General features: G+C 40.1%; 6 protein-coding genes and 1 pseudogene across 15 annotated transcripts; 2 read left to right on the top strand and 5 right to left on the bottom strand.

Moving 5' to 3' along the window:
• Positions 1-35383: 35383 nt before the first annotated feature.
• Positions 35384-58052, bottom strand: RWDD1 (RWD domain containing 1). Of its 6 annotated transcripts, none has more exons than XM_045865376.3 (9): positions 57585-57893; positions 55093-55206; positions 50914-51013; positions 49915-49980; positions 43910-44040; positions 39074-39217; positions 38618-38750; positions 38043-38105; positions 35384-35676 (listed from the first exon to the last, which is right to left on the bottom strand). In XM_045865376.3, exons 6-9 carry the CDS (start codon positions 39197-39199, stop codon positions 35555-35557), a joined length of 444 nt encoding a protein of 147 aa, XP_045721332.1. In that variant the 5' UTR covers positions 39200-39217; positions 43910-44040; positions 49915-49980; positions 50914-51013; positions 55093-55206; positions 57585-57893; the 3' UTR covers positions 35384-35554. The 6 variants fall into 6 exon arrangements, with proteins under 6 accessions (XP_045721332.1, XP_054361497.1, XP_064454098.1 ...); XM_054505522.2 differs by lacking the exon at positions 57585-57893 and adding an exon at positions 56269-56396; XM_064598028.1 differs by lacking the exons at positions 50914-51013; positions 55093-55206 and adding an exon at positions 56269-56396.
• A 10102-nt stretch (positions 58053-68154) lies between these two features.
• Positions 68155-72363, bottom strand: CALHM4 (calcium homeostasis modulator family member 4). Its single transcript, XM_045865373.2, has 2 exons — positions 71764-72363; positions 68155-68538 (listed from the first exon to the last, which is right to left on the bottom strand). The coding sequence occupies exons 1-2, from the start codon at positions 72358-72360 to the stop codon at positions 68155-68157; spliced, it is 981 nt and encodes a 326-aa protein (XP_045721329.1). The 5' UTR covers positions 72361-72363.
• Positions 72364-79880: 7517 nt separating this feature from the next.
• TRAPPC3L (trafficking protein particle complex subunit 3L) lies at positions 79881-120563 on the top strand. Its single transcript, XM_045865372.3, has 5 exons — positions 79881-80189; positions 83451-83548; positions 85888-85987; positions 112804-112989; positions 117295-120563. The coding sequence occupies exons 1-5, from the start codon at positions 80148-80150 to the stop codon at positions 117412-117414; spliced, it is 546 nt and encodes a 181-aa protein (XP_045721328.1). The 5' UTR covers positions 79881-80147; the 3' UTR covers positions 117415-120563.
• CALHM5 (calcium homeostasis modulator family member 5) lies at positions 106230-111884 on the bottom strand. The gene is made up of 2 exons (XM_045865371.3): positions 111223-111884; positions 106230-107730 (listed from the first exon to the last, which is right to left on the bottom strand). The coding sequence occupies exons 1-2, from the start codon at positions 111760-111762 to the stop codon at positions 107341-107343; spliced, it is 930 nt and encodes a 309-aa protein (XP_045721327.1). The 5' UTR covers positions 111763-111884; the 3' UTR covers positions 106230-107340.
• A 27675-nt stretch (positions 120564-148238) lies between the features above and the next one.
• CALHM6 (calcium homeostasis modulator family member 6) lies at positions 148239-161273 on the bottom strand. 2 transcript variants are annotated; one of them, XM_045865370.3, is made up of 3 exons: positions 161258-161273; positions 149623-150278; positions 148239-148755 (listed from the first exon to the last, which is right to left on the bottom strand). In XM_045865370.3, the coding sequence occupies exons 2-3, from the start codon at positions 150160-150162 to the stop codon at positions 148333-148335; spliced, it is 963 nt and encodes a 320-aa protein (XP_045721326.1). In that variant the 5' UTR covers positions 150163-150278; positions 161258-161273; the 3' UTR covers positions 148239-148332. The 2 variants fall into 2 exon arrangements, with proteins under 2 accessions (XP_045721326.1, XP_045721325.1); XM_045865369.3 differs by lacking the exon at positions 161258-161273 and having other exon boundaries at positions 149623-150824.
• On the top strand, positions 153962-163939 carry LOC123842922 (DNA repair nuclease/redox regulator APEX1-like; annotated as a pseudogene).
• Positions 163940-174398: 10459 nt separating this feature from the next.
• On the bottom strand, positions 174399-286693 carry DSE (dermatan sulfate epimerase). Of its 4 annotated transcripts, none has more exons than XM_054505519.2 (6): positions 286521-286693; positions 223865-224333; positions 185650-185903; positions 181760-181999; positions 178262-178469; positions 174399-176181 (listed from the first exon to the last, which is right to left on the bottom strand). In XM_054505519.2, exons 2-6 carry the CDS (start codon positions 224278-224280, stop codon positions 174423-174425), a joined length of 2877 nt encoding a protein of 958 aa, XP_054361494.1. In that variant the 5' UTR covers positions 224281-224333; positions 286521-286693; the 3' UTR covers positions 174399-174422. The 4 variants fall into 4 exon arrangements, with proteins under 4 accessions (XP_054361494.1, XP_045721320.1, XP_045721319.1 ...); XM_045865364.3 differs by lacking the exon at positions 286521-286693 and adding an exon at positions 252051-252473; XM_045865363.3 differs by lacking the exon at positions 286521-286693 and adding an exon at positions 245680-246156.
• Positions 286694-288358: the final 1665 nt, after the last annotated feature.

Below are 288358 nucleotides of genomic sequence, written 5' to 3'. Positions count from 1 at the left end.
TCCATTGCAGTGAGGGGGTTGTTAAAGTCCCATACTGTTATTGTATTATTATCAATGTGTTTATTTAATTTCCTTATTAATTGGCTTATATAATTGGCCGCTCCCATGTTAGGGGTATAAATATTTACAATTGTTAGATCTACTTGTTGGATAGACCCTTTAATTATGATATAGTGTCCTTGCTCATCTTTTATTATAGTCTCTGGTTTAAAATCTAATTTGTCTGACATAAGGATTGCTACCCCAGCTTTCTTTTGATGTCCATTAGCATGATAAATTGTTTTCCACCCCCCCACTTTCAATCTGGAGGTGTCTTTGTGTCTAAAATATGTCTCTTGCAGATAGCGTATCAATGGGTCTTGCCTTTTTATCCAATCTGATACCCTGTGTCTTTTGATTGGGGCATTTATGTTTTATTTTTTATTATGTTATGTTAGTCACCATACAGTACATCATTAGTTTTTGATGTACTGTTCCATGATTCATTGTTTGTGTATAACACCCAGTGCTCCATGCAATATGTGCCCTCCTTAATACCCATCACTGGGCTAACCCATCCCCCTACCCCCCTCCCCTCTAAAACCCTCAGTTTGTTTCCTGGAGTTCATAGTCTCCCCCTCTGATTCCACCCCCTTCATTTTTCCCTTCTTTCTCCTAATGTCCTCCATGCTATTCCTTATGTTCCACAAATAAGTGAAACCATATGATAATTGACTTTCTCTGCTTGACTTATTTCACTTAGCATGATTGGGGTATTCAGCCTATTTACACTAACTATTTTTTTTTTCAAAGATTTTGTTTATTTATTTGAGAGAGAGCGTGAGCACAAGCAGGGGTAGGGGCAGAGGGAGAGGGAGAAGCAGGCTTCCTGCTGAGCAGGGAGCCTGATGCGGGACTCGATCCCAGGACCCTGGGATCACCACCTGAGCTGAAGGCAGACGCTTAACTGACTGAGTCACCCGGGCGCCCCTCAGAGTAACTATTGAAAGATATGAATTGAGTGCCATTGTATCACCTGTAAAGTGACTGTTATTGTATATTGTCTCTGTTCGTTTCTGGTCTATGTTACTTTTGGGCTCTCTAGAGGATCCCCTTTAATATTTCTTGTAGGGCTGGTTTGGCGATCACAAATTCTTTTAGTTTCTGTTTGTCCTGGAAGCTTTTTATCACTCCTATTTTGAATGACATCCTGGCTGGATAAAGTATTCTTCGCTGCATATTTTTCTCATTTTGCACCCTGAATATATCATGCCAGTCCTTTCTAGCCTGCCAGGTCTCTGTGGATAGGTCTGCTGTCAATCTAATGTTTCTACCCTTATGAGTTACAGATCTTTTCTCCTGAGCTGCTTTCAGGATTTTCTCTTTGTCTCTGAGATTTGCAAGTTGGGGTGTTGACCTATTTAAATTGATTTTGAGGGGGTTCTCTGTGCCTCCTGGATTTTGATGCCTGTTTCCTTCCCAGATCAGGAAAGTTCTCCACTATAATTTGCTCCAATATACCTTCTGCCCCCCCTCTCTCTTTCCTCTTCTTCTGGGATCCCAATTATTCTAATATTGTTTTGCTTTATGGTATCATTTATCTCTCAAATTCTCCCCTCATGATCCAGTAATTGTTTCTCGCTCTTTCTCTCAGCTTCTTATTCTCCATCATTTTGTCTTCTATATCACTAATTCTCTCTTCTGCCTCATTTATCTTAGCAGTTAGAGCCTCCATTTTTTATTGCATCTCATCAATAGCGTTTTTCATTGTGACTTGATTGTATTTTAGTTCTTTTATTTCTCCAGAAAGGGACTCTCTAGTGTCCTCTATGCTTTTTTCAAGCCCAGCCTGTATCTTTATAATCATTACTTTGAACTCTAGTTCTGATATCTTACTTATATCCATACTGACTAGGTCCCTGGCAACCAGTACTGCCTCTTGTTCTCTTGTTTGAGGTGAGTTTTTCCATCTTGTCATTCTGTCCGGAGAAGAACAGATGGATGGGAGAATAAAATACTAAAATGGCAACAGCAAGTACCCCAGAGAAACATACACTAAACAAATCAGAAGAGACAGAAACTGAAAAAAAAAATTTTTAATTAAAAAAAAAAAAAAGAATATTATCAGAGAGGTGAACCAAACAGAGCAATACACTGGATCCTATGTGTATTTTGGTCTGTTTGTTAGAAAACTAGATCCCAAAATTATAAAGAAAGAAAAACTTATATATGTGCAAAAGTAAAATTAAATAGGTGAAAGGATAGAATGCAACTGTAAAACCAAAAATTAGAAGTAAAAAAAAAAAAAAGAAGGAATATAAACAGACAGGTGAACAGAACAGAGCAATACACTAAATCCTGGGTGTACTTTTGTCTCTTAGAAGAAACTGCATCCCAAAATTATAAAGAAAGAAAAACTTAGGTATATACAAAAATAAAATTAAATACATTGAAAGGATAGAATGTAAGTGTAAAAATGAAAATGAAAAAAGACTTAAAAGAGTTGATAAAATAAGAAATTGGTTGAAAAAGGAAAGAGAAAAAAATTAAAATTGAAAGACTAAAGAATCATGGGCAAAAAACCCCAAGAATTCTATATACAATATATTTTGCCCTAGTGCTGGAGGTTTGCAGTTCTGTGTGATACATAAACTTGGTCTTAGCTGGGAGTTCTTGCTGATCTTCTGGGGGAGGGGCCTGTTGTGCTGATTCTCAGGTGTCTTTGCTCCCCCCCGCCACCCCGCAACAGCACTGCCCTTGCCAGGGGCCAGGCTAAGTAAGCAGCTCGGATTGGTCTTTGTGGCTTTTGTTCCCTGAAGGATCTCCATGTGCAGCTTTAGTGGATGAGAATGAAATGGCAGCCTCACAATCTCCAGCTCTAGAGCCAAGATCTTGGGGCCACACTCCTCAGTGAGCCCTCAGGGAAAAGCAGCAATCACTCCTGTCTCCCTGTTCTCTGTCTGCTCTCCATGCTCCCCCAGCCTGTGAACCAGCATTTCTATCTCAGACAGGCAACCCCATTTCAAGTCTCCAAACCCTACAGACTCTTGCAGTGCGCTTCTGCGCCACTCCTCCTGGGGTAGGAAGGGGGTGTCTTGCCAGCTCTGTCATTTATTGAGCCCCTGCTCAGAGAGCAGTGGTCCAACTCTGCAGTGGCTTTTGGTTTATGGCAACCCCGAGCTGAGAGCCCACTCCCTGGCTCCGTCTCTGCAGCCGGCTTCCCCGCTCCAATACCTGAGAGCTCTGCCGCACTCAGGCACCCCTGGTCTTCCCGTGACCACGAGGATCCTGAGACCACACTGTCCCAGTGAGGGTTCCGCCCCCACATAGCAGCCTGAATGATGTCCCTTACCAGAAGAGACCTCTAAAAGTTCTGATTTTGTGCTCTGCTGCTATATCACTTTCTGGTAGCAAGCTTACAGAGGCTCCCTCCCACCGCAATTTATCTTCCCATATATCACCTTGGACTCACTTCTCCGGACCTCCTACCTTTGCAAAAAGTGGTCACTTTTCTATTTGTAGAGTTGCAGCTATTCTTTTCTTCAATCTCTGGTTGAGTTTGCAGGTGTTCAAAAGGATTTAGTAGCTATCTAGCTGAATTCCTGGGACCAGACAAAACTAAGGTCTCCTACTCCTCTGTCATCTTGGACTCCTCCCTCTCAACTCTAGGACTTTTGTCCCTCTAAAATATTCTTGAAAATTTCCCAGGATTTCCCCATTTTTTGTTAATGGAGGGTGCACTAAATTGTGCATTCCCAGCCCATCTCTCCCCCACCTTTTTTTTTTTTACCAAGTGCTTTGCCCAAAAAAAGGTGATATGGAACAAAAGTCTGTAAATTCACAATATACCTTTTTGGCAGCATTCTCTATCTGTTACCCTGACATAGGTCCTAAAGTAGCACCAAGCTAATATCCTTCCCATTTACTATTTCTATGGACTCGTACTCTATGTGTCATTTGTGAAAAATTTTCCCTATCTTGTTAGAATTCAGTGGTCTCTCTAAAATTACTGCTTACAGTTCTGGAAGTGTGTGACCTGTTTTGATATATAATCATACAATGTCTACCTTTGCTGCCTGATATGTGATCTCTGAAGGACAAACACTGTGAGCTACTTGAGGTCATTTACCTACTTTGTGTTGTAACACAAACAATGGGCCAGCACATAAATATTGAAAACCCACATTCTCCTTTTTCCTGAATCCAAGAATGCATCCCTTTGCTCTTTGGCAAAGATATCTTTGGAGTTTGTGACAGTATAATCCATGAACTCATCCTTTGCATCCATAAGAGCTGTTATTGATCACTTCCTGGTTTTACCTCGACTAGGAAATGTTCATGTAACCTTTTCACTGGGTTTGCCTTAGATCAATATGTATCCACTTTTTTCCTATGGCATCCTTGCTGGCACAAAAATACGAGGTAATGCAGAATCTAGAGGCATTATTCAAAGCTGCAGATGGCAAATACCTTATGCTTTGGGAGAGGGAGGCCAGGAAACTTGGAAAGCTCTGTTGAACTCCCAAGGACTGTGGTGAAGAGATTGAGTTACCTATATCTGGTGCAAAATTTAAGGAGGCAACCAAATCTCAGTAATTGGGATAAATAATGTTTTAATGCAGTACTTAAAAAAATAAAAATTCATGTAAATAAAATCCATGGTAAGCAAAATATCCAAATTTTAGATTGGACAGTGCTTTTGACTTAGGTGACAATATGCTTCTGTACATCACTGTTATTTGAAATTCTGACTTGGTATCCTTCTCCAATATTTTTTTAAAAGATTTATTTGTTTATTTGAGAGAGAGTATGTTGGGGAGGGGCAGAAGGAGAGGGAGAGAGAATCTGAAGCAGACTCCCTACTGAGCACAGAGCCTGACATGGGGCTCCATCTCACCACCCTGAGATCACCACCCAAGCCAAAACCAAGAGGCTGACGCTTATCCGATGGTGCCACCCAGGTGCCGCTCCAATATTCTTGAACTTCCTCCAGCAAAATGATATATCGCTTCCTACTTTACTGAACGGCTATATCAAAAAGACTGAAAATAACTAGTATTAGTGAGGACGTGGAGAAATGGGCATCCTTTCCAATGGTGCTGATGTGAAGGTAGAGTCCTTGGAAAGCAGTTTGGCATTTCAACTTGTAGGTTTCTACCGAAAAGAAATGAAAACTTTAGTGCCTTCAATGACTTGTCCGTGAATGTTCATAGCAGTATCATTTATAGTAGCCAAAGTGGAAACAATTCAAATGTCTATCAGCTGGTGAATAAACAAAATGTGGCATATCCACACAATGGAATACTATTCGGGAATAAAAATAAAACACATTTAATTAATACATGCTACATCAGGAATGAACCTCAATGTTCCAAAAAGACAAATGAATAGAGGCAGAACATAGCTTCATGTTTGCCTGGGTCTGGAGCATGGGAACAGAAATGAACTGCCCAAAGACACAAGGGACTTTGGGAAGTTGATGGAATTGTTCTAAAACTGAATTGTGGAGATGGTTGCACAATTTTAAATTACTAAGCATGATTAAGCCTACACCTAAAATGGGTTAATTTTATGGTATATGAATAATCCCTCAAGAAAGCTGTTAAAAAAGATCTGAGAGAAAGCTTATCTGGCATGCAACTCAGAACAGTACAGCTGTTGGTTACCTCTCCTACGGTCCCCATATCAGGTCGAGATTTGGAAGTAAGTTACTTTCCTGCTGGCCTTTTACCCCCAAACATGGGTGGAGTAGAATGATAAGAGTCTACTTCAGCTCTGGATTCTCACTAACTGAAAATATCTCATGACAGCCTGCAGTTCTCTCACAAACCTTTGACTTCTTAACAGATGCCCTTTTGTGTGTGTGTGTGTCTCTCTCTCATATGCTTCAATGGGAGGTAAAAACGATTAATAGAATACAGTGATGGAGAGTAAGTAACAGTATCATAAAAAAACTAAAGAAGAAACTCTAATTGGCTGTATTCTCAAGTGCAATGGCCACTTCCACCTAAAACAAGTTGCCAAATATCAAAACAAAGATCAGAGCGGTGTTTTGTTAAAACACAAAGATAAGTACAGTCAGAGCTGTCCTATAAACTAGACTGAGATGAAGACTTAAAACAACATTGCGAAAATACCTATGAATTTAACTGTTTTTTGATTACATAATCAGTTGCTGATAAACTACTGAAGAAATCTTTTTTTAAAATATTTTTTAGATTTTATTTATTTATTTGAGAGAGAGAGACAGACATAGTGAGAGAGAGCACAAGTGCGGAGGAGAGGGAGGAGAGGGAGAAGCAGGCTCCCTGTTGAGCAAGGAGCCCGATAGGGTTAGAAGGCAGACGCTTAACCGACTGAGCCACCCAGGCACCCAAACTACTGAAGAAACCTTTACAAGAATTTTGGGCTTTACAATTCCAGGGAAAGCTTAATGAAAACAAGGAGAATCCCCACTGACTGTATCACAGGGAAGCTATGGATTTAAGTACAAGGACAACAAAGCACATAGAAGGAGTCATGCTTGAGCCCAGCACATATTGACTTATATAGCTGGAAACGGCTAGCTCTTATATAATTAATATGTTTAAGGGGCACCGGGTGGCTCAGTCGGTAAGCCCATCTGCCTTCGGCTCAGGTCGTGATCTCAGGGTCCTGGGATCGAGCCCCACATCGGGCTCCCTGCTCAACGGGGAGCCTGCTTCTCCCTCTCCCTCTGCCCTTCCTCCCTGCTCATGCTTGCTCTCTCTCTCTCTCAAATAAATAAATAAAATCATATTTAAAAATTAATATGTTTAAAGAAGTAAATGTTGCAGTGATTTAGTGTCATTCTAATGTTTTAATGATGTGAAGAGGCACTTGTTGAGACAGAAGATGTGGCATTGCACACATCAAAAGAGTTAATTAAGTCTTGGTAAAGGTTGAGGGAAAATTGTGCGGAACACAAATATGAGAGTACTGACTAATTGGTCAGTTACCACAATATCCTCACATGATTTGATATCGTTAGAAGATGAGAATTCAATCTTTTGTTCATTTGTGATTTGCGTAATGAGTAAGAACAATCTGGGCACTGGTATAGTCTCTGGATCTTATCTAACCCAGTGTGATGCTTGTCTCTCTGTCAGATTGTCTCAGGACCCAAGTAATGCTTGTCTCACTTAGGAACTCATTTAACACAACAGTGGAGAATGAACTTGCTCCACTTTCTGAAGGCAAGCAGGAAGCCCTGGGCCATATATGCCATACACCCTGGCAGCACAGATGCAAAGAGAATCTTCAGGATTTTACCACTGAAGCTCATCTCCATGAATAAACTGGCTGTTCTCACTTCTCTCTCTTCTTTAAAATTAATTTGTTTACTATCAAGTAAAATAAATTATCAATGTTCATGAACCATATACGTACATCCCACAATGATTCTATAAAGTGAACAGCCATGCAACCATAAATCAAGTAAGAAAAAACAATAATTGGATTTCTGGGTCTGCAATGTTGATTTATTTCACCTAGACAGTCACACTGATTATCTTTTAAAACTGTATTCATTTAGCTACTGTTTAGATACAAAAGTGCACATTATATTTCAACACAAATGTCTTTTATGGCCTGAAATCTAATCACATTCTGGAAATCAGTGTCAATATAGAGAACACATAGGCCATAGAAACAACCCATTCTTAAATTAAACCAGTCCTCAATTCCCTGGAGCCATCCAATGCTATTTCAGAATATCCAAGATAAAAAGGTCAGAAAGTTCTAACGAAGTTAGTTTGAGAAGTGGTTGACAGAGCTTTGGTTAAATTTTTAAAAATTAACTGTAGGAAATGATTTCAAAGAAAGAGACATAGTCACACACACGCGCGCGCACGTGCGCGTGGTTACTATTCAGATCAATACAAGGAAGCCATCAATGAGTATCACTTGAAGTGTGGCTACAGACTACCGCAAATCTCAGACTCCTAGACCTTCCTGAAAGCCTGCAAGATCAGAATCTCTACGGAGTGGGGCTATGAAATCTCTGTTTTAACAGACAAACCAGGAAATTTCTATATGTTGAAAGTCCAAAAAACCACTGTCACAAACAATGTGTATCTGGTTTAAAATAAATCCTTCACCTCACCTCAAGGATGATCTTTTGGGGAAGGGAAACTTGGGATGGATCTATGTAAAAGGCAGTAGAAATATGTCTGGGATGTAGACAGAAGCATCTACTTATACTGTGAAATAAGTCAACCTGTTAATCCACTGAGCTAAAATGAAAATTGTTTGCAGCTTACACATCAGAAATTTCAGTTCCCGCATTCGTAAATTCAGGTTGGTAAGCTTCTCTCTCTTCCTAGAACACACGATGGCTCAATAACATAACATGCAAAAGGGCTTCACTGGTCATCAGACAACTGGAACACAGCTGGGGTAAGTGGTTCAGAGGAACGTCTCCTGAGACACAGTGTGTCCTGGTGTCAGGAATCGCTAGCACAACACCTGTGTCATCGATGGGGTCCTGTACCAGGACTACTTACTTTATTCAGACCCACATTGCCTGATGTATTTGATGCAAATACACAGATGTATTTGACGGTAAAATTACCGAGAGTGAAATTCCTACCAGAAAGTGTCAGTTGGCTTTGCTGCTACAACTGAAAAACTAGACAGACTGAGCTCATCACACTTGGCGGGAGGCCACCAAAACTGGTCATATCATTGTCAAAACTGTGGCTAAGACTTCCTCTCCTGAGTACGCAGGATGGAGTAGGTCCAGAGACCAAATCTCCCCTGGCTAAAATTGGTTTAAAAAACAACTAAATCACAAAAATTAAAATTTTAAAAACCTTGGATCTCTGGAAACAATAGGAACTAGACCAACTAAATTTCCAGAGGGAAGAGCCTTTATAGGTGAAGTATCCTGGCTTTGTTTCCTGGGCACATTTGCCAATTTGGGGCTTAGGCCAGATTTTGATTTGATTTCAAGAGAGCTCTGTATGACAGCACCCCAGGGCTAGGCCTCATAGGAATCAGTCAGGTGAAACTGCCCTCATTCACTCATTCATGTTTTCATTCATTTATGTATTCATGAGACATATATTGAGCACCCTCTATTTGTCAGGCTCTATTCTAGAAATACAGAGCTGAATCAGATATGATCTCTACCCTTCTACGAGGAGATGCAGTGGGTTCATGTTTTCCCATGGTCAGCTGAATCATATTTATACATACTTCGAATGAGAAAAGAGGATGATCACCTCCAGTCTTCGTGAGCTGAACCTTGACAAATTGGTAGGATTTAGTTGGGCACTAGGAGCAGAGCCTGGGCTCTGCGATCAGACAGTTGTGGGTTCTAGTCCCTTTTTTTAATCACTTACTAGTTTGATGTTCGGCAAGGAAGTCATTTGGCCTTTCCGTGCCTCTGTTTCCTCATCTGTAAAATGGGGCTAACAATATGACCTATTCCATAGGATTTAATGATGTCAAGCTCCTTGCTGGGGGCCTTATCCCTGCTTGGAGCCCACTAGGTGCCGACGCATCAGAATACAGGCCTTCTCATTCCTAGACCCCTGTGAGCTCTGATCCCAATTGGACAAAAGGAGCCTCCAAATCTGGGAGATGCTAAATACCTTGGTTATTGAGAAAGTTCCAGAGCACCAGGGATTTACCTGGTAAATAAAGGGCCTAAGGAAGCATCTAGCTTCAATCATGTATGGTATCCAGGTGCCTGGACCCCACCTGGGTTGTGAAGAAGTAGGGTAGAGGTAGCCTGGGCTACATCTCAGCCAAATGTGTGTGAAGTTCCCTCTGGTATCTAACTGTGCAAGCTGCATGGACCGTGCAGAGGAAGCACAGCCTGCAGCCATGAGGTCAGCATTTGCTCATTCACATACACTGTCAGACCATCACCTTGTCCTGATTGTATACTGCATTCTTGTTTTGTAAATGTTAAATCAGTTCTAATTACTCAAGTGACACATGAATCCATTCTCTAAGACATTCAATTTATAAGCAGAGTAGCCTCTTTGACTACCATTGCGTGTTCCCTTCTAAACTGCTGTTATGTTTGTTGTACATCCATCTAGACTCTTTTAAGACTTTAACATATATGAGTTGAAAATATTATTGTGTATTTAATACAAATGGTATATTGAGTCATTCTGCAATTTGCTTTCTTCGCTTAACAATGTTTTTGAGATCTATGCATGTTGTTTTTGCTAAATGTAGGTTCAAGTCATCCTCTGTAATTGCTGTATAGAGTGTCATCATATGACTCTATCACATCTTATCCTTTTCTTTTGTGATAACTAGTTAAGACTGTTTTCTGCTTTTGCTATTACAAAACACGACACAGGAACATTGTGTGTGTGTGTGTGCGTGTGTGTGTGTGTGTGTGTGTGTGTGTATGAGTTTACCAAGGGTTGCTTCCTAGAAGTTCAATGCAGAGCCATAGGCTATTTATATTTTCATTTTTTTTTTAAAGATTTTATTTATTTATTTGAGACAGAGAGAATGAGAGAGACAGAGAGCACATGAGAGGGGGGAGGGTCAGAGGGAGAAGCAGGCTCCCTGCCAAGCAGGGAGCCCGATGCGGGACTCGATCCCGGGACTCCAGGATCATGACCTGAGCCGAAGGCAGTCGCTTAACCAACTGAGCCACCCAGGCGCCCTTATATTTTCATTTTAAATAGATACTCCCAAATTGTCCTCCTGTACTGTTTACTCAATATTTTTCTTGAGGTTGTCTTAGGTGTAACATTGTTATCTACTTCAGTTTCATCCTAAGTAGTGATATCTGTGAAACCACAGATTTGATGTGCTAATTATACATTTTTCTAATACATATTAAAAGGCATAACTCAAAAAAACTTTCTATACAGCAAAAAAAAAAAACTATTAACAAGATGAAAAGGCAGCTATTTTAAGGGAAAGATATTTGTAAATCATTTATCAAATAAGGGGTTAATATCAAAATATATCAAGAACTCATGCAACACAATAGCAAAAATAACAAAACCCAATTAAAACATAGGCAAAGTCTGTGAATAGACATGCATGTATATATACACACACACAAATATGAATATATGCATTATACACATGTCTATATGTTTCAGTCTGATCTGAGTGCTATAGCAAAAGAAGACCCAAATAACTGGGGATTATCATACATTATGGTAATTAGTATAAGTTAATTTTCCTCCTTCTCATGCACTTGGCTATTAAATACAACTTCAACTCTATGTCCAACGTAGCTGCTTAAATCGTAAATATTTCTGCATCCTTTCCCAGCCCACTTTAGCAACTTAGTGTTTGATAAGGCGTCTTCAACATATCTACTTCAATGTTTTCTCCATTTCCTTGTCCACAACAAAAATAACTTCTAGGGATGCCTGGGTGGCTCAGTCAGTTAAGGGTCTACCCTTGATTCAGATCATGATCCCAGGGTCCTGGGATAGAGCCCCACATTGGGTTCCCTGCTCAGCAGGAAGCCTGCTTCTTCCTCTGCCTGCTGCTCCCCCAGCTTCTGCGTGCTCTCTCTCTCTGACAAATAAATAAATAAATAATCTTAAAAAAAAAAACTTCTAGCTACATTGTAAAAGACCTATTTCATAGGATTTCAAATTCAGTTGACACTATAATATCCAATAGATTAAGTGTCTATGTCCATATAGAATACTACTAGAAAGACAGAGTTCCCACATTATAAAAGTATCATTTTATGTCTTAGATTAGCTATTAGAATACAGAACTCACCAGATTTGGGGTATGCGATTATGAAGACATCATCTTCTCTGATTTCAAAATCATCTAAATTTTCTATAAAGCCAATATCAAGTGAACGATCAAAATAATATCCTTTAAATTTGAATAAAAATCTGTCTATGTCTTCCATATTTCAGTCACCTGCAAAAGAGATAAAATGATTTGAAAGAAATTTAGTAAAGTTTTTGGTCTCTTCCCTTCTGTATCTTCAGTTGTTGGCCATATACTGAGAGAAGAAATTGATAACTTGTTTTCTTCACAAACACTGAAAACTGGCTGGCTCAGAAAGCTAGTGTCCTGGATTCCGGATGTGTGGCATTTGGTCCAGTGCCAGTAGCCGGTGGTTCATGGGCTGGAGGTTAGTTTTTGTGCGTGTGCTCCATTTTTATAGCTACAGGGAAAATGGTTAAAAAATAATTTTTGTAGCTGCAAAAAAGATACTTTAATCAGAAAGCATACATATATATGTATATATACACACATATACAAATGAATATACAAGCTGGACTTGAACAGGCTTCAGAAACACTTGTCTCCTACCACTCCTTCATCACCTGGGCTTTTTTCCCCCTGTAACTGAAGTACAGTGTGTTAGCTGTTAGCAGGTTTCTACAAGCTTTTTATTATATACTTTCTGGGTGGGAGTTATCTATTCATAATCTCTTTGGTAACTTTAAACTGTTTTATTTCTTAACTTGCACCTTGTTTAGAATAACTGGGGTAGTATAAGCATGAATTAACAAACATGACTGTCTTCTAGGAAGCCTGACAAATTGCATATGAGCAAATAAGCTGTCCATAATGACAAAATGAACAATGGCACAAGGTAAAAGTCTAAGAGAAAACATTCAAATAATGGTTGACACATAGAAAGTGCTAACCCAGCCTTATGAGTCATCATTTACGTATATATTTTGCCTTTTATTAGTATCCCTCACTAGCCATATGGAAAATAATCTACTCTGATGCTATGAGCCCTGAGGTTATAGTTGATTTGGGTGTTCTTCCAGATGACTCTGAAGTGTCTTTTTTCTATTCCCCAAAGTAGTCGGACATAGGAACAGCTGACAAAATAAGAGCTTCCGAATCACACAATTTGAAAGCAATTCCAGGATGCCCCAGAAAGGGTCATTATAAGACAAAGGGAAATAAGAAGTACTTAAAATATATTTTGACAGTCATACTGTTACTAGAAAACAGAGGATTGATAGCCTCTCTTTACAAAGGAGATTTAGGAAAGCTGCAAATTAGTTGGAATCATCAACATGAATTCACAGCCAGGGAAGAAAGTGGGGGACCAGACAGGAAGGGTAGAGGAAGAGAGAGGAGATAAGTTAATCTGTCACTTGAGTTATTTAAGGCTTCTCACCTTTGCCATCCTCAGTGTTCAAAGAAACAACCTAATTTACAACTCCATACCCATTGGGCTGTAATATTAACTTCCATTATCAAGAAGCACTGGCTCCCTAACAGTAGCCAATTTCACGTCTTGGGATCAAAACAATAAGGATGAGTCTATAACATCTTGATCTTCTCATGAAGTAAACATAATTCTACCATCTTATAGTCTACTTATGTTAGATCCTAGTATAATTACTACTATCATGGTGAATTATAACTTTCTTTTAGTTATGTTCTTAAATCTCTAAATAAATATTGGAATCATAAAATGGCTCAGTTTATTGGAAATCAAAGCAAAAGAAGGACAGTATAGTCTTGCTTCATGTAGAAGAGCTGATAGCTTACACATTTTAGCCTAGTGTTTAGAAAAACACCAAACACCTAAAACTGCATAACTTAGTACAGTACAGACAAGAGAAAGGAAGCAGAGACTATGTCACCCCTAAAAGTACCAATTTGGCATGTGGATTATGTTTTAGTTAAGACCCAGCAGACTTGGGGGCGGAGCAAGATGGCAGAGGAGTAGGAGACCTAAATTTCATCTGGTCCCAGGAATTCAGCTAGATAGGGATCAAACCATTCTGAACACCTACAAACTCAACAGGAGATCAAAGAAAAGAAGAGCAACAACTCTCTCATCAGAAAAGCGACCACTTTCTGGAAGGTAGGACGTGCGGAGAAGTGAATACGAGGTGATATTCGGGAAGATAGACGGCAGGGGAGGGGGCCTCCGTGGGCCGCTTCTGGCAAGTGATAGAGCCGCGGAGCACAAAATCGGAACTTTTAGAAGTCGGCTCCACTGAGGGCCGTCATTCCAGTGGCTAAGCGGGGGGTGGAACCCTCGTGAGACAGTGTGGTCTCAGGACCCTCGGGGTCACAGAAAGACCAGGGGTGCCTGAGTGTGGCAGAGCTCCCAGGTATCGGAGCGGGGAAGCCGGCTGCAGAGACAGAGCCAAGGAGCGGGCTCTTAGCTCGGGGTTGCCATAAACCATGATCCATGGCACAGTTGGGCCACTGCTCCTCCAGCAGGGACCCAACAAGCAGCAGATCCGGGGAGACTCCCCTTCCTCCCCCGGGAGGAGCGGCGTGGGAGCGCACCGCAGGAATTGGCTGGGTTTGGAGACTCCGCACCGGGTCAGGTGCCAGAGATAGAAACGCTTGGTCACAGGCCAGGTGAGCATGGAGCACGGCCGGAGACCAGGGAGACAGGAGTGACTGACTGCTTTTCTCTGGGGGCGCACTAAGGAGCAGGGCCCCGAGTTCTCGGCTCCTCTGGGTGGAGATTGGGAGGCTGCCATTTCACTCTCCTCCTCCAAAGCTGTATGGAAAGCTTGCAGGGAACAAAAGCTCCCGAGAGCAAACCCAAGCAGATTACTTCACCTGGACCTGGCAAGGGAGGGGCAATTCCGCCTCCAGCAAAGACATTTGGGAACCACAGCAACAGGCCCCTCCCCCAGAAGATCAGTGAGAACAGCCAGCCAAGACCAAGTTTACCAATCAATGAGAATGGCAGAACTCCAGCGCTAGGGGAATACTGCACATAGAATTCATGGCTTTTTTACCATGATTCTTTAGTCTTTCAAAGTTAATTTTTTAAATTTTATTATTTTTCTTTTTCTATTTTTTTAAAAATTTTTCTTTTCCCCTTTTCCAACCAACATCTTATCTATCAATCCCTTTTTTAGAAACCTTTTTTATTTTTCACGTTTAGAGTCATATTCTATCCCTTCATTGTAGTTAACCTTATTTTTTGTACATTTATAAATTGTTCTCTCTTTAAAATTTTGGAATACACTTTCTTCTAACAGACCAAAATATACCCTAAATCTCTAGTGTATGGCTTTGTTCTAGTCTCCTGCCTGATCACATTCTCTCCCTTTTATTTGTTGTTGTTTTGTTTTATTGTGTTTTGTTTAATTTCTCTTCTTTCTTTTTTCAACCAACTTCTTATCTTATCAATTCCTTTTATAAAATCTTTTATAATTTTCATCTTTACAGTCATATTCCATCCCTTCATCATATTTACCCTTATTTTTATACATATATAAGTTTTTCTTTCTTTAAAATTTTGGGAGGCAGTTTCTTCTAACAGACCAAAATATACCAAAAGTCTAGTGTGTAGCACTGATCTATTCACCAGCCTGATCATATTTCATCATATTCTTTTTTTTTCTTTTTCTTTTTCTTTCTTTCTGTTTCTTTTCCCCCCAGTTTTAGGTCTCTTGTGATTTGTTTAGTGTATATTTTTCTGGGTTCATTGTTACCCTGTTACATTTTGTTCTCTCATTCATCTATTCTCCTCTGAACAAAATGACAAGACGGGAAAACTCACCTCAGAAAAAACAACAAGAGGCAGTACCGACTGTGAGGGACCTAATCAATATGGACATTAGTAAGATGTTGGAACTGGAGTTCAGAATGACGATTATAAAGATACTAGCTGGGCTTGACAAAAGCATGGAAGATACTAGAGAAACCCTTTCTGGAGAAATAAAAGAACTAAAATCTAACCAAGTTAAAATCAAAAAGGCTAATAATGAGGTGCAATCAAAAATGGAGGCTCTAACTGCTAGGATAAATGAGGCAGAAGAGAGAAATAGTGATATAGAAGACAAAATGATGGAGAATAAAGAAGCTGACAAAAAGAGAGATAAACAATTACTGGATCATGAGGGCAGAATTCGAGAGATAGTGATACCATAAGATGAAACAATATTAGAATAATTGGGGTCCCAGAAGAAGAAGAAAGAGAGAGGGGGCAGAAGGTATACTGGAGCAAATTATAGAAGAGAACTTCCCTACTCTGGGGAAGGAAACAGGCATCAAAATCCAGGAGGCACAGAGAAACCCCCTCAAAATCAATAAAAATAGTCATACCCCGACATCTAGGAATAAAACTTACAAGTCTCAGAGACAAAGAGAAAATCCTGAAAGCAGTTTGGGACAAGAGGTCTATAATCTACAATGGTAGAAACATTAGATTGACAGCAGACCTATCCACAGAGAACCGGTAGGCCAGAAAGGACTGGCATGATATATTCAGAGCACTAAATGAGAAAAATATGCAGCCAAGAATACTTTATCCAGCTAGACTGTCATTCAAAATAGAAGGAGAGATAAAAAGCTTCCAGGACAAACAAAAACTAAAAGAATTTACGAACACCAAACCAGCCCTACAGGAAATATTGAAAGGGGTCCTCTAAGCAAAGAGAGAGCCTAAAAGTAACATAGACCAGAAAGGAACACAGACAATATACAGTAAAAGTCACCTTACAGGCAATACAATGGCACTCAATTCATATCTTTCAATAGTTATCCTGAATGTAAACAGGCCAAATGCCCCAATCAAAAGACACAGGGCATCAAATTGGGTTAAAAAAACAAGACCCATTGAGATGCTGCCTGCAAGAGACTCATTTTAGACCCAAAGACACCTCCAGAGTGAAAGTGAGGGGGTGGAAAACAATTTACCATGCTAATGGACATCAAAAGAAAGCTGGGGTGGCAATCCTTATATCAGACAAATTAGATTTTAAACCAAAGACTATAATAAGAGATGAGGAAGGACACTATATCATACTTAAAGGGTCTATCCAACAAGAAGATGTAACAATTGTAAATATCTATGCCCCTAACATGGGAGCCTCCACTTATATAAGCCAATTAATAACAAAATCAAAGAAACACATCGACAACAATACAATAATAGTAGGGGACTTTAACACCTCCTTCACTGAAATGGACAGATCATCTAAGCAAAAGAACAACAAGGATTAAAGGCTTTAAATGACACATGGACCAAATGGACTTCACAGATATGTTCAGAACAGTCCATCCCAAAGCAACAGAATACACATTCTTCTCTAGTGCCCATAGAACATTCTCTAGCATAGATCACATTCTGGGTCACAAATCAGGCCTCAAGCAGTACCAAAAGACTGGGATCGTTCCCTGCACATTTTCAGACCACAATGCTTTGAAACTAGAACTCAATCATGAGAGGAAAGTTGGAAAGAACTCAAATACATGGAAGCTAAAGAGCATCCTACTAAAGAATGAATGGGTCAACCAGGAAATTAAAGAAGAATTTAAAAAATTCATGGAAACAAATGAAAATGAAATCACAACTGTTCAAAATCTCTGGGATGCAGCAAAGGCAGTCCTAAGAGGAAAGTATATAGCAATACAAGCCTTTCTCAAGAAACAAGAAAAGTCTCAAATACACAACCTAATCCTACACATAAAGGAGCTGGAGAAAGAACAGCAAATAAAGCCTAAACCCAGCAGGAGAAGAAAATAATAAAGATCAGAGCAGAAATCAATGAAATAGAAACCAAAAGAACACTAGAACAGATCAATGAAACTAGGAGCTGGTTCTTTGAATGAATTCATAACATTGATAAACCCCTGGCCAGACTTATCAAAAAGAAAAGAGAAACAACCCAAATAAATAAGATCATGAACAAGAGAGGGGAGATCACAACCAACACCAAAGAAATACAAACAATTATGAGAACATATTATGAGCAACTACATGCCAGCAAATTAGATAATTTGGAAGAAATGGATGCATTCCTAGAGACATAAAAATTACCAAAACTGAACCAGGAAGAAATAGAAAACCTGAACTGACCCATAACCACCAAGGAAATTGAAGCAGTAATAAAAAAATCTCCCAACAAACAAGAGCGTACGGCCAGATGGCTTCCCAGGGGAATTCTACCAAACATTTAAAGAAGAACTAATACCTATTCTTCTGAAACTGTTCCAAAAAATAGAAATGGAAGGAAAACTTCCAAACTCGTTTTATGAGGCCGGTATTATCTTGATCCCAAAATCAGACAAAGATCCCATCAAAAAGAATTACAGACCAATATCCCTGATGAACATGGATGCAAAAATTCTCACCAAACTACTAGCCAGTAGGATCCAACAGTACATTAAAAGGATTATTCACCATGACCAAGTGGGATTTATTCCTGGGCTGCAAGGTTGGTTCAACATCCGCAAATCAATCAGTGTGATACAATACATTAATGAAAGAAAGAACAAGAACCATATGATCCTCTCAATAGATGCAGAAAAAGCATTTGACAAAGTGCAGCATCCTTTCTTGATTAAAACTCTTCAAAGTGTAGGGATAGAGGGTACATACCTCAATATCATAAAAGCCATCTATGAAAAACCCACAGCAAATATCATTCTCAATGGGGAAAAACTGAGAGCATTTCCCCTAAGGTCAGGAACATGGCAGGATGTCCACTATCACCACTGCTATTCAACATAGTACTAGAAGTCCTAGCCACAGCAAGCAGACAACAAAAAGAAATAAAAGGCATCCAAATTGGCAAAGAAGAAGTTAAACTCTCACTCTTTGCAGATGATATGATACTTTATGTGGAAAACCCAAAAGACTCCACCCCAAAACTGCTAGAACTCATACAAGAATTTACTAAAGTGGCAGGATATAAAATCAATGCACAGAAATCAGTTGCATTTCTATACATCAACAAGACAGAAGAAAAAGAAATTAAGGAGTCAATCCCATTTATAATTGCACCCAAAACCATAAGATACCTAGGAATAAATCTAACCAAAGAGGCAAAGAATCTGTACTCAGTAAACTATAGAATACTCATGAAAGAAATTGAGGAGGACACAAAGAAATGGAAAAACATTCCATGCTCATGGATTGGAAGAACAAATATTGTGAAAATGTCAATGCTACCTAGAGCAATCTACACATTTAATGCAATCCCTATCAAAATACCATCAGCTTTTTTCAAAGAAATGGAACAAATAATCCTAAAATTTGTATGGAACCAGAAAAGACCCCGAATAGCCAGAGGAATGTTGAAAAAGAAAAACAAAGCCAGTGGCATCACAATTCCGGACTTCAAGCTACATTACAAAGCTGTCATCATCAAGACAGTATGGTACTGGCACAAAAACAGACACATAGATCAATGGAACAGAATAGAGAGCCCAGAAATGGACCCTCAACTCTATGGTCAACTAATTTTCGACAAAGCAGGAAAGAATGTCCAATGGAAAAAAGACAGTCTCTTCAACAAATGGTGTAAAGAAATTGGACAGCCACATGCAGAAGAATGAAACTGGACCATTTCCTTACACCACACACAAAAATAGACTCAAAATGGATGAAAGACCTAAATGTGAGACAGGAATCCATCAAAATCCTTGAGAAGAACACAGGCAGCAGCTTCTTCGACCTCAGCCACAGCAACTTCTTCCTAGACACATCACCAAAGGCATGGGAAGCAAGGGCAAAAATGAACTGTTGGGACTTCATCAAGATAAAAAGCTTTTGCACAGCAAAGGAAACAGTCAACAAAACCAAAAGACAACTGACAGAATGGGAGAAGATATTTGCAAATGACATATCAGATAAAGGGCTAGTATCCAAAATCTATAAAGAACTTATCAAACTCAACACCCAAAGAACAAATAATCCAATCAAGAAATGGGCAGAAGACATGAACAGACATTTCTGCAAAGACGACATCCAAATGGCCAACAGACACAAGAAAAAGTGCTCCACATCACTCGGCATCAGGGAAATCCAAATCAAAACCTCAACGAGATACCACCTCACACCAGTCAGAATGGCTAAAATTAACAAGTCAGGAAACGACATGTTGGCAAGGATGCGGAGAAAGGGGAACCCTCCTACACTATTGGTGGGAATGCAAGTTGGTGCAACCACTCTGGAAAACAGTATGGAGGTTCCTCAAAAAGTTGAAAATAAAGCTACCGTATGACCCAGCAATTGCACTACTGGGTATTTACCCCAAAGATACAAATGTAGTGATCCGAAGGGTTATGTGCACCCCAATGTTTATGGCAGCAATGTGCACAATAGCCAAACAGTGGAAAGAGCCAAGATGTCCATCAACAGATGAATGGATAACGAAGATGTGGTATGTATATATATATATAATGAATTTAGATATATATAATGGAATATTATGCAGCCATCAAAAAAACATGAATTCTTGCCATTTGCAATGATGTGGATGGAACTAGAGGGTATTATGCTAAGTGAAATAAGTCAATCAGAGAAAGACAAGTATCATATGATCTCACTGATATGAGGAATTCTTAATCTCAGGAAACAAACTGAGGATTGCTGGAGTGGTGAGGGTAGGAGGGATGGGGTGGCTGGGTGATAGGCATTGGGGAGGGTGTGTGCTATGGTGAGCTCTGTGAATTGTGTAAGACTGATGAATCACAGACCTGTACCTCTGAAGCAAATAATACATTATATGTTAAAAAAAAAAGGGGGTGGGGGGAAATGAAGGGGGGAAATCAGAGGGGGTGGTGAACCATGAGAGACTATGGACTCTGAGAAACAAACTGGGGGTTTTAGAGGGGATGGGTTAGCCCAGTGATGGGTATTAAGGAGGGCATGTACTGAATGGAGCACTGGTTGTTATATGCAAACAATGAATCAAGGAACACTACATCAAAAACTAATGATGTAATATATGATGACTAACATAACATAATAAAATAAAAAAATAAAAATAAATAATAATTTAAAAATGTGAAAAAAAAAGACCCAGTAGACTCAGAACAGCTTTCTACCTTCTGCCTAAAAGAATTTAGATAGGGAGCTACATCAGGAATAGAGCTCTTACCACATATAACTTTTTCTATTAGAAAGACTCTTGATGGCATGATACACATCTGTTTACCACATATGTGCTCTCCTCATCTTCCTGTGAATTGTCTTCCTCCTCTTTGATTTCTGAAGCATTTTACCCCCTTCTCTTTAGCTCAGGATGGTTTATAAGACTCAGTTGTCAGACTGTCTTTGACTCTTCATGCCTTTGTGTGTCTCCCACACATATGTAATTACATTTCTCTTCTGTGAATCTGTCTTATGTCAATTTAATTATTAGACCAACCAAAGAACGTAGAAAGGAGAAGGGAAAAGTTTTTCATTCCCAAACTAGAATGAAGCTGCTCACCTTAGGAGTTCTTTGAAATGAAGTGTGAACTTCTGATATAAAGGCAAGTGAGAATAATTGTGTGCTGCTGAAGGAGAAAGACATGGATAAAAACTAAGTTTTCCACAAAGAGATTTAATGATTCATCAATTAGTAGAGCTCCCAGAATCAAGAACTCATTAAGGAGGAGGGATTAGGCTGATGTTGACCAGTAGATTGTCCAAAGGTCTAGTGAAAAGCCCGGATGCATTTACCATAAATAATGGAAGGTAAATGCTTCAAGCAGTTAGGTGCTACTCAGAAATGTTCAAAGTCTCTGCTTTTGAATTATAGCAGAAAATATGCATGTATTTGTTTGCTGTTGCACTCATGGTACTCTAATGGCCAGAGATCAGTAATACAATGGATTGAGTTGCTTCTTCAATCGCACGAGTATTGGTGTCTTTAAATCTTTGTGATGTTTCTTATGAAACAGAATGGAGAATAAGTGTAGTGTGAACAGTTGAGAAGTTGAGGGAAGAAATCCATATCTGCAAGAAGAAAATACATGTATTTTGAAGGATTAGGCACTTTCCCAAATTCTACAATATGCTTGACACAAGTGTAATACTCATTTAACTACCAGTCACCCTTTACCTGCCATTAAACCCCTCAATTGTGTTACTATTTGCAAAGTCTTCATACCACTATATCACAGAGAGATAGGTCCTGGGGTCGGCTCCTCAGGTACTGTTCTGTGTCCTCTTTTTCAGAGGTTCTACACTCTCTCCAGTTAGTTTGTCTTCCAAATAGAATGGTCATAAAGGATAAACATTCTAAGGTTTATTCAAATTCCCTCTCTATGTACTTAGGTTATTGACCTTAGATGCTGCTTCTCTTCTATTGTTACTTCTCCCTGAAGAACAAACATCTCTTCACATATACTCAGATAAATCACCACTCGCTGGCATTTGTTAATGTTATGGCATGCACACTATCAGATTTGGAATGACTCAAGCCCTTCCTAACGCATCTCCTCACCAGCTCCCTTCTGTAAACACTTCACTAGGCAAAGGTAGCTTGTGTCTCTCACTTAGAACGACTCTCAGGAACTTTAGAGTTCATCTTTGGTTTCATTAAATAAAAATTTAATTCAAGGAAGGCTTTAATCCCTTTTATTGGAGCAATTTCACTGTTAAAAAAATAAGTGTTTAATGTGACAGAAATTTGACCTTGCAATTATTCAGAAAACCTTTTCCTCACAGTGTTCTCTAAATTAAAATGTAACATAATCCATGAAGCAAAAGTTGTCAATCACTAGAAAAGAATAGTTATGATTCCTTAAAATAAATAGCTTGAGGAAAGTAAACTGAAACTTCTGATTATGTAAATTTTCATTATTTGCCAAACTTATGAGGGTGATGAGTGGAAAAATAATCTGCTTAAGCGGGTTAAGCACAACCTCTGACCTATTATTGACTGACTGCTAAGCTATGTTGGCTGTGTCTTAAATATAACACAAGAATTTTTTAAAAATCTGAGTAGTAACATCAGGGTGTGCAAAATGCTGGGGATAGACTCCATAGAATTAGTTCTAGTAAGTCACTATACAAAAAAATTAAAAATAAAATAAAGCAAAAAGCAGAACAACCACTTCCAGGATAAGATCAGAATCCTAAAATGTCCAGTTTTCACAAAAAAAGTACCATACACCAAAAAACAAGAAAGTATGATACACATGCAGGAAAAAAGAGCAATTAATAAAAATTATGTCTGCATGGACCCAGACACTGGACTTAGCAAACAAAAGAGCTATAAAAAATATGTCCTATTTGTTGAGTCACAAGATCTCAAGAAATGTTTGATTTGACAGAAGAAAGAATCAGGAAACATGAAGACAGATTGATAGAGAAAAGAATTACAAACACTGAAAAGAACAGAAAGACAAAGATTGAAGAAAATTGAACATAGCCTCAGAGACCTGTAGAAAATATCAAGCATGCCAACATAAGTGCAAGGAGGAGAGGAAAGGGCAGAAAAAAATCTTTGAAGAACTTGTGACCAAGATCTTCCCAAATTTGATGAAAAATATTAATGTGCACATCCATGAAGCTCAATAAACAAGCAGGATCAACGTGAAGTGATTTAAAGCTATACATATCATAATTAAACCACTGAAACATACATTTTTAGGGTTCTTTTATTTCTGTGAGGGATGCTTTCAATGTTTTGATGAGGATTGTGTTACATCTGTAGATGGCTTTGGGTAGTAGGGACATTTAATGATATTCATTCTTCCAATCCACAAACATGATATGTCTTTCCATTTGTTTGTGTCTTCTTTGATTTCCTTCAGCAAAGTATCGTAGTTTACATTGTACAGGTCATTCATTTCCATGGTTAAATTTACTAAGATTTTATTGTTTTTGATGCTACTATGAATGAGATACTTTTATTTCTTTTTTAAAGATCTCATTATTAGTGTAAATGAATGAAATGGATTTCTATATATTGATTTTGTATCCTGCAACTTTACTCTGATTATGGATTCATTTCAACAGTTTTTTGATTGACTCTTTGGGATATTCTCTATATAAAGTCATATCATCTGCAAATAGTGGCTATTTTACTTCTCCCTTTCTGACTTGGATGCCATTTATTTCTTTGTCTTACCTAATAGCTCTAGCTAGTGCTTTTAGTACCAGAAGAGTGGTGAGAGTGGGCATCCATCTTGCTCCTGATCTTAGAGGAAAAGCTTTAAACCTTTCACTATTGACCATGATATTAGCTGTGACTTGTCATATATAGTCTTTATTATGTTGAGGTATATTCTTTCTGCACTCAGTCTCTTAAGGATTTCTAGCATGAAAGGATGTTGTGTGTTTTCAGTTGCTTTTTCAGTGTCTATTGAGATAGTCATGGCATATTATTTTGATTTTATTGGTATATTACATTTATTGAGTTCTGTGTGTTGAATGAAACTTGCATCCTAGAGATAAATCCCACTTGGTCCAGGGGTATACTACCTTAATGTGTTCTTGAATTTAATTTGCTTTTTTGAGGAGAATTTTTGCATCAGGACTATCGGTCTGTATTTTTTGTTTGTTTGTTTTTATTTAAATTCAATTAGCCAACATATAGTACACCATTAGTTTCAGATGTAGAGTTCAGTGATTCACCAGTTGCATATAACACCCAGTGCTCATTACATCACATTCCCTCCTTAATGCCCAACACCCAGTTACTACATCCCCCCACCCACCTCCCTTCCAGCAACCCTCAGTTTGTTCCCTATAGTTAAGAGTCTCTCATGGTTTGTCTCACTCTCTGATTTCTTCCCATTCATTTTTCCCTCCCTTCCTCTATGATCCTCTGTGTTGTTTCTTACATTCCACATATGAGTAAAATCATATGATAATTGTCTTACTCTGATTGACTTATTTCGCTCAGCATAATACCCTCCAGTTCCATGGAGTATTTTTTCATGTGTCTGTTGGCCATTCATATATCTTCTTTGGAGAAATGTCCGTGCATGTCTTCTGCCCATTTCTTGACTGGATTATTTGGTTTTTGGGTGTTGAGTTTGACGAGTGCTTTATACATCTTGGATACTAGCCTTTTATCAGATATGTTATTTGCAAATATCTTCTCCCATTCTGTAGGTTGCCTTTCAGTGTTACTGCTGGTTATGGCTCTGTTTAAATTTTCTATTTCGTTCTGTTTCAGTTTTGGTAGTTTGGTGTTCTTGTCTGTTTTGGTATGAGGGTTAACAGTTAACCCAATAAACAGAATTGGAAATGGGCCTTCCTCCTGGATATTATTAAAGACTTTGTGGAGGATTGGTACTGTTTCTTTAAATGTTCGGTAGAATTCACCTGTAAATCCATCTGATCCTTGGGATTTTGCGTTGGGTTGATAACTGATTCGATCTGCTTACTCCTCATTTATCTGTTCAGATTTTGTATTTCTTCTTGATTCAGTCTTGTAGGTTTTTTGATTCTACAAATGCATCCATTTCTTATAGATCATGTAATTTTCTGGCATATAATTGTTCATAGTCATCTCTTATGCTTCTGTGTATTATTGCTGTAGTATCACTTGCAATGTCTCCTCTTTCATTTCTAATTTTATTTGAGTTGTCTGTCTTTTCTTCTTTGTTAGTCTAGGTAAAGTTTTGTCAATTTGACTAACCTTTTCAAGGAACCGGTCTTAGTTTTGTTGATTCTTTTTATTGTTTTTCTGGTCTCTATTTCATTTATTTCTGTTCTGATCTTTTGATCTTTATTATTTCCTCCTTCTGCTAACTTTGGGCTTAACGTGTTCTTCTCTAGTTCCTCAAGCTGTAAAATGAAGTACGTTATTCGCTCTCTTTCTAATCTGTAATGTGTGATTATTGGTATTAAATATCCATGCAGAACTGTTCTGGCTGCATCCCATAAGAATTGATATGATGTTCTAAAAAAGATTTGATATGTTGCATTTCCATTTCATTTGTTCTGAGATCATGTTTCCTTTTCCTTATGATTTATTTTTGACTCATTGGTTATTCAGAAGTGCCATTCAGTTTCTACATATTTGTGGATGTTTTCACTTTCTTATTGTCAGTATCATACAAAGTCAGCAAAGATAGTTGGTATAAAATTTTTTTTTAAGATTTTATTTATTTATTTGACAGAGAGACACAGCGAGAGAGGGAACACAAGCAGGGGGAGTGGGAGAGGGAGAAGCAGGCCCCCCGCTGAGCAGGGAGCCCAATGCGGGGCTCGAACCCAGGACCCTGGGATCATGACCTGAGCCGAAGGCAGACGCCTAACGACTGAGCCACCCAGGCACCCCAGTTGGTATAAATTTAATCTTCTGAAATTTCCTAAGATTTTTGTATCCTATTATATAGTCTATACTGCACAATAATGAGATAAATGTGTATTTTGCAGATATTGGATGGAATGTTCAACGGATGTCTCTTAAGTCCATTTCTTCTGAAGTATGGTTCCATTCCAATGTTTCCTTGTTGATTTTCTGTCTGGATAATGTATCTACTGCTGCTAGTGGGGTAATGGAATCCCTTAGTATTACTGGGTTGCTGTATATTTAGTCCTTATGATCTGTTAGTATTTGTTTAATATATTTCAGTGCTTCAATGTTGGGAGTAGAAATACTTGTGGTTTTTATACCTTCTTGATGTATTGACCCTTTACATTCTTATAATGACCTTCTTGTCTTTTGTTACCACTTTTGACTTGAAATCTGTTTCGTTTGATCTAAAATAGCAGCCTGCACCTGTCTTCTTTTGGTTTTCACTTGTTTGGAAAGTCATTTTCCATCTCTTCACTTTGAGCTTATGTATGTTCTTAGAGCTGATATAATTCTTCTGTAGGCAGCATATAGTTGAGTCTTGTATTTTTTTTTATCACTCCAGCCGCTGTGTGCACTATTAATTGATGAGTTCATCCATTAATTGGGGTACATAATTAGGGTAACCATATTAACATGTAAAGACTTTCTAGTCTTCTTTTATCTTTTGCTTTCTGGTTATTTTCCATCTATATTGTTTCTTTATCATTCTGTTTCTATCCACCTTTGTAAAGTGGTGGGTTTTGTCATGATTTGCTCAGTCTTCCATTTGTGTGTGTGTGTGTGTGTGCATGTGCATGTATGTGTCAGCTCCAGATTTTTGTTTTGTGGTTTCCTTGAGCATTACGTAAAACTTGCTAGTCCTTTTTCTCCTGCTGGCAACTCATATTCATTTGTGTCTGCTCTCTGAGTGTTGCCTTATGCTTACCTTAAGGTTTACATAAATAATGCTAGTCCTTTATCTGCTGCTAGAAAATCATATTCATTTCCCTACAATGGTTCCACACTTTTACTCCTCCACTTTTATGTTTCTGATGTCAAAAATGACCTCTTATTATGCTGTGAATTCCTTAAACAATTGTAGTCCCTACCATTATCTTTAATAGTCTCCTCCTTTAACCTTTATTCTATAGCTGTTTAACAAACTATTCTTAAACTGAGTGAATCTATTTGATGGTCTGTATCACCTTTATCAGAGTTTGTACGATTTCATTTTTTTGTGTGTCACTAGTGTCTTTTCATTTCAGCTTGAAGAGCTCTTTCAGCCTCTCTTGCAAGGCAGGTCTAGTGTAGCAAACACCCTCAGCTTCTGTTTGCCTGGGAAAGCCCTTATTTTCCTTCATCTTGCACATCTTTGGTGGACAGAGTATTCATGACTGCCATTTGTATCTTTCAATACTTTGAATCTGTCTCTCCTTTGTCTCCTGGCCTGTAGTGTTCCTGCTGAGAAATCTGCCCAGAGGCTATGGAGTGAAGTGTTCCTTTGTGCACTAATTCTTTTCCCCCTGCCTCTAATTCTTTACCATTGGTTTTGGACATTTATAATGTTTCATTGAGAAAGACTTTTTTGCATTGAGATAATAAAGTGTTCTATTAGCTCTGTGGACTTGTATGTTAAGTTCCTTCCACAGGTTTGGGAAGCTCTCAGCAATTATTTCTTTAAATAAATGCTGCCCCCTTCCTTCTCCTTCTGGTATACTCATTATTCTTATATTGGCTTTTTCAAGAGTCTGATAACTCTCATAGGGTTTCTTGACATGTTGAAAGTCTTAGTCTCTCTCCTCTTCCACTTGAATCATGTCTAAATTCCTATCATCCAGATAGCCTATTTTCCTTCCATCTGACCTGCTATATTTCCAATGCTTTTCCAATTTTTCATCTTGTTTGTTGAGTCCCTCAGATCCAGAATTTCTTTGGTTCCTTTATATAATTTCACCAAATTCTTTGGTAAAGCACTCCTGTTCATTAACTTTATGCCTGAGTTCTCTGAACTGCCTTCTAAATTTTCTGTAGCTCACTGAATTTCTTCATGAAAGTGGTTTTTAATTATATATGAATAGGATCACAATAGTCTTTGTCTTTGAATTTAGTTGTCATTTTCTCTTTGTGATACCATCATACTATAATTTTTCATAGTGGATGAAATGTGCCTTTGTCATCTCACTTGAAGGTTCGAGCATCTTTCTTATTTGGGAAAGGCTTTGTAGACTTTGATTCTAACAGTTAAGCACATTGGCAATCAGAAACCTTACTTTTGTTTCCCAGAAGGTCATGATATCGCACAGTATTTCATTTTCTCTTGCTGGAGCTGACTCATCACTAAAATTAGGAGCACACCTAAGAGAACTGACATTAAAAAAAAAAAAAAAAAAAAGGCTGGCGGCAGAGTGGCAGGCAGTTGTGGGCGTTAGCATTTGGGTCATGGGTGTGCCCAAGGCCAATGAGTTGGGTGGGTGGGGTCTCAGAGGTCCCAGACTTCTTGAAATCCCAAGGCGCACAGCAGGAAACACCTTCCTTTAATTCTTAGTCAGCCTTCTCCCCTTTCTCTCCCTTGTGCCCATCACAGAGCTCTCCTCACAAATCCAGGTGCTGCTGAAGAGCAACAGGCCCCTCCATGCACCTGAGCAGCCAGGGGGACTTCAACTTACCCTTTGCCTTCTACCTCCTCTGCCTCCTCTGCTAGGACCAGCACTGCCCCTGCTGCTGCACCTCCCTTGGCCCCATAGCCTCTCTGATTCCCAATCCACCCACTTTGGGATGCAGATGGAAGGATCTCTCAGTGTCCTTGTATGCTCTCTAGAAGCACTTTAATCAGTCATGGATGTCCAATGAGGTGCAAATGGAAGGGGAGAGAAAATGAACAACTTACACTGCCAAGATGCTGACGGTACCCCTCCTACTCTCATTTCAGTAGGAATGAATGAGAAATGTTAAATGAGGAATTTCTTCTGTACGAATGAGGACTGCAATGAGTTTGAAATGCAGTACCATTGTTACCTGGAAAAATCAGGCATATAGGAAAGGGTAGGAAAGAACCTGAGAAAGGCCAGGTTCCAAGGACAACCACAGGAGCTTGTTTCTCTCTACAAATATATTACTCATATTGGAACAGTGAGAACTCTTCCAGGAAGCCATGACTTTATCTGAGATCAATCCAGTCTAGAGCAACTTAAAACACACCATAATTACCCAAACTCCATTTCATATCCATTTCATATCTCTTATCACTCTAGCTCTGGTTCCAGGATAATGGCACAAATCCCCTCCAGTCCACCTTTCATTCATCTATAAATTCTGGACAAATACCAAAAACCCCACAACTAGCCACCGATACCAAAGAGTGCATGGGAGACAAAACTTGAACAAGTGCCCAGTAAAGGGAATAAGGTTTCCAGGTTTGTTTATTTTTGTGCCTTTTGTTTCTGCAACAGTTCTTCCAGTTGTGGGGCTGTCCTCACACCAGAAAGTGTTTAGGATCCCTGGCTTCTTCCCACCCTGATAAGTTGTGACGAACAGAAATGCTCCCACATATTTCCAGGCCCCACCCAGAACCAGTTTCCCAGCACCACTTGGGGTCTGTGGGTAGCCAAGGGCCCTGGCTCAACACACACCCCACCAAACTCTGTCCTCGGCGGGCTCCACTCCAGTCCTGTTTGCCATCGGGTCACCAGGCTGCTTTAGTTGAAATCATTTCATAGGATGTTTTCCTTTGGGTTCTTCTGAGAACACAGACTGAGATTTGCATGGGGACTGGGAAGGGCCCTCAGGAACACCACCTCTGAGGGCATGATGGCAGGTACTCAGGGCAGAGGGAGAAGTTGGACTGCAATGGAAGAGCAATAAAACCCACAAGTGATCAAACAGGGAGCTAAGGAGCTGGGCTGCCCTTCCAGTTGCTTTAACTGGAGGCAGTTTTGCTGCCAGAGTTGGAATGCAGGGCATCAAGTGTGCAACCACAGATGAAGGACGTGCCACCTGAACTGCTACGTTTGGTTTGTTCCTGGATTCACTTCTTTGATGAAATAATGGCAAAAGGAAGATGGAAGAGTATTGGTCTTAGCCATTCAGGCTGCTATCACAAGACGGCACAGACCGGGTGGCTTATGAACGACAGACACTTCTCACAGTTCAGAGGCCGGGAAGTCCAAGATAATGCCACCAGGATTTTGTGTCCAGAGAGAATCCCCTTCCTTCCTGGCCTTCTCACTGTGATCTCACACAAGTGACAAGGGAGCTCAAGGCAGCTCGGATAAGGGCACTGGTCCCAGTCATCACCTCCCACAGCTCAGTCCCCAGCATCATCACCATGGGGCTGAAGATTTCAACATATGAATTTCTGGGGGACACAAACATTCAGCCTATGGCACCACACTTCTTCCCTACAATTTCACTGTGTGAGGCAGGGGGATGAGGTGGAGTGGGAAATGTGGGGAGAACAACAGCAGTGTTAACTCACCAATTTGAACATGTTCATTAGTTGTCATTTTTAAGTAAATTTTTCATGTTCAGAAATTATTGTAATCCCCATCTTACAGATGAGGAAATTAAGGATCAGAGATTATGTTAATGATGTGCAAACTCTCAGTTATTAGAACAGCCTATTACTTTAATTCTCACTCTTTCCACCAGAGCCATCTTATATATTTTCATACTATGCAAGGGATTAACATTCAGTGGTGAACTAAAATATTAAGTATTAAACATTAAATCTTCACTTTTTCCTTTTGTGTTCAAGCTCTCTAGGGCTGGCTCAATGTATTTCTTTATCAATTGAGCACCTATGTGAGGAAGAGAGACATTTCAACCACACTTCAGAAAATACATGGACACAAAAACACTTCCTATCTCAGATAGAATCCAATAAAATTAGTTGATAATAGCATAAATAAATAAATAAACAACTGACACTAAATGCAAACCTTAGAGAATGTGCCTAAGACTCTCCTTTAATGTCATTTTTCAAAGGCCTTAGCATATTTACATTTTAAAACAAACACTCTTGGTAACAGATCCTAATGGCTAAGGGCCATTTCAAGCAATAGAGATGAATCAGTCTGACCTTTAAAACAAAACTTTTTTTTTTTTAATTTTATTATGTTAGTCACCATACAATACATCATTAGTTTTTGATGTGGTGATCCATGATCCATTGTTTTTGTATAACACCCCGTGCTCCATGCAGTACGTGCCCTCCTTAATACCCATCACTGGGCTAACCAATTCCCCCTCCCCCCTCCCCTCTAAAACCCTGTTTTTTTCTCAGGTCCATAGTCTCTCATGGTTCATCTCTCCCTCCAATTCCCTCCCCCCCCATTTTCCCCTTCCGTCTCCTAATGTCCTCCATGTTATTCCTTATATTCCACAAATAAATGAAACCATATGATAATTGCCTTTCTCTGCTTGACTTATTTCCCTTAGCATAATCTCCTCCAGTCCCATCCATGTTGATGTAAAAGTTGGGTATTCATCCTTTTTGATGGCTGAGTAATATTCCATTGTATATATGGACCACATCTTCTTTATCCATTCATCTGTTGAAGGGCATCTCGGCTCTTTCCACAGTTTGGCTATTGCGTACATTGCTGCCATGAACATTGGGGTGCATATGGCCCTTCTTTTCACTACATCTGTGTCTTCGGGGTAAATACCCAGGAGTGCAATTGCTGGGTCATAGGGTAGCTCTATTTTTAACTTTCTGAGGAACCTCCACACTGTTTTCCAAAGTGGCTGTACCAACTTGCATTCCCACCAACAGTGTAAGAGGGTTCCCCTTTCTCCACAACCTCTCCAACATTTATTGTTTCTTTCCCTGTCCATTTTTGCCATTCTAACTGGTGTAAGGTGGTATCTCAGTGTGGTTTTGATTTGGATTTCCCTGATGGCTAATGATGATGAACATTTTTTCATGTGTCTGTTAGCCATTTGTATGTCTTCTTCAGAGAAGTGTCTTTTCATATCTTCTGCCCACTTTTTGACTTATTTGTTTTTTGGGTGTTGAGTTTGAGAAGTTCTTTATAGATTTTGGATACCAGCCCTTTATCTGTAGTGTCATTTGCAAACATCTTCTCCCATTCTGTGGGTTGCCTCTTTGTAAAACAAAACTTAAATGTCAGAAGATACATCCAAATATCAAGAAGTTCTTTTAAAAATATTATCCCAAAAGTCTAGGTGGAAAATGTTCTAGATCCATACTTTCTAGACAGAGTGCGTTCCACAAGAATCAATCTATTAAAGATACCACCAAATTTGGTGTATAATTCACTTTACTAAAGATTATATCACATCTAAGTATGTTTGGATTGGTATGGTCAAAGCTATAACCTATTTTTTTTTTTTAAGATTTTATTTATTTATTTGAGAGAGAAAGAGCACAAGCGGTGGGGAGGGGCAGAGGCAGAGGGAGAAGCAGACTCCCCGCTGAGCAGGGAGCCTGATGCGGGGCTTGATCCCTGGACTCTGGGATCATGACCTGAGCCAAAGGCTGATGCTTAACCGACTGAGCCACCCAGGTGCCCAGCTATAACCTATTTTTTGATGTCTGAGGCGTGTAGCAGTAACACATAGTCTAGTAATTTCCAGGCCCTTAATTGCTTTAGCTTAAGTATCTTCTTGAAGCTGGTATGGTTCATTCTCTTTGTCTTCTGAGCATCTTCATCTACATAAAAGAGCCCCCCTCCACATGGTTCCACCTCCAGGCCTTTCTCGGTATTCTTAGGATGGAGACCAGAGAACCCTGAAAGCCTTATGGAACTATCAAGGACTTTGGTAAGGTGAGTGAGCACTGATATTGGTTGCAAAATTTAAGGAGGCACCAAAAACTCAGTTATTAAGATAAATAATATTTAACGCAGTATTTTAAAAAAATAAAGATTAATGTAAAATCCAAAATAAATAAAATATCCGAATTTTAATTACTGATTCTTCCTTTTACCTCAGGTGCCAAAATGGCTCACACAGCAGTTATTTAAAATTTTGTTTTGATATCCCTTAAATATTCTTGAACCTTTTCCAGCATTTTTCCATTTTTATTAATAGAAGGTGCACTAAATTGTGTATTCCCAACCTACTCACCCATTTTCTTTCCAAGTCCTTTGCCCAACAAAAGTGAAATGAAACAGAAGGCTATCAACTGCATAATATATCAGCATTCTGCATCTCTTACTCTGATATAGGTCCTAAAGCAGCAAAGAACCTAATGTTGTTCCCACTTATATATTTATATGGACTCATACTCCATGTATCATTTGTGAAAACCTTTCCCTATCACGTTAGATCTCAATGGTCTCTCTAAAATTACTCTCTACAGTTCTGGAAGTGTCAACCCATTTTAATATATCATACAATGTCTACCTTTGCTGCATGATATGTATGTTCTCTGAAAGACAAACACTGAGCTACTTGAGGTAGTTTACTACTTTGTGTTGTAACATAAACAGTGGGCTAGCACATAAATATTGAAAACCCACAGTCTCCTTTCTCCTAGAATTCAAGAATGCATCTCTTTGCTTTTTGGCACATACATCTTTGGAGTTTGTGACAGTATAATCAATGAACTCATCCTGTGCATTCATAAGAGATGTTATTCATCACTCTTCCTGGTCTGACCTCAACTAGGAAATGTTCATGTAACCTTTTAGATGTGTTTGCCTTAGATCAGTATTTATCCACCTTTTTCCTAAGGCACCCCTGCTGGCAGAAGAGTACGAAGTAATGCAGAATCCAGAAGCATTATGCCAAGCTGCAGATGGCAAACAGAACATTTAACGGTCATGTTTAACCTTTAAAATGCATGACAATTTTTCATTCTATTCTGTAATTCACTCATTCAACAAATATTAGATGCCTATTCAGTGCCAGGTATTGTCACAGGGATACAGCAAAGAATACACATACTTGTATTTGTTTTTAATCTTATATTTTATGCAATTTAGCGTAAGTAGAGAAACAAAAGCAAAAATTATCCCAAATCCAAGTGCAAAACTGATAATCTGAGATGCCTAATTATTGCTTCAAATACCACCAGTCATGCTTTTGCACATCCTGGGATTATGTGTGCTCCAGTTTGAGAAGCAGAGTCTTTGGTTAGCTCCCAGAAAACAAAAGAAATATTATTATTTACTCCGGATGAAAATACTTGGGAGTATCATTAGAACTAACTCTTTGCCTTCATTTCCATACATCAGGTTCTGCCTAGATTCTAAAATGACAAAGGTAGAATCTATTTCAATACCTATAGAAAATGTAAAAAACTTATACTTTAAAAAAAAATCATGTGTGAGGAGGAGATGGAATCAGTCTTGACACTTTAAGGTCCAATCTTCATTGACCTCAGCACTGCATTGTTCATCAGTGCGTGTCTCACCCTTAATTAAAGTGCTCTTGAGTTCTTAATGCAGCTGCTGATCAGCTTCAGAAAGGATCTCTCCTTAGAAAAAGTTGATTTTCACACAAAAGAAACTTTCAGACTTGTCTCTGCAGAGATATGCTGAACACTCCTGGTATTCCCCTTTATTAGTCAGAACCAAAGCTAGTGAAAAAGTATTACATTCCTCAATGATAGTTTTTGTCTTAAATAGTTTGATTTTAGCTATAGGTCTAACTCCAAAAATAAACATGGAATTGATCTGCTTGTGCTTGTGAATATGTAGTATATGTACTTTTGAAAGGAGGCAGTGATTTGCAATAGCACAAGTAATTTCCTATTAGGATTAAGATTCAATTCTCCACCTGCAGTGACTGGATAACTTGCATGAAGCCTGGCTCTCCTACCTGAAGTCCCCAAGTCAATCATTCCAAATTATTATGAAAAAGGTCTCATATGTGCATTAATGTGGATATGTGTTCTCTTGCAGACAGGGTACAACCTCAAGAATTCAGATCTTTTCAGACTGGCTAAATTAGAAAAGTAAGGGAACATCACAAATATATATATATATTTCACAACTACAGGATAAGGAGTATGCAATGGAATAACCGATGTCAACTGGCATGAGATTTCACTGTTTTAAAATTCAGATTAAGGTCAGTGTTTAATAACCTAAACTGAGAAAAGCCTAGGAGTGCACACCTTTTAATAACGCCACAGAGGATGCTGATTCAAATACTACTCTAAGACTAAAGTCCACTTTAATCCTGAATATAATTTAGGTTTCTGGTTTTGTAAAGACTTAAATTTATCATGCCCAAAGGCTAGAATTCAGAAGGTTTAATGTTCTCTTCACCTCTGTCTTCTAATATTTTATATTAATGATGGCACTCAGAAGCATAAAGCCATCACTGTGTCCAGCATAGGAATTCCAAGTTACTACAATTCCTTGTATATGAACACACATCTGTGCACAGCTGCATTCTATCTTCAAGTCTTAGCGTTATAGGCTGGGTCTCTCTCTAACACTAAATGATTTTAAATATATGACCTTATTCCTACCAATAAGAGGAACTGGACATTTTATATTTGAAACTTTAAGGTCAGTTTATTAAGTTCAATGATGAAAGCTATCAGAAGAATATTCTCCTGAAAATTATTTTTTCTTAGAAAAAAAGAAAGAAAAATCAACACGTCAGCACAGCCACAGATGCTGTGGCAGTCACACCTCTCTGCAGATGGGGATAGTCCACTAGTCAGTCAAATCACTCTCTGGGTCAGCAGGATTATAGTCGGGATCATCCTCATCATCCTCTAGCTCCAAGTCATCCATTTCTTGGAACAGAGATTCATCTACCTCCACATTGTTTCCAGCTGCAAAAGACAAAAGATTTCACCTTCAGTCTTATATTCAGGAATAAAAGACACAACTCACTGGCAACACCAAACACAAACTTCCAAATGTGCAAGTGAGGTGCCAGTGATGAAATCCTAAACTACTACCGCAAATCAGAGCAACAACGATCTGTAGTGATCAGCCGAGACACACATTCTAAGAGCAACTTCATGCTTCCAGTTTTAAAAAAACAAAAAATCCAGTTATAAAAAAAGCTTTCCTAGAATGAATTATTTATGATGTGGCATGTTATAAGTTGAAGACGATAGTATATCCTGGTTAAACAAAGTTGATTATCACCGACCATGGGGCCCGTACCAGGAGTCTTCCAGTATTGGCAGATATGTACATCATTAAAGCTCAACTATACTTGTTATTTAATTGATAGATATAACTTGATCTTCACTCTCACTTAGTTCCCCTTATAACCAATGGTATGCCATTCTCAAATTCCAAATATCTGAGCACTATAGGAAGCAATCCCTCGGCCTTGCATCAAACATCTTTACTCTTCAGTTTGTCTGAAGTACATAAAGGTGGGATAGTACAGTACTCTTAAATCACCAAAAATTGTTCATCTTCCTTTCCTGGCAGACTCCAGCCCACTGACATTCAATTCAATGAGAATGAGTCTTGCTTCATGCCTATGAGCAGTTAAGTAATAAAATACACCTTTGCTAAGTGCAGGCCAAAGAATAACTCACTGTCTCTGGGAGAGACAGGCAAGTTCCCAAAACAGATGACATCTAAAATATCTTTATAATAAATTTTAATCCAGCAAGAAGAAAAGGGGCAGGATGAAGCAATTGTAGGTAGAGGTATATGCAAAGGGAGAAAGAAAAAATAAGACTCTGAATACTTCTAACTGGAACACAAGATTCTTTAGGAAAAATATCTGGAGATATCATAGATGAAGGCCAAATTGAAGGACTGTGTAGGTCAACCTTTTCCTCTAAGCAATAGAGAACCATCAAAAGATTTTAAGGAGAGAAGTATCATGATTAAACATGAGTTTTAGGAATGCCACCTCAGGGATGGTGACTAAAGGCACCAAAAAGAGGAAGAGACTGAAGCAGGGAGACAATGTAAGAAGCAACCACAAACACCCAGGGGGCAAAAAAATGATAAAACCTTCAAGTTAGGAGGAAAGAGTTGAAAATGTCTGGAAAAGACACTTCTGAAGCAGAATCAATGGAGAGCTTTTGGTTAGTTACTGGATATGAAGAGATACTTCATCTGTTAGGGTAAGGAGTCAAGGATGAGTGAAGATAGTAAAACTTCTAAAATGCAAGAGAGAATGAGACACAGCTTTTCAGTTCCAGAATTTCTCAATAAAATAGGAGAAAAACAAGCTAGTAACGTGAGAGAGATACATGAGGACAACCTTGCTGGGTTTGTCTATCTGTTTGCTTGTTTGTTTGGGGTGTTTTTATTTGTTTGAAGACTTATAATGTCCTGGAGCAAGAATGCAGTAAGATATATAAAACAGAATGGTGAGTGTCCATAAGGGCCCAGATCAAGTTAAGAAGCATGATTTGGCAGTGAGGCCACACCAACATTGCTTCCTAACCTTTTCCAGAAGACAGTCCAGGAACAAAATTGAAAGGCCAGAATGCTACAGGATCCCCAACTGGCAAGATGAGCATGAAGAAGGCTAATGAACTGTAGAACTCTAGGGTGCTATCAGAAGTGTGACTGAGTATAGAGCCCAGTTTAAGAAACATACATAGGCCATAAGCTCCATGAGGGCAGGGAATTTGTCTATACTGTTCTCTGCTGCTATATCGTCAGCAACCAGGACAACGCTTGGCTTACACTAGGGGTGCAATAAATACCTATGGATGGATGAATAATGGACAGAAGACTGAAAGAGGATAAAGTTTAGGATAAAAAGGAGAAGGAAAGCATAAGGAAGTAGGTGTTCCAGATAGTAAGACTAGTATGAAACATAAGATTTTTGGTTAGAGGGCATGAAGAGTTCCAGATTTGAGGTCTTTATAAAGTTCCATGACCATAAAATAATTTCCACAGACTTCTGATACTAGAAATCTGAGTAAACCAGGCCACCTGAGTTACAGTGGCCTTGTTTACTAGTTATTAAAGACTAATGTGACCATAGTTGTTTACTGCCATCTTTGATGTTGCTTAAGTTATCAAAAAACTTTAAAAAATACATTGCTATAGTTTAGTGTATAAATAAATCAAGCATTAAAATTTATTCTTCAAAATGTATTTGTTTATAGCCTTGGGAGGAAAATTTTACATTAAGTTATCACTCTGATTTTCATGGTTTAATATTAAAAATGGTGTATTATGTACACGTGGAATCTTAGTATTATCTTACCATCTTCCAAAAACTGGATATCAGATGTGTCAAGATTATGATCTGTTTCAAAGAGCTGTTTCCCTAAAAGAAACAAATATGTTCAATTCAAACATATTTTTCCTGTATGTTCCAGTTTTCCTCCATCTTCCCTACAATCCTTTAAAAAGTAAAATAATCCAAGAAAACAAGTCTGAAAACCTATTTTTCTATGAATTTCAATAAATTTATCAATTCAGTAAGTAGCTAAGAGGCATGTGATATGTATCTGCATTAAAATGGAACAAGTGAAAACCCAGTCTGCTTCAGAACCCCAGAAAAACAAATGCATTTGACTCTACCACTTCTAACGCTTGTGATTCTGAATGTCGTGGTAGCTATATCTCAAGATCTATCCATTGAGATATTTAGATCAGAGATAAGCCATAAAAATTAATCATAATTATGAATGAAGAAATGTCATCATGTAGGCAGAATGCTTTCTCTTTTTGTCCTAGATGCCTAAGTATGTTATATTTTTATAGAAGTCTGTCCAAATGATCTTCTTCTTGTGCAAGAATATAGAACAGCCTGGGCAGGGGTGAGGGGAGTCATACCACTTAATTTATTTTTTCCTGCTTGTTCTTCTTCTTTCATTCGTTTCTTTTTAATTTCCAAGAGCTCTGCATCAAACTTGGCCTTCCAACTTAAGAAATTCTCAATTGTAACAGGAGTGCCATGAAATAATTGCTTAGAAAATAAAAAAGATGTGGTTAGATAAATGAGGCTTATAATTTATAATAAAATTGTAATTTATAAAGAAATAATGTATATTTCTTGATCTTACCTGCATGAGCTCTACTAACCCTTATTAATCATTACCGATGCTATGTGACCAATGCAGTGACTTCTAACATCTTAAGTAGCAAAATTTAAGTAAAATTTACTTCTGCTTATTTTGTGATTGCCAAAAAAATCACTGAAATTTCTAAAAACAAAAAAACCCACCAAACAACCAAAAAAAAAAAAAAGATGTAAAAAATAATGAAAGAAAACCCAGCTTTATAATATACCTTTTCAGCTTCCTCTGCCTCTTTTTCTTTTTGTTTCTTTTCTTCTTCTCTTCTAGTTTTTATTTGATCTACTATTTCATTTAGTTTTTCTTGCACAGCTGTCACTAAAGTAAAGATCATCACCATACCAAGGTTTTCTTCTGCCTATGTAACCAAAAGAAAGATTGTAGTGAGAAACATACTTCTCAGAAAAACAAAACAAAAAACTAACCAATGAAAAAGTGTTTCATCATAATCACTAAATTCCATACACTTATAATATGATTACTAATTCAGTTATACGTAAGTTCAGACACTTGGATAAATGATCATTTAAGAATTGAGCACATACAGGGCACCTGGGTGGCTCAGTTGGTTAAGCGACTGCCTTCGGCTCAGGTCATGATCCTGGAGTCCCGGGATCGAGTCCCACATCAGGCTCCCTGCTCAGCAGGGAGTCTGCTTCTCCCTCTCCCGCTCCCCCCTCTTGTGCTCTCTCTCTCTCAAAATAAAAATAAATAAAATCTTTAAAAAAAAAAAAAAAGAATTGAGCACATACATACATATATATGAATAACTATATATTAAATTTAAAAAGACATGTAATTTGCTACATCCAACCTGAAACAGATATCTTTTTACTAATTTCTGTTTAATAACCAGAATTCAGAAAACCTTTTCCTTTTTTTTTTTTTTTAAAGATGTTATTTATTTATTTGCTAGAGAGAGAGAGAGTGAGAGTTCAAGCAGGGGGAGTGGCGGGCAGAGGGAGAAGCAGGCTCCCCACTGAGCAAGGAGCCCGAAGTGGGACTTGATCCCAGGACCCTGAGATCCTGACCTGAGCCAAAGGCAGACGCCCAACTGACTGAGCCACCCAGGTGTCCCCAGAAAACCTTTTCCTATAGCAGCTAGTAACATGAGTTCTCCACCATATTTTCATGATTTAGATCTTTTGGGATATTTTAAAGAGCTGTGACAATGAACTGAACTTTGAGGCCAAAGTGATTTTCTAATATACAATAATAAAGAATGTAGGTACTTTTGGTGATTTATCTTTACCTACCTTTTTTTCTCCAATCTGAAATGGCTTAAAATCAAATATAAAAGTTCTCCAACTCATGAAAGGGATATACAGTTGACCCTTGAACAATATAGGTTTGAATTGCACAGGTCCACTTACATCCATTTTTTTTTTCAATAAATACAGTATAGTACTATAAATGTATTTTCTCTTATGACTTTCTAATAACATTTTCTCTGCTTACTTTAAGAATACAGTATATAGTACATATACCATACAAAATATGCATTAAACAACTGTTTATGTTATGGGTAAAGCTTCCTGCCAGTTAGTAGTAGTTCTGGGGGGGAGTCAAAAGTTACACACAGATTTTTGACTGTGTGGAAGGAAGGTCAGTGTCCCTTAGCCTCTGCGTTGTTCAAAGGTCAACTGTAATTCAAAAGCTATTTGGAAGTTGGTCATTTGAAAGTAGATTAAAGTAAAACAAGGTACCTTGCTTATCCACAGAAACAAGATACAGTTTGAAGGAAACAGACCAAAACACACACACACAAAAATCCCAAATATACAAGCCAGAATCTCCATCCTAGAAGCAGAAGAGATTTCCAACCACTCCTTTGACAGGGCTGGTCTCAGCGGCATATGAGTAGGTATTTCATCTCGTGGGTCCTCTCTGAATACAAGGCTTCAAGCTCCTGTGATTCTCTTCAGGGCTTCTCTGTGGTGTCTCCATGCTAACCATCCTAAATCTGACTACACAAACCTCTCTCTTGAATGCCAAACCCAATTAAAACTGCCCAGTGGACAGCAATATGATGTCGCACAGGCACGTGAACACTAAAATCATCATCTTCTCCACAAAACCTATTTCTATGTTCCCAACTCAGAGAACCAAACCACCAACCAGCCAGCATGAACACTCACAAGCCATCATAAGCTCTATCACTGCCTCTAATCTATTCTTAAATATCATTTCAATCTGCCTACTGTTCCCTACCAACATTGGTATTACCCTAACCCAGAGCACCATCATCTTCAACTTCAAATATTACAAGAAACTCCTAACTGGTTTTCTTAAAACCTGTGGTCTTGTCACCCCTAACATCAACTTCTCTAGCCACTCAATATACACACATAACTGAACTAGTCAGTCTCTTGCTTAAAACTCAACAGCTTTCCAAACCAACCAGGAGCAAGAACATACTTTTAAAACAGTTCAGAAGACCCTTTGGGAATTAATCTCTTTAGTTCCATCACATAAGATCACTAATCTCAAATTCTAAACTCAAGAAATTTAGTATGACTAGAAGTTCTGGAAGGAAATATTGATCTCTTCTCCCTCTCATTTCCATGATGCTTAACAAGCTCGCTCCTCTGCCCTGAAACTCTTCTCTTTTTTGCCTGGCAAACTCTTTCCCTTGAAAGCTTCTCCAGTACCTCAAGTCTACATCCACTCACAGCATTTTTCCACACAGAATAACAATTTCCAATTTGCTAGTCCACATTCCTCACCAGAATATAAAATCTATGAAAGAAGGGATGGTGTCTGTCTTGGTCACTTAACTTAATGCTTGATACATTTCAAAAACAAATCCCAGTAGGATCTCTTTTTTAACAACTTAAGTATTCCAATAGAAAAGCCAAAAAAACAATCATTTATATGAAACTAGGCGAGAAGTCACACAGGAGATTTCCATATCACTACTAATTAAAGAATTTCAAATTATGATTATATACTATTTTCATCTTGTTATCATTGCTTTTCTTTCTAAATGAAAAAATCTAATGTTAGCAGATGTGGGCAGACACCTCAATGCCTACAGTGAGATCATAACTTGGCACAATCATTTTGAAGGTCCATTTGGCAATGTGTATGAAATTAAGTATGCATAACCTTTAACCCAGTAATCTTACTTATAGAAAACACTGGACTAGTATACTCATCAATAATATACTTTCCTCATTTATTCAAAAAATATCTGAGTGTCTACTATATGCCAGGCACTAGGGATTCAATGGAGACTCTGCTCTAAGGACTTACAAATAGTGATATATAAGAATGTCCAAAGGGACACCTGGGTGGCTCAGTCGGCTGGGTGTCTGACTCTTGATTTTGGCTCAGGCGTGATCTCTGGGTTGTGGGATCAGGCTCCATGTTGGGCTCCGCACTGGGTGTGGGGCCTGCTTGGGACTCTCTCTCCCTCTGCCCCTGCCCCTCCCCCTCTTAAAAAAAAAAAAAAAAAGAAGAAGAAGAAGCATGTCCAAAGAATTACATATTAAATCAGGTAAAAATGATAAATAATTGTTTCAAAAAGGATAGGTGTAATTACACATACATACAGTGAAATTCTATGCAGTTATCAAAAATGATGACTCATATACATGTTTACTAAAATGGAAAGATACCCACATATATCGTTATGTGAAAAAAAGGATGTTATAAAACATTATATACAGAATGATCTAACTTGGGGTAGAAGAGGAGTACTATGAATATAAGCATAAGCAAAAAAAATCTGGAACTATATCATACCAAAATGTTAATAGGCAGTTATACCTGGTTGGTGAGATTAAGAGTAATTTTAATTTTCTCTTTCATGAGTTCCTATACTTTCTGAGTTTTTTATAATATGAATTTACTATTTTGATATTAAAAATCAATATAATTTGGAAAAAAAAGTACAAATATTCCCTCAATATATCCGATCTCAGGTATGAGAAAGAAATCAAAATTTCTTTTCTGAAAGGAAGGAGCTTGAGTGCAAATAAAATATAAAACACATAGAAAGTAATCACTCAGCTCAAATAACTTTCATTAATAAATGACTGAATATAGCATACTGCCCCAGGTTCTCTGCAATGTTTTAAAATGAAGCATTTTAAGTCAAATATTAGAATTAGTATAATCTCATATGGGGTAGCAGAATGAACAGGGCCCAAGATAAGAATAAATTCATGTTTGATCTATCTTCTTTCACTCTTCATTCTCTAATAGCTCCAGATATTTTTTAAATATCAGCATTCAGAGGACCAATAATCCTTGAAATATACCAGTCACATTTAAGGTATAGATATGTTTTCTCTCAATTCTTCTTAGAACACACAAACAAAGCTAGGACTTCTGTTTATAACATTGTGGAGTAAAGATTTTACTTGTCCTCCCTACTCCCTACTCTGAAGAATCCATGAAAACTCTCAACCCAAGCAAGACAGAGCTTTAAATTCTGGCTAAGCCCAAACTATGGGGAGCCTATCCTACCAGAGAACTAGCCAAGAATTTTCCAAGACCCATTTTGCCTTCACAGCCCCCGCTCTCAAAGGGATCATAAACCCTGGCTGCTGCTTGTTAAGCCTCAGGAGACAGAAAGATAAGAAAAACAAAACAATCACCAGTCCTCTTCCCAGATTGCAGGCAACTAGCCTGCAACAGGTCAGAGGGGTTGGGAGTTTGAATTTTTTTAAAAGTCAGAATTTTTAACTGCACATGGGGCTGGACATTCTGAGAACCAGATCAAAAGTGTGTTTAAAATTAAAGTACTTACCAGACATTTTATTAACTAGAAGTCATGAGGCTGACTGAGTTTCAAGAGAAGGGACAACTTCTCTTACTCAAATTTTAAATGTACAATGGGAAACAAAAATTAAGGTGCTTTGTGAATATCTATATCTATACATATACATAGAGAGGGGGAGAGAGAGAGAGAGAGAGATACATCATGAATTCTCCTTGTTCAATGTACTGGTTATACATATTTACTAGCATTTTCTTACTCTTGAAATTAATGTATACTATTTAAGGCCAATAAAAAATGCCACTACTAAACTTATTTCCTTACCTGTAATGCTAATAGTTTTAAAATGTCTGAGACATCATTATCTTCTAGATTTTCCTGGGAGAATATTTCATAAAGAGGAGCTTCATCTGGGTATTTTTCACTGTATGTAAACTTGAGGGTAGTCTGGACAGCTAAAGACATAAGATAAGAGTTTGATATGAGTATCTGAAAATGTAGGGAGGTCAACATTTTTGTTGAATTAGTAATTAATTCACAACGTGTCAATGAAACATAGCACAACAGATTTTCCTGCAAAGAAAAACAAGGTTACTATGAGATCAGACAGATAATCACTAAGATAAATAACACATACCGCAAAGATAAGTGAAAACAGATCATGCGAATACCAAAAATCACCTCAAACACATGAAATACATTTATTACTTATGAGTATTTTACCATATTGCATATCTGAGAAAGAGGATGGATAAAGCCACTCTTTTTAAAATCCTCCTTAAGATGAACAAAAGGCACAGAATACAATACATAGAAAAAAAATACTACCTTAGGCTTATTTTCAGGCCTCTACCAGAGCCAGTGCCCAGTGAGGAAGATCTGGCATTAGTCCTGGAGTCTATATTTCTATATGCACAATGCCAGCAGGGCACTGCTAAGGGGTTGCTAGATGACACGGTTTTGAAATAGGGTTTAAGAGGCTGTCTGAGAAACTTTTAACCTGACTCATTTATACATGCTCACTCACTCTTTTGGCCTGTATCAATGCATACATCTGACATTTGTATAGGAATGAGATCCTTACAGGCAGATCAATGCAAGGTATCTCTCTATAGACCAACTGGTGAATTCTCAATTCCACCAGGCAATTTGCAACTAAGCAGCAGTGCTAAACATTTTCTGTTAAAAATTACTATTCACAAAAAAAAAAAAAAAAAATTAAAAAATAAAACTTATTAATCACAATGATCCTTTGTCTAGACTTTGCCTTTCTTGTAAAAACTCACATTTTTAATTATTAAAAACTCTTGATTTTGATAATTTTAACTCAAATCTAGATTCCTCCCCATAAGAGAAAAAAAAACATCTTAAAATGTGTGAGTTTGATATTTTGTTTTAATTTTTGTGTATGGTATCAATAAGGATTTTTATGAGTCAATGGATATAAGAAAGACTGTTAACCCAAATAGATAAAATCATGAATGAAAGAGGAGAGATCACAACCAATATCACAGAAATATGATTATAAGAGAATAGTATGAAAAATTATATGCCAACAAATTGGGCAACCAGGAAGCAAATCAGTAAATTCCTAGAAACCTACAAACTACCAAAACTGAAAAAGGAAGAAATAGAAAATTTGAACAGACCCATAACCAGCAAAGAAATTAAATCAATAATCAAAAATCTCCCAACAAATAAAAGTCCAGGGCCAGATGGCTCCCAGGGGAATTCTACCAGACATTTAAAGAAGAGTTAATACCTATTCTCTTCAAACTGTTCCAAAAATAGAAATGGAAGGAAAACTTCCAAACTCATTCTACGAAGCCAGCACTACCTTGATTCCAAAACCAGACAAAGACCCCACTAAAAAGGAGAATAACAGGCCAGTATCTCTGATGAACATGGATGTAAAAATTCTCAACAAAATACTAGCAAATTGAATCCAACAGCACATTGAAGGAATCATTCACCATGATCAAGTGAGATTTATTCCTGGACTGCAAGGGTGGTTCAATATTCGTAAATCAATCCATGTGATACACCACATTAATTAAAAAAAGGACAAGAACCATACGATCCTCTCAATAGATGCAGAAAAAGTATCTGACAAAATGCAGCATCCATTTTTGATAAAAACCTTCAACAAAGTAGGGATAGAGGAAACATACCTTAACATCATAAAGGCCATATACGAAAAGACCCACAGCTAATATCACCCTCAATGGGGAAAAACTGAGAGCCTTTCCCCTATGGTCAGGAACAAGACAAGGATGTCCATGCTCACCATTACCATTTAACAGAGTACTGGAAGTCTTAGCCTCAACAATCATACAACAAAAAGAAATAAAAGGCATCCAAATTGGCAAGGAAGAAGTCAAACTTTCACTATTTGCAGACAACATGATACTCTATGTAGAAAACCTGAAAGACTCCACCAAAAAATTGCTAGAACTAATACATGAATTCAGCAAAGTTGCAGGATATAAAATCAATGTGCAGAAATCTGTTGCATTTCTATACACCAATAATGAAGCAGCAGAAAAAGAAATCAAGGAATCGATTCCATTTGCAACTGTACCAAAAACGATAAGATACCTAGGGATAAACCTAACTAAAGAGGTAAAAGATTTATACTCTGAAAACTATAGAACACTTAGGAAAGAAATTGAAAAGGGCACAAAGAGATGGAAAAATATTCCAAGCTCATGGATTAGAAGAAAAAACACTGTTAAAATGTCTATACTACCCAAAGCAATCTACACATTCAATAAAATCCCTACCAAAATACCACCAGCATTTTTCACAGAGCTAGACCAAACAATCCTAAAATTTGTATGGAACCACAAAAGACCCCGAATAGCCAAAGCAATCTTGAAAAAGAAAAACAAAACTGGAGACATCACAGTTCTGGACTTGAAGCTACATTACAAAGCTGTAGTCATCAAGACAGTATGGCACTGGCACAAAAATAGACACGCTGATCAAAGGAACAGAACAGAAAACCCAGAAATGGACCCACAACTACATAGTCAACTACTCTCTGACAAAGCAAGAAGGAATAAAGAATATCCGATAGGAAAAAAAAACAATCTCTTCAACAAATGGTGTTGGGAAAACCGGACAGCAACATGCAGAAGAATGAAACTGGACCACTTTCTTACACCATACACAAAAATAAATTCAAAATGGATGAAAGACCTAAGTGTGAGACAGAAAACCATCAAAATCCTAGAGGAGAACATAAGCAGAAACTTCTTTGACCTCAGCTGTAGCAACTTATTAGAGACATTACTGGAGGCAAGGGAAACAAAAGCAAAAATGAACTACTGGGACTTCATCAATATAAAAAGCTTCTGCGCAGTGAAGGAAACAATCAACAAAACTAAAAGGCAGCCTATGGAATGGGAGAAGATATCTGCAAATGACATATCTGATAAAGGGTTAGTATCCAAAATCTATAAAGAACTTACCAAACTTAACAGCCAAAAAACAACTCAGTTAAGAAATGGGCATTAGACACAAATAGATACTTGTCTAAAGATGCCACATACAGATGGCTAACAGATACATGAAAAGATGCTCAACATCACTCATCATCAGGGAAATACACATCAAAACCACAATGAGATACCACCTCACACCTGTCAGAATGGCTAAAATTAACAACATAAGAAACAACAGGTGTTGGTGAGAATGCAGAGAAAGAGGAGCACTCTCGCACTACTGGTAGGAACACAAGCTGGTGCAGCCACTCTGGAGAACAGTTTGGACGTTCCTCAAAAAGTTAAAAATAGGGCTGCCTACATGGCTCAGTTGGTTGAACATCCTCTTGGTCTTGGTCAAGATCTCATGGGTTGTGGCACAGACCCCACTGGGCTCTGTGCTCAGTGCAGAGCCTGCTTGGAATTCTCTCCTCTCCCTCTGCCCCTAGCACCACCCCCCCGACACACACACACACACTCTCTCTTTTTCTCTCTCTAAAATAAATAAATCTTTTAAAAAAAAGTTACTGTATGGTGACTAACATAATAAAAAAATTATTTAAAAAAAAGGTAAGAAACAGAACTACCCTACGATCCAGCAACTGCACTACTAGGTATTCACCCAAAAGATACAAAAATACAGATTCGAAAGGGTACATGCACCCCGATGTTTACAGCAGCATTATCAACAATAGCCAAACTCTGGAGAGAGCCCAAATGTCCATCGACTGATGAACAGATAAAGATGTGGTATATATACCAATGGAGTATTACTCAGCCAACAACAACAAAAAATGAAATCTTGCCATTCGCAATGATGTGGATGGAGCTAGAGTGTATTATGCTAAGTGAAATAAGTCAGTCAGAGAAAGACAAATATCATATGAACTCACTCTTACGTGGAATTTAAGAAAGAAAACAGATGAACATATGGGTAGGGGGAAAAGAAAAAAAAGAAGAGGGAAACAGACCATGAGAGACTCTTGACTACAGAGAACAACCTGAGGGTTGATGGAGGAAGGTGGGTGTGGGGTGGGCTAGATGAGTGATGAGTATTAAAGAAGGCACTTGTTATGATGAGCACTGGGTGTTATATGTAAGTGATGAACCACTGAATTCTACTCCTAAAACCAATGTTGCACTGTATGTTACCTAAGTAAAATTTAAATTAAAAAAAAAAGACTGTTAGGCCAATAAGGATACACAGTGTCTTTTGGCATTTTCTTTCTTAACTAGCACATTTCTAATTTTATTGCTAGAACAAGAATTTTTTTATACATTTATTGATTTTACTATTTGATGTAATAGACATTCATTATAGAAAATTTAGAAATATATGAAGGGGGAAACAAAATCAGTAATAATCCCACCATCAGGAAAAGATCACTAAAAGTATTTTTTAAAGGATATTTTAAAGTATCTTCTATACATTTATTTACATTTCAAACAAAGTATAAAAGGATACTCAGGTTGTATTTGAGATTCTTTTCTTTTTTTTTAAAAGATTTTATTGATTTACTTGACAGAGAGAGACACAGCGGAAGAAGGAACACAAGCAGGGGGAGTGGGAGAGGGAGAAGCAAGCTTCCCGCTGAGCAGAGAGCCCAACGTGGGGCTCGATCCCAGGACCCCGGGACCACCACCCGAGCCGAAGCAGACGCCCAACGACTGAGCCACCCAGGCACCCCTGTATTTGAGATTCTTTGTATAAAACCTACATATATATAAATACATATAGAAATAAATGACTGTGTCCAACATCTTTTTAATTCAGATTTTAGTAACAGCTCTTTGCTAATCTCATTTTCAGTTGTACAAGACAGATTTAGAGTTATCAAGTAATATCGCTAAAATTTGCATTACTGACTGCTCGTAGCAGAATTTCAGTTGACTAGCTTAATGCTAAAAAAAAAAAAAAAAAAAATCCTTGGGGTTAACAACAACTTATGGAACATTTTTACCAAATTCCAAAATTAACTGAACTGGACTAATGGTGGAAATGAACTTCAGATCCTCCCCCAACATCTGCCACGTTTAAATCAATCTATTTAATTGTAAATTATTGGTTTTACAGCTGTTTTATTTCCATCAGTATATTTATCTTAGTTCTACAGTTGTGTAATGGTGGCTTTTACCTGGTTGTATGTATAAATGTATTTGAACTACAGTAAAATATCCATCCTAAAGAGAGAAAATCATAAAGAAAGACATTTATCCAGCTTAATTTTTTTTTTTGATTTTATTTATTTGACAGAGAGAGACACAGCGAGAGAGGGAACACAAGCAGGGGGAGAAGGAGAGGGAGAAGCAGGCTTTCCGCTGAGCAGGGAGCCCAACGTGGGGCTCGATCCCAGGACCCTGGGATCATGACCTGAGCCGAAGGCAGACGCTTAACGACTGAGCACCCAGGCCCCCCATCCAGCTTAATTTATAAATAAACAGCAAATGTCCAATAAGCAATCTAAATACCCAAAGAGGAAAAACAATCATGGAAAAATAACACTCAATGGAATACCACACAGTCACTGAAATAGGCATGCATTCGAAGTCTCGTTTTAGACCGTAATCTTCTACCTTTTCTCCATTTGCTATATTGTTAATGTTTCTTTTTCACTTTTTAAAACTAAGTTCATTGTGTCAGAATATATCTCACTGACTTCCTCTCTAAGTCATGTTTACATAGTAAATGCTAATTAGAGATACACAACATTCATGCTAGATTCCTAACAGCACCTTACTTATTAGCACCTCCACATCTTCAATGACCAACATAATGGCTGCAAGAAGGAGTAACATTCCTGAGAGCAACTTAGGAAAACCATAAGTATTTTTGATTGGACTTACTTTCATCATTTTCTCCAGCCTCAGATGTCACAGTAATGGTGAAACTGGGTGGGTTTTCTGATAATACTGCAAGAAAATATACACAGAGATTAAGTTATTAATATGCTTCCTAAGGCAAATACTTTTCTTATTAGCAAAATATCACTACCCAGTCCCGAAAACTGGGTAATATGATATTACTGGGTAGTGAAAATTATATATACATCCCTAGTCTGTATTTCCATTTCCACAAATACATACTGAACCATTCAAATGATACCACACTCATCAATTTTCTATTTAAATCTAGGGTTATCTTTAATTTGAAAAAAAAAATACCTATAGTAGATAAACTCTTGGGAGTTTTATCAGATCAATTAAAATAATTAAGTAATTTACCTTTTAATTCAAAATTTCCATCGATACATGGAAAATTACATTCTAAAAAATTCCCAAACAGAATGACAAAAAAAGTTTGATGTTTCATCAGAAACTATCCACTGATACTCAGTATTATCACTAATTTTTAAACTTATATATTCTAAGGTATAATTTAGAATCTCCATGACAAACAGTAAATATTAATTTGTTAGAGTTTGTGTCTTCTAACTATCTCTTTCTCCCACATCATCCCTAGAACCAAACTTTATTCTTTCACCAATTATTGAGTCTCTACCATCTTTCATGGAATTATAAAATTAGCCATGAATCCAAACATCAAATTGCTTACAATTTGTTAAGCAAGTCAAGACATGCAAATCAACATTTATATAAATAAGAAAGCATATATACCATTTTACAGCCTGATGCCTGATAGTATATATGTTTATATCTCTTCCCCCATAAGAATACTATAAAAATTATGAGAGCTCCTATATCAGTGCCTGGCAGTATCTAGAAACTCAACAAATTCTGGCTAAACGGCAAAGCTAAAACAATGGAATGAAAGTAGAAAAACAAAAACAAATTAAACTGATATTCAGAACCATTAGAAGAGTAAACAAGAAAAATGCAGGCCACCTGTGATTGCTGCTGAGCCCCTGAGAAAAGCCTGTGCCTCACTCCAGCCCTGGGAAGCACTGGCCCCTGTCAAGGTTTGCAGCAGCTCAGCAACCTCTTTCTGAAATGAAAGGGCAAGGAGATCTCTGAAGAAGTCACCAACGAAAATACTCAGCTTTTCCTACTCAAGAACTTCTGAAGCCTTCATAAATATTCATTATCAATAAAATTTTCAAGACATCTGCCTTCATTTTAATTGAAGTTTAAAAGTACCTGAAGCATGATGAATATCTATGATTACTATGAAAGTATTTGTCAAGAAGATAAGACTCACTGGACTCATAGTTTAATACGCCTCAGATAGTCCAGCCCACGCTAAAAAGAAGTCCCTGAAAAGTAATTATAATAAAGCTTTTAAAATATGATTGACCCTTCTTTTTGACAAATGTGTATAAAATATATTTGACGCACTTCATTTCTACTTCTTTTCATGACCAACTTTAGCATTTACATGTCATAAAATGTAAACATAGCAACTACAGAAATAAGGGTTCGACTCAATGACATTCCAACTGATTCCCCCTTTTAGGACTCCATGGGCCATAATTTAAGGGTCGCCTATACCTAGTAACAGCTAACATTTATTGAGCACTACTTTGGGCCTGTGTTGTACCATGCATTTACACAAAGATCCTTTAATTCTTACGCCAAGACCACGATTTTATACTGTTACCATATGACACCAACTTTAAGATACTATCAAGTATGAGATGCATGCTACTTTACGTACTGAGAAAAAAAAAATCTGCCAATTAAACTTCAATATGTAATCGATTATAAGACAAATTCCTATTTCAGAGATGTTAAAACATAGAAATGTCTCAGAACTAATTAAATATAGTATTATCCCAATTTCACAGATGTGGAAACTGAGATAAAAGAGCTCTTAAATAATCTGCCCAAGGTTATTCAGCTAGTAACTGGAAGAACTGAATAAACTATATTGAGTTTCATGTAAAAAGAAAATGTTTTTTTTCCAGCTGAGAAATTCCAGCAAAGTCACTTGAGCTAGACCGTGAAGTAAGGCATTTGGTAAGTAAAGATGGAGAAAAGAAATACAGGCAACAGAAACATGGCAGCAAGGGCATAATGGTGGAAAAGTTTAAGGAATATATAGGGAAGAAGAAATTAGTCCATTTGGCGGATACATATGTGGGTGAAGAAAACTAGTTGAAAAAATACTGCTGAAAGTTCAGCTGTGGACAATGATAGTTTTTTTTAGCAGCATGGGCAGAATTGTATTTCTAATCATAGGAAGATAAGTCTGGCCACAGGGCATAATAAATTGGAAGGAAAGAAACAAGACTAGAGGCAGGATGAAACTAGATAGCTATTAAAATCATCCCAGCAAGGTTAATGAGGTTCTGAACTAGGTTAGCAGCCACGGGAATAGCAAGGAACAGAGAGGACTCTATATTCCAAATTTGCAGGCAGAGGATGGTAGCGCCACTAACAAAAACAAAAATACAAAAAAAAGATCAGAGATGATACATTTAAATGACACAAGGAACTTTCAGTTGGAGATACCGAGTATGCAATATGCAATCAGAAATGGGCAAATGGAGCTAAAGTTATTAGACTAAATGAGATCACCAGAGGAAAAAATAGAGAAATAGGGCCAACACTGGCTTTGTAAGGAATCCTAAATTTGGGAAACAAAAGTACGAGGAGGAAAAAGTGCCAGACAGAAAAAGAAAAGCAGCAGCCATGAGAGGTCAAAACAAACTCAAAAAGCCTATTTTATTTGTGAAGGCATCCTAACTATTGCGATCCAGGTATGGTATGGCACTGTCTATAATGTGTACTATATGGGTCTGTCTAGCCCTGTCAGGGGTAAATGGGCGATGAACCACTGGCCTACAAGATCAGATCTAAAAATCCCTAACAAGGCCCTCTGTAATCTGGCCCCTGCTCACTTGTCAGGTCTCATTTTTCACGACTCTCAGTACTCACTTTATGTTTTAGGCATATCAAGCCACTTTTCCTTTAAATACATTTTGCTTTCAGAGAGTCCTGCTTCACAGTCTCATTCACTTGTTAGCTCCTCATCACTCCTCAGTTCTCCAAAACAACCAAGACCCTCCCCTTTTCCTGTGCTCTGGCTGCATCCTATGCATTCCTCCATGAAAGAATCGTCACACTATGTTGTAAATTACTTATCTGATGTCTTTTCCCAACTGACTGATATTCTAACAATGTATATAATAAATATTTGGTAAATGAGGACTTGGGATGCTAGCAAGAACATCACTGATTTGCCTGACCTTGGGAAACATACAGAATAGAGGCAAGACAGACAAGAAAGAAGTTGATAAAGTCTTAATCCACAGGAAGTCATGATGAGAGGCATGTTCAGCAAAAGAACTGGAATGAAGAACTGTGGGACTACAAAGTTTATGGACAGAAAGAGGACTTTCAGAAGGCAAAATTCTAAAGATGGCATTTACAAGGTGTGGCTATGCCCCCATACAGTTGAAGGAAATGGAAATCAAAACTGTTCATTGGTAAAGACAAGGAATTATGACCATATTATTAGAAGAATCAGCAACTAAGATGGTAAATTTCTAGTAAAGAATATCTTATATTTAACAGTTATAAAGTATTTGCATACTTTGTACTACTCCTCATTAAACACACATGGAAACTGAAGCTTGGGGATGTTATATGAGTTGCCCAAAGACACAGAGCTCATATCCACTACACCAAGCTGCCATTATAGAGAAAAAAATGTGAGCCAGGAATAACAACAACAACAAAGGATATTGGAGAACACTACTTATATTCCCTACTATCTACTCACCCCAACTTCTAGTTACACCACTTTTAACTGAGCATATTAACCACCCAGAATAAAGACTGTATTTCCCATCCTCCCTCCCAGTTAGGTCTCACCAAATGACTAAGTTCCAGCTAATGAGATGGAAGCAAACAAATCCTTTGACAGTTTCCAGGAAATTTACTTAAGAAACCGCTGTCTTTGGCTTCTCTCCCCACCCCCCCCAATTCCTATATCTACCCTCCTGCCTGGAAAGGAATGCTGCCATCTTCATCATGAGGTAGAGACCACATCTTAGGAGTGACAAGGAACTAAGAAGCAGCCTAGGTACCTGAGGAATTCTTGGACTAGAGCTACACAACTATCTCTTATGCGCAAAAGCAATAAACTTTTACCTTTTTTAATTTTATTTTATTTTATTTATTTAGAGAGAGAGCATGAGTGGGGGACGGGGGGGAGGAATTTCAAGCAGACTCCGAGCTAAGTGTAGAGCCTGATGCAGGGCTAGATCCCACGACCCTGAGATCATGACCTGAGCCGAAACCAAGAGTCAAATGCTTAACCAACTGAGTCACCCAGGCGCCCCTAAACTTTTACCTTTTTGCTTTTTGGGGTTTTCTGTCAGAATTGAACCTAAAGGAAAGTAAGGAAAGGGGAAAGGAAAGGAAAAGGGGAAGGGAAAGGGAGGAAAGGAAAGGGGAAAAGAAAGGAAAAAGAAAGAATATTCTAAAATTTGGAGGAGACTAACATAGGGATGGGAAAGTTATTTAATTGGATTAGCAAAGACGAATGATTCATCAGCACTCTGATAAAGGAATAATCCCATTCCAATTCATTACCTGAGTTGGGATAAAATTAGCCTTCACTAAAGATGCCAGATTTCCACCACTGTAAGTGGATCAAAATATTTTTGAGAAGAAGAATAAGGCCATTGGGCATAGTGGAAGGAATGAGTGGACAAGCAGGAGAACTATTAAGTGATAGAGAGGCAGATGATGGTAAACTGGACAGAATTAAGGTACACTAAAGGGACACACGAATGACATCAAGGTTTTCACAAAGAACCAGACAGCCCATATTAAAATAAGTCCCTGTGGTTCTTAGGGAGTGTCTTAGAAAAACTGCTTTTAAAAGATGACTTCTGCCCCATCTCTAAGATGCAATTAGAACTGTTACATGCTCATGGATGCTACTTAGAGGTACTGACACAAGCAAATACAGAATTACGTACCCCTCTTTGTAAGACCAAACAGAATTAAGGGAACTTGACTTTTGGTTAGCCCGAAGCCAACCAATTTGTTTCAACAAAATTCCCCATAGTCAGAGATTTTGATACAGAAATGGAAATAACCAAATTCTACTACCTTAGCAGGGCCTTGTCAAGTGAAGCACTACTGAAGGAGAATGTGGTATCAGGAGAGTCCATTTATATTTTGGAAGACTAGTTGTTAGGAGGATTGGATCAATGTGCAATCAAGCTACAGAACAGGCAAAAAGAAGAAACTGTATTATGATTTGTTATAATTCACAACAAATTCAACAGTGGACCAAAAGTTCTTTGCAAATAGTCAAGCAATCAATTCCGAGGTTAGGCTAGGTCTATGTGGCTACAACTATGGGCTAGCTGGATTGTGCCTCTTAAAGCAACCACAAGGGGGTCATGATGTGCTTAACAAAGGCTTCTCTGTCAAGCACCAAGCTATCTATTTAAAAAAAAAAAAAAAAGTGTATCTACTTCCTTCATCAAGAGCATTGAGCATTTACCAAATCTAGTATTAAATGCGATTCAAAATGAAATTAGAAAACTGCCAATCAGTGTTCCTTGGCAAACTGACACAAGCAAGCTCTCTTCTTAAACCTGGTATGAAAATAGGAAAGTATGAAATCATCAACCCAAAAGAAGGCTGTAAAACAGTAAATCTTGCAAATCCTCATAATTTCAAAAGATCAAACATGGAAGGGTTTTATTCCAAACTCCTCTACCTCTTCCCTGAGAGGTTACATAAACAACACAATCATGAGTGAGGCAAAGTCCCTAAAGAAGTATAAATCAAGACGTCTTATTTTATTTATTGCAAAGTTTATAGGAATGCTGGTAGGAATTAGAGACGGATGGGCTCAGCTGATACTGCAGAATACTTGAATGCATCAAAGACTCATAAACTGTGTTTTATAACCCTGGCTCAGAATCCTCAAAAACTTTTGCATCTGACAAGAATTTCACATACCGAACTATATCAGAGCTTAGTACAATTTGAAAGAACCATAAGATTGGTTTAGGACTAAAAAATATATCACTTTGTAAAATGCTTATATGCACAGTATTTAATGAGGGATACCTTATGTCCATAGAAAAAACTAGCACACCGTATGCTTTCTTAACTCTACCTACACAGTGCCAATTACATTTCCAATGTACTAGAAATGACCAAACGTCACGATTAAGAATATATCCAAAAACTGACCCTATATTCTCTTTTATTTAGACATTGACATATAAGCAAGGATAGAGAAGGGAGCCAGACTCCATACACACTCACCCAGTTAATGACACTCTCAAACCCCTCTTCACTCATCCCCTTAACATCCTCACAGCACAGCTGTACTGCTGGTGAGAGAGAACATGAACAGGACTGGAACTATACAGGGGAAGCTGAGAGACATCTGCCTGTTGGCAAAGCAGAACAAAATTTGCTACCATTGCAAGCAGTGGTCAAAAAATGGAGCTAAGAAAACTAAGCTAAACAACGAAAGGGAGAGGGATTGGAGTTGAACATACCTTACATTCTGAATTCTGACAGTGATGAACAACAAAGGAAGGGATAGGGTCTGTAAATCCCACAAACCTAGGTTCCACTCACTCATATTGGCTTTATTTGATCACTTCTCAAACACTGAGTGTAAATGCGAGAAAAGCCATATTGATAGGGTTATCTTGCGGCACTTTCAAAATCATCTGAAGCACGGCTTAACACAGAAAAATTATCTTCCTTTAAAACATACCGAATGAGCTTCTTAATAATATTTTATATTAGCCCAACCTATTAAGTGATCTTCTGCTCCCCTTCATCCCACCTGGAGCTAGATCCCAATTTCCGCAAGTCTGCAAAGTGAAGGAACAGGAAGGGGATCCAGACCTAACTCTCAGTACCAGTTCCGCCGCTAACTTGCTGGCTAGACCCAAAGCAAGCCACTTACCTTTCCTGCGCCTCCATTACCTTGCTTGTAGCAAGACGCGTCCTGCCCAGATGATGTCTAATATCCCTCCCTAACAACATGTGAATCTGCAGTGGAACTGAAATTTGTGCCACATCATTCACTGGGCATTCGCAGAATATAAAAAGAAAAAAGAAAAACGACAAATCCCAGGGACTCTCAAAACTGATTCTGGGTAACTTGGAGAACAGCCCTCTGAATCCCATAAACTTTAAAACACCAACGTATGCAAAACAGCTTCTACCCGAGTAAAAGTGAAAATCGACACCTCTGCAGCTCTAGAAAAATCACTCCCACTTGAGTATCTGTTTTCGTGTTTTTTCATTAAACCTCGGGTCGCTGTAAATTACACAGAAACCAAAGTGCACCCAACTCAATTCCAGGCCTGACACTCTCCAGGGACCTCGCCAGCCTATCCCGGACTTTTCAGATTTCAGGGAAGAAGCGGAGAATGGGAAAAGCTGTGGAGTTATTCCTAAGTGCCTGAACACGTCGGGAGAAGAAGGTGAAGAGAGAGTAGCGGGCGAGGTGCCCACGCGGCCTCGCTGTCCCCTTCTCCATCCTCGCCCCGGAGGCCGAGGGCTTCGGCCCATCCCACTCCACCCCCGGGCCACTCCGGGCCCGCAGCCACGGAAGTCACCTGTGAAGGAGTCGGGGTAAATGGACTCCAGAGCCTCCAGCTCGTTGCGCTGCTCCTCGCCGTAATCTGTCATCGTGGCCCTCGCTGCTGCCCATGGACCGCCCAGCCACCCAGGCGGCGCGCTGCAGCTGGGACCGCGGCCGCGCCAGGGGAGCGGGCAGCGGCCGGACGGGCGCAGGCGCAGAGTCCCCGGCTGGGAGGCTCGGGGCCCAAAGCCAGGCCGGGCCTGCTGAGCAACAGCCCCGCACGGGCCTCCGCCTGCTCTCTAGTTCGGCGTTCGACTCGTTAGGCCTGGCCAGCGGAGCGCTGAGGAGCTGCCGGTCCCACCGCCGCTTGGGATTTGCTGAGATGGAAAAGGCACCCGGTCTGGCATTCGCTACGGACACCTGGGGCCGGTTCCTGGGCTTTTCAGGGCCTGAGCCTGAGAAGCCACTCAGCGCGACATCCTCGCTCGATGGGTCTAGACTGAAAGCTGGCCATGCGTATCGAGGCGGGACGTTGTCGCTGCAGGCGGGACGAAGTGGCTGAGGGCCGGACGCGGGGCGCGTCCGCGAACTTCGTCGCTTCCGGCTTCCGGTTTGCGACCCTGTGGCCTCGGCGGAGTTGACCGACTCGCTGCTTCTGTCGGCTAGTGGTGGGGTCCAGGTGACTTCTACGCTTGTCGAGTCTCCCAGTTCCTTGGCATCCCGGGGGAGTTGGGCGAGAGGCCGACCAGGGTAGACTCTAGTGGGCAGAGAAGCAGAAGCTCTGCTGGTGCGACGGGCGGGTCGGCCTAGCTGCTGAGTAGCCAGTTGCAGGGAATCGGGGAAGAAATTGACTGGAAGTCTAGAGATCTGGGTTCTAGATCCCTGGGCTTCCTTATTGATTTTGTAAAGTGAACGCGGCTGGACATAGTTCTAAGTGTGTGATGTATTTCTGTGAATTGATAAAGGGGGTGTAGATTGCGTTTAACAGCTTTCGTAAGCAATGTAAAAATAAGTATCAGTACTCCGGAAAATGTCCAGAATTTTTGATTTGGGAGAATAAAATTGAGGAGGTAATACTTAAAATATACGCATCTGTTGTCTCCAAGTTCATCGCAGCAGTTAAAATTTTCAGAGACCCATAATGGCACAAGCTAAGAAAATGGCTAAATGAGCATGGTACTTTTAAGAGAAGACTATTAACGAGCTAGTTATATTTTATGTTTATAGTAAAGGAACGTGGATATGTTAAGTCAAAAAGGAACATGGGGAAATGTAAGAAAATACTCCCAACATATTAAAAGATATTTCACGTTCTTTTGTGTTTTCCTTCGTTTTCTGTATTAAAGCTGATTTCACTTGTGTAGTGGGGTAACACTTTTTAAATAAGTTCCCCAATGATAAAGGCTCTGAAGTTTTCTTTTAATTTTTTTTAAAGGCTATTCAATGGAGGAATGATACCTTTTTTTTTTTTAAGGTTTTATTTATTTATTTGACAGAGACAGCGAGAGCAGGAACACGAGCAGGGGGAGTGGGAGAGAGAGAAGCAGGCTTCCCGCAGAGCAGGGAGCCCAATGCAGGGCTCGATGTGGGGCTCGATCCCAGGACCCTGGAATCATGACCTGAGCCACCTAGGTGCCCCTGAAGTTTTCTCTTGTTCAAATGATGATGTACTATGGACCAGAAAGTATCTTGATCTTCTTTTGGGAAGTACTACTTATAGCAGAGGAATAGTTAAAACAAACGTATTTAGGTACACTTTGGTACTGATTCTGGGTCTTAAGGGTTGGTTTGGGTCATTCTTTTATTAAACTTTGAGGGAAAAATTGGGAACTCTGCTGACAGAGGTGAGAATCAAAATACATGAAGTAACTTTGCAAATATAAGGTGCTTATTTTTCTGGATATCCTGAGTTCACAGAAAGCAATGATTTGTTGGGGGGACGAGCTGGACAGAAGAGTCAGTGCGAAGGTCCTAAGGTGAGAGTCCACTTGGTATTTTGGAAGCCAGTATGGCTAATGCATAGTGAACTGGGGGATGAGAAGGAATTTGCAGATCCTGTAGGATCAGGATTTGATGTGGGTTGTAAGAAAGAGAAGTCAAAAATGGTTTTTGGCTAGAACAATAGGAAAGATGAAGTTCTAGTAACCAAAGTGACAAGTAATGAAGACGGAATGAGTTTGGCACAGAAGTTGGTAACACCTTTAAATAATGGATCAAAGAAGAAGGTAAAATTTTTAAACTTTTCCTAACTGATAATAAAAACAACCTATCAAAATAGATGAGATGCAGCAAAACAACAAATTTAAGGTTTATATTTAGAAAAAGATTAATGTTGGTTGCAGGTTTTAATTTAATAAATGAAGTGCTCCTTTATTTGTTTTACTATTAACAGAATTTTTGGTAAAATAACCTTTTCAAGCCTGTTACATATATTTACTATAAAGCCTTCATATTTCAGAATGCTCATGTGGTGGTTTTGTTCTGTTTCTTAATACTGCAGATACCTCCCTAAGAGAGTTCCAGTGCTAATGTAATCAAGAGAACACCCCCACATCTTCGTCACGTCTACATGGACATCATTAAGAATTTTTTGGTTGATCTCTAATTTCATTTTGACAATAACAAAGACACTTCACAGACACAGGAAGGCCCTTTACTCCCTTTCTGAAAGGGGGGAATTGTTATGAGGCAAATTGGCTTTATTTTAGTGTTTTGTTTTTAATTTATAAAGATGTTAGAGGACAGGAGTGTTTCAAGCTCTGCAGGTAGGCAAATGGTGTAGGGAGAACATCACAGGATCTGAGGCCAGATGTGAGAAGCCCAGCTTTAGCTATTTATAAGCTAAATAAGCTTATAAGATCATTCAGAGAACATGAAATAATGTATATAAAAGCACATTGCAAATTCAAAAGTAGGATATTAGTGTTATTCATAATTTTGAATGTATATAATATCTTCTGAAGCACTTCTGCTCTCTGTTACTGTTCTCCGTTCATCTTCATTACTAAAGAATAATGTCGCTAAGATATTTGTCTTACTCATTTGTTTTCGTCTAAGTTTCTTTGCAAGTAATGCAAACTCCCAGTTGCTATTTCCTAGTATCAGGTTTTAAAAACTGTTTTGGTGTTTATTTTTACTTGTCTGTGCCTATGAATTTTCTAAGCAATCTCACTACTCTCAGATGCACAGAATTTCAGATTCCCTATTTAAAGGTTAATCTTAATTCTCTTAGTTCATGTGGCTAATGTTTCATTTAATCAGGTTCCCAAAACTCATTGCTAGTCACAAATACAAATAGCCATATGAAATTCTAATTTTGTATACTCTGAAGAGTTCCCTTGAAGGGTAGTGATCTCAGTATCACTTCTAGCCTAACTGACCTCCCTGCTTCCGCCCTCATTTACAATCTGTTCTGACTCAACATAGCAGTCAGAGTGATTCTGCTACAAGATAAATCAGGTCATGCCACTCTACTCATAACCAACCGCCCCCCTCAAATTAAAGGCCCATCTGGCTCCCCAACCCTCACCTGCACATCTTTTTACTTCTCTGACCTTATCTCCTACTGCTCTGCCACCTATTCTCTGCTCCTGTCACAATAACACAGTTCCTCCAACACGCGATGCAGGTACTCTTCCTGAAGTCTTTGCGCTTGCTTTCCCTCTACTTGGCATGCTTTTCCTCCCATACCTACATGGCTCACTCACTCACCTCCTTCAAGTCTTTCCTCAAATGTAACTTTCTCAATGAGGCTACCCCGATTACCCTGCTTAAAATTACAACAACTCTTCTCAGTATGCCCTATCCTCTTTACCTAATTTTATTTTTCTCATGGCATGTTAAAATTGTACTAGAGTTATTTATTAATATTACTCTCCCCCCTTCTCTCTCTCTCTCTCTCTCTCACACACACACGCACACACACCTTTGCTTTGGATTTGAAAGGTACTAGATAGAGAAGGAGGAGAGAAAATAAAGGAGCAGAAATACAGAGGAAGATAGGGCTAGTGAAATACAATATAAATTACTTAAAATGTAGAAGGAAAATGAACTTGAGAGTTAAATAACACTTAAGTCAAATCATTTTTTGGCTTCTTGTGAGAAAATATAGTGAAGGGTTGAGTCAGGGATGCCCCTAATGGTGTGTAGCTTCCTGGGCAAACATGTTTTGTGGGGTGCCTGTCTATATAAGCAATTTTATTAAAAGATGTATTTTAAAAATTCATGGGCCAAGTAAGATATGGTGATTTACTGATGAAGATTTAAAATAGAGACACGTATGCATTTGTTTATTTAATCAGTGAGCATGAAGATTCTCTGTAGTGTCCATGCACCATCTCTTCATGTTCTTTATCATTAAATGCACTGTTCCTGTCTAGCTGCCTATCTCCCACCATGGAAAAAAAAAAGTAGCAGTGCTGTTACTACTCAGAATGCCATGACTCTTTGTAACTTCTACTGAAACAATACAGCTCTTGCTTCTGCTGTATCCTAATGCCATTAAGGTAATGTTGGTCATATCATTTTCATTAAGTTCCATCATCCATCATGTTGCGCCTGAATCCTGGCTTCCAGTGATTTTCTCAAAGAATGTGCTCTCTTGTTGATGTCCACAAATGCAAGTCTTAACCAAGGTATGCCGGAAAATGTGAGTGATCATTTGTTTTCTAGTCACGCTAAACTTACTACATACCGTCCAACCATGTTTTGATTTCTTCAGGCCAGGATCACCGCATCCCTAAAATGGAATCTCTTTCGGTGTCAGCGGCACCCTACCTTCCAGGTGGGTGAATCCAGTCCAGTGGTTGCATTCGCCAGAGAGGAATGCACTTGACTAGTCCGGGAGAGCGCGAAGTCACCATGTGATCAGGGGCTGGGGAGGACAGGGATCTGAAGGGCCAGTTGTAAGCCACAGAGGACTTGACGCGGCACCCCAGTGGTCTACCTGATCGGAGATAGTGCGCTGGTGCCCACCCTGGGTGCCAGAGGTGCAGCACGCTGAGGGACCTGCCACCACCCCACTTTGGGTGCTGTAGACATGGTGGGGGAATACCCCGGGCTCGCCACGCTTCAGGAAGGAAAGACCTGGGTCCATGCGGTGAGGTCCGGCTCCGAGAGCCCCACGCGAGTGGGTTCCAGAAAATTTCCGAGAAGGAGCTCAAAGTGCCCGGCACCCTGATGGCAGGTAGTAGTGAACTGCATACCGAATTTTACTATTCTCGCTCTGCCACTTGGATGGTTTTGTCTTTCGCTTTATCATCTGCACAAAATACAGACCTTTCTCTGGTCTGATAGGACCTCATAGGATCTATAAAATCATTATTGGAGTAAAGATGCTTATTTTGTAGGCAGCTTTCTCAAAGTCAAGCTACCTCAAAGTGAAAGAATGGTAAGCATAAACTAATAAGCTGATTTTTCTTGATCTATAAGATTTATATAATCAAAAAGCACTACATAGGTCCAAATTAGCTTTATTTTTTCCCTTTTAGCATTTGTTTTCTCATATTTCCAATGCTGGTTATGTCCACGTTATGAAACAATTTACAGTATATAGTTCTGTTGATGTCACTCAGTAGCAACTAGAGAAGAAAAATATGTTGAAATGGTTTTTATTTGTAGTTTAGACTGAAACATCTATCAATACCTAAAAAATACATATCCAGCTGTTCTTTCTGCACTTTAGAATACCTTCAATTAGAACGCATTATATTATATATATTTATAAAATACTCTATTATAGATTATTTACTAAGAGCATGTTTTGCCTAGGGCAGAGCATCAGTGCATATAGAATCATAGGATGCTAGTGCTAGAAATTACCTTGAAGAGGTCCTAACCCAGGACATGTCATTCATGACCAGCTTGTGGGTTCATAAATTTCCTGAAATGTGTTGGTTTGTATATTAGTTTCATACTGCCCCCGAAACAAATAACCACAAGCTTAGTGACTTTACACAGTGCAAATTTATTATAGTTTGGTAACTATAAGAACAGTATATATTTCTGACTGTTCTGACGCCAGTTACACAGGTCTCACTAGGCTAAAGTCAAGGTATTATCAGGCTGTGTTCCTTCCGGAGGCTGTAGGGGAAAAATCCATTTACTTGTGTTTTGCAACCTCTAGAGGCTGTCTGCCTTCCCTTGGCTTATGACAAAGCCACCAGTGGCTAATTTCTCAGGTGTCACTCTGATGCTCCTTGACACTCCTTTTGGGTTCCCACTTTGCCTTCTCTCTGACTGTGATTCTTCCTGTGCCCCTCTTATAAGGAACCTTATGATTACATTGCCCCCCCCAGGATAATCTGTGATAATATCCCCTACTCTGATCACATCTGCAATGTCTCTTTTGCTATGCAAAGCATAGAGTAAGGTCTACAAATTCCAGGATTACAACATCAACATCTTTGGGGAGGCCCCTATTTTAGTCTACCACAGTGTGTAAACTCTGAGGCATATGAGCATATCTCCGTGTGCATGCAGTTTTTCTAGATATTTCTTCAAAATAGCTCGCCCCATAATGGCTTTTCAGAGAGATCTGCGACTTCAAAGAGATCTGTGACTTGATATAGTTTAATCACTTCCACAATTTGGCACCTTCTCCTATCTCATGAAAGGGAACATTAAAGTCCCAGAGAGATTGACTTATACAAAACCATATGAATGATGAGAGGTGTTTCCCTGACCCCCATTTTTGACCCTTCATAACTATGGCCTACTGAAAACGAATCAGCAGATTATAGCAGTGTCCTGCCTGTTCCCAGCATAGAAAGAATCCCTGAGCCTCCTGGGAAGCTTGCAGTGAGTCTGCGGCTAACAGAATCAGTGCCACTGGCTGTAGGGCAGCTCAGATCCAGAGTGATGCTCCAGTGAGAGTGCACATCTCACTTTCTTAAGAAGCACAGTGCCTTGAAGCTGAGCCTTTCTATCTGCAGGGACAGTGGAGGTGGAAAGAGGGACTAGGATGTGATAGACACCTGGTTGTCGGAGCTCAGGGTGTTTTAGTTATTCAGTGTCAGACGTAGGAGGAGAATCCTCCTGACACCTGCAAGGCCTTGGAAGGTTGATAAGCTGTCCGCTATTGCTATATTCCAGCACAGTGCTATTGAGTGCAGGATCAGAAGTCACTACTCGGGCCAGATTCGGGCTCTATCACTACAATCTGTGTCCTATGGCAAATTGCTGGACTTCTCTGTATCTCAGTTGCTTCATCAGTAAAATGGGGGAACTTATTTTATTGAGGTAAGATAGGTTTGGATTCTAATTATGAATGGTTCCAGGGTTCACCAAACATTTCATATGTGTAGAACTTTACATACACAAAATTGCTTCACATTCTCTGTTATTTATGCCATTTCAGCAAGTCCTATCAGAATATATGATTCTGTTTACCAGTTTGTTGCAAAGAGTAAATGGGATAAATTTGTTTAAAGTAGCTGGCATGTAGTAAACACATACTATTTTTACTATTAACCACTACTACAGATGGGTGCAGATACTTATTTTGGCCACTGGGAGACAGCAGAGGAAACAACACTTGAAATCCATTTCTGTCAAAGGTTCTGGTGTACTGAGATTGAAGAAGTTTAATTGTACCTGGTGGTTAGTTCAGAAAAATAATTCAGTTCTGGAATGATATAGTTTGCCTTTCTGGAAACACCATTCATTCAAGGCCTTTGGTTGACTGTGATATTTCAAAGTTTTAAGGTTAATGTGATTTTCATTTTTGCTAAACAAAATGCAAAAAGCACTTTGGAAATTCACATTGTTGTTTCTTATTACAATCCTGCATTTGAATTTTTTTAATGGAATTGGAGATTGAGAACAGAGAAAGGAGACAAAGAAGATAAATGTAAGTATGATTCTGCGATTCAGCTTTTGGAAACATAAACAAAGCTGAGTAAAACACATCTAAACGTTGAGATTGTATTTGTCTTCTAGAAAGGAGGCAGCTTAGATTGTGGTGGAGGGATGGGGGAGCTGACAAAGTCGAAGTTAAGAAATGAGCAAGTCTATATATATGTCAAGCCACAGCATTTGATGTAGTAGCCAAAAGCATTTGGTAACAAAATATAAGGTAGTATTAACATATCATTTATTTTAATTATGTGTCTTAAAATTACATAAATCCATTAGCATAAAGGGGGGAAGTACAGTATTCCTGATGGAAAAGTCTTGTCTAACTGGCTGTGGAACAAAATATTCTGGGCAAACACACGTACACACAAACACACACAGACACACAAATGGGAATTTGATTTATTTAATTGGAAATGGATAGTATACAATGAAATATCAGGGATGTGAACTACCCTTCAAATGTTCACACAGTTGCTATAAAGCCTTTTGAAGCTATGTAGAGAAGACAAAGAACACTTTAATCCTTTGCTAGAAAGCTCTAGTGGAAGATCATGATTATGTGATTTAGAATATAAACTGTGTATGTCATACTCTGAAGGAGTTTGATGTAGAAAGGGCTTCCAGAATCTAGTAAAAAGAAAGTTTTCTGGTGTTAGTGTAAATAAACAACTATTATCTTCTTTCTGATGATGTAATGCTTTAAGTTTATATACTCTTTGATCCTTCTGTTAACTGAAAATCTTATTGGAGAGTATTTTCTGTGGTATAATCCCCAAAAACTAATAAAATAATTCTGAGCATGGTGTAAAGTGTTGATTAAACTATTCTGTCCCAATACAGTGGAGTTTCAAAAATTCCCAGATAAACAGAGTGATAGAATTTTAGTGCTGGAGGAGACTGTGGAAAACAAAGTGGACATAACCTTCCATATTTACATAGCTCATTTACATCAGAACCAAATGAGGACCCTAATTAACCTTCCACATCTTGTTTTTTTTTAAAGATCCCTCTTGTAATATGTCAGTCTTGTGTATGGATACAGGTGACAAAATGGAATAGCTTTCCTTGGCCACTTAAAAAAGTTCAGTACATTAACATTCTTTTGAAAGTGGAATGCCAGCAAATGTCTTTAGAAAAGAATTGAACTCAGTGATCTTTTCCTTCTAATGGAGACAACCTGGGCCTACTACTATTCCAGAAAATTGTATACATATAGACCTGTATACATTTGAACATGAACATCAAAATCTTACCAGATTTAAAGGGAACCTCAAGAATACATTTGCTTCAGTTCCTTGCCCTACAACAGGTAAGGTATCATTATCTACATCTTATAGATGAAACAGTTGAGTCTCAGAGAGACTAACTGACCTACCCACTAAGTAATGGCGAGGGAGAGACAGGTCTCCTGTTGGAGCAAAGTACTACACTATGCATCTCTTACAGATTTTTTTTTAATGATCTTCAAATTCATTTTCTATTTGTTTCCATTAAGTTTGTGGAACCCATAATTTCACACAGAATAGACTCTTCCACAATTGTGTAAAAGTAGATTAGTAAGTAATTGACTGCATTTTAGTTACTCAAGTTCTCTGGTCTCCTTGAAAGTGAATCTTGAAGGTCAGCATGACGATTGGCAGTTGGTCCATTACCCAGGAAGCAGCCATGGTTTTGGTTTAAAAAATAAGCAAAATCCCTCATTTTGCTGATTTGGGCCAATGAACCAGTTGCTTAAGTGAATGTGACATCAGGCACAAGACACTACATATATCAGAAATAATCAGATAAATTAGAAAACTCAAATATTAGAGGTGTAAAGTCACAGAAAAGAGCCCGGCAGGTCTCCCCTTTTGGAGTTTTAGGTAATGGATATACAAATGCAGATGTCAGTCTTCGTTCCCCCAATGGATTTTGAGTGCAAGGGTGCAAACTGATCATGAAAAGGCACAGTGTCTCTGTAGTAGAGCACAGAAGGGAAGTTTTCTAGGATAAACTTTGTATGTTGTGGCTATAAAAATGCTCCTAGTGTGGAGGGGCTACAAATAACATTTATGGTGCTAATGATGGTAGAATAATGCATCATCCCCTGGTTATGGCAGAATGACTCAAGACCTTGCATGGGCTTCTCCCTTACATGTTAACCAGTTTAGAAAGGGCTTTTTATTTTAGTCCCCGAAAGGTCAGATATTTAAGATCAAAAGAAGGGACAGAAGCAAGTGAAAAGTTCCTGGATATTATAAAGAGGTAGAAATAAAGAAAACCAGGAATTAGAGACGGGGGAATAGTGATGGGAGACATGGAACACAGAGAAAGGGAGAGAGTAATGTGTGTTGGCACGTATTTTAGGAAAGGCACTGTGCTGAGCACTTTGCTTATATTATCACCTTTAATCCTCACAACAGCTCTATGAAGTAACCATTATGTGCAGATAACAAGATAGCACTCAAAAATATTAGTTTTCACACAGATAACTGAGTAGCAGAACCAAGATTCCCATTCTGATAGGACTTCAAAGTCCATATTGTTTTAATTAAACCAATATAGGCATTACCTGACCACCAAGGAAATTTCAAAAACAGAGATTGGCACAATGATCAGATAAACCGCTTTTGGAAATGGCATCTTGAACGGACTTGTTTAAACAAATATCAGAAGAGACAGAAAAAGGTGAAGAGATTACATTGAAACTCCATCATCATAAAAATAAAGTATCTGTTAGGCAACGTGAACTGTGAGAGCTACTACAATCAAGGTTTTAATTCAATACCTTCGGATTTGCTTTCCTCATTCTCATCCACCCTGTCTCTAAGGAAGCTATAGTGACCTTGCAAGTCCTCACCCATGCAGAGAAGATTGGGTGCTGAAATATCTCTCCAGTCCTGACACGAAGGAATACGGATGTGTCTGACATCTTCCTTTCCAGGAATGAAGCCAAAGAGTTTCTTTATGCGCTGCATGATGAGGAGCCGTGAATGCTGCTTGGCAGCTTGTTCAAAGAGCTCCCTCTCGTTGTGGAGATGGTTGGTCCAGTAGCACTGCTGCAGAGAGGTGAGGGGAGAGCAGCACCTCGCCACGCAGCGGGAGACCAGGGCAGTGATGGTTGCCAAGGTGATCAAAATCCAGCCCAGCATCTTGACAAAATTATTTAAAAGAAAAGCAGAAAACATCAATATAGTGAATATCAAAGGAACAGACACAGTAAGAGGGATTCCTATGAAACTGAGAAGTAAACTGGAAAAAAAAAGTAAACTGTGGGTAAGAAATTTGTTTTTCTGGGGAGACTGGGTGGTTCAGTTCGTTAAGCGTCTGCCTTTGGCTCAGGTCATGATCCCGGGGTCCTGGGATCAAGCCCCACGCCGGGCTCTCTCCTCAGCAGGGAGCCTGCGTCTCCTCCCTCTGCCTGCAGCTTCCCCTGCTTGTCCTCTCTCTATATATCAAATAAATAAATAAAATCTTTTAAAAAAAGAAATGTGTTTTTCTAGTCTTTGAAATAATAGCAAGGTGCTGATCACTTGATATGGATATAGGCATGATGGAGAGAATAAGCCCAACCATTTCAATTTGGTTTGGGGTCTACAAAGGATATTAACCAGTTAACTTGGAATGGATTCCAAGTACTGTCCTTGAAGTGGCAGATGCTACAACCCACCAGTTACTCTTCTGTAGGGTACCTAAATTATTCTTTGGTTTTAGCTCAACTTTCCTCCCCAACCATTAGGTACAGGTCAAGTATCTTTTGGGTGCTTAATAACTATTTGATAATCATGGTGATGAAAATGATGATGTGATAGATAATGGTAGCTTCTTAAGTGCCTTCTTAATAATGTGCTAACAGATATTCATTGATATTTCTTTCTGAGTTGCTTTCCTTTTATTTTTTGTGACCAAAGAAGACCCTTATGTCCCTAAATGGAAAGCACCTTATTATTTTCCTTTTCATTTCCCTCTTCCCTCAAATAGTTATTTGCTACCAGTTTTATGATTCATTTTTGAAATATGCTTTGAAAGGGAAATTAGCTATATTTTACTTGCGATTATTTAGTTCCCTCTTTAAAAGACTGACATAAATGACTGTTTTCTAGTCTTAGAACTATTCTTCTTTTAAATATTCTTTTTTCAATAGTGAGTGATTATTATGTAAAGTGAGAGAGGCAACTTCCACACATATAAGGAAACCAGCCGTCAGCAGCCACAGTCTGGGAGGTGAAGGTCTCTCCCACAGCTTGTGATTCATCAGCAGGCCTGGAATTACCGGTGTGAGCACAACAGGACAGATGCACTCAGTGGAGGCTGAAACCTACAAAGTGACACAGCAATTTAATTTAAGAGAGGCAAGCACAGTGGAGGAAAGGCCATCTGGGATGTCTATTAATTCATCAGCCATCATTTACTGAGTCCCATTTGACCTCCTGCCATGTTCTATACATGGTGGTTGGTTATGGAGACTTAGATGGGAATAATTCTAAGATACATTCACTCTTTCCACAGTCTTTAAGCCTAAAGAGGGAAACAAAATAGCAAGCCAAGAAATATGGTAAAATGTGATAGTTTTTTTATATCAGTAAGCACAACAGGAGAGAAACGAACTCACTTAAGAAAGAGGCATATCAGGGAGTACTTCCCAGAGGAGATGATCTTCAGTTAAATATTAAGGAGTAGTTCGCCAGATGCAAGAAACTGAGGAGAGTTCCGATAAGAGAAGAAGAAAAGAGCATGAAGATTTGGGAGGACCTCAAGAAGCTTGTACTCACAGGGCCATAGGAGTCATGTAGAAAAGTGGTCAGGAGCCGGACACTGAAGGACCTTGTAAGCCGTGAGAAGAATTTGGATTTGGGATTGGGCTGGTAGAAAATCATCAAAGAACTTTATATAGGAATGGCGGGGGGAGGGTGCTCATCATTCAATTTGCATTTAGAAAGATAATTTTGGCATGGCTGTGGAAGGTTGATTGAAATTGGATAAAACTAATGTCAGGAAGCTATTTTAGAATGAGGTATGGGCGGAGAAAGGGTTTGAACTTAATATGATCTTGTGGACAACTCAGAAAAATCAAACAGAAAGACAGTGTATATTCCTCAAATGAGATTGAAGTTCAAGGTGGTTGTGAAAGGCGGCCTGGTGAAATGGAAAGAGTATGACTTTTGAATATCTCAATCAGCCATTTATTACCTCTGTGAACTTATAAGAGTTACATAAACTCTGAGCTTTGGTTTCCTCATCTGTAAAATGGGGTTGATTATACTTCTCTCCTAAAGAGTCTGAGGATTAGAATTAAATGTGAAATATTTATACAGTAAGTGATAAACATATTTTTTTAAGATTTTATTTATTTATTTGACAGAGACACAGTGAGAGAGGGAACACAAGCAGGGGGAGTGGGATAGAGAGAAGCAGGCTTCCCGCTGAGCAGGGAGCCCAATGTGGTGCTCGATCCCAGGACCCTGGGATCATGACCTGAGCCGAAGGCAGACGCTTAACGAATGAGCCACCCAGGCGCCCCTGATAAACGTCTTAATAAATACTAGTTTTGTGGTCGCTGATCCAAAAACATCCACTGGCTGATGGCACTCTGAACCATCAAACTGTCTTTTCACAGAAGTCTGTGTATGCATTAAATAAGACATTTTATTTTCACTTTAAGAAAATCTTACCCCAAATCCTTCGGAGAAAGTGATGAATGTCAATGACTCTTTCTGTATTGACAAAATGCACTTTTACACTTCTTAAATTTAACCTGTAAGTGCAGTAGATACAGGCCTTTTCCCTGCCTCATCTCACCCCCTCACATAAACTAGTCTAAGGATATTAAATTTAGAGCCATCCCTGGCATTTACTTTAATCATAATTAAGCTTCCTCTAATTTTAGATAAACTTTTAATACACAAGAATGAATATTTCAGAATATGCAAGATGGAATGAAGTAATACCCTATGTGGCAATAATAATTTTAATAACAATATCTAAAATTTATTGTTCTTAATATGGATTGTGGACATGATGCTGAGCTCTTTGATGTATTAGCTCATTTATTACTCACCCCAACCTTATGTGGTAGATCCTATTAATATCTCCATTTTATGGCGGAGAAAAGTGAAGCATGGATAAGTTCTATAACTTGCTCAAGGTTTTGCAGGTTAATAAATGGCAAAGCAAGATTCAAACACAGGTCTGCTGACTCCGAAGCCCAACATCCTAACCGTATCTATATAGCCGCTCAGTGGAAATCACTCTGATGAACGGCATCAAGTTTGTGTTCTATATTCAGATAATATGAGAAGCAGTAGGAATGTGAAATGTTTCCAATGGCTGCCATTAAGATGGGATAGCGTAGCAAGAAAAAAAAATCAGGAACTTACTTGTGACTGGTATCTGTGCAGAAGACCTACTTCATCTCTTACCAGGATCATGTCGGATGGAACCGATTTGCCACATGGAAACCCAGCTAGGACCTCTTTCCGTTTGCTGGCGCTGACGTTGTCAAACACTGGGTAATGGTCCACAGATGCGAATTCACTTGCCGCACATTCATAGTAGGTACCTGTCAGCAGGGTTATGGCCAGCCATGTTAATGGGGCAATGAGTGCCCTCCCGGTGATGCTGAAGAACCGAAGACAAGCGAGCTTGCGCTCCAGGGGGCTGATTCTCCGCTGTGGAGGGCCACAGCTGCAGCAGTATTCACTGCTCATGGTCCACATCTGGCTTCTCAGAGCATAGCCAGCAACCAGAAGGATCAAGGCTGGAATGACTAGAAAAGCAGAACCGTAGCAGAAATTTTTTCCAGCCTGACAGGGACATCTGAATGTGAAAGAAGAGCAAAGCTGTTGCCCACCAGTGGTCAAAGCAGCAATTAAAAAATTGATAAATGTTCCACTTCTCTGCAGGGAAGATATGATATTGTTGAGAGTCGGGCTCATCGTTGGGAAGCTCTGACACAAATGGCCCTTTCTGATCATTAGACTCCACCAGCTGTAACCATTTTATGGGACCTTACTGGTTTAACTGGCTGGGTCAAGCGATCCAACATCCTCATATGTTTAAAGGATTCTAGCATCTTTCCTCGTGTACTTTGTGAACGCTGAGCTAATAAATGCACTTCAGATTCCAGCTGGAAGAAGCTAGAGGAGAGATTCCTTTGAACTTGGTACGGGTGACAGGAGAAACAGCTGCTGCGTATCTTCCCACTGAAAAGAGAATGGTCTGCTTGCAAAGCAAAACTGCTGTCATCTTTCCATATGCTGCTTTGTGTGGCAAGACACCAGCAAATAGAGCATTGGGAGCAAAACAGAGAACATTCTTAACCCTGTGCTAGACCAGGATTAGGTACATAAAATTATGATATAAGGCATAACAGAAATTATGAAATAATAGAGCAATCCAAACTTTAGGGCTGTCTGGAACATCCATAACCTAAGAGTTCTGCCAGAAGATCCCAAAAGCTTTCCCCAAAAGAAGAACAAGACTTGGGCACCCCCTAAAGCCAAATCACAACAAAAACATTCCAACTTTGCATAAAAATGCACTTGAATTGACAGAATGTGATATAATAACATGTTGCTTTATAAGTTAAGTTGCAAATTTGTTTATATGCTATCTTTTTGTTACATGAAAATGTGATCCTTAGGTATTGGTAAAATTATATATCTATAAAAAGAAAATGATCAAATATGTAAGGTGTTTTCTATATTTAATCAGAAAATATTTATTATATGACTTCTATATAAAAGGGACTGGACTAGCCTTGGTTGGGCTAATAAAAAGTGAATAAGATACAAATTTCTCTTCTCAAACTCTCAACTGGGTGTGGTTAAATACATAATTAGTGAATTGAAACATAATGCTGAGGAATTCACCTGAAGTACAGTATAAGTATTACAGTATAAAATATTTTAAAAACTAATTCAAGGAAATAGAAGACAGATTAAGCAACTCCGTAATAGGAGTTCCAGAAGGAAAAAAAAAAAGAAGGGATAGGCAGAGAAACAATATTTGAAGAGAAGTTACTGAGAATTTGGCAGAATCAAAGAAAGTTCTCACATCAGAAGAGTGTTAGATGTTCTGAGCAGTGTAAATAAAGATAAATCCACATATAAACACACCATAGTAAAACTGCAGAGTGTGAAACATGAAGAAGAAATGTTATTAAAAGCTACCAGAAAGAAGAGACACATAAGCTACAAAAGAATGACCTTAGACGGAGGAGAGAGTTCTCATTAGCAACACTAGAGACCAGAGGCAATATCTTCAGAATGCTTAGTGCCAGATAGGATATCGCTCAAGGCAGAACAAAGTAAAGATACATATGTTAATTTTAAAAAGAGATACATAAAGACTAGGGGAATTTACCACTCACAGGGTCTCATAAAGAGCATTATTAAAGGATATATTTCAACAAGGAGAAAAATGAACTCTAAGGAAAGATATAAGACAAAAAATAATAATGATACAAATATGATATTTTTAAGTTATTTACTTATTAGCTGTAGAATTACTTTTTTACTTTAAGAGACAGAACTAAGGTAATACATGGTTATAATAAGATATTACTGTGCAAATGGCTAAAATTAAGAAGACTGACCATACCAAATATTGGTGAAGCTTGCAGAGTAACTGGAACTCTCTCTCTCTCTCTCTTTTTTTTTTATTTTTTAAGATTTATTTATTTATTTTAGGGCACCTAGCTCAGTCGGTTAAGTGTCTGCCGTCGGTTAAGTGTCTGCCCTCGGTTCAGGTCATGATCTCAGAGTCCTGGGATGGAGCCTGCTTCTCCCTCTCCCTCCGCCCCCCTGCCTGCTTGTGTTCTCTCTGTTGCTCTCTCTCTCCCAAATCTTTTAAAAAAGATTTTATTTATTTAAGAGAGAGAGAGAGAGAGAGCGTGGCAGGGAGGGGCGGAGGAAGGAGAGAGAAAATCTCAAGCAGACTCCATGCTGAGCATGGAGCCCAACTTGGGGCTTGATCTCAACACCCTGAGATCATGACCTGCGCCAAAATCAAGAGTCAGATGCTTAACCAGCTGAGCCACCCAGGTTCTCCCAGAGTAACTGGAACTCTTATACAATGATGGTTGGAATATAAAATGGAATAACCACTTTGGAAAATTGTCAGTTTCTTTAAAAGTTAACTATGTACCCATTATACAATACGGTCATTTACCTACTAGTTACTCGCTCAAGAGAAATGAAAGCATAAGTCCACATGAAAACTTGTACTTGAATATCCACAGTAGTTTTGTAATACCTGCAAACCGGAAACAACACAAATGTCCATCAAGAGGTGAGTAGATATACAACAAATTGTTGTATATCCATATGATGAATACTACTCGGCAAGATAAAAGGAATAAACTATTGATACATACTATAAGAAGAATGAATTCAAAAGAATATCCTGAATTAAAGAATTTAAGCAAAGGAGCACATGATGTATGACTCTATCTAAAATTCTAAAAGATGCAAATTAATTGATACTGACAGAAAATAAACCAGTGCTTGCCTAAGGAGTGGAGGAGGAGAAATAAGAAGAGAGTGATTACCAAGGGGCATGAGAAGACTTTCAAGGGTTGTATCATTTTGTACCGATAGGATTTTAATATAAGCCATTGAGAGGAGATTTCTTACTTTCATTTACCAAGAGAAGAGGGCATGCCAGACCACACGGGGAAGCACCAGGTTTGGTCAGGAGGCAGAAAGGAAGACAGGAGACCCTATGCCAGAGCTTTTATTGGGATTTTCTTGGTAAAGGCAAGGTAAGGCAGGGGAAACAGCGTACGATTGGCTAGTTTAAATAATTCTGGTGGGCTTTGGGACATAAGCGTTGTCACTGCTGGTCTAGTACCTGGTCCTGGGTTGATCTAGGGCAGGGGAAACATTGGTTTGATGTATGAGAGCAGATAAGAAGGTGGTTCCAGGTATGGGCTCTGGATCGCATGGGAGATACAAACTGCTTTGGCTGTTATTGTGGTCCTGTAATTAATGGATGCCAACTAGACAAAGAATCTAAGATAACACAGTTAAAACAGGGGTAATGGAAATGTTAATTATATTGATTAATTTGATGGCTTCAGGGGTGTATACATAAGCCCAAACTCATCAAATTGTAAATCAATTCATATTTCATTAAAGCAGTAAAATTTTAAGTATGATTATTAAATAATTAAAATTTGGTGTATAGATGATTCAAAAGCAGGAAAGAAAAAGGGAATATTAACTGGAAAAGAGATTGTAAGCAAAGGGAAAATGATGGTAAGAAGAAAACACAAAATAATGGTAAAAATGAGACCAAACACACCAATAATCACACACACACAATTTTAAATACCTAACAATTACCGTGTGCTTACGACATGCCAGGCACTGTTCTAAGAACTATGATGAGGTACTAATATTATCCTCAACTTGTTTACAGATGAGAAAACTGAGGCGTGAAGAGATTGAGGAAATTGCACAGGGTCATGCAGAGATGATGGAAGAATCAGGGTTAGGAGCCGGTGGTCTGGTACACACATTTCACCACCATACCAAAGTGGGAGTAAACTTACCTCCAGAGTGATTAAAAAACAGAGTCATACTGCTTACAAGGGACACACCTAAAACTAGACCACACACAAAGCTTGAAAAATAAAGGTATTAGAATATATTTAACTGGGAATAATAATATTAAAATAAGGCAAAACTGAACTAAAGGCAAAAAGTGTCAAAAGGCTAATTTGGAACACTCCATTATAATAAAAGGAAAAATCCATTATGAAGATAAAACAATTGTCAACTTGTATGTCTGTGACTGCATAACTTTAAAATACATAAAGCAAAAGCTGATCAAGGTATAAGGACACTTCTCATAATCAGAGATTTTAACCATATCTTTATCAGAAATGATTAAGTTAACATTAGGATCTAAAGGATGTGAACAACAAGCAAGCTTTATCTAAGGTGTATGTAGTATTCCATCACAGTATTTCCATTCCATTTCATTAGTAACGTCCAATAACAAAGAAACAGATGAATAAACCACAGAAATAGAATGCTATAGACTAGGGGTGAACCATATAGGGCTCATAGACTAAACTGGCCCACTGCCTGTTTTCTATGGCTTGTGAGCTAAGAATGGTTTTTACATCTTAACACAGTTGGGAAAAAAAAAATTGTTCAGTATTTTATAACATGTGAAATTACATGAAACTCAAATCTCCATGTTTACAGATAAAATTTTATTGGCACATAGGCACACTTCTTCCTGAATTGTCTATGGCTGCTTTCCCACCACAATAGCAGAGTTGAGGGGTTGTGACAGAGTTCATATGTCCATAAAATTTAAAATATCTACTCTCTGGCTCTTTACAGAAGAAGTCTGCTGACCTCAGCTATAGAGGCTGTGAAAATAAACTAGCTAGAGCGACAGCTGTAGATACAGATAAATCTTAACCAATAACTGGGAAGGAAAAATGCAAGCTGTAGGATATGCACAGTATGACAAATTAGGTAGTTTTGAAACAAAATGATATTACATATTCTTTGTGGTTACCAACATATGTAGAATTTAAAAACATGAATAGGAATGATAAATACCAAGTTCTGTGTAGCGGTGACCCCTGAGGAGGACAGAGTAGAATTCAGGAGGGTGCTGGCTATTTCAACTCTTATCGGTACTGCGTCATTGCTTACAACAGAGCCTGAAGTATATCTAGCAGCTCGTTCAGTAGAGCTTGGTAGTAAGAACCACATCTTCCTTATGTTTGTAATTTCCAATTTTAAAAGTTCATTTCGTGGAACATATGGGAAGTGAGGAAGCAGAGAAGGAAAATGTAGACCACTCTTTCAGGGAAGAATGCAGGAAAGGATGGAGCATTCATTGATGAGAAATCACTGTTGAGGCATCAATGTCTTGCCGTAAAGGAGTTTGTTGATAACAAATTCTTAAGTTTTTATTGTTGTTCACAGTCAAAAGAACTAATGACTTCCTCAGGGGTACCTGTGTGTAACTTGTCCGTGATTGTGAAGGATTACATCTATGACTGATCAATTTCCTTTGGGCCTTTGTAACCAAATGGTCTTTATGCTAAAGAGAGCTTGCTGTCAGCTGTCTATCCAACATATAAAATGTCTATCCGTCAGTGGAGACCCGGCAGCTCATTCACTGAGGACGTGCTGACACACCGACAGGGAGATCAGATCTGACAGCTAGAGCAGTCCTGGGGGGAGGGGGGCTGCTGAGCATATCATCACTCATTTTACATAAAGAAGTTTGGTTAAAATAAACACGAAAAGCAGCCTTAAATAGAAAAAGAAGTTGCAAAAAGATAACAAGCTCCCAGTGCAGATGTGACGGCCATGCCTGATAGTTTGTGGGGGATCTCAGATGATGATAACACGCTGACGGATCGGTGCTGCCCTCTGTTAGCACCTCCCCGGTCTCTACCCAGCTGCCCAGGTACCTCCCAGGGGACCACTCTCAGGGAGTGACCCAGTTCATCATCTCCTTGCACTGGTTGCTTTGCAGTCCACTATGATGACACTGAGGATCGCATCATTCTCCCAACGCCGGCTCCGAATTCTGGCCTAGGCTTCCAAAAGAACTCTTAATAAAAGAGCAAAAACTTTTCCTCTGCATTATTTTGCAATGATTCCTCTTTCTAGTTTGCTGCCAGAACAGATATTCTCTATCAGCTCCCTGTTTGAAACATACCCTCCCTCTGCACTTTCTTCTCTTTAGGTGAAGAAAGTGGAGAAAAGACAGGGCCTGGGGCACAGCAGGCTTCCTGGGATCCCAAGAGCTGCTGAAGGCTGGTGGGTTTCACAGTCTGAACATCAGCAAACCAGCGTCCAGCGCCCTGGCCGCAGCTGTGTTTGTGCTGGCTGTGCTCTCGAGAGGGAATGCCAGACAGGGACTCCTTCCTTAAACGCCGTGCTCCTGGACGAAGGGGCAGGAGAGAGGGGGAGGCTGTCAGCCCAGCAGAGGATCTGGCTCCTAGGTACCTGAGATGTCTGAATCCTCATGGTGGCCCTGATGTCTCCATAGCACAGCCATTATGGTTTAGTGAAATTGATTTCAGTATCACCACTCCCCACCCACCAAGCACACAGGCCTTTTCTCTGTTTTTCTCAGAACCCAGCATCGCCCCCACACTACGCTCAGCAATGGGCTCTCTACCATACCTTAGTAGCTATTGGGAGTCTACCTGTGAAATATTTTGCTCTAACATGGATTGTGTACAATAGAAAAAAATGTTTGATTTGGGGTCAGCAACTTGAGCCAAAATCCCTCTTTGTTGCCGACTACCCAGCAACTTTGAGCAAATTTCTCAACGTGACTTTTAGATTCTCATCCTAGAAAATGGTAATGATTACAGTACTATTTCACAGATGGTAGTCAAATTAAAATGAGATAAAGTGAAAACCGTGCTGTAAATTGTAAACTTATAAATTTAAGGTGTTGTTACTCTACCAGTGAAAAGCACCCCCCCACACACACCACCCCCCAGCCAAACTGACTTTTCCTGGGAATAGAGTCATGGAACACAGGCACTAATAGGAATACCCTAAATATTGTAGAACCCCATTCGATATACTCACCGACGAGAAAAATCTACAGTAACTAGTGTTTCTATAATGCATTATAACGTGTTTTATAGCACACATTACCTCTTTGATACTCACAATTATTCTGTGAAGTGGGTTTTATTATTGCCAGTTTGCAAATGTGGAAACTGAGCCATAGAACAATAAAATGGCTTGTCCAAAGTCACACAGCCAGTAAATGGTAGAACTGCAGCTCAGCCTGAGACTTCCAAATTCTCCTAGTCTGTCACTTTATAGCAAGAATTTTCTAGAACACACAGGGCTAATTGACTCAGATGGTAAGAAGTAGGAAGTGACTTTCTTAAATTGAGTCTTAGGCTTCTATTTCTGGAAGTGTTTTGGTCCTCCATGCCCTGCATGGAGTTGTCAAGATGGGGGAGTTTCTCGTGTTAACTTTAAATGTCTATACTCCTACATAAATAGAGGTTTCAATAGCTAACATCTCAGGGACTATCAAAAGAAAGCTAAGGGCTTGCTTTCTCTGCCAGAATCATTATACATTACTAAACTGTAGAACACCCATTTTGAGCAACAGTTTTAAGGAAAAAATACCAACACCCCAAATCCATCATTCCTTAAAACTGCTGCTTATGAAAACAAAAGTATCAGATATATTTGAATTCTGTAATCATGCAAGATGGGGGTCTGTGATACCCATTAGAGTTGTTCATTAGGTTTGAACCCAAGATGTAGTACCTACAGATTGCTGATCCTGTCTCAAATTCACACAACAATCAATACAAAGACTAAATAATGCTAACATTTAGATCTATCTTGGATTGTGAAGGTTTCTGTTTGTGATTTTTAGAACAATGCCTTGGCATGAGAGCAAAACACCACTCTTATACTCCCTTGGGCTAAAGAATTTTCAGTAGCTGGTGCCTCTGATCAGACTTCCCACTATCAGCTTTCATGCCTCTAGGTTACAACTTGTACTCACAAGTGAAGCAGTATTTGATCGGTGGCAAGGTACGTGCTCATAAGCCCGTCCTGCTCATGATTGTTTTCCTCTTCAGCTCAGCAAAGAACATCAGGAGAGTGCAGAAGTGGCACTCTTGTCTCCAAGGAAGAAGGAACGTGCAAAAACAGGACGACAGGGATGGATACACCTCTAAAGTAAAAGCTGACGAAAAGAAATCGAAGATCGCATTCTTCATCTCTCAAGCACCATGTCTCGCCCTGCACACAGAAGACCAGAATACCATAAAATCGTAAGATCTTTTTCTAAACATATTCTCAAAGAGGCCTTTCTTCTACTTCAAAGGAAATGTTTTCTTGAGTGATTTCTGATTTATTTCAAAAGGTGACACTACCCATAGACTTTTTTTCAGTGGAGCAAGGAAGTGTTTAGTGGAGTGGATCATAAATCACACCTCTGGGAATAGTACAATGCTCTCTAACACACTGTAACAGAATAATTGAGTCTTTATACAGATTTTAGGGTTTTCTTTTGTGACTAATTAGATCTATAACGTGTCAAATTTATCTCTTGTGCCTGACAGAAAATACGGAAAGATAAAGCAATTCTTTGTATTTCATACTTCGTGAACTAGGAAATGAAATGTATATAAAATATATAAAAAATAGTGATTATGTGTTAAATTAATGGGAACAGATCAGCAAAAAACTCAGCATTAAAAGATTGCCTTTAGAAATGTATTTCTTTGTCTTAAATGTAAGTATCTATTATTATAATTTGGTATGTGCTATTATCCTTTCTATATATTCCAAGCTCAGAGTTATTTTTCAAAACTTAATTACTTGTATATTAGCTTTGGATAAACTTCTTCTTTAATCCTCTCAGAAGTTACAGATGTGAAAATTTATCGTTATGTTTAAAGTTCTTTTAATTATTTCAGGAAACTGATGAGCACTGAAGAAAATTAAGTAATTTCAGTTATGGGAACTTGGAATTGTATGATTAACTGTCACACCCCAGTTGGGAATGCCTCCAGATGGCCCCTCTGGCATTCTGGGATCTTGATTTATTTTATGTGGGGTTCTGAAATACTAAAAGATACTGCAGAGTGCACCTAAATCACTTCATTTACGTGTCAGTTAAAACACACTTTTATCCTAATGTATCCAAAGTCTCAAATAACTAATGGTGTTCTGTTTTTCATATGTGAAAATGACTGTTTTTATTGTTTTATAAACTGTGAAGATAAATTTTATGTTGACATTTTCTGTGACCGGGTGTATGGATTTGAGACCTACTGGACATGTAGCTCAAGGTACAGCCTTTTACGAGGACACAGAATGGAAAAACTGGCCCTTGTGGGTATTGAACTTGAAACTTAGCTGCAAGTAAACTGTAGATAGTATTCACCCATCAGAATAAGAGAGAAAGAGGAAGAAGAAAATGCCATGATTTCAGTTTGGTCGTATTATAAATGGGCATAATGCTGATGCTCTGGCATGTAAGTAGGGTATAATTTCATTTCCTTTTATCTCTTTTTCAAATTCTGCTTTTGTTGCTAGTGGCAATAACTACATTATTCTTTCTGTCTCTCTCCTTCAACCGTTGCTTATTTTTATGCTGTGCTCTTACCACATAGCAGTAATTTATCTTCTGTGGTGGCTCCGTATATGTTGAGAAGATATTTCATGTATAATTTACAGACATTTCTTATAGTGTATGATTAGGTTTTTTGAGTTAAATAAGAACAGAATTAAAATTGAATATATTGTGACCCTTTAGTGATTTAACAATATTTTTGTTAAAATCACTTGCTTTATATTTGTTTTCTAGTAGAAATATTAACATACTTATTATTTTCTATACCTGACTCATAGAGATTAGTCCTTAACGTAATGTCAATTAGTGTATCTAATGTATATTCTACACCCACTTATGACATTTTGATTTATATTTCTAACATAAATGATGTCCACATATGGACATAATTTTGTAACTATAATTATTTAGATTCTATCCATTTGAAACTTATTTAGTTATAACAAATATTGTATCTGCTTAAAGAAACATATTTGTCATAGTATAAACCCATGTATAGGGAGGTGGACTCTGGTGGTAGTGGGTAAATTTAGGAAGTATTTTGATCAAAATTATATAACACTTACAGAAGTTACTTTGTTGAATAATTTTATTGATTTGTTTAACCATTTCTGCCTGTGCCTTAAAAAAAAAAAAGAATACATCTTATCAGGTCATATGTTACCCTCCATGTTAGGCTACCCAAGATACCTGGGTCTAGAGGTAAAAACACCTCTTCTAACCTGGAATCCACATTTAGCTTTTCATGTAAATACAAGATTATGCAAGAAGTAAGATTATTTTCCACAGTGGTTCCCCTTCGTGCCTCCCTGTTCCACCCACCTCTACTCCAAATAGGCCTTCTTTTGTGCACCTCAAAGGTAATTGCTATGTCAGAGTGGAGCTTGCAGTCTCAGGCTCCACCCTGGCTCTGCCAATTGATGGCTCATTGGCCAAGTCACTCACTCCTCCTAGGTCTTATTCCCTCCTCTGTAGGACTAAGAGCACTGGAATAAATTATCCCTAGTATCTCCATCCCTTTCTTACATAGTATTCAATAGCAGAAGCAAAACAGAGAGACTTTGTCAGATGGATTGATTGAGATTTGTGTGTTCTGTTTCCCATACTTTCAACCTCTCTATGCTAAACCAAACCTAAACTATTCTTAGTTGTAGTTTTCATATTCAGTTCACTCTGAAAATAGGCCATATTTTGGAGATCTATAAGGAAAGTACAAATTCTCCTTTTTTCACTAAGTATAAATAAAACAACATCTCACAAATTTGCTGCTACAGTTGGGTTCATCCTGATGGTCTCCTTGGCAGATCTGGAACCCATTAGGGATTGTGCAAACTCATGAGAAGTCTCAACCAATTATTCCTTCCAGCTGAAAACATGGTCGGCCGATACCAAAGGCTATTCTAGAACAACGGAAATTTATATTAGCAATTATTTTTTTAAAAACCTTGCCCCATGATAATACCTTGCAAGCTATATACTATTAGCAAATGCATAGAAAGATTTCTCCTGTTAAGAAATTTATTCCATTTCAGAGGCGCCTGGGTGGCTCAGTTGGTTAAGCGACTGCCTTCGGCTCAGGTCATGATCCTGGAGTCCCGGGATCGAGTCCCGCATCGGACTCCCTGCTCGGCAGGGAGTCTGCTTCTCCCTCTGACCCTCCTCCCTCTCATGCTCTGTCTCTCATTCTCTCTCTCGCAAATAAATAAAAAATTAAAAAAAAAAAAAGAAATTTATTCCATTTCACAGCTCTTTTCTTATCAGCGATGGATCCAAATATAGGTACAGCTTGTTCTCAGAAGTCAAAATTGTTGCAATAATTAGTAGGAGGGTGGGAAAAAATGAGCAGATGATCTCAAAGGCTGCTTGCAATTGGAACATTTTGTTAAAAAAAAAATAGAGTAGCACAATGTCCATAGCTTTGCCTATAAAGTAAAACCAACCCTTTTTTCTCTAGAACAAAGATCTCTTTGTCCTCACCTATGGAGCTCTGGTTGCCCAACTGTGTAAAGATTATGAAAAAGATGAAGATGTGAACAAATATTTAGATAAAATGTAAGTAGAAGTCTTTTATTCTCATGGAATGTATATTGTTAATATCCTCTGAATTTTGCCCACTTCTAATGACTTTGCCCTACTTCACGGGCTCTTCTATGATTTCAGTGAATCACGTTTTAAAGCTGACCATCATTTCTGACAATGGCCATTTGGGTTGTGTAAAGCATAAAGTAAGAGGAAGGAAACTTTTTTCTATGAAAATCAAGCATGGGACATATTCTTTTTAGTTCAAAATCATTTCTTTGCTAGTCACTTGTAAGCAAAAGTATGGTAAAACATTGTTTTTTTAACAATGTTATGGATCATCAAATTTGATTCTTTTCAGCAGTCTTTTGTTCTAAGATAACTCCTTCTAATATAAACATATGCTTATGTAAGTATAGACCATCTTTGGAGGGATATGCCAAAAATTGCTAATGGCAGTTGCCTGAGAGAACTTGGAGACAAGGGATTACCCATAGAAGAGAGATTTACTTTTTTCTATGCAGTGTTTTTATTGTTTGAATGCTTTTACCATTGCTATGCTTTACTTAAAAATATATTAAAGGGAGAAACCCACCCTTTCCTTTTTTCTTATTATATTATGTTCATCACCATACATTACATCATTAGTTTTTGATGTACTGTTCAATGATTCATTATTCGCGTATAACACCCAGTGCTCCATGCAGAACGTGCCCTCTTTAATACCCATCACCAGGCTAACCCATCCTCCCACCACCCTCCTCTCTAGAACCCTCAGTTTGTTTCTCAGAGTCCATAGTCTCTCATGGTTCATCTCCCCCTCCGATTTCCCCCCTTCATTCTTCCCCTCCTGCTATCTTCTTCTTTTTTTTTTTTTTAAACATATAATGTATTATTTGTTTCAGAGGTACAGATCTGAGATTCAACAGTCTTGCACAATTCACAGTGCCCACCCTTTCCTTTTAAAACATAGTTCATTCTCCTTGTCTTTATTAATGGAGAGTCCCTCTGCACAAATTCAACCTTTAATTTTCTCAGAATAATTATATGATCATCAGATTATTGCTCAGTAATAAAATATCTGTCAACACTTTTTGAGCCTCTTAATTATGGATCCTGAAAAGGACTCTCTAACTGGGCAATGACTAGAAAGCTTGTACTAATTAGAAGATTTAGTTAGAAAGGTTGAAAGGGAAATTTAGCCTAGTTGAGCGTTGTAGGGCTTTTAAAAAGGGTTGATTGTGTTTTTAGTTGGAAAACAGAAAAAAGACAACATAAAGGAAAGCTTGAAAGGTTTTTTGTGAACCCTAGTTTCCTCCCTTTCTAAGCTTATTCTTTTCCTACTAGAAAGTTCTTTTTCATTGTCCTCTGTTTATTTTGGTTCATATAACTTTTTTTTTTCATTTCCTCTTCATTAGTCAGGAGTACTTCCTAAGATAAAATGTCTGTAATAGTGAGAGCTGCTTAACCTATTTTACCTTAGGTCATACTTAAACATGTGATACAGCATTTCCAGAATATACATCATTTTATGTAGCTTATGTTAAATTTTTTCTTTTTATTTCCACCACTAAGGTCATATTTGCTAAACTAGATTGAAAGTTCTTAGGTCTGTCTTGTCGAAAGCGTCTGCTCAAGCATCTCAGCCACATACTCGGCTGTATTATGACATCTCAGTAAGATGCCTTCAACACTGTACTTCAGGTACTACTCAGTCCGTTTGTGGTAGGGTGAAGCTAACGGATAATACAAATACTTTCTCCCAAGTCCCATAGATTCAGTTCCCCTAGAATGAAAAATGAATTTTCTGAATGTCGCTTTTTTTTCTTTTCGCTAAACTTCAGAGTTTTAACTGCAGAAACCTACACTGACAACAAAAATTGATTTTTCTTTTCCCTTCTTCCTCTCCTTCTGGAGCCCATCCTGGCCATGTCTGTACTTTTACCATGATAACTATGCTAAGAGAAGAATGAGCATCCAAGTACCACACCTATAGTAGACAAGCTAGCTAGATTCTCATTCTATTTCCATCAACAGCTACTGATGACAAAGTTAGTTGCCAATAAGATACATTAGGCTATGAACACCAACCTCCCTTAGCTTTAATATACACTGTCAAATTTGGGCCAGCCTTACCTCCTCAGGCTTTTCTGCTTATAGGAAACTAGTTAATATTTTCCCGGATAAATGCTCTCTGTTTCTGTATCTGTAAGACAAATAAAGAGCCTACTGCCAAATAGCCATTAGACTTGTCAAATTTGCTTTACTTTGTTATCCATGCAAAGTGCTAAACAGAGGACTCCATTCTTAAACACTGCTAGAGTTCACTACTCAAATATTATTTTCAGACCATACTCTTTCCTTCATCACAGGGGATATGGCATTGGAACACGGCTGGTGGAAGACTTTTTGGCTCGATCTTGTGTAAGAAGATGCCATAGTTATTCAGAAATTACAGACATAATTGCCCAGGTAAATGCGTTTTTAGCTCTTTCAAGATGTTTTGAAAATCTTTGATTTGTCCTCAGTTCTGTGGCTTTCTGCTCTGATTGGGTAGGTTTCAGCTGTATTCATTATTAGGTGCTAAGAGATTCTGATTGAAAAGCATTTTATTTCAGCACAGGATTAAGCTACTGTGAACCGAGATAAGTGCTTTTAGGCACTTAAGCGTCTATAGATTTTTCTGACCAAACAGTGTGTGTGGAGTGTGTGCCCCACACGGGAAAATGTTTTGAGGTGGTAAACAGAAAGGGAGTGTAATAAGGGCAACCTCATAACATGATGTCCCAAACCAGTTTCTTTGTATAATCACTTTAGCACACGGAGGAAGTGGTCTTTGGCTGTCTCAGAGAATATTGTTGTGGCCATTTGATTCCCAGAGCAATGTTTCCCCAAGAGAAAAATAAAGCTTCCTGTAAAAGCATGTGCTCTAAGAACTTTCACAGCTCTGATATACCAGAGACAACCTGGAATCTCCTGAGACCAGCTCAGATAACTCAGGTAGGAGATGAGATCGGGAAATGCCTCCTTAGCCAGAATCCCTTTAATCTGCTGGTCTACGGTTATTAACCCAGTGTCGTTCATTTGGGGGAGACCCGGCAAGTATGCATGGGTATCAGATATTTATAATATAAATATTGCCTCCAGATTCTGCCTCCAGATTCTCACAACAGACCTATTAAGTTGGTCTCATTCTTCTTTTCTCTCCTAATCCTTAATATTATTATTTCCAAACTGACTCTTCACATGAGTGGCAATAATCGTTCTACATAGTGCTTTGTGACTCCAAATGCAGTTTTACATATTCTTTGTCTTTTACCCTTACGGTATCCCTGTGAAGTAAGCAGAGTAGGAGTTGTTCCCATTTTCCAGATAAGAAAACTGAGTCCCAGAAAGAATATGATAAAAATTGAGTACTAGTATATATCAAAAAAGTATGCATTCAAAAACATAACCCAAATGAAAGATTTTCCCAATTCTTGTTACCATTACTCTCATTATTTCATTTCATTTCTCATTATTTCATTATTTCATGAATAATGTGGTTGAAATTGAAATCCAGGTCTTCTAGTCTCAGTGTAGTGAGTTTACCACACAACTAAACAGGTTAAAAAATTCTCTTTCCCTATTTGCAGAATATAACTAAAATAATGAAGCAGTAGTTTGAAAAATAAAATAATTTTTCACTAAGCCAAGTTTATGTGCAATGCTAGAAAAATACTAGGTGTTTTAATGGGAAATATTTGAAATATATAAATGTAGATGGTTGTGTTCTGTTTCTGTAAAAATGCCATTGGGGTTTTGATGAAGATTGATTGCATTGAGTTAGTAGATCACTTTGGGTAACATGGACATTTTAACAATATTTAATCTTCCAATCTATGAACATCGGATGTCATTCCATTTGTTTGTGTTTTGTTTAATTTCTTTCATCAATGTTTTGTAGTTTTCATATACAAGTCTTTCACCTTCTTGTTTAAGTTTATTCCTCGGTATTTTTATCCTTTTTCACTCCTATTGTGAATAGGATTGTTTTCTTAATTTCCTTTCTGGATAGTGTGTTGTTAGTAAATAGAAACACCACTGATTTTGTATCCTGCAACTTTCCTGAAATCACTTCTTAGTTCTAACAGGTTTTTTTGTGTGGAGTATTTAGGGGTTTCCCACATATAAGATTGTATCATCTGTAAAAGAGAAATAATTTTACTTTTTTTCTTTCCAATTTATATTCCTTTTATTTGTTTTTCTTGACTAACTATACTCTAGCTAAGACTTCTAGTACCATGTTGAGTATAAACAGTGAGAGGAAGCATCCTTCTTGTTCTTGATCTTAAAGAAAAAGTTTTCCATTTTTTACCATTGAGCATGGCAATGGGGAAAGGATTGTCTTTTCAATAAATGGTGCTGGGAAAACTGGTTGTCCACATACAAAAGGAATAGAATTAGACCTTTACACCATACACAAAAATGAACTCAAATGGATTAAAATGTAAACATAAGACCCAAAACTGTAAAATTCCCAGAACAGGGGCACCTGGGTGGCTCAGTTAGTTAAGCATCCGACTCTTGGTTTCAGCTCAGGTCATAATCTTGGAGACACATACACACGTTTTGGTGAAGATGTGGAGAGACTAGAACCCTTGCACACTGTTGGTAGGAATTCAAAATGGTACATCCACTATGGAAAACGGTTTGAAAGTTCATCAAAAAATTAAAAATAGAATTACCATAGGATCTACCAATCCCACTTCTGGGTATTTATCCCAAAAAATTGAAATCAGGATCTTAAAGAAATATTAACACACTATATTCATTGTAGCACTATGCACAATAGCCAAGATGTGGAAACAACCTAAAAGGCAACTGAAAGATGAATAAAGAAAATGTAGTATATACATACAATGACATACTTTAAAAAAAGGGGGACATTCTGTAATGTGAAACAACGTGGTTGAACCCAGACACAGAAAGATAAATACTGCATGATTCCACCTAGATGAGGTATCTAAAATAATTAAATTCATAGAATCAAAGAGGGGACGGATGGCTTCGGGTGGAGGAAATGGGCAGTTATTAACCAATGAGCATAAGGTTCCAGTCAAACAAGATGAATGAGCTTTAGAGGTCTGTGTACAACATAGTACCAGTCATCACCAATAACATATTATACACCTGTAAATGTGTTAAAAGGGTAGATCTCATGTTAAGTGTTCTGATTCCAATTTTTAAAAAATTTTAAAAGAAACAGGTCTGTTTGATGTGAAACTAAGAACATTCGCTTTCCAAATATCTCTCCTCTAAACTTTTTACATCTTTTTTTATTTTTCTTATGTCATCGAAATTCTGATCTGCTCCTCCTGTCCTCAACAAACTGGGAAGAAATCCACTTCTACTCCTTTGCGAGATTCCTTCTTGCAATGAAGAGAATATTTTGTCACTCTTACCCTTCTCTTGTGCAGAGGGGTTGTCTCTTGGTCTTTGCACTTCCCTTCAAAGTCCCGATTTCCTCCCTCTTAATCATTTTCCCTTCTCGAGCAAAATGTTCTTTTACATGTGGGAATGATGTCACCCAGCTCAGAAGCATTTTAACACAGGGGAAGGGGCAGACCTTAGTTACATATTCACCCACTGATGTTTTGCTTATAATTGGCAGTTTTCATTAGAAGGTCCGGCCTTCAGCAGCATTATCTCATTCATCCTTGTAAACTCTCCTGAGAGGAGGCAGGTGTCAAATGTTAGAGTCAATTTTACGGGGGCATGGAGCAAGGTCAGAGGAAATTCACCGTTCTCACATGCTGCCCATGGAACATAGTAGGGTCAAGAATAGAACCCAAACCTTGTGACTTTTGTTTGGCTGCCGCCTCAGACCGTGCCCTCATACAGAACACAGCCATCATCCTTGTGTGGCTGCACTTCGAATGGCTTTGGGCCTCAGATTGCGCCATCTAATGGTAAAGAGAAATCCCATGACAGAGACCAAATCTGCTCAAAAAAAGTCTGTAATCAGGCCTTATATTTCATATAAAAAAGAGATGACAGGCTAATTCTAAAGTCATATTCCTGCAACATTAAAATATATCCATTTTTAAAATATAATTTTATCATATACAAGTCTGCTTTTGTGTTGATTGCCTCAAAGTACTTCAAATTTTAAATAAGATGTATAATTTATAAAGATTGTCAGCAGCATTATAACATGATGTTAAAAAACTATTAGGAATACAGCGCCTTTCTTTAGGAAAGCTCAAAGTAATTGCCACCTATTAATTTTTTCCCTTTCAAGAGTCTTGTGAGGCCATCATTAGCCTCATTTTACTGATGACATAATTGAGTCTTAGGATGATGTCACCACAGTTACATAGTTACATAGTCAAAAAAGCCAGCTGAGAATTTAATTTTTCTGATCGTATTCCACTGTTTTTCCCAAAAGTAATTGTTTCTTTAAAATGTACCTGTGGGGGGACGCCTGGGTGGCTCAGATGGTTAAGCATCTGCCTTCGGCTCAGGTCATGATCCCAGGGTCCTGGGATCGAGCCCCACATGGGGCTCTGTGCTCAGCAGGGAGCCTGCTTCTCTCTCTCCCTCTGCCTGGCTGTCTGCCTACTTGTGATCTCTCTCTCTGTCAAATAAATAAAATAAAATAAATTTTTAAAAAAATGTACCTGTGGGGGCGCTTGGGGGCTTAGTCGGTTAAGCGACTGCTTTCTGCTCAGATCGTGATCCTGGGGTTCTGGGGTCGAGCCCCACATCAAGTTCCCTGTTCATCGGGGAGCCTGCTTCTCCCTCTGCTGTTCCCCCTACTTGTGTGCTCTCTCTGTGTCAAATAAATAAATAAGATCTTAAAAAGGAGATATTAAAATTTATCTTTGAGGATTTTCTCCTGTTATGACTACTGTTCTGAGAAAACTGAAAATGTGGAATTTGCAGTGGAGTCAACATAGCTGCTTTTAGTTGTAGTAATGAAACACTGGAGAGTTTAACTATAATCTAACAGGCATAGATCCTTCAGTTTATTATAAAAGCAAGTTGAAAATACCTCACTCTGGTCTCAGGTCTAAAACCCACTTCCTTAGTTACACAAAAATATATTTATGGTTTCCAAACACATCCATGACAAACGTTTTATTATTAAGAGAAGCTAATTAGAGATAAACTTAATCCTTTTAAAGTCAAGATGATCATAAAGGGTAGGCTTGACAAGAGATATTATAACATCGCCTTTTAAAAGCAATTTAAACACAAGAAGCTCTGATCCTCATCCGTTGCAAAGTGATAATCTAACCAAATCCAGTGTAGTCGAGATTAAGGCAAGAGTCCACATCCTACTCAGCCACATTCCCAATGCTTGACCCTGAGCAAGTCATGCAGCCTGTCGGAACCTCAGCTTCCCTATCTGTCAGGGGGGACCTCCTTCAGCTGCAGTTTTTCTGATTTTCAGGCTCTGCTTTCCCTAGGCAAAATCTGGACATGGAACTATAATCCTAAAGAGCTGAGTGTGATGGGTGTAGTTTCCAAAGCCTCCCTCAGAGCATCCATACCGTCTAGTTATTGGTGCTGTTTACAGCTGCTTGGCTTAGCACAAATTCTGTCATCAAAGCTGGGAAAGGTTTTTACTATCAGGTCAATGTCATCATGATGTCATTATAAGGATTAGAAGGAATGTGTAATTTTTCAGTATAAACATCACATCTGGGGTGTTGCCACAGTAAGATGAAATTTTTAGAGAAAAATATATGATATATAAAAAATATAAAAAGACTTGTGAAACTCGAAATTCCGATCTTTAGGTTAAAAAAATTGGACCCCAATATATTATCCCTGGAAATTCTGAAAAGCAAAAATTCAATCTTTTCCTTTTAATAGTATAAACTGAAATTTTATCTTAATTATATAATGAGAGCAATGATTTTTTTTTTGGTGAGTGATATAAAATCAATGAAATAATTGAAAGGTATTCATAGGAGGCAATATAAGTAAGGATGCCTAAAGCAGGGAGGAAATCTAAATGGTGAATGTCAGAAGCATAAACTCGAGGGCAGAAGATTTAGGAATATAATCCAGAGAGGAACTTGAATGGCAGAGGGGTTATTTTTTAACTGGATGACCATTTTTATTTCAGTAAATTGGTCCATTTAAGATTAGAGTTGAGGCTACACAGAAGGATTCCAGCAAATCATACTGGTCTTATTTCTTTTATCTTGCTTCTGATCTGAATGCACAAAACTACCATGGCTGGATTGATACAAGTAATTCACATATTTTGAAGCCTAAAACTCCTGAGTCATTTCAGAATGGTGGCAGCTGCACAGCCATAGAATTACAATCTCCGATACAGATTTGTACTCAGAAGCACTGACTTCATGCTTCTGCAAGGACATCCGAATCTGACTTTATTAGACATTTTCAGAGGGGTGTGCCATGGCTTGGAAGGTTGATCAGTGAGGACCCCATTAAGGGACAGAAACCACACAATCATTTCAATCAAGAAGGTTTAATAGAAAGCATTATTAACTATTTATATGGGACTAGCTACTAAGAAAGGGAGAAAAGTGCTAAGGAATATCCTAGTGCTGAGAGAAAATACCCAAAGAAGAACCACAGTTTGAAGAGGGACCCTCTTTCCACGGCTGGGGTTCAAACGTCTTTGGAGACATGTGATTGCAGCCCATGGATGCTGGAAAAGGTCTCTGGGTTGTCAGGCTGAGATAGGTGGGTACGGAATTATGGATCCAAACTGGTAAACAGCAACCCCCCACAGGGGTATAAGTGGGCTAAGGCTGGTAGTGAGGGAACCACGGGAAGGGAGCCAGAACTCGGAAGGGAGTGACGCTGGGTGCCCCATGCCCGGCCAGTCACCATTTCCAGCAGGAGTAAGCAAAGAAAAGGCACCCCAGGGCCAGGAAGAGAAGTCTGTCCTCCTGCTGTAACCACAGAACCTTCTACTGCCAAAGGAGAAATGTTTGCAAGATCTACATCCAGTCTCGCAAGCAAGGCAATGAAGAGTAGGTTTGGAGCTGAGAGGCCATCATCGATCGGACAACCAGCACAGAAGGCCTGAGTCGGTGTGATCGTCCCATACATGTCCATGGCCATTTTTTGACTTTGGCGGTCTCGTGTTTGACCCTATCCAAACTGCTGGCCCACACAGGAACTATTCTCACCTCTCAGGTAGCTCAAGCTGCCTGGGGAAGGGCGATGAGATGAAGGAAGCTGCATTCTTCTCCTAGCAGGGTGGCGTCAACTTCCTGCAAATGAAGATGCCAAACAGGCCAAAGAGCACACTTTTTTAATCTGCAAACTTCTGAAATAAAAACTTTTTTTTTTTTTATTTGACGGAAAGAGACACAGTGAGAGAGGGAACACAAGCAGGGGGAGTGGGAGAGGGAGAAGAAGGCTTCCCGCAGAGCAGGGAGCCCAATGTGGGGCTCGATCCCAGGACCCTGGGATCATGACCTGAGCCAAAGGCAGACGCTTAATGACTGAGCCACCCAGGTGCCCCTGAAATAAGAACTTTCTGTTAAACGCTGACATTTATTAAATCCAACCACTGCCTCTTTACGGATTTCTCTATAACCAAATCTGTTCTCTCTCCCCATGACTATTAAATCTCCTCTATTTTCTTACTGTTCCAAGTGCCATTAAGTGACATTAGGGGCCACGAACCTCAGAACAGGACTGGCTAATAACCTGTGCTCTCTTCCCTGGAAGTCCAAAGGAAGGCACCATGGTACGTTCGCACCTAAGCGGCCGCCCAGTGAAAGGTAGAGTGGGCTTAGATTCACCATCTGGGGGAGGGGCTCCTAAGCTTGAAATGGACCAGGTCCGTTTTCTGAAATGTGTGGAAGGGTGAAACAGTGTTCTTTGTAGGAGGCAGGAGTTGCCCTCACGATGATTAAGCAAACATGACCGAACAACTTTGGAAACATAAGGGAACCCATGATTATTACCCTTACTGAGAACATTTTTATTGTGAAAAAAAAGAGCAACGTGAGTCTGCATTTTAGCTTAATGTGTTTGTCTGTGAAACAGCATTTTACTGGAGTTTGTGCCTGCTGATCTTCCAAAAATTTGCGGTTGACCAGCTTTTTTTTTTTTTTGTATGTATTTCTGTTCTCCATCTAACTACAGCCAAAATATTGTACAAAGAATGGAAATAATATAGAATTTCTTGAGTTACTTTGATTTGACACCGAAGTGAATTTATCTTTCATTTCTGGGAAGTTTCATTGCCCTGTCCCGTCTGTAAGTTTTTCAAAGGGAAGGATAATTTCAAACATTCTTGGGGTTTGGCCCACAGTGCCATGGCAAACCAGTACATTGTAGACATTCATTAAAAACTGTCGGAGTGAATTTGGAAAATATTTGTAGATCTTTTCCCTCAAGTACACACTGTTGATCCTCCTCTTCTGTCCGGGAGAGGGCAGTGGTCCACATTCATCTCCAATTTAAAGCCTGCCTACCCCTCCCTCCCTGGCTCCCGCCACCTGCAGAAGCTCTCTTATTTCAAGCAGTATTTACTACATTGGAAATCCAAAAGTGTCTGGTGGCTCACAGTAGCTGATCTGCAATAACACAGTTTGAACTGAAATAGGATCCTGGACAGGAAAAGAGCTGATTCTCATTAAATAATGGACAGTGAACTCATCTTGATAATTTTATTGGAACATTCAGGGGTTTTTTTCACCACTATTTATATGAGTGTAGAAAGTTTCAGGAGAAGAGGGAAATTCGGTCTTGCTACACCGGGGTCAATTGCGATTACAAAATGCAAGCATTAAATAGGTAATCAAGTCATTAGCTATTACATTTCACTGAACTTACTCAACAGGCCTCTATCACTTCCAGTTTATTATAAGGGCAAATAAGAAAATACAATTATACCTTTCTCTAGCCCAGGAGCCAAAAAAAATCTCCTTAGTTGCACAAAAATGTATTTCATACTTTCTAAACCCATGTACAGTTAAGATTTCATTATTAACAGAAGCTAATTAAAGATAAAATTGATCAATTAAATAAATCCATTTCCATTTTTTTAAGAAAATATTTGAAATATTTTTTTTAGAAAATATTTGACCCCACCCACCCACTCAAAAATTCATCATGGAGCCAAATTGTGTTGGGTAGACTCCTTTACGCTGCTGGCTGGTGGGTTATGTTAGGTGATAGTGGTTGATGGTAAGGATGTTCTGGGACACAAGAGCTAGGCCTCATGGCAGAGCAGAAATCAGGAAATCCCTCAGTCTACCCTGTCATGTCAAGAGCAAGCATCTAAGGTTCCTTGCTTCAGTCCTTGTCATTTTGGTGACTCAACTATCATCTGCTTGTTTTGCTCTTGCAACTCCCTGCTGACATCTTCCTATTCTTTATCTTCTCGCCACACCCATGACTCTGCCGCCTCAGGACTTCTGCTTACTCTCCTTTACTCTCTTCTTTCTGGGTTTCTTTTGTCTTCTGTGACTCTCTGTGTCTCATATTCAAAGTCCCAAAAAGAGCCTCTAACCTGCCCAGTCAATCACTTGCCCTCTGTGGTAGAGCTTCCAAGCCACACGTCTTCTGGCCCATAGCCAAGCTGTGGACTGACTGCCCAGGCTCTCAAGTGCCCATCCTAGTCCATTATCTATGGTCAGAATGGCAGTGGAATGAGACACAGAGCCTGGCCATCACAGGGAGCCCCCCAAGAAGGGGATTTGGGTATGAAAAACATTCTGAGATCTCCCACAACGGGGCAAAGCAATTAGCAAAGAACTTGTTCTTCCTGTCTAGGAAATTATTTCTGAGTCTTCTTTACTTATGAATCCTCCACTCATGTTATTTGTCTTACTGATGCTGGAGTGTGTTTTCCTTTGTTCCAGAGGCTAGAATTCCTGTGGAGAAGAGTGTAGCAGGCTCCACATAGCATGTTAAGTATAAGGTATTGAAATCAAAAGAATTGGCCTTACTATGTGTTTTGCAGGTAATAATCAAGTAAGAAAACTTAAAAAAAAAAAAAAAATGCTTCCTCTGGGAAGCAATCCAAGCCAAACCACATTATTTGTTGGAAATAAATATTTTAGCCCACTAGCTAAGGGTGGGGCAGACATTTCTCAGAACGGTAAACTCGGAGGGATGTTTCCATGGGAGGGAGATAGTCAGATTCTCCTGAGAAAAATTATGTTGTGCTACAACAGGCAGTACTGGGTTTTCTTTTGAATTTCTTATAAAGAAACCAATCATAACGGTTTGTTCTGGTCCTCTAATCCCATGGATTTTTTGCTTTTGTTTCTTTTTCTAAATCTTTTTCAATCCCTTCTCTTGGCCTTCTCTGTTTTTTCAGAGAATGTTACCAGAGATGACCTGATTTTTTTATGTGAATAGGAAAACTGCCCAGGTGAAATGAACCTGAGCCAGGCCTTTCAAGACAGAGACATCAGCGTATCTTAGGTTTTTTTCTTTCTCTTAAAAACAAAACAAACAGGTTTTGTTCCTTATGTTCCTGTATTTTACTTTCCCTCCTTTCTTTTTTTATTTTTTTTAAAGATTTATTTTAGAAAGAGAGAGTGTGCATGGAGGGAGGGGGCTGCAGAGAGAGAGAGAGAATCCCAAGCAGACTCCCTGCTGAGCGTGGAACTTGATGCAAGGGTCCATCTCACGACCCTGACATCGTGACCTGAGCCGAAAATCAAGAGGCAGACACTTAACAAACTGAGCCACTCAGGTGTCCCTCCTTTCTTTTTTTCTGATTATATTTGTCTTCCTTCATTTTCTAAATAATGTACATGTTTAAAAGGAATAATTTTCCTAAATGGCATCATATTTCACAATTCTGCTTGTAAACTTAAGTGTAATGCGCCCAGCACAATGCACGACACTTGAATTGTGTCCACATCCTAATTCTATGCACAAAATTGGGAGACCTTTTTCTGCCCTTTTTTTAACTAGGATGAAGATTTAAATCTCAATTCTAAAGTTACCTCCATGCCGACCCCCCTACCTCCCTCATTCTACCCCCACCCACCCACCCATCCACACACACACTCTCCTCCTCCTCACACACAATTTACTTGAAGGGATAGACTAAGAAATGCAGCCTGAATGGCATAGAATAGAGGGAAACCTGGAACCTTTTTATCACTAGGCAACCCCTGCTCTTTGTTAAAATCTCCCCCTGAGGGTGGAGGTCTGGTCTTTGTTGATGATCCTCTCAGAAGGTGACTAATCTCATCAGGGCTGGGAGCATCTCACTGCCCCTGCCCCACCGTCAGCATCACCAGATGATAGCCCTGGCTCAGCCTTCTGCCTTCCAGGACACAGAGGAGGCTCTGTGCTCCCCACACAGATGCTAATGGAGGGAAACTTCCACTCAGGCAATCCAGATAATTCTGGGTGAGAAGCGGGGAGAGGGTACAGGGTGGTTAATCACTTCACCTACATAGATAGCCAACAGTTGTATCTGTTAGTTCAAAGATCCACCCCCTCCCCCGACACACACACACCACCATCCTAAAACATTTAGGTGTCTTGCCACTGTTTTGTACTAGAATAATCTGTAAATGGATGTTTGAGAATGTGGCCATTATTGTATGTGCCTCCCACCCCCACCCAGAAGATTGAAGTGGGAAATTGAGGTATTAGAACAGTAGGGTCCTCAGAGTCTAGGTGGGATTTGGGAGCCAGGCAGTCCTCACCATGTGACCTGTGTGGGGAGCTGAATGGGTGGGGAGAAAACCAGTGAAAGGCTCAGCCATTAATCCAAAGGTCTGGAGGGAAGTGGTGCGTGAATGTTCACAGGTGATGGGGTGCAACTGGAAACCAGGTCACAGACAGCTCTGCTCCCCCCGCCCCCACCCTGCCCTGCGGTGCGGATGGGGCTGGATCCCAGGGGGAGGTCACTGTGGGGCCTCGCCCTCAATGCCCTCCTAGGATTACACTTCCTTTCTTCCCTCCCCCAACAATGGAAGCTAATCAGATTAAGCCTAGACAGTACATCTTCTTTTGCTATTAATTACTATTTTCCAAAGGCTAACTCACAATGTAGTGTTAGGGGGCCTATTGAATTGCTTTATCTTTTCTACTTTTTCCAACAGATGATATTAAAATAAGTGAGAGCCCTTGATAAACAGGGTTGAATTCCATGGAAGTCACAGCCCAGTGCCACACAGCATTCCAGAGAAGGCTGGCCACACAGCAAGCTGAATGTCAGGCCATTTTCTGATTTAGTAACATATTTGAGCAGGGAAGAAGGGAGTGGAAAAAATTAAATGGAAAGAAAAACCTTTATAGTCATAAAGTTCTCCATATTTAAAAAATGATGAATATTAACAGCAAAAGGAACTCATCGAGTATTTTGAGAAATCTTTCTATTGGGGCCAGAAGTATAGCAGATGGATTATTAAAAATAAGACACTTGTTTAAAGGAGTATAACCGTTTAGGCTTAATTCCCCCCTCCGAGTAGGCAAGAGTTTCCTTACATAAACACCCACACATACTTGACCTATTCCCCTTTGTACCTCTGGGAGGGGTGAGAGAAGAAAAGCGTAGGAAGATTTCTTTTGTGGAAAAGCATGTGTGCATAGCTACAAGGTCTGGGGAGTCTGTGGACTGCTTAGGCCCAAGCCAGCAGACCACATCAGTTACTCACGGCAGAGTTCCAGAATGAAAGCAAGGCACCTGCAGGAACATTACCCATAAGCTCTTACTGTGACAACACTTGTGTAATATTATTTTTCCTTTAGTCACAGAGAAGTGTCTCTTAAGGCTCAATTGGTCAGTAAATTCTGCGAGTTATAGCCCCCCCCTTACCTACAAATGTCCATCTTCCAGTTTTCTGTGTATGATCAGGTCTCACAAGACATCTGGCTTTATCTAGCGTCTTATCTCCTTGGCACTTGTCACCAAAGATGCCCCAGGTGAGAGTCTTCAATGTTCCAGATATGTCAGCACATGAAAATCAAGGCTGCCCTAACTTTCCGTTGGAGAGTCTCAGTTTTATTTCTGTGTCTTAACTCATTTGGATGAGATTCATGAAAGCCTGACTTATGAAACAAACTCGAGTGTGTGCATTGAAAATAGCAATAGGGTTGGGACCATTTCGTCACTGTGACCATTTACAAAGAAATTCCTTCCCAGGAGATGAAAACGGCCGAAGGAATACTCTGGGGGAACCAAACCCCAAAGGCTGAAGCAAGGTCCGACTGGGCCTAAGGGTTCAGAGACACATCAGGAAGACAGCCACACTCTGGGGCCTCCGTGCTCAGTATTCTTAGTGCATGTCAGAAGCAAGATTTTGTTCAGACTTGCCCTGACCTCTCCGTGATGCTGATGCTCCAGGGTAATGGTTCTCAATTCTTATTGCTCCACAGAATCACCTAAAGCTTTAAAAAAAAAAAAAAAAAAAAAATCCAGATGCCCAGGCCCTACTTTTACAATTGAGTGACGGTCTCTGGAAATAAGATACTTCCCAAATGATCTTCATGGGCCTCCTCTGCTTTAAAGCAAGAGTTTGCAAACTGTGTTCCTTAGTTGGTGTTGTAGGGTGATTGCTGGAAAGGCAGGGGGCGGTATGTGAGGGCTGCCTCTCCTCCAGATCCTCAGTCCCAATTCTTCCAGAGTGACCTCTCCTTTTATCTCTTTTACGTGTTTCAAATAAAATAAAATATCATTGGAAAGAAAGTGGATAGTCTTGACTGAAACAAAGCCCAACCCAGCAGTGGTTGCGGTGACTAGCTTATCTCTTGGGAAGGAGGTAGGAAGAGAAGCTGGGTCTTCTAGGACATTCACTCCAAAGAAGATAGAAAATCATCAAACACTGGTTTGTGACTATATGTTTCTTTAACTGCTTATTTCCTATACAGGGTCAGTGAGACCCACTCATAGTTAGCGAGGTGTTTAAGGAAGCAAACTTTTTTAAAACACTAATTACTATCCCTCATGTTTCCTTCCATGATTCAAATACCAAAAAAAACCCCTGAGAGAAAGAATCTTGTTCTGTTGATACCATCAGCAATCATTATTAATGCAGACGTACATCTGTCCATGTTAAAATCTAGGAATAATGGGCGCCTGGGTGGCTCAGTTGGTTAAGCGACTGCCTTCGGCTCAGGTCATGATCCTGGAGTCCCGGGATCGAGTCCCGCATCGGGCTCCCTGCTCGGCAGGGAGTCTGCTTCTCCCTCTGACCCTCCCCTCTCTCATGTGCTCTCTCTCATTCTCTCTCTCTCAAATAAATAAATAAAATCTTTAAAAAAAAAAAAAAGAAAATCTAGGAATAAAATGCTGTTATAGTGCAACTAGTAACTGTTTCATGGGTTATGTATTCTGCCCAGAGATGTATATATTTTGTGGTATCACTCTTAAACAGAATTACTCATATCACCGGAGGTCATACTTTTCTTACTTAATCTTATTCCTGGAGATGATCTAGAGAATGTGATTAGATAAAATAATTAATTCATTTCCCCCATTTTCATCTCAGTTTTCATTATAATTTAAAACTTTTAAAGATTTTTCTCTGGCATGGGTGCGGCTGTAGGGTCAGGAAATCTGAAACTGTAAAAAGATGGCTAGTCATACGGACAGACAGAAAGATGAGCTCATTTTTATCGAAGGAAATAGTAGGAAGTTGACCTTATTGATACAGGGAACTAGCAGCATGGTTTGGGTATAGCTATCCCAAATAATTTAGAAACCCAAAGTGGAAGAGCTGTGCCGAATGGGAAGGAGGCCAGGAACCTCCGAGCTAGACATGAATTCCCAGGAGTACACCAAGAAGCCCATTGATGGAATTCAGGTGCTACTGGCTGTAAGATTTAGGACGATAGAGCTGAAATTCGGAGATGGATTAATCCAACATTCTGATTTTACCAATGAGAAAACATGCTTTTAAAGGTTAAATAATTACTTGAGAATACACCAACATGAGACAGCATTTCTGTGGTAGAAGTAGAGATCAGACAAATCCAGGTTCAAATTTAAGCTCTATTCTCTTACCAGTGGCTTAACCTTGACCTTTTTGAACTTCAGTGTTCTTCATAAAAATAGAAACAGTAATCCCTCCTCCCCCCTGAGTACGCTTGGGAAATTTTAAATATAAACCATATGTAAAGTATCCATCGCATAATAGGTTGTCAATAAACATTAATTCTGCCTTCCCTCCTTGGTGGAAGAACAAAATTTAGAATACCATCTCTCTTACAGCTGCACAAGTGTTCTTTTTGCGTAACTCAACCTTAACCAACTGAACAGTGGAAATATTATTTGAGGGGCGCCTGGGAGGCTCAGTCTGGTAAGTGTCTGCCTTCGACTCAGGTCATGATCTCAGGGTCCTGGGATCGAGCTCAGAACTAGTGGCTAGTCTGCTTCTCCCTCTCCCTCTGCCCCTACCCCCCACCCCCACTTGTGCTCTCTTGCACCCTTGCTCTCAAATAAATAATAAATTTTTTTTAAAAAAGATGTGAAAATACAGGCAAAAACATGATGTTAGAAATAAATCAGGATGGCACTGGATTTTTCCTCAGTAACATCCAGCAACAAAGGAAAACAGAGTAAACACTCAAGTAGAGAAAGTGTGAACCAGCTCAGCAGTCCTTCAAGTAGAGAAGAGGCCAATCTTGTTTCATCTTGTTTCATGTGAAAATATAGGCAAAAACATCATGTTAGAAATAAATTAGGATGCCACTGGATTTTTCCTCAGTAACAACCGGTAACAAAAGAAAACAGAGTTAACACTTAAAATACGCTCAAGTAGAGAAAGTGTGAACCAGCTAAACAGTCCTTGTTTCATCTTTCAGCTACCCCCCTTTTTCTGTGCTGAAATATTTTATTTTTAAAAATATTTTTTGGGGCGCCTGGGTGGCTCAGTTGGTTAAGCGACTGCCTTCGGCTCAGGTCGTGATCCTGGAGTCCCGGGATCCAGTCCCACATTGGGCTCCCTGCTCAGCGGGTGGTCTGCTTCTCCCTCTGACCCTCTTCCCTCTCGTGCTCTCTCTCATTCTCTCTCTCTCAAATAAATAAATAAAATCTTTAAAATAAAAAATAAATAAAAATATTTTTTTTTATTTATCTGAGAGAGAGAGATCACAAGTAGGGGGGGCAAGCAGGAGGGGCAAAGGGAGAAGCAGACTTCCCGCTGAGCGGAAGCCTGACGCAGGGCTCGATCCCAGGACCCTGAGATCATGACCTGAGCCTCAGGCAGCCACTTAACTGACTCAGCCACCCAGCTGAGCTGAGTTTTCAGCTGAGCTGAATTTTAAAGAAAATTCTTTTTTTTTTTTAAAGATTTTATTTATTTATTTGAGAGAGAGAGAGATTGAGAGAATGAGTGGGAGGAGGAGCAGAGGGAGAAGCAGACTCCCTGCAGAGCAGGGAGCCCAGCATGGGACTTGATCCCGGGACCCTGAGATCATGACCTGAGCCGAAGGCAGACACCTAACCAACTGAGACACCCAGGTGCCCTTAAAGAAAATCCTAAAAGTTATGTTAACTTGTACAGAGACATTTCAATATGCATCTGTAACTGGTAAGGACTTTTTAAAAAATATAAAACCATCATGCTATCATTATACATAACATGGTATGTATTTTACATACATGTGTTTAATCTATAATATTAATATAAATAATTCCCTGAAATCATCTACTACCCATTTAATACTCATTCATATTTCCCTAAATATCGCAAAGATATCCTGTTATAGTTGGCTGTTTGAAAAAGGTTACACATACAGCTCATATGTTGCTTCTGGCTGTAATGCCTCTTTTTTCTCTTTTCCCCCCCTTTTTTCGTTCCATTGGTCTGTAGAAACTGTGTCATGAGTCAAATAGAATGTCCTGTTTTGTCGATTTGCTTGGTTGCTTCCTCATTAACTGGTTTTCTTTGGCCTGTTTTTCCTATAAAGTAGTAATTGGATCTAAATACTTGATTAGATTCAGACTAGATTTTTCAGGAAACAACATCTGGCAGATGATCCTGTGGACTTACTCTTGCACTGTGCAGCACAAGGAGGCGCAGGATCGCTGGCTGTCCCACTGCCGGCGACGCCAAGGAACATGAGTGGCTTCCAGTGCCATGGTCCTCATCCCACCGCGCTTTCCCCTAGGGGTTTAGAATTCGTTATTCCTGGTGTAGATCCGTTATGTCCTGAGGGGTAGCAAAATGGTTATTTTCTAATTCTGAAGAGCTCTGCAGAGAATAAAATCATAATATGCATAAAGAAATAGCTCTCGGGCGCCTGGGTGGCTCAGTTGGTTAAGCGACTGCCTTTGGCTCAGGTCATGATCCTGGAGTCCCGGGATCGAGTCCCGCATCGGGCTCCCTGCTCGGCAGGGAGTCTGCTTCTCCCTCTGACCCTCCCCCCTCTCATGTGCTCTCTCTCTCTCTCTCTCAAATAAATAAATAAATAAAATCTTAAAAAAAAAAAAAAAGAAATAGCTCTTGCATGTATTCAACTAAGCACAACTTAGAAGATATCATGGGAAAAAGAAACCATTGACTACAGTAGAAAAGAAGAATGCCTAGAAATACAGGAAACTTACAAAACTTGTGTGAGGAAACCTTTAAAATATTTCTCAAGGATGAAGGGTAGCTTTGAATAAATGGAAAAGAAATGGAAAGGCATCCCATGTTCCCAGACAGGTTGATAACAACATAACCGAGGTGTCTAACTCAGTGGCTCTGGGGTGGGGCCCGAGTTGTGAATCTCTTCAAGCCTGCCTTCCCCAGCATGGCCTGCTTTGTGCTTTTAGCAGTTCTCAAGGTGTGATCTCTGGACCAAGAGCATGAGCACCCCCTGAGAACTTGGTTACAAATGCAGATGCTCTTGCCTCACCCCACACCTACCAAATCAGACACTCTGGTCTCAGCAGTCTCCATGTTCACAAGCCCTCTGGAGGATTTTGACATGAGCTGAAAGTTTGAGAACCACTACCCTAGTGCTTCTAAAATTTAAGTTGTGGGGGGCGCCTGGGTGGCTCAGTCGTTAGGCATCTGCCTTCGGCTCAAGTTATGATCCCGGGGTCCTGGGATCAAGCCCCGCATCGGGCTCGGCGGGAAGCCTGCTTCTCCCTCTCCCACTCCCCCTGCTTGTGTTCCCTCTCTCGCTGTCTCTCTCTCTGTCAAATAAATAAATAAAAATCTTTAAAAAAAAAAATTTAAGTTGTGAAGAAATCACCTAAGGTCCTGTCAAATTGAAGATTTGATTCAACAGGTCTGGGATGGGGTCTGATTCTGCATTGTTAATAAACTCCCTCACGATGCTGATGGTCTGAAGACAACACTTTGAGGAGCAAGACTAGAAGAACAGTCTGTTTCTAGTTTACTCAAGGCCAACCTATCTTTGTACCCTCTGCTCCCATTTTGTTCTAGGTATTAATGACAAATCATATGTTACTTCTCTCAGTACTATGTTTATATTAAACAGAATTTAACCCACAGAAGTGTGTTCCTCTCAAAACAAATTTAGCCAGAAATAATTGCAAATTAATCTCAGGATTTGGTGGAGCAGTTTTGGGGAGACACTTATTCAGCATCTATTAAATTGTGCCATTGAGGATATACTGATAAATGGAATCTAGAGGAACAACTTAAGGAAATTTATGCATGAAGAGAATCTTTGTGTAAATCTATGTCTAAACCCAATTCGCCTCTACTTGCTCTCCCTTAATAAATTCTGATTTTCCTGTATTAGGTTTAGGCTACCTATTGCTTCATAGTCCCCCCAAATTTGGCGGTTTAAAGCAACAAACATTTATTTAAGCTCATGATTTTCTGGGTCAGGGATTTAGGCAAGATGCAGTAGGGAGTGCCCTATGATGTCTGCGGCCTCAGAAGGGGTGGCTCAAAAGTCTGGATGGCTGGGAAGTCTTCACTAGGACCATAGACCTGAGGTCTTTGTTCTGGCTGTTGGTTGGGTTCCCTGGTTCTTCTCCATGTCATGTCTGCTCAGGCTGTCTGGAATAGCTTCTTCACTAATGCGTCTGGCACCTAAGCTGGAATGACTGGGACAGCTGGGGCTGACCAGGCTCCTTTCTCTCTCTCTCTCTCTCTATCTCGCTCTCTCTCACTCTCCTGGTTGGCTTGACCTTCTTCAGAGCTTGGAGCTTTCAGGGTAATTGGACTTCTTGTCTGGTGGCTGGCTTCTGCCAGGCTGAGCATTGCCAGAGACAGGGCATAAGCTGCAACACTTACACAACCTGGCGGCACTTCTGCTACGTGCTATTGGTTCATGATTGGTCCTGGTTCATGCTACTGGGGAGAAGGGTAAGACTCCATCTTTCCATTGGAGCACTGAGCTGTATTACCATGGATGGGTTTTATTAAAGTGACACCCAGATGCACCAAAGATGCAGTGAAGTTGGTTTGGTTAGAATCAATGTAAATGGAAAAAAAAAAATGCTAGCTTTTTTTTTTTTTTTTAAAGATTTTATTTATTTGACAGAGAGAGACACAGCGAGAGAGGGAACACAAGCAGGGGGAGTGGGAGAGGGAGAAGCAGGCTTCCCGCAGAGCAGGGAGCCCGATGCGGGACTCGATCCCAGGACCCCGGGACCATGACCTGAGCCGAAGGCAGTCGCTTAACCAACTGAGCCACCCAGGCGCCCAAAAAAATGCTAGCTTTAAGAGCTTCTTTGAGAGACTGAAGAGAGCCTGTGGTTAGCATTTCTTCCTCACTGAGCCTTCAGTGATCTCACCTGGGTAACTTGAATCTGTGTCATAGAAATTGGCAAACACTTCAAATCAGGATTTTTTAAAGAGCCAGTTGTTAAATATTAATCACACACCATGTTTAAAATCAAAGTAATATATCAAATATATTGCAAATATATTGCAACTTTACATCCTCCACATTCCACTCTCCCACCTAAACACACACACACACACACACACACACACACACACACACCTGGGCCTGCTCTAAGCTCCCAAGGATATATTCCGGGTTTTAACACATTTAGGGTCCTTTCTTCAATTGGGGATAATGTTCCATGGTCATAAAGGGCTCATTCCCCGGATTCTCCAGCTAGGGGGCTCTTAGTGATATAAGGTGTGAGCCATGGCGTAAAATATAGTGCCTCCTCCTTACACACCAATTCCACTAAAAGATTTAGGGGGAACTTAAATATATACATAAACATATAAATATATACATATGTATGTATATATTTAAATGAACATATATGTTAGTAAATATGTATATATAAACTATACATATATGTCTATATTTAAAGTAATATGGGTATACTACATAATAGAATGCAAAATTTGCATTATTTCTAATAAACATAAAACTGCAAAACAGTTTTACACTAGCTTTGACAGTTTCCCCAAACCCGCAGTCAGGGCTGACTTACCCCTTCAGCACAGTAGGTACTATGCCTGGGGCCCGTGATACTTATAGGGGCTCACGAAAGTGTTTTTAATTTCTTTTAAAATCAGAAGAAAATAAATGAACCTTTGGGTTGAAAAAAATGTTGTTGTGTGTTTTTTTTTTTTAGATTTTATCTATTTATTTGAGAGAGAGAATGAGAGACAGAGAGCACGAGAGGGAAGCGGGTCAGAGGGAGAAGCAGACTCCCTGCTGAGCAGGGAGTCCGATGCGGGACTCGATCCCGGGACTCCAGGATCATGACCTGAGCCGAAGGCAGTCGCTCAACCAACTGAGCCACCCAGGCACCCCGAAAAAAATGTTTTAATATATAATATTAATATATTTGTCTTTATATGAATACAGTCATAAAGCGTGTGTGTATTTTTTTAATGTAGAAAGGGGTCCGTGAAGACAGAAGTGCCTATGGCCCCCAAAGCCATAACATAGCCCTGCCTGTAGGGACATACTTCCAGTGCACAGTGGAAACATGTGAAAAGCTCTGAATTTTAGGCATCGTATCCTTTCGATGTGTTATTCTTGAGAACTGCTGTCTTCAGATTCCAAGGAAACGAAGTCCAAATGGTAGAATTTCCTACGTCCTTGAAAGGCAATAGAATAGATTTGCGAGACAAGCATTTCCTGTGACTGCACTGCAGATCCTGCTGTCTACAGCCCTCTGTTAAGAGGGCCTTGCTTACTCACAAGTCACCGCTGCTGCCCCCAGACGCCTTGACCAATTTTTTTTTTTTTTTTAAGGTTTTATTTATTTGACAGAGAGAAAGACAGCCAGAGAGGGAACACAAGCAGGGGGAGCGGGAGAGGGAGAAGCAGGCTTCCCGCCGGGCAGGGAGCCCGATGTGGGCCTAGATCCCAGGACCCTGGGATCATGACCTGAGCTGAAGGCAGACGCTTAACTGACTGAGCCACCCAGGCGCCCTTGACCAATGTTTACATAGAGGAGCCGAACTTCTTGCATGAGTTTCACGGTCAAACCATAAAATCTTAGACCTTGAAGCCACTGGGGACGCCTGGGTGGCTCAGTCGTTAAGCATCTGCCTTCAGCTCAGGTCATGATCCTGGAATCCTGGGATCGAGCCCCGCGTCATCGTTGGGCTCCCTGCTCAGCGGGGAGCCTGCTTCTCCCTCTCCCTCTCTCCCTTTGCCCTTCTCTCCCCCCGCTCTCTCTCTCTCTCAAATGAATACCTAAAATTTATTTTAAAAAAAAGAACCTGAAGCCACTGAACCCCAACCCCCCATCAGTGGAAGAGCCCCTTTCTCACCATCCTTGACCACTCCCTCGGCATCAGTTTGAGCACATCCTGACACTGCCTGCCCTTGGGAGCTGCAAAGCTGCTTCCCTTTGGGTTCTTGTCTTCAAGGAAATACTGTGAGAAAACCCAGACATAAACTGGTTGCTACGGATGCAGCCGAAATGTCAGAATGAGTGTACCCCTGAACTCCACGAGTCCGTGGTGGTGGATGCACTACACACTGTGGGCAGTACCCACAAGTACCATTGTGGTCTCATCATCCTCGGGGCTCAGTTCCAGACCGTCCTCCACCACCTTATGCAGGGTGCTGTAATGTTGCTGGCTTTGGTGAAAAGAATGGAGCTCGGAAGCCGCCTCCCAGGCTGCAAAGGTGGGCATGGGGAAGACTTCTGGCCTCTTGTTTTCAAAAAAGCATTTCAGGTTTCTCTCACTCAGCTTCTTGGCATACTCCAGGAATGTATTTTCCAACTGCTCCTTCTCCTTTTGTGCGTACGTCTTCCAAAAACTCAGCTGAAGGTAGCTAACTTTAGATCGGCAGCGAGCGTAACATGTGGTGAGCAGAGAGAAGAAAGATGCTGAACAAATCAGGCACCATCCTAGAATCTTAGAAAGAAAGAAACATTGAGGACGTGCAAAAGCAAAGCCACTTCCCAGGGGGCGGAGGTGGTGTTACTGGTAAGTGTATGGCTAAATTAATACCACAGTCATTGCCATGTCTCAGTGGAAATCCTTCATGTTAATTTTTTAACAATACTTTTTTAACAGTCAAAGTAAATGTGGGTTTATCTAATCCCTATCATCCATCCCACCCACCATTGCTGGTATGCAAAGAAATAACCAGAAGGCAGACAAATGGAAAAGAGCAAAAATATAAATTATCCAAGAATCAGGTAAACCAAGCCCTCAAATAGTATTAGTTATTAAAGGAAAGAATTCCGTGCATGAGTGAATGTGATTATCGGAGCAAATGAACATTTTCTCAGCCAAGAGTTTTCAGGCATTGATAAATACATATTCGTGGCTAGTGACTGATTTTTCCATGTTACGTTGTTTGCAGAGAACAACGGACCCTCTCTGAGAAAAATTCCATTACTCATCATCCATCATTAAGTGAGAGAGACATAATAGAATGGGGAAACTGAAGCTAGAAAAATTGAACGGCCGCAGAAAAGCCAAGAAAAAAAAAAAAAAGAGTCATTCTAAACCTTCAGGATAATTGGTTCAGAATTTTGGTAATTAGAAAAAAAAAAATTCCTTTTTGAGTACAAACTGGTTCAACTGGCATTTTTTTTCCCTGAATTTTAAAAGCAGAACTCTAAATAGCTCAACTGGCCTTCTAAACTTTCTTGTTGTTCTTAATTATATTTGTCACAATTAGAATTAATTTCCTATTTGGGCAACTAACAGAGCCCTTTCACAGTTTCTCTTGACATTTTCATTAAATGACTCTTAGTATTTCTCAGCAAATGGGCCTATTTGAAAATAGAAGCAATAATCTGCAAATGAACCCATTCAGACCATAACAGAACTACAAACAAGCCCTGATGCTTTAAACCGGGAGTTCCCACCCTCCGGCTCAGACTATGGTGTCATTGTGAAGGCCTCGGACTCCACATGAATGCCAACTCTGGACTGGCCCTAGGTGGCTTTAAATCTCAACCTTCCCCTCCCTGTGGGTGTTCTCATTTCCTATGGGTGCCTCACTTCCTCAATTGTAAAATGGGGGTTACCCACCTCAGAGGGGAATCTGGGGGGTTAAAATAAGACAATGTAGACATACATACGCCTTCAGGAAGTGTTAGCTAGTATCACATGCTGCTATTTTTCAAACGGATAGATGTTTATGTAAAAGCATTACTGAGCTCATGGTATCTTTCTGACATGATTTGTGAATGAGGCACAGCTCCTATCGTATGAAAGTCCTCATAGTTACCTTGAGTCACTTGTGGTTGGCTACTTCAGATCTTCCTCTTCTCTTCATCGCCTCCCTTCCTCTTTCCACACAGCCGGGCCTCCTCTAGGCCAGTAGGCCATCTCACCTCAGTATCATGAGCCAATTCTGCTTGAGTTACACTATTTGATCAACTACAGACACTTCCTCCCATGTCGCATCCTAGCATCACCTTGCTCTCACCTGAGTGCTGAGCACTGAGCCCTTTTGTTCTTCCCCAATTCATAGTACCCAGAACCTAACTAGACATGGTGGATGCTCCCACCCCAGCCCTCAATATGTTCCATTGTGCATGACTCCACCCACCCCCCCAAACCCTGGCAGTTTTCTCATTAACTTAGAACACTTACTCTGCGTCAGCCCCTGTATGCCCATGTATGTCCATCATCTCTACACCTTCCAGCAACCCCCCAAGGGAGGTGTTATTAGTCCCAACTATGAGGAAACAGGGGCTCGGAGGGGTCAAACCATGAGCTCGGGGTCACAGAGCTGGTAGGTGGTAGAATCAGGATTCAAACCCAAGGCTGGCCAACTCTAAGACCAAGCTCTGGCCACTAGTCCATGCGACTTCCTTAAGAATAGAGAGCCACCTGGCTGGATTTCTTGTTTCTTTGCCCCACCCATGGCTGGGGCACTTTTTCCACCCCCACCCACATACCCAACTATTGATCTGGACTGTTTGTTGCTCCTGAACCACTGTGGTCAGCACCTGCCACTGACACAGCTCTCCTTGTCCACATCCCACACGCATCATCCCCTAGAAATCAGCCCCAGGTCCTTCTCATTCTGCTGTTAAGTAAACAGGTGGTGTGCCCAGGCTAAGCGATGACAGGATATGCATGATTTCCTTATGCCTGTGTCTGGAGAAGAAAAGCTCACAAGTGGTAAGTGTTTGGATCTGGTGCTAACCGAATAGAGTCTGGTGCCTGAGGACATAAATCATAAATCACTCATTGTATCATAACATTCGGAATTAATACTTTCCTTCAACAAAAGGAGGAAGACAGTGGGATCCTGGCATGTTTTCATTAAGGATGTGCTTTATGCATTAAACAAAGGATTTTGTCGGGGGGCATTTTTAGGCTCATCAGTTTATGTAAAAAGTACGGTGTGACTCTACCTCCAACCAGCTTTGGAAAGTATGATTTTACTTATTTATTTTGGGGGGGGAAGTATGATTTTAAAACCAGACTGCCCTGATGTGTTGTCGAAAAGGCAAGTCCTTGTTGAAAAGGTAAAATTATCTTCCTTTCAGTGCCTTTCTTCTGAAACCAATGGCATTCCTGACAAATTGCGAATCTGTTTATCTACTCTGATTAGCTGTTTTGGTTTGGGGATTGTGACCCTACGACTCAGCAGGAGGAATTCAGTCTTTTCCTGAGGTCAGGGCTAGGCTTCACATCTGGAGTTGTGCTCAGGTTCCTGGAAGGATGACAAGCCACTTCCCTGTGTCAGTTAAGTAAAGCTACAGTTCAGCTTCTTTAGCTGTAAAGAGCACAAAGAGCAGAGGACGTAACTTCCCTAGAGAATATGGTCCCTTTTCACTAACGGCTATTTAAAGACTGGTGATGCCCACTTTACCAGGAAATTTTTCTCAATCTTGACAATATTTATACACAGAGAAAACAGTGGCCAGAAATCATTTGAGGGAATCTCTACACTAATTATATTACGTGCCGCTTTGAAAAACATCCGCTCCTTTGGTTCAGCTGAATTTTAATAGATGAATGCTCTCTGCGTGTGTTTTTCTGAGAAACCAGTTTGAAAATAAATAATTGATAGGAGGCAGTAATTTCTAATTACAGCTGTGCCATTAACACTCAATTATGAGTTAGTGTCATGCATTATTTACCAAGTCAACCCAGAGAGATTGTTTTAAAAGCACTTAAGTATTTACATATGCATAACCCAGAGGATATTTTCTTTTCGGAAGTGGAAAAGACAATCCAGTCAGCAATTTTACTGAGCCACCAACCTCTAAAAAAGCTTTTCCTGAGATTGTCTCCACGCTGCATCGTGTTCCAATTTTCCTTTAGTTTCAAAGTGTCCTAGCAGGATGCAGACTCAGCTCTGCCTGAAAGGAGTACCCGAGAGAATCCTTCAAGCTCCTCCTGGGAGAGAAAGACGAGTTTGTCCTTCCTTACCTGAGACTGGGCTTGAAGGGACAGCTTCACTTCTTCATTGTCCGCGGGTGTCATGCTGGTTTTGCCACAAGAGACTTTGTGAAGTTCATCCCGGCACTCTTGGGGCTTGCCCTGGCAAATCAGTCCCACGAGTCTTGAACTTTTGGTCCCACTCATGGCACATTCGTAAAAAGTCCCATTGAGCAGAGCCACAGAAAGCCACATCATCGGAGCCACCAGGGAACTCAGAGTGATCTGACCGAGGACATAGAAAAAGCGGCAACTGTGGCCTTTGGGGAAGATTTTCCTGGGATTCACACAGCAGCCTGTGAAGAGCCTCCAAGACTTGCCGTTCAGGAAGAATCCCAGGATCAGTAACACCCAAGCAGGAGCGAAGAGGAAAACCAGCCCATAGACCACATTCTCGGTGCTGCAGGGACACTTAAAAGCCACCAGGGAAAAGAGACGCTCACTCCCCACGGTCAGCAGAGCCATGAAGCTGTACCCAATAACAGTTTTCTGGTTGAGGAAGAATTTTAAAATCCCCTGAAAAGCATCCATGCTGAAGAGACACCAAGGGAAAAGGCTTTGCCCTTATTTATTGTCTGAGCCGCTGTGGCAGTGGCCGAGGGTGGAGCTCTTTCTTCTTTAGAAACAACAGTACTCCTTCTTCGGACTGAATTCAGCCAGATAAGGAAACAATGTCATTCCCCAGGAATGAGTATTTCCCAACCATGTTCAGATAATGCCTCCTACTGGTGGGTTTTGCGCCAGGGAACCGGGGCCAAAACACTGAGAATCAGAGTAAATTCAAAGTGCACCACTTCTATTTTATATTATTTTCACGCTGCTTGGTTCTCAATCATAGATAGCAATAAGAGTCTAGAAATTTTCCAGCCAGAGGAATCAACGTGAGCAGAAACAGGTTTCAGCCAATTCACTGGGAGCCAAGTCACGTCTCCAAGCCGGGAGTCTCGTGATGGCTTTTCCCTTCCTGCTTAAGACCTGCTACTTTGGCTACTTTGCCTTAAGATCTGAAAGATTCATTTTACATCCTCTTAAACTGGCTAGTGTCAGAGACTTGAGCCAAATTTTAGGATTTGGGCTATTCAAAATTTAGATGGAAAAGTTTAGGGAACATTTGAGTTTTGAATGAAAGACAAAATGAGAAGGGTCCCCGTCGCTTCTTTCCCAGGCGATCATAGCAACCTCTCGATTAGTATCTCTGCCTTTGACCTCAAGCCCACCCCTACCCTCAACCCTAATGATGACAAATATTTTAATTTCTTACCCTCCTGAACAATATTTATTTTTGAAAACGATTTTTCGAGAAATAATGCTTAACTCTGTTTCATAAAGCATATTGTTTTCACAGAAAACTAGTCCCTTAGGATATTCCACAAAAATGAAAGGGTTTAAGACTTATACAGGTCATAGGGTCAGTACATTTCAAAGCTGAGTGTGAACCCAGACTCCCTGACTACAAACTCCACATGCTTAACCATCGTGCTGCACTGACTGGAACAGAGTAATTGGGTGCTCTGCTAATAGATATCTGCTCTAGACCAAGTTTTAGTAGAATTTTTTTTCCCTCTTTATTAGGTTGCCTTTAAGATGTACTTGGGGATTACACCAAGTGTGACCTGTAACAATTCAAGCAGGACTGAATTTTCCCTGATCCTAGACAAGAATCCGCTGGTGGAGTTTGTGGAAGAGCTCCCCGCCGGGCGATCCTCTCTGTGCTACTGCAATTTACTCTGTGGGATTATCAGAGGTGCCCTGGAAATGGTAAAGCACGTATTTCATTTTGCCAGGTGTATTTGTTAGCTAGGGCTGTGTAGCAAATGACCCCCCAAATACAACTGCTTAAAACAGCAAACACTTATTATCTCACACAGTTTCTAAGAATCAGAAATCAAAACAACAAATTCTTACTATCTCACACAGTTTCTAAGAGTCAGAAATCTGCGAAGAGTTTTGCTGAGAGCACTTAGCTCTTGTGACTAGGAGCCTTTCAGAGCTTAATACCGGCACAGTCCCGCCGTTGGTCAGGGCCGCCGTGGTGAAGACTTGACGCAGGCTAGAAAATCCACCTCCAGGCTTACTCACGTGACCTCAGCGCCTGGCTGGTGGCTAGAGGCTTCATGAAATTCCTTGCCACATAAGCCTCTTGGTAGGTCCGGTCCCAACAGGTGCTGCCAACCCTGGTACAGAGTGGGAGGGTGCTACCTGCCGGTGTGACGAGCAGGAGGCGGAGATCATTGCAGTCTGTTTTGGAGGCTGGCTCCCACACCTGAGTTATTCATTGACTTAACAAAGGCAGTGATCAGCATCTGTTAAAAGGCAGTGAGCACACAAGATGAGTAAGACATAGTCACTGCCCTTTAAGAGTTTCTGTCCAGTAGAGAAGTCAGATGTGTGAAGAAGTGTGGATAATGGCTATGGGAGGAGCTGGGTTGGGTTGGGTGGTGAGGCAGGGAAGACTTCCTAGAGAAACTCTGGGCTGGCATGTGAAGGATAAATAGGAGTTAGGGGAAGCAAGGCTTTAGGGTGAGGGGAGCAGGGCAAAAGAATATTCCCGGTAAAAGCAGCATGTCCAAAGGCACAAAAAGAATGTTTCAGTAGAGGAACAAGGAACTTGAATGAGTTCAGTGTGGGTGACATGTAGACTGAGAGAAATACTGTCATGAAAAAGGAGGGTTCACTTCTTTACAGAGGCCTGATTTTTTTTTTTTTTTTACCTATCTTAATGCAAAGACTACATTTTATCTGTCTCCCATAATGTACAGCATTGACACATAGTAGACTGAATATATATGTTGAATAAAAGAAAGAGAATGATCTGAAATTTTTCCAGTTCTAGGGTAAGGAGAAGAGGTTTCCATAGATTGGGTACGTGGATAGCTTCCCTGTGATTCAGCCTCTTGGGGAGGAGCCCATCCTGCTTGAAAGTTTTCCAATCTCATTACAAAGGTTCTTTGTCCAGGTCATGAACTTGCCATATTTCACTTTTTGGGACCTGACTGTAAGAAAATTGGGGATACCATCTTCCAGTCTTTAACATTGCTGTCCATCAGGAAGAGAAGGAAACTAGGAAGGTGAATGATCTTCCCTGTTCCTCTAATCTGGGATACAGACACTGTGACCCCTCCTCCTAGGGAGGTTCTCCAAGTTACGGTTTAGTTTTCTGTACTGGGGAAGTCAGTGATGTCAACTCCTCCAAAAGAACTTCCTGGTCCTATTTCTGAATTGAGACTTGAATGTTGTAGCACTTCAGGGTCACGACTTCTTAGAAACCTGGCTTGAGTTGTTCATAGACCTGCAAGAATCTCCTCGGCCGGCCGTCCTCTGGGCCAGCATGTTCCTCTCCCCAACCTCCCAGAAGTAACCTTCGTTCTCAGTGTTCCTTTTCGCTCTCTGGCCTTAACTTCATAGTCGCATTTCTCCCCTTGACTATTACTTGTCTCTTTTCGCTCCCCCTATTCCTCGTGGGGGGTGCTCTTTGAGAGCTGTTTTCACAGTCCTTTATAACTCCCCCCAGAGGCCTGATTTTTAAAAAGTGGCAGGGGGCATTCATATGACCCAAGCTTGGGAATTTAGACTTTTGTAATGAAAGCAGCAGAGACCCGGTATAGGTTGATAAACAAGGGAATGATATTTTGAAATTTGTGGTTTAGGAATTTCATTCCTTTGTCGTCAAAGTGAAAGTATACATCGTACAGGGTACGCTGCTGAAGGGAAGAAGAGGGCAGTTGGGAAGCTGTGATGGTAACCTCAAGAAAAAACAGAATAGGGGCGCCTGGGTGGCTCAGTTGGTTAAGCGACTGCCTTCGGCTCCGGTCATGATCTCAGGGTCCTGGGATCGAGCCCCGCATTGGGCTCCCTGCTCTGCGGGAAGCCTGCTTCTCCCTCTCCCACTCCCCCTGCTTGTGTTCCCTCTCTCGCTGTCTCTCTCTGTGTCAAATAAATAAATAAAGTCTTTAATAAAGCCCTGACAATAGGAGTGGAGGGGAGAAGACCGATTTGAACAACATTAAGAAGGCAGATTAGTAAGTAATTAGACTGAAGACTAGGTTATCAGTTGACTGAAAGAGACAAGATTGGGAAAAGGAGTCAGGAATTATTCAGGGTTCTGAGCAACCTGTAAGGATGGTTGCACTGTTAACCAAGAGAGTTCAAACCAGGGAGGGGTACAGTGGGGGTTAGGAGAGACAACATGAGAAGTTGGGAGGTTCTGGAGTGGAGGTGTCCACACAGGCAAGTGATGATATCCAATAAGCAGTTGTACACATGTCTGAAAGCCACAGAGAGATGTGGACCGAAGAGGCATTGGAACTGTCAAAAGATCGGTCGGAGGTGTGTAGAGGAAGAAGGAAAAGGAGTCACGGGCAGAACCCTAGGAAGCAATAACATGTACTGAGTAAGTTGAAGAGAGAATACAAAGGCTGCAAAGGATACCAAGAAGGAGGAATCAGAGGTGGGGAAAATACCAGGACAGAATGGAGTCAGAAACAAATGAGGAGAATATTTCAAGAAGAGGGAGTGATTCACAAGGTCAAGGACAGCAGAGAAGCTTAAGTAAAACAAGACCTGAAAAATAGTCAAAACACGTAGGGACTGAAAAGTCAGGAAGGACCTTAGTAAAAGCTGGTTTGGGAAAGCGAAGGAAGAAGAAGACAATCTGTCAAAGACTGTCGAGCCAAGGGCAGCTTAGAAAAAAATAATAGTCCACAAAGTGTCATTTTTCCAGAAGCTTAGCTATTAAGAGTGCCGGGACCAGAGAGTCCCCAAAGACTAAACGTGTGTCGACCTACACAATAATGAGGCATTCATGTAATTTTTGATTATTGGTGATGATTAGAGGAAGGATATAATAACAGATAATCCAGAAGAATAAAACAATCAAAATAATGTATTATTCACACAGATCTTCCATGCTTCTATCCTACCAATTTTTTAAAGGTTTGTCCTATCCAGAAATTAAGAAAAGGGAAGAGAAAGGTTCTGGGAGCTTATAAGCAAAGGGATGAACCATAAAACAAAGGCAAAAATAGGATGAGGAATTCTCCAGCTTTCACAGATAACAGTTGATTCTAGTGCTATATGACAAACAGGTACCAGACCTCATATGGCCTCAAATATATATCCAAATAGCTTCAGTGTAGCTTCCTTGCTTATTTCACTTGACCTGCTATTAAATTTTGACAAAGACAAAAATGATCTCATGGGGAGCAATGAGGGTGAATCTAGCTTCTATATTTCAATTGCCTACTAGACCCAGGCTTTTCCATTTATTATTTGCTTTTACCAACCAAGTACTTTTGCTTAGTTATCTTATTTATCCCAATGACTTAAAATAGCTGAATGGACACTCTGTTGAGGGTAGTAGGTCAGCAATATGCTGCCGTTATGTGAATACATTTTAATGAACAGAGAAGTAAGCCCTGTGGGATTACTTCAATGTGTGGGAAGTGGCAAATGCTTTACAGTGGAAAAGAAGGGCTGGATATCAAATATTCATGTCTGTAATTTCAATCTTTAATTTTATATTTATAATTTATTTAGCTGATACTTTTTCAAAGCTCTTAAAGCCATAAGTGATTGCTCAATGTTGTTAGGACAAGTGATTATGTTATTTAGCTGATGATAGAATGACTGAACGCAAGTCAGTTGGAAAGAAATCGTTTGAGAATCCATTTATCCTTGGAAGTTCTGCTTGACAAGGCACATTGGCTCAAAGCTATCTTTGAGTTGGGAATTTGTGTTCTTCTTGAGATGGACCCATAGTTCAGCTGTGCACTGTGAGCAAGAGTGGGCCCATATCTCTGGGCTTGCCCCACAATCATCCGGGTTGGGCCTGGCCTGGCGTACCCTTCTCTTTGCAGACTCACACCACAGAGCTGACACACAGCCAGACCATCTCTGGAGGACACACAATAAACGGCCCTTCATCCACAGAGCAAGCTCTTTTTTATCATCCCGTAAGGAAAGTCAGCCCCTTATAGGGTAAATAGAGCTGAAAACAGAGAAAAATGTAGAGGTTTTTTTTTTAAAACCTAAATGACACAAGCCTGTTTCTTTTTCCTTTCCTAGATTCATTTGGCTGCTGATGTTACATTCTTGCAAGACAGACTGAAAGGCGACCGTGTGACAGAAATAGGAATAACATTTCTGAGAAAGCTAGATGAGAAAAAATACAGACGGAAAAAATGAAGCATTGCATGCACAATGCCACAGGGGGGCCAACTGAGGATTAATATTATCTAAACATACAGAGCCATAGAAATTTTGAATTGTTTAATAATAGCATGGGCTTTAAAAGGCTTATATATCAGCCAGAAATTTGAAGTGCAGGGCACTAGGTTTTAAAGATTTTTTTTCTTTGCTGATAAATTATACATTTTCAATCTTATGTCCATTAGATTTCATATACAAATAACTCCTTATAAGATAGCATATATGAATTCACATATCATATAGCCCATCCTAACAGAGTCCAGTGATTTCATTTACTTATGGTAATGGAAAAAAAAAAAAGCATACAAACTACACAGTTGGTGTATCCATCCATTCTCATTGGAAAAAATAGATAAATGATACAATATAGAGTTCACGATATAGAGACAATTTCTAGATACTGTATATTGCATTCTCTATAGAAACAGTGCCATTTATAACACTTTTCCATATTTTTGAGTAACTATGGGTATGATTTCTTTCATATATTGGCTTGGTTTGTCACTTCAGCCTCCTGAAGCTGCTCTCTCTTGATTTATAATTACCAAGGCAAGCTATTTATTTGCATGCTAATTCTGAAATATTTTTAAGGAGCATTTAGTTTTAATTCATGTAACTTTTAGATAGTATTAACCAAATGTCTTCCTATTCTCATGAAACATTGCTGATGGTCAGGCCAGGAAACCTCTAAAATGAGAGGTAAATAATGTTTTTTGAAAATACTTTCTTACCCCAAAGCTTATTCAGTTAGAATTTTTGCTGTCATTTTTATCCCCCCAAAAACCTTACAAAGCATGCTTTGACTGTGGCCAGAACATATTTAAAATTCAAAATGTACTGGATTCAATAAACAATAATCTTTACCAGACCATCAGCATACGCAGGAAGCTTCTATGCAGTCCAGAATCTGCTGGGCTCTGCAGAGAACTGAAATTCCAAGTAAGTTACAATTAGTGTGGGTCCATCAGTTAAAACTGGTGTAAATGATATGATCGTGGTAGACCTCAACTAGGACTCAGGAGCCTAAAGACACAGTCCCAGGTCTGTTTCTAGTGGATTCAGCTGATCCTAACTGGTGGCTCAATCTTGGACAAGGCATGTAATCTCTCAAGTGCGCTCTCTCTCTCATGTATAAAATGGCACAATTGAAAAAAAATAAAAATTTAAAAATTTAAAAAAATTTAAAAAGGCACAACTGAACATGGTATCTTAAATTATATAAAAGAGTTTAAATGACATCAAAAAACACTGAACTTCCACATTTTTTGATTTTGAAGACTATGAGGAAATGGTTTGTTCCCTACCCATGCAGCTGTCTCTTCAAAAGGGCATCGAGGTCAGTATTAAGGACCAAATAGGGTCACTGGGGCAGCTGCAGCAACCATGGGAGGAACTTTAAGCCAGTTCCACAGAAGACCAGGTAGAATCGGGAAAATGAATATTACCTGACATCAGAAGGGACATCACAATGCCATGTATTTTAAACTGATGCCTCCAGAAGAATGTTTGCCTGCCATCCATCCCAAAGCTTCTTTTAGGGATGTTTCCATCTTCTGTTCTGTTTCCTCTTTGCCTACACTCACCCCTCCAGGAACGCCAAATACTCATGTCTAAGGGCCTCCCTCTTAAATCAGTACCCAACTAGCCCTCTTGTAAATGTTCCATGCTCTGGAGTATTCTCTTACCTGACTACACCTTGCTCTCCTGTCTGTCCCAACCCAGCCATCCAACTGCCTTGGCCGGCTGTCTTCATGGCCCATCCACCTGAAGACAGCTGACGATGCGGAATGTCAGAACCAGTGATGGCTTCAGGATAAGGCTCATTCCCCATCCTTTTAGTCCCCCCCCTCACCTTAGAGAGGGAGACCAGTCTTTTGGATTGAATTTGTGGTATGGACAGTGACCTACTTAACCAAGAGAGAAGACTGTTTGTGCAGTAGTTCCCCCTTATCCACAGGGGATATGTTCCAAAACCCCCAGTGGATGCCTGAAGCCACGAATAGTACTGAACCCTATATATACTATGTTTTTCCTATATATATACGTACCTCTGATAAAGGTATGTTGTTTAATAGGTTCAATTTTTAAATTTAAATGAATGAAAATTAAATTAAAAGTTCATTTCCTCAGTCACACTAGTCACATTTTAAGTGTTCCGCATGCAGGCCATATGGGCTAGCGACTACTCTAATGTACAGCACAGGTCTGTAATTCCCAGTCAAAGATCCACGGGGTCTCCTTGACCTTGGACACCAAGAACTAATGGGGAGGATCCAGGTTAATAGAGAGGGAGAAAGGAGACAGAAAGAAAAAGGTAAGAAAGACCATCAGAGATCAATGAAATGCTGAGTGGTGACCCATAAAAACAGAAAAGTTTCTGTGTAAAGGTTTCATACTAAAGGAAGGTTGCACACCATCCTCTGGATTCCAAGTGTATTTTCACCCCCTTTGTGTGAGGCTGAGTCTTTCATTAGAAAGTTTCATTAGAAAGAAATAAAAGCCTTGTGGAAGTTGCACAGTGTAAATACAGAGTTTTTATTTCATAAAAGTCTTCCCTCTGAACCCCAAATCTTGATCAAAGCAGAGATTTTTATTGTCTTGGCAAAGCCAAAAGGGAAGAAAAGTTTGGGGCAGAGAGAGAGTTTATTGCTGTTCAAAAGACATCACCAGATTCCTATCTGAGCTGTTTACTGGTGAGACCTGCTGTGGGTGCCTATTCACTGTTTGAGTTGCCAGGAATCAGAAATACTTCCCTCAGCAGTCCTCATACTTGTTTATTGTCTTCTCAAAGCTCTTAGGTTCATCCAGTCATTATTAGAAGCCTGGCTCTCTTTAGCAGTTGGAATGGACTATTATGAATAAGTGGAAAGTTCCCTTTTCTCTCTGTTTATGAAGGACCAAAGTAGAAATATGGAAAACCAGATGCATGAAGTGAGACAATGACATTAAAACTCTTGTAACCAAAGAGGCCACTTTAATCAAGTTCTGCTAAATGTTAACTTTTGTAAACGTTCAAAGAGATGATATTATTCATTGTTAAGGGTCTGTCAGTTGGGACGGTAGACTCTGAGTGGTTGTTATATTTCACAGCCTCCTCCATCAGCTATGGAGGCTAATTAATTTCTCCTCAGTAACACCAAAGTCCATGATAGGTACCGCCCCAGCCATAGAAACTTGGTAGGACGAGCATTTTCTTCTTTGAAAAGAGAGCCAAGCGGGGGGGGGGGGAGGGGGGGGGGCGCCTGGGTGGTTCAGTCGTTAAGCGTCTTCCTTCGGCTCAGGTCATGATCTCAGGGTCCTGGGATCTGAGCCCCGCATCGGGCTCCCTGCTCAGTGCAGAGCCTGCTTCTCCCTCTCCTTCTGCCCCTCCCCCTGCTCGTTCTCTGTCGCTCACTCTCTCTCTCTCAAATAAATAAAGTCTTTAAAAAAAAAAAAAGGAGAGCAAAACTTTGTTTATCTTGCTTGGTTGCATATTTAAAAAAAAAAAAAATCTGTCCAGTTGTTGTACTTCTTCATTCTGGTAAACCTTCCAGAACTTTAGCTGGACATGACCAGTGGTTGACCAAGAGTGGTTCCGGCAAATAAGCAGACAGAAGGAAAGGGGATGTGGCAGTCTAGTGCACCAGTCTATAATCTGAGAAGGAGACACCCAGTTTTTACTCAATCCGCCATAGTCGCCTTAGAGCTGAGACCAAGGCATAGCCACAGCGATCATTAACAAAACTGTCTTTCTCAAGTGTTTCACTAAGAAAGGAGGCGCTGAACAAAACGCATCAATGGTTGGAAATCCTTCACTAAAAACATAAGAAAGAAATGTCCTAGGACAATTCTTTTTTCCCACTCCAACTCCAACTCCGTATTTCCCAATTAAATCTTTCTTTGTTTTTCTTCCTTCAGTTTCTTTTGTCTTCCATTTTTTCTTCTAGGAGCTCTGTTACCACTACATATGCTTCTTCTTCTTTTTCCCAAAGATTCTTCCTGCAACTCCTTTACTTCATCCTTTATTCCCTCTTCCACTTCCTTTACTTTCATTATGCTTAATGTAATGGATATTTGCTGGCTGCCTATATCTCCACCAATAGAATGGCATTTTTTTCTGTTCAGCTGCCCACCATTTTATTAGGCAACCCATCCTTCAGGAAAGGTCATCTCTATCCCCTGCTCCATCGCTATCCCCTGGGCACAGTGGCTCTATCCCAGTTGAAAATCACCACTTTGCCAGTCAGAGCTAAGCCAGTCAGGACATGGCATTCCCCAGACCACAATCATTGCTGCTGACATAGAGCGAGGACAAGGATGAATGGACTGAAAGAACAAAAGTCTGCCTGTTACGTGAGCTAATAAATTTACTGCATTCTTTGAGCAAGTAGAGTTGTGTTTCTGTTATAGTAATGCAATGAAGTTCACTGCATGATAAACAGGTGAAAGGTCTAGATAATTTGCAACGTATTGGAGAATACCAAAGAGAATAAACTTTATTATTACATTTTTCGTATGGTTGAATGCTCAATGAAATAAATTTGGCTTTACAATAGCTCTCCTCCTCACAAAAAGGAAAAGGTCACAGAAGAGAGAGACGAAAAACCATGCAGGATAGTGTACATACACCCAGCACACAAGTCCCAGAAAAGGGAGACGCCATAGGGAGAAGATATTTTGAATCAGCGGTAGCTCTTTAAAAACAAACAAAACTCATACATTTCAGGTACTTCAGCTATTTTTACTGGAAACTTAAATCCCATCAGGAATCACCCAGGGATTCCAAAGTCAGAACAATCCTGATTTCTGGAGCCTCCCAGTGGCCTAAATCTTCCAAGCCAGCAGACTACTTAGTGACTTGGTGTTTCCGAGCAGTGTGTGAATCACGTAGATTTTAATGGCTTAAAATAGGAAAGGCTAATTCCCTGTGGTCTGTGTATACCAAACAATAGAAGCACCTGGAAATGCTGCTTTCTTGGTTTTGGATTCAATTAAGATTTTTATCTGGTGCTAGGCACATCCATTATGTGGTGTGTCACTTAATTTTCATAACAATCTGCGAGGCATTAGGTGGGTAACAAAGACAAAGAGATGGATATGAAACTACAAAGGAGCTAAATTTACCCGTGCTTTAAGTGCATTAAGACCAGGCTGGTGAGTGGAGGGAGGGGGCAATGCTTGTCTCCTGTCTCCCTTGAGAGGCTGAGTGAGGGACCACAAGAAGAGGAGGTAGCTTGGAAAGAAGCTAATAAGCTGTGAATATTTTGAGTTTGAGGAGCCTTTGAAATATCCAAAAAACCTCAGAAGGTCAGAAGAGAGGCCTGGACTGAAGATGGGCTTTGGAGTCATCGATACATGGATAATAGGAGAAGCAGTGGATGTGGATGGCAGCATCTGTGGAGAGCATGGACTTCAGGAAATACAAGGAACAAAGAATCTTGACAAATACTACCATTCAAGAGGCAGCAGGGAAAGAAGAGCATAGGTGAGGTTGACCTTTCCATCACAGACAGAGATGGGAGAACCTGGTGACCTGAAAGCTAAGAGAGTCTCAAGGAGAACAGAGTGGTCAGAGGCATTAGATGCCACAGAAAAGCCAAGAAAGGCCAGGGAAGGGACATTGGGTTTGATAATGCAAGACATTTGAAGATACAGGAGAGAGGGAATGACTGAGGAAGCAAGGCTCTGGGGACGTAGAAGGGGTCAGGATCCAGATCAAAAAAGTTTGACTCTGAACGGCACAGACTACCCCATCCCCTGAGAAAAGAGCAAAGATGGTGAGATGGGGCATGGTTGGGGATGTGATGGGAGATGTTAGGGGAAGACCTTGACAGAGCTCATGACCTGTGGCCTCAACCTTCCCTGTGAGGCAGGGTCTTTGTGGAAATGGAGGTGGAGGGTAGGCGGATGAGGATACCTTCTACTGTAGGCCATGGCTCATGCTCTCCCACTCACACCCAGAAATAGAAAACAGCCCAGCCTTCGGGTTAAGTGATCATACACATGCCTGTGGAGAAAATATAGATCACCGTTACTTCTGGGCTCCGATGAACGATTCTCCACCCACACCCCAACACAAGGGGGATAACATTCTGACGGGAGGCGCTTACCTGAGACTCTACCTGGATCACAAACAGGATTTCCTTTGTCTCCAAAGGAAAGAGAGAGATTTGGGTGCAGGCCCTCTTAGAGAGCTCTTCCATGCAGCAAATGGATTTGTGGCTTCCAAGTTGTCCCCGCTACTCCTGTGTTCTGAAAGTGCCGATGGTACACACTGAGAAAAGACCCCTCAAGGAAACCACAGAAAGTCCCAGAACCGGACTACCAAGACTTGTCAGGCGATTTTCCCAAATATGTACAAGAAATGACATCGTTTCCCTTTGGGAAAGATTTTCCAAGGGTTCATAGAGGATCTTGTGAAAAGCTAGCAAATGCCACTATTGGGGGAAAAGAATAAGACCACCCCAGGGAAAGCAGCACAAAAGCTGGAGCTAATAAGTAAAAATGTCCATAGACATATTTTTTACTGCTGCAGACTCTTAAAACCAACAGGAAGAAGCAAATCTCCTCCCCCACCGTCAGTAGCTCCTGACAAGTATAACCTGTGACTGTCTTTTGGCTGCCTAGGGCATGTCTGACAGTCAGGAAAAGCTCCAGGTCTAAACAATATACTTTTCAACCTCCTTGTGAGGTGAAAAATTGGCTTTTTAAGCTTTCCTGAACACCTGCTGGATGGAGTCCCTCATGAGGATGTGAAATCTAAATGAATGAATGGGCAGAAAGGAGGCCCAAAATCAATTGCTTGAGCTTAGACAACTCAAGAGGCAATTCTTTGCCAAGAATTCAATTGCTCCAGGCTCCATAGTTGATTAAGATGGTGTTTCTGTGCATGTACTGGGCCACCTGTCTCTTGGCAAATATTTGTACTCCATAATCTAAAGTTAAATATAGTTGAACTAAGTCTTGATGATATGTCTGGTAGCTACTTTTATAGGCAGAAATATTTGCAGCAGATTTGGCTTGGAGGCAGGGAGAGAGAGGTACAATAACTCAGAAAGTTCTTTTCAATTCTGGGATGGTGGACTTTATAGAAAAAGCTACAAAGATAAAAGTTTAGGACGAAACATGGTCTTGGAGATATCTAAAGTGTACTACTTTTTTACATTAATAAGGTTACTGAGACCTGAAAAGTGATAATGGTGTCACGAGAAAGACCTTAGGAAAGAGCAAATTGAATAAATAAATGCTAACATGTGGAATTGCTTATTCTGACAGACACAGGCATATTCGAGTTCCCACTACCTCATCGGGGATCTTACTCTGTCATGTATCCACATTCACCCTCCATTTGGCTCCTTTTCATAAGCCTAAAAATATACTCAAGACTCTACCGTCCTAGGGAAAAAAAAAATTTCTCTTAACACTGTTTCACTTCTTCTACTGGCAAACTTTAAGAAAATATGATGTAGAAAGAAAACGTTCTGTGGCCTGAATGTTTGCCCCCCGCCCCCAGATTTCATATGGTGAATCCCTAATTCCCAACGTGATGGTTTTTGGAGGTGGGACCTTTGGGATGTGATTGGGGTTAGATTAGGTCTTGAGGATGGGGCCCTCATCAGGGGATTAATGCTCTTAGAAAAAGAGAAAGAGACCCAAGATCTCTCTCTCCCTCCCTCCATGTGAGGCTACAACAGGACAGCCACCAATAAACCAAGGAGAGGGTCCTCACCAGACGGTGAATCTGCTAGCATCTTGATCTTGAACATCCCAGCCTCCAGAACTGTGAGAGATAAATGTCTGTTGTGTAAGCCACCAGATCTGTGGAGTTTAGGTACAGCAGCCCGAATTGCCTACGAAAGAGAGCCAGCTTTGAAAGTGTCTAATTCTATGTTAAAATGCTTGCCAGTGCTTACCTTAAATTTCTCTATCTTGACTCTTCTCTTGTATTTCAGCTGGCTATTGATTATAAGTCTCTCTCATTCCTCTCCAGTTCCTCTTCCTTCCCCAAATTTTGCTATATGCAGGCTCCATGGTTGGCACTTTGCTCGAGGTAGACATTCTCCCTGGATAGTACCACCTTACACAGAAAATCTCTCCTCTCTACCCTCTTCACCCATCTGCTGCTATTCTCTACTCCACCTACCTGTCCCAGAAGCACATATTTGGTGTGTCCCAAAGCCAGCTCATTATGTCCTCTCCCTCCCTGCAAAACCTCTTTTTCTTCCAACACTCTATGTCCTAGATAATGGTCCCGTTGTTAAAAGGGGACCGTCTTCTTCATGTGGCCTTCTATTGCTAAAGTCAACCTTTTAGGGAAAGGTTCTCTGAAATGCCACTATAAAGCACATGGAATGTGTCTGTGTAATTACAGGCTCCTTTGGCCATGAGGATGCCTTGACTGATCATGCACGGAACTATAGACCCTGCTTTGCTCAAGAAGAGACAGATTAGGCAGGAGACCACAACTTCACTGCATATTTGCTCTGCCCCTGAATTTTCTGGTGTGGCCGGTGGCTCCATGAAAAATAGGGTGAATGTTCTTTATTTGACTTGTCCTTTGGCTCCTTCAAGGGTTCATTTTCCTCAAGGCACATGTTCTAAAATTAAAAACCACAGGGGCTATAATAGAATGAAAGTGCACACATCATCAAAAGAGATTTTATTCACCCTCATAGGTAAATTGGAGTAATCTTTAAAAAGCCAAGTAAAAGTGCTCATTATATCACCAAGTATTGCTGAATAATACCCACCCTTCTCTAAACATCTCTTTTATCAAGTTCCTGTTTTCCCTATACTGCCACTGCCTTAGTTTTCATCCTTACCACCACAGCAATGATTCTCTCGTCCTGCTCTCCCTAAAAACCCACCACTATTTTCTTCATTATGTTATGTGTGAGAGTGGTGTGGTAGTTATGTAGGATATTGTCATCTCTTTACAGATATATGTTTTTTGTTTTTTGGTTTTTTTTGTTTTTTTTTAATTTATTTGATAGAGAGAGAAATAGCGAGAGCAGGAACACAAGCAGGGGGAATGGGAGAGGGAGAAGCAGGCTTCTTGCCGAGCAGGGAGCCTGATGCGGGACTCGATCCCAGGACCCTGGGATCATGACCTGAGCCGAAGGCAGACGCTTAACGACTGAGCCACCCAGGCGCCCATCTTTACAGATATATGTTAAACAACTTTGGAAAAAGACAACATATTTGTATTTTTCTTTCCACTAATTCACAAAAAATATTAATCAAATATGGCAAAATATTAATTGTAGATGTCTGCACAAGTTTATTCATTTGTATTAACTAAAAAATAAAACCCAAATGTCTACCTGTAGAGGGCTGATTGAATAAACCATAGTACATCCACATACTGGAGTGCTATACTGCTATCAAAAAGAAATGAGCACTATCTTATTTATTATATGGCATGATGACTAGAATATATTGTCAAGTAATAAAAAGAAAAGTAGAAAAAAGTGTACATACGTATTTTTTAATGGAAGGTTAATCAAAAACATTTTTTATTTTTAAAAGATGTATTTATTTATTTATTTATTTATTTTAGAATGCGAGCAAGGGGAGGAGCAGAGAGGGAGGGAGGGAGGGGGTGGGGGAAAGAATTTCAAGCAGACTCCCCGCTGAGCAGGAGCCCAACTCATGACCTGAGCCAAAACCAAGAGTCAGAGGCTTAAATGACTGAGCTAACCAGGCACCCCAATCAAAAACATTTTTTATTTTATATTTTTTTATTTTTAGTTTTTTTTTAAAGATTTTATTTATTTATTTGAGAGAGAGAGACTGAGAGAGAGAGCACATGAGAGGGGGGAGGGTCGGGAGGGTCAGAGGAAGAAGCAGACTCCCTGCCGAGCAGGGAGCCCGATGCGGGACTCGATCCAGGGACTCCAGGATCATGACCTGAGCCGAAGGCAGTCGCTTAACCAACTGAGCCACCCAGGCGCCCCCAAAAACATTTTTTAAAAAGATACCATTGAGAGAAGGAACAGTATGGAAGCAATAAGGATAAAAGCTAGATATCTCAAAATACACCTTTTTGGGTGATTTAGTTTTGTCACCATGGAATCACTTCATACAATAATTAAACATTTTAGATTAAAAGCAGTTCTTAACATATGAAAGCAAAATTAAATAAATGAACCTAACTACATATTGAGTTAGTGGCATAGAAAGAACTAATTCAGGTGATTTTAAACACAGTAATTTGATTGTACAACCTTAGAAGGATATACCTTAAGGACAAAAAGGAGCAGAAAAACAATAAACATAAAAATCTTAAACTTCTGTCAGAAATCAAATTGTCTACAGTAGTGTTGGTATCATTATTTTGAGTCTTTTGGATGTGCATTTTGGTATAAAGAAATGTAGTAATCATGTGGCTATTAGGACCTGGGATTTGGGGGATGAGGAAAAGGAGACAAAAGGTCAGTTTAATAGAGTTAAATTCAATTTTTAAAAAAACCCTTTTAGGGGTCGCCTGGGTGGTTCAGTAGGTTAAGCGTCTGCCTTCAGCTCAGGTCATGATCCCACGGTCCCGGGATCAAGTTCCTCATCTCATCGGGCTCCTTGCTCAGCAGGGAGCCTGCTTCTCCCTCTGCCCGCCACTTCCCCCTGCTTGTGCTCTCTCTCTCTCTCTGACAAATAAATAAATAAAATCTTTTTTTAAAAAAAAGGCTTTTAGTCCAGAATTTGAGTTGGAAATTATCAATATAGTGTATCTCAATCTTAAAAAATCCAGATATGATACAAAAATACAGGCAACAAAAGGAAAAAATAGATATAGTACATCAAAATTAAAAATTCTGTGCATCGAAGGACACAACAGTGAAAAGGCCCCCTGTGAAGTGGTAGAAAATATTTTCAAATAATATATCTGATAAGGGATTAACATCCAGAATATATAAAGAACTCCTACTGTTCAACAACAAAAAATAAACAACTCAATGAAAAAAAATGGGCAAATAACTTGAACATTTTTCCAAAAAAGATATACAAGTGGTCACAAAAATAGACTCAAAATGGATGAAAGACCTCAATGTGAGACAGGAATCTATCAAAAGCCCTGAGGAGAACACAGGCAGCAACCTCTTTGACCTCACCCACAACAACTTCTTCCTAGAAACATTGCCAAAGGCAAGGGAAGCAAGGGCAAAAATGAACTGTTGGGACTTCATCAAGATAAAAAGCTTTTGCACAGCAAAGGAAACAGTCAACAAAGCCAAAAGACAACCGACAGAATGGGAGAAGATATTTGCAAATGACATGTCAGATAAAGGGCTAGTATCCAAAATCTATAAAGAACTTAATCAAACTCAACACCCAAAGAACAAATAATCCGATCAAGAAATGGGCAGAAGACATGAACAGACATTTCTGCAAAGAAGACATCCAAATGGCCAACAGACACAAGAAAAAGTGCTCCACATCACTCGGCATCAGGGAAATCCAAATCAAAACCTCAGTGAGATACCACCTCATACCAGGCAGAATGGCTAAAATTAACAAGCCAGGAAACGACAGATGTTGGCAAGGATGCGGAGAAAGGGGAACCCTCCTACACTGTTGGTGGGAATGCAAGCTGGTGCAGCCACTCTGGAAAACAGTATGGAGGTTCCTCAAAAAGTTGAAAATAGAGCTACCCTATGACCCAGCAATTGCACTAATGGGTATTTAACCCCAAGATACAAATGTAGTGATCCGAAGGAGCACCTGCACCCCAATATTTATAGCAGCAATGTCCACAATAGCCAAACTATGGAAAGAGCCTAGATGTCCATCAACAGATGAATGGATAAAGAAGATGTGGTGTATATATATACAATGGAATATTATGCAGCCATCAGAAAAAGAACTTTTGCCATTTGCAGTGACGTGGACGGAACTAGAGGGTATTATGCTAAGCAAAATAAGTCAATCAGAGAAAGACAGGTATCATATGATCTCACTGATACAAGGAATTTGAGAAACAAGACAGAGGATCGGGGCACCTGGGTGGCTCAGTCGTTAAGCATCTGCCTTCAGCTCAGGTCATGATCCCAGGGTCCTGGGATCAAGCCCCGCATTGGGCTCCCTGCTCGGCAGGAAGCCTGCTTCTCCCTCTCCCACTCCCCCTGCTTGTGTTCCCTCTCTCGCTGTGTATCTCTCTGTCAAAATAAATAAATAAAATCTTAAAAAAAAAAAAAAAAGACAGAGGATCATAGGGGAGGGGAAAAATGAAACAAGACAAAATCAGAGTGGGAGACAAACCATAAGAAACTCTTAGTCTCAGGAAACAAACTGACAGGGTTGCTGGAGTGGAGGGAGGTAGGAGGGATGGGGTGGCTGGGTGATGGACATTGGGGAGGGTATGTACTATGGTGAGCACTGTGAATTGTGTAAGACTGATGAATCACAGACCTGTACCCCTGAAACAAATAATACATTATGTTAATAAAAAAAAAGATATTCAAATGACCACATGAAAAGATCTCAACATCAAACCATCAGGGTAATGCAGATTAAAACCACAATGAGATAACCACCTCACACCCGTTACCACCTTACACACTATTACCAAAAAATAAACAAAACAGAAATATCTTTTTTTTTACGATTTTTTAAAAATGTATTTATTTGACACAGAGAGAGACAGCGAGAGAGGGAACACAAGCAGGGGGAGTAGGAGAGGGAAAAGCAGGCTTCCCGTGGAGCAGGGAGCCTGATGTAGGGCTCGATCCCAGGACCCTGGGATCATGACCTGAGCCGAAGGCAGATGCTTAACGATTGAGCCACCCAGGCGCCCCAGAAATATCTTTTTAAACAAGTATGTAGAGGATGTAGAGAAAATGGAATCCTTGTGTAGTGTTAGTGGGAATGTGAAATGGCGCAGCCTCCATGGAAAACAGTGTGGTGGTTCCTCAAAAATTTAAAAATTGAACGAAAAATATGATTCTGCAATTCCACTTCTGGGTATATACCTAAAAGAATCAAAAGCAGAGTCTCAAAGAGATGTCTGTACAGCCATGTTCATAGCAGCATTATTTACAATAACCAAAAAGTAGAAAGAGCCCAAGCATCCATCAAAGAATAAATGAATAAACAAAATGTGGTATATACTTGTAATGGCATATTATTCAGCCTTAAAAAGGAAGAAATCTGACAGAAGTTACAATGTAGATGAACCTTGAACACGTGATGCTAAATGAAATAAGCCAGTCACAAAAAGATAAATACCGCATGATTCCACTTACATGAGGTACGTAGAGTAGTCAAACGTATAGAAACAAAACAGGATGGAGGTTGCCGGGGCTGGGGGAAAGGGGGTTTGGGAAGTCCTTGTTTAATGAGTATGGAGTTTCAGTTTTGCAAGATGCACATGGAGATGGATAGTGGTGATGGTTGCACAGCAATGTGAAATACTTAGTATTACTGAATTGTACACTTAAAAATGGTTAAGATGGTAAATTTTGTTATGTATATTTTACCACAATTAACAATTTTAAAAATAATGAATCAAATGACTACAGTAAAGAATTGATATTTTAGGGGTGCCTGGGTGGCTCAGTCGGTTAAGCACCTGCCTTTGGCTCAGGTCATGATCTCAGGGACCTAGTTTGGAGCGCTGAGCTGGGCTCTCTGCACCCCCTGCTCAGCGGGGAGTCTTCTCCCTCTCCCTGTGCCTGCCACTCCCCCTGCTTGTGCTCTCTCTCTCTCTGTCAAATAAATAAATAAAATCTTTAAAAAAAACAGAATTAATATTTTAAGAAGACATTTAAAGGACACACACATTTTGTAGTATGCGGACCTTATTTGAATCCCAATTTAAACAAGTAATACCTTAGGGGCGCCTGGCTGGCTCAGTCGGAAGAGTGTGTGATTTTGATCTCAGGATCATGAGTGTGAGCCCCACATTGGGTGTAGAAATTACTAGAACATAAACAAACTTAAAAAAAAAAAAAGAATGAAGTAATACCTTTATGAGGGATGTGGGAACTTGAATATTTAACGATATTAAGGAATTATTGTTTTTTAGGTGTGATAATGGTATTGTGGACTTTGCTTTTTGGGGTGGTTTTTAATTAAGACTTTGTTTTTTTAGGGGCGCCTGGGTGGCTCAGTCGGTTGAGCGTCTGCCTTTGGCTCATGTCATGATCCTCAGGTCCCGAGATGGAGCACCGCATTGGGCTCCCTGCTCAGCAGGGAGTCTGCTTGTCCCTCTGCCCCTCCCCCTGCTTGTGCTCTCTCTCTCAAATAAATAAATAAAATCTTAAAAAAAAAAGACTTTGTTTTTTTTAGAGCAGTTTTAGGTTCACAGCAAAACTGAGGGGAAGGTATGGAGCTTTCCCCTTTACCACCCCACCACACACACACACACACACACACACACACACATGCACAGCCTCCCCCGTTACTAACCTTCTCCCCCAGAGACCACTCTGGTGTTAGGCTCATGAACCTCTGCTGACACATCATAATCACCCAGAGTCTGCAGGTCACGTCATCATTCACACTCAGTGGTATGCATTCTGTGAGTGTTTTAAGTACTCTTTTCTAAGATATATACTTATGTACTTACAGGTGGAATTGTATGACATTTGGGATGTGCCTCAAAGCAATCTAGGAATGGAAGGAAATGTGTTGGAGTGTAGATAAGATGGGTAATGAGTTGATAATTGTTGAAACTGACTTAGGGGTACAAGAGGCTTCCTTACATTATGTTCTTTACTTAGGTTTATTCTTGAAACTTCCCCATAATAAACACGTTTTAAAAATGTTTATAATTCTGAAATCCGTGTTTATAGTGGTTCATTAGACTATTCTCTTTTTCTCTGTGTTTATAAAACTTTCATAATACCAAGTTAAAAAAAAATCCTTCACCAGAATGATCATCTATACCCAATGGTATCATCAATTTCCTTACTACCTCTCCATTGTCTACAGGGCGAAGTGTAAGTTCCCTATGCGGACAAATGAGGCCCTCTGTGACCTGCCCTCTGCTCTGCTTTCCAGCCCTTGCCTTCAGGGCAATGCTAAAGTAATTTGGCTCCTAAATACACAGTGCGGTTTGTGCCTCTGTCTTTTCACGTGGTCTTCTTTGTTCCTGCAATGCTCTTCCCCTGCTCGTACACCTGGCAAGCAATTCATCTTCCAAAAACCTCGTCAGGGCTCAGGCTTACTAAAACCTTCCCCTTCTCACCTCTCTCGATTCCTTAGTGTGTATCTCGCCTCATTCCATAAATATCTGAGACAGCTCCCCAGCAAATTATCACTCTCCTGTTTCTCTGACATGTAGAAAAATTAATCTTCACCCAAATTTCATTGCATTATAATTATTTGATTACGGGGCTGCCCCCCGCCCTAGGCTATGATCAGGCAATGGATGCATGATAAATATTTATTAAATCAACCTGGCTTCTGCTTCAAAAATTTCTGAGTGACATTGCAAAGAGAAGGAAAAGCTAAAATGAGCAAAACCTAGTCAGTAACCAGAATATTGTTTTTCACACTCTAAATCAATAGAGAAAACAAAACAGTCACCAGAACTAATTAAAGAGGTCACCAAAGATTTTGGGTCATCTCAGGACACACAAGAAAAATTATTCTCTACCGGCAGATCATTATGGCTCCAGGCATAAAATTATTTTTAATCACTTCAGAAAACAGGAAGATCTTAAGTGGAAGCTAGTGTCATGTAGATATTCCTCTCTGTAGGTGTAAGAACCTTATTTGGAGGACCCCTGAAAGCGACTTTGCCATTGGTAAAGATGGAAAGCGCCAATTAGTAACATTGGTAACATCGACAGATTCTCTCCATACATTTCAATGATCATTTTAGGAATTCTCTTGTTTCTCTTTTCTTTTTAAGTTTACTTTTTTAAAATGTATTCACACAAACAATTTAAAGTCGGATAAGAATATAAACTATTTCCTACCTCCCCTCCTGGACCTCCACCACTCCTGCCTTCTACCGTTTCCTGCATCACATCAGCACCTCCTTTCTACTCCTGTCAACTGATTCTTAAGGTATCTACCTTATTTTTTTTACATAATATTCTTATATAGCTCTTTCTTGATTTCTCAGCTGGAGACATCATTTTTATTTCCACAGAGAAATATAAGGCTTTCTTATGCACATCCTTCATCCTAAGCACACATAGAGGCAAACTTCCTGACCCTCATCCCTCCTATTATGGTGGAATTGGACTTAGACCAATATTCAGTCGTTCCACTGTCATGACTGTGTAAACACTATAGACCACTGGACCATGTTGCATCCTAAGACGAGATTTCCTTTCCTCCGCAACTTTTGGTTTTCCCTGGAGTTAACAATATAATATTTTCATACTTTCTTAGCTTTCTCTATTCTAATCACTAATCCTCAAATTCTTGACTTGCATACATCTTCTCTCAATATTTTCAAATCTATTATGTTTTCTATCAGTTTATCTGCTTAAAGAAGTCTCAAGCCTTCTGATGTTGTCTTGCTGCTTAGCTATCACAGTCAGGAAAAACACCTACTCAAAATTTAAACTAAGATCTTTTTTTTTTTTTTTTAAGATTTTATTTATTTGACAGAGAGAGACACAGCGAGAGAGGGAACACAAGTAGGGGGAGTGGGAGAGAGAGAAGCAGGCTCCCCGCCGAGCGGGGAGCCCAACGCGGGGCTCGATCCCAGGACCTCGAGATCATGACCTGAGCCGAAGGCAGACGCTTAACGACTGAGCCACCCAGGTGCCCCTAAACTAAGATCTTGATATTGCTGAGAACCGCACATGGGAAAGATGAAGAGATGCTCACACCAGTCGGTAGCTGCTCATATGCAAATCCCATTTCCTTAACCCATCAAAATTACAGTTCTTTTTATAGATGAGTACGGTCTAAAACTCTCTCGAAAAATTGCAGAGGAAGAGAAGTCTATGACACTCAGGTGGTGGAAATGAGATGTAATGTCACTTAGCAACATTAGGGAGGACAGACCTCAGAGCCAAATTAGCAGATTTCAGTAGGCTCTGTATTAGTTACCTTTTGCTATGGAACCAATCACCTCATAACTTAGTGGCTTATCACAACAATTTATTATCTCACTGTCTCTATGGGTCAAGAATTTAGGAACGGGGCGCCTGGGTGGCTCAGTCAGTTAAGCGTCTGCCTTTGGCTCAGGTCATGATCCCAGGGTCCTGGGATGGAGCCCCGCATCCGGCTCCTTGCTCAGCAGGGACCCTGCTTCTTCCTCTGCCTGCCGCTCCCCCCGCTTGTGCTCTCTCTCTCTGAGAAATAAATAAGTAAAATCTTAAAAAAGAAAAAAAAAGAAGAAGACTTTAGAAGCAGCTCAGCTGGGTGGTTCCTGTTCGGGGCTTCTCTCAAGGCTGCCATCAGGGTATCGGTTAAGTCTGCAGTCATTTGAAGACTTGCCAACAGCTGGAGGATTTAATTCCAAGACAGGCCTCTCACAAGGCTGTGGGTGGGGGGTTAGTTTGTCACCACATGGGCCTCTGCAGAGGCTGCTTCATCACCCTTGCAGCCTGGCAGTGAATTCCATCAAGAGAGCAGTCCGGGAGAGAGTGAGAGCAAGGAGGCTGCAGGACCTCTTCTGGTCCATGCTCTGAACACGCGTGTCATCCCTTCTGCCTTTTCCTATTCCTCAGAAGTGAGTCACTAAGTCCAGCACACAACCAAGGGAGGGAATTCATCTCTACTTCTTGAAGGAAGGTGTTTCACAGAATCTGTGGACATGCTTTAAAGCCATCACACACTATTTGAAAGAGGTTGCAGTGATTTTCCAGTAAAATATTAAAAACTCATCATTTTATTAGAATTTGTATTCTCTTCCTGTCTAACCCTTGACTAACGCCTACAGGGCTAATCTTGTTATGCAGGGCCAAATTACCACCATTTTTTTTTTTTCTAAAGATTTTATTTATTTGACAGAGAGAGACACAGCGAGAGAGGGAACACAAGCAGGGGGAGTGGGAGAGGGAGAAGCAGGCTTCCTGCCGAGCAGGGAGCCCGATGCGGGGCTCGATGCGGGGCTCAATCCCAGGACGCTGGAATCACGACCTGAGCCGAAGGCAGACACTTAACGGCTGAGCCACCCAGGCGCCCCAATTACCACCAGTTTTTAAAAAGTCATCTCTACACCCAACATGGGGCTTGAACTCACAACCCCGAGATCAAGAATCAGCTACTCTATCAACTGAGCCAGCCAGGTGCCCCTAAATTGCCATCACTTTTGTCTTTTCCTTTTACCATCATTTTAAAAATTCCTTTCTCCTCTATCCTCTATGGGATCTCTTGTTTCCCTGATTCTATGACCATCCTTTCTTGATATACTTCCTCTTCTGGAAGAGTGTATACTCTAGTAGATTCCTAATAAAGAGTGAATAGGAGGGGCGCCTGGGCGGCTCAGATGGTTGGGCATCTACCTTCAGCTCAGGTCATGATTCCAGGGTCCTGGGATCGAGCCCCGCATCGGGCTTTCTGCTCAGCGGGGAGCCTGCTTCTCCCTCTCCCTCTGTCTCCCCCCTGCTCATGCTCTCTCTCTCTCCGTATCTCTGTGTCTCAAATGAATAAATAAAATCTTAAAAAAAAAAAAGTGAATAGGAGATAAAGTTTGTGAAAATATAATCATCCAGCTTCTAGTTGTTTTTCGGAAGTTCAATGCCACTTGATTTTCAATTCTTGGTCTGTTATTTCTCTCTGGAAAACTTTAGGATCTTTTTCTCCCCAGTGTTCCAAAATTGCCCCATGGTGCACCTCACTGTAGACCTGTATCCTTCCACTTCCAGTTCCTTGATGGAACTCTTCATCTAGGAATCCATCTCTTTCTGGGGTGTCTGGGTGGCTCAGTCAGTTAAGTGTCTGCCTTTGGCTCAGGTCAAGATCCTGGAGTCCCGGGATGGAGCCTGATGTTGGTCTCCTTGCTCAGCGGGGATCCTGCTTCTCCTTCTGCCCTTCTCTGCTTGTGTTCTCTCTCTCTCAAATAAATAAAATCTTTAGGGAAAAAAAAAAAAGAAATTCATGTCCTTCCATCTGGGGAAAACACACTGAATTATTTCTTTGATGATTTCTTATTCTATTCTACCTATTTCCTCTGTTTCTCCTGAAATCTTATTAGTAGGATGATAGATCTCCTAGACTAGTATTCTAATTTACTTTTCTCTCTTTCCCATCTCTTTATCTTAATCCTTTACTTCCTAGAAGATTTCCTCCAAGTGTATCTTCCAATCCTTTCACTAAATTTTTAATTTCTGCTATCATGCTAATCTCCAAAAACTCTTTTGTTCTCTAAATGTTTTTTAATACCATTCTATTCTCATTTCATACATATAACGTCTCCTCATATCTCCAAAATCATTATGGTGGGTTTTTTTTTTTTTAATTTTTAAAAAGTGTATAGTTTTGAGGGGCGCCTCAGTCGTTAAGCGTCTGCCTTCGGCCCAGGTCATGATCCCGGGGTCCTGGGATCAAGCCCTGCATCGGGCTCCCTGCTGAGTGGGGACCCTGCTTCTCCTTCTCCCTCTGCTCTTCCCTCAGCTTGTACTCTCTCTCACTCTCTCTCTGAAATAAATAAATAAATAAAATCTTTTTTTTTAAAAAGTGTATAATTTCAGGGCACCTGGATGGCTTAGTCGGTTGGGCATCTGACTCTTGGTTTCGGCTCGGGTCATGATATTGGGGTCATGGGATCAGCCCCACGTCAGGCCCCAAGCTCAGCACAGAGTCTGCTTGTCCCTCTCCCTCCTGCTGGCTGACTCCCATCTGCCCATGTATTCTCTCACGCTCTCGCTCTCTCTCTCTGAAGTAAGTAAATAAAATTTTTTTGAAAAGTGTGATTTCTGCTTCTTCCAAGTAGACTTTTCTCTTTCTTTTGACTTCTGTCTTTCTTACTCCTTTCAAATCTCTGGAGCTCCTTGGTTATCCACTCAAATTGGATAAAATATAAATATGAACTTTGGTAGAGTTTGTAGATTATGGACCTCAACATAGGATAATAAGTTGGGAAATTTAAATGTGAATCTCAAAATGTGTTGTTTTATGGAAATCTCTTTTCTTGGGCAGCCAGATTTGCTTGATCTGGCTTCTCTGACCTACTGCCCGGAGAATAACGGCCTGAATGCCAGCATTCTGGGAGCCAGGTTGGGTAAGAAGGCTAGGGAAATAAAAACTCGGTGTGTACATTTTAACTTAATTCCCATGTATTCTATATAGTGTCCCTGCCTTCAACTAGTCTAGTGTTCCTCAGTTCAGAAATCTTTTTGAAAAACTGTATCTAGAGATTGAAATTCCCATCTTTTCCTAGGGTACAGAGAAGGGGTTGCCCAGCCACTTGGAATGAGGACAGAGATCTAAGATTGGCTGAAAGCTGTTTTTAGCCCCACCACCAGCCCCATTTCCAGAGGTGACTGGTGCTGCTAATTCCTGAGCTTTTTTTTTTTTTTTTTAAGATTTTATTTATTTATTTGACAGAGAGAGACACAGTGAGAGAGGGAACACAAGCAGGGGGAGTGGGAGAGGGAGAAGCAGGCTTCCCGCAGAGCAGAGAGCCCGATGTGGGGCTCTATCCCCCAAACCCTGGGATCATGACTTAATGACTGAGCCACCCAGGCGCCCCAGTTCCTGAGCTGTTTTAAACAGTCCGATGGTACAAATCATATTTCTTATCTTTCTCCAGTTCTGGCTTGGGATTTAGATTTCTCAGTCCGTTTGGAAAATTATCAGTTACTCTCTGCTTTCCAATTTCTACAAATTGTGTCGCTTTCTCCTCTCCTATTCTCTACTTGCTTTATGATGTGAAAAAGAGACCTTTGCTTTGTTTTATTGTGGTTGAACAGATACTTTCAAACCAACAATTTTAACCAGAGTACCTCTTTCAGTTGTCTTTCACCGCCAATAACCATATTTACCAACATGAATTTTAATAAGTGTAAATTATTCAATCTCAAATTGGAGTGGGAACATAGAGGATCTGGAATAAAGGTTTAGATTTTAAGAAAATAAAGACTTATAGAAAGCTTCATCATGCATCTGCAGGGAGAGGTAACCAGCTGTTAGCTGGCATGAATGTGCTTATGAGGCTGGAAAATTGTGGGATTCTGTTGGTATGAACAGTGGCAAACAGATTTAAAGTTAAAGAATGTGGACTCATTTTAAGTTAGTCTTAGATTGCATATGAATTGAATAGGAACAATCATCTCATCAAGAAATCTCGAGCAGAGCTGGGAGCTGAGAAAGGGTTTAGGATTGTTTTGATTTTTGAGAGGAAAAACATCTGTTTTTTATTTTATGCGCTGCCCTCACTCCAAGTGCTTTTAAGTATCTTTAAAGATGCCTAGACACATGATGATCTGGTCTCTGTGAAATAAAGTATGGTTTAATGAATCCAGAATGTATCCATCTACTTGCTTGCCCATCGAAATAAGTTGCCCCATAGCTTGACCATGTCTCAGACTTAAGTTTATTCAAGTTACTAGTTTTGGATAGACTGTATGATTTAAAAATATTATGAAGTAAGCCAAACAACAATTGATTTTCCATCTGCCTATGATTAACTGAGGTAATGTTTCCCAAACTGTGCCTGTGGAACATCAGAAACCCAAATTGCTGGTGGATACTCCATGAAAAAAAAAAAAAAACAAACTTTTGTCTTTTATATTTTGTTCCTTTACTCTGCGTAAGTAAAATATTAAACATATTTATATAATTGCTTTTCTTATTCTATAATCTGCCTTTAAGAAATGAAGTACCATACACAAAAGACCAGCAAATGACATGAGATCACCTGATTTATGAACACATGGTTTTCAAGTCCAGGAATGATAATGTATTTATCAAAGTGCAGATTTATTATCTATGGGTATGTACCTTGTATCGTAAAATTTCAAGAAGCACTTGTCATACTTTAAATTTTTTCATCTCAATAAAATTTTAAAAATATTTAATCTTTCTCAGTTGTTTTTATCAGTTTTGTTGCTGTTTTGTGGGATTTGTAAGATAATGTTTTTTAAGTCTTCAGAAGGCATAAAACCACACTGAAAAGAGAAAACACAGTTAATATGACACAAAGAGGTACATGATCAAGTGCTACATTGAATTTGAGAGATGCAGTCATAAGAGTTCAGAGAAAAGTTATTATGGACTGATGACGTTGGGGAATGCTTTGAGTAGGAAGTGTGATTTGAAAGGGGGCTTGAAAGACAGAAAGTATTGTGCGTGCTCTTACATGTCTCACTAGTATGACAAGAATGCAAGGCTCTGACTGCTTTTTACCCAGGTCATTTCTCAGGATGTGTTTGCAGCAAGCAACTTTGAGAGATTAAATAATTTCTGTCTTGGACAAAGAGCAGGCTTGATTACTACTTGCTATAAAATGGTGGTGCCCCAATGCCTGGGTGGCTCAATCAGTTAAGCGTCCGAGTCTTGATTTTGACTCAGGTTATGATCTCCAGGTCGTGCAATCAAGCCCCACATTGGGCTCCATGCTTAGCAAGGAGTCTGCTTGAGATTCTCTTTCCCTCTCCCTTAGTCCCTCCCCTGCCTTTCTCTCTCTCTCTCTCTCTAATGTAAATAAATCTTTAAAAAAAAAAATGGTCGTGCCCCAAAGCTCTGTGTTCTCTCAAATAACACTACTCAGTGTGATGGAATTTGGAGGTGATCAGTTTATAAGGATAGAGCCCTCGTGAATGGGGTTAGTGCCCTTATAAAAGAGATCCCAGGGAGCTCCCTTACTCTTTCTACCATGTGAGAGGATAGCTGTCTATGAACCAGGAAATGGGCACCCACCAGACACTGAACCTGATGGTGTCTTAATCTTGGACTTCCCAGCCTCCAGAACTGTTAGAAATGTTTTTGTTGGTCGTAAGCCACCCAGTCTCTAATACTTTGTCTCCAGTGACTGAGCTGTTAATCATAGTATTATAAACACTCCCACGTTTGGTAGGTATTCTCAATATATGTTTGGGTGTTTCTTGTATGACTGAAAATGAATATATTAAGAAGTTGATGTGAACATGAAAGCATCGGTTAAATGGAGCCCAAAACTTGACAAGGAGAATCATTTTAAAGTGACCTACAGAGTTTTCTTGTTTTTAATTTTTTTTCCAAGGCTTTCAAAATCAAACTTATGTAATCATTTGGATTGGAAAAAAAATTGTGTATATCAAGATAAATAAAAGCCATATTCTAAAATCTGTTGCAAAAAATCATTCCTAGAGTAAATAATATGTTTTTAAAAATATGACAAATTCAAAACTTATTTAACCTAAATTGAAAATTAATGAATCCAAAAATTATCACCACCATTATTATGCTGTTGGCTCTATTTTATTTTATTTTTAATTTTTTAAATTTAAATTTTTTAAATTTAAATTCAAGTTATTTAACATATAGTGTAGTATTGGTTTCAGGGGTAGAATTTAGTGATTCATCACTTACATGTAACACAAGTGCCCTCCTTAATGCCCATCACCAAGTTGCCCCATCTCCCCCACCCACCTCCCCTCCAGCAACCCTCAGTTTGTCCTCTATCCTTAACAATCTCTTATGGTTTGTTTCCCTCTCTGTTTTCATCTTATTTTATTTTTCCTTCCCTTCCCCCATATTCATCTGCTTTGTTTCTTAAATTCCACATATGAATGAAATCATATGATATTTGTCTTTCTCTGACTGACTTATTCGCTTAGCATGATATACTCTAGTTTCATCCACATCACTGCAGATGGCAAGATTTCATTCTTTCTGATGGCTGAGTAGTATTCCATTGTGTGTGTATATATATACACACCACATCTTCTTTATCCATTCATCTGTTGATGGACATCTGGGCTCTTTATAATTTGGCTGTTGTTGATAGTGCTGCCATAAACATTGGGGCGCAGGTGCCCCTTCAAATCAGCATTTTTTTATCCTTTGGATAAATATTTAGTGGTGCAATTGCTGGGTCATAGGGTAGTTCTATTTTTAACTTTTTGAGGAGCCTCCATACTGTTTTCCAGAGTGGCTGCACGAGTTTGCATTTCCACCAACAGTGTAAGAGGGTTCCCCTTTTTCCACATCCTCGCCAACATCTTTTGTTTCCTAAGTTGTTAACTTTTGCCATTTTGACCAGTGTGAGGTGCTATCTCATCATGGTTTTAATTTATATTTCCTTGATGATGAGTGATGTTGAGCATTTTTTCATGTGTTTGTTAGCCATTTGTATGTCTTCTTTGGAGAAACGTCTGTTCATGTCTTTTGTCCATTTCTTAACTGGATTATTTATTTTTGGGGTGTTGATTTTGATGAGTTCTTTATAGATTCTGGATACTAGCCCTTTATCAGATATGTCATTTGTAAATATCTTCTCCCATTCTGTAGGTTGCTTTTTAGTTTTGTTGATTGTTTCCTTCTCTGTGCAGAAGCTTTTTATCTTGATGAGGTCCCAATAATTCACTTTTGCTTTTGTTTCCCTTGCCTCCTGAGATGTGTCTAGTAAGAAGTTGCTGCAGCCTAGGTCAAATAGGTTGCTGCCTGTTTTCTCCTCCAGGATTCTGATGGATTCCTGTCTTACATTTAGGTCTTTCATCCATTTTGAATTTACTTTTGTGTATGGTGTAAAAAAGTGGTGACCCACAGAGCTTTAAAAGCAATCTGTGATTGGGCGCCTGGGTGGCTCAGTTGGTTAAGCGACTGCCTTCGGCTCAGGTCATGATCCTGGAGTCCCTGGAGCGAGTCCCGCATCGGGCTCCCTGCTCAGCAGGGAGTCTGCTTCTCCCTCTGACCCTCCCCCCTCTCATGTGCTCTCTCTCATTCTCTCTCTCTCAAATAAATAAATAAAATCTTAAAAAAATAAATAAATAAAAGCAATCTGTGATTATACAAGTTCTTTTGAATATATAAGCTCATTTATCTCCATTATCAATAATCTTATCAAACCAAGTTTTCTTAGGTTAATATCCTCCTAGCAAAAAGAAAAGAAAACAGGAAAGAAAAGAAAAAAACTTTCAAAAATGTACTCAAGGTACCATAAAAGAACTAATGTACACACACACACACACACACACACATATTTTCATCTGACTTTAATTCCACAGTAACATATTCCATTAGTTGGGCATCATTTCCCAAATTCCAGGACTAAGGTCATCTATAGTCTAAAGGGAGTATCACTTCCTCTTTTTTTAATCAGCATGTTCTTGCCTTCGTTGATTATCCCAGCGTATCCAATTAACTCAGTCATCCATTGATTTAGGCTTTGTAGGGAAGGTATGAGGTGGCTATTCAATTCATTCAGAAAAAAAAACAAAGTCCTTACACTGGCCCAAAGGCTTTTTATGACCTGCTCCCGCCCCCTCAACTCTCTGACCTCATGGCCTCCTTCTGTCCCCTAGCTCACTACTTAGGCCACACCAACTAACTCCTCACCCCTTTAAGGCTTGGCTCAAAGGCAACTGCTCAGTGAGGACAACAGCTCTCAGAACTCCAGCATTTTCTGGGCTCCTGGATGGCTCAGTTGGCTAAGCGACTGCCTTTGGCTCTGGTTGTGACCCCGGAGTCCTGGGATTAAGCCCCGAGCCCCACATTGGGAGTCCTGCTCCTCGGGGAGTCTGCTTCTCCCTCTGCCTCTGCCTGTCGCTCCCCCTGCTCACGCTCTCTCGCTCTCTGTCAAATAAATAAATAAAATCTTAAAACAAAACAAAACTCCAGCATTTCTAATGCCTCTTAGAGTGGTCTCCTTTTTGTTTTTTCCCCACAGTCTTCTTCTCTTCTTTACATTCAATTATTTGCTTATTTATTATCCTTACTGTTTGTTATCTCTCTCTTCCCTTAGAATGCAAGCTTCACAAAGTCAGGGTTGTTGCTGTTGTTTCACGGATGTATCCCAAGTACCTAGAACATGCCCAGAACAAAGCAAGCACTCAATAAATATTTGTTAGTCTAAGTGGATGAATAACAATGAAATAATATAAATCAATAGGAAAATGACAATCTAAATAGGAAAAAAAAATGGGCAAAAGCCTTAAACAGGCATTTCATAAAAGAGGATATCCAAATGACTAGTAAACCTAGGAAAAGATGCCATAAAGCTTTAATGGTCAGGAAGATGCCAATTAAAAACACAATGAGAGGGGCACCTGAGTGGCTCAGTCAGTTAATTAAGCGTCCAACTCTTGGTTTCAGGTCAGGTCATGATGTCAGGGTTGTGAGATCGAACTCCCCTACCACCCCCGTCGGGCTCTGAGCTCAGTGCAGAGTCTGATTGGGATTCTTTACCCCTCCCTCTCTCTCCCCTCCTGCTCCTCGCCCTGCTCTTGATTGCTCTTTCTCTCGCTCTCTCTAATAAATAAATTTTTAACATCTTAAAACACACACACAATGAGAAATACCATTACATACTCACTAGAGTGACAAACAGTAAATAATTGGAAATACCAAGTGTTGCAGAGGTGAGAAACAGAAGGAACTCTCATAGTAATATAGATTGGTACACCCCTTATGGCACACATTTGATATTATCTAGCAAGCTGGAATACGTCTATGCCTTCACGCTTCCATCTGTTCCAAGAACACATCCTGAAGCAACACTTGCACGTGTCTACTAGAATTCAAATACATGAAGGTTCACTCCGGCATTGCTTCTAAGAGCCAGAAACTGGGAACAAACCGAATGTCCATCAGTAGTTAAATGGATAACTGGATTGTGGTATATTCATGTAGTAGAATACTATCCAGCAATCAAAATAAGTAAGTTGTTCTAGACATACTGTGGATGAATCCATCAAATAAAAACAAAAAAGATAAAAAACAATTCTTAGAGAATTGATTAGAGAATGTTTTCATTCATATAAAGTTCAAAAACAGACAAAACTAACCATTAATAATTTAGGAATGCATACATAGGTGGTAAAACTATAATAAAAGTAAGGAAATGATCACAGCCTCCCTGCCCCCCACCACACACACCACTTTTAGGCAGAGAGAGTGAAGACTGTAGAGTGACACTTGGAGCAGGCATTTTCTGGGGTGCTGGAGATGTTTTCTTTCTTTCCCCTCTGCAGTGGTTACATAGATGTTCACCGTGTAATTATTCTGTAAAATGTACACAAATGTTTCATATACTCTTCGCTGTGTTGGATATTCCACAATTTTTTAAATGACAATAAATTGCCCAATCTTATAGAAATTTCTTTCATTTGGAAGTTTTTAATGTTTTGTTCCTTGTGGCAAAGGGTCTTGACAGACCGTATCCCTTTTTTGATTCCGTTTTCTTGCCTTAGATAAGAATGTCATATAATCAATTCCACGGTCCTTACATTGCAATTCACAAGAGAGATTTCATAAGGAGGCAATGAAGAGGTAGAGACAAAAGATCAACTGAAGGCTTAGCTTGCAGGGCAGACCCAGTGTTTGACACATGATAGGCACTCAGTGGGAGTTTGCCACTGACGAAACAGACGGTGGCGGCCGCAGCTGGGGCTGACTCAGGGAGCGTTTCTCCATCTTTCGTCTTAGGAAGAGTTCTTTACAATAGGCCACCTGGTAGATAAGGTGTTGTGAAACTTAGGGGTTTCGAGATGTTTTCCAGCCAGAGACATTTGTGTAGGGGGCTAAGTCTATTTGCAGATGCTTCCCCAGGGCTTGCTTCTTTAATCAGTCTGTAGAACATTGATTGATATATGTACACATGGCTTTGAGAGGAGCAAAGAGACCACGCCTCCTCTTATCATGCTCTGTAAATTGTATCATCTTACCGAACTCATCACAGTGCAGAATCATCTCTTAGAACAATATGGTTGTTTCAAAGCAAATATTATTAGCAGGTCCCGTGTCTGAATCTCTTCTAAAGTTAAGCCTTTAGGGCGGCATGAAGTCAGGGTGATTATAAAGAATCATTTGGTGAGCAGGCAAATAAATACAGTTGGCCCTGGAACAACATAGATGTGAATTGCACAGGTCCACCTATGTGCAGATTTTTTCAATATGGTACAATACTGTAAATATATTTTCTCTTCCTTAGGATTTTCTCAACATTCTTTTCTCTAGATTATTTTATTGTAAGACTACAGCAAATAATACATAGAACATACAAAATACATGTTAACCGACTGTTTATGTTATCATTAATGCTTCCAGTCAACAATAGGTTATTAGTAGTTAAGTTTGGGGGGAGTCAAAAGTTATACATGGATTTTCGACTGTGTGGGGGTCAGCCCTTCTAAGCCCCAATTGTTCAAGGATCCACTGTATACACCAAGTGTAGAAATGCTTGTGAGCCCATGATGTGTCCATCTGGGGCCAGGCTTCTCAGAGTAGTGTGTCCTACCAAACAGTGGTGACCGTGTTCCCACCATGAACTAACTGCTGTGTCCTGATATCATTATGTTTATTCAAAGTGGTCTCATCTATCAGCAGTTGACAAGTTCCTGAACAAGATGAAAAATACTAAGAGTCACTAAGAACATCTGCATCTTTTCTGCCCATGAGGGCAGGTGGGCTTAAAAGGGAAAAACCTGGCCCACTAATAAAAACACTAAGTGGCCACTTTGAACCATGTGATCCAGATAGACTCAGTCCCCTGGCTTTAGTTCCACCTTCAACTGACTGTATGACCTTGGACTGGTAATGTAACCACTCTAACCTTCAATTCCTCACTTGGAAGTGTGAGTGATGGGCTTCCCGGGTATCCCACAGACTTGTGAAACAGAAATGAAGAGAAACATAAAACTTCCTGTAGACTGCAAAGCCCTACACGTTTGTAAGGGTTCTTTTTAACCTTTTCTAATTATACAGGTAACATTTATCATTCATTACCAAAAAAAAAAAAAAATCAAAAAATCAAAAACACATGAAGTTTAAAGAAAAATTCCTCTGCCTCATTCCTCTGCCTCTCCCTTAGTCTTGAGAATTGACCAAAATTGACAGATTTATAGACTTTATGTATATACTTTATATGAACGCATGTGCATATTTGCATGTGTATTTTTTAACAAAAAAGGGATCATATCCCACTAATCAGTAGAACACCGTGCAGTAATTTTTTTATGAGGGGAATTGTTACATATGGATATGGAACAATGATATTTTATGTGAAAAAGTTGCATAACCACATTTAGAGTACGATAATATTTGTGTAGACACAGAGTACATGACTTCCTCTGGTAAAAATATATTGCAAAGGAGTGAGGTACTTTTTACTTCGCACAGCTCTCTACCATTATCGTGTTTTCTCTTAAGCATATATACTTTAACAATAATTAATATTGTGCAAGAGAAAGTGGAGCCTAAGTCGACAAAATGGAGACTATACTTTTGAAGATGGAAGGACAAATGGCAGACCAGGGATGGATTGGGGTGAGGGGGGATACTGAAAGAGAAGAATATACAAAAAAAATGGGAAAATGAAATAAAGGAAGCAAAATAAAAGTAAGCATAGAAAGAAACTGATCATGCAGTTTCTGCTGTCAACTTTCGTGTACTATATGACTCCGCAATAGGTTTCCACAACAGGATATTCAGTTCTGCTGACTGGTTAGTTCTTTTAAATGATCCTGTGCAACAAAGGGCAAATAGAGGCCAACACAGAGAACTGTCGAGAGGGGAAGAAGGGCTAAATAGAACCAGTGCTCAATTCCTTTACAGTTTACAATTTTCATGCCTTCTTTTTAAAAATATACAAAACAGCCATAAATTTGGGAGATGTGCACAAATGACAATCTAATGTCCCCTGGTATTGTCAAGCAACAGAATTTTGTCTACAGACGCTATTGTTCTCAATAAATCTTTGCATCCTCTCCATCAACAAAGCCTATCATGTCTGTGATCAAAATCCACCTTGAACCTCTCTACTTCTGTTTTCATCACCATCAACCCAGTTCAAGTTCACTCCCACCTCTTTTCGTTGCAGGGGCGCCCTGATCAGTCTCTCCATTTCCATGTTGGCTCTCCCTCTTCCCCGCCATGGCTTTTTCCACAAGAATATCAGAACAATCTTCCTAAATTGCTCATGGCATGAATACCAAACTCCTTTGCATGACTTCAAGGAGCTGCATGACCTGTCCCTTGCTTCATCTCTTCTGGTCACCTTTAAGGCTTCCAACTGTGCTAAGATCTTTCTGACCTCAGTCCTTTCCATGCTGTTGTGCAAACGGAAATGCTCTGCTATTTTTCGGGTTGCAGTTTCTCACAGATTTCTTTAGTCCCCTCCCATACTCTAAACCAGGTCACAATCTGTATTTCTATATTTATTTGTATGGTGTGGGTTTTATCGGACTTCTGTACTCTGTCGAAGCTGTGTAATACTCTACAGGGGTTCATAACACTGTCCTCTCTACTTTTGGGCATATTTGAAATTCCCCATGATAAAATGCTTTAAAATTTTCCCTCCGATCCTGCAAGCAAAAACCAACAGTTTTGCTTGCAATTATCCTAGTTTTTCATATCTTGTATTTTTTAATTTTACTTTCTTTTTTGGGGATAATATTTTGGGTTTTTGTTCAGCAACCACATTAGAGCCGTAAAATGCCAGTATTTTAATGTTCCAAATAAGGTGTTATCTGCAAGACAGTGAATTTGAAATTAACATCAGATAACCTAAAAGAAAGGTCAGAAGTTCATTTGTTCTTTCAGTTTTTGCTATTGAAGTCTTTTATTTGACAGCACTATTATACAGTGAAAAGGACCGTAGACTAGGTATATAAAACTTCTGACCTAGTTCCAGTTTGTCACTTTGAGTGAATCACTAGACTTTGCTTCCTTTTTTATAATTAATCTAATACATAGGTAAAGTTCTAATTTTTTATTTGATTTAAAATTGTTTCCACAATTTGAGAAATCGAAAAAAGAGCAGTCACAAACAATACCAAAGTTTGTGTTTTTTTAATGAAGCGAAAACTCAAAAGAACTTTCCCCGGAAGCGAAAACTCAAAAGAACTTTCCCCGTATTCATTAATAAGGTCATAACCCAGCAGTAATGTTCATACCAGGTGTATCTACAAAGCCAAGACCAGGAATCACTGCATCTCCTTCGTTAGATCTGATACTATGACTCTTCTCTTTTCTGTTAACATATTTGTGCAACATGCTGTAGTACTGCTCCTTTGGATTGAAAGTATATAGTGATGAAATTTGCTGCCAGTCTTTAATGCTGGGGGTGTTGGATTCCTTCGGATGTGCGCACTCAAAGAAACATTTAATATTCTCTTTTGCCAATTCCGTTGCATGCTCTGTGGCCTGACTTTTAAGGATCTGCTGCTCCTGTTCCAAATAGATTTTCCAGAATTTCAACTGCAGAAAACTAACTGGAGATAGGCATCGGGAGACAGAGGTAAAAATCAGAAGGAAGATGATGACAACTGCTATCAGGATCCAGCCCAGCACCTTAGGAAAACACAACAAAACAGCAATTTAGTCACACTTTTTATTAAAAAAAAAAAAAAAAAAAGATTAAAATCCTTTTTAAAAAAGATTTTATTTATTTGAGAGCGAGAGTGCACACGCACGCAAGAGAGAGGGCACACGCACGAGCAGGGGTTAGGGGTAGAGGGAGAGGGAGAAGCAGAATCCCCGCTGAGCAGGGAGCTTCACCCAGGGCTCCATCCCCGGACCCTGGAATCATGACCTAAGCCGACGTTTAACCAACTGGGCCACCCAGGCGCCCCCAAATTTAAAACTTCTTACATAGAGTTTGAACTACTCACAGTGATGATGATGATCAAGCAACAGTTGTAGGTCTTAGTCTCTTAGGAGAAAGAAGTGCCTGTAACCTCCCAAACCCCTCGGTAGAACTGCTTGACAGCTCATTTCCCAAGTCATGTCAAGGGCCCAGAGAGGGGCCTATATATCACTCCGCTAGAATTCAAAACGTGGAATTTCGGCAGATCCAAAGAAACAAGCATTCATTTTCAAGAACCTCTGGGCTTTATATGCCCAGCAGCAGGGTGGGGTGGTGGCTTTAGAGCCAGGACAACCCATTTCATTGTAACAAATCTGCTTTCTTCCGGCTGGACAGACACCTCGACCTGCACATGGTGTATCAAGAGGATAATGCGGGATCGGAGGTCAAGGGCCTGGCGCGGTATCCGGCCCACAGCAGGAGCCTGCAGCTGTCCGCGCGCCTTCCCTCCTTTTCATTCGTGTTACTGAAATCGCCGCCAGGCTAGTCTGTCTTCCCGCGCCCTGCGTCTGGAGCCAGGGCACCCCGCTTGCACCTCCCCCGGCCCCTCTCCCGCGCTCCCCACGGCTGACCTGCGACTGGGCCTTGAGCTCCTTCAGCAGGTCCTGCGCGTCGGACTCCCGGGCCTGGCGGCAGGGCGCCAGCGGCAGCTGGGCCTCGCAGGTGGGCTCGCGGCCCCGACACAGGCGCCGCGCCAGGGGGACGCTCCCGCTGGCGGCGCACTCGTAGAAGGCGCCGCCGAGCAGCGCCACGGCCACCCAGGTGAGCGGCGCGAGCGCGGCGGCGTAGCTGAGCTGCGCGCACACCAGCGCGCCCCGCAGCCCCGCGCCGCAGCCCCGCGGGCGGGCGCTGCGCGCGCAGCAGCCGGTCAGCAGGCGCCAGGTGCGCGCGTTGAGCAGGTAGCCCAGCAGGAAGAGGGCCAGCGCCGGCACCAGCAGGAAGACCAGGCCGTAGGGCAGGTTCCAGGTGGCGCTGCAGGGACACTGGAACACGACGGTGGAGAACAGGCGCTCCCCGCCCGCCGTCAGGAGGGTCACCAGGCCGTAGCCCAGCGTGCTGTGATGCTTGAGGTGCACGTCTAGCACCGTCCACAACTTATCCATGGGCCTCATACCCCCCGGGGCGCCGTGGACAGGCCTGGAAGCTTCTGCGTCTTCACGGCCCTGCTCCTCCAGCGGTTTGCGTGGGCTGAGGTCTAGGGCTTTCCACTCTGCTCAGCGGCAGCTTCCTGACAGGGGGGAAGGGGACTTCTTGGGCCTCCGTGAGCTTTCGCTTTCTTATTTCAAGCAAACCAACTCTGGCCGATACACCCATTGACCTCTCAAGATCACTCGTGACCTTCTTCTCACAATTCAGGAACCTGACTGAGGAGAGACTCCATGGAATGGTTACCTTTGTTTCCACCCAACTGATGAGAAACCAGGGACTTCCCTCACTTACCCTTCCTGATTCAGTGCAGCTACCCGATAAGAGTGTATTAAATTTTACTGGCGTAAACGGAAAACGCCAGATTTTCCCCTACTGCAGCCACCTTCCTTCCGAAGCCAACTCTCAGACCCAAACGATTACAAAAAAACTAGGCAGTTACAGGAAACATTACTCGAGGACAAATTCCTGGTTTCTCTTTCATAAGCTAAATCACAACAAAGCCCAGCTCAAGTTCTAGGACGCCCACGATCTTCTGTCCTCTTCCTGTGCCCCTTCTGGACAGAATCACCAGCCTCGTTCACACTGACTGTTCTCTCCTCTGATCTCCCACAGGGCGTTAGACTGAACATAGTGTACTGGCTTCTGCCTCTTAGTCCCCCAGGTATGTCCTAACACTGTCACTACCTGGACGACATAGCTCCCTCCCACTACCAGTACCTGGTACAAAACCACCATTCTGTAGCATTTTGATGAAAAGCTGTTCTCTCTGTGTGAGTCCAAATTGTCATACAGGACAGTTAGGGCCCTCTTCTCTGAGATTAAACAGGGTACTGCCAGGCTTCCTGTAAACTTGCAGCCAAGCTCCCTATTTGAGGCATGTCATTTCTGCTTTATTTCTACACCTCAAAAAAAAAATTTTTTTTTGCTTCCCTTGTCCCTCAGCTGACTCTGTCCCTCTTACTGCTAGACTCTTCTTTAATCCCACCACACATCTCCTAAAGATGTTGCCTCCCTGCTCCACACTTTCTATATACCGTCATGAACAAATCTCACTATATCCACAACCTTTACGCAGATGGCTTTATCCAACTCTCCCTTACCTGTAATGTAACTAAAATGTGCCCTTCTGTCTTCTTGAGTAACACATTTCTCAAAACAAGAGGGAGGGTTGGCTGGCATTCTCCCATTACAATGTCCAAACCCAGGCTTTTCTGTTCTCTTCTAACAGTTTATTCTCCACTGAGGCTCAAGCTATTCAGCACAACCTCCTCCCCCTCCTCACTCCTGCCATCTGAGTTCATTCCCTTCATTTATTAAGACTTTTGCATCTGGTGACAGCTCCTCCCTAGCTCCTGTTATTTCATCAAGGATTTGGCTTCAAATATTTTTAGTTACAGAAACTTCCATCTTGTCACTCTCCTATCCCAGCTAAAGTAATTCATTTGTTAACAGTTTTAATGAGTTCATTTTTCATTCAATCATTCATTTAAATGTTTAATAAGCTCCCAGAATATGATAGAACCTATAAAAGTGCCTGGTATTATTGGGTACAATAAGGAACAAGACAGAGACCTTCCTTTCATTGAGCTTGTACTAGCGAGGATAGATAATGAGGAGGAAACTCCTCAAGGTTATGAAAGTAATTAAAGTGGAATCACGTGGTAGAGAGTATCCTGAGAAAGCCTTTGTAAGGAGAGGACATTTAAGGATAAATGTGAATGAGCAAGGCCCTGGGGTGCAAGGGAACTTAGCAGTCTGTGGTTGGAAAGAAAGCCAAAGTGATGGAACATTAAAGGTGAGAAGGAAGTTGGCACATCATGAGGGCAGAGCTGCAGGTGTAAGGTCAGGTTTAGGGGCTCTATAGACCAGATATGTGGTTTGCAACCCTGCCCCTGAAACTCATTACAGACTGAGCCGCATCCTGACCTGATTATCCTATCAGCTTGTGTCTCCAAACACTACCTCCTGGGGTTGCCACCACTGTGCTCCCCCAATCATGGATCTCCCAGATACCAATGATCACTCCGTACTTACTACAGGTTACTGTAATTGTGAGAGTCTGGGTTCTGCCAGCCAGTCTGAATTTTCTCCCAGTACCAGCAGATGAGTCTAGTACGTGACATCTACCCCTGCCATCACTGAAGTAGTGGATGGCTCTAGTTCTAAGTTCTAGTTCTAAGTCTTGAAGATTGCTCAGCCCTTTATACCCAGTTCTGTCTGGAGAAGACATTGCTGAGAAGTTCAGTACTTAGCGGAAATAGAATAATATATCAACGGTGTGGGGAGGATTGAAGAATTTTTTCTTGAGAGTAGACTAAATAAATTTGAAAGACCTTTACACTTTTGAAAATCTATAATTTAACATCAATTTACTTCAACTTTTAAAAAATGAGTGAGAGGGCGCCTGGGTGGCTCAGTCGTTAAGCGTCTGCTTTCGGCTCAAGTCATGATCCCAGGGTCCTGGGATCGAGCCCCGCATCGGGCTCCCTGCTCTGTGGGAAGCCTGCTTCTCCCTCTCCCATTCCCCATGCTTGTGTTCCCTCTCTCCTCGTCTCTCTCTCTATCAAATAAATAAAATCTTTAAAAAAAAAAAAATGAGTGAGAGATTCTCATGGCAAGCACATTGGAAAACCAATTGTTATGGGTTTTGTTTGTTTGTTTTGTTTTAACTGTAGTACTTTGTTTCTCAGCACTATCATTATTGCTGTCAGGAATGGGTTTCAGAAACCTCAAAAAAATTCGTGGAAAAGAAAGGAAGAGAAACTCTTGAAAGAATTTCACACTGTAAACCTAAAAGTTCCTTGTAGTCGTCTTCAAGTGAGCTAGCTCTCAAACGTTATTCTCTGTAGTCTTCATGAGAACTCAGACTAATGGTATGACCTTGCTTGGAATATGACTTCTAGATTCTAGCAAGGTGTCGATCCTGGCCCAAGATCCACCCGTAAGAATAAAATCAAATCAAAATTCATCTGTATTTTAAGTATCCACCATGTGCAAGACACAACTTTAGATGCCAAAAATAACAAGTAAATTTAGATCTAACACTCTTAATCTTAGAGAATACCTTTCTGTGCATTATTATGTATGGATATATTGTTTATGTATGTATTTGAAAATCTGAACCCGTTATTATCTTAAGATTTTTGAATGCTTATAAAAATTCTTCCAGTGGAAGTATAAAGCAGAAGGAGGGAAAGATCAGACCCTTTCCCTGACACAGGAATGTCATTTGTTAAATGGTAATCCCATGACATTTCAAGTAATCTTTTTACAGATTATTTTCCCCTTTTCTTAGCATGATTTTCTAAACCTATCATAAAATTTTAAATATTCACTGATTCACACACTAAAAAAAATTTTTTTTTTTACAAAAGATGATTATTTTACCCCTAAGAACCTAGATGTGGCCAGTCTTTGCGGTCATCACTGTTGTCATCATTCTCATCATCGTCTGACACAATGAGTCTGTAAAGGTTCTAGTGTTCCTTCCATGGTTCTTTTTTTTTCTTTTTTTTTTTTTTCGAGAGAGTGCAAGCAAGGGGTGTGGGGGGCAGAGGGAGAGAGAATCTTAAGCAGACTCCGTGCTGAGCATGGAGCCCAACATGGGGCTCAGTCCCACAACCCTGAGATCATGACCCAAGACAAAATCAAGAGTTGATGCTCAACCGACTGAGCCACCCAGTAGAAGGCGTGGGTGGTGCCCATCCTTCCATGGCTTTTAAAACCCATGTCTATCTTCCTTTCCAACCAGGACCCAGCAGAATGGCTCCCACAAAGACGGGTGGCGAGAAGAAGAAGGGTCATTCTGCCATCAACGAGGTATTGACCAGAGAATACATTCACATCAACATTCACAAGTGCATCTATGAGTGGGTTTCAAGAAGCGTGCCCCTCGGGCACTCAGAGAGATCCGGAAATTTGCCATGAAGGAGGTGGGAACTCCAGATGTACACATTGACACCAGGCTCAACAAAGCTGTCTGGGTCAAAGGAATAAGGAATGTTCATCTGTGTGTGGTTGTCCAGAAAACAATATGAGGATGAAGATTCACCAAACAAGCTCTATCCATTGGTTACCTGTGTACCTATCACCACTTTCAAAAATCTACAGTTAATGTGGATGAGAACTAATCGCTGATTGTCAAGTAAAGGTATAAAACCACACAAAAAAAAAGCAAACAAAAAAATGTCTATTAGGAATTTTGGTAAATTACATTATGTTTTTCCATTGACTCAAATTATTTCACAGGTGGTTTTAATATATGCTAGAGCTTCATTGTCAATGGCCACTTACTTATACTTTTCTTCATCACAAGTCCAGTCCCCCTGCTGTCAAATTTGGTTTACTAGTTTGTGAACTATGATCAAAGATTTGGATTTCCAAAGATAATAATAAATAACAAGATTAAAGGACAAGAATAAAGAAAAAAGTAATTTAATAGGAGGAAATTTGGATTTCTTCAAATTATTTCTTCAAATTAAAAGTAATTTAATAGGAGGAAATTTGGATTGTCTTAAATTTGGCAATGACATCATTGCCAAATCTCAAAAATTCACATTAACTCAATGGAGAACTTAAAATGTTGTGGAAGATCTTCCCTAAAAGAATATGTCACATGAGGGGCGCCTGGGTGGCTCAGTCGTTAAGCATCTGCCTTCGGCTCAGGTCAGGATCCCAGGGTCCTGGGATCGAGCCCCACATCGGGCTTCCTGCTCAGCCAGAGGCCTGCTTCTCCCTCTCCCACTCCTCCTGCTTGTGTTCCCTCTCTCACTGTGTCTCTGTCAAATAAAAAAATAAAATATTAAAAAAAAAAAGAATATGTCACATGAGGGGTGCCTGGCTGGCTCAGTTGGTAGAGCATGCAACTCTTGATCTCAGGGTTGTGAGTTCGAGCCCCACAGTGGGTGTAGAGATTACTTAAAAATAAATAAATGAAATTAAAAAAAAATGTATCACATGAGATATGCTGCATATTTAAAACATTCACATCTATGCAATGGAATACAAAATAGGTGCATATGATTGAGGTAGATCTGTATGTGCTGGTGTGGGTGAAAAGACAAAGTTGACATGTTAATTGGAAAAGGTAAACAAAAACACTGCATGCCATACATTCATGTAAGAAAAGAAAAGAAAAAGAAAATGTATGTACGTCTCTTGCTGATGTGTATGATACTCTACAAGATTAAAAAATATGTCAAATGCTTACCTCTGAGAAGTAAGGAGAGGGTTGTGAATGAATACAGGGAGAGACTAGTTGCACACCTTTCTTTAGTGTTTGTCTTTTTTTTAAACATGCTTATGTTCCTTCTCCAATTAAAAAATACATGAAATGTTTTGATCTAATGAAGAATCTCTGAAGAAGAAATCTGGGAAGAGGCGATTTCCCAGGCTCTTCTTTGTCTTTCCTTCTCTGCACACAGAGCTTATACGAAGGGTTGCTCCCTGAACCTGAAATGCCAACAATTCACCTCTTCTTGCCAAAAGTAATAAATCCTAGTGAGAGACTGTGTTTGAAGAATATAGAAGATAAAGAAACTGAGTGTTTGAGAACTGGAAGATGGCAAAAAGCAGTAGGAGGAGAAGAGGAAAAGATCAAATGGAAAGGTGGGGTTGGGTGGCATTTACCCAAGTCCTGCATGAAACAAGATGGAAGGACCCTCTGCCTCCTTCAGAGAAGGCTTCAACTGTGCTCTGTAGGGTCTTCTATGTACCCATTATTGGCATAGAAACAAGGCAGAGAGGAAAGGCAGGTGGAGAAGAATGGAGGTGGGTGAGTGAGTGGTTAGATTGTGGAGCTTTTGAAGGACAGCAGGAAGTTCAGTTCCCAGCAGTTTAGAAACCACCATCACTTCTTTTAAATGTTGATCCAGACAAGTTTTTCCTGAGTTTCTAGGAGTTACCTCTTTTGGTCTAGCTTCATTAAAAACTATCAATGTATGGGGGAAATCCAAAAAACCAATGTATTTGATGAGTTTAGATATTGTTTAATTGTATCACGGGATGCCTGGGTGGCTCAGTTGGTTAAGCAGCTTCCTTTGGCTCAGGGTTCTGAGATCGAGTCCCAAATCGGGCTCCTTGTTCAGCGGGGAGCCTGCTTCTCCCTCTGCCTGCCACTCCCCCTGCTTGTGCTCTCTCTGTCTCTTTGACAAATAAATAAAATATTTTTTAAAAAATAAAAGAAAAATAAAAATGTTTAGATACTGTTTAATGTAGGCTGGGAACTGCTCCTGACTGAGCAACAGAGTGTTGGGGGGGGAAGTGACTCCTAGTAGAAAGAAATCCAATTTATCCCAGGATCCCTTTCCTGACTATTATCAAGTTGCAAGACCAATAAGAAAAGAAAGGAAATGCCTTTAAAGTGTTATTATTTTCTTCCCATAAGAGGAGGGAGTTGGGGCAGATATTAGAAAGTGCTTTGGGAGTTCATTACTGAATTGAAATGGTTTCTCATCTATACACACTGACACATAATCTTCAGGGCAACCAGAAAACCAGGTCGGAGGGACACCACTGTCTTCCAGCTGGAAGTCTTGGCCTTCTTAGGAACCCTGTACTCTCCTTGCTCCAGCTCTGGGGGCTCAATACTCTGCTCCTTTAAGGAGTAACTCTCCGCTCTTTAGAGATTGCTTTTCAAAGATGAACATATAGATCGTCATCTCTGTGTCTACATTCTTCTCCTAGGCAACATTTGCATCTTGGCAAGGTTTGGATAATTCCATAACACCCTGTCTCCAGGGCATTTTCTGTTCCTTCTTCCTGTTCATTTCAGACAGTGCTATGGTCAGAATATGTCCCCCCCAAATTCATATGTTGAAAATCTAACCCCCCAAAATGATGGTATTAGTAAGTGGGGCCATTCTGAGGTGCTTATGTCTTGAGGGTGGAGTCCTCATAAATGGGATTAGTGCTCTTGTAAAAGAGGCTCCATCGAGATCCCTAGCTCCGGGGGCAGTGGGGGGTGGTCTCACAGTAGCCATTAAATACTTCAGCACAGTCTCGTGGTCCACCTTACTGCAAGGGGACAAGGACATGTAACCTTACCATTTGCCAGAAGGAAAGGAATGATCATTAGTTCTACTACAGACCATTCTTTTGTTTCACTCTTCTTCCCACTCCAGAAGTCACTAACCTTCTTCCCAAAAGAAACAAACCAGAAGTCCAAACATGGAACTCACAGTCCAGAGTCTGGGTAGTGTGTGGCACTCTCTACATCAGGTCTTCACGTGGCCCATCTTGAGCTACAGAACCATGAACTAACAATAATGGATTAATCTGTCCCCCCCCAGGCAATGCACAGTGGAGGAACGGCGCCAGGACACCACAGGAAACATTTTCTTTAGCTATATAATCTTTCCAAATTAATGCAGGAGTTAGTTTTATTAGCAGCCAAATAAGAATTGGGTCTCTCTATCCTCCAGTTTCCAGGCTGCTCACCATGAGACTGCTAAACTAATGCCACATATTTTCGGAAAGGAAGTAAAACTTCCTTAAGAAACCTAATAATAAAATATAGAAAAAGTTATTTCCTCTTTGTTGTTGTCTATAACTAAAGTAAAAAGAAAACCCCCTCCCTTAATTCATTCCCTTATGTGTGGGTATGGGAGATAGTGGAGAAATGGGGCAGACAGTGGGGAAGATGAGAAATTATTTTTATCATGGAAGTGTCCTGCATTAAATACCAGTATTTGGTCCGAACTAGTCAAAAGCCTCCACTAAACTATAAGGGAAAGGGGCAGTATGGTCCTCTCCTATGCATTAAAGGCAAAGAGAACTGGACAAGCATGAGCATGTGAAGTCTACCATGTGCTGTATGATCAATTTTTCTAAATTCACCCATCACCCCTTAATCTTTTGCAGCCTCCTATTTGTCTTCTTATTACATATGACAGTTTTATAATCTTTTATTTGTTACTTACTATTTTTTCATCTCCCCAACTAGATTATATGTTTCATGAAGGCAAGGATCATGCTTGATTTAATCCCTTTTTGGTTACACAGGTCTTAGTCTAGTGCCCAGGACCTTATAGGTGTTCAGTAAATATCTGTGGTTGTAACGAGTGAATCAGTCAATGAATGGATGAATGAATGAATGAATAAATGAACTACTGCAGAGTCAGCATCATGTCTACTTTGTTCAGCTAAGAACTTGAACCCTTCTACAGAGATCCTGCCTACCTGAGCATCTTGAATTGCCAACCTTGTGACAAACAGAAGGTAAATCTTTCCAGGGAGGATGAGGACAAGACCATGGAGAAGATAAGGCCATGGGACAGGTTCCAGGTACAGCTGAAGGGCCATCTGGACACCCACCCCCACTCACTTGCATCAGAGTGACCAAGCCACAGTGGGGGGTGGCGGAGAGGCAGGTGCCGGCAGAGTAGGGACTCTCCCACAACTTCCTCCTTCCTGCCCAGCTCAGCTTGTTTACTCAGCAGAGCTGTCTGGTATCTAGCACTCACCTTCCCCACTACCAGCCGCATTTCTCTACCAGCTTCTCCCACCATACTTAGCTGAATTTCTCAAGGGAGGGACTTTTCTTTTGACTTTAGCTGTAGACTGCAACCAAAGGTAAATAACTATTTTTCTATATTTTATTATTAGATTCCTTAAAAAGAGTTCATCTCCTTTCTTGGAAGCAATGAGCCAAGCAGGAATAGGTTTTGTTGACACGTAGGCTCCAGCTTGGCTATGACTCCACTTTGGCACTCCACCTGACCCCCCCAGCCAGGCACCTGACGTAACTTATCCAGTTAACTTCAGTTCGGCTATTAATGACACTCTCCTAGCTCTCCTCCTAACTTGGGGACTGTTTGGCTAAGTATCCTTGCCAGGCTCCTCCTCACAACCATTGATTTTGGTACTCACCAAAATTCAATCCTTTCCACCTACACTACCTGAATAATCTCCTCTTGGAGGCACCACTAGCTAGATGTGTGACCTTGGGCAAGCTTTCGACCTCTCTGTGCCTCGGTTCTTTCATCTGTAAAATGAAAATAATAGTATTCTATGACTCCTTGGGTAGTTGTGAAGATTAGATGAGTTGATAGATGTAACATTCTTTTTTTTTAATTTTATTAAGTTTTTTTTTTAAATTCCAGTGGAGCTAACAAACAGTGTTCTATTAGTTTCAGGCATACAATATAGTGATTCAATAATTCTATACATTGCTCGGTGCTCATCAGTGCACTCTTAATCCCCATCAGCTCTTTCCTCCATCCCATCACCCACCTCCCCTCTGCTAAGCCTCAGTTTGTTCTCTATAGTTAAGAGTTTGTTTCTTGGTTTGTCTCTCTCTCTTTTTCCTTTGTTCATTTGTTTTGTTTCTTAAATTTCACGTATGAGTGAGCTCATATGGTATTTGTCTTTCTCTGACTTATTTTCCTTAGCATTATACTGTCTAACTCCATCCATGTCGTTGCAGATGACAAGATTTCATTCTTTTTTATGGCTGAATCATATTCCATTGTGTATATATACCACCTCTTCTTCATCCACTCATCCATCAGTGGACACTTGGGCTGCTTCCATAGTTCAGCTATTGTAAATAATGCTTCAATAAACATAGGGGCGCATGTATCCTTTCAAATTAGTGTTTGCATATTCTTTGGGTAAATACTTAGTAGTGTGGTTCCTGGGTCATAAGGTAGCTCTATTTTTTAACTTTTTGAGGAACCTCCGTACTGTTTTCCACAGTGGCTGCACCAGTTTGCATTCCCACCAGCAGTGCAAGAGGGCTCCTTTTTCTCCACATCTGCCCCAACGCTTGTGTTTCTTGAGATACATGTAACATTCTTAGAATAGTGCCTGTCAGAAAGTGCGGTCAATGACTGTTACTCTCTTTTTGCGTGTCTTTGACAACCAACTGTATGTTACCATTTCCACGTCTTCACCTCCAGGCCCTCCCCTCCTAAGTTCTCAATAGGACTTTCTGATTGCCTAGCAGACATTTCTGCTTATATGTCCAGCAGTCACCTCAAACCCACAATAGAACTCATTTTCCCCCTAAAACTTACTTCTCCTCCAGAATTTTTCTGTCATGTAAGGATATCAGTCTTTTAAGCTAGAAAACTCAGGTCACCTGTGGGTGCCACTCCATGTCCTGTGCAGCTCCATGCTGCCTCGGGGCCATCCCTCCAATCGGAACTCTTCTCCACCCTCACTGAAAGTGGACCAGCCCATTATCACCTCACTCCCCTCTGGTGGATGCCACACAGTCCTATCAGAGTTAACTTCCTGGAAGAAATCGAAGTAGGTTGGAGAAACTGTTCTGCCCATGTGAGTAGGATACAAAGTACAAAAGCTCATAGCAATAGTATGTGTGTCAGGCAAGAACTGGTTTAAAAAAGTCAAAGAACAAATATCCGACAGCATCATACAAGAGAAATTGCAAAATATTCAGACTGGAGAATGCTGTTCAGCAAGTTTAAGTAAATAAATGGCAGCGACGGCAACAACCAACAAGGACGAATGTTACAAACATTATGTGGAGCAGTAAAAATCAAACACAAAGAAAATTTTAAGTGTGATTCCATTTATAAAAACTTCACAAGCAGTTAAAACAAAATGTTATTTTCTGAGGAAGTATATACAAGTAATGAAACAGTAAAGAAAAGCAAAGTAGTGATGAAGAGTCACAAAGACAGTGGCTATTGTCTTTGGGGCTTGGATGGGATTACAATTGGGGTAGAAAGAAGGGGCAGGTGTTCACAATGTTATATTTCTACACCAGGGTGCAGGGTATAGAAGTGTTTGCCTTATAACTATGCTTTACACAGCATGTTTGTTTTAGTAGTTTTTAGTTTAGTTTTAGTAGTTTAGTAGTTTTCTGACCGTGGGTTATATTTTTTAACTTATAAGGCAGAAAAAGAAAGAAATCTAATTACACTATTTTCCAGTTGAAAACCCCCCACTACTCCCATTATCAAGAGGACAAGTTCCATATTCCCTTTGTTGACATAGAAGCTTATCCCAGTCCTGCTCCAGCCACCTCTGTCCACTCCATCCCATGCACCCCAGTTTCCAACAGCACTGACCTCCTACATTACCCATACTTACGTATCAGAGTGTTCTTCAATGATGTGCCTTTTCACTTGCTTCTACTGCTGCTTTGAATGACGTTTCTCTGTTCTTCACCCGGCAAACTACTCTCCTTTAATTCTTCGTCCAATGTCATCTCTTCATTGAAGCTATCCTCACAACCCCCAAGCAGAGTTAGTGGTTCTGTTTCCTTGTTCCCACACTATTAAAAAAGATAATAACTCTGCAGTAGTTCTTAAGTTGCCTATTGCAACATTCCTTTCAGGAATTGTGTCTCTCCTAATCGGGGAGCTTCCAGAGGGCCAGGCCTCTTCCTATTCATCACAGTGTCACTCAATAAAGTCAGTCATTCCCCGTCCACAGCTCTTCTCACTTCCGAAGTAGCCCTCACCATATTGCATATTAGCTTTCTCTCCTTACACAACTGTCTCAATGGATGTCATTCAATTTTTGTGAGAATTAAAGTAAGATTGTGTAAAGAACCCAGCGTGGTTTCAGTTATATTTTATAAATTTTTTTAGCAGTAGTGACTCCGAAATGTGCTAGAGGGCGCTAATTCACTGCTGTAATAGGCTATTGTGCTCTATGGGGTGTTAACCCTTGACTTGATCATCTAACAGAGAACCAAAGAAAGTTTAGTAAACAAATTATCAGCCATCTTTATTCAGTGAAATAAACGAATATAGTTCAAGAATTTAAGTTTGCAACTTACTTGAAATTATTTGGAGGAAGAACAATCCAACAGCTGGATTGATGGCATCATAGACTTGTTTCCATCCCTGTTTGTTTATTCCCCAACCCAGGGTAGGTCCAGCTTGCAATGGAAATGTCAAAGCACGCAACGTTGATTTTGGTGATGCCTTTATATGCACAAAAGTGAAGAAATGAGGTGTTTCCTCAACTGGGAAACAAGAGAATTGGGCTAGATCAACTTCAGGGTACCTTTCAACTCTATCATTCTGTAATACACAATTCTAGTTCTAGAAGGAAACAGGCGTGATCTCCAAAAATATAAACATTCAACCAAAAAGTGACAAAATTTAATCAAAAGTGAAAAACAAATCATTGTTTAAATCCTCCAAGCTGGAAGACAAAACAAAACAAAACAACAGTTCCAATGTTCCTTCCATAGAATGCTGGGGTTTAAAAAGCAATGTGAGTGACAAGTGATTGGCTGTCTGAAAGATGCACTGATCGTGAAATATTTTCTAGACTCTTTTATATCTCCACACCCAGGAATAATTATTTCAGACGAACCTTTGTCTTCTTTAGGAGAGGGTGATAAAGTAGGCTTATTTTATATAAAGTAATAGCCAGCCAATTGAAAGCATTATAGGTTTACAATGACTTCATTCATATCAACCACCTGAAAAACCACAAACATTTATGAATAAGAGCACATTCCAGATAATAACACTAAGTTAAGAGATGAATATTAAGAAATTAGTAAATAATTTGCTTTTACATTTATGAAGCATTTCTACTTCATAAGAATCAAAGTGACTCACAGTTTGGGTATAAGATGAGACCAGAAACAAAACGCAAAAGTCTGATTTTGCACTGATGGTTATTTCTTATGCTCTCTGTAAGCCATACTGTGGGATCTTAACTATGACAAGTAGTCATAATTTCTAATATTTGGGGATGTCTTTTAGAGGAGGAGGCAGGCTGGGACCCAAGCAGGTAACATAGTAAAAATATGGCTTCAGTGGGCGACATGATACACGTTCAGAAGGGCATTCGTTACAGTGGGAAAAGCGTGGGGAAAAGGGAGCTGTGGCAGAAGACAGGGAAGAGCCCAATACTGAGCCGGACGCCAAGAAGAGTAAGGCGGGAGCAAAGAAAAATGAAAAAGAGGCAGCAGGAGAGGCACCAGTTCTGTCTGAGGACCCCCACCCCCAGATCAGAAAACCTCACCCAGTGGTAAATCGGCCACACTCCAGAGCTGCTCCTGGAATGTGGATGAGCTTCAAGCCTGTATTAAGAAGAAAGGTTTAGATTGGGTATAGGAAGAAGCCCCCCAGATATCCTGTGCCTCGGAGAGACCAACTGTTCAGAGAACACACTATCAGCTGAACTTCAAGAGCTGCCTGAACTATCCCATCAGTACTGGTGAGCACCTTCAGCCAAGGAAGAGTACAAGGGTGTGGGCCTGCTCCCCCACCAGTACCCACTCAAAGCCTCCTATGGCACTGGTGACGAGGAACATGATCAGGAAGGCCGAGTGACTGTGGCTGAATTTGACACATTTGTTCTGGGAACAGCCTCTGTACCCAAAGCAGGTGGAGGTCTGACGCGCCTGGAGTCCTGGCAGTGTGCTGGGATGAAGCCTTTTGCGAGTTCCTGAAGGGCTTGGCTTCCCGCAAGCCGCTTGCGCTACGTGGGGGCCTCAGTGTGGCTCATGAAGAAATCCACCTTCTCTACCCCAAGGGAAACGAAAAGAATGCTGGCTTCACTCCACAAAAGCGTCAAGGCTTTGGGGAATTGCTAAGGCCGTGCCACCGGCTGACAGCTTTGGGGTCCTCCACCCCAACGTGGCCTATGCATATACCCTTTGGGCCTCTGTGATGAATGCTCAATCCAAAAATGTTGGTTGGCGCCGTGATTCCTCTCTCTTACCTTGCACTGTGTGACAGCAAGATCCATTCCAAGGCCCTGGGCAGTGACTACTGTCCCGTCACCCTAAACTTAGCACTGTGACTGACACCTCCCCTAAATTATTTTAAGCCTAGGAAATAAGCCCCACAAGCTACCTTTAAAACGTAACACCCCCCGCCCCGCTCTGGCAACTTCTTTAAAAACTGCTCTCTGGAGAAATCTGCACTGTATTTCCCTTCTAAAAGTGTGAATCCTTCAATCAGGTTTCTAGTGACACTTAGGTTTCCTTTAAACCCAAGATTTTCTCTCTTTTTCTGTGTGTGTGCATCTCTTTATCTATCTATCTATCTATACACACACACACATATATATATACATATATATATATTAAACCTCCTTTGAACTGTCCACAGGAAAATAAAGAGCTATTGTTTCAAAAAAATAAATAAAATAAAATATGAGGATGTCTTTTAGTCTATCTTATTTTTTAAAGTCTACTTTGACAAAAAAAATTTTTGCTTGCTCTTTTCAGTGTCACAAGATTAAAGGAAAAATTGCTGCGAGACTTTAATAGTTTCGACGTGATTATGTTCATCACTCAATAGTTTAAATTATTATAATGTGGCATTTTGAACATTTCAAATAATCAAAAGCAAATATTAAAACGTTGTATTTTGAGCTTCATGAAGTAGCCCATAATAATTGCTGGGCATCTCTAGTTCCATTTCTAAATTTTTTTTTTTTAAGATTTATTTATTTATTTGAGAGAGCGAGAATGAGAGAGAGTACATGAGAGGGGGGAGGGTCAGAGGGAGAAGCAGGCTCCCTGCCGAGCAGGGAGCCCGATGCGGGACTCGATCCCGGGACTCCAGGATCATGACCTGAGCCGAAGGCAGTTGCTTAACCAACTGAGCCACCCAGGCGCCCTCTAGTCCCATTTCTTAACCTCTCTGAGCCTAGCTTCCTAATTTATAAGATGGGGCTGTAGCTTGTATCTTCCTTACATCCTTACTGAATCGGTGTGCAGATGTGTGCAAAATTCTTGCTCTCCGGGCCTCAGTAAGAGGGCTGTTATTATCACTGCTAGGCAGTATGCTTTAACATCATCACGGCATAAACATGGACAGGGCAGTGTTTTCATGAATTATTGGACATTTTATAAAATAAGCCTCGGATGTGGGCTCTTTATATCCTATTCTAAAAACACAACTCCGTTTGCAGAATTATTAAATACTCTTTCATTCCTTATTTCTTCCCTTGGCATCCAAATTATTTTTTTTTAAATCAAAAATGACCTCGCCTAAGCAGTGAATTCACAAAGGTCCTCTCATCATCTATGAAACTTTTTTTTTTTTTATTAAAGATTGTATTTATTTATTTATTTGACAGAGAGAGAGAGACAGGAGAGAAGGAACACAGGTAGAGGGAGTGGGAGAGGGAGAAGCAGGCTTCCCGCTGAGCAGGGAGCCCGATGAGGGGATGCGGGACTCGGTTCCAGGAACCCCGGGACCATGACCCGAGCCGAAGGCAGCCGCTTAACCGACTGAGCCACCCAGGCGCCCCCATCTGTAAGACTTTTAAAATATCCACGGAGCAACACAGACACGCTATTGAGAAGTAGAGAAAACATGTAGTAACTTATCCGGAAGGCGGATGCACTCCTCGGCGTCCGGCGAGGCTCGGCGCGTGGGCAGCTGGGGCTGCAAAGGCAGCGACTGACCCGCCTCCCCCGCCACGCTGCCTGCTCCCCTCCCCTGCACCCGCACCGCCTTGTCCCCTGCTCGCCTCGCTTGCTGGAATTGCACAATGTCGTCAACTCCGAAGGCATTCTCACAGCCAATTAGCGGAGCTTAGCAACAGTCTGTTGATGCCTGGTGGTTTACAACATCCCACACAAATGGTGTGTTATTTTAAGTTGTGCTGTGGCATCTGGGCTTTCTAGGCCACTCGGGGCCACCACACGTGTAACAGCCATATAGCAGCTGCCTGTGGACGGTGTTAACGTCTGTCTCTCGCGCTCCCTGTCCTGGAGGTTGAATTTTCGAACCACCCACCCAGAGATGGCGATGTTTTGTCTTGTTTTTTAAAAAGATCTTTATTTATTTGACAAGAGACACAGCGAGAGAGGGAACACAAGCAGGGGGAGGGGGAGAGGGAGAAGCAGGCTTCCTGCTGAGCAGGGAGCCCGATGGGGGGCTCCATCCCAGGACCCTGGGACCATGACCTGAGCGGAAGGCAGATGCCTAACGACTGAGCCACCCAGGCGCCCCTGGAGATGGCAATGTTGAAACAGCTCTAGGATCTAGATGGAGCATCTTTCAGGGCCAAAGTTCACAGCTCTGTGGGAGGTTCCTGAGGTTAGCTCACTGAATCGGCTGGAGCTCTCTGTTTTAAGGTCTTCTGAGACCATGGTCGTCTGGGCTCCATTCACGTACTCAGTCAGCTCGTCAAGTGATGTTGTTGTTGTTTTAAAGATTTTGTTTATTTATTTGTCCGATAGAGAGAGTGAGAGCACCCAATCAGGGGAAGTGGCAGGCAGAGGGAGAAATGGGCTCCCTATTGGGCAAGAAGCCGGATGCGAGGCTGGATCTCAGGACCCTGGGATCATGACCCCAGCCGAAGGCCCCTTTAACCGACTGAGCCACCCAGGCGCCCCTCCTCAAGTGTTTTTTGAATACCATGTATGTGCCAGGCACTGTGCAAGACTCATGTACAGAAAATGAGCAGGAGACCCAATCCCTACCCTCAAGGAGTGTAGTCTAGTGGGGAAATCAGAGTAGTGATTTTTATGTTCTCTTTATGTCTTCTAAGTGTGAGCTATCCAAGGGCAGTATTTAATAACAGTAATGTTTTGAGTTGTTATTGCAATTTATATTTCAACTTTGATGAAAAGTCCTGTGAATTCATCTTTCAAAAGATGTTTTTCTTTCCTCAGTCTTTTTTGTATCAGGAACTGAGAATTCCGGGGCGCCTGGATGGCTCAGTCGTTGGGCGTCTGCCTTCGGCTCAGGTCATGATCCCGGGGTCCTGGGATCGAGCCCCGCATCGGGCTCCCTGCTCTGCGGGAGGCCTGCTTCTCCTTCTCCCATTCCCCCTGCTTCTGTTCCCTCTCTCGCTGTGCCTCTCTCTGTCAAATAAATAAAATCTTTAAAAAAAAAAAAAAAAAAAAAAGGAACTGAGAATTCCAAGAATTCTCCTCAGAACTCTAATAAATGGCATGGATCCATCCTTCTGTCATTAAAAACAGATTCCTTAAGAGAGTGGGGCGAAGGAGCTAAGAAATCAAGATTATCTGCTTAGGAAAGCAATAAATTTCTTTTATTTTACTGGCTGTCTCTTATCCTGGACAAAATTAAAAAGTGGTAAACAACAGGGGCTGAAAAGTGAAAAGCAGAGAAGACTGACAAGAAGTTCCTTTCACAGAGAAAAGTAGTTCCTGTTATTATACTTTCTTTGAAAGAAAGGGAAGATGCCCTAACCCCTGGGAACTTCTTTTTTTTTTTTTAATAATCACTTTTTTTTTTAATTTTTAATTTTTTATTTAACAGAGATAGCGTAAGTAGGCAGAGCGGCAGACAGAGGGAGAGGGAGAAGCAGGCTCTCCACCAAGCAGGGAGCCCGATGCGGGGCTCGATCCCAGGACCCTGGGATCAAGACCTGAACCGAAGGCAGACGCTTAACGACTGAGCCACCCAGGCGCCCCACCCCTGGGAACTTCTTTTGTTCAGAAAATAATTCCTAAATACATACTAAAATCACTTGTCATTGTTTAATTTGGAAAATGCAAGCTAACTGAAATGTTTTTAGAAGCTCTTACCTTAAGAAAATCCCCCTTAAATCAAAGCCTCAGAGGCCCATCCCAAATCATTAACATTTCCTTTGGGACCCCCCCACTAAAATCATGTGATCCTTCCACAACAAAGACGGCCCTATAACTAACTTCTAGAGGCAGTAGGAGGAGCAAGGAGCACCTTCACTTTTCCCATTTAGACGGTCCTTCAACTGCCCGAGTTGCTCAAGATACCCATACCATTGGCATTAATTTTTTTAAATTAAATTTAAAAATTAAGGGGAAAAAGGGGACGTCCCCTCTACCGCACTGTCCACCTTTCAATCTTGTTTGCCACCACCCCCCCTTCTACACCCTCTCCTCCAGCCACAACAATCTTTGTGGAGTCCCTGACACAGGAAGGCTGAAAAGAGAAATGGCAGGGAGACTTGGACAATTTCCAAAGTTTATTAAGGGATAGTCAGGGGGTTTGGGGCTGAGGCGTGGCAGGCACCTGTGCCCTTCGTCAGTAAATGAGATTCGGAGTCACATACATCCCGAGGGCCCCTGGATTCATCATCTTTTGACCCATATACTTCCACAAAATATACATCCCTTTGGTCACATGTTTGGCCTGTAAGCTGGGCCTTAAACATTCCCTCTCTACATCTAGTTTTGGAGCTGATTATCTCCTACCTATGGAAGGAGACAGACTATGGAAATAGCTTCCTATCTCTTCCCCATCGGGTCCATCCTCTCTGTGGAAGCTAAAGTTGTCTTTCTAAAATGCAAATCTGGGGGCTCCTGGGTGGCTCAGTCGGTTAGGCGTCTGCCTTCCGCTCAGGTCATGATCCCGGGGTCCTGGGATCGAGCCCCGCATCAGGCTCCCTGCTCAGTGGGGAGCCTGCTTCTCCCTCTCCCTCTCCCTCTGCTGCTCCTCCAGCTTGTGCTCTCTCACTCTCTCTCTGTCAAATAAACAAATTTTAAGGAATAAAATAAATAAAATGTAAATCTGATTATTTAAAAAGAAAATCCTTTAGTGGCTCTGCACTGCCTGCGGTGATTTCCAACTAGAGGGAAACCTCCCTCTAGAGTGAATGTATGGGAAATGGGGGCATATCAACGCCACCTCAAGGATTTTTCAAAACCTCACACACACACACACACACACAGGTGTGCAACATCATCACCTCCCCTCTTTCAAGTCCTTTTAGCCACCCCATCGACATACCCCACCTGGTGAAAATCACTGCCATGTTGGCTCAGCGATGTGCTTTGCTTGTCTCCCTCAGTTATGCTGAAGCATGAAAAAGGCTGAGGAACCCTCACTGCAGAATAAAGTCCAAATTCCTTAACATGTCGTACAAAGTCCCCTTCAATATTCTCCTGGCTTTCCATTCCAGTCTCGTCTTCAACCACTCCCCACTTCATGCCCTCTGAGCCAACCACACCAATCTGGGTGGATTCTTGAACGAGATGTGGTTTTTCATACTTCTGTTTCTTCCTGCCGTTCCATTTACCTGGAATGCATGTCTCCCCTTACACAGCTAGGGATTTTCCATTTAACCTTTAAGAAGGCACCAACAACTATATCTTCAGCCAGAGCCCATTCCTGGATTCTAGGACCAGGCGGGTGTTTAGAAAATATATAAGCTCCTGGACTCACCTCCCCCTAGTTATTCCTCCTAATTGCTGGCCACATCTCAGTTATCTGTAACTCCATTCTTGCGGCTGACTTCTCACCTCAAAATCCAAGTCTTTGCTACAGCCTATGAGGGCATGTACGATCAAGTCTCGCTTCTCACCATCCTCCCCTCTCCCGCTCTGCTCCAGCCACACTGGCCTCCGGATTCCTGAAACACACCAAACACATACTGAAAAAAGATGGATGAATGGTGCCTAAAGAGGAGGCTGAAATCCAAGCCAGCAAGAGAATAGGGTTGGCATCAACAGAAACAAGCCGGTTTGCTCGGGGGAGCTGCAACAAGGCTCAGGAATTGGCAGCGGGGCGGCGTGCAGCTGGAAGTGGAAAGTGGGCCCACGGCAGGCAAAGCGTACTTGGACTCGAGCAGGAGATGAGGCTTTGACTCCCTGGAGAGACTGAGAAGAGGGACTCTGGATTAAAGACAGCACCGCTGAGAGTGGATGCTGTACTTAATCAGAGGATGAGGGAGACCTCTAGCTCCCTTCCTCCGTGACTCTGAGAACACGTGCAGTTAGGCCTTTTAAGTAACTCCCTCTGCAGCCTCCCTCCACCGACGTCACCAGGGAAGAGAATGAAGACTTTCTCTGGTTACAATTGCTCTATCCAGGAGAAAACGCAGTAACATTTGGGAAGTCATGGAGCCATGCCTTCACAATTCTGAGGAAAAGTTATTTCCAACCTACATTTGTTGGTTAAGTGATGGATCAAGTGAAAGAAGAAACATTTCTCCCAGACATGCAAAAGGGTAAGATATTTACTGCTTATTCATTCTTTCTCAGAAATCTCAGGAAGGGGGCGCCTGGGTGGCTCAGTCAGTTGGGCGTCTGCCTTCGGCTCAGGTCATGATCTCAGGGTCCTGGGATCGAGTCCCGCATCCAGCTCTCTGCTCAGCGGGGAGCCTGCTACTCCCTCTCCCTCTGCCTGCCACTCCCCCTGCTTGTTCTCTCTCTTTCTCTGTTAAATAAAGAAAGAAATGAAAGAAATCTTAGGGAGGATATGCTCCACCAAAATGAGATATCAATGAAGAAAAAGGAAGCATGGGGTTCAGGAAACAAGATATAGCCAGCAAAAGGCATAGAGAATCCTCAGAATGATGGAGAAAGGAGATCTGAAGACAACCAACATAGGAGGAGGGCTGGCCCCAAGAACAAAAAGAACCACCTGATTACCTAGTGGTGATTGAACAGAGTGAGCAGATTCCCACACATATTGGAAAAGTTTGGGGATACAATGAAATTGCTTGACAACTAAGCAAATGAACCAAAGAAATAGTCATTAAGTTTGGGGAAACCAAAGTTCTACACGAAAGGATGTAAGACAGTACTCTACTCGGCTAACCCACGAGTCCTCTTTCCCACAGTTATGGCATGTAAATACCAAATACTGACATAACCAAAACTATGGTAGCTGTGTGGGAAGGTTAGGGGTGAATGAAATAGGTGCGAAGAGAGGGGAGATGGACAAGAGGGCTAAATCCTCTTCTTCCCTGGTAGGAAGTTTTAGACCTTACCATAAACAAGGACATCATGGACACAACAGCTAAGGCAATCAAAAATTTGTTACTTCTGGAAAGCATGAATCTAGAGTGAGAAAGGAGTGGGCAGGAAATGTTTAAAAATACAAGCCTTTTTTTTTTTTTTTTAAAGATTTTATTTATTTATTCGACAGAGAGAGACAGCGAGAGAGGGAACACAAGCAGTGGGAGTGGGAGAGGGAGAAGCAGGCTTCCCGCAGAGCAGGGAGCCCGATGCGGGGCTTGATCCCAGGACCCTGAGATCATGACCTGAGCCGAAGGCAGACGCTTAACGACTGAGCCACCCAGGTGTCCCAAAAATATAAGCCTTTTAGTACTATTTTACTTTTTCAATCATGTATGTTTATAATTTAGGGAAAAAATCCAAAACCAAAAAGGACTCCCTAAACAAAGAGAGGCAAACTATACAGCCAAGAAGAGCAAGAAAGTCCTCATGCAACTTGGACCTTTATTCTTCACATGGTGATGTGTCTTGTTTAACAGAGCTTGAACCTATTAAAATAGAATGACCAAAAATTACATATTTAGATTATGTAGTGGATTGCATGATTTCTCAGTCATTTCCTGAGAAATGTCAGTAGCTGATTGGCGTTATAGCATAAAGCAGATATCTAGCCAAAACACTGCTGGGAAAGTATGTTATCTTTGACAGTGAGCTAAATAAGCTCAGAAACTTAGAATATTTGCTACTTCTTTAAAATCATGACTAGGGGTGCCTGGGTGGCTCAGTCATTAAGCGTCTGCCTTCGGCTCAGGTCATGATCCCAGGGTCCTGGGATCGAGCCCCACATCGGGCTCCCTGCTCCGCGGGAAGCCTGCTTCTCCCTCTCCTATTCCCCCTGCTTGTATTCCCTCTCTCGCTGTGTCTCTCTCTGTTAAATAAATAAATAAAATCTTAAAAAAAAATAAAATAAAATAAAATAAAATCATGACTAAAATATTTGTGGAAGAGTTAATATCCTAGGTGATACAACAAATTTTAATTATTAAAACAGTCCCAGAAGAAGGTCTTCCACCTGACTTTATCCACAGTTCTAACAATGATCTCGAAATAATGTTCACAGCAGATGATATGTCCATCATCATGGCTGGTTGTAAGCTAATCAGTTACCAGCCAGGGAGTACGCCCCTTCCACTGCACAGACAAGCTCTGTATGCTAATAATTCCCAAATTTTCTTTAAGGCTAGGACTAACAGTCCTGCCAATCCCCTGAACAACAGCTTACGTATTATTCAGTGAACTTGAAACACTCCTTTCATAGGCAGCAGTGCTGAAACAGATTCCATAATTGATTACTCAGTTTACAAGGGAGACTTAACATTGCTTGGTTTTCTGGGAGATACAAAGAGTTCCTTAGTTTTATTCAAATATGCACCAGCCCTGATATAAAATATGTCTCATCATAAAGACCTGTGATTCCTTTCAGCATTTTTTTTTTTACTTAACCACTTAAGTCACTGCCTGTGGAAATTTCTTTTTAAGTGAAATATGAGGTCCAATTAGAAGGAAAAAAACCTATTTAATCAATTTTGTTTCAAAGATGCATGATTACCATATTTTTAAAAATTACTTAAAGAACGAACTAATGTGTTCGACTAGAGCACACTATGATGACTAATTTACCATCTGCCCTGACCTAATGAAAACAAAAGGAAAGTTGGATTTGGCGCTCGCTTGCGCTTTTTATCTGTATTAGAAAGTAGGCCTTGAGTTTTTGGATATGAGATCAGGTTTGCTTGGTAGCCTCAAAGAGCAATTTTCCCTTTTTTTCAAAATTTGCTTTTGATCATTTCAGACAATTCATCCTTTGGAATGAGAAAGAGAAGAGAGGAATGTTGAATGAGGTTAAGTAAACGGAGAATCTGTCACATAAAGCAAGTTTAAATCCCAGTAATAGCATCCATGCAGGACAAACGGAAGCATTATTCTTTTGAAAACATTATTCTTTTAAACAGTATGTAATGACATCCTCCCTAGAGACGTCCTCCACGAAAGAAGAAAAACTGCTTCCTCAGAAGTCATTTTCTAGGTGCCAAGTGTAATGAGTGAAGTCAAAACTTGTGTTTTCTTTAGGTTCAGAATTAGAACTGCAAAAAGGTGCTCCTAAGGGTTTCTCCATATCCTTGTTTTCTGTTCCACACTGGTATTTCCATGAACAGAAAGGACAAGGAAAGAGAAAAGATTGCCATTATGACTTCAGACCTACAGATCAGTGAATGTGTCCTTGCTGTAAACTCTGAGCCAAGTATATTTTCTGTTTAAAAGGAAGAAATCTGCAAGGCTCATCTATGTAGAATGTAAGATAATTACTCTTTAAATTCCCTGTAAGTAGATCACTTTCTTAGGCTGAAATCTAACCTGTGCGACGTGTTCCCAGGCTTCTCTGCTCCTGTTGCCACTGGAGAACTTGATTAACAGTAACTAAGGTGATTTTATGTTTTTAATTACTTAAATATTAGAAGTTGGGTTTTGTTTTTAATGTTTAAAATATGTCTAGGTCACAAAAAGATAAATAAGCAGAGAAGTTACTTCTTCCGATTCAAACACTACTTTATAAATTTAATTAACGCATGTCCAAATAAAGACCTCTCTTCAGAGATTACAAAGTTGTTGCACACGTGTTTAATGTAATGGAACAAAGAAGGAAGATACTATAGATAAATCATAATTATAATGTTTATTTAGCAAAATAAACTTAAAGTTTTCTATTAAAAAACATTAAGAATCATATCCAAATTTTAGTTTCCCCATCTTCTTTGGTATTGAAATCAATATATTTGGGATATAAAATATTTTATTTTGAAGTTGAGCCACTGGGTCTACAACAGTTTTCCATATAAGGAAAAGAGAAAATTAAGTTACTTGTCATTGTCTTATTGGTTAAACAACCAATGGAGGCATTACGTGTGTGCAGAGACCAACATCGTCAAGGAAATATTCATTCACTGATACATGTTTTTCTACTGAAAACATATTTTAAATCTTTAATGATCGTCTGCCATCATTTTCTTGTGTTGTCTGAACAGTAATCCAATATGGAGATCCTGCTTTCATTTAACTAATGAGCTACTCTCCAAGGAAGTTAACACCACCATACCAGGACTTAATAATACTTATTTTTCAACATGCCTACGTGAAAAAAAATTTTCTGATTTTCTCAGAATCGCGTGCTTCAGTCTTTTCCATAAAATAGTATCTGGAAATTGCTAATAGCATTAAATTAATATTAATAAAATCCAAATCTATCTAAATCTTTTTCTTAAAACCAGACTTGCTGTTTCTTCTAAGGGTAATATTGTATGGACTGCTAAATTAGCCAAGCCAAATACTTCCAGAAACACCATGGGACAACCAAGCCACTCTTATTCCTCTGATAAATCTTTGCCTTTCCAATTTTGATTTCTCCATATCCCTGCCTTTTTGTGTGAAAATATGTTCCCCTTAATTTGTTTAAAAGGAAACTGAGATAAAAAGACCAATAACAAACTGGGGCAAGTTTTGTTTTTGTTTTTTGTGGGTTTTTTTTGCATAGACTCTTGTGACCACAAAACGATCAAACAATGGATAGCTTTAATGCTAACACTGTGATTGGGAACAAGAAGAGTACAACCACAATAAAATACAGCTATCTATTAGAAGGACTGCATAAAGACATCTTTGGCCATGCAGGCTCTGGGCCCTCTGGAAATAAGTCAGTTGCATTGCCAACATGACAAAGAAAATAGCAATGTTCAGGATCAGGAACAGTCGGGTATAGGAAGACGACAGTGACGGGGCCCTGCTGCGAGCTGTCGTCATCATCCGGGCCTGTCCAAACCGGCCTTTCAGGGAGCCACCGTTTTTGTGTTTCTCGTACGTCACATCTGCAAAATCTAAAAGGTCTTTCATTTCTTCGTCTTCATCGATGGGCAGTTCTTTCTGTGCCAAAATCTGAGCCTTCTGTCGAATCTTTTTCTCATTGACTTCGATCTGTGCAAAAATATCGGGGACGGCGTCCACAAATTTATAGCGTTTGCCTACCCTCCGGTTTCTCTTCGACTTGCTTTGCTGTTGCTGCTGCTGTGATATGGCAAAAATCCTATCGATGGCCTCCTCCGTCTGCCTCTTGTCTGAAAACCTCAGCAGGCGCTCGGCGGTCTTCCTAAAGCTAGCTGTGTTCCGGACCCGGGACAGGATCTGCTTCTCCAGCTGCTGGAACACTGGCTTGAAACGCTGCAGGTTCTGGTCCACGACAGCGGCGTAGTCCTTCACCTCGGCCACCGAGGTGCCCTTGATGGCCGAGCTCCGGTCGAACAGGATCCTGCTCCGATCGGCGATGACCTGTGCAAAGGCGGGCTGCGCCGTGCTCGCTCCGCTCCAGAGGTAAGCGGCGTAGGCATGCTGGCTGGTGGCGATGAACACGCCCAGCTGCTGCGAGTCTCCGTGGATGCTGAAGCTCTGGACGTCGACAGACGGCCCTATGAAGAGGTAAGCTGTCCTGGTGATGGGACTCCGCAGGGGCACAGTGACGTTCACGTAGTTCGTCCCGTTGTAGGGGTAGCCCCGAGGGTACGTCGCGGAAGCAAAGGTTGCTTTCTCACTGTAGCCGGTATCGTCCATCCAGTACATTTTGTAGAGACCGTCCCGCTGCCGGATGAAGGCCCCGTGGACCCCATCTACCACTGTTTCCTCGAAGGGAACGTCCACGTTGTGGAAGAAGCTTGCTGCGCTCTCCAACGGGCTCTCCTCTCCCAGGTGGATCTGGTCCACGAGGAGCAGCAGCTGGGGGTGCAGGAGGATCAGATTCCTCTGAACGCTCTTGAGATCCAGCCGGGGGTTATAAGCTCCCACCCCTTCTCCTCGGATGAAAACCACTCCGTTTTTCTCCTCTGCTGCCACCACTCTCCCCTGACAGCTGGCCGCCAGGTCCTGCTTGTACTTAGACCATTTTGAAGAGCAGTCTTCTGTGACCTGACCCTCCCAGGGAGAAAAGCAGCTCTTGGACACAGCTGGCGAGAACATCAAAACGTTGTTGAAGAAGGTGTACTTTGGCCCATAGAGAGCCTCCGTAATGAAAGGCACACCATTGGGAGCAAAAGTAAATGAGTTTTGATCAGGATGTTCATGCCCTGCATTAAAATTCCTCCATCCTTTGATCCACTCTTTGTATTTGTTTCTGTGCACAATGTCATATATTGCACGGCCCCCGAGTTTTCCAGACTTGAAGGAAAGAAAAGATCTATTGATTTCTGCGGGCAGTGCACTTCCGTAAGTCACAACACCCCAGTCTTCAAAATAATGCAACGTGGGGGTACCAAAATCTGGGGGAGGCACAGATTTCAAGCTGGCGTCATACCTGAAAGGATGAATTGTTCACAATTAAATGGTTTTCTGGTGGAAGTTAAAATAACCCATCAGAACCGTGATGCCGCTTTGTAATGTGGCCGCAGGAACCAGCACACATGGTACCCAGAGAGCCGGCAGTGTCTTCTGGAGGAGAGGCACTTCTGGAAACACCCATGGATGAGCTTGCACAGGGGAACACCCTTACTGAAGGGGAGACGAGTCTATCTTCATAACCTATGATGCTTGGGTTTGAGCCTGCTAATTGCTACACGGACCTTCTTCACTGAATGATTTCAGAGCTGCCCTCCGAACCACCGGGGCTCACAGAATTACACTTGCAAACTTCTAGTCCAGGGGCTCCTATTCTAGAGAACCCTGCGTTAGGATCTAGACTCTTAACAAGCAAGCCTCCAGTTGTAAGCAAGTTTTGTTCTGTGACAACCAATATTATTGAAAGTTTGTTAGAGTACTTTTCATCCTCCAAAACAATAAGTTTTAATAGAGTCAAACTTTATGTGTTAGATAAAATTTACTGCCAATATCACATCTAAGAATATAAAGTGGACAAAATTCAAGAAACTATTAATACTGGGAAATTTATAACTGTGGCTACTACTGCCTACCAAGAGCCATGGGTTTTGTTTTGCTCTGCAGATGATATCATGGATTTTGGACAAAAAATGGCCTCTCATTTTCATTTATGACAAATGTTTATTATCAAATCAATACAATAATTAACATTAAACTTCCACAGTGATTAAGAACACAGGTTTCTGAATCAGAGAGGGCCCCCGAAGTAATCATAAACATGATTATTTGCTTTTGATGATCTGAGATAACATTTCTGACAGGTTTAGATGATTTCCTGCTCAAGGGAAGTAAGGCAGGCCTAGACTATTAGCTCTTAGATACTTCTCTAAAACGAATCAATCACCTATGGTTAATCTTACTGGTGTTTGATTTTGGCTGTTTCGTCTGTTGTTCTAGAGCTTCAGGCCATCAGAAACTGTGTCTCTACTTAGGTCTAGTTAATAATGTTGGCTTAATTACCGTGACTTAACAAATCTAGACACAAGATGAATTGGCCATACTTCTCTGATTTTGGTCTGCATATTCCTATAAATGGCAGATTTTGAACCAAGTTAGACTTAGCATTAATTTGACTCCTGTAGTCAGCTTTATAGAACTCTCCTGGTTGTTTATTTAGGATAAGTGAAATCACTACTAAATAATTACTTCACACCCCTGAAACAGGAATGGTTACATATTAATATATCTACTTCATCTGTGACAATAGTTTTTTAAAATGCTGGTTAAATTACCACCAGTTATAACTTTATTAATATTTTTTTCCCCTCTTACTTGTTTAAACTAACTAACTAAATAAATAAATAATGAAGAGAAGAAAATCAAACCACAGAAGCTTATTTTGGAATTGAATACCCATTTCAATAGCTTGAAAAGACATCAAGGATTAATGATCAACCAGTTCCCTGTAATTTTTATTTTAATTTATTGGATGCCAACACTATACTTGGCAGTACTTTAAAAAGGAGACCTGGCTTCTCTTTCTGGGCTTAAAAGATTAAGGCAGAAAAAATTACATGGTTCTTTTATTATCAAAGTGAAACTGTCAAATACTGTCAAACACTTTTAAACAGTTTTGGAAATTCAGTAACAGCTTTGCTATTAGAAGATTATAATGCTCCATTTACTAAAACAAAACATTTTCCTACCTTTATTTCTTTCTTTGCTGTGATTGTCAGAGTAACCCAGTCTAAATTTTGTGGTTTTCTCTTTATATGATTTCAAAAATGATGTAAATCAAAACATGCCCATCTATGAAACAGTGTGAGCCCAGGACATCTCTAACACAAGAAAACCAAAAACTGCCAACAGTAATGAGATCCTACATGGAAGGAAATGTTTCTAGCAGAGCCTCCAGCGCTGCAACAGGAACCGAAGCTGAGCCGGCATATGGAGAAGGGGTTACAAAGTGCTTTACGTAGTTTTTCTGTTTAAATGCATAAATCTAGCACACTCTAGCCCTGGGTACAGTTTCTTTTTAAAGGCAGCCCAACATGTCCTACCAGAGAAATTCCGTGTGAAGAGTACACCAGCGCTGCCCTTTGGACGGTGTCCCCGGACCTTCGGTCACCCGGTTCCTCCTGATCTGGTCAGCGAGCCAGTTACCACTGCCGTTACGCATGACAAATTTATCCAGGAACACTAATTGGCTTTCTGGACCATAAAACCAGTTGTAATTTGAGTCTGCAATAGCCACGGTTCTTTGAAACCCTGGGGAAAGAAGTTTGACAGAATGAAGATACATTTAAAACGGCATGCTCCTATAAAGACCTAAACAACGATTTCCAATCCTGGTTGCAAATTAGAATCGATTGTGTACCTTGGATTAAAAAAAACCAAAAGCACGATGTCCACGCTTCACCCCAGACCAGTTAATGAGACCTCTGAAGGTCTTCCACAAGTGTGCAAGTTTGTATTTGTTATGTGGCAACCTATCACTGGTAATGGAAGTGCCACACTTCTTAATGCTCCTGAACACTGCCCACCTGCCGCATTTCCCAGTGCCCATGCTAGGTGTCATCATAACTGCAGAGACACATAGGCTCTCCTCTGGAACACGGGGAGCTCCCAAACCTGGACTGAGCACTAGATCTCTTACCAACTTGTCCCACATTCTGCACCAACAGGATGACATAAGGTGCTGCAATTTGGCATCCAATAAAGTGGAAGTTATAAGGCTTAAGGGAGCCACTGCACTTCTGTAGGAAGAAAACTTTTTTTTTTAAGATTTTATTTGTTTGACACAGAGCAAGCACAAGCAGGGGGAGCGGCAGGCAGAGGGGGAGGGAGAAGCAGGCTCCCTGCTGAGCAGGGAGCCCGATGCGGGGCTAGATCCCAGGACCCTGGGATCATGACCTGAGCCGAAGGCAGACGCTTAATGACTGAGCCACCCAGGCACCCCCATACAGGAAGAAAACGTAATTCCCATAGAAGATCCTGCTAATATGTACTGCTGGAAGTTCAAGAGAGAAAATGCAAAGATCATACTGGAATAGGTCAGCAAAACAAAAGCAGGTAAGACTGGATATGCTCCAGGTGTTCTGGAAAAAGAATGGGAGACAACTCTGAGCCAGACAGGAATAATCATTACTAGAACAGCCATTGTGGAGGAAAAAAAAAAAGAGAAATGTTGTTGAGAATAAATTGACTTTTAACACATAATCCCTTCTAAAATGATACCATGACCATATTTACATAATTTACAGCTAATGTTTTTGCTTCTACCATTTTAGTAAATACTATTCCAAGTGAATCTTACGATAAAATGTCATTTCCTGAATCTTCTATTAATCTGTGAATTCCCTGAAAGCTGATGTGTTTTATTTCTCTTTGAATCCCCTGCCTGGTACAGTGCCTGGCACACAGATGTTCAATAATGGTTTGTTGGATTAATTGACATAAATACATTGAATCCTCCTCTTAGAGGTGTTCATCCTGTCTTTCCCAGTTTAGGATGCAGTCACAGATGCAGCTCACAGCAGTGATGTGGCTGGCTGTTAGATCTCAGATCCAATTACAAAACACTGAGTCCTCTTCAAGGTCCCTGGCCTTAGATGGCCTTTGTTTATCAAGATAATTAAAAACAGGCCTCTCCTGCATATCTAAGAATAAGCAATAAAACAATAGCGTTCTGAAAGTTAATTCTCAACTAAACTTTAAGAATCTTATCATTCTTTTGCTCTGCAGTATTTTTTGGATAACTAATCAAATAATGGAGATTCTATTCAGTCCATGTGTACACAACCAGAGCAAAAAGATTTAAAGACTGGATTCTTTACTGTAGGTCTAGAATCACCATCTAAAAATTACATTTCACTGGGGGAAAAAAAAATACCCATCCTTTTTTTTTTTCTTCAAATTTTTATTTAAATTCTAGTTAGTTAACCTACAGTGCAATACTGATTTCAGGAGTAGAATTCAGTGATTCATCACTTACATACAACACTCAGTTCTCATCACAGCAAGTGCCCTCCTTAATACCCATCACCTATCCAGCCCATCCCCTACCTCCCTCCCTCCATCAACCCTCAGTTTGTTCTCTATCATTAAGAGTCTTTTATGGCTTGTTTCCCTCTCTTTTTTCTCCTTCCGCCCCCCCCCCCGCCCATATGTTCATCTGTTTTTGTTCCTTACATTCCACATGAGTGAAATATATGATATTTGTCTTTCTCTGACTTATTTCGCTTAGCATAATACACTCTAGCTCCATCCATGTCGTTGCAAGTGGCAAGATTTCATTCTTTTTCATGGCTGAATAGTATTCCATTGTATATATACACCACATCTTCTTTATCTGTTCATCAGTCAACGGACTTTGGGCTCTTTCCATAGTTTGGCTATTGTTGATAATGCTGCTATAAACATCACTATGCGCGCACCCCTTAGAATACTGTCCTTCAGACTGGCTGCACCAGTTTGCATTCCTACCAACAGTACAAGAAGGTTCCCCTTTCTCTGCATTCTCGCCAACACCTGTTGTTTCTTGTGTTGTTAATTTCAGCCATTCTGACAGGTATGAGGTGGTATCTCATACTTTTGTATTTTGTATTGAGTGATGTTTTCATGTGTCTGTTAGCCATCTGAATGTCTTCTTTGGAAAAATGCCTATTCATGTCTTCTCCCCCATTTCTTAACTGAATTATTTGTTTTTTGGGTGTTAAAAAAAATCCCCATCCTGCTGAAAATCTACCTCCTAAACTTTTCTAACATCTTAGTCCTGTTTTGAAACAAGGAGAGTAATAAGGCTGTCCTAGAAATGAAAGTGTTCTTAAATCATATACATCTTTTTTTAGAGCTAGTTCTCTTAGAAGACTGAGCTACATGGCAACAAGGAATTAGAAGTTTTGTAGCAATTCATTTTTTTTATCTTTTATATTTTACACTATTTATTTCAGTAAAATATTCAAAGAAAATACTAAAGCTCCAACAAATATGTAGGCATAGTCTTTCATTTTGAGTATCTATATAGTTTGGAAATAAAAACTAAAAAACAAAAGAGGATCAATTTGAGATTGCATGTAAAGGAAAACTAACATGTAACCATAAATGTTTATATTTTGTTAAGATTTGTGAAAAGGAAATGTTATTTTTGCAGATGAATTAGAAACATATAAAGTTTTTTGTTTTGTGAGCTATTTCAAATATACAAAAATAAACAGAATAATATTTTGAAAATTAAAAAAAAAGATTCATGAAAAGGAATTTGCATATGTACCCAAGTTTTACATCTACAAAAAAGAAGTACTGTGGGGGCTACGAATTATATTTGATCCATTATGCTCCGAGCTTTACAGTACATAAATCACAAATCCTCACAATAACTTCCCAAACGTTCTGGTTATATGCAACTCTTGAATTCTTTGATTTTTTATTTAAAAAAAAAATCCCTTTAATTTCAATATGACTCGAACCCCACATTTCTTTTCCTAGTCTAGCCCATTTTCATAATCAGAAAAAACGATCATAGTTAATGTTTTCCCATTTCTGATTCCTCACTATACCTGGTAGGATGGTTCTATACATAAATGCAAAGTGTTGTTTAAGCCATGGGTGACCAAAGTGGTTGATGTCAAAGTGCCTCTGAACGAGAAACATATACTGGAAGAGCGATCTAGTGGTGTAGCTGCCGTAGGCAACTCCTTCGTAGAGGGAACCGTCTGTCACCTCTCGGAGCAAGACCAGAGACTTTTCCATGATGGTCAGAACTTGTTTGGTCCATAGGTAGGCTTCTTGAAGATACCCTGAAGAATGAAAACACATGGAAACACTGACGAGGGCTATAATGAAGCATAAACAAAATTATGACCAAATAAAATCCCCTGAGTTATCTGACTACAGGTCAAATAGCATTCTGTAAAACTCTCACTGACCAACATTATAAATAACATTCTGCTAATCCAGGTTTGTGTTGGGTCCATGATGTAAAGTACAAAGTTCTCGAATACAATCATTTATTAATTAAGTGAAGATAAACCGTGAAATGAGTATCAGTTTCCAATCTTTAATACATTTGAAACTGCATCACACCAAAATTACAAACTGCACATAACTTTAGGCTACCAGAAAAGATCTGTGTATTAAGACTTCCATTCAATTTTTCTAAAAACTACTACTTGAAAATATTTTTAAAGCTCTTATCTTCATAAAACTTGCACCATTATTTCATAGGATTTTTAATAAGCTGCTAATACTATAAAGGCTAAGCCGCAGATAGTCTTCAGTTTGTTCTGTCATTAGAAGACAATCTCTCATCCTTTATGTGCTTTTAGATGCCATAGGATCTCAAAAGGCAACGCAGCGGGTCAGAGACACCCCTGGAGTGACAATCTAATGGTGAAAATATCAACTGGGAGTCCTGAATCTACCAAAAATGAGCTAAAATTTTGTTCAAGCACTTCAACCTGTCACATTTTTCTACTTCTGCAACTGAAAATTAAAGGCCTTAAAATTTTTATGAAATACTTTTGACTCAAAAATGCTAGCTTCCTATAATTCTTGCAAGACTAGCATTTAGGTAACAACCACAACTCGCATTTCTAAAACATTTGTAATTTACACAGCACTGAACACAATCTTCCTTAATCCTTTTACCAATTCAATTAGGCATTATTACTCCAAAATTACAGAAAAGCCTGATTGTTCAAGACCTCTGACACATGACTAAAAATGAACAGAACTTTGATCTGAACCTAGGTCTTTAGATTTCAGTTTTGTTTGCTTACATATTTAAAACATACAATCAGTGAGGATGAAAGTAAGCTCATTGCCTCCTGATGTGGATAGAGTCTTGTTGCTTCGCTCCAGAAGACATGTATGGTCACCAGCACTTAACACTACCACGGCCTACCACATGTGCTGGGTGTGAGGGCTTCCAGGGGCCCTGGGACCACAAGATCGCAGCCTAAATCCAAGGTGCCAGCCTCTGTAAGACCTGGCTCCCGTCTCCTGGGGGCACAGAGGTGACTGTGGATTGTACCCCATCTCCTCCTATCCGGCTGTCCACCTGCCAGGCCAGTCTTCTGGAGAGTTTTTAGCTTCCATTCTGTAATCATTAGGGTTTCAAGTTCTAGTCCTCTTCCTCTTTTTCTTCTCTGTATCCTCCATCTCTAACCAGACTCCAGTGGAATACTTAAAATCAGGCCTGCTACTTACTGCTCCCTGAAATCACATGACCTGGTTTTCCCTTCTTTTTTTCCCTACAACAATCCTGTTCGGGAGATATGAGGCAATGTCTGCCTTCCTAAACTTCAAATCTGTCAATACAAGGCACTGATACTGGTATTTTATTTAAGTTTTAGTTAACATACAGTGCATCTTGGTTTTAGGAGTTGATACTCTTATTGATGCTATGCGCTGTGCTTTTCCACCATCCATACACCTTGTCTGGAATGTTCTTCATTATTTTCACTTATCCAGATCCTATCTATATTTCAAAGTTCTATGAACCTTCTCACACTGCTCTCCTGAATTCAAACTTAATACACTCGATCGAGATTTAACCATAGCTTCATGACACCTCTTATTCCGTTCTCTGGTGCTATGGTAACTACTGCGTATTCATTTAAACATTTCACATGTCTTCCTTCCAACTGATCTGTAAACGGCTAATGGGTGATCCTGTGGTCCCTGTGCACCGAGCCTTAGACAGAGTTAGCAGAACAGAGAGAACATTCTAATTCTCCCACTTCCGATGGGAACTACCGGTACACTAAGCTAGCCTAGTTTCTGTGAGGCTGGTCTGGAGAACATGGGATTGTCAAAACAGCCTGTGAGGTGGCTCCTAAAGGTGGTGAGTGTGCCGAGAAAGCCAGGACGGTAAGCCTGATTATTAACTGAGATGCGCAGGGCCAGAGACTTCACCTCTTCTTCTGTCCACTGCCGACGTGGGCGTTCTGGAACACTATCTCCCTGAGCAACCCATTACTGTAATCAGAAAATAAATTCACACACAAACTCCTGCAAGAGGAGAACTACACATTTTGGTCCAAACTGAATTGGTATTTTCTATGCCTGCAAGTATCTGGAGCAATCTTATCTCCCACAAAGAATGAATAAATAAGCTCTATTCCTGCTACTAAAGAACTAAACATTTATGTAAAGAAGTAAGACTCTACTAGGCTAAAACCCAAGGCCCCGGGCTGAGAGCTAGCTTGTCCTGGGTTCCTTCCACCATTTCACGAAGATGTCTTTTCATAGGCCTTGGGATTTATTTATCAATAGTTTGAAGATTTGCATTTTGATCTTTTATTTAAAAAAAATTTTTTTTTGCATTTTGCATTTTGCATTTTGATCTTTTAAATCTTGTTTGTTTTTGTGAGAGTAGGGGGCAAAGGGAGCCAAAATGAAACCTGGCCCTCTTAAAGCTTTCCTTCAATTACTTTGAATCTCTATTCTAAGAGAGGCAACAAAATACAGTGGAAAGAGAATGAACTTTGAGTTTGGCCAGAACTGGATCCAAATCCCAGCTACATTAGATGGCTGATGTGACAAATCAAATAGGGACAAGGAGCAATGGACACATGCCATATGCTCAGTTAATATTAGTTTCTTTTCCTCTAAGACTAATTAAAAGTGATGGCTGGTTAGGGCGCCTGGGTGGCTCAGTTGGTTAAAAGTGATGGCTGGTTGATAAGACAAGGGAGAAAGCTAGACTCGAGGAAATCTGATGCTGGATAATCTACAAAATGCATACTAATTCTTGTGGGGAAGGAGTCAAGAGTTCTGTTAGATTTGCCAGCTCCAAGTATATGTTTAATATCCTAATAAGTCATTACGATATTAGGGCTGCTTTTCTTAAATACAGTCTACATTAATCATGTATAGACTTTCACAGGTGTTGTAATGAAGTCAGAATTATAAGAGAGAAAATGTAGTATCAGCAATTACGTAATACATTAAGGGAAAGTAGCTATGTGATTCAAAAAAGTCACTTCCAAATTTGACCTAAATGATCTAGATTGGTTTTAAGTCCTTAGAGAAGAAAAAAATAAGAGTGTTGTAATGACAGACATCCGTGTGCAGAGAACATTCATTTCAAATAATAAACCACCCATTTAGCTTTTAAAAACTCCATTTACCCAGGATAGCTGTCTTCACTGCCAAATTCTCTGGGGAAATGAATATCCGCCACTGATGGGAGTGCCATAAGCATATGGCTCGGGGCCATCAAAAGCCTTACTTAAATAACCTGCAGGCTACTATAAGTAGCTGCAATGAGGAAGCGATGCCTCTCAATTGTCTAAGAGATGCCCTGGGTATTACTTCATCTCAGGAGCTCAGTTAGGATGCAACTATGAACATGTATTCAGGCTAGTTATAAAAATGCTCTGCTCACAAGGCAACTATGGCTGACGCTGGCTTCGGCATTCCCTCGGCTGTGTCCACAACGCACCTTGATTCATCAGAACCAGGCTTCCTGTGAGCAAGGCCATGCAGTTGGTGGGCTGGTGATTGTGCAGGTACTGAAATCCCCATCCTCTCCTGTATGAAGTTTCATACATATATCCCGAGACGTTGGCAATCACTTCAAGAAACTTTTCCTGTTGTGTCTTGCTCAAGTAGTTGTACAAGAAGTCGTAGGCAGTGGCAAAACCAACCAGGGAGTGAGCAAGTGGGACTTCATCCCAAGGAGCATCTTTCACCAGCCTGCAGAGAAAAATCGACCGTGTGAATGAGTGCAACAGTCCCACAGCGTTCAGCACACTTTTCGAGTGTCTGTTTCTCAGAAGGAAAGGGCACAACTGAAGATACAATCCAAGAGGCTGAATGCCTCAGAATTAGCTGCCTCCCACATCAGACACAAGCACAAAATTTGTCTCATGGGGAAATTACGGAATGAATGCTTTTCTCTCATTGACAGTTTTTCCTTTCGACTTTTTACTCTTGATGAGAGGTAGAAGACTATGCTCAAATAGATCTAAAGCATATAACCAGGGCGAAATTCTCAGGAGCATCCATCTAACTGGTACTCACCCTCCCTTTTTTACACACAGTAAGAGGGTCTCAGTTCTGTTCTTATGGCTGCCTTGGCAAACCAGTGGAACACTTCTATCCCACCTCACCTTACTTCCCACAGGCTGGTCAAGGTGCAGGTATCCTGGTCTAGAGTTTATGACCTCTCAATCTGGACAGACCCACTTGGTCAAGGCCATGATGAGGAGGGTGACTAAAAATCTGGTGTGAGTGAAATGAGCTGATTCTAACTCAGATTTCTACATCTTGTTCTTTCTCATAAGATGAACTGCACTGCCTTTAAGGTCCTTTGAGTATCTTGCAGACAAGTGTAAAAGCTGACCTGTGAAGCATGAAACCATCATTTTCTAGGAAGCCAAGTTTCTGCTTGGCTGGCTACATTATTCTGCAAGTGGTTTAACAGTGTGTGGCCTGCGTTATACAGAAAGCTTAGAAAGGATCTTTCACAATTGCAATTCTATGGAACTACCCAGAAAATGCTGGAGAGATATTTGAGTAATCTCTAGGACAGCGACTCCAGTGAAAAGTGTGCTGTACAGATGGGAGGTATAAGAAAACACAATTAGGGATTAAATGAAAGCTTAGTATTTCTATGCCATGAACCTCTTGACCTCTGGGCAATCTGGTGAAGCCTCAGCCTCTTTCTCAGTGCTTTAAAATTCATAAGATAGAATACGAAGGGATATAAAGAAATCTGTTACTTTGACATGTAGCTATCAATACAGATTTTTAAAAAAATTGTGATCTCTGTCCTTTATTACGGCACTAAAAAACAAGATTTAATAGCAGAGATAGTAACTACTGTAATTTGTAAGTAGTGATGAGCATAAACAATAGTATCTATAATAACTATAATGGGATATGAAAATACCCATGATACCTACCTATGACAAAGTTACAAGTTCTCCCAACATCACTATAGGGGTCACCTATGTTCATGATTTGGAAGAAAGGCTAAATTTCACTTAGAGTCAATGAAAATTAAGATGCAGTGTTTCTCCCATAAAACACCATAGATCCCAGGACAAGAATACTCAAAAATGTTCTAAGAGACTACCTCCTCTAGATTATATTCTTCTTCTTTTTTTTTTTTTTTAAGATTTTATTTATTTGAGAGAGAGAGAATGAGAGACAGAAAGCATGAGAGGGGGGAGGGTCAGAGGGAGAAGCAGACTCCTTGCTGAGCAGGGAGCCCGATGTGGGACTCGATCCCGGGACTCCAGGATCATGACCCGAGCCGAAGGCAGTCGCTTAACCAACTGAGCCACCCAGGCGCCCCGATTATATTCTTCTTTTAGGAGTTTTATATGAAAGATGTGATCTTAGTGATACCTTCTGTGGTCACTCTGCAGAATTTCAACATTGCTCTCCAACTGACCGTATCTCATTTCCCTTTCTCACTTTTTTGTCCTCTTAGTGTTTATGTGTGTATATGTATATGTATATGCATCCTCTATTAGATTTTAAGTTCTGCAAGTGCGTGGTTTTATTTTTTCCTCTATTTTATTCACTGTTGGATCCCTAATCCTACAACAGTGTCTGACACAGAGTAGATGCTTAGTAAACATTTCTGGAAAGCAAGAAAAAAATGAAGGAACAGGCCTGTAAAACTAGGCCACACTATTAACAGTGAATATATGATCATCATGAACTCAGGAATTTGGAGGAATCTCTTGATACTTAATAATAATTCCAGTGTTTGGGTTAGCTGTGGTGATATGGCCTGGTGCTAAAATAACTAAGGTTGATGAGTTTTTTAACTAGTTGGTCACAAAGCCACCCTGCAAGTCAGCTTGCTAGCGTGGACTGGCTGGAAATAGACTATGAAGAGTGTGAATGCATTCCCCACTTCTAGGGAAAAAAACAACTTCTCCTGCAAGCTCACTGCCAGGGAATTAGGAACAGTCTTCAGTGACTCCTGGTGGTTGGTGAGCCAAGCACAGAATCTGAGTCATCTACTTCCCAGTCTGTGTCTTTGTGCCATGTCACGATGCATCTATAAATGACGCATGTCCACCTAACCATGGCAGAGCTGACATCAATGAACCGCTACCATCTGCCCGACTCTGACACATCTGATTAACCCGTGAACTTGTTGCTTTTTTAACAGTGAACTTATTTTTATAGATCAAAGGACACTTACTATCATTCTCATCCTTCAGAAGCATTACTATGCAACTTCCGTGAAAATCTCCAAGCCTCCCAGTTTCCAATCCAATAAAATGCTAGTACATCAATTTATTTATTTATTTATTTATTTTATTATTTTTTAAAAAGATTTTATTTATTTGACAGAGCACAAGCAGACGGAGAGAGAGGGAGAAGCAGGCTCCCTGCTGAGCGAGGAGCCCGATGCGGGACTCGATCCCAGGACCCTGGCATCATGACCTGGGCCGAAGGCAGCCACTTAACCAACTGAGCCACCCAGGCATCCCTAGTACACCAATTTAAAAAAGAGCTTATACCATCAGGCTCACACTCTATCATTATGAAATCTGACCTGTAATAGTTACATTTCTAAAAGGTTATCTAAATCCTTTACCAATACAATCTGACCTAGCAGTAGATACTAAGTGTAATGATGGAAGAGAGCATATTTTATGGCCATGGAAACCAAAGGAAATTTGCTTGTAGCTCATGGATGGCAGCAAAGAAACTGATTCAATGTGATCCTGACTACTGGCTAGTAAATCTACTGGAAAAGCTGGTTGAGTAGGTTAATCATTAAAAAAAAAAAGAAACAGATATTAATTTATGAATTTTATTTCAGCTTAAAATACCTATATGTATACACATTCACCAATCTTTTGACGGTGAACTAAAAGCCTTTTCTTTGAAAGTGGGTCTACAGATCAGTTCACTGTTCTTTCCTGCAAAGAACACACGTAACACATCATCACAATTTCAAGCCTTAGTTTCTCTAAAAGATAGGAATTAAAGATACTTGTGAAGGAATGTAGAATCCTTCCAGATTTTTATGTTTTCCCCTAAACCTTTACAAATCTCATCCACACTAAATTATGATAGCAATCTTTTACAGTACGTCCTTCTAAAGCATTTAAGTTAGTTTTAGAAACATACATTCTTTTTCTTTTTGAACTCACTCTATTTTTTTATTTTTTTATTTTTTAAATATTTTATTATTTATTTGACAGAGAGAGACACAGCAAGAGAGGGAACACAAGCAGGGGGAGTGGAGAGGGAGAAGCAGGCTTCCTGCTGAGCAGGGAGCCCGATGCGGGGCTCGATCCCAGGATCCCGGGATCATGACCTGAGCTGAAGGCAGACGCTTAACAACTGAGCCACCCAGGCGCCCCGAACTCACACTCTATTTACATAATATTACTAAAATTGTATAATTACACGTATTAATGAAATTGGCATAAACTTGTTTGAGAACAAATACAACTGATATTTGCAAAGCACATTATTCTACTAGTGGGAACAGAGATGAATGGACATAGCAGAGGGCAGCCAACTGGCCTCGACATTGCGCATTCTATGGGAGTTGTTGCCAGATTACATGAGCAAGGGAGGTGAATTTCACTGGCAAGTCAGTTAAGAGGAGGGTTAGGTACATTCTTACTGTAGTCCTCTTTTTATAACCTATACCTTCCCCCCTTACGAGCCATTCTTAAAGTAAGGTCTATGGACCCCCGGGGTCTCTGAGACTCTTTGAAGGAATCCTCAAGTAAAAATTATTTTCCTAATAATATAAAGATGTTACATGTTGACAGTTGCACTGATGAGGCCAAAGCACTAACAGGTTAAAAATGCTGGCACCTTAAGCAAGAATCCAGGCAGGGGCACCAACTCTAGCAATCCTTGTGTGATCCCGCATGCGGCCAAGCACTCTAAGTTACAAAAAAAAAAAGCCAGTTTCACTTAAGGATATCCTTAGTAAAGTGGTAAAATGATAATTTTATAAAATCTCAACCCTTTGAGTAGATCTCTCTTCCATATTCTGTGTGATGAAATGGGAAGTATGTATAAAAAAGCACAGTGGATGCCAAAGTGTGGGAACTGCCACAATGAAAAGAAATTATGCATTAAGAGCTGAACTAGCTCTTTTTTTTCATGAAACATCATTTTTATATGCGAGAATGCTGAACTGACAAATTCTAGTTATTTAGAACTACGTATTTAAGTGGAAGTTTTCTTGAAAATGAACAAGGAAGCCTGCCAGTTTAAAGAAAATCGAAAGCCTTTGTTGCCCATGATAAAATTTGAGCTTTTTCAAGTGAAAATAAAAGTTTTAGAAAACTTGTAGCTGCTGCCATGTGTTTAAGAGTTTACCAATACTTACAAATTTTTCTGGTGAGGTCAGTGATAACAAATGTGATTTATTTTTATATTGTATTATTAAATATGTCAACACTTGGAAAACTTGAATAACTCAGCAAACATTCAAAATAAAAAAGGCAAGATATTACAAAACCATACATAGATAAAAGATCCACTCTAAGTGCAAAATATACCAATGGATTTTTCTACCAATTAAAAGATAACATGGTTTCAGATTCTACAGTGAAACTAAATTTTATGATCCAGAGTCCATATAAAATTAACTTCTATGAAACTACCACTTGTCAAGTTCTAGTATAATATTAAAGAGTATCCAAGGGCACCTGGGTGGCTCAGTCGGTTGAGCGTCTGCCTTCGGCTCAGGTCATGACCCCAGGGTCCTGGGATCAAGCCCCCTGTTGGGCTCCCTGCTCAGTGGGGAGTCTGCTTCTCCCTCTGCCCCTCCCCTCCCCTCCACTCTGCTCATGTTCTCTCTCTCTCAAATAAATACATAAAATCTTTTTTTTTTTTAAGATTTTATTTATTTTTTTTTATCAGAGAGAGAGAGCACAAGCAGGGGGAGCAGCAGGCAGAGCAGGTAGAGGGAGAAGCAGGCTTCCCATGGAGCAGGGAGCCCGATGTGGGACTTGATTCCAGGACCCTGGGATCATGACCTGAGCCGAAGGCAGACGCTTAACCGACTGAGCCACCCAGGCGTCCCAAATACTATAAAATCTTTAAAAAAAAAAAGAGTATCCATAATTATCTGAGAAGATTCTTAAAGTACTCCTTAGAATATTAGAATAGATCCTTAGAATCTTGTATTCTTCACATATTGATGTGAAGTAGCTGTATTTTCTTCATATAAGTCAACCAAAACAGACCGAATACAGCAGACAGGCAAAATGCAAAACAATGACCTTCTTCACACTAAATATTTTGCTTTAAAAAATACAGTTATTTCTTCCTAAAAATATGTTATTTAATATTACTATGAAATGGACTTTTCACCCTAAAGGAAAAAAAAAAAAAAAGAAATGGACTTTTCCAGTGAACACATACATATTTTAAATATTCCTGGCTTTAATTTTTAATATGGTAAATATTGATACTTAAATATCGATACAGTCCAGAGAAAGCCTTTTGATGTCTTCATTAATTTTTAAGAATGTAAAAGAGTTCTGACTCCAAAAAGTTTAAAAACTGCTGCCTATAATACTTTCACAGATGAGTTTAAATGAATTTATGTGACACAGAATGATGTGAGCACGAAAATGAACTATTAATTGCCTAAGTTGAGGGCTATGGCGTTGGTGGGGAAAGGCATAGAGCTTATCAAGATGTACTGCTTCCATGAATCATGCTGACTGTCAAAGGAAGAAAAGAGGCATAAAAATCTTTCCAAAATGTAATAGCTTCATTGATTCAAGTTTTTATGCCAGTTTTATATGAACAGACTGCCTCCATTATCATAAATGCCTTTTGAACTATCCATTATGTATAGAGAGAAACAGGCAATCTAAGTCTCTATTACTAAAAATTGGACAGCTTACTTGATTAAAAAAAACTAATAAAAAGAAGTCTAATAATAATGTTGGCATCTATTTTTATTTGTATAGATTTAAGAATGATCAAATGATTAAATTTTTTTCATATAGTTTTAATAGATATGTAGTCTTTAGAAAATAACCATCTCTGAAAAGATTAACATTTAGGATTACAAGATTCACATAATACTCTTTACATAATCTTGTTTAACTTTTTATATATTAATTTCATTTACACAAATACTGTTAAAGTAAATACGTGGAGTAACAGAAGTTTGGTATTTAAAATCAAAGAGGGGTCAAGAAATCACTGATATTTATTTAAATGAATCAATAGTATACAAAAAATAAATACTAGAAACAATGGGGCAACTCGTAACGCCCTTTATAATGTTATTATGGTTATGAGTCCTGTTTCCTAGCACTTTTTACAGCCAAACAGTTTTATGTCAGGCTTTTCCATATGTGACTATATTGTGAAAATCATGATGTGATCCATGGTATAGGCAAATTTATGTACTTTTATGTTTAAATGAGGCTCTACTCTGTTCAACCTTTACAAAAAGCAGAACTCAAAACAATCCTTTTTCTCATTTTGAGACAACATAGTTTTATAAGCCCATAACATATTTACTCAGTAAATTCATAAAGTAGAAGATTAATGTTAAAAAATCTGGTTTATGGGCGCCTGGGTGGCTCAGTTGGTTAAGCAACTGCCTTCGGCTCAGGTCATGATCCTGGAGTCCCTGGATTGAGTCCCGCATCGGGCTGCTTCTCCCTCTGACCCTCCCCCCTCTCATGTGCTCTCTCTCATTCTCTCTCTCTCAAATAAATAAATAAAATCTTAAAAAAAAAATCTGGTTTATTTGAGACAATAGGTATTTATATCAATACAAATGTAAGAGAAAATGAAAGAGGTCTAGAGCAGGGCAACTTCACTTTTGCCAGCTTCACTGCAACTGTGTCTACGTAAATAAGCCACACCTCTGCCTACAGGGTGCACTTGATCACATGACCCAAATATGCCAAAATAAGGTCACTTCTATCTTAAAATGTAAATTAGTCTATTCATTCTAAAAGTGTTGGGAAGACAATAATCTGATAGAAAGTCATTCGATTTTCCGACCAAATGTGTGTTTGGACTTCCAATAGTTAGAGGAGAGTCCTGTATTACTACTGTTTTTAAAAACATGACTAATGGCAGTTGTGATTCATCTTTTTCCCCTCTGTAAGTTAAACATGAAAATTAACCATGAATGTTAAATGTCAGTAATATGGTAAATTTTGTAAGTTATTCCCATAAAATTTAGCCAAAGGAAGTGGATTTCTAAGCTGTGTGGCCTCGCCTGTGAAGCACACTGGGGCCTCGACAGTGATTTGCCAAGAGCAGAGTAAGCCTGGAATTCAGAGAGACTTGATGCAGGGACCTCTGAGTGGGTGGCCAGGTATCCAAGGGGCATATTCAGCTAAATTCTGGCCTGGTTTGGTGTCCATATTCCAAGTGTTTGATCAGGTGGCTAAGGGTGGCATTTGCATCATCAAGCAAAATTCACTATTTATAGCTGAGAGGAAAGAGAGAAGTTGTACTTCATATTAAGTAAGCACATAGTATGTGCCAAGCCCTTTATATACTTTATTTCATCTAATCTTCAAAACTCGTATTAGGTTATTACATGCCCATTTTATAAATTGTAAAACTGGCATTTAGATAGGAAAATTCCTTGTTTAAGATCACAACATTAAATTAAATGGTGAAGCCAACAATGGAATCCAAGACTATCTGAATCTAGAATTGTTTTTTACTTCTTGGTGAGGGAAAGCACAGTGCTTTCAAAGAAAGTCACCAAGTTTGCAATAGGAACCCATCCAGAAGAAATTGCTAGAGTTAGCAGACCTACCAAGAGCCAGGCAGAAATACAATCTGGGGTTCCAAGCCCTACCACGTCCACAACACCAAGAGAGATAAAGGCAAGAAATGTGAGAAAAGAGGCAGACATTAGAAGGAGAGATATCAGGACTCCGTGTTCATATGGTTGCTCAAGACCCACTCAAGGAACATGAGATAACAATCATCCAGAATGCATGGAACAACTCTTCCTCTCCCCACCGATGTCTGCTCAGCCTGGGGCTCCTAACGTACTACTCCAAGTATAGTTGGTACAGGGGCTAGTGGGCCTGAACTTGCACACTCAGAACCATCAGCTCCTTAAGCTGGACAGGGCTACAATTAACAGAAATGGACAATGAGCTTTCTTTTTTCAACATCTACTTTATTCCCTACTTGGTAAAAGTAGTGCTGGAAGGATAACAGTATGATAGATTGGAAATTAACAGTATATTAAGAAATCGGGGCACCTGAATGGCATAGTTGGTTAAGGTCTGACTCTTGGTTTCAGCTCAGGTCGTGATCTCAGGGTCATGAGACTGAGCCCCACGTCAGGCTCTGCACTCAGAGCTTAAGATTCTCTCTCCCTCCCCCCACCTCCCATGCTCTTGCTTGTTCTCTCTCCAAAATAAATAAATCTTAAAAAAAAAAAAAATCTTCAGGAAAAATAAATTATCAGCCCTAAAATATAAAAACACCTTCTCCCACTATCCATATTTCTATTTTCATTAAAATACTAGATTTAGAATAGCAGAATACTACCACTTAATTTCATTTGAAAGCTTAGAATTCAATATCCTAAGTATTAAATTCTAAAATACAAAAATTTAGGTGAGGTTGGTTCCACTCAAGCAGAATACTGAGGAATCAATTATACAAAGGCAGAAACTAAAGAGAATATTCTTTTTTACTTAAAAAAGGTATTCTAAATAATGTGTAGAGAAAATGAATTAATTTGAATGGCAAAATATACCAAGCTAATGTGAATAAAATGTAGAGCAGTGTTGTTAAATGGGAAAAGGCACTGCTATGTCATTATTCCAATGTGTAATTCACTGACACAAAGTCTTAACCAAATATCCAAGTATGCCATCCAAGCATAATATATTTAAATAGAATCAAACAGCATTTATAATTGTAATCTCTTTTAACTGACCAGTGGGCTAGTGTCCAGCCTGGGCTAGTGTCCAGCCTGAAAAGATAAGAAGGAGAAACATGATAGGCAAGATGATTCAAATTTGATAACAAGACCTCTGTGTCATTGGAATGACAGAGCTCAAAGGATTAGGGTTAGTCCTTACCTATCAAAATCTAATGAAAAATTATCAAAGAACCCATTATAATGGAAAAATCCTGAAACCTACAAAGAATAGGAGAGAATAACATAGATTTGCCCATATTGTTCACAAAGCTAAATCAAATGATTTTTGCCTATTTAAAAAAGTACCTTGGTATTCTATAAGTTTAACATACTTTACACTTAGATGTGTACAATGTAAAATATGTTTCAAAGAGTTTAGTAGGACACCTTATTGCTGTCATTGCTTTAGTCAAAGACTATGCAAGCATCCACCGACCATGTAAGAAACAATACCTGGGGGGATAAAAGAAGAAACAATGCCTGGAAATAGTCAATTTGATTGTAAGAAAAAAATTAAGCATGCAAGAATAGCCAGGGAAGTCAATTAAAAAGAACAATGATGGAGGGTGATTAGTTCTGCCAGAGAAGAAAACATGCCGTAAAATTTCACCAATCAAAACCGAGTGGACTGACATATGAAGAGACAAACACACTAATGAAGCAAAACAGAAAAAGGTGTAAAACACATGGAAATTTGGTACATGTGATAAAGGCAGCATCAAAAATAAACAGGGAAAAAGAAGTAACTTTAAACAAGTTATACTGGAACAACTGGACAGTCATTTGAAAAAAGATAAAGTTGAATCCACACCTCGCAGAATACAACAAAATAAACTCTAAATAAATAAGGCATCTCAACTACGATTAGAAGAAAACATGAATTCCTTTGTGACCTGGGGAAGGGAAAGACTTTCCAGCTGATTCAAAAACAAAAAAAAGAAAAAGAAAGTGATCATTTTGGACATACAAAAATTTTAAAACAACTTTTGAATAAGAGGAAAAAAACACCAGAATCAAACACAAATAACAAATTGGTAAAAAATATTTGCACCATATATCCTGAATACAGTTAGTTACCCAAACATACAAAATACTCTTAAAATTTAAGGAAAAGATCAAAATCTCATTAGGAAAATGAACAAAAGACAAAGAAGACAGTTAACAAAAAAGAAAGGTAAATATCTCCCCTCCCAAATTCTCATCTCCACTTATAATAAAAGAAATGTAAATTAAATCAACAACAAGGTAACATCCAGATTAGTAAAAATATCAAAGTACGACAAACACTCCAGTAAAAGCTGTAGAGAAACAGCGACCCTCTTAAAATGCTGTTAGGGGTGCAAAATAGTACAATTCCCATAGGATACAGTTTGGCAATAATTTAACACAATTTTATAAGCATTTTATCTTTTGACCTGGTTATATCACTTACAGAAATTTACCCCAAAGATATACCTCCATAAATACAAAAGCACATATGCATAAGGTTGTTTATCACGGAATTATTTGTAATATTTGTAATATGATTCTGACATGGCACACTGTGAACTATGTAAATGTTTCAAATATTTAAAATTAAATATGTCAGAAATAAATACTGAAATGAAATGAATGTTTGGGATTTGATTCAAAATAAAATGAACAAATAGGGCAAATGCTCCCAAAAAAGAACAAGATAAATCTCTAGGAAGCAATTTTAATGAAACGAAGATGAATGATTACCTGATAGAGAGTTTAAAATAATCATCATAAAGATGCTTGCCAAAGTCAGGAGAGCAATGTATGGAAAAAGTAAGAATTTCAACAAAAAGGGAGAAAATATTAAAAAGTACTAAATGGAAATCATAGAGCTAAAGAATATAAAAATACAACTGGAAAATTCAAAGAGAGATTCATCAGCAGACTATATCAAGTGGAAAGAAGGACCAGTAAACTTATAGACAGGGCAGTGGAATTCATCCAATCAGAGGAACAAAAAGAAAAAAAGATAAAAAATAATAAAGATAGCTTAAAGGACTTATAGGACAGTATCAAGAGGACCTATATAAACATTATAGGGGTCTCAGAAAGAAAAGAGAGAGAAAGGGCCAGAAGTTTATTCAAAGAAGTAATGGCTAAAGTGGGGAGAAATAAACAGACATCCAGATACAGGTAGCCCAAAGAATTACAAAAAGATGAATCTAAAGAGACTCACAAGATACATTTAAATTGTCCAAAATTAAAGATAAAGAATCTCAAAAGTAGCAAAACAAAAGTAACTTGTTAACATACAAAGGAACCCTCATAAGACTATGAGCAGATTTCTCCACAGAAACCTTTCAGGCCAGAAGAAAGTGGGATGATATATTCAAAGTGTTGTAATAAAAAACTTCCAATCAAGAATACGCTACCCAGCAAAGTTGTCCTTCAGAAATGAAGGCGAGATAAAGAGTCTTCCAGACAAACAAAAGCTGGAGTTCGTCACCACTAACCAGACTTACAGGAAGTGTTAAAGGAACTTCTTCAAGCTGAAATGAAAGGATGCTAACTAGTAACATGTATAAAACTCACAGGTAAAAATAAATATATACTTAAATTCAGAATACTCTAATATTGTAATGGTGGTAAGTAAATCACTTATAACTTTAGTATAAATTTTAAAAGAATATTAAAAATAACTATAATAATTTGTTAGTGGATACACAATATTAAAAAACGTAAATTGTGACACTGAAAACATAAAATGTGGTGGAAAGGAGTGTAAACATGTAGAGTTTTTATATGTGTTGCAAGTCATCAACTTAAAACAGTCTGTTAAAACTATAAGATGTAAGCCTTATGTTGACCACAAAGCAGAAAACCTATAGCAGATAACCAAAAGAGAAAGGAATCACCAGAAAATCACTGAATCAGAAAGTTAAGAGAGGAAGAAAGGAACAAAAGAACTAAAAAACAGCCAGAAAACAATTAACAACTAAGTCCATATCTATCAATAAATACTTTAAATTATAAATGGATTAAATTCTCCAATCAAAAAAATAGAGAAGCTAAATGGATTTTAAAAAAAGGATTTTTTTAAAAAATGGATTTTAAAAAAAGACCCATCTGTATGCTGCCTACAAGAGACTCACTTCAGCTTTAAGGACATATAGATTGAAGTTATGGGAAAAGATATTCCATGCAAATGGAAAGCAAAAGAGAGGAGTAGCTATACTCAGATCACACAAAATAAACTTTAAGCCAAATGGTAACGAGAGCCAAAGAAGGTCATTACATAATGATAAAGGGGTCAATTTATCAAGAGGATATAACATTTGTAAATATTTATGCACCCAACATAGGAACACCTAAATATATAAAGCAAATATTAACAGTTCTGAAGGAAGAAATAGAGCAATACAATAATAGTAGGAAATTTCAATACCCCACTTTCAATAATGAATAGATCATCCAGACAAAAAAAATCAATAAGGAAAATTGTACTTACACTACACATTAGACCAAAACAAAAACAAAAACAAAACTACACATTAGACCAGATATACATAAAGATATATATACACATAGACCACATATGTGTGTGTGTATATATATATATATATATATATATATATATATATATATATAAAACATTTCATCCAATAGTAGCAGAATACACACTCTTCTCAAGCCCATGTGGAACATTCTCCAGCATAGATCATATGTTAAGTATAAAACAACTCTTAATAAATTTAAGAAAATTAAAATCGTAGTAAGCGTATTTTCCAACCACAATGGTATGAAACTAGAAATCAATTATATGAAAATTCACAAATATGTGAACATTAAACAATACGCTCCTAAGTAACCAGTGAGTGAGTCAAAGATGAAAACAAAAGAGAAATCAAAAAATATCTTGAGACAAATGAAAATGGAAACACAATACATGCAGCAAAAACTGTTCTAAGAGGGAAGTTCATAACAATAAAAGCCTACACTAAGAAAAAAGAAAGATCCCAAATAAACAAGCTAACTTCATATCCAAGGAACTAGAAAAAGAAGAACAAATTAAGCCCAAAGTTAGTAAAAGGAAGGAAATAATGAAAATGAGGCAGGAATAAATAAAACAGACTAAAAAGACAATAGAAAAGATCAATGAAACTAAGATAAAGCAATAAATGTGATATATTCACATTAATAAAATGAAGGATAAAAATAATATGATCACCTCAACAGATGCAGAAAAAGCATTTGACAAAATTCAATATCCTTTCATCATAAAAACTCAGCAAACTGGGTATAGAAGGAACATACCTCAACATAATAAGAGCCATATATGACAAGCCCACAGCTAACATCATACTCAACAGGAAAAGCGAAAAGCTTTTCCTCTAAGATCAGGTACAAAAGAAGGATGCTGACTCTCACCATTTTTATTCAGCATGATACCAGAAGTAGTAGCCAGAGCAATTAAGCAAAAAAGAAAAAAGAAAGCATATCCAAATCAGAAAGGAGGAAGTAAAACTGCCTCTATTTAAGTATAACATGATATTATAAATAGAAAACCCTAAGGATTCCACCAACAAAACAAAACAAAAAACAAAAAACTATTAGAACTCATAAATGAATTCAGTAAAGCTGCAGGATACAAAGTCAATATATAAATATTAGTTGTGGGGTGCCTGGGTGGCTTAGATGGTTAAGTGTCTGCCTTTAGCTCAAGTCATGATCTCCAGGTCCGGGGATCGAGTCCCACATCGGGCTCCCTGCTCAGCAGGGAGTCTGCTTCTCCCTCTCCCTCTGCCGCTCCCCCTGCTTGTGCTGTCTCTGTCTCTCTCTCTAATGAATAAATAAAATACAAAATAAAAATTAGTTGTGTTTCTATATACTAACAATGAACTATCAGAAAGAGAAATTAAGAAAAAATTCCATTTATAATAGCATAAAAATACTTACAAATAAATTTAATCAAGGGAGTAAGTGTTCTTGACACTGAAAATTATAAAACACTGATGAAAGAAATTGAAGAACATAAATGTAAATCCCATGATCATGAATTGGAAGAACTAATTTTTTTTTTAAAGTTAGAAACCAAACCCTGCTTTATAAGGCTGAGTGGCCATCAATGGCTTCTCTGTGAAGATATGAGGTACCAGCTAGTGAACCTTCCTCACCTTCTCCCCATTCCCACCACCCCTCCAGCCCTCCAGATACCCATTTCTGCAATTTAACCACTTCAAAAATACTTTGAGGAAGGGGTCAGGGCTCAGGCTGGCTGACCAGCCGGCCGGACAGTTCCCATGAGGTAGCTAACACCAGTGCTCCTGGGCCGGGGCTAGTGGAGAGAGGCGAGTCATTGACTGGGAGGTAGGGGAAGCAGAGTCTGGAAGTCTGCCCAGAGTACTTCATCAGAGGTAACATCTGGGTGGAGAGGCTGCACTCTTTGCTGGTGTCCTCACTGTCCATACTATCCAAAACCATCCATGGGTTCAATGCGATCCCTATCAAAATTCCAAAGGCATTTTTCACAGAAATAGAAAAAAAGTATTAAAATTCATGTGGAACCACAGAAGACTCTGAAAAGCCAAAGTAATCTTGAGAAAGAAGAACAAAACTGGAGGTGTCACACTTGCTGACAGCAAACAATATTACAAAGCAGAGTAATCAAACAGTATAGCATTGGCATAAGAACAGATATGTAGATCAATGAAGAATAGAGCGCCCAGAAATAAATTCATGCATAGGACGGCCTGGGTAGCTCAGTCATTAAGCATCTGCCTTCGGCTCAGGTCATGATCCCAGGATCCTGGGATCGGTTCCCACATTGGGCTCCCTGCTTAGCGGGAAGCCTGCTTCTCCCTCTCCCACTCCCCCTGCTTGTGTTCCCTCTCTCGCTGTGTCTCTCTCTGTCAGATAAATAAATAAAATCTTTAAAAAAAATAAAATATAAAAATAAATAAATTCATGCATATATGGCAAATTAATTTCTGACAGAAGAGCCAAAAATATATGACGGGAAAAGGATAGTGTCTTCATAAATGGTGTTGAGAAAATTGGATAGCCTCATGAGAAAGAACAAAACTGGACCCCTATCTTATACTATACACAAAAATCAACTAAAAATAGACCAAACTTGAACATAAGAACTAATATCATAAAACTTCTAGAAAAAAACACAGCAAAAAAACTCCTTGATTCTGGTCTTGGGAAGGATTTTTGGATTTGACCCCAAATATCTTGTAAATAATGTAATTATTTTTTTATTTATTTTTTATTTTTTAATTCCACTATAGTTAACATGCAGTGTTGTATCAGTTTCAGGTGTACAATACAGTGATTCAATAATTCTGTACATTACTCAGTGCTCATCATAAGTGTAATCTTAATCCCCTTTACCTATTTCTTCCATCTTCTTTCCCACCATCCCTCTGGTAACCATGAGGTTATTCTCTATAGTTAAGAGTCTGTTTCTTGGTTTCTCTTTTTCCTCTTTGCTCATTTGTTTGGTTTCTTAAATTCCACATATGAGTGAAATCATATGCTATTTGTCTTTCTCTGAGTTATTTCACTTAGCATCATACTCTCTACCTCCATCCATGTTGTTGCAAATGGCAAGACCCCACTTCTTCATGGCTGAATAATATTCCATTTATACATATCACATCCTGCCCATCCACTCATCCATCAATGCACACTTAGGCTGCTTCCATAAATTGGCTATTGTAAATAATGCTTCAGTAAAAAAAATGGTGCATGCATTAGTGTTTTTAAATTTGGGGGGTAAATACCCAGTAGTGTGATCACTGAGTCAAAGGATAGTTCTTGAATCATAGAATAGTTCTATTTTTAACTTTTTGAGGAACCTCCATACTGTTTTCCACAGTGCCTGCATCAGTTTGCATTCCCACAGTGCAGAAGGGTTCCTTTTCCTCCACATCCTCCCCAACACTTGTTGTTTGTTTTTGATTTTAGCCATTTCAACTGGTATGAGGTGATAGCTCATTGTAGTTTTGATCTGCACTTCCCTGATGAAGAGCAATGTTGAACATCTTTTCATGTGTCTGTTGGCTATCTGGAAGTCTTCTTTGGAGAAATGTTCATGTCTTCTGCCCATTTTTTAATTGGATTGTGTTTTTTTGGTGTTGAGTTGTATCAGTTCTTCAGGTCTCACATTTAGGTCCATGATCAATTTTGAGTTTATTTTTGTGTATGGTGAAAGAAAGTGGCCCAGTTTCATTCTTTTACATGTGACTCTCCCAATACCATTTTTTTCCCCATTGGATATTCATTCCTCCTTTGTTAAAGATTAATTGGACATATAATTGTGGGTTTATTTCTGGATTTTCTATTCTGTTCCACTGATCTATGTGTCTATTTTTGCCCCAGTACTACACTGTTTCGATTACTACAGGTTTTTGTTTTTTTTTTTATTCAAGTAATCTCTACACCCAATGTGGGGCTGAACTCAGGATCCTGAGATCAAGAGTCGCATGCTCCTCTGACTGAGCCAGCCAGGTGCCCTGATTACTACAGTTTTGCAGTAAAACTTGTAGTCCAGAATTGTTATGCCTCCAGCTTTGCTTTTCTTTTTCCAGATTGCTTTGGCTATTTAGGGTCTTTTGTGGTTCCATACGAATTTTAGGATTATTTGTTCTAGTTCTGTAAAAAATGCTGCTGATATTTTGAAGGGGATTACATGTGTAGATTGCTTTAGGTAGTTTAGACATTTTAACAATACTTGTTCTTCCAATCCATGAGCATGGAATATCTTTCCATTTCTTTGTGCTGTCTTCAATTTCTTTTATTAATGTTTTATAATTTTCAGAGTACAGGTCTTTCACCTCTTTGGTTAAGTCTATTCCTAGGTATTTTATTATTTTTGGTGCAACTGTAAATGGGACTGTTTTCTTAATTTCTCTTTCTACTGCTTCATTATTAGTGTATAGAAATGCAACAGATTTCTGAACATGGATTTTGTACCCTGTGACTTTACTGAGTTCATTTATCAGTTCTAGTAGTTTTTTAAGCACACACATTATTTTAAGGGCACATGGAATATTCACCAAAGTCTACTTAATGCTGAGTTATAAAACAAGTCTCAGTAAATATCAAAGGACTGAAATCATTTTAAGTATGCTTTGTAACAAAGGCATTAAAATAGTAATAAGGGGAAGATACCTAGAAAAGTTGAATATATATAAAAGCAACTCACTTCTGAATAACTCATGGGTCAAAGAACAAATTACAAACAAATACAAATTACTGCAAATGATAATGAGAATATAACATGTCTGAATTTGTGGGATGCAGCTAATGCAGTCCTTAGAAGAAAGAAAAAGGAGGGGTGCCTGGGTGGCTCAGTCAGTTGTGTCCGACTCTTGATTTTGGCTCAGGTCATGATCTCAGGGTCGGGCTCTGCACTGGTCATGGAGGCTGCTTAAGATTTTCTTTCCTTCTCCGTCTGTACCCTCCCTCCACCCTTGCGTGTGCACACAGGTGCATGCATGTGCACGCTCTCTCTCTCTTTAAAAAAAGAAAAGTGGTGCCTGGGTGGCTCAGTCAGTTAAGTGTCTGCCTTCGGCTCAGGTTGTGATCTCGGGGGTCCTGGGCTCCCTAGTCGGCAGGGAGTCTGCTTCTCCCTCTCCCACTGCCCCTCGCCTCTCCCCCCACATGTACACTCTCTTTCTCTCTCTCAAATAACTAAATAAAATCTGTAAAAAAAAAAAAAAAAAAGAGTGAGAGAGAGGAGCAAAGCAAAGAAAAAAGTATAAAAACAATGATCTAAGGGGCACCTGGTCAAGTGGTTGCACATCAATTCTTGGCTGGCTATGGTCATAAAGAGATGTGACTACAGAGGAAAAATCAAAGAAATTCAATGTTACTGGTTTAGATGGTGTAGGAAGGAAGCCACGAGCAAAGGAATTTATGTGGCCTCTAGAAGCCAGATAAAGCTCTTACCAGAGCCTCTGAAAAGAAATGCAGTCCTACTAACAACATAATTTTATCTCAGTGAGACCCATGTTGGAGTTCTAATCTTACATCTTATCTTGTGTAAGATAAGCCTGTATGTATTGTTTTAGTCACTCTGTCTGTGGTAATTCGTTTCAGCTACAAGAGGAAACTAATATAAAATTCTACATATATGAATAGGCAATTAATGACTACCAGAGATTTAAGGAAATCCCATAATAGGAAAGAAGAGGCCCAGATTAACAAAATGATAAATGCAGTTTGGGAAAAAAAATTACGCAGTTAGAAAAAAATTTGAAAACAAAAAGGAACTCTTGAAAATGAAAAATAAAAGGAAGACAAGCTCCAGAGAAGGGCTGAATGAAAGTTGAAGAAATATCAAGAGAGAGAGATATGAGACAATGAAACAGAAAATGGAAAAGAAAATTAGAGGATTGGCCCCAGAGATTGACTACCTGAGTAAGAAGAGAAGCAAAAATGAAAACAAAGAAAAACAAAGGGGAAGAAATCAAATATATCAAGAAAATCTCCTAGAACTACAGTGCAGGAGTTCAAGACCTAAAGAGTCCATCAGATGCATAGGACGTGGCTGAAAAGAGACCCATCTCAAACCAAGACCCAGAATTTCACACTGGTGACAGAAAAGACCCAAAAAAGCTTCAGAGAGAAAAATCAGGTTTCATTAAAAGCATCAAGAATCAGACTGGGATCAGACATCTCAACAGCACACTGGAAGCTAGAAGACAGTGGAACAACACCTTCAAAACGCAGGGAGACAATTTCCAGATTATAATTCCATACCCAGCCAAGCTACATTCAAGCTCAAGGGCAGAATAAACACATGCAGACATCCAAGGTTTTGAAATTCACCTCTCACGGACACTTTCTCTGGAAACCAATGGAGAATTTCCCCACCAAATTAGGAAGAGGACAACATGATTCTCACAGCACAGGGAATCCAACACAAGATAGAAAAGGAGAACGAGTCAACAGCTGTACAGCCGATCTAGATCACATTAAGTCAAAAGGCTCTGGCAGTTCCTTCTTCACGAAGATGAACCGTTAAGAATACAGGTGTATTTTTACCTAAAGACAGCTCTTTTTGGTAATGACAAACATGTTTAAAAAAACAACAAAAAAAACCCTAGTTTTTCTCAATACGCCTTTAAAGGTTTTTGGGTTGTTTTTTTTTTTAAGATTTTATTTATTTATTTATTAGAGAGCAAGAGAGAGAGAAACAGCATGAGAGGGGAGAGGGTCAGAGGGAGAAGCAGGCTGCCCACTGAGCTGGGAGCCTGATGCGGGACTCGATACCAGGACTCCGGGATCATGACCTGATCCGAAGGCAGTTGCTTAACCAACTGAGCCATCCAGGCACCCCACCTTTAAAGGTTTTTAAATTGTTTCATATCTGGCCAAGTTGAGATTTTTAAGAACCTCATTTTTAATTTGTAATAAAAAGTTTACAACTTGATTTTTTCAAAAAAATCAACAAACGGCAAGCACCCGCTAATAAAGGTCTTAAATAATTGTAAAAAAAAAAAAAAGAAAAGAATACAGGTGTCTCCTGCCTTCCCAAACTTTGAATTATACAACGTCACTTTTATGAAAGACCTACATTAGTACGCATTTTTTGCTAACTGAAAGAAATCTGAAGAGGATTCTCCTTTTGACAAAAGAAGTAGAAAAGCGAAAATAGCATTCAGCATTTGTATTGTAGTAAGCAGTTGGGAGGCAGCAAGCAGCCAAGCAGTGACAGTGACGCCACCAGGCTCCTTCCCGGGGAACTACACTAGGTAACTCAGCATCAGGCTGCCAAAACTGTGTCTGAGCATCTGCACTTTATTTGGATTTATTTTGTGCATCGTTAGCAAGATGTGTCCTAAGTTATCAGAACAGCCTAAAACAGGTTATTTTGGGGGTCTGGGCACACTAAAAAATATTTCCATATAAATTAATGGTAACTGGTTCTTTGCTTTATGCCATTTCAGCTTACGTAGGTTTTTATAGGAAAGCTCTATTTTTGGATAGCGGGGGAAACCTAAAATGTCATTAAGAACGTCTTGTGTGAATTAACTGGGAGAAGATTTATGTAACTGAGTGAGAGTCTGGTTGATAATTAGTGATAAATATATAGGAAACTAGATAAAACAAGAACGCTGTTACTAATCCTAAAGAAACAAAAGTTGTACACAAATTGAAAAGAGATCCTAGTATACAATAGGGCTTAGGTGTCAATAACTTTTGCCTTGTTAAAATATGCAAACACTTAAAATCCATCTAACTAAAATTACAACATATCTATATAGGAAGGATGGAGGGATAAGAAGTAGACATGTGTGGGTGGTGGATGGTATGTGTGAGAGACAGATGAGTGATGTATCTACAAGCCAAGAAATGCCAAGGGTTGCCTACAACCACCTGAAGCTAGGAGAGTGGCATGGGCCAGGTCCTCCCTTGGAGGCTCCGGAAGGAACCAACCCCACTGACAACTTGATTTCAGGCTCCTAGCCTCCATTTATTTGTTTTAAGCCACCCAGTCTGTGTACTTTGTTATATAGCTGCCCCAGCAATGAATACACTGACCTTAAAGAGTCCGACCAGCCATCACTGCCATCCTGTACCCATCTTCCCACCGCTACTTGAACATGAGTTTATTCCCATTTATTTTTTTTAAAAGATTTTATTTATTTATTTGAGACAGAGAGGAAGAGAGCACAAGCAGGGGGAGGGGCAAAGGGAGAGGGAGAAGCAGACTCCCCGCTGAGCAGGGAGACTGACGTGGGGCTCGATCCCAGGACCCTGGATCATGACCTGAGCTGAAGGCAGACGCTTAACTGACTGAGCCACCCAGGCGCGCCACTCCCATTTATTTTAAAGAGCAATCCCCCAATATTCTGACAACACAACATGCAAAAGAGCAAAGAATTACCTGCAATAGAAAGTTTAAAAAGTGAAGGACACCTTAACAAAGCAAAAACGCTACTCAATTTGCTAAATCTTACCACCCTAATGGTAGGAAAATATCAAAACCAAAATGAGGCAGATTTTATTTTATTATTATTATTTTTTAAGATTTTATTTATTTATTTGAGACAGAGAGAATGAGAGACAGAGAGCATGAGAGGGAGGAGGGTCAGAGGGAGAAGCAGACTCCCTGCCGAGCAGGGAGCCCGATGCGGAACTCGATCCTGGGACTCCAGGATCATGACCTGAGCCGAAGGCAGTCGCTTAACCAACTGAGCCACCCAGGCGCCCCTGAGGCAGATTTTAAAGTGCTAGGATACATGAAAAGATATTTTACTTTCTCTTATAATCTCCTCAGTAAGGTTAATATTTACTCAAGATTCCCATTTTTTAATGTTTTATCAAAATTGTTCTCTTTTACAATATGCTTTCTAAGGGTTTTATTGAAATTGCCTTTTTGAAACAGTGAAATGAGATGTGGCTGATTTTATTCTAGGCACCAAGAGGAAATAATGTGCTGCAGAATTTATTCCATTCAGCCCTGAAAACCTGAAATGCAATCATCAATCACAGACTTGCACTCTTTCCTAATGAAAAAAAGATGCTTCCTAATATATTTTAGGAACAAGTACTCTAAACACTCAAATTATGGAAGAAAGAGGCCACCTCAAAGGGTAAAGCAGTCCCTTCACTGGCAAGATTTAAGAGGGATATTAAGAAAGGGTTCTCTGAAAAGGAATCATGTGTTTATTAGAATGTTAGGCAGAGTTTTCAAATTTTAAATCACAAGCTATAAATAGATTGTGAAATAAATATAATGGGTTATGACTAGTATATATATATATATTTTTAAAGATTTTATTTATTTGTCAGAGAGAGAGAGAGCAAGCAAGCACTAGCAGGGGGAGCGGCAGGCAGAGGGAGAAGCAGGCTTCCTGCTGAGCAAGGAGCCTGATGTGGGACTTGATCCCAGGACCCTGGGATCATGACCTGAGCTGAAGGCAGACGCTTAACGACCGAGCCACCCAGGCGTCCCTGACTAGTATATTTTTAGTGGAATTTAATGAAATGGAATAGAATAGAAAATTGTGGGGTGCAAAACATGACATATGCAAGGGCTGATTCATGCAACTTTCACTCATATATTGATCTTATATATTATATATCTATATATTATATATTATATTTATATATCACACACACACACCCACACACACATTAAAGTCACCGTGTATTGAGTTGTGATGCAAACTTTGTTTCTTACTATGGGTCACATTCAAAAAGGTTTGAAAAGGTCTTAGAGGGTAAACTGGACACCAAACAAGCAGCCAGCCAGATGCATCCTGCAGGCAGAGAGGACCTGGGCCCAGGGCCTGCTTTAGCGGGTGGAGCTTGGTTGAGACCCGGCCACCCAGAGCACTTTCCAGCACAGGGCAGAGCCAATGCTGTGGGGAAATCCCACTGTGAGATCACCAGGAAGGAACCCAGAGCATGAGTTCAGTCTGGTTGAAAGTAGAGGGCAGAAGGTACTGTATGATAAAGGCAGACAGAAAACACCAAATAGGCCCAGGCAGTTAATTGAGGAATGAAAAATAATTTATCACTCTGCAGAAAAGCATCTCTCATCCTCCCCAAAGTGATTCTGTTTGGCTTTGAAGCCAATTACATTCAAGAGAGACAATAAAGTAATGCCTATGAACAGTGGTCTGTACCAATAATGTTTATTTAATGTCCTTGGGACACAGTTTCAGAGTACTTCTTAAAAAACAATTTGGCAGTAAAGCGGAAAAGTCAGTTTAGGATTTTTCTTTGTGAATCATAAAAAAAATTGCAGGATGTGTTACCTCACATGTTGCCGGAAAACAAAATTAATGAATAAACTAAGTTTCGATTATGAGCCAAACTTACAAGCTATCATCAACATGCCATGTGCATTAAACACTCCCAAGTTTAAATCTAGTTATGTCGTTTTGAAAATAAAAGTTGACTCCCACCCCCAAAACTGAATGCAATCCCAGCCTCTGCATCTTTTCTGACCAATGAAAGGCCACGGTAAAAAACCAAGAGGAAAAGATTCAAACTGGATTCAGTAATATTCAGTATCTCTCCCATGTCAACAAGTTCTCCAAAGAAGGTAAAACAGCAAACTCCATTTGGTTTTTCAAAATCATGGCCAAAAGTTTAGGGCAGGAAGATACTAAAGTTATTATAAAGTTTTCACAATATCTGTGGGTTTATTCTTATCTTCTCCTTTCCCCAGATTTTTTTCTTCTAAGAGTGAATTTCCTGTAAATCAATCGCAGACATGAACTCAAAATTGCTCACTCCATTGTTACAAGCCCGAATGGCTACCCACGCTTCCTCAAGAATCTTTTCTCTTTTTCTAACTTTAGAGAAACAGGAGGATTCTCTCAAGCTGATGCTTTCCTCCTGGAGTGCTGCCTGCCCGAAGTTTCATTTTGGCTTCAGTTCCACAAAGTAACGTGAAGACACCCATGTGGCTATAAAGCTCTGTCAGGCCCTTGCTTTTTCTTTTCACTCCTGTGATTGCTATTCATTTATTTACTGTGGTAGGCCTACTTTAATTAAATGTGACCTTCTTTGAACTTTCCTTCTACATTTTTCTATCATCAACAGAAGTTACGTATATTGGACTTGAAAGCCTATTTTATATTTGATAAAATCTTTTTTGTGGTGACTTTTTTTTAAAATCACAATACACTCATGGTAAACAGGAAGTAGCTAAAAATAACACTTGAGAGTTGTGAACTCAGTTATCTCCTCTTGGGTTCATAGGCACTTCGTACTCAGTATATCCAAAACCAAACCCTTTATTAGCACTCCCCAACAGTTCCAAGTGTTGCCATCTCACTGAAAGGTCTCATCATTCTCTCAGCATCCCATGAAGAAACTCCTTCGTCCTCTCTGTCCTCCAATACAGTTGTCAAGTCTTATACACACAAATTCTTAAGACTTTCTGGAACCCAGCATTTCTTTCCATTCTCAGAGCCCCTATTCCAGGCTCTCATCTGGATAAACACAAAGGGCCTAACTGGTCTTTCTGGTTTGACCTCTGCAATCTACTCTCCACATGTGGTCAGGGACTTCCTAAAACACAAAGCTCACATGGAGAAAACACCAGCCATTTTATGTCTCCTGATGAGAACACAGCTGCCCCCTAACCCTACGCCTGCGTCAGCGCAATCACAACAGTTGGCTAAGGCTTGTCAGTGTGCAGGGAACAGCAAGGGCCAAGGCGCCCCCAGAGCTACACCATGAGCTACAGTCAGCAACCTCCAGACCGTGGGGAGCTGCACAGGCCAAAGGTCCCAGGTTCTTCCATAGATAAATTGTAACAAAAATAGATGGAGGAAACGTAGCATATAAAAAACAAAAAGGCTTAGTTAACCTTTCAAAACAAGCAAGACTGAACTTGTACCTAAGGATGAACACCTGAATGAACTATAAAGAAACACAAGGGCAGAATGACTGAAGCCAGGGTAGGCTCCGTGAGGACAGATGGAGCTAGGATTGCAATGGGGGCCCATGGAGGGGCTTCTCAGAATGGCAGGCAAAGTGCTATTTCTTGGTCTGTGCTGTAGTTACCAGGGAGTTTCCTTTAGTTGCTTTATTAAGCTACATGCTTGTTCATATGGTATTGTTTCATTTTGCACTGAAAAGGTTAGTGCACACACACACACACACACAAATTGGATCATGTCACTGCCCTGTTAAAACCCTTCAGTGGTCTCACAGTGCTTGTAAGGAAAAGTACAAGCTCTTTCCTTCACATGGTTAGATAAGGCCTTGAGGCACCTGGCTCTCTACTCAAAGCCTCAACGATTGCTAGTGTCCTCCCTACATTACGTTTTCAGTTCCTCAAAAATACTGTGCTTTCTTATGTCATGGCCTTTGAACATAAGTTACTTCTGCTTAGAACAATCAAATGCACTCTCTTTGCCCTTCAGATGGCTGATTCCCATTTGCCCTTCAGTCCGCAGTGGGAAAGTCTTCCCCGATGCTTTAATGTTGGGTCAAGTACCCTTCCACCTACCCATTACACACTGTACTTTGCAAATCACAGCATTTATCATCTGCATTCCTATTTATTAGTGGATATCTTCCATAGGTCAACAACAAGGCAAGATGTATAACTTGCCCTCAAATTTTCATATCCCCAGTTCCTAGCAAAATGCCTAGAACAGAGTAAGTACACAATAAACATAAATAAAATGAATATGTACATCCATTTATTATAAATGAAAATTACCTTTGTTGGCATCGATTTATAACACAATATAAGCAAACTAATAAAGATAACAGTAACATTATGCTATATACTCTTTCATTAACTCATTTAATGCTCTAACAACACTACAACATCAGTATTATATTTATCACCAATTCATACGTGAGGAAACTGAGCCATGAAGAAGCCAACTAACATGCTCCAGGTCACAGAACCCATAAATGGGATTAGAACGCAGGCAGTCTGCCTCCACCGACCTTGCTCTAGTTCCAATAAACCATCACCTCCACTGCCCAACTAAAACACTACCATACATTTCAAAGATTGAAACAAGTGGCTTTAATGGGAAAAAATAAAACAAAACAGAACAAAATTCTATTGAGGTTACCTGATAGGGAATACCCACAAATATGATATACATATTAAGATGCTCAATGCCCAAATTTGAGGACCTGGGATGGAGAGAATACCAGGTGCAAGGGCACTTCAAAGAGCAGGTAATCTGACTCTCCCAGGAAACTCTGCACTGAGATGTCAAATCCTGACATACCTTTTACTGGCCTCCAACGGGGCAAAGGAACAATACCTCTATGATTACAGGCTGACGACACGCAGGCCTTAGGAGCAACAGTGAGGCAGACAAATATGAGTGTCCACGGTGCACAAGGTACCAAATCTGATGCAAAGTTATGAACAGATCCAGGACTTCAGCTCTTTCAATCAAAATAAATACATGCATTCATTCAATATAATTTATTAGCATCTTTGTAACCATATATGGCTCTCAGGACTCAAAAGTAAAACATGATGGTGCTACCCTCAATAAGCTTATGTGGGGTAGGCAAACAAACAGACCGAGAAGTCTAGTACAGACAAGACATCCTGTAAGAAGTCTGCATGGTTCCCTTGGCATATCTGAATCACACTGGACAAGGTATGGGTAGAAGCTAGAGTCCACGATGTTTCTAGAAAAACATTTTTTGGGGGGCTCCATCTTGAAGATATGTACTCCTGATTAGAGAACCAAGTAGTAAATAATCCAGTTTCTACTGCAAACTGACAAATCACATGAAAAATAACTGTGGAAATTGAGAAGGGTAACAGGCTAGAGAAAATCTTATAGAGGAAGGAGAAGTCAAACTGGATCCTGAAGTCTGGGTAGGATTGGAGGGAAAGGAGGAAAGAAAGGGACAGATACATCTGGGATTCCTGCAAGCAGAAAGGCCAACTCAGCGCTGCTCTGTAAACTTACTGCCGCAAGACTCAGGGCAGAGTTGAAAATGCCAGTACGCGTGGTCCAAGTGGACCACGGGGGACATGCATATCAATGCCTATCAGTGAAAAGCTTAAAACCCTGAAAACACAAAATTCTAGGAAAAATTAAGACTTTAATAAAATCTGTAAGCTCTGGATAGGGGCATGTTTTATGATGATGATGGCAACAGGCTGATCTTTTTTTTGACTCCTAAAAATACTTTTTCCTGAAGCGCTCACCCACATTCAACAATGACACAAACGATAAGAGCAAGATGCATTCACAGAACAGCAAGAGTGAAGAACAGAATAAAGGGGAGGAAGGAGAAAAATAGCTGGAGGTTAACATGTAGCATCAATAGCGCAGAAGCCATGGAACAGGTGAAAGTGGAAGACGATGAACTTATAAGAGTAACAGATACGGCCAGGAGGCCCAAGTAAGTACAGTAGTAAATACCCACCAAGATACCTACCGCGGGTATCTCTGAGCCTCTGTGATGACAACAGGGGCGGAGGGCTTTGAAATTCATCTGTCCAAACGGTTGGTTGATATCAACAAAATGAGACAGATAAAGTGGACAGAAGAAATAATGACACCAAAAGACATGTAAAAAGTGAACTATCTTCTCTCTCCTATATTCCCTCCCACATCTGGGCATCACTGTGCAACCAGTTCACCCAAGAACAAAACCAAGTACCATTTTTTAAAACCTCCCTCTCCTTTCCTTTTTAAATTTTAGTGTGTCTCAGAATCACATGGGGGACTTGTTAAAAGGACAGGTTCCTTGGCTTACTCCAAACGATGGTGATTCACTGAGTCTGTGGAGGGCCCAGGAATCCGTCTTTTTAGGAATGTTACCTCACATCAGTCAGAATGGCCAGTAACAAAGAGACAAGACATAATAAATGTTGATGAGGATATGGAGAAAAGACAATCCTCATGCACTTCTGGTGGGAATGTAATTTGGTGTAGCCACTATGGAAAACAGTATAGAGGCTCCTCAAAAAAATTAAAAATAGAAATACCACAGGGCCCAGTAATTCTACTTTTGGGTATTTACCCCAAAAAACCCAAAAACATTTATTCAAAAAGATATATGTACCCCATGTTTATTCCAGAATTATTTACAACAGCCAAGATCTGGAAGCAAGCAAGTATCCACTGATAGATGAATGAATAAAGAAGATGTGGTGTATATATATATATATATATTTACATGGAATATTCCTCAACCATCAAATAGAATAAATGTTGCCATTCTTGACAACATGGATGGACCTAGAGGGCATTATGCTAGGTGAAATAAGTCAGAAAGAAAAAGACAAATACCATATGATTTCACTTATATGGGTAATCTAAAAAACACCACCACCACAAATGAATAAGCATATCCACAAAAAAACAGAAACAGATTCATAAATACAGAGAACTGCTAAGTGCCAGAGGTGGGGGTGTGGGGGAATGGGCAAAATAGGTGAAGGGGATTAAGAGGTATAAACTTCTAGAAGTAAGAAAAAGTAAGTCACAGAGATGAAAAGTACAGTATAGGGAATATAGTCAATAATATTGGAATAACTTTGTATAGTAACAGGTGATAACTACACTCATCATGGTGAGCATTTTATAATTGATATAATTATTGAATCATTATGTTGTACACCTGAAACTATTATTGTATGTCAACTATACTTCAATTAAAAAAAACTCCTAACCTATTGGTAACCATACTTGTTATAAATGAATTGGACTTGTAGTATGATTTTTGCAGATATGAAATAAAGACAATTTTTTAAGTTTTTATTATTTATTTTAGTAGGCTCCATGCCCAATGTGGTGCCCAAACTCGCGATTAAGAGGAAAAAAGAAAATTTTTAACTTCCCCTGCCCAAAAAAGGATACCTAAAGAATTCTGATGAAAGAATCACACTGAGACAAAGTGTCTCAAATCCAATCAATCTCCGTGCAGATTCTCTGTCCTAAGTCATTCCTTTTTCTCTCCACCCTCACGGTCTTAACTGTGGTCTTCACTTCCTTCCTGGACTAATATTCTAAGCTTCTCCCTAGTCCCCCTCCTCCTGATTCCTCTCCTTCCAAGCCGTCCCACACACAAAGCTTCTAAACCACCGGCTAACGTGGGATAAGCGATGATCTGGCGGCCCCTGACAGTGTCTCCTCCTGCTATCCTAATGCAGAGTATTGACACTGGAAAGGAAAAGGCAAAACAGATGAGAAAATCTGTGGTAAGCATGGCTAAAACGAGCTCCCTTAATGGATATGGCAGAAGGAGATGAAGAAATAGGGGCGCCTGGGTGGCTCAGTCGTTAAGCGTCTGCCTTCGGCTCAGGTCATGATCCGGGGGTCCTGGGATCGAGCCCCACGTCGGGCTCCCTGTTTGGCGGGAAGCCTGCTTCTCCCTCCTCCGCTCCGCCTGCTTGTGTTCCCTCTCTCGCTGTCTCTCTCTCTGTCAAATAAATAAATAAAATCTTTAAAAAAAAAAAAAAGGAGATGAAGAAATAAAAAGCCATTCTGAAGATAACTAAGGTAAAATGAACTACCAGGCTTATAAGAGACCCCATGGGCATACTCATGTCATTATCACTCTCTAGGAGTTATAAATATTTGCATAGCATATATTTGCATAGCATATATCTTCTTAGGAAGAACCTAATGTCAGCAAGACCCTACATCTTAAGTATATTAGAACTCAACAGTTATTGGGCACCTGGGTGGCTCAGTCAGTTAAGCATTTGCCTTCGGCTCAGGTCATGATCTCAGGGTCCTGGGGTCGAGCCCCGTGTCATGTTGGGCTCCCTGCTCGGTGGGGAGTCTCCCTCCACCCCTTTCCCCCAGCTTGTGCTCTCTCTCTCTCTCTCTTCTCTCAAATGAATAAAATCTTAAAAAAAAACCCAAAAAACTGAATAGTTATTTTACCTAATAGATAAAGCCAACTTTAAAAAAAAATGACTATGAAGCGTCATTGGAATAGAATACAGATACACACGCAGCACTTGCCAATTAATATCTTCCCTCAAGATAAGGGGCAAGAAATGAACAAAATTCAAACCTCATGCTTGGTAAGTTTTTCATATGAGAAACATTTAAGAGCCAGATTGTTAAGACTATGTGGAACATTTGTGTTACCCTTGTTTGTATATATGGGGTGAGGGACTCTGACTTAGAACCCTATCAAAAGAGGGACAAAGATTCCCCTGGCCTTAAGCACAGCTCTCTTTGGCCACTCTGAAAGCCCATGTTATACTTAAAAAGGCAAAATGACACTAAAAGGGCAGGAGGTAGGAGAGAGAGGGTCACTCATCACCAATATTGACTCTCAGAATCAAACAAAAAACAGATCCCATAAAGAAAATTAACTTTGGATTTCTGCTCACTAAACCATAGCTGCTGTAAAATATCTTAAATTTGTTAGAAAGAAGCATTGTTAAAACTACTTTATCTTCACTTGCATTTGAAATAGATGGAGAACACTTTGCTTGTCATGTATTGAACAATCATACTCTAAAAGAGATGCTCAGCTAACCTGCACACCTGATGTTGTCTCTCAATTAGCAACTTTTCACAAGCTTCCGCCGGCTATGGGTCACCTGACCTCAATTTTCACCCAATGGCTCCATTTATTATTATACGGCAACAATTTGCCTATTAAATAGCCTTCAAGAAGAGAATTCCCAGTGGCTAGGTTCCTAATATGTGTTTCCATAATGATCATCAGCCTGGCTAGCTCAATAGAGCATGAGACTCTCAGTCTTGGGGTTGTGAGTTTGAGCCCCACATTGGGGGTAGAGGTTACTAAAAAAAATAAATAAAATAAATGTAGGATCTCTTTTTTTAAAAAAAAAATCTGACCATCCTAAAAGCTTTGTAGTCATCAGTTTCAGTCTTCTATTTCCAAGGATCTGAAATAGGGTAAAAGGGGGTCACTTCTTTTAGATTACAGAATGAAAAGAGGAGAAAAAGGCAAAAAAGAGAGGCAGGGGAAGGGTAAAAGGAAGGAGAAACAGGAATGAGAAAAAGTTAGGGGAATTGGGGGCTGGGTTTTCTGAGAGCCCAGCATTTGTCTCCCCAGGTTCACTGGATGTGTTTCCTGGAATCCAATGGTTTCCAGGTGCATTCTGGGCTAAGCCTCCCCGTCTTCACCACTGTAAGGTCATGAGAGGAAAACCTGGTCTTTTCACTCACGGTGCTGGGGCTCCACATGTTGGGACCCAGCTACACCTCCCCCTTCCTTTGATTCCCAGCCTTAACGAACAATTCAGAAAAGTAAAAAGTCTGCGAAACAGCTGTAGGGAACTGTTCTTGGAGACCAGTGAGGGCATGCTGAGAGAAAGACAGGCACACACTTCAATTTGGAATGTACAGGAATGAAACGGATTGGTTCATTTCCATATGCCAGAGGCTTTTCCTTTTTTTTTTTCTTTTTCTCTCTCCTTCGTTTTACCTTATTACTTTATTTTATTTTATTTTCCAAATACACTCTCAGATGTCACTCTCCAGAAGTCTGCAATCCACAGGCAAGGATTTAGTACTCAGTCAGCTGCAAATCAAAGTACAATTACTTCTCTGTCCGAAAGTTCAGCTTTCTTTGTTTCCCCCACCAGTGCTGATTTCCTGTAGCTGACTGGCTCCAATGCGAGAGTGAAGTAATTTCTTTCCTCTGTGATTTATTTTCTGACAATCAGTAAGGAAAACTACTATAAAGAAAGGAGGAAAGCATGATTCACAATGAATCCTTCTCAAAAACACAACTCCAGAGTGACAGAGCAGGTAAAACAGAGTACTGTGTATCAAGAAACTTGAGAATCAAGCTCCACGTTCATACCTATTTCTGTGTCATGCCAGGTACATAATGCTAAGAGCTTCACATGCATTATCTCACTACACGGGAAGGATCATCCACATTTTATAGTTGAAGACACTGACGTTTACAGAGGTTAAAAAACTTGCCAAAGGATGCATGGCTAATAAAATGGCAGAGTCAAGGCTCAAGCGCTGCTCAGCCTCCAAAGACCATTATTCGAGGACCATTCCCCAGGGTTTACAATGCTTGGACAAAAGCCTGTTGCCTGGAAATGCACACAAGATAACTAGACGCTATCAACTAGAGCTGAATATATCCTTTTTGTTACAATCCTATCTTCAGTCTCTTGTAAGTGCATTCATCTCTTCATATTATTAAGTAAAATAGACTCAACTGAGCCTTTCTTAAGTGATTCAGGATCCGTAGTGTTTTCCAATAATCATTTGAGTTTTCTGTTTCTTTTGCTTGTTTTTAGTTCTAGATCACAGCAAGAACTTCCTGAGGAGTATAATGGCATCCATCACGAGCTTGAGTGAAATAACAATGTACAGGGAGGCTTCCTGATACGTATGCAAGATTCTACTGAAAGATTAAGCTAGACTAGGGGGGAAAAGTGGCCTGAGGCTAAACCATAGATCCATCCCTTCCACCTCCACCTGTATTTCAATGAACTTCACTTTGGAGATGCTTTACCCAGGGATGCTATAGTGTTCATTCATTCATTCACTGGACAGAAGTCTACTTAATGCCATGCTAAGAGGTGGAGGACACATGCGTGACCTAAAGCCACAACCTTGCCTTTAGTCTGGTCTGGCACAAAAAACAGACTCATTGGGCGCCTGGGTGGCTCAGTCGGTTAAGTATCTGCCTTCTGTTTTTAGGTAATGATTCCAGGGTCCTGGGATCGAGTCCTGCATCAGGTTCCCTGCTCAGCGGGGAGTCTGCTCCTCCCTCTGCCTCTGCCCCTCCCCGCCGCTTGTGCATGTGTACTCTCTCTAATAAATAAATAAAATCTTAAAAGGAAAAAAAACAGCCTCGTGCAACCCATCACATATGTGCTGTAGGGATGTTCATGAGACTGTTGTGAAGGTTCTTCACAAAAAAACCCAGGAGATATTTCTGTTACGTGGGTCAAGAGTAGTAGTTCTATAGAATAACTGATCTGTTTTTGATCCCATGGACACTCTACACTTCAAAACTTACTGAGCCTACTCTCTCTCTCTTTTTTTAAAGATTTTATTTATTTATTTGACAGAGCACAGGGAGAGAGGGAACACAAACAGGGGGAGTGGGAGAGGGAGAAGCAGGCAGGCTTCCTGCTGAGTAGGGAGCCCGATGCGGAACTTGATCCCAGGACTCTGGGATCATGACCTGAGCCAAAGGCAGATGCTTAACGACTGAGCCACCCAGGCACCCCAAGCCTACTCTCTTTAGAGCTAAACAATGGGGGGCCCCCTTTGGCCCACTCATGGTCTGTGAGATGCAACATTTTAGCAACTGTCTCATTCCTAATTCGGCTGACATCCCCAACCTTTTCCTTCCCTTTTCTTTTTCAGCTACTTTTAATTTGAATCTTGTATTTTGTTTCCTTAATCTTCTGGGGGAAAGTATAGTAGAAATAAGTAAATAAAAATATACATATGAAATTTTTAGGAAAGTAGAGTAATATGTGCTGAGTCCCAAAACTCCAAAAATTGACTTTCTAGATATCTTTTAAATCTCTACTAAGAACTGCTTTTATTATTTTCCTACCTTAAAGTTTAAGCTTTGGGGGGGGGGGAGGGCTAATGGAGAACATTTATTTGGAATCTAGCTGTGTTCTTTTTTAACTGTGTAAGGTTTGAAGGCAGAAATCAACCATTTACACATGAGAATATCCCCATATGCCAACTGACATGCAGACCTGCTCTAGTGACTAGGTGACATTATATAAAAAGTGAATTCACTTTAAGTGAATTAAAATGCATCTTCTATTTTTACCAGCTCTAGACTTATGGTCTCAGCTCATTAAGCTTTCTTCAAGTGGCTGCATATTAAGTTCTAATCAAGTCTTTATATAAAATAGAGAGCCCACTGCAGCCCAAATCCTAGTTCTCATTTGGAAGATGAGATCTATAGGGGACCAAAAAAAGGCTATTCATTCAGAGGTTAAAGACATTTTTGGTGATGCTGAAAATGATTTGCCAGTATATATAAGTTAAAATGATTATCTTTTTAAATTTGATTTTTAGAACTAAGTTAAGAACAAACTTAAATTACTGTTAATTTTACTTTATGAACATATGAGCCTTAGGAGAAGTCAGAAGAACAAAGGAGTGTGTGAGCGAGGATGTGGCATCCTGCAAAGGCAGACACAGCACACAGACAGGACCCAACTTTCTGTGGTGCCCGATCATCGGGGTGCTGGGAGATACACGCAAGTATAATGCTAAAAGAAGAAAAGTTTTGCATGCTATTGTTTTTCAATCACTACCATCCTCGTGATCAATCTTCCAGATTCCCTTTCTACTTTGCAGTACGTGTCACATAAAATGGACATATAACAGGAACAGTATATTAGACAACATTTTCCTTTACTTTTCTTTTACAATGGCCCAAGAGCCTTAAATAAGTGAATATATAGATGTTACCTTTTAGCTCTTCACTTACAAAATACTCAAATGAAAAATGAACCATATTAATACATTTGTATGCACGTATAATCCCAGATGGACTTCTTTTTAATACCAGACAAGACACATCACTGTTACATTCCACTAAGCCTTCTTCATTGGCGTTACCATCAGATTCTTGTATGCATTAAAAAAGGGCCCTTGGGAGCATCACTGAGCATTTTAATGGAACAAAGCCAAAAGGGAAATTCTGTGCGTTAAACAGATGTTCTAGTTCAGAGAGGCATTTGAACAAAGATGAGTAAAATCTCCAAATAAATCCCAAATACTATTTCCTCAGAGCCTACATATATTAAATTATAAGCCAAACAGGGTCTAAGTACTGAGTAAATAATAGTAACAATACTTATCATTAATGTCATTATTCTTATGTACCGAAGGCTTACTAGGTGACAGGAACTGCGCGGAGTACTTCCCATCACCTTGTTTAATCCTAACGAGGCTGTGAGGGAGATATTGCTATTGCCACTTTACGTATCAGGACGCTAAGGCACAGACAAATTAGGAACGTCTGTCTGCTGTAACACAGCTGAAGAATGGAAAGCTGAGATTCAAATCCAGGCAGTGAGACTCCGGAGTTAGTACTTTTCTACCGCATCAGAGTGCAGCACAATACAAACCTTTAAGTCATGAATGAAACTGAGGAAACCTCTCATTCAGTGATCCTTACACTCATTTCTGAGAAGAGGGCACAGCCCTAGTTTAGGTTTCAAATCCCCGAGGTTTGCAGTACTCCTCACTCTAGGGGCGACGTGTACAATTTCTGGACTATCACTGCATCTTTGAATCCCCGGTACCCAGCCTAGTTCATGACACACAACAGATACTCAGTAAAAGTTAGTTGATTGAATAAGTGAATGAACACAATTTAGTCATTGGTTTTAAAAGGAGCAGAAATGCCCTTCAAGGACAATGGCAACCGTGTTCAGTCTGATAAAGCCACTGTAGGAAGCTTTCTAAAAAACAAATCTATGATATTAATTATTGATCTCTTTGGTAAATAAGAGCTAGTTCTGTTTTTTCTCTGAAACCAATAGAGGTGAACTATGTCCTAAGACAGTGACAACATCCACAATATACCTCTCTGTGCATTTTGGGAACATATGATTTAGTCGATTTAAACAGGGATAGCTGAATAAAAACATTTAAGTTGTCAAAATGTGATTACATTCAACTACGAATCTAAATGAAAATACAAGAGTCTAGGGGTTGGGTGTGGTAGCTTTTAACAAGTTAAAATTTCCAGGGCACCTGGGTGGCTCAGTTAAGCGTCTGCCTCTGGCTCAGGTCACAATCCCAGGGACCTGGAATCAAGTCCCGCGTCAGGCTCCCTGCTCAGCAGGGAGTCTGCTTCTCCCTCTTCCTCTGCCCTTCCCCACCACTCGTGCTCTCTCTCTCAAATAAATAAAATCTTAAAAAAAAAAAAAGTTAAAATTTCCATAAAATTATTTAAAAGTAGAACCTAGTAACAGTACTTGCCGAGACAAAATGTTCCAGTAGCTCCACTTTTTTCTGCTAAGATCACTTCTGGCACTAGAAACCAGATGTAAGGGTAAATTTTCCATTTCTGACCTCCAGCTTCAAGGAGGTCAAGAGAAAGAAGTCAACTGTTCAGTTCTATTAAATCACAGACTGACTTTTTGGTGACCAGATAATAGCATAGAGTTATACCTATTTTTATCAATACTGCCATGAATAAAGTACTAGTCTTCTGACAAATTTATACAAACCTCAATAACCAGTAAACCTCAACTTGTGGAAACAATATGGAAACCACCATTTTTGTTTGAAGTTGTTTAATTTTCCCTTCTTTTATCCTAGGAGTCTAATCCTCTCTAATAACAGCATTCATTCAAGTTGGTATTTATACTCTTGAATGCTTTATAACGTTTGCACGGGTTTTGTGTAATTCTCTTAATGTTATTGTATTTGTGTTAAAAAAAATCTCCATGAAACAATGGTACTTCACAGTTAGCTATGAAGTGAAACAGATGGCTTTATACAGTAACTATTCTCTGGAACATTTTCATCAGTATCTTAATCTGACAAATTTAACTTCTCTATCTAAAAAAGGATTTTAAAAGAAAAAGTAGCTTTAGAGGCAACGGAGGTTTTTTTCCTCAAATATGTAATGGTTGCCATTTTTAACCAATTACACAATGTCAAGTAATTATAACATTTGATAATATAATCTTGTAGTTCAAATATCAAATAAATTCTCACACATCTTTTATTATCTTTCTTGGTGTCAGGAATAGAGTAAAATCAGTTAATTAGAATCAAAATCAGAAAGTACTGCATACATGGCTCAGAAAGTACTACATACAAACCAAATAAAAAGGTTCTTTTCAACCTAAAATATTATAAACTTCAAATTATTATACATATCTAACAGCAAGTCTTTTTTTTTTTTTAAGATTTTATTCATTTATTTGAGAAAGAGAGAGAGAGAGCACAAGCAGGGGGAGAGGCAGAGGGAGAGGGAGAAGCAGACTCCCCACTGAGCTGGGAGCCCAATGCGGTGCTCGATCCCAGAACCTGGAGATCATGACCTGAGCCAAAGGCAGATGCTTAACCATCTGAGTCACCCAGGCACCCCACAATAAGTCCTAAAAATTCAGCTCTGATATGGATTTAATGCCAATTCTTCCATAATTTTCTTCACTAAGAAATTCCAGAAAATCCTTCAAACTCTATAAGCAAATAGCATTATCAGTTTGGCAGAAATTAGGAAAAATTAAATTTCATTACCATATTGACAGAATTCAGGAAGGTTGCAAATTACCATTCTTCACTCCTATGACATGTGATATGTAACTCATCACAGCATTAAACGCATTCACTGATTTTCTAAGCATTTAAAAATGAGCTCTCTATAGCCCTATAAAAAAGAAGCTTCTCTAATTTTGAAAGGATATTTCATATAGTTTGTAATTTTTTTGGTGCAACTGTACCATGAATATATATTAAAACACAATTTGGGTAAGAATACCTACAGAATCCCTAATCAACCTACCCCATATCTTTTTGGAATTAGGTAGACATATTCATTATAAACAAAAGAAATTTAAGCTAATCAAAAAGGGACAGCAAGTTTGTTTCCAAACCTTGGAACATCTGAAGATAAATTATTATATAGTTAGAATCCCTCACATTTTCCTACAGGTTTGGGCAGTTCAGTAGTTATTGGATAAGCTCTTGTTTATAAATTGGCAGTTAATCCTATCCCAATCCTTTTTAGCTCCTAATTGTCATAAAATTTAAATAAATCTTAATTAGCTAAAATCTCTTGCTGGCAGAAGGTTTTAACCACTTGGGGGTCAATAAGAACCTAAAGCCAGATGACCGTAATACATGCTTGTTGACCATGGAGGAAAGAATTCTCAACAATCGAGATAATAGTATTTACTCAATGCAGCAAATTGTTTTCTTTGGCTAGGTTATATCTAAATATTCTCCTGCTAACTTTAAACACGGACATTACTGAGTCTTTTGAAACTATGAGCCATTCATAAGCCGCTAACCCCGCAGATAACAAGGAACCCCACCCCTTCACTCATACACGTATGTGAGAATCTGGCCTCTAAGATTTCAGTGTGTATAAATTCAGTTTCTTTAAATTGCAGAGTCGGGCGCCTGGGTGGCTCAGTTATTAAGCGTCTGCCTTCAGCTCAGGTCGTGATCCCAGGGTCCTGGGATCGAGCCCTGCATCGGGCTCCCTGCTCAGTGGGAAGCCTGCTTCTCCCTCTCCCATTCCCCCTGCTTGTGGTCCCTCTCTCGCTGTGTCTCTCTCTGTCAGATAGATAAATAAAATAAAAAATAAATAAATAAATAAATAAATAAATAAATTGCAGAGTTGATACAGTAAGAAGAAAAAGACAAAAATCTACCAACTAGGCTGAGCAGCCATCCGCTCCATGTAGTCTTTGGCCATGTCTCGGGCTTCCATGTTCTCAGGGTACAGCACACAAAACATGGCCAAGGCGCCCAAGTTGTTGCCATAAATTTCATTCCAGCGGGCGCTGTAGTCCTTGGGGTCCCAGGGAGGGAGGTATTCCAAGGGGCTGGACAGCATGGCGTGCACGGCCTCGGTGAGCCGGGCGGCGATGTGCTCGTGGGAGCTGGCCGCCTGCAGCCGGAGCTCCGCCACCTCTGCCCTGGAGAAGTACAGCATCGGGTGGCTGTCGTAGTCGGCATTGGTGAAGGGAATCATGACTTCTGGGTTCTCGTCGGTGATGGAAGCTGACACCAAGCAAAACAAACATATGAAAAACACACTGGGAGCCCCCCGTGTGTGAGTCCTCATCGTGGCATCAGATCTCCAAATCTCCAAGGCAGCCAAACCATCTTCGAAAGATCCTATAGGAGGAAAAAGAAAAGGGGATGTCAACCAGGGGGACATAACAAAGTAGGAAAGACAATCTTGCTTACTGGGAGAGGGTCTAAATATTAAAAACTAAAGCTTAGGAATTTAGATTTAAAAAAAAAATACAATAAAAATTTGAGCTAGGGCGCCTGGGTGGCTCAGTTGGTTAAGTGACTGCCTTCCGCTCAGGTCATGATCCTGGAGTCCCTGGATCGATTCGCGCATCAGGCTCCCTGCTCGGCAGGGAGTCTGCTTCTCCCTCTGACCCTCCCCCTCTCATGTGCTCTCTCTCTCTCATTAAAAAAAAAAAAAAAAAATTGAGCTAGGAAGAGACTTACTAAAACCTAATAATTTAGTCACAGGAATAAAAGGCACAACATAAGGAATACGGTCAATGATATTATTATAATAGCATTGTACAGTGACGGTAGCTGTACTTAAGGTGAATAGAGCATAATGTACAAACTTGCCAAATCACTAAGTTGTACACCTGAAACTAATATAACATCGTATGTCAACTATACTCAAATAGGGGCGCCTGGGTGGCTCAGTTGGTTAAGTGTCTGCCTTCGGCTCAGGTCACGATCTCAGGGTCCTGGGATCGAGTCCCGCATGGGGCTCCCCGCTCAGTGAGGAGCCTGCTTCTCCCTCTCCCTTTGCCTCTCCCCCCACCCTCGCTCATGTTCTCTCTCTAATAAATAAAATCTTAAAAAAAAAACTATACTCAAAAAATCTAATAATTTTATTGATTACTTAATCAAGTAAACATGATACTTCAGACATGTACTCATTGAGGAAAACAGAACTTTGGACTTAGGGAAACCATATAATATTTGCTCAAGTAGGGAAGACAAACCCTCCTTGGCATTTTTCTCATATTTTAGAACTCAAAAAAGTTTAAATCTTACGGTATTTTTTTAGACATTAACACGAAAACCACAATAACCAAAAGCTGGTGGTGAAATTTGTCTGGGAATCTGAATGGACATTAGGAAAAAAGAGAAAATCCTGTCTTTCTTAATTATAGGCTTCCATTATTCTGGCTTCTCCCGGCTTCCTAACATTCTACATTCTGAAGCAGGGATTAGGATCAATACATCTGTAAGAGTGTAAGCAGACAAAATATTATGAGTAAAGCTATATCCTCTTTGTGTCAGCAGAAGGTGGGGACAGAGGGGCGTCTGGGTGGCTCAGATGGTTAAGCGTCTGCCTTTGGCTCAGGTCATGATCCCAGGGTCCTGGGATCAAGCCCCGTATCAGGCTCCCTGCTCAGTGAGGAGCCTGCTTCTCTCTCTCCCACTCCCCCTGCTTGTGTTCTCTCTCTTGCTGTGTCTCTCTCTGTCAAATAAATAAAATCTTTAAAAAAAAAAAAAAAAAAAGAAGGTGGGGACAGAGAAGACAAAAGCAGGGTAACCGACGGCCAAGCCCATGCATTCCCTGGGCTGACATCAGCAGGTGTGTACTGAAAGGCCAGACAAGGGGCTGCAGGGACTAGAAACGGACAGGCCTTCATTCAGAAAATAAAATCCCAGAATCAAAAGGCTGAAATAACATGTGTGCATTTTCCCCTTATTATTTGAAACTGCTGCCTACTTTTTCATTTTGCATACGGGATTTTGGTGTCATTCAGTAAGTCAGGCATTGAAACCAAACTCATATTTTCTTGACTGCTTAACTTTCTTAAAAATCCTTTTTTCAGTGGCACAGGTTAAAAGAACATCTTTCAAATACAAGAATATTTTTAAAAAAGAAAAAAGAAAAAAAACAAAAAACCTCAGCCTACTCTGTGTCCCACATCTGGGATGAAGCAGCCATAAAATCCCCCAGAGGAAAGTCAGGGAATTCTTAAAATTCTTCAGAGGGGAAAGGTTATAGAAAACAGACCAGAAAAAGACAGTTTTATGTAAATAATGAACAGTAGTTTTCAATTATTAAAGAGAGAAACTGATGGAGAAAAATCAACCTCCCCAGCTGAACACAAACTATTTTTCTAAGGAAAAGCTGCCTCGTCACATTCATAAGAAAGAAAACCAAAGATTTAACATACACTGGAGATCAGTCCATATTCTCAACTTGCTCTATCTCCAAGAGAAAGGCAATATGGCATCACTTATAGATACTTTGCCATTAATTCTAGTATTCTTCATATTTCTGAACGTGTTTTAGACTATATATATATATGAAACTCAAGGGTAGCAAATTTGCAAAGCACTGTAGATGTATTTCAAGAGTCAATCTTGTGATTAATAAAAAAATTGGTATAGCCACGCTAAATAAAATATATGAAATAGAAATAACTCTTGGACTCTACTCATATTATGTCTAGCACCCAAAGCTTCAAGGAGGCTGGCTAGACCCTTCAAGGTCAGAGACCTGGTCAAAAGAAATAGTCCTCTGTGGTTATGTCTGGGGAGGGGTGTGGTCTCTGGCAACACAGAGACATGGCTGGGTCTAAAGTAATGCTGAGTCCCCACCACCCCCACCTCCACCCCGAAGTTTATTATTTTGCTCTTTTCATTGGACATTCATGCAAACAATTAAAAAAAAAAAAAGCCTGCCTATATTAAATCCACCAAAGTCTAAGATTGGATGCAGTTATCAATGGAATTAACACTGTGGAGGTTTTGTAGGCATCTGAAGTGAGGATGAATTGGAAGTTTCTCCTTTAATTGACCCCTACATGGATAGTATTGAAGAACTTCTCTCAACTACTGGTTTTTGAATCTGTAGCTCACGTTCTAGGTGTTTGTGGGAGGCTGGATTTTGGGGGAATGGGTGAGAACCCACAGGGAGACTAGAATTTCTCTACCTCAGATCCTATACCAACATTCCCTAAAGGTAGCTAAAGGCTGATTTGTTTTATTCTCTCCCTCCTCCCTATGCATCCTGTCCTCCTACCCAGGTCCAGAGTCACTGAGGTACTGGGGGCTGCTGCAGAGAGGACTCATGCTGTGATCCCAGCCACTTCTGCCACATCGCTTCCCGTTACGTAGGTCATGGCTGAGTATGTTTAAACAAGAAGAGTTGCTCCTGAAGCACAGAACCTCATTAACATGTTGCTTTGGGAATCATGCCACCTCAATATGCCAACTGTTATTGAAGGTTCCCTCGTTATCGCTGCAAATTCACGTGAGGGTGTCAGGGCAGCAAGGCTGTGAGCTGTGAGCTACCACACATTTAAAACATAAATTCTTATTGGGATACCATGTGGGCCAGTGCGGAACCCACAGAAATTCTACAGAACAATCACGCGCCCAGGCCGCCTGGGAAGAAAGGGCCGTAGCATTCATCATGTCACAGAGTGTGTTGCCTTCCTATTATACTGCACTCGACTCACCCAGCCTCCACTGCTCTCCCGCGATTAAGGCCTTCGTTGATCTATCCAAAGAGTTCATTTGTTCTGTATCTGGCACATACCAGTTATCACATGGAACGGTTTCTATGCCGTGCCTCACAACAGGACTTAGCACTGTGCTCGACAAGGAAAAGGCAGCTCACAGATGCTGGCTAAACTGAATTAACCCTTGGACTTAGGTGTTGGCAGAGTAGAAACTTTATTCCCTCTTATTTGAAGCCAAAGCAAGTTCTGAATTTTTCAGAAAAATATTTCTGCTAGGAAACTAATAGAGGAAAATACTCACAAGGCCGAGAAACTTCTATAGCCTAAAAACAAATTTCAAAGAAAAGAAAAGAAAAAATTAAACTTAATCAAAGTCTAACTCAAACTTACTTTAGGCTGATAACCTGAAGGGAGACATCTACCATCTTAAACCTATCCAGAAAATTACCTTGAAAAGCCCCCATTTCCAGTCTTTGGGTTTCCCCTTGAAACTTCTACCCTCAGCATTCTACATACCACTCTGTAGAGAGAAGAGCTGAAATTACATGAAAGGAGTGTCTCTCATGATCATTTTAGGTGGACCACAGATGGACAGGTTTTATGCCAACTTATCTCAATGGGAAAACTATCACTGGGACATCTAACCGGAGATTTCAACAGAGATATAAAGTTCCTGTTCAAAACATATTTACATTTAAAAGTTAAAAAAAAAAAAAGTAAACGGATAGCGCAAAAACTGTTGAAAGTGGTAGCTGAATGACTCAAGTTTGGGAGATGCTGAAATGCTAAGTGAAACAATGACCACTGAGTTTACCAGAAGGGCCAACTCTAACTCTCCCACTGCCCCACCACACACACACACACACACACACACACACACACACACACACGTTGAACAAGTCTACTTTCAGATGTCTGTGGGTGATCTCTCAAGCCACTCTCCCCCTAGTTCATGTGTTACAGACACAGCAGAGCACTGCCGACTCCCTTAAATCTTTAGGTTGCACTTGGCCCAGCTCAAGAGCATGGCATTTTCAATATGGCAACATCATGCGCAATCCCCGGCAGCTGCCATGAATATTTCAGTTTACTCATAAATCAATTCTCAGGATGTTTTTGAATGACTCTATGGAGCCTCATTTCCCCTAAAAGCCTTTCCTCTTCTCTTCCACTATAATACACTAACTTTCCTTACCTAGTTTTCTTTCCCATTCTTCTGTCTCACTCTACACAGCCCAGAAAGCAAAACGTTCCTAAGTTTTCACCTAATCAATAAGTATAATATAGTCATTTAAGAATTACCTGTCACTACCAGATAATTGAGATAGCAATTTGATCATCCCCCTGCCTGAATGCCTAGCCTGTATTGGCAGCAGTCCAAATCTGACAGTATGCTTAGGCCAAGCCAAATAATACAAAAAGCATTTAACAAGATGCCTGAATTCTAATTAAGTAGGTCCTCACAAAGCAACAATAAGCCTAAAATTATTTTGCTTTAATCCTGGTTCCAACAATCCACTGCAGCGATTATGACTGCTGACACAGAAATTTTGGTGAAATGCTTTTCACATATTTGATCTTTTACTTTATAATAACTTGATGTGACAAACAGTATTAAGAGTTAGTGTCTACTGATACTCTAACAGTATCTTAAAGGCAGAACTAGAACCCGATCTCTTAAATCCTAAGCCAACATTCTTTTCCTTAACCAAGTTTTTAACAATATTCAGTGACATTGAAGTTCCCATTTTCACCATCCTTATACAAAGAAAGCACAGAAAGAATATGCTCAGGAGGAAAAGAACTGAAAACTAGACTAGTAACATCAAGTTTCAGAAATGAAGTAGGTTTCCAAATGGTCACATGGTAGCACAAAAGTTCTTTCAATTTCCCTGGCTTTAGAAAATATAGAAAGTATAAGGATCGAAGAGTGATATTACCCTGTAGAAAGTAGAAGATGTCCCAAATGAAGATGGATTAAAAACGCTCTTACAGCATGTGTCAAGTCTAAGGAGCACAGCATTATGATTAACACTGGGCATGGAGAGAAGAAAAAAATCCCTGCTCTGCTGTCTGCTAGTTTTGACCAACGACTCCTGCTCTCAGAGTCTCCATTCTCTCATCCATAAAACGATCCCAACTTCATGGGGTGATTAAATATTATGTGATGCACCGAGCATAGACCCTGACATGAAGAGCTCTATAAATATTTTTAATAAAAGGGAAGACTTTTCAGACATGCACAATTATATTAACCTATTCATAAAATATTTTCTTGAAAAAAACTAAATATTATAAGCAAAATAAGGAAATCACAGATGGTAAGTGTCTGGGCAAGGTCATGCCACTTTTTAGAAACTCAGCTGAAACTCAAACAGTATGTTCCTGACTCTTTTTTTTTTTTTTTTAAGATTTTATTTATTCATTTGACAGAGAGAGACACAGCGAGAGAGGGAACACAAGCAGGGGGAGTGGGAGAGGGAGAAGCAGGCTTCTCATGGAGCAGGGAGCTCGATGCGGGGCTTGATCCCAGGACCCTGGGATCATGACCCGAGCTGAAGGCAGACGCTTAAGACGCTTAACAACCGAGCACCCAGGCCACCCCTGCTCCTGACTCTTTAACACATCATTCATTAGTAAGCTCAACACTCACTGGAAAAGAAAGCATATAACCATTGAGACTTTCCAAGTATTTGTCAGGGGTTTTGCCCTCAAAGAAAAGAGTAATTATTAAATAAACGATATCTGAGTTTGATTGCCTCCCAAAGCCCATAATTCTTGGTGTGTAAAAGGTGGACTGCTTCTTGCTGTATTCTTTCAAAAGGCCCAGTGATACAACAGGGCCTGGAAAATAAAACCTCTGGCTGCAGAGTGTTTCCTAGTAATAAATTTATGACTGAAGGGGTACATGAGTACTTGGGAGATATCTGCTGCCCCTGCCTGAGCTGATAAGGGAACCTCAAGGGTCTGGAGTTAGCTCAGGCAATGTCATCAGTATCTCAGCTGATCGTCCTGGATGTGCTATCTGATGTTAATAAAACCAAAATCCTCCTCCCCCAACATATATAAAACCAGAATGTCACTGCATTCATTTACAAGAAATACAACTATCAAGCAGATTGGGAAATATTTTCTGGCTTCATCAGAAAACCACACAGGTAGTAAAATTATTTGATAATTGCCTGGTGAGGGGCCTTGGGCTTGGGGCAACTCAACCAGTCAAGATCACCGCCATAACTCTCTTGAAAGGAAGCCACGTTGTCAGCATCTGTCACAGACGCCCTGGGGATGTCATTAAAAACAAAAATTTTTAAATTGAATTGTAATGATATTTAGGAAAGAAGAGCAAAATCTACATACCCCACAGCTCCTGCCACGACCCCCACCAGGTTTAGCTCAAGAGTACCTGTTCCTGTTTGCCCAAGCCAATGGATAGACCCAGTAGTCAGTTACCTGATGAGGATAGTTAAATACTTCTCACACTAGAACTGGATGTGCCCACATCCATGAAGGGCTAAAACATAAAACAGTCCTGCAAACCGGACAACAAAATGCCCCTGACTCCAGATCCTCTTCCCTGGAAAATGTATAGGCACTGTAGAAGTTAGCAACTACGACTCCATTGAAACCCAAGTTTCCTCATATTTAGGCCTCCAATCAGGTTTCAGGCAAATTCTGATGCCCTGAGAACACTAACATATCTTAACAGAACTGCACATTTCCTTCTCTGATCTATTTTAGGATTTAACTCTCAGAGAAATCTATTTCCAAGTATTTGAGAAACATCTTGCTGTGGTCTCACATACTACTTCAAAATGTACACATTTTTAAAGTTCTCCTTACTTTGCTATTTCCATTTTATTAAATGTATAATTAGGATACTTTTTTGAAAAATAATTCTACCTCAATATCAAAATAAAACGTTTTATACCCTTGGTAAATTTCTGTAGTGAAATAAATCTAACATTATTCTTACATACATCAAATCCTAAGAAAACATATGGTTTTGGTACTACACAATCATTTGCTAAAATTATACTCCCTGACGTGTAAAGCCTGTAGACTCAGCCAAAAAAGAATATTTTAAAAACCAAGGGCTCTTAATCAAAATGAAAGCTCCTTTTACTAAGGGTTTATTGTTTTCCTTATTTCAGGTGAAAAGAAATATATCTCCCCAAAAAGTCATTTCCAAACAAAAATCCATAATATGAAATTATAGTATACGGAACCCCCAAGAATTTCCACCCACTACTGAGGGAGTCATTACAACCCTGAACCCACACAGCAAAACCACACTGTGTATAATAATGGTGCTCACCACCTTCACACTCAACACTGGAGAAACTTTAAGTTGGGTTTGTAAGTTGAGTGCAGCTCTGTGCGGTCCAAGACCACTTCTATATTGTTTCTGGGAAAGTTTTTTGTGAAGATAATACATTTTCTCACAATGTAATCTGAAGCTCACTTCTTTCCTAGACCAACACTGGTAACTATATAACTTCCTTCTATAAGAAGAATGGTTAACCTGGGCGCCTGGGTGGCTCAGTTGGTTAAGCGACTGCCTTCGGCTCAGGTCATGATCCCGGAGTTCCAGGACTGAGTCCCGCGTTGGGCTCCGTGCTCAGCGGGGAGTCTGCTTCTCCCTCTGATCCTACCCCCTCTTGTAGGGAGCTCAACGCCAGGCTCGATCCCAGGACCCTGAGATCATGACCTGAGCCGAAGGTTATCAAATAAATAAAATTTTTAAAAAATAAATAAATAAAATAAAATTTTTTAAAAAAATAATTTTTTTTTTTAAATAAAAAAAAAGAAGAAGAATGGTTAACCTAAATTATGTTTAAAATGAAGGCTCCTGGGGCATCTGGGTGGTTCAGTCGTTATGCATCTGCCTTCGGCTCGTCATAATCCCGGGGTCCTGGGATTGAGCCCCGCGTCGGGCTCCCTGCTCAGCGGGAAGCCTGCTTCTCCCTCTGCCTGCAGCTCCCCCTGCTTGTGTTCCCTCTCTCGCTGTGTCTCTCTCTTTCAAATAAATAAATAAAATCTTTAAAAAAATAAATAAAGATAAAATGAAGGCTCCATCTCCCATTCACCAGAGGACTACTTGAATAAGTAATTTAGTGGCTATCAAACTGAAGGCATCATTTAGTGGTAGAGTTCTGCCTGGTGCACATTACTACAAAACTAAGAACCATTAAGATCCAGCTTTTGGGGTGCCTGCCTGGCTTAGTAGGTAGAGCATGCAACTCTTAGTCTCGGGGTCATGAGTTCAAGCCCCACGTTGGGCACAGAGCTTACTTTAAAAAATAAATAAATGAAGGTATTACCTAAAAACAAATTAGACCCAGTTTTTGAGAGCATGGCTGTCAGAAAATAGAAAGGAAGTAAAATCTATACTTTCATGGGGGCAAAGAGAAAGCAGGGTAGAGGTATGGTGGAAGATTTACAAAGTCACTGAGGAGATCAATGAAGCAGCTAATTTTGCTTACAAAAAGTCTAAAAGAGGAAATGATATGGTTATACTTTCTAAGCTATAAGTAAATTCTAGTTTATCTAGCAGTCTAACAATTGGACACCTTCTAATTGGTACCTCTTTACTACAATTATAATTGATTTTCTTAATGATGGTATTAAAATAAAATATGCTAAAGTATTTTCAAAATTTTTTATTCTGGGGGCACATGGGTGGCTCAGTCAGTTAAGCATCTGCCTTCGGCTCAGGTCATGATCTCAGGGTCCTGCGATCGAGCCTGGCGTTGAGCTCCCTGCTCTGCAAGAAGCCTGCTTCTCCCTCTCCCTGTCAAATAAATAAATAAAATCTTAAAAATAAATAAATAAAATTGTTTAAAAATATTTTTTTATTCTGATACTATTTTCAGATAATATAATGTTGAATATAATTAAGTGTATTTCTTTTTGGTATTCCAAAGTGTTTAAAAAGTAGTAATTTATGCACATTAAGTTTTCCAATGCATTGTTTTCCAGAACTGGAAAATCAATTTCCCATCCATGTCGGAGGTAAGAATTTCTTGTAAATATTAATTAATTAATTCAGCTACATATTGAGCAGCTATTAAGTCCAGGAACCATGCTAGGCACAGGGATAAAAAGTAAACAAGAAACATTATGCTCTGCCCTTAATAATTATAGGATAAAAATCTATGAAAATGATGTTTCTGAGGTTTTGGGTTTTTTTTTTAAGATTTATTTATTTGAGAGAGAGAGAGCGAGCGTGCATGCATTGGGAGTGCGAGCAGGGGGAGGAGCAGAGGGAGGGGAGCAGAAAGAGAGAATCTCAAGCAGACTCCCTGCCAAGAGCGGAGTGGAGCCCCACTCCAGGCTTGATCCCATGACCCTGAGATCATGACCTAAGCTGAAATCAAGAGTCAGTCTCTTGAGCCACCCCTGAATTGGTTTATTTTAAACTGCAGAACTTGTATTAGTCTGACAATAAAAATAAAAAGGAATTCTCCCTTAATCCAACATAAGTTATTTAATAGACTATAGCTGGCCCCAAAAGAAAATTAACAATCATTTTTTTCTCCAAAATTTTTCTGAACAGTAAGTAACCAAAGATTCTCTGGAAGGTTCTACAAAACCAGCTATAGCTTTCTCAGCAATATCTTTAACCACGAAAACACTTTTCTGGCATTACTGGCTAAAAATATAAAGCATAGAAAAGAAGATAAAGAGAATGAAGCTAGTGGCTAAATATAACTTCATACAATTTCAAATAACAACAGTTAAACAAAACCATAAATAATCATTAAAAAGCTAAAGTACAATTTTTCTTCCTGCCATAGACTGACAAGGGCAGACTGGAGAGGTGGCCAAGAGAGCTCACAGGGGAATCAGAGTGGCTTTTGTTTACCGCTCTGACTTTGGACAAGCAAACTGTTGAAACCTAGTCCCTTATCTCAAATGAAAATGAAAATATTATTTGTCTCATATAACGGTTAGGAGAATAAATGAGATAACACCTATAAAGCACTTAACACTTTCTGGTAAGAGTTCCCCCAAAATGCTAGTCATCATTGTTCACTTCAGAACATGATTAGTGGCTGTAACCAGAAGCTGGAGCCAGACTTCCAAAGTTTGAATCCCAGCACCACCACGGCCCTAGCTATGTCCCTGTTTTCCCCTCCAGAGACTGGATAAAATAATACCTTCCTCATAGGGTCTCTGTGATCTTCAATTAGCTGATATACCTAAGTGTTAGCAGTCATCATCATCTTCTCAATGAGACCAAGGTCGGTCCAACGGAGAGGAAGTGTGCCATGACACCAGGAGGAAGCGCTCACAAAACTATCACACAGAATGTTATTTTTAAAATAGGTACAATGCATTGTGTGCTCAGAACCTTGCAGAGTCATCAGGAGCCTAAAAATATCAAATATTTTGACAAATACAAAGTAGGCCAAGAGGTTTCTCCTTCTTCCAGCTCAACGGCACATTTATAACCTTCAGACTACATATTCCAAGTAACTCAACACGTCTGAGAAGAAAAGAAGTCTTCAATCTAATACTATTTCTTCATCAACCAATATTTATATAGAGAGATAAAGCTTTCTGATATACCACAATGACACATGTGTTTACAGCCAGAAAAACATACTACACATAGAAATACCAGTCTAGGGCGCCTGGGTGGCTCAGTCGGTTAAGCGACTGCCTTCGGCTCAGGTCATGATCCTGGAGTCCCGGGATCGAGTCCCGCATCGGGCTCCCTGCTCGGCGGGGAGTCTGCTTCTCCCTCTGACCCTCCCCCCTCTCATGTGCTCTCTCTCATTCTCTCTCTCTCAAATAAATAAATAAAATCTTAAAAAAAAAAAAAAAAAAGAAATACCAGTCTAGATGAAATTTAAAAGATGAAAAAATCACTTCTGAACCTAAGTTTGACTTCAAAAAATCTGATGTTTGATTTAAATAATTTTCTACTTCCCCAAAATGGCAATACGCATTGGGGTGCCTGGGTGGCTCAGTTGGTTAAGCGACTGCCTTCGGCTCAGGTCATGATCCTGGAGTCCCGGGATCGAGTCCCGCATCGGGCTCCCTGCTCGGCGGGGAGTCTGCTTCTCCCTCTGACCCTCCCCCTCTCATGTGCTCTCTCTCATTCTCTCCCTCTCAAATAAATAAATAAAATCTTTAAAAATAAATAAATAAATAAATGGCAATACACATTAACTTCCAGTTGGTAATGTAACTCCTTGAATTTGTGGATAAAACTATCTTTAATTCTATAACCAATTCTCCCCCTTGGATTTTCAGATATGTGACTTTCTTTCTTACCAGGTGTGATGGTTAATTTTATGTGTCAACTTGCCAGGCTATGGGTACCAGATATCTGGTTAAATAGTATTTCTGGATGTGTCTCCGAAGGGGTTTCAGCAAGAGGTTAGCATTTGAATCAGCAGACCAAGTAAAAGTAAAGGAGATTGTTCTCTTTGATGTGGGTGAGCCATTCAATCCACTGAGGGTCTGAACAGAACAAAAGGCAGAAGGAGATTTCATTCTCATTCATGCACGCTCACACTCTGTGCGCACTCTGCCTGTCTGCCTGCCTGCCTGAGCTGGGCCATCAGTCTTCTCCTGCCCTTGGATTGGGGTTATACCACCAGCTTTCCTGGGCTCCAGCCTGCAGACAGCAGATCATGGGACTTCTCAGCCTCCAGAGTCAAATGAACCAATTCCTCTGCCTCAATGTCACCTTGAGGCCTCCCTTTCCTCCTTTCCACCTCTTTCCTGATTTCAGTCAACACCACATGTCCCTGCAGGTCAGGTCCTCTGCTCCTCTAGCCCAGTATCTGCAAACCTCTGTGGAATGAGTCATGACATCAATTATAGATTCTCGGGCCAAGTACCACAAAACACACTTAACCTCTGATATGTAATCTACTCAGTTTCACTCATTTATGAATTTGGCTAAAACTGTGTATATTTGGGGTATGTCCTGATATCATTCTCCTCCAGGATCAGGTCCTATAGGTTCAGTCTCTCACAATGACTCTAAGAAACACTAATAGCATCCTCAAGGCCCTACCATGCTAACCACGCTATGCAGTAAAGGGTTAACCCAGTAGGCTTACTGCTCAAACCCTGTAAGATTTCTAAGAAAGGCCTGTTTTCAGGACTGGCTCAAGAGGAGCTCTGAGCCCTTGTAATATTCTGCCAGATACACGATTTTTGTATACCTGAGGCCTCGGGCCATGTAGTACCAGCATGACCAGATAGTTTATACTAACACTGATTCATGACAAACTCCTATCTTTGCTCCGAGGGGCAAGACTCTGGATAGCTAAAGTCAGTCATGCAGGTGCTGCGCATCTACACGTGGGGACCCCAGTGAAAGCTCTGGACACCAAGGCTGGGATGAGCTTCCCTGGCTGGCAACGCTTGGCCCCTGCTGCCGCGTACTGTGGTCAGGAGTGCCACTCCACTGAGAGAGGAGACCTGGAAACCTGTGCCTGCTTTCTCCCGAAGTCTCCCCCACGCAACTTTTCCCTTTGCTGATTTTAATCTGTACCCCTGGCTGTGTCAAACTATATTCATGATTAAAACACCTTTTTGTGAGTGGCTTCTAGTGGATCACTGGGTCTGATGGTGGTCTTGGGGAACCCCCTCCCCAGTCTTCTTCTTAGTCCCATCATCTTAACTCCTGTTAGAAGTATGAGTCTTGCCACATAATTTGCCCCATTAGAAAGTACTGGCATAATATTCACCAAATCTTTTTCTTGTACTCAACTTTTGCTTTTTTTCTCTGATTTATCCCCAGAAAAATGATTCTGTCCAAGGATATTGCTGTTGAAGCAAAAGACACAGCAGAATTTACAGCACTGGACTTAGAGACTGCCTAAAAGCTATAGGTATTATCCAAAAAATGAAATACACAGATGTTAGGCAAAAGGCTTAAAAGAATTTCATGGGAAAGTAATTTGCTGGCATTAAACCTATAATTCCAGCTTATTCAATCAAAATAAAAATTTCATTTATTGGATGAGTAATACACTCATGAGTATGTATACAGAGTATATATTGGAGAGTGATGCTTTTCTCACTATACATGAAGCTCGTTTTTATTTCTTACTTATATTCAAGCATTCTTCCATTTTTCCAATCTTCAAGTACTCACCAATGACAACATTGAACCTTTTTTGCTGCCTTTCACATTCTCAAACATTTTTATATGCACTTTTTTCGATTCTCATTTTTGTCTCACAGATCATAGTCCTTTGGCACTGAAATCTCTGAGTACTTTCCAAATGTCCTTTTATGAATCATAATCAAAACTCAGAATACCACAGCCTTGGTTTGTAAAACAATGATACATATATGTAATTAACCCAAAGACACAGGCACTGTCTTCTCAGGACTTGCCCATCTCAGTTCCCGGCAATCAATACTGCCAGCAACTGAGGCCCAAACTCCCCCTCCTTCCCTTGCCCACTCTGTCTCCAGGTCTAAACCATCAGCCAATTCCGTTGACTCCACCCTCAAATACATCCAGAACCCAGACACTTTCGACCCTGCCATTATGCCTAAGCCACAGCATGTCTTGCCAGAATTATTGCAAAGGTCCCAAACTAGTCTGCTCGCCTTCACCCTTACTTCCCCATGGCCGTTCTCAACACAGCAGCCAGACCTGTCCTTGTTCAATCACAATTCAGGTTATGTCACTGCTCTGTTTAAAATCCTTCAGTGGCTTCCCATTGTTCAGAGTAAGAACCAAAGTGCTTACAATCATTCTCAAGGCACTACGTGGCCTGCCCCTGTTGCCTCTCTGTGTCTTTTCCCATTCTAGCCATGTGGCCCCCTTGCTCTCCTTGTACTCATGGGGCGTGCTCCTTCCTCAGCACCTGTGTTCTTCCTGCCTAGAATGCTTCCCCCAGACATCTACATGGCTTGCTCCCTCGCCTCCTTTAAGCTTTTGTTCAAATGTGACTTCCTCGGCGAGGCTGGCTGGGACCACGTTATTTAAATCAATCACCACCATTCCCTAACTCCCTTCTGGATTTTACTTTTCTTCAGAACACTTACAACCTTCTAATCTACTATATAATTTACTTATTTCTTTTGTCTGCTTGGCTGCCCCTTCTAGAATGCAAGCTCCATAAGGGCACTTTGCTTTCTGCTATATCCCCAACACCTAGAAGAGTGCCCAGCACTTAATAAACATGCAGAGATTATTTACTGAATGGATTAACTAATGTGTCAAGATGTAAACCTTTAAAAACTCAGAGATAACTATACATATAATTATATAACTACATAAAAAGAAGCAATAAAAATCTTTGTGTACCAAGACAAACCATCTGGAGGTAAAATGGACTATAATGTTTGACCCTTTCAAGGTTACTCAGGGCGATTATTACAGTTTACTGATAGCGGCCCCCATACTCACTGCCCTCTCAAGCCTCCCTGGGGCACAAAGCTCGCACCGCATCTGCCCCAGGCTGCAGGTGGCTTGCTGTGCCCCCAAGTCTTGTCACACCTTCGTTAATGTGCCTGGCCCACCTCATATCACACTCCATGCCCTGAGCATCCCATTTTGTTTCCCAACAGTCCACAAATGGTTTTCATGGGTTTTTCTCCAGGTCTTTCTCTAAATGCCACCGTAAAACTTTCAGCTCATTTCACATTGGATTAGACATCCCGCCACTTTTCCCACCTACTCCTGCCCAGACCAGCCAGGCCTCTCTTTCTGCTGGATGGTTGGTTGTCTGGTGCTAAGACTTTTATTAAATTTGTTCTGTTCTGAAATTTAGAGTGATTCCCTTCATGTCCCCACTTTTAACTGTATTCCCAAAGATTATTATTATTATTTAATGGTTTGGTATAAGAGCTTTATTAGTGCTATTTGCAAATTAAAAAAAAAAAAAAAAACCTTCTTCTACTGATAACATTTCTTTTAGCTAGAGAATTCAAAAGAATCAGGATGCTTTCTTTCTTTTTTTTTTTTTAAAGATTTTATTTATTTATTTGAGAGAGAGAGAATGAGAGAGAGCACCTGAGAGGGTGGAGGGTCAGAGGGAGAAACAGACTCCCCGCCGAGCAGGGAGCCCGATGCGGGACTCGATCCAGGGACTCCAGGATCATGACCTGAGCTGAAGGCAGTCGCCCAACCAACTGAGCCACCCAGGCGCCCAATCAGGATGCTTTCTAATGAATTATTTCTCGTACACCTATGCCACTCCTATTATTTTGTGCTAAATATCTTATTATGGTGAGTTTTTATAGATCTATAAAGTGTTACTAGCCAGGAAACTAAGGAAAAGCTTTACTAGACTGCTGAAGACTATGATCACTGTGCAGAACAAAAGAATAACAAAAGAATAATGTTTGTGTCTGTATGTCCAAGGTTATACAGGCTTAACTGGATGTCTTGGTGAATCAACTGTTTCTATTTCATACTGTCTTTAGCATCCTACTCTGGGAACGGTAGCTCTGTTTTCCACATCTCCTAACCTAGGCATACACTTCTCATCTCCACTCTACACATTTCACCCAACCTCTCTGCTCACAACCAGCTTCCACCTAGCTATTTCTTTTGTCTAATCTGATGGTGTTCTCTTCGTGGAGCTGGACGCTGGAGAAAACCCCTTTTGTACTAATCTTATTTTCTAAACTTTCTTCTCATGTATCGTCCTAAATGAATGTGGAGGTAAGAGGACCACCTGTCAGGCAGTTTCTGAGTTAAATGAGGCAGGGGAGGGGGAGCAGATGTCACTTAGGCTCCTTCCAAACTAAAGATTTTATAAAGAAACTTTGATTTTTTCAGTGACACCCTATCCTCTGCTATGCTCTCTGGGAGGTCACATCTCATTCTTCCCAAGCCACAAGGAAGGTGGAGTGAGCCTTTTCAATTCCTGGGGCCACCCCTTAGCTCTCTCTGTGACTCTCCTAGTACCTTTGCCACTTGAAATCACCACTTGTGGATGTACTCTTTTTAACCACTGCAGGCAATTTCTATTGTTTGGGGATATTTTTAACTTCAGTGACTCACAAACCTCAATCATATTTGCCCATTCCACCTCAATTCCAACAATAAACCCGAGAGGCATCAACTTCTATCTGACTTCAGCATATTGACCCACTTACTCATCTCCAATAGACTCTTTAATAAAATCCTTACGTTGATACTTTGGATTTTTGCCTCTTTCCAAAAGTATTCAATTCTTCCTTTCTCACCTATACTTTGGGACAGTGATAAATCGTCCAAATTTATAGAGAAGACTGAAATTATCCAGTGTAAGTTTAATATCCCTAAACTTATCTGAATACTTTTCTCTCCAATCCCCAAATGGAAAGAAGCAAGAGACTGCTATGCTGGAAAGAAGAAAGAAATGCAAAAGATCCCTTCAGGAGACAGGGAGATATCCTTATCTCAAGAGTCTCTGTGACATGTCCATCACTGCAGCCATTCAGGGAATGGTGCAGGTCCGGGCAAACAGGAGAAAGAAAAGCCAAGGAGAGCTCACTAACTGACTCTCATACAGACCTACCTCCCCTCTTCCACAATCCTTCTGGCACACCATGGCCATAGTGTGATAGACTCAAAAGATCTGACTTGGAGTCTGTTATGGGTTGAATTGTGTCTGATAAAAGTTCATCATGTAGAAGTCCGAATCACCCATATCTCAGAATGTGACCTTACTTAGAAACAGGGTTGTAAGATATAATTGATTAAGAAAAGCTCATATTGGAGTAGGATGGGTCCCTAATCCAATATGGTATGTTTATAAAAAGAGAACATTTGGAGACAGAGAGACACACAGAGAATGCCATGTGATGATGAAGGTAGAGATCAGGGTGAAGTATTGCCAAGCCTAGGAATGCCAAAGACTGACCACCGGAAGCTAGCAGAGAGGCATGGAACAGATTCTCCTTCATGGCCTTAGAAGGAACCAACCCCATCAACACCTTGATTCTAGACTTCTAACCTCTAGAACTGTGAGAATAAATTTCTGTTGTTTAAGCCACACAGTTAGAGGTACTTTGTTACAGCAGCTCTAGCAAATGCAGTCCTAGCTCTATAGTTTTCTCATTTCAAAAGCAGAGATCGTAATTCTTACTGCTATAAACAATAAATATATATAGTGCTTACCAAGTGCCAGGAACAGTGTTAAGTACTTCACACGGATTAACTCATTTAATCTTCACCACAGGCCCATAATGTAGATATTAATATCATCCCCTTTTTACAGATGAGGAAACTGAGGCATAGGTGGATTGAGTAAGTTACCCAAGGTCACATACATAGTGAAGAGCCAAGAGAGAAACCCACGCAGTCTGACCATACTACCCATGAAACAACTATCTTTGTAAACCACAAAATTCCTCACAAATTAAACAATCACGATTATAATATCACTTTTCTATCCAAGAGCCTCTATTTCCCACAATAAAACGAACAAATTTCTCATCCAAGAGCTTCCACAATCTAGCACCTGCCTACCTTCATTTCATCACTCATTTCCTCCCTACACAAATTCTCCCTTTGTACTTACCTGCTCTTCCTTGCTTCAGCACAACTCACATTTTTGTCCTTTATTCCCACTGTTATTTTCGTTCATGGAATTCCTCCTCGATGCTGCTCCACACCCAAACTCTTATCTTTCTCAAAGATACAACATTCTTTACAAAGCCTTCCCTGGCAGCTCCATCCATAAGTGGTCTCCCCTGTGGCCTCGTATATGCGTTGTTCAATATTCCTTGAGAATTCAGGAATAATGCCAGCCAAGAAGGTGCTTACATCATCTTATAAGATGGCAAAAGAAATGAAATTTTTACACAAACCACTAAAATAAAAAGAAGGATGTTTGCATGAGAATGACAAATTACTAGGGAGATTTACAGAAGTTACCACAAGCTGGGGTGGAGAAAGATGTACTGAGGAGGTGGTCCCTGAATTGGGCCTAAAAAGAGGTCAATAAAAATATTTATAGCTTTATATGCATTTACTAATGTATGCATTTAGTACTAATTACATGCACACTGAGTTATTTGAAGGTATATGTTATCTTCCTCTCTCATATTTATGGTTTCAGTCTTCTCTGGATCCAAAAGGGATTGGAGGTGAATCTTACCCACTGAGGTATAAGCTGTTGTGAGGCTGGGGTCTTGGTCTGGTCTTTCTTAAAGTGTCATACACAGCTGATTACATGCAATCAGACCTTCAAGAAACACTTGAAGAACAGATGCATAACGAAGGGAAGAAAGGAAAGAGAATGTTACAGGAGAGAAGTGAATTCCCATGGTTTTCCCAAGTTCTCCTCGACCTAGCAGCCACTCCCTTTCTCTGCTTCCTGTGCCTTGGCTCAGCTGCCCTGCTTGTGATGCTTTTTCCCTTCCCCTTTCTGGCATAAAGTCCTCTGAGGCCCAGTTCGTTCTCCCCTCCTAGCTGGGTATTCTCTGCCAGGGTAATCCTACGGATCTCCTCCTTCCTGCCATTCTACTGCATGCATTCAGCTCTGGTCAGCACTTAGTTGTTCTCATAAAGTTTCGTACTTGGTTATCCTTCCCCCACCAGATTTTATAGCTCCCCAAGCCTGGAAACCATGTCCTATTTATTTTGTATGCTTCCCCTCTTAGCCTCCACACAGACGTCCCTTTAAACACAGAAGTACCTGGCAAATACTTGCAGAATGACTAAATCCTTTCAGTATTTCTATCGCTGAAGTATAATGTTCTTTCATCTAACTCTCCAGGTTCAAAAGTACAGTGGAAAAAGTTATATATCAAAGCATTCATTCCCAAGTAACACAGATTTATCTTTTCTAAAACTTGCAATCACTGAACCAAACTTCAGTGGCTTCACCAACAAGAAAAAAAGGTGTAAGCACACAAAGAAGGATCTGTTACATATCTGCCCTAACACTGCTAGCTCAATTCACCTTCTTTAGGCACAGGATTTATCATTTTATGGCAATTTAGTAGTATAAATACTACACACATTTCTTCCCCAAGAAAGAGATACTGAATGTGGTCCAACTTAACCTGAAACTGGCAAGATGAAATTCAACAACTAGAAATGAAATTGAATTTGTAAAGCTCTCAAGTTCCTGCAGCAGATACTCAAAATTAACTATTTGTTAATTTGAATTTAATATGGAATAATTCTATACAAGTCACAGTAAGTCTAAAAATTTTAATGGTGAGAACCTTAGAACCATAACACAACACATGGTTAACGTGGAATCCAATCTGAACAATGCTCGGTTTCCTTAGAAGAAACGGTGAAGCTTAAGATTTTTATATTATATGTTCATTTATTTAAGTAATCTCTATAACCCAATATGGGGCTGGAACTCGACTCCGAGATCAAGAGTCACTGGTTCTTCCATCTGAGCTGGCCAGGCACCCTAACAGATTCTTATTTTGCTCTCTACTTCTACTGGGTTCTCAGTAGAACTGATAGCCTCTAACTTGTGGGAGACTTAAGGTAAAGATAAAGGAGGGAAAGAAGAAATTAAGCTTACCACCAAAGGGGCCAGCAAAAGACACTCTTACCTAAGATAAGTCTGCAGGTTTTTCAGTGCCTCCAAGAATCAGAATTTCCTTTGAGAAAGGTCATTTCAAAACTGCTTTAAAACCATGGACTGCAAAACTAAGTTGAAACACCGATTCCAACTGCCTAAGACACTGACTTTGCTGGGCTCCACTTCTTGCCCACTGACACTGGCTGAGAGTGCTTTTTCCAACACTTGCTGTTGCATCAAAATAAACCTGCTTTTAAGAGAATTACACCTCAAGTACTGTCTAATTTTAATATTGAGAAAAAACAGAACCACTGGCCTGAAACTCTCAATTCTCTTGGAGATTCTATTTTCTTAAACAAAAATGAAACAAAGTTCACTTTCCATTTTTATAAGTACCATAATTAATTTTTAACCATAAATACTGCTATAAGAAGTTTGGTAAATGAGAGAAGTTTCCAGACTCTTTCTGACATAGGCAACCTCTGTATTTTGACCACATGACTGATGAATGCCCCATATGTTCCTATGGCCACTACTGCCGGTCTAGTTATACTATAAAAAAAACAGAGCAGAAAAACATAAAAGATATTACTGAAAAGCCCAAATGGAATACTATAGTCTGGTGCCAAAACCTTTTTTAACGGTTTTCTTGAATAAAAAAGAAATGTGGAGAAAAGCAACCTGTTTGGGGGAGGAAACCGATTAAGTATAGAGAAGAGGAATTTTCAGATATTATAATGTGTACCTGAATGAAAGGTTATTAAAGGACTTTTACACATAATCAGTATTTAGCCAGTGAGCAAATACTTTGTTCTAATAACAAAAATGCTAAGTAGAAACCATAAAGATAACTTATGTTTCAAACACTAAAACTGACCATTTCTTCTACATTCATATAATTAAGTCCTTTTTAATTCCTAAGATTTTCATATCCAGATGAGCCGAAGTCATAAAATTAGAGCCCGAGAAGACCGATGCTAACATCCCTCCAGGACAGCCTCAGTTAAACCTTTTTTTTTTTTTTTTAAGATTTTTTATTTATTTATTTGAGAGAGAGAGAGAGCACATGAGAGGGGGGAGGGTCGGGAGGGTCAGAGGGAGAAGCAGCCCCCCTGCCGAGCAGGGAGCCCGACGCGGGACTCGATCCCGGGACTCCGGGATCATGACCTGAGCCGAAGGCAGTCGCTCAACCAACTGAGCCACCCAGGCGCCCTCAGTTAAACCTTTTTAAACACAGAAGAACTCCAAGGCCTCCTTCAGAAAGCCATTCTAAAGGTTAAAATATTCAGAAAAACTTCCCTGTATTTAGCATAAATCCCTCCTGATACTTGCAGTAAGTCGATTTCCTCTTCTTCTCTTCAGGGAAGATGGGAAACAGCTGTTCAACATTCCCTTTCAGGCTACTTTTTCCTTCCTGCCAGACCCATCCCCCCCAAGGGAGAAGTGTAAACACTGCAGGTGATTCCAAAATGCAGCTGGCCCAAGCCTGATTACCCACACTGTTGGTGACTCTGGCCCCATTTGTACCTCCTAGAATGCTATCCTGAAACAGCCAAGGCCCCAAGAAGAGTTCTTCACCAGAATTTGTAGAATTCTAGAAATCCATGACCTATAGTCTGTCCTCAGGAGGCTCAAACAACAAAAACAGCGCTGCTTCACGAAGAAAGAATTACAGGCAGAGCTGTAAAGAAGGTAAGCGGGACTGTCCCGCAGCCAGGCAGTCTTCCCCGCCCCTCTCCGGGGCCTGCCAGGCTGTTGAGCGTACCTTGGCATGGGAACACTTTTAAACTACTTGGTGATTTTCATCATGCAATTCGTGAGTTTCTTGTCAGTGACGCAACTTTCTGGATGCAAACGAACCTTAGCAATGCAATAACCCTTTCCATACTTCAATCTAAGGGAGTCTTCTAAATCTAAGCGTCAGTGTGTCGACTGTGACATCTGGAAATGAGTAATCCCTGCTAGCATCACAACATAATGTGCAGATTACTACATTATACACTGAAATGTAGGTAACCAGCCTAACGTTGTTACCTCCCACTTCATGAATTGCTAACTAATATCCCCATTTTTCTTGCACTAGCCATTAGACTCCAATAGTAAAGCCAGTATATGGCCTGTGTACTTCATCAATAAAAATATTATAGACCCACAAGTTTGGTAAGCCCATTTCCTTTACAAATTCCTTTTAAGAGTTATGAAATGCTGATTCAACTTTGCTGTGGTATAACATCTGCATGCATCAAGTGCCTGTTGCTTAGTACCTAAGTTTGTTACATGCAAGAAAAATGCAGAAGCCTTGATTTAATCAACAAATAGAAATTTACAACTCTAAGGCATCTGTGTATGCAATGAATATTTCAAAGGGAAAGATTTCAATGACAGTTCTTTAACTGATTGTGGACCTATTCGATTTCTACTAAAAGAGCAGTGTGGGGCGCCTGGGTGGCTCAGTCGTTAAGCGTCTGCCTTCGGCTCAGGTCATGATCCCAGGGTCCTGGGATCGAGCCCCACATCGGGCTCCCTGCTCCGCGGAAAGCCTGCTTCTCCTTCTCCCACTCCCCCTGCTTGTGTTCCCTCTCTCGCTGTGTCTCTCTCTGTCAAATAAATAAATAAAATCTTTAAAAAAAAAAAAAAGAGCAGTGTATACTAATTTAAACAGGGAATTTTACTATGATTATCCTGCTATTTTTTCATATTAACTGGGGAGAAGAGAGGCAATATTAATTCCATAAATAATACCAAAAAATTTTTTTGGCATGTAGAAATATACACTCAGTCGCAAACTCTCTCTGACCCTGTCTAGGACAAAGCAGATGGACACAAAAAACCTACAATACATATGTCACGTACAAGCCATTGAGAGTTAACTGCATATATGTCTTGTTATATTTTTAAAAACAGGACCATACTTATCTAATGGCCATAACCATTCCCAAATATAAAATGTCAAACCACACTTATTATCAATATGTTTATAGCTTCTAGATATTACTGAAGAGGGAAATTCTGTTCTTTCAGGAATTGTTTACTAACATTTGATGACAACACTTACCACGTTCATGCTTACGGAATATCCCTAGGGAATTGAAACAACTAGAAGGAAATCCACTGGTAATCTTCACACACATTAAAAATTCATAGTGTTCTTCTGAATTACTGAATTACAAACTACCCCAAGAAATAAACAGATGGGGGGACGCCTGGGTGGTTCAGTCGGTTGGGCGTCTGCCTTTGGCTCAGGTCATTATCCCAGGGTCCCTGGATCGAGTCCCGCATCGGGCTCCTTGCTCGGCGGGGAGCCTGGTTCCCCCTCTGCCTGCCTCTCCCCCTGCTTGTTCTCTCTCTCCCTTTCTCTGACAAATAAATAAATAAAATCTTAAAAAAAAAAAAAAGATTAAAAAAAAGAAATAAACAGATGGCCTCAACTGTCTTTTCTTCTCTTGCCAAATTAAAATCATTCCCTTTTCTTCTTTGTGATCTCCAACAGGCTCTGCAAACGCTCATTCTGCCTCCTGCAGGTTTATACTCTTCTGGGCATCTGAAAAAGGATCTGGATTCCACACCCCCAACAGGCTGGAGCTTGCCTGGATAGGCAGAAGCAAGCCACACAAGTGGTAAAGCACTCAAAGACCTGAAGGCAGCTAAGGAGAACTTAGCGATGAGCCTAGGACTCTGCAGGAATTCGGGAATTCGAAGAAGCCCCACAATGGAATCCTTATAAGGCCCAGAGTGGAAGCAGAGGGAGCTGTGGGAAGGGGGTCTGTAAAGAGCCAGTTTACAGAAGTCTGGGAAGCACATAAGCATTTGATGGAACTGACAGTCCCTGGACAGTAGTGAGTAGTAAAAGGGATAATAAACTACATCTGTAGGAAAATGAAATTTAAGAGTCTTTAATCACATGAACTTGGAGTCATGAAGGAGAAAAGTCGAATTAAATGTGCAATGTGGGTTCACCTTGTATTTAAGGTAGGCCACTAACTATTTGTAAAAATGACAGACAAATCTCTTACCTTCACAATATTTCCATTTCCACACCCCTAAAATGAGGATAAGACACCTCCTCTGTATCATTCTCCACTTCCACTAGGCCAAAATATGAAAATACTAGATTTGAAAAAAACTTAGAAGTACTAGGTGATTTTAAAATGCAAGTATTCGGGGCGCCTGGGTGGCTCAGTTGGTTAAGCAACTGCCTTCAGCTCAGGTCATGATCCTGGAGTCCCTGGATCGAGTCCCGCATGGGGCTCCTTGCTCAGCAAGGAGCCCCATTCTCCCTCTGACCCTCCCCCCTCTCATGTGCTCTCTCTCTCTCATTCTCTCTGTCTCAAATAAATAAATAAAAAAAAATCTTAAAAAAAAAAAATGCAAGTATTCGTGTAGCCATATGATCTATCAGGGACTTTTCCTTTCCTTCAATTGTCTAAACATATGAATTTGTAAGCAAGAGTTTATTACACCTAATGGCACCTCTTTACCCCACCCATAATACTTTCTACTAGTTTGAATCTTTTCTGTAACACTTCCCCACCGACAGCTAACCAAACCACTCTTCTATATGTGACTAGAAATTGTGAAACACTAAGTGTAGATGGATCAGAACATGGGACTAAGTTTATTCACTAACAGATTTTCTTTAAAGAACAATTATTTCAATTAAAAATATTATCCACTTAATGCAGAGTTTAATTTTTTTTTAAAGATTTTATTTATTTATTTGACAGAGAGCACAAGAAGGGGGAGCAGCAGAGGAAGAGGGATCCCCATGTGGGGCTCAATCCCAGGACCTTGGGATCATGACCTGAGCCAAAGGCAGATGCTTAACCGACTGAGCTACCCAGGCGCCCCCAGAGTTTAATTTTTAAAAGGGAATTTCCTATTAGAATTGGGCATTAGAGTTGGCAAGATAATTAGAAATTCATCCATTTCTAATTATCGCTGTCACCAAATGGACGCATGGATCAGTGCCTCAAGAATCTGGGATTTTACTCTCTAGTTCCTATTCTGCCACTAAGTCACCAAATGAATTGCATGGGAAAACATTTTCTCTTTTTGGTGCTCTGGGGTTATATATTTGCCTAATTCCCATGTTGGGCACTGATTCTAGGTTTAGAGAATTTTATTGTGTCATCCAAACATCTGCTGGTAATTGGGTGACCCCCAATTAGGGGAAGATAGTGTAATTCCAAGATGAGGAAACCCTCAGGCATCAGTAATAAGAACTGCCCTGTCCTCTGCTTGGACACATTCTTTCAGAAGGCTGCTGCCCATCGAACCTCGTGGAATGCCTTACCCACTCCTTCAGAATAGTAAAGGCCCAGCCCCTCTCAGTAAATGAAATACCAAAATCCACTATGATGTTGAAGTTCCCTCTACCACAGGCTCCTCACCTCCTCCAAGGCCTGTCACAAACACATCTCAGGCCAATAACACTATTTCTCTTTTTTGAGGAGGCGGGGGGGCTGAGAAAACAGTAAGAATACTATATTTTAGACTCAAACATGCTAATGGTTAAGTAATACATCATATACACTGCAATGACAAAATGCTGGCCTTTTACTAGTTTCTTAACCCCTTTTGAAAACTTAGATTACTGATACATTAAAACCCAAGTTTAAATATTTTATCCTTTATTCCTTTCCAATCATTTGCTGCAACCCTAATACTGAATGGGAATAATGTAATTTCTTTCACACAACACAGTGTGAATCCAAGGCAGTACAAATAAATACCAAAATAATCTACCACAAAGAACATGAAAATACGTATAAGTACTTTATTATGTAATTGCAGAATGCATTTTCACCTATGATCATAAACCCTTTTTCAGAGATTAAATAATCTTTAAAAAGAAGCACTGGGGAAGGTAGATAGGACAATATCTGTGAAGTTAAGAACTTTATGGATGACCACCATGTCCCCTCGAGGCAGCACTGCAAGATAATTGGACTAGCCAGACCACAAATCTCATTTGAAAACCTGTATTAGCTAATTTCTGAACTAATTTTATAAATACTAAAGTTGATACTCACACAAAATGTTAGTCACTGTAATGGTCCTGACCTCATGTGGCCAACCTAGCTAACTTCCTACCAGTGTCTTCCCACACTAGGCCCCTAACCTCAGAGATGACTGTACTATCAATATATTAACCTGAATGTAAAAATGTACTTTGCAGGCCACTGTCTTTATTAACCGAAAATTGACGAAACTGACACTGACATGATACACCAATCAATGGAAAATGACACTTCTCAGGCTCAAACTCTCAGGTGCTTCTTCATTATATTTTCTCCCTACGTTGACAACTCCAGGAGAACTAGGGCAGTTTCTTATATATACCTCTGTATATCTCCTCAATTACCAGCACTGTCTTGCACTTTTTGCTGTACCCACACAGAGGGGTCAGTAGATGATGGAGGCATTAAATTTCATCTTTTCTCATTTTTACTAAAATACATATAACCTACACACTTCATAAAAGGACTTGTGCCTATATGGTGACCTTAAAAGAAAAAAGTTAACACATGATAGACAAATACTCAGATAGTCCTGTAGTCTATTCTTCCAAGGGCATTACATTTTTATGATCCATTTTGGTGGCATTGTCTGAATACTCTACCAAATAGTGCACATATATCATTTCAGAAGTTATCATTTATTGAGAAAAAAATTTTTTTTAAAGATTTTATTTATTTGACAGAGAGAGACAAAGTGAAAGGGGGAACACAAGCAGAAGGAGTGGGAGAGGGAGAAGCAGGCTTCTTGCCGAGCGGGGAGCCCGATGCGGGGCTCGATCCCAGGACCCTGAGATCATGACCTGAGCCGAAGGCAGACGCTGAACGACTGAGCCACTCAGGCGCCCCGAGAAATTTTTTTAAAAAGCTTTAGAAAAGGGAGTTCCTGAAAGATTAAATTGTCAAAAATGCTGAAAAGCCTGTTTTGAAACGATTTCTAAGAGAGAACGTCCATTCTCAAACTTAATGTCTCATTAACCACGACTAACGAAAAATATTTAAAGAACTTCATTACATGAAGATCTCTAGACACTAAAAGTGTCATTTCCTGACCTAAGGAATTCCAGGTAAATGAGGCTCCCCTCCTGCATTTAAGCAATGGAGTTGGCTTCAACCTTCAATGGCAGCCAGCCTAAGCGGAGGCTGCTGCCTCAAATGAGCGATGAAAACGAGAAAGTGCCCGGGTCACAGACTTAGCTCAGATTGCAGCCCCGACAGATCTCCAGCCCATGTGGCATGGCTTACAGAGCTTCCCAGCCTGTGAGTCAAGCGTCCCACCACCACCACCACCAGGAGCTGCCTGCGAGTGAGGTTTACCCCCCGTTTCTCCGAGCGTCGGCGGAGCCAAGCGGCGCTGGAATCCAGCATCTGGGGGAGGCTCGGGACGTGCTTCCCCGGCTTCCGCAGCCGCACGGACGGGATGCCAGCGCACAGAGGGGTCCGCACACACGACCATCACCACCCCCTCCCCAACTAGCGGGGAACGCAGGGAAAGAAGGGCGCGAGGCTGTGCCACCCGACCCGTCGGGGGGAAGCGGGAGCCCCGCGGGCGGGCCGGGAAATCGCGGCGCGGCCGGCCAGAGCCGAGGCACCGAAAGCGATCTCCGGGACCTGACCGGGCGCCGACTCTGCGCCGGGCGCTCAAGGGGCGGGAAGGGGCGAGGAGCTGCCCCGGCAAGCCCACGGCTCGGGCTCCACGCCTCGCGCGCCCTCCAACAGCCCAGCCACGCCGGGCCCGGGCGAGCAGCCCGCGGCGCTCGGCGCCCTGCGGGGGACGTGGCTCTCCGCCTCCGCCGGCGCCCAGAGACCCGCCCGAGACCCCGGAAGAAAGTTGCGCCGCGCGGGCCCAGAACGGCGCCCGCCGCGCGCCCCTCCGCTTACCGCTCCCCGCCGCGGCTTCGTCCTCTCGGGCGTTGTCTCCCCAGCTTCGGCCCAGGCTCCGGAGCCTCCTCTCGGACCCCTCCCTCCAGGGCGCCCGGACCCCCGGCGCCCTCAGAGCCGAGCCCTCAGCGCGCCCGCCGCGCCTTGGGTGCCGATGGGCGCCGCGCCACGGGATGCGCCGCTGCAGCCTCAGGCGGCGCTACTGCGAGCCGGGCGGGCGGGCGGGCGAGGGGTGTGGGCGAAGCGGGGAGGAGGGCGGGACGCGGCCGGCGCTGAGGCTCGGTGGAGGGAGGAGGAAACCGCAACGTCACCAGAGCCCGGGGAGGCGAGAATGGGGAGGGGGAAACGGGGACCCCCCCCGACGCCGGACCCCGACCTCCGGCCCGCCCCGCCCCGCCTTCTCCGCCGCCTCCTCTCCGGGGGCTCCCCGGCTCAGCGCGGCGTTCGGCCTTCCCCTCCACTGGGGCCCCACGCACCCTTCCCCTCCACGAACCCCTGCCTTGCCAGGCCTCTCTGGCTCCGAGTTGCTTTGGTTTCTAAGTGACCCACACCCTTAGGGTTCGACTCTGAAAGATACTTTTGGAGGCCCGGAGGGGAGGAGCTGATGCTTCCGTGCAGGCTGGGGAAGGAAACGAGGAAAACGCTGAGAACCTTGCTCCCGAGGCTGTTGCCCACTCCCCTCCCCTTCTCCACAATGGTTACTCCTCCTTTTCTCCTGTGTTCGATTGTACTCTCAGAGAGGAGGGAGGAAATCACCTACTTAGAAGCAGTTCTCCCCTTAACTGCACTACGGAGATCACTAAATCCAAAAGCCCTGAACCCTGCAAACTCAACGGATTTTAATCATCAAAGGTAAAGGGGCCAGGGACAGAGCATTTGGTGTATGCGGCTTTCAAGAGGAAATTTCATTTACCTTATTTCCTAGGCCCGTGTAGGGAGAAGGATGAGGGAGGAGGAGGGAGAGGAGACCTCTGATCCCTCAAAGTTTTCCAGGTGGAGGATTTGCAACCTTAGTAGTCACAACCCCTTCGGAGAGATTTCCCCCCTTTTCTTAAAGCAGCCACTGCACGTAGCCTGGTCCATCCTGACTCCAGGGAGGTGTCCTATATGACCAGGCCATCACCTGAGGCCTGACTTCGCCTCCCTCCGTGTTAGCGTGTACTCAAACCTACCAGAGCTAGAGGTACAAAAGTGACAGATGTTTCCCCATTCATTAGAATTGGAGATGTTTTACCAGAGAGCAGAGTTTTTCTTCGTTTTGCTTCAAAGTGCTTTGTTGGAGTTCTAAAGGGCCACCTCCATGCATTTCCCTTGTCTTCAGAGGTTCTCAAGACCTTCCACGTTAGGCCACATTAGGAAAAAAATGTGGATGTCTACTTTTTTGCCTCTCTTTTTCAAAAAAATGCATTTGAAGAGAGATTCCTTACAAACAGGTCAACAGGAAGTGGTTTTATTAAATTTTTTAAATGTTCCCTCAGGTAAACCACTGACCTGTGGAGCAGAGAAGAAAGGGCTCTCTAATTTAGAACTGGCTTTAATCTGGTTTAAATCCCTATTTTGCAATTCATTTATTTATATATTTTTAAAAGATTTTATTTATTTATATATTTTTTAAAGATTTTATTTATTTGACAGAGAGAGAGAGCACAAGTAGGCAGAGCAGTAGGCAGAGGGAGACGGAGAAGCAGGCTCTCCACTGAGCAGGGATCCCAATGGGGGGCTCGAGGGATCATGACCTGAGCCCAAGGCAGACGCTTAACAACTGAGCCACCCAGGCGCCCCCTATTTTGCAATTTATTACTAGAGGCCTTGGAAAACTAACTGCAGAGTCTCAGTTCCCTCATTGGTAATGTAGAGATACAGTACCTCCATTGAATGGTTATACAATAAAAATAGCTAATATTTGAGAGTTAGTTCATGCCAGACACTGTGCTAAGGGATTTACATGTATCAATTCAATTATTAGGATTAATTGTGAAAGTGCCTAGCTATAGAAGGTAATCCAGAAGTGTTAATTTCCATTGATCTTCTCGAATTTGGAAGACACCTTAGAAAAAGCATCTGGTTTGATTTAACTTTTCAATGAGTAGGCATCTAGCTCAGTGATTTTCCAGCCTAGAACAGTAAATCAGCAGAGGGACTTTGATAAAATACTTTTTAATAAGGGCCCCACACCAGACCAATAAATCAGAATCTCTAGGGCTAGAGTCTAAGCATTAGCATTTAAAATCTCTTCCCAGGTGATCATAATGTGCAGCAGGATTTAGAACTCTTCAAAGGTGACAGTACCCATTGTCATTTGCTTCCCTTCATCCCCAGTTTTGCCTTCAATTGATCTAGAATCTGCTGTTGGATAACATCTACATCTTGCAAAAGCCCCATATACAAAAGGCCTCAAAGATCGGCAACTTTGACCTCTGGAGTTTTCCAGGAAGCATCTGGCACCTTAATTCCACTGAAGAGTGCTTCAGTTTGTCTCGGTACCTACCAACTCTATCAGCTTTCCTTCATCCTTTCTGAAAAGCTCTTAGAAGGCAGTTTCCTTTGCCATTGTCCCTCTTACAATCTGACCCCAATAATAAACTCAAGGTTTCATCCAAATAACAGAGTAAAAAGATGTTTAATTGCTTTGTTCTAATTACTGTATTTCCTCAAGTAAATCCTGTGAGCTATTACGGCAGCAGTATTACCCTAATGACTCCTGGATTACGATCTCCTAAAACTCTGAAGTAGTCAAGTCTTTTTCATAACTACTCCGAAACACACCTTCCCAGCCTACGCTCATTCTAGTTGGTGTTCATCCCTTTGTCACGCCTCTTCTTTTAGCTCATTGACATGTTGAATATCACTGACATAATTAATTGGGTAATTCTACCTCCCAATTTTATGTCTTCTACAAATTTGGTCTGTATGCCATGTCATCATTCAAGTCCTCATTCTCAGGCACTTTCCACCGCCAACTGACACTGAATTAGCACACTGTTGATGAATATTCTCATCAACGAAGGACTCACGTGTTACTTAGTCATATTTTCTTTTCTTGTCCCAGAGTAGCAGCTAAAGTGCATGCGTACTTGGCATCTTTGTGGAAATGAGAAAAAGTTACCCACCCATACCCAGGCCAAGGGATTAGGAAAAAGCAACTTCTTCCTCCCAGATACAGCTTAAACAACAAATGTGTTGTCTATGAGAGGTCCTTGCTCTACTGGGTAGCAACGTTGTCAAAGAAAGGAAATGACTACTTAGTGAATTCTTGTTAATCTCTGGATTTCTTCCTTTTCTAAGTACCCAGATATTACTGTAAGAATAGGTTTATTGATTTTGCTCAGGATCTGTAAAAAGCCCTCTGTCTTGGTTTCAGGAATCTAGGTGCTGCTTTTTTGAAAATTGGAACTCTACTTGTCCGTCTCTGGTCTTTTAGTGTTCATCTCTCTCTATGCTGATTTGAGATGAAAGTCCTTACTTACAAACTCTTCTTGCTGAGATGTAAGTTTTGTAGATAAGAGAAGTTAAGCTTTAGAGAGCTAGGTTATTTTCTTCCAAATTCTTCACCCAAGTTTGCAATTAGCTCTTGCAAATTTCATTTTACGCTTTCAGTTGAAGGGTTATTTTTCATAATAAGGAAGAAAAAAGGAATGAGTTCTGTTTGTCATCTATCTCAAATAGAAGCATCCCTTCTATGCTCTTTTGGTCTGAACAAAACAAAAAAATATTTATGTATATATAAATAAAACAAACTATCTATCTATCTATCTATCTATCTATCTATCTATCTATCTATCTATCTAGTTGTCCTTCTGGTTTATTCCTGGCTCTAGCCTAATGGACCCCAATTTTATAGGGCTGTTAAAAGTGCATGGTTTAGGGGCGCCTGGGTGGCTCAGTCGTTAAGCGTCTGCCTTCGGCTCAGGTCGTGGTCCCAGGGTCCTGGGATCGAGCCCCGCATCGGGCTCCCTGCTCTGCGGGAAGCCTGCTTCTCCCTCTCCCACTCCTCCTGCTTGTGTTCCCTCTCTCACTGTGTCTCTGTCAAATAAATAAAATCTTTAAAAAAAAAAAAAAGTGCATGGTTTCTGTTCCCTTGTTTAATTCATTAAACTCAAATTTGCCCTTTAGGTTTTACTAACCAGCCAGTTGGTCCATGACCGTACAACTGCCTCCATCCTTGAAATGCTTTTTTTCTTTGTCTACCTCAGGCCAAACAGTCTATTTGTAAAACTGCTTTATCCTACACCTAAAAGATTCATCCTTGAGTCACTGAAGAGGTATGATCATTTTGGTTTGCTCAAGCCTGATTTCACTTGTGTTGTACTTACTCAGTGATAGTCTTCAGTTTCCCTTCCATTTCTGAGCATTCAGCCCTGCTCAGACACCCACCACAGGCTTCTCCAACCCCCCTGACTCAGACCCGCAGCCTCCCTGACTTGTCTAGCACCGACCGGCCCCTCTCCATTGCCCAGACTGTTCTGTTGCTATTGCTTCATCTCCAGATGACTCAAGCTTTCTGGACTTAGTTTTCATCATTAAAACAAAAGAAAACATTTACCTATATACTTTTTTTTTTATTCTTATGTTAATTCCCATACATTACATCATTAGTTTTAGATGAAGTGTTCCATGATTCATTGTTTGTGCATAACACCCAGTGCTCCATGCAGAATGTGCCCTCCTCAATACCCACCACCAGGCTAACCCATCCTCCCACCCCCCTCCCTTCTAGAACCCTGTTTGTTTTTCAGAGTCCATCGTCTCTCATGGTTCGTCTACCCCTCCGATATCCCCCGCTTCATTCTTCCCCTCCTGCTACCTTCTTTTTTTTTTTCTTAACATATATTGCATTATTTGTTTCAGAGGTACAGATCTGAGATTCAACAGTCTTGCACAATTCACAGCGCTTACCAGAGCACATACCCTCCCCAGTGTCTATCACCCAGTCACTCCATCCCTCCCACCCCACCCCCCACTCCAGCAACCCTCAGTTTGTTTCCTGAGATTAAGAATTCCTCATATCAGTGAGATCATATGATACATGTCTTTCTCTGTTTGACTTATTTCGCTCAACATAATACCCTCCAGTTCCATCCACGTCGTTGCAAATGGCAAGATCTCATTCCTTTTGATGGCTGCATAATATTCCATTGTGTATATATATACCACATCTTCTTTATCCATTCATCTGTCGATGGACATCTTGGCTCTTTCCACAGTTTGGCTATTGTGGACATTGCTGCTATAAACATCGGGGTGCACGTACCCCTTCGGATCCCTACTTTTGTATCTTTGGGGTAAATACCCAGTAGTGCAAAAGCTGGATCATATGGTAGCTCTATTTTCAACTTTTTGAGGAACCTCCATACAGTTTTCCAGAGTGGCTGCACCAGCTTGCATTCCCACCAACAGTGTAGGAGGGTTCCCCTTTCTCTGCATCCCCGCCAACATCTGTCATTTCCTGACTTGTTAATTTTAGCCATTCTGACTGGTGTGAGGTGGTAATCTCATTGAGGTTTTGATTTGGATTTCCCTGATGCCGAGCGATATTGAGCACTTTTTCATGTGTCTGTTGGCCATTTGGATGTCTTCTTTGCAAAAATGTCTGTTCATGTCTTCTGCCCATTTCTTGATTGGATTCTTTGTTCTTTGGGTATTGAGTTTGATGAGTTCTTTATAGATTTTGGATACTAGCCCTTTATCTGATATGTCATTTACAAATATCTTCTCCCGTTCTGTCGGTTGTCTTTTGGTTTTGTTGACTGTTTCCTTTGCTTTGCAAAAGCTTTTTATCTTGATAAAGTCCCAATAGTTCATTTTTGCCCTTGCTTCCCTTGCCTTTGGCGATGTTTCTAGGAAGAAGTTGCTGTGGCTGAGGTCAAAGAGGTTGCTGCCTGTGTTCTCCTTTAGGATTTTGATGGACTCCTGTCTCACATTGAGGTCTTTCAACCATTTGGAGTCTATTTTTGTGTGTGGTGTAAGGAAATGGTCCAGTTTCATTCTTCTGCATGTGGCTATCCAATTTTCCCAACACCATTTGTTGAAGAGACTGTCTTTGTTCCATTAATCATAATTGAATTGTACCCTCTCCATTCTCAGTCACAATTTAAGGCTTTTTATATAATTCTTTTTCAGGTACATATTTCCTGGCCTTCTAGTCTTCTAACAGATCAAGTATGCCGGGCACTGATGTCAGCATTACGATGCTCATTGGACTGGAAACAGGCTCAGAAAGGTGAAGTGAATTTCCCAAGGTATACGTGGCTCAGACCGCATAGGATTACGTTTTCTGATATCAAATCCAGGCTCTTTCCACTAAATCACTTGGTCTATACTAACTTCATATCTAAAACCCCCACTTTCAGTTTGAATGTCCTCAGGTGAAAATATTCTCTATTCTCAATTGACTTTTGAAATAGATGCTTTTTATATCACTTACTGGTTTATTTTAAAACTACCCAAGGTGGGGGCGCCTGGGTGGCTCAGTGTGTTAAGCATCCGACTCTTGATTTTGGCTCAGGTTGTGATCTCAGGGCCGTGAAGGTCGTGAGATGGAGCTCTGTGTCGGGCTCTGCACTGGGCGTGGAGCCTGCTTAAGATTCTCTCTCTCCCTCTTCCTCTGCCACTTCCCCCTGCCTCCCCCTCTTGAGAAAACAAAACAAAATAAAATAAACTATCCAAGGTGTCCCATACACCTACCAAGTGACAGCACTATTCTCTGAAATTAAACAAATGATTATTGATATTTCCAACATGAATGATTGATACTGTTTGTTCTTTTGAGTCATGAAAGGAACCGAGAGTAGTTTAAACATGTTTAATATTAATATTAATATTTTTCTTAAATGTGGCTTTTGAGAACTGTAAAGAACTGTCAACATCACTGAGGAGTTAAGAAATGGATGTTCAGTGGAGCGCCTGGGTGGCTAAGTCGTTAAGTCTGCCTTTGGCTCAGGTCATGATCCCGGGGTCCTGGGATCAAGCCCCGCATGGGGCTCCCTGCACAGCGGGAGGCCTGCTTCTCCCTCTCCCACTACCCCTGCTTGTGTTCCCTCTCTCGCTGTGATTCTGTCTGTCAAATGTTTAAATAAAAAATCTTTAAAAAAAATCTTAAAAAAAGAAAAGAAATGGATGTCCATTGAGGTGTGATTTAATTTAGTAATTCCTTATGACAGGTGCTTGGATAGTACTTAATCCTTGTCTTTTTACCAAATTCTGGCTTCTTCCAGAAAAGTGCAGTTAAGGAAGAATTGCCTTAAGAAGATTCTGAGGACAGGTTCATGGCCCAGGAATCTGATTGCTCAATGTCCATGTCCTGTTATGGTGTGTTATTCCAAGAAATAGCCCAACTTCTGTCTTCATGCACCCCACTCACTCACAATGCTGCTAAAAGTAGTTGAGATTAGGTCAGGTTTGCATTAGTCTGGAAGCCAAGCCTTATGGGACTTTATGCTAATGTATTTAGGAGGATAAGGAGTTGCTTTGGCAATATTCTGTAGTAGTAATTCTAATCCCGTATTAGCATCACCTGGGGGGAGTACCTAAAACACAGCAATGCTTAGGCTCACTCTCAGAAATTCTGATTTAATTATTTCTAAAATGAGTCTCGGCATCCCATATGTTGTTAAAGATACCAGATGGTTCCAGTGTGCAGCCATAGTTAGAACCAATGGTCCATAATATTAGAACAATCTAGGGAGCTTTCAGAGCTTCTGGTGGCCTATGCCAATCAAAGCATATGACTGGGGTGTTTAAAGCCCTGTGATTCCAATATACAGAAAGTTTGGGAACCAACATCTGTAGAAGTGTTACTAAATGGGCACTTGAACCAAATGAAGCATTAGATTTAGATAATATGTTAATTTACCATGTTTGTACTGGTTTAATAATTATATACAATATTGTGAAGATTGCTTTTCTTTTTTTTTTTTTTTTAAGATTTTATTTATTTGCGAGAGAGACAGAGAGCATGAGAGGGAGGAGGGTCAGAGGGAGAAGCAGACTCCCTGCTGAGCAGGGAGCCCGATGTGGGACTCGATCCCGGGACTCCAGGATCATGACCTGAGCCGAAGGCAGTCGCTTAACCAACTGAGCCACCCAGGTGCCCTGAAGATTGCTTTTCATTTACACCAGTTCACTAATATATTTATTTCTAAGTACTATTGTTGGATATGCAGTTTGGGGAAGTAATACTTGATTTTAGTATTAGGTGAACTAGTGAAGTTGTTTCAGTAGTTAATGTTTCACTTCAAATTTCTGCTGCCCAAGTATTATAAATAATAAACTCCAATGAAACATTTAACAGCTAGGCAACTCAGGACTTTTTCTTCTGCCAGTGAGATCAACTGTATTAAGCAAAGAAAATATTGGTTGTTTTGCATTGATATTGTCTTTTAGATGATCTTTTGGAGGACAGGAATAACTGCTAGTTTGCTGATGTTAAACCTAAGTATGTAACCCAATGCCATTTTTCTAAACTAGCTCCAAAGAATACAGATTGCTTTTTCTGCATTCTGGCTTTTATGATTTTTATAAATAATTCCATTTTGGGGTGGCCATTTTTGCTCTTCGTGGCCAAATGGAAAACACTGGTGTTTTTAAAAATGCTAAAAAGGAAAAAAAGAAATGCTAAAGCAGCAAAATATAAAAACCCAACTACAGTCTAACAGAAAAACAGCGTTTCTTAGAAGCACTTCTCATCTATGCAAGAAAGAAGAAAGAAGAAAGAAGAAACCTTGGAATAATCATATGCCAACCCTTTCATTTTCCTATGAAACTGAGGTTAGCCTAGGTGGTGATTGCCAGTTCCTGCTGCTAATTACTGGTAGAGACGGGAAGACTGGGTCCTAGCTACATGTTCTTTTTCCCACTTCTCCATGCTGCATCATTGACCAAAAAAGTCTAACTAACTTCTCCTTTTGAGGTTCTCATGTTTTACATGAACTGTGGTAATTTATTTAAAAATGTAAATCTTCATTCTTTCCATTAACAAAATATCAATGCGTAAGGAGAAGTAAGCTTTATTTTTGGAAGGAAATCAAATGCCTACTCAAAATGTAAATTGATGGCACCCTTCATTTAGCATTGTTAAACTCGAGAGTAAATGCTACATATAATTTTCCACTGACATGTGGGCAAAGTATGCTCATCACTACATATTTAACAATTGCCACCTAAACAAGCTCCTGTCCTTGAGGTGAAATCCTCAATAAACTTTTACCTTCCTTGAGTCATTTACCCTCATTATACCTGGGATTTTTAAGGCATTCAAAAGTTTCAACAAGGGGCGCCTGGGTGGCTCAGTTGGTTAAGTGACTGCCTTCAGCTCAGGTCATGATCCTGGAGTCCCGGGATCGAGTCCCGCATCAGGCTCCCTGCTCAGCAGGGGGTCTGCTTCTCCGTCTGACCCTCTTCCCTCTCGTGCTCTCTGTCTCTCATTCTCTCTCTCAAATAAATAAATAAAATCTTTAAAAAAAAAAAAGTTTCAACAAATTTTCACATTTTTATTGCATGAATCAATTTTCTACGTTTCCTGCTACTTGCAAAAAGGATAATGCTAGGGCACCTGGGTGGCTCAGTCGGTTAAGCTCTGCCTTCAGCTCAGGTCTTGATCCCAGGGTCTTGGGATCGAGTTCCACATCAGGCTCCCTGCTCAGTGGGGAGCCTGCTTCTCCCTCTCTTTCTGCCTCTGCCCCTCCTCCCCATTTGTGCTCTCTCTCTCTCTCAAATAAATAAATAAATAAAAATATCTGGGTGGCTCAGTCGTTAAGCGTCTGCCTTCGGCTCAAAGGTCATGATCCCAGGGTCCTGGGATCGAGCCCCGCATCGGGCTCCCTGCTCAGCAGGGAGCCTGCTTCTCCCTCTCCCACTCCCCCTGCTTGTGTTCCCTCTCTCGCTGTGTCTCTCTCTGTCAAATAAATAAATAAAATCTTTAAAAAAAAAAAAGTTAAAAAAAAGGATAATGCTAGATGGCAGTGTTTCTATTCATAGTGGGCACATTACTATTACAGTGTGAAGATCAGCCACACGCATGCACATATATACATATACATATACGTGTGTGTGTGTGTATAATCTCACTTTATGATCAGTCATTAAGCATGTGACAACAAATAGCAACAATTCTGGAGCAGACCTAGAACACAGAATACAATATTCTTGGATTGTACTATAGTGAAAAAGCCACTTAAAGTGAATCTACCTGAATTAAACAAATTAATGTTGTTTGGGGAGAAATGAATGGGTCAATCCTAGAAATGGAGAGTGCTGGGTTCTAGGACTAAATCTTTCACATACTAGTGTGTGGCCCCAGGAGAATTTTTTTCTCCTCCTATAAATTTGGAAAATTCAGCAATAGCATACATGATAACTAGGGCAAACCACTTTACCTCCTTGAGTCTCAGTGTCCTTAGCTATAAGTTGAAGCAATTGCCCTTGATCAGTGGCTCTCAGTCCTGGTTATACATCAACATCACCCGGGAAACATTAAAAAATAATGATGCCCTGCCTTTACCCTCAGACAAATTGAAACAGAATTCCTGGGGGATGTGGCTTAGGCTAGTGTACTCAGAATGTGGTCTATGGACCACCAGCATCAGCATTACTTGGCATATTAGTCAGCTTGGGCTGCCACAACAAAATACCATACACTGAGTGTCTTACACAACAGAAATTTATTTCTCACAATAGTGGAGGCTAGAAAGTCCAAGATCAAGGTGCTGGCAAATTCTGTTTCTGGGGGAGCTCTCTTCCTGTTTTCTCACTGTGTCCTCACATGGCCTTTCCTTGCGCACGCATGTGTAGAAAGAGAAGGATCTTTCTCTCTTCTTATAAGGCCTCCTGTCCTACAGGATTATAACCCCACCTTTATGACCTCAAGTAACTTTACCTCCTGAAAGCCCTATCTTTAACATATGAATGGGGGTGGGGTTTGGTTCAGTCCTTATAGCTTGGGATTTTGAAACCCTTCAGACCCCAAACCGGATGTATTGAATTAGATCCTCTGGAAGTAAGGACCAAGAGTCCATGTTGTAACAAATTCTATAGGTGGTTCCTATGTACAAATTTGAGGATCACTGGCCTAGGCCACTTATTGTTACACTAGGCTGCCCACTGAATCACCTGGGGAAGCAGGCGGGAAGCCTGCTTCTCCCTCTCCCACTCTCCCTGCTTGTGTTCCCTCTCTCGCTATGTTTCTCTCTGTCAAATAAATAAAATCTTTAAAAAAACAAAAACAAAAAAACTAACAATCTCCTTAATAGTCCTGGGGTTTAATAGAGTTATTAAGAATAGTATCTGAGCAGTTGGCTTAATTAGAATTCTGTTCTAATGAGGCCAAGGTGGCAACCTTTGATGCCTGGGGTCCAATTTTAGAGATTTCCATTTGTTACAGGATGCTTATGCTAAGCAAGTTTTAAAGTGCTGCAGGTAAATCCAATCTGAGAAGCACTGGTGTAGAAGATCACTAAAGGGTCTTTCAGTCCTAAAACAGTTTGGATTTTAATATAGTGTACATAATCTAGATAATGTACATCAAAAGGAAAGTGATAGGATAGCTCTATTTTATAGTTTTAGATACAAACACATTTGTTAATCCCTTTCATTAATCGGGTGATGTAGTGCATTAAGTAGGGATTTTTTTTTTTTTTTTTTAGAATTGCTATTTTGAGGGCGCCTGGGTGGCTCAGTTGGTTAAGCGACTGCCTTCGGCTCAGGTCATGATCCTGGAGTCCAGGGATCGAGTCCTGCATTGGGCTACCTGCTCAGCAAGGAGTCTGCTTCTCCCTCTCCCGCTCCCCCCTCTTGTGCTCTCTCTCTCTCTCTCAAATAAATAAATAAAATCTTAAAAAAAAAAAAAAGAATTGCTATTTTGAGAATACATTTGCTAGATACATGGTTCTCTTTTCTTCATAAAAATTAAAGATTTATTTGATGGTCAGTGTCTTTCCACTGTATAAGACTAAATGAGGATTTGAATAGTAGCCAGATGCTTATGAGATATTTTAAAAGAATCTCACAGGGGTGCCTGGGTGGCTCAGTCAGTTGAGCGTCTGACTTTGACTCAGGTCATGATCTCAGGGTCTGGGGATCGAGCCCCACGTAAAGGCTCTGCACTCAGTGTGGAGTCTGCTTGTCTCTTTCCCTCTGCCCCTTGCCCTGCTTGTGCTCTGTCTCTGTCTCAAATAAATAAATAAAATCTTAAAAAAAAAAAAAGAGTCTTATAAATTTAGAGTCCAGGGGTAATTCTAAAAGACAAACATGATATGATTACTTTGTAAATCTCAAAAATGTCATTCAACCATATAAATAAAAGAAGTATTTCTAGTATATCTTAGTATTAAAACTTATGTTCCACATCAGGCTCTGATGTGGAACATAAGTTTTAATACTAAGAAAGTTTATATATAAACTCAGACTGGAGTTACATAATTTCAAAATCTCTTTCAATACCAGGAATATAAATCACTCTAGGATAAAAACTGTAGATGCCACTTCACCCAAATATATAATAGTTGTATATAAATGAAATTTTAAAACATCTCAAATTACCAGAGGTCTGACCAGTGAATTTAATTGTAATACTGTCAGCACAAAAGTTAGCACATGAGAGTAGAAAACACAACCCCTTGATATTTTCTCTTTTCTCTCCCAGGCACATGAAACAGTTAAAAACTCAACAATTAAAAAACCTCGAACTCATCAGAGAGGAACAAATAACTAACGAATCAAAACTAACAATCTGGGGCACCTAGGTGGCTCAGTCATTAAGCATTTGCCTTCGGCTCAGGTCATGATCCCAGGGTCCTAGGATCGAGCCCCGCATCGGGCTCCCTGCTCGGCGGGAAGCCTGCTTCTCCCTCTCCCACTCTCCCTGCTTGTGTTCCCTCTCTCGCTATATCTCTCTCTGTCAAATAAATAAAATCTTTAAAAAACCAAAAACAAAAAAACTAACAATCTCCTTAATAGTCCTGGGGTTTAATAGAGTTTTTAAGAATAGTATCTGAGCAGTTGGCTTAATTAGAATTCTGTTCTAATGAGGCCAAGGTGGCAACATTTTCAAACATACGAACATGCTAAATATCCATACTAGTGGTCACAAAGCAATGGGAGACTTAACATCAAATTGGTACATCTACTCAAAAATCCATACTCTGGGACACCTGGGTGGCTCAGTCAGTTAAGCGTCTGCCTTCGGCTCAGGTCATGATCCTGGGATCCTGGGATCGAATCCCACATGGAGCTCCCTGCTCAGCGGGGAGCCTGCTTCTTCCCCTGCCTGCTTTGCCCACTGCTCCCCCTGCTTGTGCTCTCTCTCTGACAAAAAAATAAAATCATTTTTTAAAAAAAGATGTGACTTTCTTTCCATATGCAGATATAGGATAATATTCCTTCTCTGTAAGCAAGTTTATAAGTAAAACATAACTTGGTGGGGAATTGTTTGAAAATGATGTTGCCATATGAATTTTGCTTCTGTTGGATGCCACTAAGAATGACCATGGCCTAGCAACTTAACCTAAGAGATCTTGCTTCACAAGTCAACGATACCATTTTATGAGGAAAGCAAGCTATGTCAATACTTAGAACCACAGATGAACTGAGATTAACAAATGCTTGAAGGGAAAAGGAAATATTATAGAATTCTGATTTGTAATAATACTGTAAAACTCCCAGCTGTTTCCACTTAACCACAACACCTGTTATATATACTGTATTGAAATGAAAGATCTGTATTACAGTTTCTATTTTGAGAGTGAAAGAATAGCATTGAATTTCGCATGTCCCTGATCAATCAGATGTCATTCTCTGAAAGCTAAGAAGCTTCTGAATTCTTCTAATGTGAAAACACTATTTAGTACATATAGGAAACAAGACATATCACTATAGTAGCTGAGCTAAAATTATAAATAGGAAGAAAGATATATTTAATTTAAATTTGATCATGATGATTGACAATGACTACTGAAATCCATAAACAATGATAACAATGGTTATTTTTTAATTACATTTTACCATTAAGAAGCTGGACAAAATACACTGTTCACTTTCAGTCAGGAAATTGCTGAAATACCATTCTAAACATAAAATTTTGTTTTTGTTGCAAGAAGCATTGTCAGAACTAGAACTATCTGTATTTTCTTGGTTCAGAAATATATAAGCAAGTCTTATTTGCCAGCTTTACCAGAAACTGAAGCAGAATATGTCCATGTCCTTCTTTCCCCAATAAGCAGAATAGGTGTAATGAAGGATAAATCAGAAAATGTAAATTATTTTTGGCCTCAATCTTTGCAGGTGACTTTTGTTGCTTTGACATTGAAATGGCAAATGGTGGCTCAATTATTCTGGATCAGCAATTTAAAAAGTGCCACATTCTATATCCTGGGTGACTGAAGTGTCAGAATTGTATAGGGAAGCAATATTTCTCACGATACCTTCTCCTTCAGAATTGTGTTCTGCTTTTATATATCACTGTAAAGTTTTCATTTTAAATTTCAGTTACTGGTTTGGTAGTCCTACGGCTCAGAAGTATAAACAAGTCTCATTGGCTACGGACCTCCAAGTACATGCTTGAGGCATAACACATGAAAGACATGTGTCTGAACAGGTGCCCAAACTTTTCTACAACCTCCTTCATGTAATGCACCCTTGATAGTCTGGTCCCATCAAGGCAAGCCCTTTGAGGAGCTGACATTCCACCCGCCTCTTCTGCTGAATGGCATCAGTGAGGAGGAACGTCAGCTAGGTCTGGCCCAGAGAGCTTGGAACCATCCAAGCAAAGGCCTCTGATAATTTATTAAGATGTCCATAAGACTTAGTATCATCCCCCTACCCATTTTTTTATGTCTCTACCCACAGTTTTAAAAGGCAAAAAAACAATATGGGAGTTGTGGGAAAAAGAAGTTGTGAAAGAAGGATATCATCACATCTGCAAACTTAGAGGAAGTGTTCCCTATTCAGTATACCAAGAAATCGTAAGAATTGTGGGGTGCCTGGGTGGCTCAGTCATTGAGCGTCTGTCTTCGGTTTGGGTCATGATCCCAGGCTCTTGGGATCAAGCCCCGCTTCGGGCTCCCTGCTCCGGGGGAAGCCTGCTTCTCCCTCTCCCACTGCCCCTTGCTTGTGTTCCTGCTCTCGCTGTCTCTCTCTGTCAAATAAATAAATAAAATCTTAAAAAAAAAAAAAGAAATCGTAAGAATTGTTACAAAGTCTAATGATCTGTTTCTGACAGTTCCCCTAAAGCAGATTTTCTTCAAACTTTTTTAAAGCTAAAAACTAACATGGGTATATAGTTGACAGACAACAGATAATTGATAGATGAGAAAGATACAGAAATAGATACATTTAAGACAGTTTCAGAAACCGATATTTACATTTTCCATTTTAGTCTATTTCATTTAAAAAGACAGATTAAATCTAAGGAATCCAGAAGGATATACATCAAAATGCAAAGGCATTGGCCTGATATTTCTCTGCGTCTTCACTGACTTTGACACACATAAATGGATTTTCATACATTTTAGACACGTACATACATGGATCTTAACAGACTTGGAATCATCCAGGGAAGTAGGTTCCTGGAATGCACCATTTAGAATAGGAAATATTCCTATGGAGGTAGGGAGAGGATTCTAGAAATATTTTGGATGCTACCGATAACATTATTTTCTTAAAATTCTCACATAGTTTGGGGCACCTGGGTGGCTCAGTCTGTTAAGTGTCCAACTCTTGATTTCCGCTCAGGTCATGATCACAGGGTCCTGAGATTGAGCCTTGCATTGGCTCAAGCTCAGCGTTGAGTCTGCTTGGGATTCTCTCTCTCTTCCTCTTCCACTGCCCCTCCCCCTGCTCATGCACTTTCTAAATAAGTAAGTAAATGAATGAATGAATGAATGAATGAATGAATGAATAAATAAATAAATAAAATCTATAAAAAATCTCAAATGGTTTATTAAAGGATGAGAGAGAAGGAAAAATATTTTTTGGTTTTTAAAAAAGTCTGATGGGGTGCCTGGGTGGCTCAGTCGTTAAGCATCTGCCTTTGGCTCAGGTCATGATCCCAGGGTCCTGGGATGGAGCCCCGCATCAGGCTCCCTGCTCGGCAGGAAGCCTGCTTCTCCCTCTCCCACTCCCCCTGCTTGTGTTCCCTCTCTCGCTATCTCTCTCTCTGTCAAATAAATAAATAAAATCTTAAAAACAGCAAAAAAAAGTCTGATATAAGCAAGTCTCTGCTGATGCCATGTAAAAAAACCAAACTTGTTCTTATGGTTAAAGGGCAGGAGCCAGGGAGTGGCTCGCTACCCATCAGCACTTGATCCTTCTGAAGAGTGAGCTAGTACTCTGAAAAGGGAAGAGAAAGAACACTGTTTGGTAGATGACAGAGAAAACCAGAATTTTTTTCTGGCATTATTCTGGGGAGGGGCATTATTAAGGAATTTCTAAGGCTCACACTTCTTAATTAGCTAAACAGTTTTTGTTTGTTAGTTTTTTGAGCCATGCTTTGGAAAACTACCAAGACTTCACTAAAACCACAGCTCTGTGCGGAGTCAAAGCTAGTAATTAGTGTGAGATGGTGAAAAAGGGAGACAGCAGCTTAAGGCCCAAAGATGGCTCTTTAGTAATGAATTTTGGAAGCACCAGCTATGCAGACAGGAGCCCATGAGCAGAAACTGCAGGAGGGGCTGTAGGTGAGGAAACTTTCTATGCCCCAGACTTGTAGGAACCCTGAAACACTCAGTACAGCTACTGCAGCCAAATGCAGGCAGCATGCGTGAGAGAGGCTAGCACTGGATGGGGATCCAAGTATATGCGATTCAGGGGTATCTTGGCTCTGCCATCAATTCCTGTGAAAATAAGTTATTCCACCCACCTGGGTGCCAGTATCCTCATATATGAAAGGAAAGGGTTGTATCATCTGCAAGATTCCTTGCATTTTAGAACTTTATGACTCAAAATTCTTGACCCATGGAACAAATGCCTTCCAGGTCAGAACTGTCCAGCTGAAATATAATGCAAGTTGCGTATGTAATTTTAAATGTTTAGTAGCTACATTAAAATATATAAACGGGGGGGCACCTGGCTGGCTCAGTCAGTAGAGCATGTGACTCTTGATCTTAGGGTTCTAAGTTTGAGCCCCACATTGGGTAGAGATTACTTAAAATAAAATCTTAAAAAAAAAGATCACAACACTTTTGTGACGTCATCATCTATATACAACAAATAAATACGTACAAGGAAACAGGTAAAATAAGGTTTTATAGGGGTGCCTGGGTGGCTCAGTCGTTAAGCGTCTGCCTTCGGCTCAGGTCATGGTCCCAGGGTCCTGGGATTGAGCCCCGCATCAGACTCCCTGCTCCGCGGGGGGCCTGCTTCTCCTTCTGCCACTCCCCCTGCTTGTGTTCCCACTCTCACTGTCTCTCTCTCTGTCAAATGAATAAAATCTTTAAAAAAAAATAAGGTTTTATAAAATTTCTGCATGACCCAATATGTTCAAAATACTGTGTGTCAAGGTGTCTTTGAAATCTCAAGTAGCTACTCACACTTCAAGCGCTTGATGGCCATACACAGCTAGTGGCTACCATCTACCAAACTGGACAGCACTGCTCTAGTGTAAAGTTCATAAGATAAAAGCAGGAGCTACATTTCTCTTTGGTGCTCTGGGCCATGGTTCCAAAGCCTGGCTATTCACCAAAATTACTGGAGCAACTTAAAAATATATCTATTTCTGAACACTCCCCGTTCCTCGGGCATGGGTCATATCTTAGAAAAATCTCACCAGATAAATCTGATGAGCAGCCAGTTCATACCAATCTGCAGGGAAGTGTTTGAAAATCTTTTTACTGACCGAATTAAGCCTTCATGCTATTGGAGAGGTGAGTGAAATAAGGGAAGCAGTGGTCATGTGGTTAGTCCCCCCACCACACCAGATAGTTATCAAAGGACTATCTGCTGTCTACTCAGTGGGCTGGAAGATTTCAACACTAATCCTGAGAGCATAGGGTGCTTTCAGTTATTGAAGACTAACTTTTTCAAGTTGAAAGGTATTAAAGAACAACTAGCTGATGTTGCAAAACAAAAAAGGCCAGATTCTACTCTGCCGGGACACATCCAGCTGGTGACTTGGAGCTGCAGCTGTAACCATGAATCTATTTCTGAGCCTGTTTAACATTTCTGTGTACGCTAGTTGCCCTCAATCTAGGACCGATTCTCACCTTCAGATGTCCTTAGTTGAGTGGTAACAGAGCAGTTGGAAAAACTTTATTTATTTATTTATTTATTTATTTATTTAATATTTTACTTATTTATTTGACAGAGAGAGAAATAGCGAGAGCAGGAACACAAGCAGGGGGAGTGGGAGAGGGAGAAGCAGGCTTCCCGCTGAGCAGGGAGCCCGATGCTGGGCTTGATCCCAGGATCCTGGGATCATGGCCTGAGCCGAAGGCAGACGCCCAACGACTGAGCCACCCAGGCGCCCCTGAAAAAACTTTTAAAGGGAAGAGTCCCATAATACTTTCATTTTACTGACATGAAAAGAATGGGTAAATGTATTAGAAGTCTCTAGACTTCCATAATCATTTAAGCATGGACAAAAGAGGCTACTAGGGAATTTTCAAAAAACAGATACGTTGAAATTAGGTTGATTAAGCTCTAGCCAGTGTTATCCCAAAGGGAAAAGAAAGGAGTCTTAAATGTAGATGAGGATATTTGTGGCTTAACTGGAGTAGAAGGCTGAAAAGTATCAGCCACAAAACAACAGATGAGCCCAAAATGGTGACATGGAGAATGCAGCCTCCTTCCCCCTGCAACAAAGATCAACAGCTATTCACAAACAAAATGAGCTCCAGCAGAGTTCTGGCATCCACTTAAGAAACTTTAGCAACACAATGGAACAAAACACCTGAAATCTCACCAGAAGGGAGTGAAGACAGCTTCATTTTCCTGTATCATCCCATCCCCTGCCGGTACTGTTCTAGCCAAGAGGGAACTTCACAGGTAGAAAGAGTTCCCTTTGACAGGAAAAGAATAGTGGGATGAGCAATCAGCTTACCCAGCATTTTGGGACACTATACAAAAGTCCTGCTTTGGTTTCACCCTACCCAGACCAGCACAGCAGAGACAGAGGCAGCTGGGAATGCAGGTGCTACCAACAGCAGCCACGCAGCCGGGGCGATCACAGCTCATAGGGGCCTGATCCCCAGACTAATTCAGAACCCCTGCAGATTTCACCAACTTTCACCCCACAGGTATTCTCATTTGGTGATGCCAGCCACCTGAGTCCCTCTGCCCACCCCCACCCACCGCCCACCGCTTTACCCCCATCAGAGACTGGAACTTCACCAGCAACCAGCCCAGGCCTCTGCAGCTGCAAGAGTGCAAGACACCAGCACAAACCCCCACAGTTGACCCCCACTGCTGTGTGCATATTCAAAGTTAGCCATTCTGTGCACTTGTACCCAATGGCCTGAACAACTGTCCCTGACCTCAACTGCAGTGTGCATACCCAGGGAGAGACTGTGGAGCCACAGGAGGATAAACTGACAGCCAGGGTCTCCCTATCTGCTTGTGGGCCCAGATCAGGCCCTGTCCTTTGTCCTAGCCTGCACCACTGTGTTTACCTGCCACTAGTCCCTACAGCTATACACCTGTATGCCCCTGCATGCACAAGCCTACAGGGCAATTGTGCAGCCATGGAAGAACATGCCAATAGCCAGGGCCCCTGCAGATGCCCCAGCCAATGTTGCCTGTCCCTCCTCCGCCCCCCCCCCCACTAAGTATAGTGCAACCAGTTCCTGCCATTACACAGGCACCTGCAGCTGGCCCCAGTAGCACAGTACGTGCATATCACCAGCTCCAGCTGCCACTGTTGCCTGCCCTGCTCCATAGCCATTGGATCTGGAGGCCACTGAGAACCCCAACAGCCCTTGCAGCCACTATGGACCCCCACTGTGCTCACCAGGTACCACACAGTTGTCAATGCTATTCACCCCAGTAGCCTGAGCCAAAAAGATATCATGTCCTTCCCATCCCCAGCCTGGTGCTGCCACATGCCTTCACAGTTGGTGCCCAGTACCCCAGACCTGGGGTCATAGTATGCTCTAGTGTGCCCCACCCATAGGTGAAAGTCTTCATTAATGAAGTCAGTCCATAAAATCTGGAAGAGGTGACTTTTTTCAAATGCACAGACACCTACACAAGGCTACGGAGATCACAAAGAATCAGGGAAACATGACTCTACCAAAGGAATACAGTAAAACCCTTAGTGGGGCGCCTGGGTGGCTCAGTCGTTAAGTGGTCTGCCTTCGGCTCAGGTCATGATCCCAGGGTCCTGGGATCAAGTCCCACATCGCATCAGGTTTCCTGCTCAGCGGGAAGCCTGCTACTCCCTCTCCCACTCCCCCTGCTTATGTTCCCTCTACACTGTCTGTCTCTCTCTCTGTGAAAAAATAAATAAAATATTTAAAAAAACCAAAAAACCTTAGTAACTGGCCCCAAAGAATTTCCCAACAAAGAATTTAAAATAATTGTCCTAAGGATGCTCAGAGAGCTACAAGAGAACACCAACAGAAAATTTAACAGTATCAGGAAACAATACAAGAATAAAATGAGAAGTTCAAAAAAGATATAGAAAACATTAAAAAAAAAAACAACCCAAATTTTGGAGGTGAAGAATGCGTGACTGAGCTGAAGAACTGAATAGAGAGCTTCAACAGCAGAGTTAATCCAGAAGAGAGAATCAATGATCTAGAAAACAGATCAATCAAATGATTTAATCAGAGAATAAAGAAAGAAAGAAAGGAATGAAGAAATCCTACGGGCCTTATAGAGCACCATTCTAAGAAATAATGTTTGCATCACTGGAGTCCCACAAGAAGAAAGGAAGCAAGGGGTAGAAAGCTTATTTAAAGGAATAGTGGCTGAGAACATCCCAAACCTGGAAAGAGATTTGCATATCCAAGCTCATGAAGCTAATAGGTCACCCCCAAAATTTAAATCCAAAACAGTCTTCTCCAAGGCACATTATAATAAAACTGTCCAGGGGTGCCTGGGTGGCTCTCAGTTAAAGGTCTGACTTTTGTCTCAGCTCAGCTCTTGATCTCAGGGTCGTGAGTTCAAGCCCTGTGTTGGGCTTCACACTGGGCATGGAGACTACTTTAAAAAAAGAAAATAAATAAAATAAATAAATAAAACATAACAAAATTTTAAAAGACATACAAAATCTGGATGGATTAAGAAAAAAAAAGACTCACATTATTTGCTGCCTACAACAAACTCAGCTGCTTTAAGAATACATGTAGGTTCAAAGGGAAGGGACAGAGATATTTCATGCAAATGGAAACCAAAACAAAGCAGGGGTAGCTCAGCTATACTTATGCAAGACAAAAAAGACTTTAAGCCAAAAATAGCAACAAGAGACAAGATCATTATATACTGATAAAGGGGTTAATTCATCAAGTAGATATAACAATCATAAATATATATGCACCCAACATTGAAGCACTTAAATGTATTAAGGAAATACTAACAGATCTGAAGGGAGAAGTAGACAATAACACAGTAACAGTAGGGGACTTTAATACCCCACTTTCAACAATAGATAAATTAAAGATGGAAAATCAACAAGGAAACATTAGACTAGAACCATAATTCTGACCAAATGGACCTAATAACATATACAGAACATTCCATCCAATCAGAACACACTAGAGCATATACAGAACATTCCATCCAATCAGAACACACATTCTTCTGAAATGCACACAGGAGCTTCTCCAGGATAGATTATATGATAGGTCACAAGAGTCTTAGTGAATTTCAGAAACCTGAAATCATGCCAAGTATCTTTTCCAACCATAATGGTTTTGAAATGAATAACAGGAGAAGAGCTGGAAAATTCACAAATTTGTGGAAATTAAATAACTCACTCCTGAACAACCAATGGGTCAAAGAAGAAATCAAAAGAGAAAAAAAAAATCTTGAAACAAACAAACATGGAAATACAATATATCAAAACCTATAGGGATACTGCAAAAGTAGTTTTAACCTACATTAAGAAAAAAGATCTTAAATAAACAAGCGAATTTTATATCTCAAAGACTAGGAAAACAAACTAAGCCCAAAATTAGTAAGAGGAAGGAAATAGCAAAGAGCAGAAATAAATGAAATAGAGATCAGAAAAACAATAGAAAAGATCAATGACACTGAATTGTTTTCTGAAAAGATAAAATTGACAAACTAAGAACTAAATTAAGAAATCAGTCCAACAAACTAGATTAACTAGGAAGAGGGAGGGAGGGGGAAAAGGAAAGAGAGAGAGAGAGAGAGATCAAGCTCAAATGAATAAAATCAGAAATGAAATAGGAAATATTACTACTGATACAACAGAAATAGAGAGGATCATAAGGCAACTATGAACAATTACAGGCTAACAAATTAGATAACCTAGGAGAAATTGATAAATTCCTAGAAACTTACAACTTACCAAGACTGAATCATGAAGAAATAGAAAATCTGAATAAACCAATATGAGTAAGGAGTTTAAATCAGCAATCAAAAACCTCTCAACAAAGAAAAACCCAGAGCCAGTTAGTTTCGTTGATGAATGCTACCAAACATTTAAAGAAAAATTAATGCCAGCAAAATATCATTCTTTCCTGGAGTGGAAAGAGTGATTTTCTGGAATCACTGCTTCGCATTCTGACAAAGTTCTAACTGCAGTTCTTGTAAGGCTTTACTGTACAGCAATACCACGAGTTTCTTGGTTCCCTTAATGTACAAACCCCCATCTACCCCTAAAATAACTCACCACTTTTGAGACAGCATGAAAGGAGGAACTCTGTTTCTCGCAACCAACAGAACCTGACGAGAATAAAGGCCAGTCCCTAGAGTGGTTGTTAAGATTTGCATCAGGTTTGTGTGATATAAGACCTAAGCAGCACATAGCACACAACAGGCTTTCAACAGATAAAACTTTATTTATTGGTTGGAAATAAAAATGTTTTCCAACCTTAAACATTTTTTTAAAAGGATTTTGATCATTAAATTCATACAGTTTGGGTCAACATTTATTCAATGAGTTCCCTAATCCTCACCTTACATCTCAAAGACAAATGTGAGGAAGGAGACTCTGCTCCTTTTTTTTTTTTTAAAGATTTCATTTATTTATTTCTCAGAGAGAGAGAGAGAGAGCACAGTACGGGGGGGCGGCAGGCAGAAGGAGAGGGAGAAGCAGGCTCCTTATAGAGCAGGGAACCTGATGCGGGACTGGATCCCAGGAGCCTGGGATCATGACCTGAGCCGAAAGCAGATGCTTAACCTGACTGAGCCACCCAGGCATCCCAAGGAGACTCTGTTCCTGTGTAGCCTGCACTAACTATTACCTTCATTCTCTTTAAGAGGACTATATATCAGGAAATATTACCTCCAAATATTGCTGCAGGTTTAGGTGTATATTTGAAAGTTCTCTTAAGTCTAGAAAATGATGCTACATCACTCTTTAAAAGCAGATAACCATTATGATTATGATTCAGCATCTGAAGGCTGCTTACATCTACTTTAAAACCTTTTTTTTTTTTTTTTTTAAAGATTTTATTTATTTATTTGACAGAGACATAGTGAGAGAGGGAACACAAGCAGGGGGAGTGGGAGAGGGAGAAGCAGACTCCCCGCCGAGCAGGGAGCCCGATGCGGGACTCGATCCCGGGACTCCAGGATCATGACCTGAGCCGAAGGCAGTCGCCCAACCGACTGAGCCACCCAGGCGCCCTAAAACCTTTTCTAAGAATTTCTATACATGGCATATGAGTATGTTTAGACTGACTATAAGATTTTTTTTAATTTTATTTTTTTAAAGATTTTTTTTTTTTAATTTTATTTGAAAGAGAGAGAGAGAGACAGCAAGAGAGGGAACACAAGCAGGGGGAGTGGGAGAGGGAGAAGCAGGCTTCCCGCGGAGCAGGGAGCCCAATGTGGGGCTCGATCCCAGGACCCTGGGATCATGACCTGAGCCGAAGGCAGACGCTTAATGACTGAGCCACCCAGGCGCCCGAAGATTTTTTTAAATTTAAAATAATAATTATCAAATCATTTTACATTAGCTTAAAGTTCACAAAAAGCAGGCATCTTTACAGACAAGCTCTCATCAAAGGAGAAAAATTCTAAAATAAGCCATGCCATATTTATCTGAGTCCCTTTATGGCACAATGTCGGGTGTCCTGTGGCTAGAGACAGATCTATATTCAAGTAACAGCAGTACAACTTATTTGCTCTATTACATCAGGCAAATTGCTTAGCCTCCCCAAATGTCATCTTTTCTGGGGATATTAATGCCCATCTATAGAATTAAATAAGAGAATGTAAAGTGTTGGGCAATGCCAGACAGAGTAAATGCTCAAAGGTAGCTATTACTGTTAATGAAACAAAGTCTATTTAAAGACCTTACTGATAAACAGTTATAAGATTTTCTGGAAATTAAGAAGGCCTTCATGAAGAAAGATATTTATTCCCAGTAACTACATAACAGATAACAACATAAACAGATTTATTTGGAATACTACAAAGGAAAATATCCCTAAATTTTCCACCCAATATTACCTGACACTCACACACTCACACACAAATATGCACAGTGCTGCCCCACCACCACCCTTAGTAATCTTTTAATTTCTCCAGAGAAAAAGTAGGACATAAAGTTCCTTCTGTTAAACCACAACTTAGAGGTCATGATCAGTTCATTTGGAAAAACATCCATCAGTGTTTAAACAAACTCAGACTCATACACATAGATGCTTCCACATACACACATACACACAAACACATTTACTCACATGTGTATTTGCACTATAAATTAGTAAATACCTTGATTTTAGTACTTAGCTAACATAAACAAATGAGGAGGTGGGGAAGCCCAAGCACTTATGATGACCACAACACTCATGCCTCTGGCTTCCGCTTAACTGTCCCTGATGCAGTTGTCTGACAAACACATTCCACATTTCCACAAATCGTTCTGAAAAAGAAAGAAAGAGAAGAACAGACAGATAGGGCAGGGGTAGGGGAGAGAAGTAGAAGGAAGAGGTTGGAGGAAGAGGAAGAAAGGCAGGAAATGAAGAAGGAAGGAAGTGGGAAGGAAAAAAGGAAAGAGAAGAGGGAAAAAGGAAGATTCCATGTGTGAGGCATGTACGTGGGTTGGCTTGGCAAACCAGGTCAGTTTTGGGAAGCCAATTTTTTGCCCACCCAAAGCTTGCCCAGACTTGCCCTAAGGCTATGTTGCAAAACAGGTAGTAATTTCTCTGCCAGGCATATTATTGGGATGAGTGGAGTCCCAGACCTGACTAATGTTTCTTCTTGGCCCTCTTACTTCTGTAGCACAACATCTGAGGTTGTGGTGGTTTGACGTGTGCTCCTCAAAGCATCCCAAAGTTCCTGCTTTATATTTCTCAATTCTTTGGTATTTACTAACCCATTCAAGAGCTATGGACCTCTGCTCCACCTAATGCTAAGACTATGGATAACCCTTTTTGTAAAAATATATATTTTAAAGATTTTATTTATTTATTTGTCAGACAGAGAGAGAGAGATTGAGCACAAGCAGGGGGAACAGCAGGCAGAGGGAGAAGCAGACTCCCCGCTGAGCAAGGAACCCGATGTGGGGCTCGATCCCAGGACCCTGGGATCATGACCTTAGCCGAAGGCAGATGCTTAATGACTGAGCCACCCAGGCGTCCCAGATGTTAAGTCTTTTGCTTTTAAGAACAACCATCCCAAACACATCTATCTCCATGCAGAGTCTAGAAATTAAGATCAATGACCCATGCCAATTCAGCACCATATTGAGAGATTCTTCCAGGGCAGGTACTTAATCATTTGAAATAGTGCTGTGTTTGGTGAGCCCTTGTGATTGAGAAAACAAATGGTTCTGACTGGTCATATTAGTTGAACTAATCATTAGACATAGTAACGGGATAAGCTAAGTCTGAAAGGACTGGTTGTCCAAGGAAACTATGTGTAGACAGATAATAGTAGGTTCACTCACTTAACATTCAATAAGGTATCACTATGTATTGATACTGATTCCAAGAATATATAAACACCTAAAATCATAAAATGTTGTAGCTGGACATCTAGTTTAACCCTTTTATTTTACATATTTACAGACAGAATTGAGGTCTGGAGATTTTAACTAACTTTTTCCAGATGATGGGAGAGACTGGAATGAATTTTGGTTATAGTCCAGTGGGAACTAAGTGTAACCACGGAGGTTACACACAATTAGTAAAGGTTTAATGATGGGACTTAAAGTTCTCATAAGCTAAAAAGTAGCACTCTGAGATGAGAGAACTGAGGCCACTAGAAAGATGTATTATAAAACATGAGAGACAACTCTCCAGGTTCTGAGTTGAGATAAACATTCCTCAAGACCTTTGTCTCCATTCATAGCACCAGGGAGCTTTCTGATTACAAACTCAAATTCCTAAATATCCTAAAATTAGAGTTGTAATACACTGGATGATAGAGAATACTATTCTAATCAGCAAAGACTGATCATTTGAATTAAACTGATAAAACCTGAGTTTCTAAAATTATATACTTGAGGGCACTGGATTTATGAAAAACAATCCAAGATGGTCAAATACCTTATTCTTTCTCTCTTTTTATGGAATGTTATTAAAAACTGCAGGATATATATATATATATATAGCTATTTTATGAGGTAAAAATAATGAGTTATTAATAATGACAAATACCACTATAATAGAATGTAGTTGTGATATATTTAGTCATTAAGAATGTAATATTATAATTAGCTACAAAAATAGTTCCTAAGACTTTAGATGTTAATAAGGTTACCAATTTCCTTAAATAAAAACCAAAAATTATAAGATGTGAAATGAAGTTCCTTTTTTTATCTTCTACCATACCCAAACAGAACCTCTGTTTTCTCTCATGGGTACCAGCAAGGGTTATTCTGTGGCTGCCAGGAGATCTGGGTATGGGATAGCCAAACTGAGATCAGATGACTGTGCTGTTAAAATAAGCATTCTAGGTGTGCCTGGGTGGCTCAGTCGTTAAGCGTCTACCTTCAGCTCAGGTCATGATCCCAGGGTCCTGGGATTGAGCCCCGCATCGGGCTCCTTGCTCTGTGGGAAGCCTGCTTCTCCCTCTCCCACTCCCCCTGCTTGTGTTCCCTCTCTCACTGTCAAATAAATAAATAAATAAATAAATAAATAAATAAATAAATAAAATCAATCTTTAAAAAAATAAAATAAAATAAGCATTCTAGATTATGGATTCATGACACTGGGGACTCAGCAAGAGGAAAAACATTCACATCTCTACTGTAGGAAAGTTATTAACGGTGTTGACTATTTCGAGGAAAAGGTGAAAGGTAGACAACTACATTTGTACTTAATCACAATAAATTTTCTACTAAACTCTATGTAAAAACAAACTATAGTATCAATAATATTAGCCAATTTCAGTAGCTTTTAACAAATAAACATTCTTTTCTAAGACTCTAAGTTCTGTGTAAAATAATACAATGCAGAATAGTGACTGGAATGTTTCATCAAACAATGACTTTCAAGACTTTTTTTTTTTTTTTCTGAAAGGAACATGTGCCAGGGAAATTGTTATACAATGAAAATCTATCTTCATCATGTATAATTTCATTAAACCCTCCCCCCAAAATTGCTCTAGCTTTTTTCCTTGCTTGGAAGCCGATTATATGTGTACATGCAGTATACCGGTTTAGTGAAAATACATGTTTGGCACATAACTCCTCTTTGAGAATACCATCAAAGCAGTGAGGACCTGCCTGATATTTAGAGAACCATATACTTTGCTCTTTAAGAAATAGTTTTAAATATCATAATGATCAACTGAATAGAACACAATGCTTCACTGAATTTTTTGCACCCTCAAAGAATAAACAATTGTGTCAGGGGTTTGTCCCTGAGAAAATCTGGATGGAAGCTCAAAATGTAATTTTCAGGGGCGCCTGGGTGGCTCAGTCGTTAAGCGTCTGCCTTCGGCTCAGGTCATGATCCCAGGGTCCTGGGATCGAGCCCCGCATCGGGCTCCCTGCTCAGCCAGGAGCCTGCTTCTCCCTCTTCCACTCCCCCCTGCTTGTTTTCCCTCTCTAGCTGTCTCTCTCTCTGTGTCAAATAAATAAATCTTTAAAAAAAAATGTAATTTTCAGATTGGCTTATCCTGAGTTCTCTGGCATAAACTTTTCTGATATGAAAAGGAGAGATGTAAATTCCTTTCTCTGAAGAATGAGGTTTTTTTTGTTTTTTTTTTAAGGATTTTATTTATTTATTTGAGAGAGAGAGAGAGATAAAGAAAGAGAGCACAAGCAGACGGAAGGGCAGAGGGAGAGGGAGAAGCAGACTCCCCACTGAGCAGGGAGCCCGACTTGGGGCTTGATCCCAGGACCCTGAGACCACAACTCGAGCGAGGGCAGACACCCAACCAACTGAGCCACCCAGATGCCCCTGAAGAATGAGTTCTAATGTAAGTATGCTTCTTTAAATGAAGTTTATTGCCACAGGAGTTAGAGAGTCAAAGATTTCTATTCTGTGAGGAAGTAAGTAGATCCTAGAATAATGTAGAAGGATAGTACATTGACTTTCTATATCATTCCTCCACCGTCCTCTTGAACAGTTTTTATTAAGGCATTTGAAATGGCCTGATCACTTTCAATTTTCTTATTATCCTATTCCTTTATGACATACAAATCACTTTGGAATAGAGAAAAAATAAAGTATAAAATTTGAAAGTAAAGTGTAAAACCTCTTTCTAAAATGCAGTTATAAAGTTAGATAAAATTGACAAAACCAATAATTTCAATACTCTGAAAATTGACCAAAGGTATACAACAATCTGAGAAGTGTTTAGGCTTGAAAAACTGTTGAATTTTGAGTAAGAATAAAGAGACTGTGGCATTCTGGCCTGAAGCTGCTCTCTACCCCCTGTTGCCTCTTCAGTAAGGACAGAGGTTTGGTAGAGGTAGGGTAGGCTATAAAAACTGGCAGCTTCTCTGTCATGGTAAGTGCGAGCTCACTCGGTTTGGAGTGGTGGGAGACAACCACTCCCAACATTTTTAGTGGAAGTAATGAGCTCTTAGGTGGGTGAACGAGAGAGCCAACAGCTCTACTAGTCCGAGGTTGTGGTCATGGTTGAGGCATATTCCTGTCTGTGTATATGTGGAGACGAGAGGGAGCCAAAGCTAGTCACCCATTCCAGGCCAACCCTGGAGCTATGTGCATGCATAGGGGAAATATGAAAAGGCCCACTGGAAAGTAAAAGTTGAAACTGGAGCACACTTAAAAAAAAATAGCCTGAACTTTCAACGAGCTCCCATATTCACAGAGATTCACTGGCAGAGGACAGAGAACTTACTGGCTCAATGTGTTGAGCACAACCTGTCAAATCACTAAGTCATGCAGACACAGGGAAACAAAATAAAAATAACCATGTGTGTGGGGGCGCCTGGGTGGCTCAGTCGTTGAACGTCTGCCTTCGGCTCAGGTCATGATCCCGGGGTCCTGGGATCGAGCCCCGCATCGGGCTCCCTGCTCTGCGGGAGGCCTGCTTCTCCCTCTCCCTCTCCCCCTGCTTGTGTTCCCTCTCTCGCTGTGTCTCTCTCTGTCAAATAAATAAATAAAATCTTAAAAAAAAAACACCGTATGTGTATATGTGTGTGTATGTAGATATACTATATATACATGTATATCTGTATATATTTATTTATATATGTATATTTATTTATATACAGAAATATGTGTATATCTGTATATATACATATATTTATTTATATACAGATATACATGTATATATGTACATAAATAAAACTTTGCTCAGTTTAAGAAATAAAGATATACACATATATGACATATATAATACATATGGATCTATGCACATATGTGGGGACATCAGCACATGCAAATGGCAGGAGAGAAAAATTTTACAAATTTAGTCCAGGCAAGTTACCAAATTATCAAACAAGAATCAACAGCAGCAATAACCTTCAGAAGTAAAAATAAATAAGTAAGTAAATAAATAAATCTAGACTCATTACAATATGTTGTCTACTATGTCTAACCAGTTTTCAACTAAATAATTATGAGGTAGGCAAAGAAACAAGAATGTGTGACCTATATTCAGAACATAAAGCAGTCAATATAAATAGTCTCTGGTTTAAAAAAAACGTCTCTGGTTGTTCCTAAATCCCAAAAGTTGAATTTTGTAGACAAAAAATACAAAGCACTTATTTTAAAAATTGGCTATTTAGTTCAAAGAACTAAAGTAAACCATGTTGTTTTCTTTTTTTAAAGATTTTATTTATTTATTTGTTAGAGAGAAAGAAAGAGATTGAGCACAAGCAGGGGGAGAGGCAGACAGAGGGAGAAACAGGCTCCCTGCTGAGCAAGGAACCTGATGGGGGACTCGATCCCAGGACCCCAGGATCACAACCCGAGCTGAAGGCAGATGTTCAACTGACTGACCCACTCAGGCGTCCCAAAAGTAAACCATGTTTTAAGAATTAAAGGAAAGCATTATAATAATGGATCAAGAAACAGAAATTCTCAGTAAGGTGGTAGAAATTAGAAAAAAGAAACAAATGTATATTCTGGATTTGAAAACCGAAATGAAAAATTCACTAGAAGGGCTCAAAATCAGATTCAAGATGACAGAATTAAAAATCAGTGAACCTGAAGACAAATCAGTAGAAATGATCCAAGCTGAAGAACAGAGACCAGTGAAACAACATCAAATGTACCAGTATCCATTTAATGGGAGTTACCCAAGAAAAGCATGAGGAGGCAGAAAAAATATTTGAAAAAATGATGACTGAAAACTTGCCAAATTTGATTAAAAACATTAATCTGCTTATTCAAGAGACTCAATGAACCCCACATAGATAAATGTGCATGAAACTCTCCTTCCTGGCTTTCTGTGATTGTGTACTCTCATGTGTCCCCTCACACCTCCATGACTGTTCCTTCCTTGTATACTTTTCTTTCTCAATCCCTTTTTTCCCAGCGAGTATATTTTAAAATCCCATGCAACTCTTATCTTTTATACCACATATTCTCACGTAGAAATTCCATTCATTTTCACAGACTATCAGTAAAAAGACTTTCAAATTTAATTACTAGGTTGTCTGGTTCAATACCTCTTCTTGGATATTTATTTCACTAGTCCACTAACAGCAGAAGAACAATTCTTCTTCTGCTGTTCCCTATTTCCATAATAGTATTAGCACTAAGCATAGGAAACAGGGAAATAGGCAACCTGAAACCTCAGTTGCCTTCCTCCTTTTCTCCTTCCTATTTATTTCCACTACTACTTCCCTAGCTCAGGATTTCATTACTTTCTCACCCAGATTGATCATACAGCAATAACTGGTTTTCATGACCTTGTCCTCTTCTCTCTTTAATCCGTCCAAAACATACTATTCAGATTAATATTCTTAAAACTTAGCTCTGATCATTACAGTCCCTTTTAAAACAACAAAATGATAGTTTCCCATGGCTCGAAAAATAAAATCTGAGTTTGTTAGCAGAACATTGCTTTTTTTTTTTTAAGATTTTATTTATTTATTTGACAGAGAAAGACACAGCGAGAGAGGGAACATAAGCAGGGGGAGTGGGAGAGGGAGAAGCAGGCCTCCTGCAGAGCAAGGAGCCCGATGCGGGGCTCGATCCCAGGACCCTGGGATCATGACCTGAGCCGAAGGCAGACACTTAATGACTGAGCCACCCAGGTGCCCCCAGAACATTGCTTTTTAAACTATATTTAGCACTTCCTTTCATCAACCTAAAATTCTAGTCACGAAAAAAATTTGGAGACTTTCATCAATTGAAGTAAGTTCTAAAAAGAAGAAAGAAAAGGAAAAAATGGAAAAAAAGATAATTACTTGTGGGCGTTACATGTTCCCTGACAACTTGTAAATGTTCTTAGATTTAACATTATGTAAGTTCTTGGAAGTGTAGAGTGGCCACATCAGCTTTGGGAGATGAAAAATTCAGGACACGTGGCCATGGAATATGGTAAGCAGATGGACAGGATTGGGGTGAAGGAGATCCCACTCTGGACTTTTTCAGCCAGTTAAAGACAAGAAGAAGACAACCTACTTTATCTACTGAGAAAAACCATGTTACTAGTAAATGGATACAGACGAATAGAGATTCTAGCACAGGATGCATGAGAAAAATAAAACAAAGATTACAGCAAACATTTCTGAAATACTCAGTTTTGCTATTTGGAACCACAGTAGTTCCAGATGGTCCTGAGCAAGGATGTCTGGGCAAGCCCTCAGAGGTCCAGAGACCCTTGACTACAGAAGCTGGAGAATCCTGATGAACTGGCATGAAGCTGCTTTGTTTTTATAAACATGTTGCTGCCTGAACAGTATTTTGCTGGAAAATGGAAAAAGCTTTCTATCACTCTACAGCTTTGTGAATGGAATAAGCTGCACAGATTTTGCAAATTAGGTAACAAAAACTCTGCAGATGCTGCTTGGGTGTGGGTCGAATTGTTTAGCTAAGCTTTCCACTCTCTCTGAATTTATGCCAAAGGTAATCTTTGGTTCAGTCTATTAATTATAATAACTTCTAAATTCATATGATCCAAATTTAAAACATTTCACTATGAAAGGATGCATATTAATTAAAGATAAGTAGAGCCAAAAAAAAATAAGGTTAATCAGGACACCAAACAGAGTTGTGAAGAATAACAAAGCTCTTGTTATAGGAAAGAACTGATGAAGTTTATTCTTTGTGGTTTTTGTCGTTTCTCTTATCAGACAGAATCATGGTAATTGCAAAATTTCTGTTGGAGTTTCTGAAGGTGTAATCTTCATAGTTATACCAAATTTAAGAATGTTCTACAAAACTGCCAGAAGTGTTATTCAATAGAGGAGTAAAAAGTCTATATAAATCAGAGCAGACATAACTTATATTCGAGGTTCTCAGAGTCATTTCTAAAAAACCAAATCACACAGGTCATTTTTGCTAGTAGTCATTAAGAAGTATGTCAAACTGTTTTACTCTATATTTCTGAAATCTCAGACTTCACCAGAACATCATTTTTCTAAACGTTTTGTCTTTATTTAACCTCAGGACCCTCTGTAATCACCAGTAATACTAATGTTTTTCAATACTAATGCAGATTAATTCTGCAATTAGGATTTTCTAATTTTAAATGATGAATACCATTGCAAAATTTAGCTAAAGGAAATCTTGCACAAAACAACTTTTCTTATATATGTTTTCCTCATATGTACAAGGTACTATAGGATGGCAGTGAGGAGCAAGGGTTCAGAAGCCAGATCATTTAGATTTATGTACTAGCTCTACCACTTACCAACTGTGTCACATTGAGCAAATATGTATTCTCTGTGCCTTAGTTTCCTTATTTGTAAAACACGGGTAGTTATAGTACTTATAACTCACAAGGTTATTGCTTTTAAAAAGATAAAATGTAAACATGGGCATTATCAGTAAGTATATCACTATTATTAGCTATTCTTATAGTCATAAATATTAATACATATATATCAGTCATTAATATTTTGCAACAGAGACTATGAACTTAGCCTAAAATATATATATATAGATATTTTGGGCACAAGATAATTATATTAAAATAATTCAATGTTATTGTTTTTCTTCAAAACATGCAAACAAACACAACAGACCACATGTCATTCAGGTAGGTGACATTCTGTATTATTTTTAAAATAATGTGTATTTTTGGGGTGCCTGGGTGGCTCAGTCATTAAGCATCTGCCTTCAGCTCAGGTCATGATCCCAGAGTCCTGGGATCAAGCCCCACATCGGGCTCCCTGTTCCGCGGGAAGCCTGCTTCTCCCCCTCCCACTCCCACGGCTTGTGTCTCCCCCTGTTTGTATTCCCTCTCTCGCTGTGTCTCTCTGTCAAATAAATAAATAAAATCTTTAAAAAAATAAATAAATAAAATAAAATAATGTGTATTTTTTAAAACGTGTTTTAGAAATTATAACTAACATTCAGATGAGCAAGTCTTTAGCTAAAATTAACTCTATCACATTATTTAGCATCTTGCAGGCTTGTATACCATTCTTTCATACAACTTTTTAGATTCTGTCTAGGTCATCATGATCCTTTTCAAGAGGGTGCATTTTCTGTTGATATACTGCAAGATATATACTTTTAAATTTTTCTTCTATAAAACACAGATTTATTATTAAATAAAATTACCCGCAGATTCCAAAGAAGTTGACATCTAAATATAAACGTACAGCAGGGATGTTCATATCGTGAACATAATTCTGAGAGAGATGTTTATGATTAAGTACACACAGAGAAAACAGAAAACAATATCAGCAAAGAGAGCCTTATTCTCTGGATACAGTTTGTGAAACTTGGGCAGTGTGTGCATTAAGAGAGCCACAGGAAATGAAACTGTGAATTACTTCAAATGGAAAAATAAGGTAGAATCCTTTACCTTTCAGAACGTGATTTGGCGGGGCGCCTGGGTGGCTCAGTTGGTTAAACGTCTGCCTTCGCTCAGGTCATGATCTCAGGGTCCTGGGATCGAGCCCCACATCGGGCTCCCTGCTCAGTGGGGAGTCCGCTTCTCCCTCTCCTTCTGGGCTCGTGCTCTCTAAATAGATAAAATCTTAAAAAAAAAAAAAAAAGAATGTGATTTGGCTTTAATTCTGCTGGAAGGTAGCAGAGTGATTTCAAGCTTTCTTTAAAAAGGTTAAAACGGGAACTTACCCACTGAGTCAAGATGTTGAGTAGAAAAGCTCATTCATTCATTCAACAGACATGTGTGTGATATGATATACTGGGAATAACACAGACACAAATATAAGAGCTAGCCCTGTAAAACACTGGAATCTAAAAGTGAGAGACAAATGTGTAAACAGATTAGTACACTAATGTTCACTAAAGTAGAACAAGTTAAAACCAACCAGCTGGGATGGAGAGCAACATAGCAAAGAAGTGAACTTGAAAATATTACATATATATTTCATAATTTCTTCATAATTGCTTTCAAGTTCCTTTCTCTCTCATACACAGATACATACAAATACACATACACATTTAAGCACACATATAAACCTAGAAGGATTTTGACTGTAATTTTATTGAATCTAAAGCTCAGTTTCAAAAAAATGAACATTTTAAATGTTGATTCTTCCTGTATATGAATGTGGTATCAGCTTGCATTAATTTATGTCTCTTAATGTCTCACAGAAATGTTTTATGTTTCTTTCACAATTTTTAGATATTTATTCCTAGGTTTAAATATTTCTTATACTATTTAAATTTTTTTTTGTTTTATTTTCTGTTGTTAACCTGTCACAGAAGTGCAATTTAAAAAATATTTAGTTGCTAAACTCATCTAATTCTAATTATCTATCTGTAGAATCTTTGGGATTTTCCACATAGACAAGTCACATTAAATAATATCAGTTTTATGGTTTTTTAAAAATTTTCTTTTCTTTCCTTACCACGTTGAATATGGCCTCCAGTATAAGGCTGACTATGTGTGTCTTATTCTTAATCTCAGAAGGAAAGCTTTCAATATGTCTATGGTGACTGCTTTGGTGTTTTATAGATATCCTCTATGAAAGAAATTCTTTTCTATTCTTAGTTTGCCAAAAGATGTATTTTAATCATAGACAAATGCTGACTTGAATCAACTGCTTTTCCAGAAAGATTTTGATACAACTTCTTCCCTTTATTCTGTTTATGTGGTAAATTCTGATTTGGTTTTCTTATGTTAATATTTCATCATTACAGCAAACTTAACTTATATGTGACATATTATCATTTGTACATATTGTTTGGTTAGCTGAAATTAAGAATTTTGTTATTTGTGTTCATGATTGAAGTTGCCCCCTAATTTTTTCCTCATAATTTCCTATTTTTGTTTTGATATCAAGGTTATGCTGGCCTCGTAAGTTAAATTGGAGAGCCTTCCCTCTTTTTCTGTTTTCTATAAAGTCATAAAGATATTTATTCCTTAAATATTTTCTAGAGTTCAATAGTGAAACTCACCTATAGTGGAAGGTTTTAAATTAGAGATTCATCTTTTTTAGCTATTATGAGATCTTCATAATCTGTTTCTTCATGTCTAAATTTCAGCAGGCTGTATTTTTTTGTGTTTTTTCATCCTACTAAGCTTATTCAAACTAGTTAAGACACAAAGCATATATTTATTGTTGGCATATATTTTGGTAATATATAGCATATATAACATGTAATTAATAATAATTATTAATTAAAATTAATAACTATATATATAACTAAAATCTATGGTACATGAGAGCT

The sequence above is a fragment of the Mirounga angustirostris genome, unplaced genomic scaffold, assembly GCF_029215605.1.
Source record: "Mirounga angustirostris isolate CCGP_5_RB_7025 unplaced genomic scaffold, mMirAng1.0.hap1 SCAF_8, whole genome shotgun sequence".
Taxonomy (NCBI): Eukaryota; Metazoa; Chordata; class Mammalia; order Carnivora; family Phocidae; genus Mirounga; species Mirounga angustirostris.
This window is presented reverse-complemented; position numbering and strand designations above follow the sequence as displayed.

Coding starts and splice junctions, on each gene's coding strand:
- CALHM6 (XM_045865370.3), bottom strand. CDS start 150,162: ATGAGGCCCATGGATAAGTTGTGGACGGTGCTAGACGTGCACCTCAAG. Junction 148,756..149,622: donor AGCTCAAGGCCCAGTCGCAG/GTCAGCCGTGGG, acceptor TGTTTTCCTAAG/GTGCTGGGCTGGATCCTGAT.
- CALHM4 (XM_045865373.2), bottom strand. CDS start 72,360: ATGATCAGAAAGGGCCATTTGTGTCAGAGCTTCCCAACGATGAGCCCG. Junction 68,539..71,763: donor TGCACAGATACCAGTCACAA/GTAAGTTCCTGA, acceptor AATTTTGTCAAG/ATGCTGGGCTGGATTTTGAT.
- RWDD1 (XM_045865374.3), bottom strand. CDS start 57,657: ATGACAGATTACGGCGAGGAGCAGCGCAACGAGCTGGAGGCTCTGGAG. Junction 49,981..57,584: donor TTACCCCGACTCCTTCACAG/GTGACTTCCGTG, acceptor ATTTTCTTGCAG/TATTATCAGAAAACCCACCC. Junction 38,106..38,617: donor AGGAAAAAATAAATTAAGTG/GTATGACTCCCC, acceptor TGTTTCTTTTAG/GGAAACAGCTCTTTGAAACA.
- TRAPPC3L (XM_045865372.3), top strand. CDS start 80,148: ATGTCTCGCCCTGCACACAGAAGACCAGAATACCATAAAATC. Junction 80,190..83,450: donor GACCAGAATACCATAAAATC/GTAAGATCTTTT, acceptor TTTTTTCTCTAG/AACAAAGATCTCTTTGTCCT. Junction 85,988..112,803: donor TTACAGACATAATTGCCCAG/GTAAATGCGTTT, acceptor CCTCTTTATTAG/GTTGCCTTTAAGATGTACTT.
- CALHM5 (XM_045865371.3), bottom strand. CDS start 111,762: ATGGATGCTTTTCAGGGGATTTTAAAATTCTTCCTCAACCAGAAAACT. Junction 107,731..111,222: donor CCCTTCAAGCCCAGTCTCAG/GTAAGGAAGGAC, acceptor TTTCTTTCTAAG/ATTCTAGGATGGTGCCTGAT.
- DSE (XM_054505519.2), bottom strand. CDS start 224,280: ATGAGGACTCACACACGGGGGGCTCCCAGTGTGTTTTTCATATGTTTG. Junction 185,904..223,864: donor ATGGCTGCTCAGCCTAGTTG/GTAGATTTTTGT, acceptor TTTTCTCTGCAG/GCTGGTGAAAGATGCTCCTT. Junction 176,182..178,261: donor CTTCACACGGAATTTCTCTG/GTAGGACATGTT, acceptor TCATCCTTTCAG/GTATGACGCCAGCTTGAAAT.